The following is a 274,785-nucleotide window of genomic DNA, read 5'->3' on the forward strand; positions in this document are numbered from 1 at the left end:
CTTGATGGGGGCGAGGTTGAGTAGGTTCTTTGGGGTAGAGGACAGATGTGGAAGGTGCTCAGGGAGCCCGGCGAACCATGTCCATATGTTTTGGTCATGCCCGGCACTGGAGGGGTTCTGGAGAGGAGTGGCGGGAGCAATATCTCAGGTGGTGAAAGTCAAGGTCAAGCCAAGCTGGGTGCTAGCAATATTTGGAGTAGTAGACGAGCCGGGAGTGCAGGAGGCGAAAGAGGCTGGCATTCTGGCCTTTGCGTCCCTAGTAGCCCGGCGAAGGATCTTGCTAATGTGGAAGGAGGCGAAGCCCCCTAGCGTGGAGGCCTGGACAAACGACATGGCTGGGTTCATAAAGCTGGAGAGGATTAAGTTTGCCTTAAGGGGGTCTGCGCAGTGGGGGATTGCTTGGGGGGGATGGATGAGCAGGAGATAACATGAAGGGTGGGGGAAACTGGCACGTGCGGGAGAGAGCCAGTGTATAAAGCTATGTAAATATACCATTTTGCCATGTATATATATTGCTCAGTGCGATTTCGTGTTATTTTGTTATGGGGCGGGGTGGGGGGGTTATTGTTTGTAAGGGGAAAAAATTGTGTTGTTGAAAAACTTTAATAAATATATTTTTTAAAAAATAATTAAATGATGTTAATGCGAATGAAATAAATCCATCACACTGCAGGTTGTCGTTGTGTTGTGCTTCAGAATTTATTTTGCATAAATTTATCTGCAACAGCGCAAACAGATTATCACGTTTTGTCCTTTCTGATGCACTACTCTAATCTAAAAAGGGAAACAAATGCGTGTCCGAAGTTAGAAGAATTAGCCCCAGTAGCAGTCAGAAGACACTCTCTCCACTTCTTATTTACACGCTGGCTACAGTTAAATTTAAAAGCTCCAGGCTTTTCATGTTCTGATAACAATGTTACTGAAAATTAATAAAAAACAGCTTTTGTTTCTCTCTGTGAGAGGTTAAACGGTCAGTCATTCTGGTCCGTTAATGGCCCACACATTCAAAATAATTGATTCAATTGCAAGGAACCCTTTATTGTTTTAATGTACAGTTATGCTGCAAAAAAATGCTGAGCCCTATGTATGATTGTTTGTACGTTATGGAAAGTTAACTTCATGCGTTTGGAATGTAATTTATTCCTTTAAAAAAAAGCTCTTCAAGCAGCCATAAAGGAACTGTGATAACTGAATATATGAAGGGTGGGAAGCAGTGATGCTCAAAACACACATATGATAAATAATTTTAAAGATTTAAACACTGCCTTTGTTAAAACCATTCCAGCACAAGAGAATGTACGGGTGCGGTTCCACTTTGTACCAAAGTTATACACGACTTTCCGATTAATTTACTTTAATAGAATTAGAATTAATAAAACCAAACCATGAAGTGCAAATGCCGAGTTAAGGCCTGGCCCTGACTCAGGAACCAAATCAGATGTGAGATAGTGCGAGAAAACAACAGGAGAATAGTTTCTTCAGCAATTCTTGCACCCAGTCATTCCAAGTTAGGGCCCTGACTCCTGACCTGAGCTGCGTTCACACACGAACAACTCGCATCGCAACACCTCCACATTTGCAGTATGAATGCAACATGTTAAATCACCGTGACCATTGCCTCTGTGCAATCGTCGAGCAACGTATCATTTTAACAAGGCTTTGAATACATGGGAAAGAAATATCATTGGGCATACAAATGTAGTACATGAAAGTATTAGTGTTTATCCACAACTGAAATGGAAAACCTGCTCTCTACAGTAATGCCTCATATGATTACACTTCATGAGGTCTTTCCAAACCTTGTTTAAAATTATACATAAAGCATGCATACTTTTCTTCCAATTCCAATGGGTCTTTTTAACTGCAGCAAAAAGTATAATTCAGAATTCTAATTAGAAATAGAACAATACCAAAAGAGTTGATACTTTATCAAGCAGATTACAAAACTGTAACCATCATTTGAACCAGCGACCTGTCTGTACATATTTGTTACACAAGTTCTCAAGGGACAGTCAAAGGAAATAGTCCAGAAACTGTTTAAAATTCCAACAGTTGCCATCAAAAAAGAACAGACAAGCCAACTAATAAGACAAAATGTTCACACTTAATGCATTTCTAATAGAAGGTGTGTAGTATTCTTAGGGGAGAATAGTGTGAACTTGGAATGATTTCTCTTCAGTCTGTATTTGTTTATTGAAAGCTAACTCTAGGATTGTAAAATGTGTTTGTTGTCAGTCAGGATGACACAGAACTGTGTCTAACAAGGATGACCATCTTCTACCTGGTCAACTGGCCAACAACTTTCAACAAGGTTTTGTTTTCTTGCTTTAGTTGATCATTTTCATCTTCAATTTCATCCAAATCCTTGAATAAAGGGCAGAAGAAAAACAAAAGAGTTAATTTACCAAGGAGATGCAAAGTGTCAGTGCAAAAAAATGGAACATTAGAAAGAGGGGGGCCCATTCAGCAACTTGATCCTGCTGTGCTGTCAATCTGATCATGTCTGATCTGCTTCACAGTTCCATTTCCTCCACATTCCTTGATAATAGTCTAGGGGTTTAAGTCCTGTGGACCATCAGCCTATCCCCACCCTCTCCCCAGCATCTGTGGCCGTTTGGGTGGACGGTTCCAGATTTCCAAACATCAACTACTTGCATTCATATAGCACCGTTAACATAGTAAAACATCCCAAGACACCTCACAGGAAAATTAGCGAACACAAAACATCCCAAGCCATTTAAGGAGACATTAGGCAGCACAGTAGCACAAGTGGATAGCACCGTGGCTTCACAGCGCCAGGGTCCCAGGTTCGATTCCCCGCTGGGTCACTGTCTGTGCCGAGTCTGCAAGTTCTCCCCATGATGCATGGGTTTTCTCCGGATGCTCCGGTTTCCTCCCACAGTCCAAAGACGTGCAGGTTAGGTGGATTGGTCATGATAAATTGCCATTAGCGACCAAAAAGGTTAGGAGGGATTATTGGGTTATGGGGATAGGGGGAAGTGAGGGCTTAAGTGGGTCGGTGCAGACTCGATGGGCCGAATGGCCTCCTTCTGCACTGTGTGTTCTATGTTCTAGGCAAAAGATGACAAAAAGCTTGAACAAACAGGTAGATTTAAAGGAATCTTAAAAGCAGAGAGAGAGGTAGAGAGGCAACGTGGTGGAGGAAGGGAATTCCAGAATTTAGGGACCACGTAGCGGAAGACACAACCATCAATGGTGGAATGGCTAAAATCAGAGGAAAGCAGACATCATGGAGGGGTGTGGGCCTGCAGAAACACCAGAGGAGACAATTACAAGGCATTTTCCATGGGTGGCAAATCTACCTCCACCACGGCCAATATGTCCTTCCTGTGATTTCATAGGCGTTTCAAAATGACAGGGACACTATATAGGGAAAACAAGATTGTTCACCTAACTTGATGAATGTTCCCACCCCCTCCAACATGTGAGTACGAGTTTAACACTCATCACTGAGATTTGTTTCTAGTGCATTGAAGATATCTGCACCCCATCTGGCCAACATCTATCAAATCTCCTTGTATATGAGAGCATGATGCCAGAGAGACTGCAGTTACGTGGCGAGTTGAGAGAAGCGGAGATCATTCTCCTTTTGAGCAGAGAAAGGCAAGTAATGTAGGACATTCGGAATGGATGGAGGCCATTCAACCCCTCAAGCCTGTTCTAACCAATTCTGCTCTGAACTTCAATTCGATTTACTGCCTTGGTTCTGTACTGCTTGATTTAAAAAAATTAATTTAGTGTACACAATTCTTTTTTTTTCCAATTAAGGGGCAATTAGCATGGCCAGTTCACCTATCGTGCACATCGTTTTGGGTGGTGGGGGTGAGACCCACGCAGACACGGGAAGAATGTGCAAATTCCACACGAACAGTGACCCAGGTCGGGATTGAACCTGGGATCCTCATGAGGCAGCAGTGCTAACCACTGCACCACTGTGCCATGGTTCCTCTTGATATCCTTACCGAACAAATAGTCTTATCACTCAGTCTTAAGAGTTCCAGTGGACCCCAGCATTCACAGCTTTTTTGGAGGAGTAAGTTCCAAATTTCCACTCTCTCGTGTGTGCAAAAAAGTATTTCCTGATTTTGCTAGATTCCCACACAAGAGGAGATAGTTGGGCCATTTCTACCCCATTGGATTCCTGTATCATTTTAAACATTTCAGTCTGATCACCCCTTAATTTTCTAGTCAATGGAATACAAGCCAGGTGATTCAACATGTCCTTATAACCTACCGCTCCGGGATCATTCTAGTGAATCTACACTGCACAGCCACCATGGCCAATATGTCCTTCCTGTGATTTCACAGGCGTTTCAAAATGATAGGGAATCTTAATTAAATACACAATTAGAAACTTTCCACTGGTAGGAGGGTCAATAAGCAGAAGACACATAGAACATAGAACATTACAGCGCAGTACAGGCCCTTCGGCCCTCGATGTTGCGCCGACCTGTGAAACCACTCTAAAGCCCATCTACACTATTCCCTTATTGTCCATAATGGGGGAGGCAGATGAGGTGTTTTATTTAAACACAAGAAGAATTGTTGGGAACTGGAATGCAATGCCTGAAAAAGGGCGGTGTAAGCAGATTTAGGAGTTACGTTCAAAAGTGAATGGGATAAATACTTGAAGGGGAAGAGGTTGCAAGGCTATAAGGAAAGCACAGGGTAGTGGGACTAATTGGATAGCTCTTTCAAAAGACTACCGCCGACACAATGCGCTGAATACCCTTCTGTGCTGAAGCATTCTTCAATGTTATGATTCTAAGACAATCTGCAGTGACAATTCTGTACCCTTGTACAACTAAACTCGGATTACAGAGAGGAAGTGAAGTGTGATTAAAAGATCAAAAAATGACCAGTCTCTGTGCTCCTCGAGACATTCCAGGGCTTAGTTTGGCTCCTGAACAAACATAATCCGGAATAGTCTTCTCCGGTGAACATACATCCTGACTTAGTACTAATCATTTTAAACACCCATTACATGCAAGTGTTAATTTAATATTTTTAGTCGTTAAGATCTTTTTCCCGCCTCTATCCTCAAAGAAATGTCTGTAAAAGAGTCACTGTTTCAACAAATAAGGCTGGACAAGTGAGCATAAATCTAGCCATGTGGGTCAATTAAACTGAATCACCAGAGCAAATAATTCCAAGAGAGACGTTGCTTTAAAAATTACATGTTAATTGTCACATGAGGATGACAAATAAGTAATGCGGATTTTATTTATTGCTACTACAATTCATATTCTCCAGCCACAGAATGCCAGACACACCTTAATCATACGCACAAAGTAACACACGCCTCTCACATGCATGTCCACATATAAACACTGGGGCCCATGCTATCGGGGAGCCGGGGTTCTGCACCTTAATGAGAAGGCAAGAATTGGCTTTATTAGCTAGCATTGCTGCTCAGCATTTTTTCATGGTTATTTTATTAATTACTCAATTTTCAGCAGGATGAATTTATTGCTTTAGTCTGAATTTTGCATTTTCTTCATACCATAACATTTTAAAAAGTTTATGTCTACTGTTGTACCAAACCAGATCTCTAGCAGCTGCTGCTGGGTTTCTTGCTGAGAGGGAATGAGGGGCTCGCTGGAAGTGGACTTTTTTGGGGGGGCTGGCAAAAAGGTGTTATTTTTGCTCCAATTGAAATGAGAAGTGCTGGAAATGCTCAACACATCTGGCAGCATCTGTGCAGAAAGAGAGGTCAGTGACCCTTTTGCCAAAACTGGTGCAGATCATGGGCCTGAAGCATTGACAATGTTTCATTCTCCACAGATGCTGCTCGGCCTGTGGAGTATTTCCAGCATTTTCTGTTTATATTTCAGATTTCCAGAAGCTGCAGTACTTTGCTCTCCTATTAAATGCTTCAATCTGACCAAAACGGATGAGGATCTGCAAGTTGAATATAGGAAGTTAGGAGATAAAATAAAATGCGAGTCCTCAAACGTAGTAATCTCAGGATTACTCCCAGTGCCACACGCCAGAGAGAGCAAGAATAAGAGGATAGATCAGATGAATATGTGATTGCAGAAATGGGGTACCAGGGAGGGATTTAGAATTTTGAGGCATTGGTTCTGGGAAAGGTGGGGCCTGTACAAGCCAGCCGGGTTACACCCAGGCAGAGCTGGGACTAATATCCTCGCTGGGACTTTTGCTAGTTCTATTGGGGCAGCACGGTAGCATTGTGGATAGCACAATTGCTTCAGAGCTCCAGGGTCCCAGGTTCGATTCCGGCTTGCGTCACTGTCTGTGCGGAGTCTGCACATCCTCCCTGTGTGTGCGTGGGTTTCCTCCGGGTGCTCTGGTTTCCTCCCACAGTCCAAAGATGTGCAGGTTAGGCGGATTGGCCATGATAAATTGTCCTTAGTGTCCAAAATTGCCCTTAGTGTTCGGTGGGGTTACTGGGTTATGGGGATAGGGTGGAGGTATTGACCTTGGGTGGTGTGCTCTTTCCAATAGCCGGTGCAGACTCGATGGGCCGAATGGTCTCCTTCTGCACTGTAAATTCTATGATAATCTATGATTAGTGAAATTTTAAACTGGTAATGCTATAACGGAAACCTGGCAAAAGGAGGGGCAAAATTGGCAGCTCAATGTCCAGAAAATTACAGGAGAGGATTAAAGAGAAAAAGATAGTCACAAAAAAGCAACACTGCAGATAGTCGAGAGGAGTAAGTACAGAGATCAAGTAAAAAAAAGAAAGAAAGAAGGAAATCAAAGAGAGGGCATTAAAAATATTAAATATGAAAACGCAAAGATGTTTTACCAGTAGGTATAGAGCAAAAGGATAGTTAAAATAAAGTGGGACCTAACAGAGATGAAGAAGTGAATTTGTGTGAAGATGCAGAGGATATGGGAAGAGTTTAAAATTAATTTTTTGTCTCCATATTCACAAAGGAAAGGGATGATGTGGATATAGTAATCCAAGAGGAGCAGTGTGAAATACTGGATAAAATAATCATAACAAGACAGAAGGTGTGGAGGTGTTAGAATCCTTGAAAGTGGATAAGCTGCCAGTGCCAGATGGATTGCTTCCGAGATGTTGAAGGAGGTCAGGGAGGAAATAGCAGATGAGGATTATTTTCCAATCTATTTTTTTAAAGTATAAATTTAGAGTGTCCAATTATTTTTTTTCCAATTAAGAGGCAATTTAGTACGGCCAATCCACCTAACCTGCACATCTTTTGAGTTGTGGGAGTGAGACACATGCAGACACTGGGAGGATGTGCAAACTCCAGATGGACACTGACCCGGGGCCAGAGTCGAACCTGGGTCCTCGGTGCCGTGAGGCAGCAGTGCTAATTGCGCAACCCTTTATTTTCCAATCCAGACACAGGGAAGTGCTGGAGAACTGGAGGAATGCAAATGTGGTTCCGCTGTTTAAAAAGGGTAGGAAGGAAATGCTAAACAATTATAGGCTGGTTAATCTTACTTCGGTGATTGTTAGAATCAATCCTGAGAGAACGGATAAACTGTCATTTAGAAAGGAATGGACTAGTCAGGGATAGTCCTCATGGCTTTGTTCGGGAAAGGTCATGCGTTACAAATTTGATTTGGATTGGTTTATTGGATTTGTTTATTGTCATGTGTACCGAGGTACAGTGAATTAAGGAAGTGACAAAGATGGTTGATGGGGGTAGTGCAGTGGATATTGTCTACTTGGACTTTAGTAAGGTTTTGACAAGGTTCCACATGGCAGACAGGTCAAAAAAGAAAAGCCCATGGGATACAGGGTAATGTGGCAAATTGGATCCAAAATTTGTTTAGTAACAGGAAACAAAAGGTAATGATCGATAGCTGCTCTTGCAGATGGAAAGCTGTATGAAAAGGTGCTCCACAGGGCTCAGTGTTGGGACCCCTGTTTTTTAAAATATATTAATGATTTGGACTAGAACGTGGGGGGCACAATTGGGAAATTTGCAGACGACACAAAAATTGGCCGTGTAGAGCCAATAGTGTAGAGCAGTGTTTTTCAAACCTTTTTTCCTGAAAGGGGAGCCTGCTTGGTCCTCACAATCTCACTTGAATCAGGTTGAAAAGAGGAGAGGGCAATGCAAATATCAGGTGCAGACATCAGCCAGCTCCTTTTTTGCCATCTTCATCTTTATTAAAACGGAAAATTCAACCTCGCACATTTAGGTCATCGTGAAGGGCAATGGCAACAAAATGCTCATTTTACTCAGCACTGGATACTCCTGGGAGATGTTATTCCAGAATGCTGACAACCTCATGGGATTTTGATGTGTTTTTAATGTGGTATCACAGGTCAAATACAGCAGCATAGTCTTTTCATTTGGAGTCAGCTGTAAGTTAATAATGGACTCTCAGGTCTCAACTTCAAAAGCAATTTTTCACCATTTGTCTTTCAAAATCTGAAACATCCCCTCTCATTTGCTAGTACTTCCCTGCACATAACACACATGGGCTTTGTTTCCTTATTTGCACTGGAACAGTTGACAAAACCATGCCTCAAGAAATCACCTTTATACTGCTTTGTTCCCGAGTTATGTTTCTTCTTTGTAGGGTGTTAACCAGAGGCCCTGGAGCTGAGTACAAAGCTAATATTAGCACTGCTCTGTCCTGCCCTGGATTCTCCTGAGCAGTTCTCTCCAGAAGATTCTGTTGTGAGATCCTATCCAGTAGGTAGGCCAATTAGCCTAACCTCGGTTGTTGGCAAGATTCTAGAATCCATTGTTAAGGATGAGATTTCTAAATTCTTGGAAGTGCAGGGTCAGATTAGGACAAGTCAGCATGGATTTAGTAAGGGGAGGTCGTGCCTGACAAACCTGTTAGAGTTCTTTGAAGAGATAACAAATAGGTTAGACCAAGGAGAGCCAATGGATGTTATCTATCTTGACTTCCAAAAGGCCTTTGATAAGGTGCCTCACGGGAGACTGCTGAGTAAAATAAGGGCCCATGGTATTCGAGGCAAGGTACTAACATGGATTGACGATTGGCTGTCAGGCAGAAGGCAGAGAGTTGGGATAAAAGGTTCTTTTTCGGAATGGCAAACGGTGACGAGTGGTGTCCCGCAGGGTTCAGTGTTGGGGCCACAGCTGTTCTCTTTATATATTAACGATCTAGATGACGGGACTGGGGGCATTCTGGCTAAGTTTGCCGATGATACAAAGATAGGTGGAGGGGCAGGTAGTATGGAGGAGGTGGGGAGGCTGCAGAAAGATTTAGACAGTTTAGTAGAGTGGTCCAAGAAATGGCTGATGAAATTCAACGTGGGCAAGTGCGAGGTCTTGCACTTTGGAAAAAAGAATAGAGGCATGGACTATTTTCTAAACGGTGACAAAATTCATAATGCTGAAGTGCAAAGGGACTTGGGAGTCCTAGTCCAGGATTCTCTAAAGGTAAACTTGCAGGTTGAGTCCGTAATTAAGAAAGCAAATGCAATGTTGTCATTCATCTCAAGAGGCTTGGAATATAAAAGCAGGGATGTACTTCTGAAGCTTTATAAAGCATTAGTTAGGCCCCATTTAGAATACTGTGAGCAATTTTGGGCCCCACACCTCAGGAAGGACATACTGGCACTGGAGCGGGTCAGCGGAGATTCACACGTATGATCCCAGGAATGGTAGGCCTAACATACGATGAACGTCTGAGGATCCTGGGATTATATTCATTGGAGTTTAGGAGGTTGAGGGGAGATCTAATAGAAACTTACAAGATAATGAATGGCTTAGATAGGGTGGATGTAGGGAAGTTGTTTCCATTAGCAGGGGAGACTAGGACCCGGGGGGCACAGCCTTAGAATAAAAGGGAGTCACTTTAGAACAGAGATGAGGAGAAATTTCTTTAGCCAGAGAGTGGTGGGTGTGTGGAATTCATTGCCACAGAGGGCGGTGGAGGCCAGGACGTTGAGTGTCTTTAAGGCAGAAGTTGATAAATTCTTGATTTCTCGAGGAATTAAGGGCTATGGAGAGAGAGCGGGTAAATGGAGTTGAAATCAGCCATGATTGAATGGTGGAGTGGACTCGATGGGTCGAATGGCCTTACTTCCGCTCCTATGTCTTATGGTCTTAGGTACACGACCGATTTGAGTCTCAGGCCTACTCTTACTTTTAAGAAAACAATCCATCTTCACAGGTTCTCTTAGTAGCTTACAAAATTGGAGCAGCTCTCCACCGTGATTTGGTGTCAAAAGCACGTACATGGAGGGCGCATGATGTCAAGTGTACGTACAGGGCGCATGACCTTCTCTTTATTGCTGCTTCTGGCTGGAAGACGACACACAGTCTCATTTATTTTGATTTAAAAGGCAGTAGCGGCTGCCATTCTCAATTTAAAAGCCAGTAGCAACCGTTGGACGCTTCTCCCATGATTGGGATGACCGGGGGAACAGTGCAACCGATTGCTCGGTAACCCTCTCGTGACGCGCACTTTGAAAAACCCTGGCTTGAGGATAGTAGTAAGCTCCAGTATGATATAGATGGTTTGGTGGAGTGGGCAGTGAAGTGGCAGATGGAGTTCAACTCTGATAAGTGTGAGGTAATGCATTTAGGGAGGTCAAACAGTAAAAGGGAATACCCAATAAACGGGAATATACTGAGAGGGGTAGATGAAGTGAGAGATCTTGGTGTGCAAGTGCACAGGTCACTAATGGTAGCAATACAGGTAGATAAGGTTGTAAAGAAGGCATACGGAATGCTTTCCTTCATTGGCAGAGGTATTGAATACAAAAGTAGATTATTAATGATGGAACTGTATAAGACACTGGTAAAGCCAGAACAGGAGTATTATGTGCAGTTCTGGTCACCACATTACAGAATGTAACTGCTCTAGAGAGAGTGCAGAGAAGATTTACTAGAATGGTGCCAGGGCTGGAGCACTGTAGCCATGAGGGGAGATTGGAGAGGACGGGGTTGTTTTCCTTGGAATAGAGAAGGCTGAGGGGTGACATGATTGAGGTATACAAAATTGTGAGGGGCAGAGATTGAGTAAACAGGAGGAACCGGTTTCCCTTGGCAAAGTGCTCAAAAACCAGGGGTCATAGATTCAAGCTATGTGGCAGAAGGATTAGAGGGGACATGAGGAAAAAAAATGTTTACGCAGAGGGTGGTGGGTGTCGGGAATTCGCTGCCTGAGTTGGTGATGGAGGCAAGGGCCCTAAACTCTTTTTAAAAAGTACACGGATCTACATCTTAAATGCTGTAATCTGCAGGGCTCTGGGCTATATGCAGGAAGATGGGATTAGAAAGGGTACCTGTGTCTTTGGATCGGCATAGACAAGATGGGCCGAATGACCCACTTCTGTGCTGTATCATTTCCATGGCTTTATGGTTCTATTTTAAATGTGGTTAGTTTCAATTTAAAATGAGAAAATATTCATCACTCACAAAGCCCACTTGTGTGGATAGAAATATCACATTACAGGTGAATTGGTTGACACTAATTTACAGGAAGGTTTAGCCATTTTAAAACTTGGAAGTGAAACCAGGAGTCATGTGCCAATAAAATATGTCACTGGTAGTCTCAAGATATTCTCCTGTGTACGTAGGAATGTTATTTGCGATGCTTGTGAGGTTCAGCTCTTGTAGATGTTGCTGTCCAGGTATTGCAAAGAACCAGATTCAATGAAGTTGCGTTGGTTGTATAATATGACTGAAGATGTGTGTAATTGTCCGACAAAGCCACGTTTGGAAAGTGTATCATACTGAAAACTGAGTTTTCTATTGGCTTTCTACATAAAGGCACAGAATACAAAAACCAAGAAGTTTTACTAAACCCATGTAAAAAGGTTTCTAACTCTGGGATATGGGGGGGGGGGGCAGGTGAAAGGGCGGGTGGAATAAGGGACCTAGAAACAGGGGGAAGATCAGGGTCCATGATTCCTCTCCATGTCTCACGAAACACACATCTTCATATTTCTCACACACAAGCACTAATGTCTCTTACACTTGCACAAACCACACAGTAGTGGATCTCCTCTGATACTCATCCTACCATGGCAGGAGCGTTACACCATGTAAAACACACAGTCTATTATTCCTAAACTGGAATTCCTAAATTTGATGTTGATAGCTCCTTTATCAATATTATTTTTTCAATTATTTTTTTAAATTCTATGACAAAAGGACTTTCTCATGAATAGTTCTTACTCTGTTCAGAAGATCAATTTCTTCCTTCAGTTTCCCAATAAGGTCATCTCTTTCCTGTAGTAGTTTGACTAGTTTTTGATTTTCTTGCCTCTCTTTGACGAGATCCTGGTGATAAAAGAAACTTCATATTAATTACATATAAAATAATCAATTTATCATATGTACTTCAGGATCTAAGTCGCATTGTTCATTTACTCTGATTTGGCATCAAGGATAATAGTGAACGGTGGTGTTATTTTTCAAATATAGGCCGCTGCTGCAATAGACACAATGGGCGAGATTCTCCGACCCCCCGCCGGGTCGGAGAATCGCCGGGGGCTGGCGTGAATCCCGCCCCCGCCAGTTGCCGAATTCTCCGGCACCGGATATTCGGCGGGGGCAGGAATCGCGCCGCGTCGGTTGGCGGGCCCCCCCCCCCCGCGATTCTCCGGCCCGGATGGGCCGAAGTCCCGCCGCTAAAATGCCTGTCCCGCCGGAGTAGATTAAACCACCTACCTTACCGGCGGGACAAGGCAGCGCGGGCGGGCTCTTGGGCGATCTGGCCCCGGGGGGTGCCCCCACGGTGGCCTGGCCCGCAATCGGGGCCCACCGATCCGCGGGCGGGACTGTGCTGTGGGGGCACTCTTTCCCTTCTGCCTTCGCCACGGTCTCCACCATGGCGGAGGCGGAAGAGACTCCCTCCACTGCGCAAGCGCGGAATGCCGTCAGCGGCCGCTTATGCTCCCGCGCATGCGCCGCCCGGAGATGTAATTACCGCGCCAGCTGGCGGGGCACCAAAGGCCTTTTCCGCCAGCTGGCGGGGCGGAAATTCGTCCGGCGCGGGCCTAGCCCCTTAAGGTTGGGGCTCGGCCCCCCCAAGATGCGGAGCGCGATGCCCGACTGATTTGCGCCATTTTGGGTGCCAGTCGGCGGACATCGCGCCAATACCGGAGAATTTTGTCCAATGGCAGAACTGCAGGAGTACACTGGGCCAGAAGAACCAATGCATGAAGTCTCACCCATGTCCACCCAGAATATATCTCTCGTACACTGGAGCAGAATAACTGCCGCACCACTAGGTACCTTTTCAAATTCTTCCAATTTCTTCTCTAATGTACTGCTGAAGGTGGAACTTGAAGAAGTGTTTCCATAACGATTATAACCAGGTCTCTCTGCTCGACCAGAATACCTGTTGCTGGTTGAATACGCTGCGATATCTTCTTCAGGAGCATTTGTGGTGCTGTATGAACACAGGGGGAGATTTCAAACTTAAATGGGAAATAAAACTGAAGAATGAAGCACTGTATATAGTAAGACAAATGAATTTGCATTACTGACTGAAAGCTGCCCGAGGGGGTGATCAGTTAATGCACCAACGTGCTGCATATATTTGCCTTGTGTCTCCCCAGAGGGTAGCACTCTTACCTCCTCAGGTGTGGCCCAGTGAGTAACCTTCTTACCTCCAAATCACAAGGCATGGATTCAAGTCCCATTCCAGAGACTCAAGCACAAAGTCCAGGCCGACACTACAGTGCCAATACTGAGGAAGTGCTGCACTATCAGATGTGCTGTCTTTCTTAATCAGACACCAAACCAAGGGCCTCATCTTCGATCTCAGCTGGATGTTACAGGTCTGTGGCATTATTATGCATAAGAGCAGGGAGGAAGTGTTCCGACCAATATTTATCCCACTAGAACTGTCTGCTCAGTCTCAGCTTGATGTTTTGGAGATTTTCTTTTGAGCAAATTGATTGGCACATTTTATAAATAGTAAACTGCAAAAGTATTTCACTCGCTGTAAAGCATTTTGCAATGTATTGAGACAGTAAAAGGCATTATAAAATGTTAGCCTTTCATTCTTTTTTTCAACAGGTGGGTATGGGCACAGTGACCCAGAGATACGTACGTAAACCAGTGTCTGGGAAAAAGCAGATGCACAATAAAAGGACACAAATCCAGATTAAAATACTCATATTTGCTTGTTGGTAATATTGGAAATAATATGCTCAATCCGGAAGCTGTACTGGGAGCTATAACATGTTGGGAGTATTCAAAACTTGGCTAATTCCAGAGGATGGAAATTAAAATAATACTCAGAGTCATTCATTCAATTATGGCACTAGGACCACGGGGAGTGGATGGTGGCCAACAACTGGGCTGCAAGACTCTTGGGGGGTACTGATGCAGAGTAGTGCAGATGCTGGAAAGCGGAAATAAATCCAGAAAATTCTGTAAATATTTAACAGGTCAGGCAGATTCTACGGAGAAACAGTTAACGGTTCACATCTGTGCTCTTTCATCAGAACCCGGGACAGATCAGATTAAACCAAAGCAAGGAGGGGTTTCTGTGAAGCAAAGGTTTTACGTAAGACAAGAAAGACTGACATGTCTGAGACATGTGACTCCACACACGGCCCACCCCCATCCCCCTCTCCTCACTGTCCAAGACTCCGTACACTCTTTCCAAATGAAGCAGTGATTTACTTGTGCTCCATTCAATTTAGTGTACTGTATTCACTGCTCACAATGCCCTCTCCTCTGTACTGGGGAGACCAAATGCAGACTGGGTGGCTGTTGTGCAGAACACATTCTCTCTGTCCACGAGCATGACCGCCGACCTGCTGGTGGCTTGCCATTTCAATTCACTATCTTGCTCTCACTCACATTCCTGTCCTCGGCCTGCTGCAGTGTTTCAGTGAAGCTCAACACAGGCTGGAGGAACAGCACCTCATCCTCCAGTTCGGCACTTTACAGGTTTCTGGAACCAACATTGAGTTCAACAATTTCAGACAAGAACTCTCCTCCATTTTGTATTCCCCCCCCCCCCCCCCCCCCTCCCCCCGATGCCAATCTGTATCTTGTTCGCATTTTTGCTTTCAGACAGCGCTGACCTTTATTCAGCTTTTCACACCAACGCCTTTTCCCTTTGTCCATGACATCTCTGTCACTTAATCTCTCCTGCCATCAAATCAATCCCTTACCTTCTCTTTTGCTTCACCTAACACTCAAACCCTTTTCAACAACATAAACCCCATTCTTACCTCTCTTCAGTTCGGAGTCATTATATTGGACTCCTTGCGTAAACTGTTTCTCTCTCTGCAGATGCTTCCAAACCTGCTGGGTTTTTCCAGCACTTTGCTTTTATGTCTGTGAAGTTTGAAATAGGTATTTTGTTTGATGAATCTCACAATAAAGGTGTGTTGGTGCCTCGGGCTGACTGAACAGAATTGGAATCCAGAACACAAAGACGTATTTACATGCTGGCCATCCCGAGACAAGGAAACCTGATCATAGGGGCTATAAAATATTCAGACAAGGAAGTGGTGTAGACAAATGCCTCAGAGACAGCTGGAAGGTGAAGGGTGTTAGAGAAATAATGCTCCAACGTCTTCAAGTTCTGAAAAATCGTCATCAGCCTGAAAGGTTAACTTGCTTTCTCTCTCCAAAGATGCTAGCTATCTGGCCTGCTGAGGATTTCCAGCAGTTTTTCTTTTTTTATTACAAAACCAAGTACAACTGCAACAAGAAGGGTATCAAGTTAGCAACACAAACCATCAAATTAGCACAAGGAGCAAGTAAAATTCACTCATCTTATCTCTTTATAGAATAGTAAAGATACAAGGTGAACGAAAACTAATGTTCAGAGGGAAAATCCCCAAATTGTCTGGAGCCTCAGCTGGTAAATGGAACGCATGACCGATTCATGAATCAATGATTTAGAGATAATAGAGGCTGCAGTCAAAACAAAGAACAAAGAACAAAGAAATGTACAGCACAGGAACAGGCCCTTCGGCCCTCCAAGCCCGTGCCGACCATACTGCCCGACTAAACTACAATCTTCTACACTTCCTGGGTCCGTATCCTTCTATTCCCATCCTATTCATATATTTGTCAAGATGCCCCTTAAATGTCCCTATCGTCCCTGCCTCCACTACCTCCTCCGGTAGTGAGTTCCAGGCACCCACTACCCTCTGCGTAAAAAACTTGCCTCGTACATCTACTCTAAACTTTGCCCCTCTCACCTTAAACCTATGCCCCCTAGTAATTGACCCCTCTACCCTGGGGAAAAGCCTCTGACTATCCACTCTGTCTATGCCCCTCATAATTTTGTATACCTCTATCAGGTCGCCCCTCAACCTCCTTCGTTCCAGTGAGAACAAACCGAGTTTATTCAATCGCTCCTCATAGCTTATGCCCTCCATACCAGGCAACATTCTGGTAAATCTCTTCTGCACCCTCTCTAAAGCCTCCACATCCTTCTGGTAGTGTGGCGACCAGAATTGAACACTATACTCCAAGTGTGGCCTAACTAAGGTTCTATACAGCAAAGTATAGTCAGCTCACAACTATTCATAAGTTGCACAATGTATAAGAAATGAAAGTCATGCCACGCAACAGGGAACAGCGAACATAATTTTGCTGTGGAAACCTGTGGCCACCATATTAGAAAGGATATAGAGGCACTGGGGATTTATAGAGGAATAGAAGAACCTGAATATGAAGAACCTATTTCCCATAGAAGAGAAGTCCCGGAGGCATAGATTTTAAATAATTCACAGAGGGATTAGAGGGTAGTAGAGGCCTCATTCCAGGGATGAAGGGCTCATCTCATTGAGAAAGATTGAATGGCTGGGTCTATACCGATTGGAGTTTCGAAGAATATGGGGTGATCTTATTGATTCATATAACCTCCTGAGGGGACATGACAGGGCAAATACTGGGAGGATGTTTCCTCTTATGGGGGAAGATTAGAACTCGGGGATAAGATGAGAGGAGAACTTTTACTCAGATAAATAATTCTCTTACCGTGGGCAGCAATGTAGCACAAGTGGATAGCACTGTAGCTTCACAGCGCCAGAGTCCCAGGTTCGATTCCCGGCTTCGGTCAGTCTGTGCGGAGTCTGCATGGGTTTCCTCCGGGTGCTCCGGTTTCCTCCCACAGTCCAAAGACATGCAGGTTAGGTGGATTGGCCATGCTAAATTGCCCTCAGTGTCCAAAAAGGTTAGGAGGGGTTATTGGGTTACGGGGATAGGGTGGAAGTGAGGGCTTAATGTGGGTCGGTGCAGAATGGCCTCCTTCTGCACTGTATGTTCTATGTTCTTCCTCCAGAGAACTGTGGAGGCTGGGTCATTGAATTGATTCAAGGCCCAGGTAGATAGATTTTTGACAGGACAAGAGAGTCAATGATTCTGGGGGGTCACAGGATGGTGGATTTGATCACAACCAGATCAACCATGATCTTTTCGAATGGTTGCGCAGGTTCGAAGGGTCGAATGGCCTGCTCCTAAGTCCGATGTTCCTGTGAGATTGTAGTGGGGTCTAGAACTTGCTGCCTAAATGGCGGTAGAGGCAGAAACCCCCGGCAAATTTAAGAAGTACTTGGAAATACACTTCAAGTGCTGTAACCCACAGACTCAGAACCTGACAGTGGGATTAGGCTGGAGAATTATTTTGCAGCCGACAGATATGATGGACTGAATGGTCTCCTTCGGTGTTTTGAAATTCTATATTTCTGTGGAGATGGTGCAAAAAGGATTTACAAAGATGATAGCAGAACAGTAAAGTTATATCCAGTAGGAAAGCATGAATAGTTTGAGTCTCTTTGCTCTTGTGAAGAGAAGGCTGAAGAGTGACCTCAAAGAGGCCTTCAAAATGATGCATGGTTTTGCTCTCAGTAGATACAGAGCAAATCTTTCCTATTGTGGGGAAGAGCAAAACCGAAGAACATCAAACGAAGATAGTCACTAGTAAGGCCAAAGGGAATTCAGGAGAAAATTCTTTACCCAGAGAATGGTGAGAATTTGTCACTCGTTGACACAGGGAAAGATCAAAGTCAATTTTGTAGATGCATTTAAGTGGAAGCGAGATAAGTGGAAGGAGGAGAAGGTGAAAGAGGGTTATGCTATTAAATATAGATGAGAAAGAATGGATAACGCATCTGACTGCGGATCAGGAAACTCCAGCTTGGGCAGCACAGTGGCACAGCTGTGGAACATGCGTTTGCATGTTCACCCAGTATTTGCATGGGTTTCCTCCGGGTGCTCCGGTTTCGTCCCACAGTCCAAAGATGTGGTTTGGCCATGCTAAATTGCCGCTTAGTGTCCAGGGATGTGCAGATTAGTTTCTGGATTACAGGAATAGGGTGGGGTGGACAGGGCTTGTAAATGGGCAGGATGCTCATTCTAAGGGTCGGTGCAGACTCAATGGGCCGAATGTCCTCCTTCTGCACTGTAGGGATTCTATGACTTCTAATGGGAGGAGGCTCATGTGGAGCATAAACAGCAACATGGGCTGCATGGTTGTGGTGGCTAGCACTGTTTCATCACAGTGACAGGGACCTGGGTTTGATTCCCAGCTTCGGTCACTGTCTGTGAGGAGTCTGTATATTCTCCCCGTGTCTGCATGGGCTTCCTCCGGGTGCTCCGGTTTCCTCCCACAAGTCCCGAAAGACCTCGTTGTTAGGTGAATTGGACATTCTGAATTCTCCCTCAGTGTACCCGAACAGGCACTGGAGAATGGCGACTATGGGATTTTCACAGTAACTTTAGTGTTAATGTAAGCCTACTTGTGACACTAATACAGATTATTATTATGAACTGATTTCCTGGGACTGAATAGGTGAATACCAAAAGTTGTTTCTTCCAATTTGGTCCAAGAGTAGAAAGGGAACTGTGGCCAAACGATGGCTTACAAGGGAAATTAGAGATAGTATTGGTTTCAAAGAAGAATCATACAAATTAGCGATAAACCCGAGGATTGGGAAGAGTTTAAAATTCGGCAAAGGCAGACCAAGGGACTGATTAAGAAGAGGAAAATACAATATAAAAGTTTGCGGGGAACATAAAAATTGACTAAAAGTTTCTATAGGTATGTAAAGAGAAAAGATGGAGAAAAACGAATGTAGGCCCCCGACAGGCAGAAACGTGGGAATCGATAACAGGGAACAAAGAAATTGCTGAGGAGATAAATTCGAACTTTGCTTCTGTCTTGACAAAGGGAGACATAAATAATGTACCAGAAATTCTGAGTGACACTATTTTTAGTGAGGAGCTGAAGGAAATTAGGAAAGAAAAGGTTTTGGGGAAATTAATGGGATTGAAGGCGGATAAATCTCCAGGGCCTGATAACCTTCATCCCAGAGTACTGAATAGACGTGGCCCTAGTAATAGTAGATCCAAATGCTTTGGACTCTGGAATGGTTCCTACCGGGTGGAGGGTAGCTAACATAAACCCGTTACTCAAAAGGATGAGCTGGAAAGCAGTGGTACAATCAGACAAAATCAGAATGGATTTACGAAAGGGAATCATGCTCGATAAATTTACCTGAATTCTTTGAAGATGTAACTAGTAGAGTTGATCAGGGAGAACCGGTGGATGTGGTTCAATAATATAATAATAATTTTTATTATCACAAGTAGGCTTACATTGACACTGCAATGAAATTACTGTGAAAAGCCCCTAGTCGCCACACTCCATCACCTCTTCGGGTACACGGAGGAAGAATTCAGAATGTCCAATTCACCTAACAAGCACGTCTTTCGGGACTTGTGGGAGGAAACACACGTGGACACGGGGAGAACGTGCAGACTCTGCACAGACAGTGACCCAAGCTGGGAATCGAACCTGGGACCCTGGTGCTGTGAAGCAACAGTGCGAACCACTGTGTTATCGTGCCGCCCACTTTAGACTCTCATATAACAGATGATTATGTAAAGTTAAAGCGCATGGGATTGCGGGTAGTGTCTTGCGATGGATCAAAAGCTGGTTAGAAGACAGGAAGCAAAGAAGGTCTTTTTCCGATTGGCAAGCAATGACTAATGGGGTATCACCGGGATTTGTGGTAGGACCCCAACTGTTCACATTATTTATTAATGATTTGTATGAGGAACTAAATGTATTATCTCCAAATTTGCAGGTGAAAGAAAGTTAGGTGGGAGGGTGAGATGTGAAGAGTATGACGCATCAGTGGGATTTAAAATATATATAAATTTAGAGTACGCAATTAATATTTTTCAATTAACGGGCAATTTTAGTGTGGCCAATCCACCACCCCTGCACATCTTTGGGTTGTGGGGGCGAAACCCACACAAACACGGGGAGAATATGCAAACTTCACACGGACAGTGACCCAGAGCCGGGATCGAACCTGGGACTCGGCACCGTGAGGCAGCAATGCTAACCACTGCACCACCATGCTGCCCTGCTTCAGTGGGATTTGCACATGCTGACTGGGCAGGCATATGCATGGCAGATGCAGTATGATGTGAATAAATGTGAGATTATCTGCTTTGGTAGCAAAAATAGGAAGACAGGTTATTATTTAAATGGGTGCAAATTGAGAGAGATGGATACTCAGCATGCGCGTAGGTACAGCAGGCAGTAAAGAAGCAAATGGTATATTGGCCTTCATAGCAAGAGGTTTTGAATGTAGGAATAGGGATGTTTTACTGAAATTGTCTAAGGCATTGGTGAGGCCACACCTGGAGTATTGTGTGCAGTTTTGGTGCCTTTATCTGAGGAAGGATGTTCTTGCTATGGAGGGAGTGCAGCGAAGATTTGTCAGCCTGATTCCTGGGGTGGCGGGACAGTCATATGAGGAGAGACTAAGTCGGTTAGGATTATATTCATTGGAGTTTAGATGAGTGAGGGGGGCGAGCGCCTGGAAACGTACAAACTTCTAACAGAATTAGACAGCGTAGATTCAGAAAGAATGTTCTCAATGGTGAGGGAAGAACAGAACAAGGGTCCTAGTTTGAGGACCTTTTAAGACTGAGGTGAGGAGAAATTTCTTCACCCAGAGAATGGTGAATCTGTGGAATTCAATACCGCCGAAGGACTTGAGGCCAAAACGTCATGTGATTTTAAAGGAGGAATTAGATATTGCTCTTGGGGCTAAAGGAAGCAAAGGACATGGGGAAATGCGGGATCAGGGTATTGAACTTGATGATCATCCATGATCATAATGAATAGCAGAGCAGGCTGGTAGGGCCAAAGGGCCTCCTCCTACTTCTATTTTCTACATATATTTCTATGTATGACCGAATAACATTGATGTGGTTGGTATGTAAAAAGCTGGAGATGACCAAATACGTCTGCCTTTTAATCATTGCCAAAAGCTATAACGGTACAAAATTAAATTTAAAGGAATAAAAATGCCTTTTCGATGTTCCTCATTAACTTTCTTGAAGCATTAGGTGAAGGTTAATGAATCAATTATTGCTCATCAGCTGCCTTTTAAATTCAGGTAAAAGTACATTTGTTCTGCTTCTCCAATCATAAAGAATTCCTTCTGTGAAATAGTAATTCTTTACTATTCATTGAAATTATCAATTGCCTTTAACATATGAACAATTAAAATACTTTAGAAATTTTCTGTGGTTTCGTTCTATTTTTCATTCACTAATGAACTGTCTTCCCGATGCAAAAAGGCACCATTCATGCCCTAAAGACAAATCAAAGATTTTACAGCCAATTAAGTACTCTTGAAGCGTAGTCACTGTTGTAATTTCGGCAACAGGATAACCAATTTGTGCACAGCAAGCTCCCCAATAGCAATGAGATAATGTCCAGATGATCTATTTTGGTGACATTAGTTGAGGGATAGATATTGACCAGAACAACAGAGCAGGTTGTTCTTTAAAGTGGTGCCATGGCGTCTTTTATATCCACCCGACGGGGCAGGTGGGGAATCGGTTTATCATTCCATCTGAAGGACAACATCTCCGATAGTGCAGCACTCCCTCAATATTGGCACTGAGAGGGTCAATCTGGATTACGTGTTCAAGTCTTTGGAATGGGATTTGAAGCCACAACCTTCTGACTGAGAGGTGAGAGTGCCCACTGAGCTACAGCTGAACTCTGAACCCTGCACCAGCCTGAGATCAACTTATTGGTCTGAATGGATCAGTTGCTGACTGGAAATCTGGAGAGTAATAAAAGATTGTATACAACCCGATACAGGGGGTTGGTCTGCTTACCCGTATATATTTACAGCCATTTCTATCCCTGGATGAACAATTTGGACGCTCAGTAAAAAGGCTGAATAGGAGATTGAACTTGCCAACACCACTCAATGGGCAGTTAGCACATAGTGCTGATGCACGATCCAAAGGAAATCCCCTGCCAACTCTCCCTCCTTACTGCCAGCCAGGAGTGACCTCAATTCAATGTAGTATTGCAGCTAATGACCTGCCAAAACTAGCAGTGGGTCTTTGTTTCGGGAGGGGAACAAAATAAACAACAGTAATAGTCGCAGTTGAGGTTGGATTGATCCTGGAGCCACACAGTCACATATTACCCAGTAAATTTATAGGAGAAGAACAGGATTGACATAAAACTGTAACTTTGTGAAAATATTTCTTTACCTTTTCCATCGGTTTGTAGTTCTAGGAGTTTCCTAAGAAAAAACAGAAATGATTTTTACTCAATAATAATCCAGACTTATTTGAATCAACTCTCCTGAGGCTGGGGTCAGCAGAGTAGAGGGAGGTTTCTTCCTGGAGGTCAGTATGCTATCGCTGATTTCAGACTGTTCGACCATCAGCAGCAGTTTCTAATATGCTATCATTGATAGACAAAAATCTATCCAAAATGAAAAGGAGAAAGTTGACCCCAGTGAATTAACCATTGCTCAGCAGAAAGTAATATTGGCTTCTTAGCTATAGAATAAAGAAACATGTATTTCTATTATATCCCATCACCTCACCCAGAAACATCAAAAACTGCTTCAATGACTTGTAATTAATGTTGCACGGCACCTCACAGAACCACAATCAAACAAAATGTGACACCAAGCCAAAAAAGGCAATATTAAGAAGGTGAACAAAAGGTTGGTCAAAGCGAACATTTTAGAGTCTCTTTAAAAGGAGGGAAAGGTAGAAAGTAAGAGGGGTTTAGGGAAGGAATTCCAGAGCTTAGGGCCCAGACAGCTAAAGGCATGGCTGACAATTGTGGGGCAAATAAATTAGAGGTGCGCAAGAGACCAGAATCAGAGGAGTGCCGAGATCTCAGAGTATTGCAGGGCTTGAGAAAATTACAGAGCTAAGGAGGGACATGACCATGGAGGGATTTGATGAGGACACCATTTAGAAAGAAATGTTGGTCAGGACACCAGATGTGAGTTTTGAAAGCACAAAATTTGGACTGAGAAACTGCTTCCATGGAGAGATGTTCTCACTGAAGTTGGACTGGATTGAAATGAAGTCGTCATTTGCGTAATGATTTGATTTTAGCAGTCAGTAGTGAACTCGCCAACATTGAGGGCATTTAAAAGTTTATTGGATAAACATATGGATGATAATGGTATAGTGTAGGTTAGATGGCTTTTGTTTTGGTGCAACATCGTGGGCCGAAGGGCCTGTACTGCGCTGTATTGTTCTATGTTCTATTTTCTTAACAGTCAAACACCACAATCACCGTTGGTCCATACGCTTCTCATTAGCAAGCTAATGTTCCTGAACATTGACTTAGATCAGGGGAGATATATTTTAGAAAATGTTTTTCAGTTCCAAATTGAAATGAAAACAGAGGAACAGGAGGAAGCCTTTCAGCCCTTCAAGCTAGTTCTGTGATTCAATTAGATCATAGCTATATTTCTATATTATTCCATCACATCAGATGATGGGAGGTTGTTTCCCCAAGCTGAGGAATCTGGAAAACGCTGTCCTTGTTTCAGAATAGAGGATTGGCTGCTCATCACCGAGATGAGGAGAAATTTCTTCAGAGGTTTGAGAACCATTGGAATTCTCGACTCAAGAGCTCTATGGATGCCCAGTCAATCAGTCTATCCAAGCAAAGATCAACACATTTCTGAACACTGTAAGGTTCCTTCCTTTTTTCCTGTTTATTCCCTTATTTCCCTTTCTTTTATTCTGCTGTTGCATTTTTGATCCATGGGTGTTTAATTGACTTATGGCTTCAAGGCAAAGCAGCCTTTAACTCAAACAAGCAGATTCCTGAAGGTTGTGCTATTTTAGACTGGTGACTGGAGATTGGTTGGTCCCAGCGATGACTCAATCTGATTGATGTGGTTGGTGGCCAATGAATTGGCCCAGAAGGCTGTGATCCTCACGGTAATAGGAGGTGATTGGATATTATTCTGCTAGAATTTTTCTCGGAGCCACAAGGTTCCATTTCAGTTTCAACTTTTGGTTCTGCAGTCTGGCTGGAGGATTTCAACTAATTCTCTCAGAAAAGATCCAGCTAAACTCTTCATAAGGCCACTGCGAAGGATGATTATCTCACCAGCAAGACTGAGTGTCATTCTCTCGAGACTACAAAGGCTTGAAGTCAAACCACAAGCTGGAAGCAAGGATTAATGTGAGATAAAGTGCCTCAGGAAAGAAATAGGCCTGAATGTGAACCTTCAAGCAGAAGGCCCAGTTTAATAAAAAAAACTAAGGTGTCTCTCCAGAAGAAAGTCCGCTGCTTGAGTACTGAATGAACGACTCTGCGAGGAAGACCATTAACAGCTGTAAACCAGAGTGTTGTGAGGATAGCGTGCTGAGGGACCATCTTAACTTGCTGAGTTTCTTAATCTTTGACCCTCATCCTTATTTTTTTTACACTCTTCCTCCTCTCCCCTTCTGTGTTTGTCTGTCGTGTGTGCATGTGGGTAGAGGGTGGACAGATAAAGGGAGTAATAGGTTAACCTGTTGTTATTCAGTTGCATTCACTGCATATTTAACCATTGATCTTGTTATAAATAAACAGTAATTTTGTTCAGCCAAAGATTTTGGGAATTTTTATAAGAATTATTGGTTCATTCGCTTGTATTGTGACTCCAGGTAATGTGGGGCTGGAATTGACTGTGCACTAGCCCAGGGTGTTGAAACAATACCAAAGTAATTAAGGGATATTTGGATAGTGTGCGAAGGTGGAAGCTAAGGTTGAAGATCAGCCGTGATTTTATTGAATGATGGAGCAGCGTCAATGAGCTGAATGGCTTGCTCTTATTCAAAGAACAAAGAAAAGTACAGCACAGGAACAGGCCCTTCGGCCCTCCAAGCCTGCGCCAACCATGCTGCCCGTCTAAACTAAAATCTTCTACACTTCCTGGGTCCGTATCCCTCTATTCCCATCCTATTCATGTATTCATTCCTTTGCTTATTTCTTATACTGAAGGTGTTGGGATAGATTGTGCCCACAGTTGGGCAAATTACATGGATTACCTCTGAAAATCACTGACCAGTAATTGACTGAAAAATGGAATAATGTTACATTTTTCCCTTGCTATAGCTTTGATTGTAGTCTCTTTTTCCATGTGGAGAATTCTCTGTGACATTTCTATACACCTGGGATTTCTGGTAAATTGCAAATGAAAATTAATGGTTTCCTATTACCTGTTGCCTCTTGCATTTTATTATCCTTCAGCGTCTAATGATTTTAATAGCAGTTTCCTGCTGCTTTTCAGTTGCAGTGCATTCTAATCTCTATAAGGAGCTGACTTGGCAACAGGCAGGTGCTTGTAAAACAAACCAATGTTATCAAACAGAATTTGACAGCAAGCCACACAGAGAAACATGAGGATAGTTAGACCAAAAACATGGTCAAAGAGGTAGGTTTAGCATCGTAAACGAAGGCGTGGAGAGGCAGAAAGGTTTAAGGGAGGCAGTGGCGTAGTGGTAATGTCACTAAATTAATTGCTGAAAGACACTCTTTGGTGCACCCAAAACCTGTTGGTCTTCCAGTGCAAAAGAGTTGTATCCAACCGGGTTTTGCAGGCTGGCACATCCCAAAGCCAAGGACTACTTGCTGAGGGATGCACTAAAGCTTGGGGGAGCCCAATGGTTAGCATTGCTGCCTCACGGCGCCGAGTTCCCAGGTTCGATCCCGGCTCTGGGACACTGTCCGTGTGGGGTTTGCACATTCTCCCCGTGTTTGTGTGGGTTTCACCCCCACAACCTAAAGGTGTGCAGGCTAGGTGGATTGGTCACGTTAAATTGCCCCTTAATTGGAAAAAATTAATTGGGTACACTAAATTTAAAAAAGCTTGGGGGAGCCGCCACAGAGGTGAAATGGGGGAAGGTCACTGTCTAAGTCCTTTCAGCCAGAGTGAACTGAGGGGATTGTCTACAACCCCCTCCGGCTGTATGACTTGCATTGAATGTATATGGTGAATATTACATGTAGCACAATTGTATTGAAAAACATCAATATTCTTGCACTTTGTGTGATGGCCATTTTGAAATGTTTGCAATGTTCCTTCAGATATTTTACAAATAAAGTATATTTTTGCAAATAACATGTCACAATAATCTGGAGGCTCAGGCTGGGGCTCTGGTGGGACGGGTTCAAATCCCACCATAACAGCCGAATATAAAACTTGATCACAATTATCGTAACGGGCAGCAAGGTAGCATAGTGGTGTAGCCATGTAAAATGGCTAACTCCCGATTAGAATGGCCAAACCCCGATTTAAAATGGCGAACGGAAGAGCCTGATGGGAAAATCAGCCAACAGGACTCAAACAGGCAGATGCAGGCAAAACTGTGTATTCGCCTCTGGGGAGGCCAGACAGAATCGATACCTGCAGCCATCAACATAACACACCAGCCATCTGCATATAAATTAGGAATCCCCGGGAACAATATGCTACAAATTAGACACACAAAGCCAACCCAGACTTTTCGGCACCAGCAGGAGCTTACACAAAGAGAGGTGACTGACCACCTCGAAACCGCCCATCGATCAAGGAATCGCTCCAGCATTGGAGAATATCGAACCAAGTGATTGTGACCAAGTCCAATCACTTGGAACCAGGTACAAGGTCTGCCCCAAGAGGCGGGAAGCCCCTGGGGACTGTAAGAATAGGGGCCAAGTTTAAATCGACCCTTCTTCTCCTCTCCGCACCCTTCGAGACCCTTCTGCTGACCCTCTACAACAGCCGCAAGAAACAGTGAGCCTTACTCCAACGCTCGCTACGAGATAGGCACTCCTGACTATCGACCTGTACCAGCTTTGAATCCCGCAGGCTCAGAATCCATACGAAAGGCCATTTGTTTCCCTGACCTGGTGGGCCATTTCCAAAGTTAAGTATTGGCCTGTTAGTTGTAGGAAGTAGCTTAGAAGTAGAATTAATGTATAAGTATTGATTACTGTATATAATAAATGTGCGTTGATTTAACTCTTACTAAGCGGTGTGTTGGATTATTGATCATTACTCGGATTTGAACCACGTGGCGGTATCAGAAAGATACCTGGCGACTCAAGAGCAAAGGTGATATATCAAGAGCAATTAAACGAAGGCTAAAACTAGCAACAGTGGTTAGCACAGTTGCTTCACAGCTTCAGGGTCCCAGGTTCGATTCCCGGCTGGGTCACTGTCTGTGCGGAGCCTGCACGTTCTCTCCGTGTCTGCTTGGGTTTCCTCCGGTTTCCTCCCACAGTCCAAAGATGTGCGGGTTAGATGGATTGGCCATGCTAAATTGCCCTTAAAGAGTCCAAAAAGGTTAAGTGAGATTACTGGGTTATGGGGATGGGGTATATATGTGGGTTTGAGTAGGGTGCTCTTTGTAAGGGCCGGTGCAGGCCCGAGGGGCCAAATGGCCTCCTTCTGCACTGTAAATTCTATGATTCTATAACCATGAAATCATTGTTGATAATCAAAAAACCCCATCTGGTTCATTATTGTCATTTAGGGAATAAATCCTGTCTTTCCCTTGTCTGGCCTACATGTGACTCCAGACACAAAGCAATGGTCTGGCAAACCACTCGATTTTATCGAACTGCTACAAAGTACAACAAAGGTATGAAATTGGACGGACCACCCAGCATCGATCTAGGCACTGGAAATTATAACCCTGTAAAGTTAACATCAGGCTTATGGGAGAGCTGGCCCACAGATAAGTCAAGGGGGCCTGCCAAATTGTAATCACTGCATCATATCATATCAACAATGTCCCAGGACACCACGATGATCATCACTGGGTATGTCCTGTCCCACCAACAGGACAGACCCACCAGAGGTGGCAGCACAGTGGTGTACAGTTGAGGGAGTAGCCCGGAAGTCCTCAACATCCACTCTGTAAGGTTTCATGACATCAGGCCAAACATCGGCAAGGAAATATGTTGCTGGTTACGGCCTACTGACTTCCAGTTACCACCCACCACCTTCCTTCCTAACCTTCCAACCCACACCAGCCCCACCCTCAGTTGTTGAATCAGTACACACAGGTTGAACATAATTTAGAATAAGTGCAAAGGGTGGCAAGGGCACAGAAAGTAATCCAGCTGGGGGACTTCAATGTCCATTACCAAGTATAGCTTGTTAGCACAACTACTGACCTAGCCAGCTGAGTCCTAAAGGACATAGCTTCTAGACTGATTCTGCAGCAAATGGTGTGGGAGCCAACAAGAGGGAAAACTGTACTTGGCCTCATGCTCACCAGCCTAACTGTCACAGATGAATGGTCTATGACAGTATTTGTAGTAGTGACCAGCACAAAATGCTTGTGCAGAATAAGTCCCGTTTTCACATTAAGGAACCGCACACCCCCATCATGTTGTGTGACTCTACCACCATACTAAATGGGGTAGACTTTGAACATATGTAGCAACTCCAGACGGGACTTCCATGAGGCGTTGTGGGCCATCAGCAGCAACAGAAATGTACTCGACTACAATCTGTAACCTCATGATCCGGTATATCCCCCACATTACCACTACCACAGAGTCGGGGATCAATCCTGGTTCAATGAAAAGTACAGGAGGGCATGCCAGGAGTAACATCAGGCACACCTAAAACTGAGGTGTCAACCTGGTGAAGCCACAACACAGGACTACTGATTGCCAAACAGCATAAGCAACAAGTAATGGGCATAGTTAGGCAATCCCACAACTAATGGATGAGATCCAACTCTGCAGTCCTGCCACATGGGTCAATAACCAGGGGAATAGATTTATGGCAAGAGTCAGGAGATTTAGAGGGGATTTAGGGGAAACCTTTTTCACCCAGAAGGTGGTAGGAGTCTGGAACTCACTTGAATCACCACAGCATTCAAGGTTATGGACCAAGTGCTGAAAAACAGGAGTCAAATAGATAGGCGCTCGATGGCAGACAGACACAATGGGCGAAAAAGCCTCTTTCTGTGCTGTAAAGCTCCATGACTCAGTCATGAATGGTGGTGATAATTAAGCAACTCACTCTACAAATAGCCCCATTCACAATGATGAGCTGAAATCTTCTCTCATAGGGTTGAGAGACTTTGTAACTCTCTGCCTCAGAAGGCAGTGGAGGTGGAGTCATTGAAGATTTTTAAGGCAAAGGTAGATAGATTCTTGTTAGGCAAGGGAATCAAAGGATATATATAGGGAGTAGATAGGAATGTGGAATTTAAACACAAACAGATCAGTCATGATCTTACTGAATTGCAGAACAAGTTTGAGGGGCCGAATGGTCGACACCTATTTTGTATGTTTGTGTGTGTCAGCCAAAAAAGAGTGTCACCCAGCCTAGTCACATATTCCAGCACTTGGCCCGTTGCCCTGGAGGTTATGGATCTTCAAGTGCATATGCAGGCACTTTTAATTGAGTTGAGGGTTTCTGCCTCGGCTACTCTTTCAGACAGTGAGTTCCACATCCCCACATCCCTCAGGATGACAAAATATTTTCTCACCTTCCCTCTAATCGTTCTACCAATCATTTCAAATTCATGCCACCGAGTCATTGACCCATCCACTCTATCCAGGCCTCCCAATTTTATACATCGCAATCAAATCTCCCATAAACTGCCCCAGCCTATCCAATCCTTCCCAATTGCTGCACTTTTCCAGTCCTAGCAACATCCTCATTAAGCTCCTCTATGCTGTCTCCCACTGTAATGTCATGCTTTCTGCAATATGGTGACCAAAACTGCACAGAGTACTCAAATAGTGGCAGAACTAATGTTTCAGAAAGTTCCAGCATAACCTCCCTGCCCTTACATTCGATACGCAGGCTAATAAAGGAAAGAAATTTCATGATGCTGAACCTTCCACTACCACGCATGCAGTAGCCTTCACCAAATCAGGATGATCATCGATTGGTCTGAAGCAACATCCTTCTCAAAGCTGCCAATGGAATCTTCACTCTGCTGCTGTTCCCAGCCTTCTTGGGCTGTTACTTTGCGCCAGATAACTCAGACTCCTGCATAACTGCTCCTCTTTATAACCTCAGCTCTGGAGAGCTGCTTTATTGAAATTTTCTTGGCAACAGTGAACCCATTCCACCCCTTTTGCTGTAAAATATTATTGGCTTCACAGACCTTTCGCCAGATGTTTCTGTTTAGTTGATTAAAGGTTTATATCCCATGTGGTCGATATTGTACACAGACAGATGGATATTGGGAGTGATTACAGTGCCTGGAATCAAACTGAGAAGCTTATGTGTCCAAATAAATTAAAAGAGGAGCTTGATTCATTTCATATCCTCTGAAACTCAGTAGGTTACTTCCTGAGAATCATTGTCGCCTGCTAGTTGTATTGCTTTAAAATTCTTTCGATTTCGGGGGCAGCACTGTGGTGCAGTGGGTTAGCCCTGGGATATATGCTGGATGGTCAAATCTCATGTATACATCTAAGTTAAATAAGGAGGAGGCCTTTCAGCCCCTCAGGCCTGCTCTGCCATTCAACAAGGTCCTGACTGATCTTCTACCTCAACTTCAGTATCCCAGCTTCGATTCCTTTTGTGACCAAAACCCGATCGATCTTGGCCTCGAATAAGCTCATCGTTTGAGCATCCCTGGTTCTCTGGGGTGTAGATCACAATGATTGACATCCTCTGAACATGACTGCACTGCTCTGTCTTTGAGTTTAAACCAAGGCTCCATCGACCTGCACATGGCTGGCTTCTCTCCAAGGTTGTTCCTTTGGATTTTTCGGTTCCTCTGGTGGCTGCAACCGTAGTTTGGCTCCCCTGGAATTGGTCACTTGTATGGCTTGTAGGTTATTTGCCACTTATCAGCCAAAATTAAAAAAATGTTGTCCAGGTCATGCTGCATATGCTCATGAAAATGCTTCAGTATCTGAGGAGTTGCCAATGGTGCTGAACACTGTGCAACCATCAGCGAACGTCCTCGCTTCTGATGGGAGGTCATTGATGAAACAGGTGAAGATGGTTGGGCCGAAGACACTATCCTGAGAACTCCTACAGTGATGTCTTGGAGCTGAGATGTTTGACCTCCAACCACAACCTTCTTCCTTTGTACCAGTGGATAGTTTTCCCCCTGATTCCCATTGGTTTAGATTTGCTAGAGCTCCTTGATGCCACACTCACACAAGCTGCCTTGATGTCAAGGGCAGTCACTCTCACACGAGTGGAGAGAAAAGATTTCCCAGCACTAATTGAAAAGGAAGTAGTAAGTCACCCAGTGTCCTAATCAATATTGCCCTTTTAAGTTCCTCCACCAACAGCAGTCCAGCTGGTCAGAGGCTGCACACAAATCAGCTACAGTATTTGCCTACATCAGTAGTTTTCACATTTTATTTCCCGGGGTCCACTTTTACCAACCGGCGGAGCTTCGAATCCCACACTGGCTGACCCTCCTGATCCACGACGGCCGACCTTCACAACAAACGTCACGGTCAATTTACCTTTAATGCGAAAGGGAATCCTGCTTGGTCCTCACCATCCCATTCCAATCAGGTTCACATGAAGAGAAGGCAATCATGTGCCAGTTCAGCCAGTTCCTTTGTGCCGTCTTCATTTTTGAGAAAATGGAAAATCCAACCATCGCACATGTAGATCATCAGAAGGGCAATAGCAACAAAATTCTCGTTTTACTCAGCACTGGATACTCCTCGGAGATGTTACTTCATAATACTGACAGCCTCATGGGCTTTTGGCATGTTTTTAATGTGGTACCACAGTTCAGGTACACAAGAGTCGTCTTTTCATTTGGAGTCAGTTGAAAGTTAAGAACTGACTCTGGGATCTCAACCTCAAAAGCGATTTTTCACCCACCATGTCTCTTTCAAAATCTGAAACTTCTGCTCTCAATTGCCAGTATGTCCCTGCATATGATACACATGGGTTTTGCATCCTGACAAGCTCTCTCCAGCAGATTCAGTTGCAAGATCATGTTCAGTAGGTACACTGCCTATTTGTGTCTCTGGCCATCTCTTACTTGTAAGAAAACAATTAATCTGCGCAGTCCTCTTGCCTTGCTTGCCAGCAGCTAGAAAATGGAAGAAGTTCTCCTCTGCAATTTGGTGCCAAAAGTATCTACATACAGGACACTTGGCATCAATTGTACATAGAGGGCGCGTGACCAGCTCATTGCTGCCTCCTTTGGCCAGAAGACTGCATACAGCCCCATTTCTTTCTCAATTAAAAGGTGGCTACGGCCGCCATTCTCAATAAAAATGCCGGTAAGCGATTATTGGGCCCTTCTGCCGCAATCTGGACCACCGCGGAAACGCAGAAACCAATCGTTCTGTGACGGTGCCAACACCGGCCCTCGAGCCGCACTTAGGAAAACCCTGGCTACAAATCACTTCAAAAGTAATGGATTGGCTGTGAAGTGATTTGGGACATGCTGAGGACAGTATAAGCAGCTAAAGAAAGTTTCAAGCTTTTTCTTCCTGTGTGCTTCCAGAGAAACATAATTATTGTAATTAACTCAATTATTTGCTTGGATCAGGTGGATATAAATACAGACCTCCAGCCCATCATTCAATATATGTGTGTTTGGGGAATCAAACACGGATCCCTGGATTTCATTAGGACAGGACGGGTCATTTTTCTTTCATCAGGGGCACTGCTGGAAAATTGAAACTGACGGCCTAACAAACCTCTCTGATAAAGCCCTATGTGGCACAAAGAAAAACGATGAACTCGGCAAAAATAAAAAAATCCTTGATGTATTGCTCGGAAAGAATTCTATTGCTCATGCTGGAAAGCTCTGGACTGCTTTTGTCATACCCTTTCAAATAAATCTAATTGAAATAAAGGTGAATTTGCAGCTTTGGAATAATCTCGGGATAAAGTCTCTGTTTTTGGTGTAATCAGGGATCCATATTTTACTGTTTTTTAAAAACAAATTTAGAGTACCCAATTATTTATTTCCAATTAAGGGGCAATTTAGTGTGGTCAATCTATCTACCCTGCACATCTTTGGGTTTGTGGGGGTGAGACCCACGCAGACACGGGAAGAATGCAAAATCTCCACGCAGACAGTGATCTGGGGCCGGGATCGAACCCGGATCATCAGCGCCGTAGGCAGCAGTGCTAACCACTGCGCCACCGTGCCACCCTTCATATTTTACTGGTTTTAAGAAATATTCCTCTAGCCCCCTCCTTGGGTATACATTCAAATTTGTGTTGCCTATCGCTAAACACATAATCCGCCATGAATTAGTGTAAACGTCCACTTAAAAAAAAATGTGGCTTCTAAAATCAGTGGTTGCGATATTTAAGAGTGATAGCTTGGTGCCTTTAAAATGGGTTTGTCACAAACATCGCCATTTTCAATGAGAGTAATCCAATTTTAAAAACGGAAAATGACTTATAAAAATATATGGGGCACTTGCTAATTATATCAGAGTGCGGTAGTTTCTTGGTAAACAAAAATAAACTCAAAACCCTTTCAACAGTTCCTGGTTGTGTACCTAAAAAAATCCCTTTGAGAAGCTCCTCTCAGGCTCATCAAACAAGCCCAATTACAGAAACTCAATGATGATGAATTTCATGCTGGGGGTAGAGTCTGCTTAGGCTTTTAAACTGGCAGAAAGATCAAGGAATTTTGATTGGCGCTGAATGTAACTTGTGCTCAACATTCTGCAATAATTGACCTGAGTTTTGCCAATTTTGGGTGAGGTGTGCTGAAGAAACAAGTGTGAACGGATTGAAAATCCCTCCCCAGTATTGAAGACTGTGTTGTAAAATATGCCCAACAGCAATTCCTGCACAGACCAGGTAATGCTGATGTTTTGCAATTATCAAAGTGAACAAAAAGATTTGCAGTCCTGCAGCACCTTTTCATAATCTCCGAATGATCCAATGCGCTTCACAACATACCAATAGTTCCTGATGCTATGTAGGCAAGGCAGCAGCTGAACAGCCACGACTCAAGCCATAGTGAAATAGATGATTTAGGTAAAAGCAAAGTACTGTAGATGCTGGGATCTGAACCAAAAACAGAAAATGCTGAACAAACTCAGCAGGTCTGGCAACATCTGTGATGAGAGAAACTGAGGCAAAGTTTTGAGTCTCTTAAGATCCCAATCACCGGTGGAAAGATCCAATTGGAATTATTTAAATACTAATCAAGAATGTGAGTTGAGAGTTTGGGAAGACCTATCATTGTAACCAGGGTATGAAACATAGAAAATAGGAGGAGGAGGCCATTCGGCCCTTCAAGGCTGCTCCACCATTCATTATGATCATGGTTGATAATCCAACTCAAAATCCTAATCCTGCTTTCCCCCCCATATCCTTTGATCCCCTTCACCCTAAGTGCTACATCTAACTGCTTCGTAGAAACATATCGGGCTGGATACTTCCGCCCCGCCCACCGCAAGATCGTCACGGGCGAGGTGCGGACAATGGAAAGGTCCACTGACCTCGAGTGGGATTCTCCAGTCGCTGGGTCGGGTGGCCGGAGAATCCCGCCCATAATGCTTTGGCCTCAACTACTTCCTGAGGTAACAAATTCCACAGACTCACCACTCTCTGGGTGAAGAATTTTCTCCTCATCTTTGTCCTAAATAGTCTCCCCCATATGGTCAGAAGGGTCTGTGACCCGGGTTCTGGACATACCATCGGGAACATCCTTCCTGAATCTACCCTGTCTAGTCCTGTTAGAATTCTTAGGTTACAATGTGATCCCACCTCATTCTTATGAACTCCAGCAAATACAACTCTAAGATGAGATTATCAGGCACTGGGGATTTATCAGCCTCCAATCCCATCAATTTCCCCAACACCATTTCTCTACTAATATTGATCTCCTTCTATTGCTCCTTTTCACTAAACCCTGTGTTCCCCAACGTTTCTGGTATCTGATTTGTGCCCTCATTTGTGAAGACAGAACCAAAGTATGTGTTTAGTTGCTTAGCCATTTCTTTCTCTTCTATAATACATTCCTGTTTCTGACTGTAAGGGACCCACATTTGTCTTCACAAATCTTTTTCGCTTTTACAATCAATTTTTATGCAACCTGCAAGCTTACTCACGTACTCTATTTTCCACTTCTTAATCAATCCCTAGGATTAATCTTTTGAATGGTGGGATATGGACCCCGGAAGTGGAGAAGGTTTTATGTTAGACGGGCAGTGTGGTCGGCGCAGGCTTGGAGGCCAAAGGGTCTGTTCCTGTGCTGTACTTTTCTTTGTTCTTTGCCCCTGTGCCAATTAGCTTGTGGCTCAGGTAGTAATCCAGAGATTACCTTCCTGGTTCTGCTTTTTAATTTAGCCTCTAGCTGCTCATACCTCCTTCAGCAGAACCTCTAGCCTTGTTCTACCTATGTTGTTGGTATCGACATGGACCACCACAACTGGATCTTTACTCTCCTGCTCAAAGTTCCTCTGCAGCCCAGATGATATATCCCGAACCAGAGCACCAGGTAGACAACACAACCTTTGGGACTCTCGTTCCTGGTCACAGAGAACAGTGTCTGGACCCCTAACTATGCTAACCCCGATTAAGACTACATTTATTTTCTCTCCTCCCACTTGAATGGCTCCCTCTACCACAGTGCTGTGGTCAGTTTGCTCATCCTCCTCACTGACCCCACTCTCATCCACACAGGGAGTAAGAAACTCAAACCTGTTGGACAAAGACAAGGATTGAGGTTCCTGCAACCCTACGTCCTGGATCCCTCCACCTACTTCACTCATAGTCACCCCCCTCTGACCATGATAGTTAATTTAAGGGTTGTGACTGCCACTTGAAACACAGTGTCCAGATACCTCTCCCCTCCCTGATGTGTCACAGCACCCAAACCTCAGATTCCAGTTCATCAACTCTGAGCCAAAGTTCCTCAAGCAACCAACACTTGCTACAGATGTGTTGACTCGGAACCCCAATGTGGTCCACCAGCCCCCACATCATGCAGGTACAACACGTCGCCTGTCCCTGCATCTCTATTTTATTCAATTTGTTTTTAATTTGTTTTTTAATTTTAAATATCCAGCAGGTTTTTCATCTTTCTAATCTGTAAAATATTTCTCCTTCTTATCTTTAATATGAAAACAACTTAGAATAGGTCATGTAAATTAGTAGTGTGTGTGTGTGTGTGGGGGGGGGGGGGGGGGGGGGAAGAAGAGAGAGAGAGGAGAGAGAGAGTGAGGTAGGGTCAGAGCGGAGGCGGGGCTGATCAAAGGGAAGGGTCGGACTGTAGGGATAGGGAGGGGGAGGGTCATACCGAATCGGACGGAGAGGCAGACCAGGGGAGTCAGGTAGGGGTGGGGTAGTGGGTCCCGTGGGGGTTTGTGTGTGTGTGTATTTATGGGGTGTCCTCTGCATGGCTGGATCTGGGTATTTGAAATCGTTACTCTGGAGTGATCTTTTCCCTCTAACTCTTTCAGAGCAACTACCAGGGTAAACCTGGCAGAACCATCTCAAATTAGCAGTTTAAATCACTTCTGCTGGATGGTTCCCAGCCCAGCGCAATCGTCCAGAAGAAGTTAGCGCTTCCCCAGCGCATCATTGGGGTACTCCCTAATTTTGTCACTGGCGAACTTGGAAGTTATGGGCCATTGAATCAACCTTGATTAGCCCACCTCGGCAGTATTTTGTACAGTTTTAGTCGCACAATTATTTCAAAAAGGGGTATCGAAGCATTGGAGAGGGTTAAAAAAAGAGATTTAAAAGAATGATGCCAGAACTGCAGGGTTTGACCTCCCGCCTTGTAGAATCTCAGTAAGAATCTCAGTAAGAATAGCATCCGCTGCCTAGATGCTCAATGAACTTCTTCAGTCTGTGTGGACTACCCTGCAAGAATGCCTCCATTGTCCACCTGCAGGAAGTAGACAGGAGCTTGCAAATCTTTCAAGAATTGGAGAGGAATTTCACTCCTCTCCATCACCAGCAAAACCTTTGTCAGAATCCTTCTGAATTGCTTAATGCAACATCTCAACCAGAATTTGTTACCAAATAGAACCTGCTTCGCTTTCAATATGATCATGACTGACCTCAGGCTTCAACTCTTTTTGCCCACTCACTCCCCGTATCCATTCATTCTCTGAGACACCAAAAATCTGTCAATCCTAGCCTTAAATGCATTCAATAATGGAGCATCCATAAGCCTCTATAGAACACTCCAAAGATTCACAACCCTTTGAGTATTTTATTCTTTCATAGGATGCTGGCACAGCCAGCATTTGATGTCCATTCCGAACTGCCCTCAAAGTGAGTGGCCAACGTGGCCATTTCAGGCAGCAGTTAAAAGTCAACTATATTACAGTACATCTGGCATCACACATAGTCCAGAGCAGGATAAGGATGGCAGATTTCCTCCTGTAAAGGACATGGAACTGGATTTTTATATCAATCGATGATGTGTGTCCTGCTTTCAATTCCAGATTTTATTAATTTAATTCAAATTCCACCAGCTGCTGTGGAGCCTCAGTCTCTGGATTCAGTCCAGTGACATTGCCACTGTGCCACCTCCTCCCCCTAAAATGAAGTAATTTCTCATCATCTCAGTCCTAAATGATCAGCCCCTTATCATGAGAACATGCCCCCGTTTTAGATTCCCTCCAGGGAAACAAGCTCTCAGCATCAACCCTATCAAGCCCATTCAGAATCTTCGAGGGCCTTTGTCGAGCAACGGAGAAATTCAGCTGGGCAGTGAACTAATAGAAGTAGTCTTTAAAATTATGAAAGGTTTTGAAGAGAGTAAACACAAGACTTCCTCTTGTGGGGAATGACAAAACCAGGGGTCAGTAGCTCAGATAGTCATCAAGAAATCAAATAGAGAATTCAAAAGAAAAATTCATCCCAAGGTTGGACAGCTCATCATAGAATGCCCACACATGTCCTGGATGATCGGGAGTCTTCTGCCTCATTCCAGAGCGTAGCAGGACGGCGTGTTTGTGCCAGCCCTCTTCCGATATCTTCCATGATGGTGATACTGGTATCGAAGTCAGACATCTCATGGACAGGAAGCTGTTCAATCTGAGATGGCTCCAGACAAAGACTAAGTTCTCTAAGGACATACTTTGTGATTTCCTGTTTGCTAAAGATTGTGTACTAGCTCCTGGTTCAGAACTGAACATGCAATGTAGAATGGACTTGCTCTCCAATGCATGCGACAACTTCAGCCTCATGATCAGCATGAAGAATACTGAAATATCAGCCTGCTCCAGAAAAGTCCCATCTTGAACCTTCAGTCCATGACCAGAACCGACCAACAAAGTTCACATATCTTGGCAGAGCACTCTTTCAAGCTATCCATATTGATGATGAGATATGTGCAGGAATTGCCAAAGCAAGGGTAACTGTTGGCAGACTTTGCACATCATTTGGAAAATGAAGAGGAGTAAGTCAGCCTACAAACCGAAAGGCGATAGAGCAATAGTCCTGCCCATTCTTTGGCGGGTAAGATCAAGGAAAACCCCAAGGCCTTTTACACATATGTGAGAAATATGAGAATGACTAGAGCGAGGGTAGGTCCGATCAAGGACAGTAGCGGGAGATTGTGTATTGAGTCTGAAGAGATAGGAGAGGTCTTGAACGAGTACTTTTCTTCTGTATTTACAAATGAGAGGGGCGATATTGTTGGAGAGGACAGTGTGAAACAGATTGGTAAGCTCGAGGAAATACTTGTTAGGAAGGAAGATGTGTTGGGCATTTTGAAAAACTTGAGGATAGACAAGTCCCCCGGGCCTGACGGGATATATCCAAGGATTCTATGGGAAGCAAGAGATGAAATTGCAGAGCCGTTGGCAATGATCTTTTCGTCCTCACTGTCAACAGGGGTGGTACCAGGGGATTGGAGAGTGGCGAATGTCGTGCCCCTGTTCAAAAAAGGGACTAGGGATAACCCTGGGAATTACAGGCCAGTTAGTCTTACTTCGGTGGTAGGCAAAGTAATGGAAAGGGTACTGAAGGATAGGATTTCTGAGCATCTGGAAAGACACTGCTTGATTAGGGATAGTCAGCACGGATTTGTGAGGGGTAGGTCTTGCCTTACAAGTCTTATTGAATTCTTTGAGGAGGTGACCAAGCACGTGGATGAAGGTAAAGCAGTGGATGTAGTGTACATGGATTTTAGTAAGGCATTTGATAAGGTTCCCCATGGTAGGCTTATGCAGAAAGTAAGGAGGCATGGGATAGTGGGAAATTTGGCCAGTTGGATAACGAACTGGCTAACCGATAGAAGTCAGAGAGTGGTGGTGGATGGTAAATATTCAGCCTGGATCCCAGTTACCAGTAGCATACCGCAGGGATCAGTTCTGGGTCCTCTGCTGTTTGTGATTTTCATTAATGACTTGGATGAGGGAGTTGAAGGGTGGGTCAGTAAATTTGCAGACGATACGAAGATTGGTGGAGTTGTGGATAGTAAGGAGGGCTGTTGTCGGCTGCAAAGAGACATAGATAGGATGCAGAGCTGGGCTGAGAAGTGGCAGATGGGAGTTTAACCCTGAAAAGTGTGAGGTTGTCCATTTTGGAAGGACAAATATGAATGCGGAATACAGGGTTAACGGTAGAGTTCTTGGCAATGTGGAGGAGCAGAGAGATCTTGGGGTCTATGTTCATACATCTTTGAAAGTTGCCACTCAAGTGGATAGAGCTGTGAAGAAGGCCTATGGTGTGCTAGCGTTCATTAACAGAGGGATTGAATTTAAGAGCCGTGAGGTGATGATGCAGCTGTACAAAACTTTGGTAAGGCCACATTTGGAGTACTGTGTACAGTTCTGGTCGCCTCATTTTAGGAAGGATGTGGAAGCTTTGGAAAAGGTGCAAAGAAGATTTACCAGGATGTTGCCTGGAATGGAGAGTAGGTCTTACGAGGAAAGGTTGAGGGTGCTGGGCCTTTTCTCATTAGAACGGAGAAGGATGAGGGGCGACTTGATAGAGGTTTATAAGATGATCAGGGGAATAGATAGAGTAGACAGTCAGAGACTTTTTCCCCGGGTGGAACAAACCATTACAAGGGGACATAAATTTAAGGTGAAAGGTGGAAGATATAGGAGGGATATCAGAGGTAGGTTCTTTACCCAGAGAGTAGTGGGGGCATGGAATGCACTGCCTGTGGAAGTAGTTGAGTCGGAAACATTAGGGACCTTCAAGCAGCTATTGGATAGGTACATGGATTACGGTAAAATGATATAGTGTAGATTTATTTGTTCTTAAGGGCAGCACGGTAGCATTGTGGATAGCACAATGCTTCACAGCTCCAGGGTCCCAGGTTCGATTCCGGCTTGGGTCACTGTCTGTGTGGAGTCTGCACGTCCTCCCCGTGTCTGCGTGGGTTTCCTCCGGGTGCTCCGGTTTCCTCCCACAGTCCAAAGATGTGCAGGTTAGGTGAATTGGCCAATGATAAATTGCCCTTAATGTCCAAAATTGCCTTTGGTGTTGGGTGGAGGTGTTGAGTTTGGGTAGGGTGCTTTTTCCAGAAGCCGGTGCAGACTCAAAGGGCCGAATGGCCTCCTTCTGCACTGTAAATTCAATGATAATCTATGATTAATCTAGGACAAAGGTTCGGCACAACATCGTGGGCCGAAGGGCCTGTTCTGTGCTGTATTTTCTATGTTCTATGTTCATTCTGCTTTGTGCTGGAGAGATTTGCACTGTGTACCAGCGTCATGTCAAGGAACTCACCCACTTTCACTTGAGCTGCATTTGGTAGCTTCTGGAGATCAGGGGGCCGGACACAATACCCAACACAGAGATGATCCCTGAGCTGACATGCCAAGCAGCCATCTCATTGTGAGACAGTCGCAACTGTGTTGGGCTGGCCATATGGTCAGAATGCCCAACACTCACTTCCCAGAAGAAAAACATTATGGACATTTTCAGTCAAGGTTGTGCTCTCATGGCATTCAAAGGAAGCACAAAGACATTCTGAAGGTCTCGCTCACCAGAATCGACCACAAGACCAGGGGGAAGCTCATCAGCATACACCATGTGTAACCAAATAAAGAAAAGTGCAGCCTCCTTCAAAAGCAAGAACAGTTCAGAGGGAAAGCATAAGGGAAGGAAATCCCGAGGCAGCAACTCATCGAAAACTCAATAATATGTGGTATCCTGTTCTATGGCCAGCAAAAGTTTCCAAGTGCAGTCACCTCAACTAAGTGCCTATCAAAAACCTACAAAACACTCCAGATGATGAGCATGGTCACCTTTACCTCAAAGGACAAAAACACATTTAAGGGAAGCTCGACAAGCATATGAAGGAGAAGGCGATGGAGGGTTCTACTGATAAGGTTGGGTGAGGATGGAAGCTTGATTGGAGCATGAACAGCTGATTGGACCAAATGACTGATTTTGGTCCTGTATATTTTATGCAATTCTTATATAACACAGCAGCTTTGATCACAGGAAGGATAGGGCAACGCTAATGCTAAAGCAATAAGCGTTTTTTTTAAATAAAATTATTTTGGCCAATGGAATCTAAAATTAATTTTCTTATGGAAAGGAAAACGATTAAACACAGCTGAGACACTAATGTTTTCCATTTGCCATTGCTAAACACAATGCAGAAATGTTTCCCAGATCTTAATGCACTGTGCTTTTCAGAGGTTCTGTAATGCACAAGTCAGCCAGCTGACAACATATGCCAACCAATACGGAAAATCAGAGTTTTGACATGGATGAAACGCACATCAGGAATAAAATGCTAAGACAGCTGACAGGCGAGAACAACAAGGACAAAACAAACTCAACAGAAGTTAGGGGAGTGGGCTGATTGTGCATTCTGGAGTTACATACGGTAGGAAGAGAGAGCGGGCACATCAGCCAACAGAGCAAAGGCGGGTCAAATTGGCAGTGAGAAAATTATGACTATTTGAAATTCAACCAGAGATGTTTATCCAAATAAAGCTCCCTTCCAATTGTGAAGACCTGCCAGAATGGGCATCAACAAAAAACAAAAGATAAATGCTCCATTGAAGAGCATGGACTATCGTTCACACCAATATTATGTTTAAATTGAATTACGAATGAAGTGCTCAAGAGTTCAAGGCAACCTCTTGGTCTGGGGCTGCTGTGGATTAGGTAAATCTGGATATAGAGCAACTTGCAACATAACTACAACAGACATTTATAGAGAGCCTTTGCAGAGGGGGATTGCGAGGGGATGGATAAGCGAACAGGCACTGTAGTAAAGGCAGTGGGGCGGATCAGAAAGATTTGGGAAGCACAACCAAAGATATAGTCCAACTATAACCCAAGGGGGGTTTTGACAGGTCTTTGAAAAATGAAGATGGAGAGATGCAGTGACTTAGGGAAGGAACTCCAATTATTGTGTTATGATTCCTGCCCTGGGATGCATTCGCTGATCTTGGCACAGTGAAAACAGAACTGGGAATGGAAGAGTGCAGGCTCTTCACAGACCCCACCCAATTTCCCAGTCATTAATTTGAACAGATGGAAAAGGGTATGGTAACATAATGGTCATGTTAATGAACAGTAACCCAGAGGCCTGGACCAATAGCCCAGAGAGAGTTCAAATCCTATCTTGATAGATAGGTAAATTTAGTTAACTTAAATGAAAAGTGCGACATCATGGGAAAACCAGCTGATAAAAGAGCGTGAGGAGAGCGGAGGTGGGAGGTGATAAGAGCGTAAGAAAGAGAGAGACTAAGAGAGGAGTGCTAGCTTGGAGTTTGGAGCTCTTGAGGTGACATCAGGATTCAAAAGTGCCACTCCAGGACAAGTGGAAGCAACTGATGGGCGAATACAGTCGGGAAGTGTTTACTACTTTTATCGGTTATAGTTTGTAAGGGATATATTGTGTAGTAATGAAGACCAGAGAAGAAGGACCTAGCATAATTGATATCAATAGTGTTTAAGTATATTCCAAAAGGTTTAAAGGGGTAAGTCATGGCAGCAGAGCTCAAGGCCATGGTGTGCTAGTCCTGCTCTGTGTGGGAAGCCAAGTTCCAGTGCCCCAGGCCAGTAGGTGTGCAGAAAATGTCTCCAGCTGCAGCTCCTGGAAACATGGGTTTCAGAGCTGGAGAGTCAAGTCAGCTGGGAAATTGGAGATTCTGCGAGGTGGAGAGTATCATTGAAAGCAATTATAGACAGTTAATCACATTGCAGGCTAAGACTCCACAGGCAGGACGGGAATGGGTGACCACCAGGCAGAGCAAAAGAACTAGGAATGTTAGACGTTTTAGTTGCTGTGATATGAAGAGTCTAAAGTTCTGTTCCTTTTTCACCAACACACATTTATTTCATTCCAACAGACTTTGCACAAAACTCGAACTACACATCACCTGACAGAAGCCACCTGAAGCCCCTTTACATATCATTGTCAATTAATGGATACTTAACATAAATGAGACAACTAATTGCAATGTCTCTTAACCCTTTACTTAACAGTCTCCCCTTCCTTGGAGAAAAAAAATAATTAGGTGAAAACAAAATGTCAAGAAACTCAAATGCACATGTGATTCCCCCCCCCCCCCCCGCCTTTTTTCCCCAGTTTTTTTTTGTTTGGGCAAGAAAGAAAAAAAAGTCACAGAAACAAGCGCCCTTCATTAACAATATCCAAAAGTTTCTGTGAACTTGCCCCTCTTTTCGTAAAACAGTCTGACAGTTGATAGCTCCTGTTGACCCATTTAATGTTTGTTATTTCCCCTCTGTCCAACATCTGTTTCAAACTTGCAATGTCTATCCGTAACCTCTTTTCATTGACACTTTTTGTAGAGTGCACATTTTCCCACAGAGATTTATTGTCAATGTGACAGTCAATAGGTACATTACCCAAATCCCCTAATCCCAAAATTTCTGACTTATATAAAAGGCCATATCCACCGCCTCTACAAGGCTTAACGTCTCAGCAGCCAAAGTGCTTTTTACCACTCTCCTTATTTTCTTTGTTTCCCACACAAGCGGGCAACATTTACCATTGTTCTCCAAAAGGAAAATTATAAAACCTCCTGCGCTTGAAATCCCATGAGATAAATTTGCGTAGGACGCAACACTATAAACTATGAGTTTCAAGTGCCTACGGTCACCTAAAACCGGGAACTTCAAAACACACTCCTGGCATTTTTAGTTTGGCCAACGCTTTATTTGCTCTTATTATGCCTTCTACTTTGGGATCATTCATTTTTGTACTCAACTCTAAGACATCAAAACTCACATCCAGTCTAGTCTGTCTACCTAACCAGTTCAGTTGCCCAATTAAACTTCGCAGTTGCTCTTTTTCTATTTTGAAACCATTGCGTCTTTTTGTGAAACTCGGCCACGACTAATTGCTGATACTTTCCAAATAAGATTGCTGACGTAATGTTGCCCCTAACTTCGTCTGTCCAATTTCCAGTCCAATATATTTAAATGCACCGAAAGCCTTCCACGTCGGATGGCTCCCACCTGGAAGGAAGAAAGAAGGCTGAAGCCTGGGCTCAGGGGAGCTCTGGGTGAATGCAGAGGCGAAAGAAAGAAGGTTTAAGGAATTTTGGTTAAAACAAAATTTCTCTCCCTCTTTTCTTTTCAAAAAAAGAATAAGTCAGATTGATGAAGGACAGGAGGGTGAAGGGGGCGGGAGGAGAAAAGATAAAAAACAATAAGCCGCTAAAGGATGTGAAGAGCAGCGTCGCAGAAAGGAGGAAACGCGGGTTCGCCGCTGAAGGAGAAAACGAGCAAAAGTGTTGACAGGATGGCGGAAGCCGAACTGCAAGGCGGGGCCGCACTACTTACGGTGGAGAAGATGACCGAGGTGATGGCGGTGGAGCTGGAAAAACAGCTTGCGAGGTACATGGAGGTCTTAAGGAAGGAGACGGCGGTCGCGTTGAAGTCATTGGTGGTGGAGTCAATCGGCCCGGTGAGGGTGGCGGTGGCAAAGGCATCGGCCGAGGTGAGAGAGCAGGGCGAGAAGATGAAGGAAGTGGAAGAGGCCGTGTCACGACACAGCGACCAGGTCACCTCGATGGGGGACGAGCTGCAGAGGGTGGTGGAGGTTAACAGAGGGCTCCGAGCAAGCTGGAAGACTTGGAAAACCGCTCAAGGCGGCACAATTTGAGCATTGTGGGCTTGCCCGAAGGGACAGAGGGCCCAAGGCCAACGCAATACTTAGCTAAGAAGTTGTCGGAGCAGAGGGGGAGGGTTAGAGCCCCACCCTGTACGAGCTAGACCGAGCTCATCGGTCATTAAGGCCGAAGCCCAAAGTGAACGAGCCGCCAAGGGCAGTAATTATCTGCTTCCATAAGTTTTGCATGAAGGAGAAGGTATTAAGCTGGGCGAAGCAGAAGCGTGAGGTACTGTGGGATGGTACTGCGGTTCGAATCTACCAGGACATTGACGGTGGAGTTGGCAAAAAGACGAGCGGCGTTGGGGCGAGTGAAGGCGGCTTTGTGCAAGAAGGGGGTGTGATTTGGTATGGTGAACACAGCAAAGTTGAGAGTAACATATAACGTCAAAGACTTTTATTTTGAGACAGCGGAGGCGGCTGAGGCGTTCGTGAGGGCAGAAGGCTTGGGACAGACGTGAAGAGCGGAACTGGAAGAGAAACTGTGGACTGTGTTTGAGCAGCTGGAAAATGTATAAATGTTACAACTTTCTTTTTACTGATTTGTATTGCAATTTACTTCTCTTTGCATTGTTACAGAGTTCAAGTTAATGGCATTCTGTGTTGCGACGGTTAAATGTTATGTTAGTGAATTGTAGGGGTTGGATTGTTGGGTTTGTTTTGGTGTTTCTTTCTCTGGGACTGGGTGGAAGGGGGCAAGATGTCTTGGCGGGGGGAGCCACTCGCGCTAGCTAACTAAAGTCAGCTAGTGAACAGGGGTGAGGTGAGAGGAGGGCTTTGGACGTTGGAGTCTGGATAGCAGGCTTCAATGGGCTTACGAGGCGAGCGAGGGGGGGGGAAGGGATGGATGTTGGGGGATGTTTAGGGGGGGTTGTTGGGAGGGGGGGGGGAAGGGGTGCAATGTTAACAATGGACAGGGACGGGTCAGGCTTATGGGGCAGGGCCCGGTGGTATGGTGATGGTGGATAATAAAGGTGGGGGGGGGGGGGGCGAGAGACCCCCAGTAAGGATAGTCACGTGGAACGTGAGAGGGCTAGGAGGTCTGGTAAAGAGGTCAAGGGTGCTTGCGCATCTTAAAAGTTTGAAAGCCGATGTAGCAATGCTGCAGGAGACTCACTTGAGGGTGAAGGACCAGGTGAGACTTAAATAGGGCTGGGTTAGCCAAGAGTTTCACTCCGGATATGATGGAAGGGCTCGAGGGGTAGCGGTGTTGGTCAGCAAAAAGGGTACGCTTCCAGATGGAGAAGGTGGTGGCAGATCAGGGGGGTAGATATGTGATTGTGGCAGGGGCGCTGGAGGGGAGATTAGTGGCGCTGTTAAGTGTATACGGTCCCAATTGGGACGATGTGGGATTCGCGAGCAAGGTGTTTGGGGCCATTCCCGACTTGGACACGCATGAGATGATTGTGGGGGGGGACTGGAACTTGGTGCAGGAGCCAAGGTTGGACAGATCACAGCCGCGCTCGCTGGTCCCATCAGGGGGGTCGAAGGCACTGGCTGGGCTAATGGTGGAAATGGGAGGGGTGGACCCTTGGAGGTTCCTGCACCCAAGGGAACGGGAGTACTCGTTTTTCTATGGGTCCATAAGGTATACTCGCGGATCGACTTTTTTGTGATGGGAAAGGCTTTGCTGGCTGGAGTCAAGGGGTCGGAATACTCTGCAATTGCAGTGTCAGATCACGCTCCACATTGGGTGGATATGGTGCTGGAGAAGGGGGTAGCGCAGAGACCAGGGTGGAAACTGGATATGGGGCTTTTGGGGAACCAAGTGTTCTGTGAGAAAATTGAAAAGGTAATTAAGGAGTATGTAGGTTTCAATTGTACGGGTGAGGTGTCGAAGGCAGTCGTCTGGGAGGCTCTAAAGGTGGTGGTGAGGGGTGAGGTAATTTTGTTTAAGGCCAGGATGGACAAAGAGGAGAGGTTGGAGTGGCAGAGGGTAATAGGTGAGATGTTGGAGATAGATAGGAGGTAAGCAGAAAATGGGGACCCAGCGAAGCTGGAAGAGGAAGGAACTACAGGCGAGTTTCGACCGACTGTCCACCAGGAAGGCGGTGCGCCAACTGAGACGAGCAAGGGGTGCAGTTTATGAACATGGAGATAAGGCAGGGCGTATGTTAGCAGGTCAGCTCCGGAGGGAGGCAGCGGCAAGGGAAATTCTTCAGGTGAGGGATAGGGCAGGGAAGTTGGTGGTGGCTCCAGTGCTGATTAACAAGGTTTTTGAGGAGTTTTATGAGAGGTTGTACAAGTCAGAGCCACCCGGGGTAGACCGTGAGATGCAGGAATTTCTAGATGGGTTGGAGTACCCGAGGCTAGGGGAGGGGGACAGGGCTACATTAGAAGGAGCAATAGTGGAGCAGGAGATAAAGGATGCGATTGGGAGGATGCAGTCGGGGAAGGTGGCAGGGCCGGATGGGTTTCCGGTGGAATATTATAAAAAATTTAAGGATAGGTTGGCACCCCTAATGGTGGGGATGTTTGAGGAGGCAATGGGGAAGGGGGTATTGCCGCAAACCTTGGGGCAGGCATCGATTTCACTGTTGCTAAAAAAAGATAAGGATCCGACGGAGTGTGGGTCGTATCGGCCCATATCACTTCTGAATGTGGACGCAAAAGTGTTGGCGAAGGTACTGGCGGGTAGGCTGGAGGAGTGCCTCCCGAAGGTGATAGGGGAGGATCAGACGGGGTTCGTGAAGGGGAGGCAGCTGTTTTCGAACATTAGGAGGGTTTTGAACGTCGTTATGGCACCGGCGGAAGGGAAGGAAACAGAGGTAGTTGTGGCATTGGACGCCGAGAAGGCGTTTGATCGGGTAGAATGGGGGTACCTGATGGCAGTGCTGGAGCGGTTTGGGATTGGACCAATATTTGTGAACTGGGCAAAGCTATTATATAAGGAGCCGAAGGCAAGTGTCTGCACAAATAATATCAGTTTGAGATACTTTTCTCTCCACCGTGGGACGAGACAGGGATGTCCTATGTCCCCCCTGCTATTTGCACTTGCGACTGAGCCGTTGGCCATCGCATTGAGAAGTTCGGGAGCATGGAAAGGAATAGTGCGGGGGGGATAGAGCATAGGGTGTCCTTATATGCCGACGACTTGCTGCTGTATGTGTCGGAACCGAGTGTGTCGATAGGAGGAATATTGGAGCTCCTGCGGGTATTTCTCGGGGTACAAGTGAGTATTTTTTGGTGTCTCGGCCGGGGATGGGGGCAGGGGTGAGGGGGCTGCCATTCCGTTGGGCAAGGACTCACTTTAGGTATCTGGAGGTGCAGGTTGCCCGGGAGTGGGGGAGGCTTCGCAGGTACAACATCAGTGGTTTGATGGGGAGAGTGAAAGCCGATCTGGCAAGGTGGGATGGTCTTCCTCTGTCACTGGCGGGTCAGGTACAGGCGGTTAAAATGAATGTGTTGCCGCGATTTCTGTTTATTTTTCAGCGCCTACCGATTTTCCTGCCAAAGTCTTTTTTCAGGCAGATTGAGGGAAGGATTACCTCGTTCATATGGGGAGGGAAGGTGGCCAGAGTGAGAAAGGTGCTGCTACAGAGGGGAAGGCAGGCAGGGGGTTTGGGTCTCCCGAACCTGTTGCACTACTACTGGGCGGCGAATGTGGAGAAGGTGCGGAGCTGGGTCAGGGGGGTTGATTCCCAGTGGGTCAGAATGGAGGAGAGTTTGTGCAGGGGGTCGCGGTTGAAAGCACTAGCAACAGCACCGCTCCCGATAGCTCCGGGGAAATACTGAGGGAGTCCGATAATAACAGCTTCATTGAAAATCTGGAGGCAGTTTCGCCAACACTTCGGGAAAGGGAAATGCCGCTTCGGGGGGACCACAGATTTGAGCCAGGGAGGTGGGATGGAAGTTTTCGGAAATGGGAAGAGAGGGGGATTAAGACGCTAAAAGATTTGTTTCTTCAGGGTCGGTTGGCAGGATTGAGGGAGCTGGAAGCGAAGTATGGGCTGGAGCAGGGAGAAGTGTTTAGGTACATGCAAGTTTGGGATTTTGCCAGGAAGGAGATACAGAGCTTCCCAGAGGAACTGGCCTCCACATTGCTGGAGGAGGTGCTGACGACAAGGGGACTGGCGAAGGGGGCAGTGTCAGCGGTGTACGGAGCTATTTTGGAAGAGGATAAGGCACCACTGGAAGGGATCAAAGCAAAGTGGGAGGAAGAGCTGGGAGAGGTTATAGAGGGGGTCTGGTGTGAGGTGCTCCGGAGAGTGAATGCCTGCACCTCATGTGCAAGGCTGGGGCTGATACAGCTGTAGGTGGTATATAGAGCGTACCTCATGAGGGCGAGGATGAACCGATTTTTTGAAGGAGTAGAGGATGTGTGTGAGCGTTGCGGGGGGTGGCCCCGCTAATCAAGTTCATAAGTTTTAGTCCTGTCCAAAGCTAGGGGAGTACTGGAAGGAGGTGTTTTGGGTAGTTTCTAAGGTGGTGCATGTGAAACTAGACACGGGACCCCGGGAGGCCATATTCGGGGTGTCGGACCAGCCAGGGTTGGAAAAGGGTGCGGAGGCAGATATCATATCCTTCGCCTCGTTGATCGCCCGAAGGCGGATCCTGTTGGGATGGAGAGCAGCCTCTCCACCCAGTGCCCTGGCATGGCGGGGGGACCTGTTGGTATACTTGACCCTTGAGAAGGTTAAGTTCGAACTGAGGGGAAGCTCGGAGGGATTCTACAAGTCATGGGCTCTATTTATTATGCACTTTCAAGAACTGGATAACAGGGGGTGGGGGGGTGGGGGGGGCTGTGTATATTAAGGGTGACTACGGGTAATCCCTGATTCCTTTTTGTCATTTGTTTATGTAAACATGTGGGTTGATGTTTCGGGGTTGGTGGGAGGATGGGATCGTTGTTATTGTTATGGGGATTGGCATATCTGTTGCTGATTATTGTTTATTGTTGATGGGTGTAAATGCAGGAGAAAATGTGAAAAACAAGAATAAATTTTTAAAATTCTTTTAAATGCACCGGAAGCCTGACTTACAACCCGGAATTCTTTCCTCAAACCAGAGATTACAATAGCTTCAAAATCACTCGTCTCACCCCACAAAAAATCATCGACATTCATCATAAAGGTGCCAGAAAGATTTCCTTTATAGTGCCAGTAAAACATTGCAGGATCTGCTTTCAACTGGCAGCAGCCTAACTTTAACAAAACTGACCTTACCAAAAAATACCAGACTCTAGATGCATCATTTAATCCATATACACATTTGTTCAACTTCCAGAGATCTTTAGGAGGACGGAGAAAAGTGTCTTTCTGGAGCTGATGCCCCTGCAAAAAGGCAGCTTTTATATCTATAGATTTGCATTCTCATGCCTTAGTGGCCAATAGAGCCAAGATGATCTTTAAAATAACCTTTCCTGCTGCAGGTGAATCTACCATTAAATCCTGATCTTCTAAGTTTTCTTCAAATCCCCTTGCCACAAGCCTGCCGTTTGACTTATAAGTTCCATCCGGAAGAACCTTTTCCGTGCAAATCCATCTGTGGGATAGAGCTCTTTGTCCCCTATCCGGTACTTCCATGTATACCCCAAATTCACTCCAACTATGCAATTCTTGCTGTTTAGCATCTTTGATAACTTTTTCATCTAATTTATTTGAAGCCACCAAAATCTCACATGCATGTGGGCTTCTCCTCCTATTAGTATTCGTAGTCTGACTCATGTTCCGAGATCTTGATAAACTACGCCCCCTCTCCCGCCTGGTATCTCGTTCTGTACTGCTACTGCTTGATCTTTCCCTTCTGCTGTGGGATGTCCTTTCAATAGTTCTCGACCTTTTCCTGCAGACCTGTTCACTATCCGATGTACTATCTGAACTGGCACTGCGTTTCTGTGCCCTCCATTTTTGAACTTCGTTTTCCCAATCCATTGTCTTGACTCCTTCCCCTGAATGCTGTACATTCAACCAATGTTTATACTTTCCAGTGGCCTTCCCTGCTCTACTAATAACAGTTGCATCCTTCCATTGACTAGACCCTTCAGGCAAATATGTCACTTTTGTACCAACTTTTGGCAGTTGGCCTTTCGGAAAAATGGCCTGTTCTAATTCATCAGAAGTGTTGTGTTCCTCTACAGTTCTGTAACACATGCGTACCAGATGACTCTGGTTCCTCGTCATGTCTGTCTTCTTTGTCTAAATTTGAAAATTTGTAATCTGTACCAATTATCCTTGATGAATGTACCCTAACAGTTTGATTACCATGTTGCAAAATAATTGTTTTGCCATCTATGCCTATGATCTTCCCTGGGCCTTTCCATTCATTAGAATTGTATCTCTTATAGTATACCATGCCTCCTTGCTGAAAAACGACATCTGATGGCCGTACGTTGTGTCTTAAAGCTCTGTGAATTCTTTCAGAGACTTCTGCTTCCAAAAAAGCTTTTCTACTCCTATGTAATGCATTTAAATGTTCAGCAAAACCAGAGCTAATTGTAGTCCCCTCCCAAGCTGGAGGCTGGTCATCCAAAATGGACGGAATCTTAGGATTTCTACCAAACACTAATTGATAAGGACTATAGCCCCCAACCATCTGCAATGAATTCTTTGCATGTACCGCCCATGCTAAAGCTGAATTTAACCTGCAATTTGGTCGATCTGCCAAACTTTTACGAAGCATGTCATAGATGACAGCATGATTTCTTTCACAGACACCATTACTAAATGGGCTTTCTGCAGCCGTATTCATAACTCTGATATTCACGTTTTCACACATATCCCTAAACTCATAATTAGCACATTCTCCCTCATTGTCCGTAAGGAATTTTGTCGGTGGACCCATTCCTGTCCCTATCCATTTTTCCACGATTTGATCCAGAATTACTCTCTTTTCTTTACTTCATACAATCGTTGATTGACTAAATCTGGTTGCTAAATCTACAAAATGCAAAATAAATATATTATTTGCTTTATCCCAGATCTTAAGGTCCATGGCCTCAATTTCGTTAAAATCCCTGGCCAAAGGTAGGGTTACTATCGGTCGTGCTGGTGTCCTTCTGTACTTCCTACAAACTTCACAGCGGTCACTAACCTGTTCTATCAGTTTAGTATAGTCGTCATCCCTTACCCCTCCTTTAATAAAATTTTCAGCCTATGAGGAGACGGATGTGCAAATTGCCTATGCAGTTTTAATACCACAAGCTTTTTATCAGCTAAAGTCCCATTTTCAACTGCCATAAACACATCCTTAACCACTCTACTTGAAATATTAGTGGAATACAATCGTGTCCCGACTGTGTAAATTGTAAGTCTACTGTTTTTCCAAAAACTGTTGTCTTATCCTGTTCCATATCCAGTTTCATGTGTGCTTTCTTCATCGACGGTCTGATCAGAAGCAAAGCTATCTCATTTGATACAACATCTGTGCTAATGAAATGATTCACTCCAGCAATATTGCAAGGGATCACCACTCTTTTCAGCGACTTCAGAGTATTATCATCCCCAAAGCTGAAACTTGTGGAACTTTCAAATTCCTTCACCTTGTTACGATTTTCAGCATTCAAGGAGTCCAGATAACATTTTAACCAGTCAATTCCACACACAGTAGATGTGCAGCCACTGTCCAATACAGCACAGTTGAAGGATTTTGCAACCAACACCCTCATTACCGGCGTAAAACTGCTTGTCAATAGGACAATGCCTTCTTTCTGGTCACTCTTTTTCCTCTTCTGACTCTTCCGTGTCATGTGTCGCTTCAAACACTCTATCAATACGAGTTGGACAGTTGAAAGCATAATGGTATTGAGGGTCACATCGAAAACATCGATTTATCATGCCCCGTGCATTTCTGGGGTTCATCGTCCTATTGTAGGTTCTAACTGGGTTTCTGTCTTCATAATTTCCGGGTCCCGATCTCCTTCTATAGTCTTGAGCCCTGTTCGTAGCCATACGATTTCGCCATCCTGTTAGTAGTGTATCTTCCATATTCTGCCTTATTGCAGGTTGACCTATTTGGGCCATCAGAGCCATCGGAATCGAATGTTTCCCCAGAAACTTTTGTAAAGCTTTTGACATCTGTTTGAATAAGGTATTCTTATCAGTAAACTGAACTTCTGTCAAAACCAGGAGCGTATCTATGTTGCTCACTCTAGCACAGTCAAGTAATTTAAAGGCCAACACAGACTGTGGAAATTCCAGGTTGTGTTTCTACAGCCTTTTATATAGTCTGCCAAATTACATTATATAGTCTTCAATGGAGATATCCTCCATTTTCCGGAACTTATCAAAATCCGACCATGCTTCATACGCACTTGACAAGCCATCTTTCTCATAAATCTTATCGATATAATGTAATAAAGTCTCCAGACCTTCTTCTGAGTCTAACTCTTCCAATTCCAGCTCAGAAAGCACTGTGTTTCGGATTTTACTGCCATATGGTAGAGAAAGAGCCAATGCCATATCTTGTTTTCTCTTTCCCAAAGCAGTTACCTTAGTCCACTGCACTTCTCCATTGGTCGTACGATTCCCTTTCAGAAAATAAGGGAGGATAGTCATATCCAGCCATCTTTATCCTCGGTTCAGCCATATATCCCTTTTTTTTTTTTTTTCTCACTCACTCCTTGGTTTGATCTGGAAAAGTTGTATCTTTCAACCCTTCACATTTACACAGCAGCCATCCTCTGCTCCCAATTGTTAGACGTTTTAGTTGCTGTGATGTGAAGAGTTTAAAGTTCTGTTCCTTTTTCACCAACATACATTTATTTAATTCCAACAGACTTTGCACAAAACTTTAATTACACATCACCTGACAGAGGCCCCCTGAAGCCCCTTTACATAACATTGTCAATTAATGGATACTTAACATAAATGAGACAACTAATTGCAATGTCTCTTAACCCATTACTTAACAAGGAAGGCACTGCAGGAATCTCCTGTGATTGTAAATCCTCTGCAAAACAGATATACTGCTTTGGATACTGTTGGGGTGGAATGGCCGCTCTGGGAAAAGTAGCGGCAGCCAAATTTGTTGCACCACAATTGGTTCTGCTAGGGAGGAGTAAGATGAGTCGGAATTTAATAGTTATAGGGGATTTGATTGTAAGGGGAATAGATAAGTGTTTCTGTGGCCGCAAATAGGAATCCAAGATGTTATGCTGTCTCCCCAGTGCTAGGTCAAGGATGTCTCAAAGACATTCTGGAGGGAAGGGGGGGGAGGGGGCATGAACTATCAGTGGTCATGGTACACTTTGGTGCAAATGACATTGGTAAATAAAAAGGGATGAGGTCCAAAAAGCAGCATGTAGGGAATTAGGAAGGAAATTGAATACTGGGACCTCAAAAGGCAGTGATCTCAGGATGATCACCAGTGGCACGTGCTAGGTAGAGTAGAAATAGCAGGATATATTGGATAAACATGTCTTTGAAAGGATGGTTTCAGATTCCTGTGACATTGGAACCGGTTCTAGGGGCGATGGGACCAGTACAAACTGGACTGGTTGCACCTGGGTAGGACCTGAACTGATGTCCCAGGGCGAGTGTAATAACTACAATAATTGGCTCCACAAGTTAACTTCTGAGGCCAAACGATTTATTGCAACTGTTTAGAGAGTGCTTAAATCAACTTTTACATACTCAGCTCTAGGGTCTGCCCGGACAAGTCCCAACTTGTCCCAGTGAATTCCCAGCTCCATCACTCCACAACCCTCATTAGACCAGTGGGTCACATGGCTCCTCCCTCATACAATGTCCCCTAAAGGAAGGGGCTAGCCCCTCCAACTACAGGGAGTTTGATAGGGGAGGGTTTAAAATAAAATGGCAGAGATGGGAACCTATGCAAGGAGTTAGAGGAGGGGGAAGCACAGACAAGAACAAAAGACAGAAAGGAGAATAAGAAGTGATCAGCAGGGAAATCAAGGGCCAGAATCAAACTGGGCCACAGTGAAAAATAATGGGAATGGGACAAGGAATGTTCAAAGGACATGCTTTAAGACTTTGTGTCTTAATGAACGGAGCATTCGCAATAAAGTGGATGAAATAATCGTGCAAATAGATTAGAGGAGGTTCATGTGTAGCATAAAGACTGGCATGGACCAGTTGCGTTCAATGGCCTGTTCTGGTGCCATAATAACGCGAGGAGCAGGAAGTGGAAATCTGTCACTGGATCAGCATTGTCAATTGCTGTATTTGATCATATTTTAAGTCATCATTGATTATTCAGAATTAATTCAGGTTGTTATTAAAAATGCAAACTAGATAGTAAGAGCATTAAAGCACTGCATTAAAATTGGGGTTGATTTCCATTGCTAGTTGAGGCCCTTTCACACAGCCTATTCACACCATCTTGAAGAGTTTCAATAGCTTAAAGTCTGAGAACAGTTGATTTTTTTTATTTTGGTATTTGCTGGGCTCTCCATGTGCGTGGATCTGCTATTTCCTGCGAAACAACTTTCATTTATGAAGCAACTTTAGCACAGAAAAACATAATTCAGATTCATTTACTGACAGGATTATAATCAGACAAAAAAACTTACATCAAACCACATAAGGCAATATTAGGTCAAGTGATGGTTAAAAACAAGAGGCAATCCTCATGTCTGCGTGGGTTTCACCCCCACAACCCAAAGATGACCAGGTTAGGTGGATTGGCCACATTAAATTGCCCCTTAATTGGAAAAAAAAATTGGGTACGCTAAATTTATAAAAAAAAACAAGAGGCAGAGAGATGGAGGGGTTTGAAGAGGGAAATCCAAAGCATATAGCCTAGACAATTGAAGGAACCAGCACCAATTGTGGGACAAAGGAGGTGGGTGGGGAATGGACAAGAGCCTGCAGATGGAGGAGAGCAGAATTCTCATTGGGTTGTAGGGCTGGGAAAGGTTATGGGAAAGGGAAGGACAAGACCAGAGGGATGTACGAAAGAGGACGAGAACTTTAGAATTGACGTGTTAATGGATCGGGAGCTAGTGCAGGTCAGCAAGCACAGTGGGTGATTGGGGAATAGGACAATGTGAGTTAGGATATGCGCAGCTGAATTTTCAATTAATCTGGAAATTTGCTTTTTTCCCCCCCCCTTAAGCTGTTCAGTACACTTAGCTTTTGTGTACGTTTTAACTGTGTCACACAGTGAACTTGGCCCTAATTCCTCATTGCTGGAGATTTGGCCTCTGCTCAAAAATAAATCACAAATCTCCAGGGAGGGTGACAGTGACTGTCATTCAGGTTCATTTACTGACCAGAAGCCGTGTACAACATCAAGCCCACACATTTCAGACACAAATTGTTTTGTTTTTGTCCCTTTTAGATCTCTCCTTGGACCATCAAAATGTGGAAATGAAATCCTCTCGACAATGAATCAGTTTTACAAATTAGAACAGAACAGAAATGATTCTTGAAAGAAAACTGCTGCATTTATCTTACATCTTTCACAGCCACAGGACATCCCAAAGTGCTTTACAACCAATGAAATGAAATGAAAATCGCTTATTGTCACAAGTAGACTTCAATGAAGTTACTGTGAAAAGCCCCTAGTCGCCACATTCCGGCGCCTATTCGGGGAGGCTGGTTTTGAAGCCTAGTCATTCTTGTATTTTGGAAACGTGGCAGCCAATTCATGCACAGCAAGCTCCCATAAACTGCAATCTGTTTTTACTCATGTTGATTGAGGGATAAATATTGCTCCCCCCACCCCCCGGCACCTGGGAAAACTTACCTCTCTTTAAATTAGTGACATGGGATCCATTATGCCAATCTGAGGAGGAAACCGGGCCTCGGTTTAATGTTTCTTCTGAAGACAGCAACTCTGACAGTGCTGCACTCCCTCAGTGCGAGCTGAGATTTTGTGCTCATGTCTCTGAAGTGGGACTTGAACCTTGTGACTCAGAGGCTAGAGTGCTTCTAACACTGGCATCTAAAATGGAAACAGAGATCTTGTGCTCTAGTGCTGGATGTTTTTCCCTATAATTCTTTAATTGCTCATAATTATAAAATGTTTTGAAAGGAGACATCTGTACATGTTTCTAGTATTTTTCACTTAGATATCATCACTATAAATTACTAGTTACAAATAGCATGATTCACGGGTTACAAACATTCTGGGATGGAATGCTTTCTTTCAAACTTCCTATAATGAAACACTGTGAAGTTGCAGATCAGTAACTGGAATGTCATCCCCAGTTTACCATTCCTGGTATCAATGGAGTCCTGTCACACAAGGAAGGAGTCACCACAAAATGGTTGCTTCCCGCCCACATGGTAAAAATATTGCAGAATAGACCATTCTTTTGATCAACAACATCTCACACTAGAAAGATAGGTATCCAGGAATATTACTTCCAACGGAACTGTGTCACAGAGGAGTCTTGGCCATTTTTTATAAATCAACCAACATCACCCAACAAGATTATCTAATCATTTGTCTTGTTGCTGATTGTGGGATCCTGCTGCACAAATAACTTGCCATGTTTTTTACATTGCAACAGTGACTACACTTCACTGGTTGTAGTGGGCTTTCGACATCCTGAGGTTGTGAAAGGCGCTATATAAATGCAGTGCTTTCCCTCTCCATGACGTGCTTTGGGATGGTACTTCAGAGATGCAATAAAATACAGATGGGGATGATTAAACACCCAGTGTGATGATTATGCCCAGAGCCTCACTTATCCAGATTTGAGGAACACAAATTCACAATGTAAGCACTGGAGTCTGTGGTATTAAAGGAAACAGGTTGGAAAGGGGGGAGTTTTGGACTTTTATCAGAGAGAAGCTGTGAACAACATAATCATAATATTTCTCTTTCTCACCGCGTAGTCCATAGAAATATTTTGCTTATTCAATTGGACAAGAAACACTCGGTAATTTCATACATTGAGGGAAACCTCCTTGCTGGGTTTTATTTAAGACTGATAGGGATCCAGCAAGTGCGCAAATGAACTGCAGCCAGTTGGAAATGTCATCATCAAGAACAATATGTACAAGCATATGCACATTGTAAGCACTGACCCTTCCATTACCGATCATCCTTTGAGCCACTTTATCGGAGGTCAGGGCATTCTGTCCTACCTGAAGCACAATTCAAATTGTTCCAATGAAACAGCCAAAAGGTCCAACTGGCCAAGAACAGTCTTTGCACAGCCTCCCCAAATCCTCCATTGGCTATATCCTTTGTAAGAGTCCTTCCTGCTTATTTCCTTTGTTCCCATTTCTTTTATGTTATTTTATTATTTTGGTCCATGGACCCATGATTGGAATGTGCGTTTAAGGAGAAGACGCAAAGTTGAAACAGCCTGCTTGTCGGGACACCACGTTCCCAGATTTTGTTTTTAGAAAGGAGAAGTCAGGCTCTTCAGTACAGAGTGGATCTTAGGTGCCAGGTTTGGAGGGAGTCAGATCAATTGTTGGGCTGGCAACCTGTGGGTTGGCCAGTGACAGTGTTCTGCCTGACAACAGTCAGCGACTGGCTCCTGCGTGATGCTTTCTGAGAGAACTGAGTAGAAATGTTTAGACCTTGGAAGTGAAAGGAACAGTCTCTCTCTCTCTCTCTCTCTCTCCTACTTGCTAAAGTGAAATAACTGCTTTATTGTTCTGAAAGCAGTGTATGCCCGTCATATCCTTTGCTGTGAAATTGGAAAGATGCTGAGTCTGCAGAGAAGATAGACATCCCTGCCAAAGAAAACTATCCAACTCTGGGCATAACATTTTAGGAAGGATGTCAAGGCCTTCAAGAGGGTGCAGAGGAGGTGTAACAGGATTCCAGAGATGAGGGGTTAAGTTGTATGGAGAGACAAGAGAAACTGTGATTGTTCTCCTCAAAAACAGCTTCTTCCCCACTGTTACCAGACTCCTAAATGACCCTCTTATGGACTGACTTCATTAACACTACACCCTGTATGCTTCATCCGAAGCCAGTGCTTATGTAGTTACATTGTATATGTTGTGTTGCCCTATTATGTATTTTCTTTTATTCCCTTTTCTTCTCGTGTACTTAATGATCTGTTGAGCTCCTCGAAGAAAAATACTTTTCACTGTACCTCGGTACACGTGACAATAAACAAATCCAATCCAATCCAATCCAATCAACGTAGAGAAGGTAGAGGGGAGATTCAGTGAAGGTGTTCAAAATCATGAAAAGTTTTGATAAAGAAAAACGGTTTCCACAGACAGAAGCAGAGACGGATGATATTTGATTCCAAGTTGCTATGATCTGGAATCCACTGTCTGAAAGGGCGGCGGAGCCAGATTCAGTAGTAATTGATCCTCTAATACGTGAAAATGGAAACTTTACAGGGCTTGGGAAAAGGGCAAGCAAGTGGCATTGTTTGGGTAGCTCCATCGAAGAACTGGAACAGGCATGATGGGCCAACAGCTGCCTTCTATGAAGTAAGATTCTATGATCCACCTAGGAGGCAAAGCACTTCCATGCAAATAACATTGCAACAGGGGGAAAAAAACAGCAGATAAATATAAAGATCACACCGAGTTTCCTGGGCTTCATGTCCTCATATACTGACAACTGCGCCCATCAAGTCTGGACTTCACCACCGTAAGGCATTATATAGTCCATAAACCAATTGTAGAACATACTTCAATTATATATCATGGCACCATTATTCCAATAGCAAACAATTCGCGGTGAATAAACTTTACAAAGCGAGTCTTACGTTATATGGGCTGCTTGCGTCAGATGTGATGGACTCGTTCTGGATAGTGTTCTGTTGAGTGATGGTATCCTCCCTCTGGTGGGGCTTCTGTCCTGAATGATCATCGTCGTCAGGGCTCTGCGAAAAATCAATTAAGAGGCTTTAGAAATTAACCCCTTTTTCAAACAGAGTTCATTCACGTGAGGAACCTTGGTTCAAGAGAATGACTGACCTCCTCACTGTATTTGAGTCGAAAACCACCATGAGAGGTGCACCTGCTCTCTACTTCTATTTCAGTGAGATGGTAAGCAGCCCATCATCAGAAATGCACTCTCTGCTGCATCAAGTTTGGTTTTCCATATCTACATTCTGCATGGACATGGAGGAGTGTAATTGAGGATCCTCAATCTTTCATGTTTCCTGACTCACTTTATTCCCTGTTCTCAATCAAGGGCGAGGTTCCCAGCAGTTGTTTTGTGCTGTTAGAACTGACTGAAGATCTTCAGGCAGCTTGCAGAGGTCCACAAAATGGGAGGGTGGGAGAAAGAGAGATGGGGAAGATGGAAGGGAGATGAGGAAGATGGAAGGGAGATGGGGAAGATGGAAGGGAGATGGGGAAGATGGAAGGGAGATGGAGAAGCTGAAAGGGAGAAAAAGGAGGAAAGTCTCGATTCTTCCAGGATCTGGGACTGTTGTAGCCTTGTTGGCAGGGATTGATGGCTGTGATTAGTAAACATATGCTTTATCAATGTATCGTAAAACAGGAGAAGACCGTTCAGCCCTTCAAACCTGTTCCACCATTCAATTAGGTCATGGCTGATCAAATGAGTACCAGGACTGTAGAAGGAAAATTAATGGACCTTTGTTAATCCAATTGTTTTGTCTCCATTTATTGGTGGCCAACCCACAACAATAAAGCTCAAGTTTAAATGTATTTTTCTTAATAAAAGAGATGAAGTTTTTGTCCAAATGCAATACAGGGGAGCTTAGCTTGTAAAACATTAACACTGTTCAAGAAAATTCCATTACAAATTATTTTTGTAAATAAAAGTGTTGAGAGCAACCTTGAAATTATCAGTGGAACCTAACAAATGACAAAGCATCTATCATTAAGTCAATCGTGGAGGGTTGGGAATCCCACAGCCCGGATCATTCCGTGCTTTATTACCCTACAAGATAAAGCTGACTTTTTATGCAGAGAATTAGGCACAAAAAGCTCAAATGTAACTTGGGAATGGAAAGCAAGGCAATGACAAACCGTCCGACTGTCAATAATTCCATTCACAAAGCTTGTGTGGCAGGTTATACATTTTATTGATTTAAATACCGCTGTTCAGATTCAGGTTTCACGATACAAGCTGCCAACAACAATAACCCATCCTGATTGTCAGTCAAATTTTGTGATGCAATCAGTTTGTTTTGATTTGACTTTGGAAACTTCCCACTGTCACTAGCCAGTGTCCACACAGGGATCCTGAAGAAAAGTTGCCAACTCTGATCAGATGTATTCTTGGAGAGAAAAAAATGTATCCCTGGAGGTTTCACCAAATGATCCTGCTGCCTCCACTTGCCCCGTCCCACGCGCATCCTCATGGTGCCCCGCCTTTCTATGACCAATCAGAAAGCAAATAAAACTGGATCATTAGAAGCATTTAAAGTGGAGGTGGATAAATTGAGGAATAGAGGGCTATGGGAAAATGGGTCAGAAAAGGAGTTGAGGCTGGCATAGATCAGCCATGATCATATTGAGTGGCCGGGCAGGTTCGAAGGGCCTGGTGGCCCATGCCTGCTTCCATTTCTTGATTTCTGCTCAATTGAGGCTTCATGACTGTCAGTTTAATGGCCTTTTCTTCCCATATTCCATAATTTTATAACCAGTCAACAATACTGCGCAAACCTTTTTTTAATAAATTAAACAAAAAATACCATTTTGTTTTAACAGTCCCTAGGATGTTTGTCCCGGGGTACTGCTCATTCTCCTGGAGTTTAATCATTACTTTCTGGAGGGTTGGGAGCCTAAAGGACAAATCTGACTCTCCATATAAAACATTCAAAGACAGTCTCAAATGTGCCTATTTTGATCAGGAGTTGGAGCCAACACAAATTGAAACTGGGAAAGTTATTTGTACAGAGTTCTGGTTAGACTTTATTTAGAATAATGGTGTTCAGTTCTGGGCACAGAAGCTCATGAAGAGTATACTGTACTGGGTAAAGTGCAGCACAGATTCACTAGAATAATAGAGTTAAGACGCTTGAATCATGAGGCCAGGTTGCATCGATTAGGCCACTCTGAGTATAACTGATTAAATGAGTTTTGCACTGATTTGCTAAGATGATTAGAGAGAGAGAGAGAGAGGAAAACTCTGATGGAGTGTCCAGAACAAGGCAACAGAACCTTAAGATTAAAGTTTGGCCATTCAGGGTGATGTCAGGGGTGATGTCAGAAAGCACTTCTTCAAACAAAGGGTCATGGAAATTTGGAGGCTCTCCTCAAGAAGCTGAGCTACCCAACATTTGACAGTTTTGAACGGGGGTCAGCAGATCGCTATAAAAGCAAAATAATGTGGATGCTAGAAATCTGAAGAAGAGGCAGCACGGTAGCGCAGTTGGTTAGCCCTGTTGCCTCACGGCGCCGAGGTCCCAGGTTCGATCCCGCTCTGGGTCACTGCCCATGTGGAGTTTGCACATTCTCCCCATGCTTGCGTGGGTTTCGCCCCCACAACCCAAAGATGTGCAGGGTAGGTGGATTGGCCACGCTAAATTGCCCCTTAATTGTAAAAAATGAATTGGGTACTCTAAATTTAGGGAAAAAAGAAATCTGAAAAAGAAAGTGCTGAAAATACTCAGCAAGCCAATAGACTTTGATTAGGTAAAGGTGTTAAGCGTGACGGAACAAAGGCAGTTAAAGGAAGTCGAGATACAACGGGATGGTGGAAGAGACATGAAGAGGCTTAACTGCCTCTGACTGTTCCTATGTTTCATGCAAGTTCACTCTATCCATGAAGATGGCTCACCAGCCTCCATAAACATTCACAACAATAAATCTGTGGGAGGCTAACAAAAATGCAATCACTTTCAGGAAGATACTCTGGGGAAATTCCTTTTCAATTCTCTCAGGCAACCAAATAAACTCCAGGAGACCAGTTAACCAGTCATCAAATCTACTGAACTAAACCCCCAAGGTTTCTCTCAACATTCTCACAAACAATGGACCAAAAAGAAACATATTGCTGGTTTGTGGCTGCTGTAATAAAAAAAAATCTGAAAGTTGAAACACATTTTTGTAGAAAGGATAATCTATACCATGATAGCAGTTTGTTCACATCACTTCCTGCTCAGGGCAAGCAATTCAATCTACTGTGACAGACCCTAGAAGAAATAAGTTATATTTGTATTGGTGGGTATTAGGAATACATTTTAGCTTTAAGTTTAAGCTAATATTCTTGACCTGTCGGCTAAAAAGTAGTGTCTATTTTCATAGTGGAGTGGAAACAGCAGGTCTGGAGTCGTTTGTATAACCTACACCTTCAATGAGGTTTTACGACTCTTGAAGTATTTAAAACGTAGAATTCCTACAGTGCATAAGGAGGCTCATCGATATTGCACCCACCCTCCGAAAAAGCACTCTACCTAGGCCCACTACCCAGCCCTATCCCTGTAACTCCGCACATTGATCATGGCCAATCCACATAACCTGCATATTTTTGGACTGGGGGAGGAAACTGGAGCACCAGGAGGAAACCCACGTGGACATGGGGAAAACATGTAAACTACACACAGTCACCCTTGGCCGGACTTGAATCCGGGTTCGTGGTGCTGTGTGGAAGCAGTGCAAACCACTGTTCCACCATGTCACCGATGAGAGGATTTAAAATAACAAAGCAGAGAAAGCACTGCTGTTGCCTGGTTATATGCCCACAGAGACAGAACAGCAGTTGGTTCAGTTGGTAATTACACTCAAAGGCGGTGATGGGCAACCTAGGCTAGTGAGTGGGCCACATGAGTGGCCCTCCTTCATCTTAGTGGGCCACAAGATTGAAATTGGGCTTGTGCACTAATCATGACCCCTTGAATAAGATTAAATGCATTTAATACATGCTGAATATTTGAAACAAGTTATACAAAATGCTTAATCATTCATATATTAGGACTATCATCAACTTCAAATGGTAAGAACAAAATAAATATATACTCTTTGGATGCAGAGGGAGCGCATGACACTCAAGGTCAATGTATGCAATCAGCACATAGTTCACTTCACTTGCACTTGCTTTGTGCATTGCATTTCAATCTCACTGGTGGGGGACAAAACTCCACAGACAGAAATCAGTGGAATGTGGCAACCCTGCGCGTGAGCAATGGTAAACAAAATGTCTCGTGGGCCACACTCAGAACCTGGATGCTCCGCATGTGGCCCCTGGGCCCAGGTTGCCCACCACTGCACAAAGGTGACGCGAGCAGTTCAAACCTCTCCAGCTGGACATACTAGCAGATTGCTGAGGAAACCAAGTTCAAGAATCTTAGATGAGCTGCTTTAAACAGTGAATGTAGAGCGAGTTCTGGATCTCAAGGGAGATACCAAATTGCCATCAGTGTACTGGGAGAGGAAACTCCAGGGAGCAGGTCTTAAAGGAAAAGGACAAGGTCCCAAGACGACCTTCAGGTTAAGTCAAAGGAAACAAACGGGAATCGGGAAAAGGTCCTGGTTATGTGAAATCAAGGTTGAGAAGCAGAGGAAGGCTCGAAGTTTAAAGAGAGGGAGCTGCTGGAAGTAGACTTAGAGCAAGTGAGCTTGTGAGAAACCAGAACACGGAGGAAGTAACCAACGGTCGGTGACTCCTTTGCTACAACTCTCTGGGCTAGTGCATGGCCAATTCCAGCCCCACTTGAGCTGGAGTCACAACAGAATTAAATTAACTAATAATTCTTAGACAAATGCCTGGAGCCTTTGGCCCTTAGCTGCCCAATAATTACAGTCACCAGGTTTATAAATGTAAACATAATTAGGATTATTAATAACAATAATTATAATTAAATATGCAACAAACGCAACTGGTTAACTATTATCTAATTCCTCATCCCAATTTATCAACCCCCATCCTCGACACACACAAGACAAACAAAAAGAGGAAGAGAGTGGTAAAATTAAGTAAAAGTAAAAGATAGTCTTTGTTTCAGATGGTTGTTGCTGGCACACTTTCCTTCAATCCAGGTTTCAGGTCAAGATTTCTGCTTTCACTAAAGGTTCATTCAGGTCTCTGCCGTTTCAGCAATACAGCAGCTTTTCTGGAGAAAACATGAGAGGTACGAAAGAGTGAGAGGAAGAGAATTAAATCAGCCCACTCAGGCAGGATCCAGTTACACCCTGTAACCAGGCAGAATAAGGCTTTTAGCCAACCATGTGAACCAAGACTCACCCCATCTTTCGGGTGCCACAAATTCTAAGTTCTGTTTTTTGAAAACCAACACCATATACTATGCTGCAACTTTTTGAATTCCTCTTTCTCTCTGCTGCTTGACTTAAAGATATCGCAAAATGTTGGTTTACAGGTGCAACAGGTGATTAAGAAGGCAAATGGAATGTTGTCCTTCGTTGCTAGAGGGATGGAGTTTAAGACCAGGGAGGTTATGCTGCAATTCTATAAGGTGTTAGTGAGGCCACACTGGAGTATTGTGTTCAGTTTTGGTCTCCTTACCTGAGAAAGGACGTATTGGCGCTGGAGGGTGTGCAGAGGAGATTCACTAGGTTAATCCCAGAGCTGAAGGGGTTGGATTACGAGGAGAGGTTTTGTAGACTGGGACTGTACTCGTTGGAATTTAGAAGGATGCGGGGGGGGGGGGGGATTGTTTAGAAAGAATAAAATTATGAAGGGAATAGATAGGATGGATGCGGGCAGGTTGTTTCCACTGGCGGGTGAAAGCAGAACTAAGGGTCATAGCCTCAAAATAAGGGGAAGTAGATTTAGGACTGAGCTTAGGAGGAACTTCTTCAGTCAAAGGGTTGTGAATCTATGGAATTCCTTGCCCAGTGAAGCAGTAGAGGCTCCTTCATTAAATGTTTTTAAGATAAAGATAGACAGTTTTTTGAAGAATAAAGGGATTAAGGGTTATGGTGTTCGGGCCAGAAAGTGGAGCTGAGTCCAAAAAAGATCAACCATGATGTCATTGAATGGCGGAGCAGGCTCGAGGGGCCAGATGGCCTACTCCTGCTCCTAGTTCTTATGTTCTTATATATGTCCATTAAGCATCCATGGATGAAAATGATAACGACAAAAATAAAGAATGGGGGAATAAGGAAATCAACAGGAAAGACCCTTACACCTTACTATAGGCCTATGAAGTAGTGGGGTTCTGTTGGCATGGCTGAGTATCTGAGAGTGTATGCAAGGCAAACTTGAATGCAGGTAGTGATCCAGGAGAGAGGAACATTGGAGGAGAGATCGCTACCCTGGGTCTGGATTCTTGTTGAAGATGTCCAAGTAAAAGCATTTTTGGGAGGACATTGCAAGAAGAGTTCTCAAGAGTGGAGGCTGGAAACCCAAGTTAAACGTCAGTGCTTCTGTGAGACCAGTTGGCTCGAGGGAGGGGGGTGCAGCATAGTGAAAGTTGATGAACAATCCACAGAAGCTATTTTGGGTGACATCTGTCAGCTGGTTTCAGAGTGTGGGTGGTCTGACCACAGATTGGCTGTTGGTTTATATGGGACTGTGTACTGGCATGGGTTGGAATGGAATAGGATGGGGCATGTGGAAATGACATTGGGGACATCTTTTGAACTTGCATACGAACATACAATTTAGGAGTAAGAGTAGAGAGTTGGCCGCCAGACTCCATGAGCTTGCTCCATTATTCAATAAGATCATGGCTGATCTGATTGTAACTTAAACTCCACATTCTCACCTACCCCCGATAACTGTTCACTCCTTCCTTATCAAGAATCTACCTCTGCCTGAAAAATATTCAAAGATTTTGCTTCTAACGCCTTTTGAGGATGCGATTTCCAAAGTCACATGACCCTTGGGGAAAATATTTCTTCTCATCTGTCTTAATTGAGCGATTTCTTATTTTTAAAAAGTCGCCTGACAAGAGAAAATATCCTCTCTTCATGCACCCCATCAAGACCCCTCAGTAACTTATATGTTTCAATCAAGTCGCTTAACTCCAGTAGATAAAAACTCATCATGTCCAACATTTTCTCATAAGACAAGCCCTCCATTCCTGGCGTTGTCTAGCAAACCTTCTCTGAGCTGCATCTACCGTGGTTACATCTTTCCTTAAGTAAGGTGACCAGTAATGTACACAGTGCTCCAGATGTGTTCTCACCAATGTCCTGTACAACTGAAGCATAACCTCCTGACTTTTGTAATTAATTTCCCTCACAATAATTGAGAACAATCTATTAATTTTCCTAATGACTTGCTGTACCAGCATACTCATCTTTTGTGATTCGTGCACAAGGACACCCAGATCCCTCTGCAATTCAGCGCTCTGCAATCTCTCACCATTTTGATAACAAGTTCCTTTTTTGTTCTTCCTGCCAAAATGTTCAAGTTCACATTTTCCCACATTATACTCCATTTGCCAGAGTTTTGCCCACACATTTAACTTGCCTGCATCCCTTTGGAGCCTCCTTACATCCTCTTCAAATCATTTATATCAACTGAAAAGCGTTGAGGCTCCAACTACTGATCCCTGGTTACATCTTGCAAACCATAAGAAGACACATTTATGCCTATTCTCACAGCTTCCTGTTAGCTATCCAATTATCTATCCGTGCCATTATGTTACCCCCTACACTCTGAGCTTTGATTTTCTGCAATAACCTTTGATGTGGAATTTTTTCAAATCAAATGTTTTCTGAAAATTTACCTTTTAAAGGGTCCCCTGGAATCAGCCAGGTCAGGAGTGCAGGATGTAGGCTTGCTATCTGCACCCCTGTCCCACGGCAGCAGACATAGAACATAGAACATAGAAAAATACAGCACAGAACAGGCCCTTCGGCCCACGATGTTGTGCCGAACCTTTGTCCTAGATTAATCATAGATTATCATTGAATTTACAGTGCAGAAGGAGGCCATTCGGCCCTTTGAGTCTGCACCGGCTCTTGGAAAGAGCACCATACCCAAACTCAACACCTCCACCCAACACCAAGGGCAATTTGGACATTAAGGGCAATTTATCATTGGCCAATTCACCTAACCCGCACATTTTTGGACTGTGGGAGGAAACCGGAGCACCCGGAGGAAACCCACGCAGACACGGGGAGGACGTGCAGACTCCGCACAGACAATGACCCAAGCCGGAATCGAACTTGGGACCATGGAGCTGTGAAGCAATTGCGCTATCACAATGCTACCGTGCTGCCCTTAAGAACAAATAAAGGTACTGGGAATGGGGGCAAAATCCCGGAATCAGACCCCACCAGCTATTTTTAAATGGCTCAAGACATTCAGACTCTGCAAAAAATCCAGGTCCAACCTCCAAATGGGAATTGGACAAATACTTGAAAGGGAAAGATTTGCACGTTTAAGGGACTAATTGGATCGAACCTCCAAATGTCGAGCCACAGTGTTCTATAATTCCAGTAAAGGACAATGTGGCATTTCCACAGGGAAATAATTTAAGCTTTGTGTTGGGAAGGATATCGATAGGAACAGTGTGGCTTAGCACCATCACAGAACAAAGGAACCCAGAGATATATTCATTCTGCAAAAATATAGAAGGAATCGATTTAAGAAAATATTTCTCACCAGAAATGAGGAGTAGGAGGACAAAACAAATAATACACCTCCAACTTTACGTTGTGTAGGCTGGCGGTTAGTGAAGTACTGGGGGAGTTCATCAGTATTGAAGGTACAGCCTTCAGGATTATAATGTTAAACTGAGATCCTGCCTATCAGAACCGGCAAGATTGATTCACCAGCTCATAACTGACATGTCATCACTCCCTTTCCCTAATCAATCTGTCCACAGGAATTGGCTCATTGCCCATTCACATTATCTCTGCTTTCAAGTCTGTTAGCCGGTCATTCTCACAGCATGACGCGAGATCCTGTTCAAATCTGCTACTGATCGGATTGGTTCTTCTGCATTAACAACCAATGAGGTGATATGGGCATGGTAGAGGAAGCAAGCAACTCATAAACAAAATACACTGGAGAGAAAGAGGAAATCTTTGTTTTGCGATACTTTCAAAGACATTTTGATCATTCTCGGGAATAGGTAGGGCAGATGTAATTTATTGGTACATTCTAGAACTGAGAGGCAGAACGTAAAGATTTAATAAGGAGAAATAAGGGGAAGGTGACACTGGTGGGAGTAGTCTATAGGCACCCAGACAGTAGCTATACTGTAGGACGGAGAATAAATCAGGAGTTAATGAAGATATGTAAAAAATACTTTAATATTGCTATGGAAGGATCTGACAGCTTGTGTGTGGACAAATGGGATGCAGTCGGTGCACTTCCCACTATTCCGGGGAACGAGGCAAGGGCATTTATTCGAGCAGTTTATAGGCTGATCTCGTCGTTTCTGTGGGCAGGGAAGGTAGCGAGGATAAGGAAGGCGGTGCTCCAAAGGGGGCGGCAGTCAGGAGGCTTTGCTCTCCCAAATCTGTTGCACTATTACTGGGCGGTGAATGCAGAGAAAGTGTGGAGTTGGAGGAAGGAGTCGGAGGTTTTGTGGGGTCCTATTAGGGGTTGGGTTGCGGGCGCTGATTACAGCGCCGCTGCCGATAGCCCCAGGGGTGTATTCTGGGCATCCGGTAGTGGTAGCCACTCTGAGGATCTGGGGCAATTTTGACAGCAAATTGAGGCCGGGGACGAAGCTGATAAGAGGGAATCAAGATTTGAGCCAGGGAGGATGGATGTGAGGTTCCAGAGATGGGAGGAGAAAGTGGCGAAAGATATGAAGGATCTGTTTCTGGAGGAGTTGGGGGTGAAGTATGGGCTGCAGCGTGAGGAAGGCTTTAGTTATGTGCAGGTGCGGAATTTTGTAAGAAAGACTTTCCTGAGTTTTATGGAAGGGATTAAGGCAAAGTGGGAGAAAGAACTGGGGATGGGGCTGAAGGAAGGATTATGGTGCGAAGTGCTGCGAAGTATCAATGCCTCGATATCGTGTGCGAGACTGGGGTTGATTCAGCTGAAAGTGGTGTATAGGGGCACTTGACGAAGGTGAGGATGAGCCGGTTGTTTGAGGGAATGGAGGATAGTTGTGAGCCGTGGGAGGGGCCAGCCAAACATGTCCATATGTTCTGGCCCTGCCTGAAGTTATGAGGTATCATTTTGTTTTTTTAATTTAGAGTACCCGATTCTTTTTTTCCAATTAAGGGGCAATTTAGCGTGGCCAATCCACCTAACCCTGCACACCTTTGGGTTGTGGGTGTGAAACCCACGCAAACACGGGGGGCATTTTTTTAGCACCATGTCAGAGTTGGGTCCCCTGGAGGTTATATTTGGGATGTCGGACCTGACGAAATTGCAGACGGGAAGGAGGGCAGACGCCTTAGCCTTCGCCTTGCTGATCGCGAGCAGGTGGGTCCTGTTGGGGTGGAGGTCAGCTTCTCCCCCTAGTGCCTTGGTGTGGCTGGGGACCCTTTTGGGATTTACGGCCCTGTAAAAGGTAAAATTTGCTCTGAGAAGGACAGGCAGGTGGTTCCGCCAGAGATGGGGGCTGTTCATTTTTCACCTGGTTGCTGCCAAGGTGGGAGGGGGGGGCGGTCTGGTACTGCTTGTGGTAAAATGTTGAACAAACATATTTTTCAAAGAGGACAGTGCTTTAAACATGGGTGACTTTGATCTTCATATAAATTGGGAAAACCAAATTGGCAGAGGTAGCCATGAGGAAAAATTCAAAGGGTGTATTTGGGACAGTTTCCTCAAATAGGGTGTAGATCCAACCAGGGATCAAGCTATTTTGGACTTTGTGATGGGGTAGGTTCAATAAACAACCTCAGAGTAAAAGATCCCCTTGGAAACAGTGACCATAGCATGGTGGAAATTAGCATTCAGTTTGAGAGTGAAAAACTTGGTACAGAAACAGCTGTGCTAAACTTTAACTAAGGGCAATTATAAAGGAATGAGGGCAGAGTTGGCTGGGAAAGGAGTGAAGCAATGGTAGACGCTTACAAAAATAGTTCACGATTCATAACAAAAATATATCCGTGAGGAAGAACGAATCTAGGAAGGGGATAAATCAACCATGCTTAACCAAGGATGAGATGGACTAAAAGAAATAAAAATAATGTGGCAAGGATAGTGGTAAATAGAGGATTGGGAAAGTCTTAAAAACCAACAAAAGATGACCCAAAAAATAATAAAGAGGGAGAAGGTAAACTCGGAGAGCAAGATAGCAAGTAATATAAAAACGGACAGCAAGAATTTTTTTAAGTATAAAAAGAAGAGAGATGCCAAAGTGACATAGACCCCTTAGAGAATGAGACTTGGCAAATAATAATGGGGAACTAGGAAATGACAGTTCCTTTGCACCAGTCTTCACAGTGGAAGAGACAGACAACATTCAAAAAATAAATAATCAGCAGGCAGAAGGGGAGGAAATAAATACAATAACTATCACTAGAGTAAAAGTACTCGGGAAACTAATGGGCCTAAAGGCTGATATGTTCCCTGGACCTGATGGATTGCACCCCAGGATATTAAAGGAAGTATCTACAGAGATAGTGGATGCACTGGCAATAATCTTTCAAGAATCCTTTAATTTTGCAAAAGTCCCATAGAATAGAGTAGAATAGAATCATAGAATCACCACAGTGCAGGAGACCATTTGGCCCATCGAGTCTACACCGACCCTCTGAAAGAGCACCCCAGCTAGGCCCACAACCTCATTCATCCCCGTAAACCAGTAACCCCACCTGGAATTTTTGGACACGAAGGGGCAACTTAGCATGGCCAATCCACCTAACCTGCACATCTTTGGACTGTGGAAGGAAACCAGAGCACCCGGAGGAAACCCACGCAGACATGGGGAGAACATACAAACTGTACACATAAAATGACCCAAGGCTGGATTGAACCCGGGTCCCTGGCGCTGTGATGCAGCAGTGCCAACCACTATGCTAGAAGTCTGGAAAACTGCCAATGTAACATCTTTATTCAAAAAAGGAGGGTGCCAAAAATCAAGTAACTATAGGCCAGTTAGCTTAACTTCTGTGATTGGAAAAATGTTCGAGTACATTACAAATTATACACCAGTAGACCATTTAGAAATGCATAATATAATCAGGCAGGGTCAACATGCTTACATAAAAGGGAAATCATGTCTGACAAATGTATTAGAATTCTTTGGGGTGGTATGACCAGGGTAGATGAAGGGGAACGAGTAGATGTAATATACTTGGATTTCCAAAATGCTTTTGATAAGGTACCAAGCAAAAGGATACTTAACAAGGTAAGAGCCCATTGCGTTGGGGTTAGTATATTAGCATATATAAGAGCATGGATAGAGGACTCGCTAACTGACATAAGTCAGAAAAGTTGGGATAAGGAGAGCATTTTCAGGATGGCGACCTGTAACTAGAGGAGTGCCACAATTATTCACAATATATATGAATGACCTGGACGAGGGGAGTGAATGCACTATGACCAAGTTTGTGGGTGACACAAAAATAGGAAGGCAAGTGGTGAGGGTGACAGAAAGAGTACACACAGGGACATAGACAGGTAAGCTGAGTGGGCAAAAGTGGGCAGATGGAATATAATGTCAGAAATGTGAAGTTATACACTTTGGTAGGAAGAATAAATGAGCTGAATATTATTTAAATGGGGAAAGACTGCAGAAAACTGCAACACAGGGATTTTGGGGTCCTCATGCATAAAATCACAAAAAATCATGCAAGTTCAGCAGGTAATTGGGAAGGCAAATGGAATGTTGGCCTATATTTCAAAGGGAATGGAATATAAAAAGTGGGAAGTCCTGCTATAATTATAGGCCACTTGGCCCACCTCCGCCATTCAATTATAGGCACTAGTTAGACCACACCTGGAATACTGTGAACAGTTTTAGCTGCCTTACATCAGGAAAGAAATACTGGCATTGGAGGCATTCCAGAGAAGGTTCATGAGGTTGATCCAGGTTATGGAGGGATTTTCTTATGAGGGGAGGCCGAGTACGTTGGGCCTGTAGTCATTGCAGTTTAGAAGAATGAGAGGTGACCTTATTGAGACATGTCGGATTCTTTGGCAGGGTAGATGCTGAGAGGTCGTTGTCTTTTGTGGGAGAGTATAGGACCAATTCTCAGAGTATGAGGTCACCCCATTTAAAAGAGAGATGAGGAGGAATTTCTTCTCAGAGGGTAGTGAATCTATGGAATTCTTCACTGCAGAGAGTTGTAAGGGTTGGGTCGTTCAAGGCTGAGGTAGACGGATTTTAAACAGTAAAGGAATTAAGGATTATAGGGTTAACGCAGGAAAGTAGATGTGTGGATTATATCAGATCAGCCATGATCTCATTGAATGGCGGAGGTGGGCCAAGTGGCCTACTTGTGCTACATTTTATGGTTTTATTTGGACAAACTGTACAGCCCTCTAAGAGATCAAAGCAAAATTCATGTTTCTTAGTCAAAATTGTTTTGTATTGATGGTTTAGTAGCTTTGCAAAATACAGTCTAATCTGAACAACCTTGTGTTCAAACCCCTTCAGGGGCTTTCCCCTCCCTATCTCGGTAATTTCCTCCAGCCCCACAACCCTCCGAGATCCCTGCGCACCTCTTACTCTAGCCCCTTCCATATCCCCACTTATAATCATTTCACTATTGGTGACTGTGCCTTTGGCTCCTGGATCTCTGGTGTACCTCCTGAAATCCCTCTGCCTCTTTGTCCACATGCGGCTCCAAAGTTAACTCTTGTTTCATTTAGACTTTTAGGAAGCGACTTGGGACATTTTACTACCAATCGTCGTTTGGTAGTGCAGAACTTGAGCATTACCGATTTTGTTGAAGCTTTTCACCTTGTATTCATCAGGATGATCGCAAGAATACCAACGTCAGGGGACAATGCCAGGGGACCAATGTCTTTTCTGCAATACATTTTACTGCATGCAAGTGCGAATTGTTGTGTGCTTGATGGCAATCTACGCAAAGACTTCCCCCTTCACATCCACACAAAGCAATCTCTATCTCATTACATGAAGGTAAAAGCCATTTTGCCATTTTCCACAAAAAAATCAAATGGAATTGATGAGCCCGATCCACAGAATGGCAGAAAAATCCTGAAAAACCCTTTGAATTGGAAAGGGAGATTTCACTTCTTTCATTACCCTTGATGTAATTCCTCTGGTAATGGTTAAACAGGAATAACAAGCAGAACGCAATTGTTTGGGTGAGACAGAATTCTGGCATTGCTGCAGAGTTTGGAAGTAATCCAACGCTGCTAATGATCAGGTCACAAGGAAATATCATTGCCTCACCCCACCCAGATTGGCTATTGAGAATTACATGGTATTTTGCACACTGGCATCCGCTACTATTTATCATTTTACTTTCTGATCCTCAGACATAGCATTACACAGTTTACAGCATAGAAACAGGCCATTCTGCCCAACTGGTCTATTATGCTCCACATGAGCCTCCTCCCATCCTTGTTCATCTCACTTCATCATCTTAATAACCTTTTCTTTTTTCCCTCAAGTGCATATCCAGCTTCTACTTACATGTGATGGGACGCTCTCCACTTGCCAGGATGAGTGCAGCTCCAACACTCAAGAAGTTCAACATCATCTAGGACAATGCAACCTGCTTGATTGGCACTCCATCCAGAAACATTTACTCCCTTTACCATTCATGCACAGTGGTAACAGTGTGTACCATCTACAAGATGCACCACAGGAATGCACCAAAGCTCCTTGGACAACACCTTCCAAACCCACAACCACCGCCATCTAGAAGTATAAGGGCAGCAGGCACACAGGAACACCACCACCACACAGGTTCCCCTCCAAGCACTCACCATCCTGACTTGGAGCTTATATCACCGTTACTTCACTGTCGTTGGGTCAAAGTCCTGGAACTCCCTCCCTAACAGCACCATGGATGTACCTACACCACATGGGCTGCAGCGGTTCAAGAAAGCAGCTCACCATACCTTATCTAAGGCAATTAGGGAAGGGCAATAAATGCTGTCATGGCCAAAAATGGTCACATCCCATAAATGAATAAGAAAAGAAAAACTATGCTCTTCACCTACCCTTGGAGTGAGGAGTTGCAGAGGATGACAATCAGCCCCATATTGTGACCCATCAACTCCTGTTGGGCAGTGTGCACATGGGCAGTACTGTGCACCAAGAGTCAAACAGCCTGACAAAAAAACTACTTGTATTCACGCGGTGCCTTTCATAACTTGGGATGTCCCACACTGCTTTGTAGCCAATCAAGTACTTCTGCAGTGAAGACACTTGCAGCGGAGGAAAGGTGGCAGCCAACTGGTGCACAGGACAATCCCACAAACAGCTACAACGTAATGACCACAATGTTTTTACACTGTTGATTATGGGGTAAATTTTGTTCTGGACAATGGGGACAGTTTTCTTGCTATTTTCGACATATTGGGACCTTCACTGTCCACTCAAAAGGAGAGGCAGGACCTTGGCTTACCAACTCAGTTGAAAGTCAGGACCTCTCGGATCGGATGTGGGAGTGTTGGTCGGGATTATTTGCCCTAGTCACTGTAGCCACCTAAATTGACCAACTCCCGATTTAAAATGGCAAACGGCAAAGGCTGATGGGAAAGTCAGCCAACATAGACAGAAACCAGCAGCTGCAGGTTTGCTGTGTATTTACCTCTGAAAAAGGCCAGACAACATCAATACCAGCAACCATCAGCATAACAAAGTAGCAGCCATCTGCATACTGATGAGCAATCCCCGGGAACAATAAGTAACATTTTGGACACACAAAGCAAAGCCAGACTCCTCGGCGCCAGCAGGAGCCAACACAAAGGAGGTGAACGAGCACCTCAAGACCGCCCATCGATCAGGGAACCGCTCCAGTATTGGAGAAAATCGAACCAAGCGATTGGGACAAAGTCCAATCACTTGGGACCAGGTACAGGGTCCGCCCCGAAAGGCGGAAGCCCCTGGGGACTATAAGAGTTGAGCCCCAAGTTCAAATCGCTCTCTCTTCACGCTCTCTCTTCACTCTTCTTCCTGCCTGTGTCACCCAGCAACAAGAACCAACATTGATCGTGACCAGTGCAGTGATCGTCGAAAGTCCGTAAGTCTTAATTCAACGCTCGCTACGAGATAGGCGCTCCTAGCTACCAATCCGTACCAACTTCGAATCCCGCAGACTCAGAACCCGAATGAAAGGCCATTTGTTCCCCTGACCTGGTGGGCCAGTCCGAAGTTAAGTATAGGCCTGTTAGTTGTAGAAGTAGTTTAGACGTAGAATTTGTGCATGAGTAGCGATTACTGTGTATAATAAATGTGCTTTGATTTAAATCTTACTAATCGGTGTATTGGGTTATTGATCATTACTCGGACTTGAACCTCGTGGCGGTATCATAAAGATACCTGGCGACTCGAGAGCAAAGGTAATAAAACAGAGCAATTGAACCAAGGAGAAAGTTAGCAACATCACTGGAGTGCGACTTGAGCCCACGACCCTGTTATTCAGAGGCACGAGTGTTGCTCACTGAGCCACAGCTTAAACCCTGTCCGGCCCACCTGAGCTTGCATGTGAAAAATAGAGCCAGGCTGACACCCAGATCAACAGAGTACAAGGCAATATATTCAGGAGGCAGAGTATCTGGTCTCATTGTCAAGGACAGCATGTGGAGCTGAGAAGGCAGCTAATGAAGAAAGCTCACTGGTACAATGCTTACAAGAGGTTGACTGTGTGAAGGAAATGTCATTCAAGATTATAATAATGGCATGACAAGTCCAGTTTATAGAAGACAAACAGTTTGGCATGGTTTGTTTTTTCCACATTAAACTCAGTGTAAACAAAATGCTGCTTGAGAAATATTCCACAAAGTGTGACTGGTATTTTAAACTTAAATAAGGGAAATTGTGAGGGCATTAAAGTGGAACTAGCTAAAGTGAACTGGCAAATGTGCTTAAGGGATCGATCAATAGATCTGCAGTGGCAGACATTTAAAGGGATATTTCAGAATACACATAAATTCCTTACTATCACTAGGTAAGTGGTATTGAACAAATTATTGAGTCTGCGGGCTGACAAATCCACCTGATTCGGATGGACTTCACCCTAAGGTCTGGAAAGAAGTGGCTAATGAGATAGTTGATGCATTGGTTTTAATTTTCCAAAATTCCCTCGATTCGGGGAAAATTCCATTAGATTGGAAGATAGCAAATGTAAATCCTTTATTCAAAAAGGGAAGTAGACAGAAAGCAGGAAACAATAGGCCAGTTAGTCTACCCCCTTCCATAGACAAAATGTTAGAAGCCTTTATTTATTTTATTTTGGAAATGATTTTTATGAAATTTTTAACCCTTCATACAAAAGAATATAAAAGACATGAACCATAACAAACATTCTTTAACAAGATTCCACCAATAAACACTTTTTCCGAAAACTCTCACCTCCACCCCCCCCCCCCCCCATAAACAAGAAAGCACCCCCCCCCCCCCCCCCCTAGCAGTGACCAATTCTTTGAAATACACAATGAACGGTTGCTATCTTCGATAAAACCCCTCAATCAACCCTCTCAAGGTGGACTTGACCTTCTCGAGGCGCACAAACTCCATCAAATCACGCAGCCACGCCAAAGCCCTCGGTGGTGTCACCATCCTCCAGCCCAATAAAATACGCCTGAGCCACCAACAAAGCAAAGGCCAGGACATCAGCCCCTGCTCCTGTCTGCAGTTCCAGCACTTCAGATACCCCAGAAATCGCCACAATTGCACAGGCTTTCACCTCCACATTCAGGATTGCAGATTGTCAAAAAAGGACCCCCAGAACTCTACCAACCTGGGACACGACCGGAACATGTGCATGAGATGTGCGGGCCCTCTTGAACAAGGCTAGCATCTCTCTTCCGTCCCTTCAAAAAATCAGCTCATCCTCGCTTTTGTGGGGCGAGATCTAAAAACTACCTTGAACTGAATGAGGCTTAGCCTCATGCCAGACAATGTCGCATTCACCCTCCTCAATGTTTCACACTACTCCCCTTCCTCTCAGCCCCAACTCCTCCATCCATTTAGCTTTCGTCCCCTCAACCGAATCCAACTCCTCCCCCGCTATACGCTGGTACATCCCGGACGTACTACCCTCCACCAATCCTGCGCAGGATAAAATCTGTTCCAACAAGGTAGGCAGCCAAACCACGGGAAAGGCCGGAACAAACTGCTCAACCCAGCTCCGCACCCAAAGATACCCAATTCCGTCTGCGACCGGAAGCCCATATTTCTCCATTATGTCCTCCAAAGGCCTTCGGTGGATTGGCCATGATAAATTGCCCTTAGTGACCAAAAAGGTCAGGAGGGGTTATTGGGTTACGGGGATAGGGTAGAAGTGAGGGCTTAAGTGGGTCGGTGCAGACTCGATGGGCCGAATGGCCTCCATCTGCACTGTATGTTCTATGTTCTGTGCTCGAACTAGCGAACCGCTCCTCCAAAAATAAATCACCCACCTTCTCCAACCCTCTCTCCTTCCAAGCACTAAATGTGGCATCCAGCCGTGACGGTTTGAAGAAGTGATTGGCACCGTTGGGAGCACAAAATTGCAAGGAAATATTTACAGACCAGGTGAATGGGCAAAATTGTGGCAGATGGAATTTAATGTAAGCAAGTGTTAGGTTATCCATTTTGGACCAAAAAAAGGATAGAGCAGAATACTTTCTAGATGGAAAGAGGTTAGGTTCGGTGGGTGTCCAAGAGACTTGGGGGTTCAGAGGCATGGGTCCTTAAAATGCCAGGAATAAGTGCAGAAAATAATCAAAAAGGCTGATGAAATACTCGCCTTTATGTCTAGAGGATTGGAATATAAAGTCACAGGAGTTATGCTGCAGCTAAACAAAACCCTGATTAGATCCCACTTCTGAGCAGTTCTGGGCACCACACCGTAGGAAGGATATTTTGGCCTTGGAGGGAATGCAACGTAGGTTTACAAAAATAATACCTGGATTATAAGAGTTGAGTTATAGTTGATAAATTATTTCCACTAGTTGGAGATTCTAAAACTAGCGGGAATAGTCTAGAAATTAGGGCTAGACCGTTCTGGAGAGATGCTAGGAAGAACTTCTTCACTCAAAGGTTGGTAGAGGTCTGTAACTCGCTCCCATAAACAGCAGTTGAAGCTAGATCAGATGCTAATTTTAAATCTGAGATGTAAATTTTAAATCTGAGATGGATAGATTTTTGTTAAGCAAAGTTATGAAGGGACATGGGCCAATGGCAGGTATATGGAGCTAGGTAACAGATCAGCCATGATCTAATTAAATGGCAGGACAGGCTGGAGGACTGAATGGCCTACTCCTGTTATGTTCCCTCTGTGTTTGTCTGTCCTTGTGTGTGTTAGAGGGTCGGGCAAGGTAATGAGGGGGCTTCGGAATGAGATAATAGTTAACCAGTTGTATTTGCTACATATTCAATTATTGTTAGTTATTAATAAAAATTTATTGTTTTAAATTTGCAAATTTAAGTTTCAAATGCCCTTCTGGTCAGGTGCATCAGGCCAGGTCAAATCTGACCCTGTGACAACGCTGCACCTGTTGGCACAAGCGTCAATGCCTGGTCACCTGTGCCAGATTCCTGTTGGCATTTCTCTGCAATGTGGTTGAACAGATTTTTCTTTTGAGTTTGTGAATACCATTCCCTGAGCTTTTGAGCAGCTGGTGCAAAAAGCTGATAGGGATACTTCTGCATATCCGTTTTGGTCACTGAACACAATTCTGAGATTCTAATTAATGCCGTTCAATTTTAGATCCAATTTATTCTTCTGTTGGATTTGCTTTAACTCCACTACATATTTTTCAGATTCGCAAACATTCTGCTGTACAAACGTAATCATCAATCCGAGCCCTCCCCACCCACAGCAATAGGATGGTAGACTGCCACGTAAACATAATCTGCATGATCACAGCAAACCTGTGTTTGATGGCCTTGGACAATATAATCCTGACCGTCATTGTCAGAGCTATATAAATGAATATGCCACTGAAAATTTATGTACATTATATAATTTACACTACCTGTGAAGGCTGCAAATGCTGCAACACTTTCTACTTTATAATGTGTTGGGTGTTCTGGATCACACACAGGTCACCAACACTTGAAGTAGTGCAACACTATTTTATTAAAAGGTTAACTATTTAAACATACTTGAACTGTGGGTAAATACGATACTAGCTTTAACTAAAGACCTTTGCCTTGTCCTAACCAGTTGATGCACTCAGCACATGGTGAATGTCTGTGTTGGAGACTGTGAGCTCTGTGCTCCTAGCTAGCTGTACTCGAATGAACGGGAACTCTGATGCCCCCTGTCTTTATAGTGCGTGTGCTCTCACTGGTGATTGGCTGCGATGTTGGGTATGTTGATTGGTCCCACTGTGTGTCCATCAGTGTGTGTCTGCACCATGATATGCTGGTGTATATTATGACATCCCCCTTTTTATATAAAAAAATGTGCCTGCGTGACAATAAATAGTGTGTGGTGAATGTTCCTGACTACGTGTGTGCGAAATATTTACAGGACTATGTACATAAAACTAAGCTATTTCCATGGGAAGGTGCCTGGTACAGTGTGTCACACAAATAATGAGATGAACACTATATACAAACCACTTGAACGATTAAACGGAAGAACAGAACAGACCAGAGAGTCCATTAGTGCACAAAGTTCACAAATTAAGTCTCTGAAGTGGGCGACGAATTCTGGTTGACCGCCTCAAGGGTGGGTCAGGAGCCACCAGCTGAGGAGCAGGCTGGACTGCGTCAGAGTGAGGAGGATGCAGAGTAACCGGAATCTCCGCATAGTCCAGGTCAGGGACAACAGGAGGGCGTGGCACTGGCGGAGGATCACGTAGCGAGCACGGAACGAGACGAAGGGCACGTCGATTATGGCGCAGAATAGAACCATCCGGTAGACAAACCAGCAACAAGCGGGGAGCCACCTGCCGAAGAACCACGGCAGTTGCAGACCAGCCACCATCCGGAAGATGGTGCGGACGTTGTCATCTGGAGCCAGAGCAGGGAGATCAGCTGCACGGGAGTCATGAGCCGCCTTGTGCTGTGCACGAGACAGTTGCATTCGTTGAAGGACCGGAACGTGGTTGAGGTCTGGGACGTGAATGGACGGCACCGTCGTCCTCAGGGTGCAACCCATGAGCAGCTGGGCTGGCGACAGGCCAGTGGACAGTGGGGCCAAGCAATAGGCCAGCAGGGCGAGATAGAAGTCGGATCCCACATCGGCAGCCTTGCAGAGGAGCCGTTTGACTATGTGGACGACCTTCCCCGCTTTGCCATTGGATTGGGGGTACAAGGGACTGGATGTCACATGCACAAAGTTGTACCTCCTGGCAAAGTTGGACCATTCCTGGCTTGCGAAGCAGGGGCCATTGTCCGACATCACAGTGAGTGGGATGCCGTACCAAGCAAAGGTGTCCTTACAGGCACGGATGACTGCAGACGATGAGATGTCGTGCAAACGTACCACCTCCAGGTAGTTTGAAAAATAGTCTACAATTAGAACATAGTCCCTGCCCAGGGCGTGGAACAGGTTGATGCCGAACTTGGACCAAGGGGACGTGACCAACTCATGGGGCTGTAGGGTCTCACGTGGTTGGGCCGGCTGGAACCACTGACAGTTTGGGAAGTTAAGCACTGTGTTGGCAATGTCGTCATTGATGCCGGGCCAGTACACTGCCTCTCGGGCCCGTCGGCGACACTTCACGCCAAGATGGCCCTCGTGTAGCTGTTCCAAGACAAGCTGGCGCATGCTGTGCGGTATAACAATGCGGTCCAGCTTCAGGAGGACACAATCGACTACCGCCAGATCGTCTCTGATGTTGTAGAACTGTGGGCATTGGCCCTTGGCCACCCATCTGTTAGGTGACGCATGACACGCTGTAGCAGGGGGTCAGCCGCAGTCTTGCAGCAAATTTGGACGAGGCATTCATCCGTGGCCGGTAGATTTGAGGCCACGAAGGCCACATGGGCGTCAACCTGACAGACGAATCCCGCTGGGTCACATGGGGTGTTGACTGCCCTGGACAGAGCGTCGGCTATGATCAGGTCTTTGCCCGGGGTGTATAAAAGCTGGAAGTCATATAGCCGGAGTTGGAGCAGAATGCGCTGGAGGCGAGGCGTCATGTCGTTCAAGTCTTTTTGAATTATATTGACCAGCGGGCGATGGCCGGTCTCGACGGTGAATTGGGGAAGGACGTACACATAATCATAAAACTTGACGACACCGGTCAAAAGGCCCAGGCATTCCATTTCTATCTGCGCGTAGTGCTGTTCCGTGGGGGGTCATGCCGCGTGACGCATATGCAACGGGGGCCCATGATGAGGCCTCATCGCGTTGCAGGAGCACTGCCCCAATGCCAGATTGGCTAGCATCGGTCAAAATTTTTGTCTCTTTCGCTTGATCAAAAAAGGCCAATACCGGGGCCGTGGTAAGTTTGGTTTTAAGTTCTCTCCATTCGCGCTCGTGGGCAGGAAGCCATTGGAAGTCTGTCGTCTTCCTGTCCAAGTTCCTGAGAGCTGTGGTATGAGAGGCGAGGTTAGGGATGAACTTCACTAGGAAGTTGGCCATGCCCAGGAATCGGAGGACCGCCTTCTTGTCCTCTGGCTTTTTCATGGCTGTGATGGCAGCCACCTTGTCCGCATCCGGCCGCACACCCAACTGGGAGATGTGGTCCCCTAGGAACTTGAGTTCCGTCTGGCCGAAGGAGCATTTGGCTCTGTTGAGGCATAGGCCCTGCTCCTGTATGCGTTTGAACACGCGCTGGAGGCAACTGATATGCTCTTGCGGACCAAATGATTATGTCATCGACATAGACGCGAACACTTTCAATGCCTTCCATCATTTGTTCCATGATCCTGTGGAACACTTCTGACGCCGATATGATCCCAAACGGCATCCTGTTGTAACAATATCTGCCAAAAAGGGTGTTAAAGGTACACAGTTTCCTGCTGGATCGGTCTAGTTGAATTTGCCAGAATCCTTTTGAGGCTTCAAGTTTGGTGAAGAGTTTGGCGCGAGCCATCTCGCATGTGATCTCTTCGCACTTGGGGATTGGGTAATGCTCCCTCATTATGTTGCGATTCAGATCCTTGGGATCAATGCAGATTCTGAGCTCGCCGGAAGGTTTTTTTACGCACACCATGGAACTGACCCAGTCGGTTGGTTCCGTAACTCTGGAGATCACTCCTTGGTCTTGGAGGTCCTGCATCTGCTGCTTGAGGCAGTCCTCGAGGGGTGCTGGGACTCTGCGAGGTGCATGCACCACAGGCGTGGCGTTCTGTCTGAGTAGGATCTTGTTAGTATATGGGAGCGTGCCCATGCATTTGAAGACGTCGCGGTGCTGGTCGATGATGGAGTTGAGTTGCGCCCTGACGTCAGCATCCTGTAAGGCAGACGTGTCATCAGGAGAGAGTGAACTCTTTGAACGAGGTTTAGCAGCTTGCACGCCTGTGCGCCAAGTAGAGTCCTTCGAGGAGCCCACGATCTCGAAAGGAAGGATGGCTTTTCGTGACTTGTGCGTCACTTCGAGTTGGTATGAGCCGGTAGCAGGAATGATGTTGCCATTGTAGTCCAATGGCTGGCAGGCCGATGGAAGAATGGTTGGTTTGACACAAAGGCTTTGGAAAGCAGACCACGCCATGAGATTGGCAGAGGCACCAATGTCCAGGCGGAATCGTATTTGGGACCGGTTGACCGTCAGGGTGGCACACCACTCATCATCTGGATCGATGCCATATACCGACAGCGGCTGGTGTCTTTGCTTCGGGGACAGCCTGTTTTTCGTTACGACACCGACTCAAAAAGGCACTTCCGGGTCCTCGGTGTCACTGCTGTGTGGGAGGTCGGAATCGGACTCGGGGACTGTGGGTTGAATTGCCCGAACATTCCTGCGAGGCTGGCTGAAGCGATATGAATTGGAAGGCTGAGCTGCTCGACAGCAGGCAGCATAGTGGCCAAGTCTTCCACATCGTAGGCATTGTCGAGATTTTGCGGGGCACTGCCGCTTTAAATTGGCGGAGCCACAGTTGCCGCACGTCGTGACGTCAGCACGTTCGCTGCGCCACCGCGCATGCACGGTGCGGTCATACGTGGTGCGCGCCTGCGCATTACGTTCCTCCACGTCGCCGTCCTCTCATTTGGTGCGTACAAGCACGGGAGTCCGTGAAAAACGGCCGAAATGGCCGCCCTCATCCAGGCAGAGGCCCTGGAGGTGCTCAATCACTTGGACCCGTTCCGCCTCATGAGGACCTTGTCGCGCCGTTTCAGCCGCTTGTATATGGGAGCACCGACTGGTGGCATTTTCATGTCGGACACAGGTATCGATGGCGGTGGCTAGGGTGAGTTGCTTTACTTTGAGGAGCTGCTGACGTAGGGGGTCCGACTGAACACCGAAAACGATCTGGTCGCGTATCATGGAGTCGGAGGTGGGCCCGTAGCTGCAAGATTGCGCAAGGATGCGGAGGTGCATTAGAAAGGATTGGAAAGGTTCGTCCTTACCCTGCAAACGCTGCTGGAACACGTAGCGTTCGAAACTTTCATTCACCTCTACGCTGCAGTGAGTGTCAAATTTGAGGAGAACCGTCTTGAACTTCGTCTTGTCTTCATCATCTGCAAAGGTGAGAGAGTTGAAAATGTGGATGCCCTGGTCCCCGGCCGTGGAGAGGAGAAGAGCAATCTTTCTGGTGTCCGAGGCGCCCTCCCTGTCTGTGGCTTCGAGGAACAGCTGGAAGCACTGTTTGAAAAGTGCTAGTTTGCAACCAATCCTGGTATCATGATGTGTTGAGTGTTCTGGATCATATACAGGTCACCAACACTTGAAGTAGTGCAACACTATTTTATTAAAAGGTTAACTATTTAAACATACTTGAACTGTGGGTAAATACAATACTAGCTTTAACTAAAGACCTTTGCCTTGTCCTAACCAGTTGATGCACTCAGCACATGGTGAATGTCTGTGTTGCAGGCTGTGAGCTCTGTGCTCCTAGCTAGCTGCTACTCGAATGAGCGGGAACTCTGATGCCCCGTCTTTATAGCGCGTGTGCTCTCACTGGTGATTGGCTGCGATGTTGTGTATGTTGATTGGTCCCACTGTGTGTCCATCAGTGTGTGTCTGCACCATGATATACTGGTGTATATTATGACACTTTACACACTACCTGAGCAGCAACAGCATCTGCTGTAACAAGCCTTCTACTTTTCTTCATATACATTTCCCTTTATGGCCTACTGGTTATTCCCAGGGAGGCAAACATTGGTGATACTGGAGGATCGGCAACACGGTGAAGGACTCCCTTTGGTCTGCCCAAAACCTGTTGGTCTTCCAGCGCAAAAGAGTTATAGCCAACCATGTTTTGCAGACTGGGACATTCCAAAGCCCAGGACTACATGCTGAGGGATGCACGAAAGCTTGGGGCAGCCACCAGCGCAGAGGCACAATGGGGGATGGTCTGGAGGTGGGGGGGGGGGGGGGGGGGGGGGGGGGGGGGGGAATTGTTATAGAACCCCTTCAGGCTGTATGACCTGCATTGAATGTAAATGGTGAATACTACCCATATCGCAATTGCACTGAAGCACCTCAGAGTGCAACTATGTAGACAACTTAAATATGTTTGCACCATTTGTAATGACCATTTTGAAGTGTGTAATGTTTCTTTGACTGTATTGAAGCACCTCAAGAGTGCAACATGAAGGCATGTAGAGAACCTAAATATTATTGCACTTTGCATGATGGCCATTTCAAAATGTTTGTAATGTTCTTTCAGATATTTTAAGAATAAAGTATATTTTTGTGAAAACTAACTTTTTTAATACATTTCAACGAGATCATCTCTCATTCTTCTAAATTCCAACAAATATAGATTTAGCAATCTCTTCTTATTGTGCAATAATCTAATACCAGGAATTAGACCAGTGAACCTCCAATGCACTCCCTCCAAAACAAGCATGTCCTTCCTTAGGCAAGGAGATCCAAACTATCCATACAAGTACTAAAACAAAATAAGATGGCATTTTAAACCAGTTTCCCGCTGACACCATTACCAGCTGCTGACTCATTTATAGTGAATTATGTCCCTCGAGTTTCACTAAAATCACCTGCAACCTTGTGCACACAGCTTCTTCCTCTTTGCATCTTGCCACATCTTCATAATCTCCCTCAGCTAGGAACATGGAGCACATCTGCTAATCTTCAGCACTTTCTGGTTTACCTTCAGCTTCCCTTTAGATTCAGAAGCCTCCACAGAGAGATTCAAACCCACTTTCACTCACAAGACTGATCATATTTTTAAGAAATTAGGCAAGTTCAAACAACCTGTTTTAAACAATCAAGATTTGTGTCAGACCTTAATTACCTTCTTGGTCAACACCCTAGATAACTATTTCCTGGCCAGTTCCTTTCAGACAACTTAATCACAACCCAAGCATTTCCTTTTGCGGCTGGCAAACAGATAGCTTCATAATTCCCAAAAAATAATACCTTTTATAGTCATGGGTCACTCTGAGCACTTATTGTATAGAATTCTACAGCAGAAAAACTAACCATTCCCCTAACTGGTGTGCATTCCACACAACTCCCCCCCACCCCCCACCACACCCAAACGGTCTCTCCTGATCAGCAGATCCTTCTATTCCTTTCTCCATCATGTTTATCCAGCTTCCCCCTTAAATGCATCCACAACATGAATCTCAACCACTCCCTGTGGTAAATAAATACTCACCACATTCCCACCACTCTCTGGGTAAAGAAATTTCTGAACATCCAGTCAGATTTATTCATGATTATGACTGCTGTGAGGATAAACATTAGTCGATCTCAGAGCAATGCTATTCATCTGTGGCAGCTGTGGAAGGGTCTGCGCACTCCGAAAGCGATCACTACAGCCACAACAGATGATGTTCAATCCAGAAGAGACAAACAAGCCTGGCATAACCCATTATCTCCTGAGGCAGGTGAACACCTAACTAACTAATCTTACATTTCAGGGATGGCCAAACTGCGGCTCATGAACTGCTGACTACGTGCCTTCCTTAGTGGGCGGCACGGTAGCACAGTGGTTAGCACTGTTGCTTCACAGCTCCAGGGTCCCAGGTTCGATTCACAGTTTGGGTCACTGTCTGTGCGGCATCTGCACGTTCTCCCCGTGTCTGCGTGGGTTCCCCTGGCTGCTCCGGTTTCCTCCCACAGTCCAATATGTGCAGGTTAGGTGGATTGGCCGTGCTAAATTGCCCTTAGTGTCCAAAAAGGTTAGGTGGGGTTACTGGGATAGGGTGGAGGTGTGAGCTTAAGTAGTGTGACCTTTCCAAGGGACTTGATGGGCCGAATAGCCTCCTTCTGCACTGGACATTCTATAATTCTATGATTCTATAACTGCACGTAGCTCTTTAACAGCGTAGCTTCACAGAGAAGTGGGATGGTAGTTAGGGCGGGAGAATAATCTGGATTATTCTGAAGAATCGGTGGGATGTGTGGTGGGCATGTGGCGCCGCAACGTCCTGCCAGCTCAACCCTAACTTACCTGGCCCAGCACCAGCACGGTGATTTGGCGTTGCAGAGACCTTACCCAGTAACCGCTGCTACCTCGTGCCGTCTGCAGAGTGCCTTCCTGCACTGGATTATTTGCTTGATGCCACCTCAGTTGCGGGAGTCGATGCTGCTGGACTGTGAGTGAAAGCAGCCTAAAGTCGGCCAAGGGATTGTGGAAGGGGGTGAGGCTGGGAATTGTGGTTGGAGGTTTGAGCATCCAGACAAGGTGGAAAAAGTCTAGGTTGGAGGTGGAGGAGGGTGAGTGAGTGTGACTGAATGGAGGAGGGGGGCAGGAATGAGTGAGTGGAGGCTGAGTGGGGAGGGAGGGCACATAAGTGTGTGCAACGGGAATAAAAACATGCCTGTTAAGGTTGTCTGCGACTTGCGTCTCTCGAATGTCTGGAGATTGTCGCATGCAGCTCCAAGGATCAGAATGTTTGACCACCCATTACATTTATAACCCAGAGTTCTGGTCTCAACAGCAAGTGGAAAAAGAAATATTTTCTCCACATCTACGCTAACAAACATTTCCATTCTTTTAAAGACCTGTTAGGTCACGCCAAGTCTTCCCTTTCAAGACACAACAGCTTCAACCTGTTCATTCTTTCCCGATTGGGTGTAACATCTCAGTTCTACTGCTAGGCTGTAAGTCTTATTTTGCATTCTCTCCAGTGCCTAGATATCCTGTAATAAGCTGGTCAAAACTTTAGATTGCCCTTTCAAATGTAGTTAAATTAAGGTTCTATAGATGTATAACATGGAAACCACGCATACCGAGTTTTGCAGCAAAGCCAAACTAACTACGTGACAATGAAACAATTGCTAGCAAGCCATCTTCTTAAAACACTGAATCTGTCCAAGGTCAGAAACATTTATTAAATCCAATCCAGTCTGCTGTGACATTGCTCTCGGTAAGTCAGGAGGAGGCCATTCAGCCCACTGTGCCGGCTTTCTGAAAGATCTATCCAATTAACGCCACTCCCCTGCTCTTTATGCAGAGTCCTGCAAATCTTTCCTTTTCAAGTATTTATCCGATTTCATTTTGAAAGTTATGATTGAACCTGCTTCCAGGTGGCATGTGGCGTAGTGGTTAGCACTGGCACTGCGGCGCTGAGGACCCGGGTTCGAATACCGGCCCTGGGTCACTGTCCGTGTGGAGTTTGCACATTCTCCCCATGTCTGCGTGTTTTTCACCCCCACAACCCAAAGATGTGTAGATTAGTTGGATTGGCCACGCTAAATTGCCCCTTAATTGGAAAAAATAAATAAAAATAATTGGGTACTCGAAATTTTTTTAAAAATAATTGAACCTGCTTCCACCGCCCTTCCAGGCAGCGCCTTCCAGATCACAACAGCTTGCTATGTGAAAAACAAATTCTCATCTGCCCTCGGACTCTTTTGCCAATTACCTTGAATCTGCCTCCTCTGGTAACCAGCTCTCCAGCCAATGAAATTATTTCTCAGGTGTGGCTGCGGCAAGACATTTTTACTGCATGCCTGAACCTTAGTAAAAAGGAGCAGTCGTGTAAAAGTCAATTTCAAAAGGAAATTGAATAAACACGAAGAAGAAATTGCAGGGTTATTGGACAGCTCTTGCAAGGAGTTGGCATGGGTCTGGTGGGCCAAATGGCCTCCTACTGTGCCATCCCATTCTATGAGAATTGACACAATGCAGGAAGATGTACTTTACATGCAAATAGTTACATTTTGTAACCATTCAGCAACCAAGGAAGTAAAACACTCAAAATACACTCGCACACTCGGCATATCACGTGAACAAAGACACACTGAGGTTAAAGTTTGCATGGGTCCAACAAGCAAGGCTGACTAGTGAGTTTATATGTTCACTGACAGTGTCTACTAGTCCTCTTTTTTACTAAAGAGATGTGGCTAATGTACCGGATAACACTTCCCTCAAGGTCATTCAATCTAAAGCTAGCTTGGTTTGATTAACATTAAAAAGTGATATTTTGGGAAATTCTGCAGATTGGAACAAACATCATTATCAAGTACCACTGGAAAACCCAGCATTTTCAGACTGTTTGCAACAAAGGAGGGTTTTTGTTGGTGGGAGGGAGAGGGAGGTTGTCATGTCCCTTTGAGAACATGATGCCATGCTGGTCATGTGATTCTCCCCTATACTCATATATTTCAACTCCACTCATGAGGCAGGGACAGATGGGTAGTATGTTTAGCCAGTAGTTACATTACTGGGTTGGTAACATAACCAGACAGAAGCAAGAGTTCACATCCATGGCAGCTTGGGAATTTAAGTTTAATAAATATTAAATAATTTGTTAGTCTCAGGAATGGTGACCATGAACGTGGCAGATTATTGTAAAAACCCATCTGGTTAACTAATGTCCTTTTGGGGGAAGATCTGCCGTCCTTACCTGGTCTGGCCAACATGTGACTCCAGATCCACAGCAATGTGACTCTTAGCCCCTGAAATGGCCGAGCAAGCCAGTCTATGTAATACTACAATGGTATTAAAAAAACATTAGCCTTCATCCCACAATGTATTTCACCAATACTTGCACAAGGACTATTAGGGGTAAACAATAGATACTAGGGTTCCAACAACGCCCAAATCTCACAAATAAATGAAGAAAATTACAACAGTTACTTGTGCAACTCTATGGACAACACACTGCCAGATGGTTCTTTCTCACCAATCTCTGGGTCTCTGCAGTCACAGTCATGAAACGTGGCAACACACATCTGAACCAGTCGTGTTAACAACCAAAAGCCTTGGAGTTCAAGGAACAATTGCAAGCACGCTCACTTGTGTGCTCATCTGACGTTGTCAAACTCAAAGTGGACCAGATATTGGACCAAGCACCCTCTTAATCCTGAAGGCTCATCACCATACGAGATACTTACCTATTGACACCTGGCTCAAAATCACTCTTGGACTTTGAGAAGGAACTATAGAAATCATGAGAGGAGCAGAGAGAGAAAAATAAGAACAAACTTGCATTTATACAGCAATTTTGCAGTGGCTAGCACTGTGGCTTCACAGCACCAGGGTCCCAGGTTCAATTCCCGGCTGGGTCATTGTCTGTGCGGAGTCTGCACGTTCTCTCTGTGTCTGCTTGGGTTTCCTCCGGGTGCTCTGGTTTCCTCCCAGACCAAAGCCGTTCAGGTTAGGTGGATTGGCCATGCTAAATTGCCCTTACTGTCCAAAAATAAAGGTTAGATGGGGTTATTGGGTTACAGGGATAGGGTGGAAGTGAGGGTTTAAGTGGGTCGGTGCAGACTTGATGGGCCGAATGGCCTCCTTCTGCACTGTATGTTCTATGCTTTCACAACCTCAGGATGTTCCAAAACTATTTTATAAACAACGTGATGTGGGGGGGGGGGGGGCTAATTTGCACACAGCAAGCTCCCACAAACATAAATGTGGCAGTGACCAGGTATTTTGATTTTGGCTGAGGAATATTCTTCTGCAGACCCTCAGTAAGGTTCAGCTGCTGAACCACGTCAACATGTAATGTCTTCTGCCACTCTCTGTGGGACTAGCAACAGAGAACCTGGTATTGACGGGAATCTTGCTGACACGTGAACTTCAAAAGTAGTAACGGTTTGAATACATATGGATTTATTTGCTGTCTCTCTTTATTAGGCAACATCCTCGTCACTGGTTTAAGTTGTCAAAAACACAACGGGCGCAATCTACCTGAACGGAACAGAGTCCCGCAGACCACACATGATTAGCCGAGTGTTTCCCGGTGCTTGGAGCCCTGAGAAACACCACACTATCGAACAGCCATTCGGGTAGATTGGGGGCCGCAGCAAGGAATGTGCAGCCCAGGCCACACTTAGTCCTGTTTGCTGCACTGAGGAGCTCTGCTCGCCGAAACGCCCCAGTGCAGGATGAGATCAGGACGCCAGCCTTTCCGCTGCGACCCCCGAAACTCCCCCAAGCTCCAACTAACCTATAAGGGGGTCCTCAGGCCCCCATGCACCCACGCAGGATACACCTGGGCCTGATCCCTGTCGTGGGAACAAAGTCTGGGACCGTAACAGTGACCCTGCCAGCTGGCAGTGCCACCTGGGCACCTTGGCAGTGCTAAGCTGGCATCCAGGTGGCACCAGCAGTGTCTGGTTTCCATCCTGCCCAGAGAGCAAGCACCTAGGGGCCTCCTATGCCCTGGGAGACCCCCACAAGTGTCCATTTGTGGGGAACAACAGTGAACAGCCTTCTCCCAAGATCTCCAAGGTGAGGGGGTTAGATCCCACTCCTTGGGTAGATCAATGGGCAGGATTCACATTGCGACATCTCACATGATCATGTGATCTCTCGAGGCGTGGCGTGCTAAGGAGATCCCGAAAGAGGGATCTCCCGGCATCTACCAGTCGCATTGCGCCGCGCTGCCTTTCGGCCAGTTGTTCTCACCCAATATAACAATTCTTGGCGAGCTTTTTACGCTCCTCATTGGCATTTGCTGACATGTCCAGTTCAGAATTAATTTTGTGAACATTCCCTGCAGTAATTCTATTCTTTCCGCAACATAGGTCAAAAAATATTGTCACAGTTGAAGGAAGATGACTTGCATGGAAATTGTGATTCGAGGATGTCCCAATGGACTTTAGTCAATTTGGCACTTTTCCCAAAAATATAGAAAGGTTATAACACAGGAGGCCATTCGGCCCATCACTTCCATGCCAGCTCTTGCAAATAGTCCCAACTGCCCCACCCTTTCCCCACAGAGTCACTAAAATGTTGTGTAAAATTTGGAGAAATATCTTTCAAATGATAATGGAGCTCTGGGGCGTCATTCTCCGACCCCCCGCCGGGGGGATTCTCCAGCCCGGATGGGCCGAAATCCCGCCGATAAATTGCCTGTCCCGCCGGGCGTGGATTAAACCACCTTTTGAACGGCGGGACAAGGCGGCGTGGGCGGGCTCCGGGGTCCTGGGGGGGGGGGCGTGGGTGATCTGTCCCCCGGGGGTGCCCCCACGGTGGCCCGGCCCGCGATCGGGGCCCACCGATCCGCGGGCGGGCCTGTGCCGTGGGGGCACTCTTTCCCTTCCGCCTCCGCCACGGTCTCCACCATGGTGGAGGCAGAAGAGACTCCCTCCACTGCGCATGCGCGGGAATGCCGTCAGCGGCCGCTGACGCTCCCGCGCATGCACCGCCCGGAGATGTCATTTCCGCGCCAGCTGGAGGGGCACCAAAGGCCGTTTCCGCCAGCTGGCGGGGCGGAAATTCCTCCGGCGTCGGCCTAGCCCCTCAAGGTTGGGGCTCGGCCCCCAAAGATGCGGAGCATTCCGCACCTTTGGGGTGATGCGATGCCCGTCTGATTGGCGCCGTTTTGGGCACCAGTCGGCGGACATCGCGCCGTTTCGGGAGAATTTCGCCCCTGATTTTTCTGCCTCTTTAATCTGTCCCAGTAATTTAAGCACAAGAGTTTCTGACAAGTTATTGTAATATGAATGTTCAGCTGTTTGACAAGCACCAGCGAACATGCTGTCTGCACTGGAAAGCAGCAGTTTCAGTCGGGGAGTCAGATCAGGAAAGAAGAGCCATCAAATCTAAAGCCAAGTAGAGGCTTGGCACAAGCTGTGTGTGAAAGGTCACCGTCATCGACACATTTTACCCTGTACTGCGATTAAACTAGGGGAAACCTGGGTGACAACACAGACTTTGTAAAATGGTAGCACTTAAGCTTTAGTCATGTGGTCACCAGCTTTGCTCCATTTGACATGACCCCTTGTTCTTTTTGATACTCCCATGGAGGCTTTTTATATCGTCTCAAAGCAAATCTTTCTTCTGCCTATTTCACAACATGCTGAACGCCCAGCTTCCAACCTCCATGTATCAACTCCACCCACTGAAACCTGCTCCTTACCTGCAACCACTCTCTCCAATACCTCCCCCCACACCCACTCTCTCCAATACCTCCCCCGCACCCACTCTCTCCAATATCTCCCCCCACACCCACTCTCTCCAATATCTCCCCCACACCCACTCTCTCCAATATCTCCCCCCACACCCACTCTCTCCAATACCTCCCCCCGCACCCACTCTCTCCAATACCTCCCCCCGCACCCACTCTCTCAAATATCTCCCCCCACACCAACTCTCTCCAATACCTGCCCCCGCACCCACTCTCTCCAATATCTCCCCCCACACCCACTCTCTCCAATACCTCCCCCCGCACCCACTCTCTCCAATATCTCCCCCACACCCACTAACTCCAATACCTCCCCCCACACCCACTCTCTCCAATACCTAGCCCCGCACCCACTCTCTCCAATATCTCCCCCCACACCCACTCTCTCCAATATCTCCCCCACACCCACTCTCTCCAATACCTCCCCCCCGCACCCACCCTCTCCAATTCCTTCCAGCTCACCCACCCTCCCCAACCTCTCCCCCCACACCCACTCTCTCCAATACCTCCCCTCTCACCCACTCTATCCAAAACCTACCCCCGCACCCACTCTCTCCAATATCTCCCCCCGCACCCACCCACTCCAATACCTAACCCCATACCCACCCTCTCCAATACCTCCCCCCACACCAAACCCTCTCCAATATCTCCCCCCACACCAAACCCTCTCCAATACCTCCCACCGCACCCACCCTCTCCAATACCTCCCCCCGCACCCACCCTCTCCAATACCGCCCCCCACACCAAACCCTCGCCAATCTGTCCCCCCACACCCACCCTCTCCAATACCTCCCCGCACACCCACCCTCTCCAATACCTCCCCCCTCACCCACTCTCTCCAATACCTCCCCCCACACCTACCCTCTCCAATACCTCCCCCCACACCCACTCTCTCCAATTCCTCCCCCCACACCCACTCTCTCCAATACCTCCCCCCGCACCCACTCTCTCCAATATCTCCCCCCTCACCCACTCTCTCCAATACCTGCCCCCGCACCCACCCTCTCCAATACCTGCCCCCACACCCACCCTCTCCAATACCTCCCCCCTCACCCACTCTCTCCAATACCTCCACCCTCACCCACCCTCTCCAATTCCTCCCCCCACACCCACTCTCTCCAATACCTCCCCCCGCACCCACTCTCTCCAATACCTCCCCCCGCACCCACTCTCTCCAATATCTCCCCCCTCACCCACTCTCTCCAATACCTGCCCCCGCACCCACCCTCTCCAAAACCTGCCCCCACACCCACCCTCTCCAATACCTCCCCCCTCACCCACTCTCTCCAATACCTCCACCCTCACCCACCCTCTCCAATTCCACCCCCCACACCCACCCTCTCCAATACCTACACCCGCACCCACTCTCTCCAATACCTCCCCCTGCACCCACTCTCTCCAATTCCTCCCCCCAAACCCACTCTCTCCAATACCTCCCCCCGGACCCACTCTCTCCAATATCTCCCCCACACCCACTAACTCCAATACCTCCCCCCACACCCACTCTCTCCATTACCTCCCCCCGCACCCACCCCCTCCAATTCCTCTCCCCGCACCCACTCTCTCCAATACCTCCACCCTCACCCACCCTCTCCAATTCCTCCCCCCACACCCACTCTCTCCAATACCTACACCCGCACCCACTCTCTCCAATACCTCCCCCCGCACCCACTCTCTCCAATATCTCCCCCCTCACCCACTCTCTCCTATACCTGCCCCCGCACCCACCCTCTTCAATACCTCCCCCTTCACCCACCCTCTCCAATACCTCCCCCCTCACCCACTCTCTCCAATACCTCCACCCTCACCCACCCTCTCCAATTCCTCCCCCCACACCCACTCTCTCCAATACCTCCCCCGCACCCACTCTCTCCAATATCTCCCCCACACCCACTAACTCCAATACCTCCCCCCACACCCACTCTCTCCATTACCTCCCCCCGCACCCACCCCCTCCAATTCCACTCCCCGCACCCACTCTCTCCAATACCTCCCCCCGCACCCACCCTCTCCAGTTCCTCCCCCCTCACCCACCCTCTCCAATCTCTCCCCCACACCCACTCTCTCCAATATCTCCCCCCGCACCCACCCTCTCCAATACCTCCCCCCCATACCCACCCTCTCCAATACCTCCCCCCACACCAAACCCTCTCCAATACCTCCCCACGCACCCACCCTGTCCAATACCTCCCCCCGCACCCACCCTCTCCAATACCTCCCCCCTCACCCACTCCAATACCTCCCCCCTCACCCACTCTCTCCAATACCTCCCCCCACACCAACTCTCTCCAATACCTACCCCCACACCCACTCTCTCCAATACCTCCCCCCACACCCACTCTCTCCATTACCTCCCCCCGCACCCACCCCCTCCAATTCCTCTCCCCGCACCCACTCTCTCCAATACCTCCCCCAGCACCCACCCTCTACAGTTCCTCCCCCCTCACCCACCCTCTCCAATCTCTCCCCCACACCCACTCTCTCCAATACCTCCCCCCTCACCCACTCTCTCCAATACCTGCCCCCGCACCCACCCTCTCCAATACCTCCCCCCTCACCCACCCTCTCCAATACCTCCCCCCTCACCCACTCTCTCCAATACCTCCACCCTCACCCACCCTCTCCAATTCCTCCCCCCACATCCACTCTCTCCAATACCTCCCCCCGCACCCACTCTCTCCAATTCCTCCCCCCACACCCACTCTCTCCAATACCTCCCCCCACACCCGTCTCCAATACCTTCCCCCAACCTACTCTCTCCAATACCTTCCCCCCACCCACTCTCTCCAATATCTCCCCCACACCCACTCTCTCCAATACCTCCCCCCACACCCACTCTCTCCAATATCTCCCCCCACACCCACTCTCTCCAAAACCTCCCCCCACACCCACTCTCTCCAATACCTCCCCCCAACCCACTCTCTCCAATACCTCCCCCCTCACCCACTCTCTCCAATATCTCCCCCACACCCACTCTCTCCAATACCTCCCCCCACCCCCACTCTCTCCAATATCTCTCCCCACACCCTCTCTCCAATACCTCCCCCCAAACCCACTCTCTCCAATACCTCCCCCCCAAACCCACTCTCTCCAATATCTCCCCCCTCGCCCACTCGCTCCAATACCTCCCCCGCACCCACTCTCTCCAATTCCTATCCCCACACCCACTCTCTCCAATAGATCCCCCCCCACACCCCTCTCCAAATCCTCCCCCCAACCCACCCTCTCCAATACCTCCCCCCTCACCCACTCTCTCCAATACCTCCACCCTCACCCACCCTCTCCAATTCCTCCCCCCACACCCACTCTCTCCAATTCCTTCCCCCACACCGACTCTCTCCAATTCCTCCCCCCACACCCACTCTCTCCAATATCTCCCCCACACCCACTAACTCCAATACCTCCCCCACGCCCACTCTCTCCATTACCTCTCCCCGCACCCACCCCCTCCAATTCCTCTCCCCGCACCCACTCTCTCCAATACCTCCCCCCACACCCACTCTCTCCAATACCTCCCCCCGCACCCACTCTCTCCAATATCTCCCCCCTCACCCACTCTCTCCAATACCTGCCCCCGCACCCACCCTCTCCAATACCTCCCCCCTCACCCACCCTCTCAAATACCTCCCCCTCACCCACTCTCTCCAATACCTCCACCCTCACCCACCCTCTCCAATTCCTCCCCCCACACCCACTCTCTCCAATACCTCCCCCACACCAACTGTCTCCAATATCTCCCCCACACCCACTAACTCCAATACCACCCCCCACACCCAGTCTCTCCATTACCTCCCCCCGCACCCACCCCCTCCAATTCCTCTCCCCGCACCCACTCTCTCCAATACCTCCCCCCGCACCCACCCTCTCCAATTCCTCCCCCCTCACCCACCCTCTCCAATCTCTCCCCCCACACCCACTCTCTCCAATACCTCCCCCCTCACCCACTTTCTCCAATATCTCCCCCCGCACACACCCTCTCCAATACCTCCCCCCCATACCCACCCTCTCCAATACCTCCCCCCACACCAAACCCTCTCCAATCTCTCCCCCCACACCATACCCTCTCCAATACCTCCCCCCGCACGCACCCTCTCCAATACCTCCCCCCGCACCCACCCTCTCCAATACCTCCCCCCTCACCCACTCCAATACCTCCCCCCTCACCCACTCTCTCCAATACCTCCCCCCACACCCACTCTCTCCAATACCTCCCCCCTCACCCACTCTCTCCAATACCTGCCCCCGCACCCACCCTCTCCAATACCTCCCCCCTCACCCACCCTCTCCAATACCTCCCCCCTCACCCACCCTCTCCAATACCTACCCCCTCACCCACTCTCTCCAATACCTCCACCCTCACCCACCCTCTCCAATTCCTCCCCCCACATCCACTCTCTCCAATACCTCCCCCCGCACCCAATCTCTCCAATTCCTCCCCCCACACCCACTCTCTCCAATACCTCCCCCCACACCCGTCTCCAATACCTCCCCCCAACCTACTCTCTCCAATACCTTCCCCCCACCCACTCTCTCCAATATCTCCCCCACACTCACTCTCTCCAATACCTCCCCTCACACCCACTCTCTCCAATATCTCCCCCCGCACCCACCCCCTCCAATTCCTCTCCCCGCACCCACTCTCTCCAATACCTCCACCCTCACCCACCCTCTCCAATTCCTCCCCCCACACCAACTCTCTCCAATACCTCCACCCGCACCCACTCTCTCCAATATCTCCCCCCACCCACTAACTCCAATACCTCCCCTCACACCCACTCTCTCTATTACCTCCCCCCGCACCCACCCCCTCCAATTCCTCTCCCCGCACCCACTCTCTCCAATTCCTCCCCCCACACCAACTCTCTCCAATACCTCCACCCGCACCCACTCTCTCCAATATCTCCCCCCACCCACTAACTCCAATACCTCCCCTCACACCCACTCTCTCTATTACCTCCCCCCGCACCCACCCCCTCCAATTCCTCTCCCCGCACCCACTCTCTCCAATACCTCCCCCCTCACTCACTCTCTCCAATACCTGCCCCCGCACCCACCCTCTCCAATATCTCCCCCCACACCCACTCTCTCCAATACCTCCCCCCACACCCACTCTCTCCAATACCTCCCCCCAACCCACTCTCTCCAATACCTCCCCCCTCACCCACTCTCTCCAATATCTCCCCCACACCCACTCTCTCCAATACCTCCCCCCACACCCACTCTCTCCAATACCTCCCCCCACACCCACTCTCTCCAATATCTCCCCCCACACCCTCTCTCCAATACCTCCCCCCAAACCCACTCTCTCCAATACCTCCCCCCCAAACCCACTCTCTCCAATATCTCCCCCCTCACCCACTCTCTCCAATACCTCCCCCCACACGCACTCTCTCCAATACCTCCCCCCGCACCCACTCTCTCCAATACCTCCCCCTGCACCCACTCTCTCCAATTCCTCCCCCCACACCCACTCTCTCCAATACATCCCCCCCCCACACCCCTCTCCAATACCTCCCCCCGCACCCACTCTCTCCAATTCCTCTCCCCACACCCACTATCTCCAATACGTCCCCCCCCCACACCCCTCCAATACCTCCCCCCAACCCACTCTCTCCAATACCTTCCCCCTCGCCCACTCTCTCCAATATCTCCCCCACACCCACTCTCTCCAATACCTCCCCCCACACCCACTCTCTCCAATACCTCCCCCCAACCCACTCTCTCCAATACCTCCCCCCTCACCCACTCTCTCCAATATCTCCCCCACACCCACTCTCTCCAATATCTCCCCCCACACCCACTCTCTCCAATACCTCCCCCCCAAACCCACTCTCTCCAATATCTCCCCCTCACCCACTCTCTCCAATATCTCCCCCCACACCCATTCTCTCCAATACCTCCCCCACACCCACTGTCTCCAATCCCTCCCCCCGTGCCCACTCTCTCCAATACCTCCCCCAACCCACTCTCTCCAATACCTCCCCCCTCACCCACTCTCTCCAATATCTCCCCCACACCCACTCTCTCCAATATCTCCCCCCACACCCACTCTCTCCAATACCTCCCCCCCAAACCCACTCTCTCCAATATCTCCCCCCTCACCCACTCTCTCCAATATCTCCCCCCACACCCATTCTCTCCAATACCTCCCCCACACCCACTCTCTCCAATCCCTCCCCCCGCACCCACCCTCTCCAATACCTCCCCCCCAACCCACTCTCTCCAATACCTCACCCCACACCCACTCTCTCCAATACCTCTCCCCACACCCACTCTCTCCAATACCTCCCCCCTCACCCACCCTCTTCAATACCTCCCCCCGCGCCCACTCTCTCCAATACCTCCCCCAACCCACTCTCTCCAATACCTCCCCCCGCACCCAACCTCTCCAATTCCTCCCCCTCAACCACTCTCTCCAATACCTCCCCCCGGACCAACTCTCTCCAATACCTCCCCCCACACCCACCCCCTCCAATTCCTCCCCCCCACCCACTCTCTCCAATACCTCCCCCACATCCACTCTCTCCAATGCCTCCTCCCGCACCCACCCTCTCCAATACCTCTCCCCGCACCCACCCTCTCCAATACCTCCCCCTCAACCCACTCACTCCAATACCTCCCCCCGCACCCACCCTCTCCAATACCTCCCCCCCACACCCACTCTCTCCAATACCTCCCCCCGCACCAACCCTCTCCAATACCTCCCCCCGCACCCACCCTCTCCAATTCCTCCCCCCTCACCCACCCTCTTCAATACCTCCCCCCCCGTACCCAAGACCTGTTGTAGGGTTTCTGCAGAATCAGCTCTGGTTGGTGGTGAAAACTATCGAATGGAATCCGGTGTCCCTGGGGATTGAATATCCACACTACATTCAGGGTAGACGCTTATACCCTATCAGCAGACTATGTAAACCCACAGGAACACTCTGTACCAGTTTTTAAAGAGCACATTAAAATTGTTTTTTTTAATGGAACAAGTGGCTAAAATTAAAACCAAATAAATTATGATCCCAGATGAGGTTCCTAAAATCAGGGCGGTAAAATTACTGGAGAAAGACTTTCTCTTTCTACTAAATTGAAGTATAAAATAATGACAAAAATAACCACTAGCACAATTGTTTTATTTGTAGATTGTTTTGTGCCAGTTTCACCACGAGCAGGCGGCCCATTGACCAATAGCATTCTTGACCTTTCACCTCGCAGAGTGACACACAATGAACAACCAGCAGCAATTTCTGAACAATTGAGTAGACATGGTCACAATGCAAAGAGAGGATGCTGCATAAGGGAGGGAGAATTAGGAGGGCATTAAAAGACTGGTTACAAAAGAACTGGAGAACTATTCAAATGGGTTACAATGGTGACTGCTCCTCTAACATACACAGCGAGCTGAAATGGGACAAGTACCAGGACAGATAATTATCCTCAGTTTAACTCAAAGGATATTCTAAATGGGTTTTTAGATTTCAACATTTTACAAAGCATTACAAAGAACCTACTACAGCATGCAACCAGGGCATTCAGGCCTAAATTAGAAGCAAAATACAGTGCACGCAAAAAATCTGAACTAAAAACAGAGTGCTGGATAAACTCAGCAGGTCCAACAGCACCTGTGGAGAGTGAAACAGAGTTAATGCGTTGAATATGATTCTCGTTCAGAATTTGTGTTCTTTCATAGATTATCATAGAATTTACAGGAGGAGGCCATTCGGCCCATCGAGTCTGCACCGGCTCTTGGAAAGAGCACCCCACCCAAGGTCAACACCTCCACCCTATCCCCATAGCCCAGTCACCCCACCCAACACTAAGGGCAATTTTGGACACTAAGGGCAATTTCTCATGGCCAATCCACCTAACCTGCACATCTTTGGACTGTGGGAGGAAACCGGAGCACCCGGAGGAAACCCACGCACACACGGGGAGGATGTGCAGACTCCGCACAGACAGTGACCCAAGCGGGAATCGAACCTGGGACCCTGGAGCTGTGAAGCAATTGTGCTATCCACAATGCTGCCACATTCTGAAGAACTCAACATGTTCACAGTTTCTCACTCCACAGATGCTGCCAGACCAGCTAGGTTTTTTTTCAGCTTTTTCTGTTTTTAATTAAAGGACATTCAGCCCAATTGGTTTATGTTTCACATGAGCTCCTACCACCCTACTTGATCTCATCCTATCCACATATCCTTTCTCATTCATATGTTTATCTGGCTTTCCCTTGCATGTTCAATGCCATTGGCATCAACCACTCCCTCTGGTAGCGCGTTCCACATTCTCAGCACTTCCTGAAGTTTCTCCAGACTTCCCAATTGGATTTATTATTGGTTTTATTTCTGACCCCAAGTCGGTCTCCACCCCACCACCCACAAGTGGAAATATCTTCTCCATGCCCGCCCTGGCAAGTGCAAAAACTGAATTGAGGCTTTCTACAGTTAACCATGCATTTCCTAGAAAACTGATTAAAATCAAGCACAAAGGCTTTTTCTTCAAACCTGGGGCCCGAAGGGGGGCGGGGGGAGGGGGGCGTGGAGGAATGAATATAATCAGAAACGTAAACAGGCACATTTGTAAAAAGACACTCACAGCAGATAACCTCAATTCAGCAAAGCGCAATTCTCAGTGGTTCTGTCGCAGTATTTGCGATGCCCAACAGGGTACAAAAGGATTTCTAATCTTCATAATTCATTGCTAGATCTTTACGTTTATGGCATTCCTGCACAATGCAAGATGCAAGGGTTGTGATGGTCAATGAAACCTGTTTGGAGTTTTAAAAATTAATTTGAGAAAAGCGAATAAAAATTTACTGGGGACAAACATAAATTCTTAACCCACACGGCAGGCTCAAAACAACAAAAGGCATGAATCCCCAAGGCCCCTTTCATTTTGGAAAAGAAGGGTTAAGATAATCCGATTACTCTAAGCCATCACCAAACTCAAGCTGCACAGTTTGTTCTGGTCAATGTGCCTCCCCCTCCTTGATTGCTGTGCATGGGAAGAGTTTGTACGGATTGTGTAAGATTCTCCAAACTTGCTCCAGTTTTAGTTTTTGCAATCTACCACCAGTACCAAATAAAACCCATTTCATAGATGACCTCTGGCTGAAAATTAAGAGCCAAGTTGCGGACATCTGCCAGTAAATACTTTTAGCAATCAGCATGTGATAACAATTTGGCAGCAAGGAACATTCCACAGACACATTCCAGAGAGGATTTCAATTAATTTGCAGAACACTAAACCCCCTGCCCAGTCACCTATCGCATTCAGACACTTTTGAGTCTCAGTCTGTCTTACTGTATTCACTAAAGTATACTCACTTACTCATGTGATAAATGTTAGATTGTGTAATGCAATTATTTTTTATTAGTTACCTTTCCATGCCATACCAAATATTTATCCAGCCGGAAAGTATCCAACTTGAATATATTACTGCAAATTCCACGCTCTCGGAGGGTTGGAGAGGAACTTGCATTGGGGGCAGGGGGAAAATCCAGCTGTAACCCATCATGTAGGTATCAACGACATAGGCAGGGCAAGTGTAGAGATTCTACATAGTATGAAGAGCGAGGCACCAAATTAAGAAGCAAAACCTCAAAGGTAATAATTTCTGGATTATCACCTGAGCCATGTGCAAATTGGCATAGGGCAAATAGAGTTGAGAAATGAATGCATGGCTGCTGGTGTGGGAGAAGTGGGCCCCGGTTCGTGAGGCACTGGCATCGGCAGTGGGGAAAGTGAGGGCTGTACCTCTGGGACTGTCTATACCTGATGCCTGCTGGGACCAGTGTTTCAGCAAGCCACATAAGCAGGGAAGCAGAGAACGCTTTAAACTAAACAAAGGAGGTGAGGGTCAAGCTTCAGTAGCTGTAGTCAGATTCACAAATTCATAGAGGTTAACAGCACAGAAGGCGGCCATTTGGCCCACCATGCCCACGCTGGTCAACAAAGATCTGACTACACTACTCCCATTTCCCAGCATTTGGCCATTAGTCCTGAGATTGCGGCAGCACAAATGACTATCAAAATATTTCTTACATGTTACAAGAGTTTCCGACTCCTCCGGACAGTGAGTTCGGGCAGAGAGTTCCTGACTCCCATCACCCTCTGGGTGAAAAACTTTGTCCTCAACTCCTCTTACCCTTTTACCTGTTACCTTAAATCCACATTCCCTGGTTACTGATCCCTCTACTAATGAAAAGGTTTCTTCCTATTCGCCCCATCTTGCCCCTCATAATCTTATACCTCCATCTAGTCCCTTCTCAACCTTCGTTACTCCAAGAACAACAGCCCCAGCATATCCAATTTTTCGTCATTGCTCAGATTCTGGAGGCCCAGGCAACGTCCTGGAAAATCACATCTGCACCCTTTCCAGTGCAATCACATCCTTCCTATTGTTTGGAAAGAATTAATGTTTCCCAGCGCTTAAGTTAGAATTGGAGCTTGAATTGTTTAATGGTGGCACTATATGTATATGGTGGCACTCTAGAGATGGAGGAGAAGTGATTGCAGAACACAAATTGAACACAAATTGAAGAGGTCACGTTTACTTTCTGGTTCTTATTACAGAGCTACCATTGGAGCTCAACACCTATAATGTAATGACCAGTACTGCACACAGTACTCTAGCTGTGTTTAACTTGTAGTTTATACAATTCCAACTGGAGCATCCGGCTCTTGTATTCAATGCCTCGGCTAATACGGTAAGTATCCCATATGAGGATCTTTCTTGTCAAGGTAGGAGAGCAAAATAGTAATATAGGAAATAATGGTCAGAGAATGAGAGGAAAGGACAGAGAAAACCAGAACAGTACACCACCAGCCAAAACTAGATGTTACAAAGGTAACTAACTAATAGACAAAACTAAAGACAGCCTGGATGAAAGGTTAACGGAATACTTTCAGATAATTTCTTACAGCAACACATTCTAGAACCAGAGAGCAGATGAGGATTAGACTTGATATTGTGTAGCGTTGACAGGATTAATTCATTACCTCAGAGTACAGGCACCCAGAGGTAGCAGCAACCACAAAGTGATTGAATTTTGCATCCAGTTTGAAAGGGGGAAGAGTGAGTCTAAGAATAGTATCTTAAACTTAAATAAGGGCAGCTATGTGGGCAAGAAATCTGAACTAGGTGAAGTGAACAGGGATACCAGGCAAGAGGATAGATCAATAAAGAAGCAGTGGCAGATATTTAAAGGGATATTTCAGAATACTTAAGTATATTCTAACAATCAAGAAAAATTCCAAAGGGAGGAACCATCTTACATGGTTAACTATGGAACTTAAGGAAAGCATCAAACTTGAGGAAAAAACATATAACTGTGCAAAGATAAGACCATAAGATATGGGAGCAGAATTAGGCCACTCGGCCCATCGAGTCTGCTCTGCCATTCAATTATGGCTGATATTTTTCTCATCTCCATTCTTCTGCCTTCTCCCCATAACCCCTGATCCCCTTATTGTTCAAATATCTAGCTATCTCTGTTTTTTTTTTTGGATAAATTTAGAATACCCAATTCATTTTTTCCAATTTAGGGGCAATTTAGCGTGGCCAATTCACCTACCCTGCACATCTTTGGGTTGTGGGGGCGAAACCCTATATCTGTTTTAAAGACACTCAGTGATTTGGCCTCCTGCCTTCTGCCGCAAAGAGTTCCACAGGTTCACCACCCTCTGGCTGAAGAAATTCCTCATCTCGGTTTTAAAGGATCTTCCCTTTAGTCTGAGATTGTGTCCTCTGCTTCTAGTTTTTCCTCCAAGTGGAAACATTCTCTCCACGTCCACTCTATCCAGGCCACGCAGTGTCCTGTAAGTTTCAATAAAATCCCCTCTCATCCTTCTGAACTCCTACGAGTACAGACCCAGAGTCCTCAACCGTTCCTCATACGACAAGCTCTTCATTCCAGGGATCATTCTTGTGAACCTCCTCTGGACCCTTCCTTACATACAGCGCCCAAAACTGCTCACAATACTCCAAATGGGGTCTGATCAGAAGTACATCTCTGGTCTTGTAATCTAGCTCTCTTGACATGAATGCTAACATTGCATTTACCTTCCTAACTGCCGACTGAACCTGCACGTTAACCTTAAGAGAATCGTGAACAAGGATTCCCAAGTACCTTTGTGCTTCTGATTTCCTAAGCATCTTCCCATTTAGAAAATAGGCTATGCCTCCATTTCTCCTTCCAAAGTACATAACCTCACACTTTTCCACATTGTATTCCATCTGCCACTTCTTTGCCCACTCTCCTAGCCTGTCCAAGTCCTTCTGAAGCCCGCCTGCTTCTTCAATACTACCTGCCCTTCTACAGATCTTTGTATCATCTGCAAACCTAGCAGCCATGCCTTCAGTTCCTTCCTCCAGATCATTAATGTATATTGTGAAAAGTTGTGGTCCCAGCACCGACCCCTGAGGTACACCACTAGTCACTGGTTGCCTGAAAAAGACCCCTTTATTACCACTCTCTGACTTCTGCCAGTCAGCCAATCCTCTATCCATGCCAGGATCATACCCTGAACACCATGAGTTCTTAACTTATTTAACAGTCTCCTATATGGCACCTTGTCAAAGGCCTTCTGGAAATCTAAATAAATAACGTCCACTGGTTCTCCTTTGTCTAACTTCCTTGCTACTTCCTCAAAGAACACCTAACAGATGTGTCAGACATGACCTCCCCTTGACGAAGCCGTGCTGACTCAGTCCTATGTTATCATGCACTTCCAAGTACTCCGCGATCTCATCTTACCAATGACCGAAGTCAGGCTAACATGCCTATAATTTCCCGTCTTCTGCCTCCCTCCCTTCTTAAACAGTGGTGTTACATTAGCCACATTCCAGTCCTCTGGGACCATTCCTGCCTCCAGTGATTCCTGAAAGATCATCACCAATGCCTCCACAATCTCATCACCTATCTCTTTTAGAACCCTGAGGTGTAGTCCATCCAGTCCAGGTGATTTATCCACCTTCAGACTTTTCAGTTTCCCCAGAACCTTCTTCTTAGTAATGGTTACTGCACTCACCTCTGCCCCCTGGTTCTCCTGGAGCTCTGGCATCCCACTGGTGTTTTCCACTGTGAAGACTGATGCAAAGTAACTATTCAGTTCATCTGCCATTTCTTTGTTTCCGATTATTACTTCTCCAACCACATTTCCCAGTGGTCCAAAGTCTATTTTTGCCTCTCTCCTACCTTTTATAGATTGAAAAAAATTCTTCCTTTCTTCCTTTATATTACTAGCTAGCTTGCACTCATACTTCATCTTCTCCCCCTTTATTGCTTTTTTAGTTGTCCTCTGCTCGCTTTTAAAGGCTTCCCAATCCTCTAACTTCCCACTAATTCTCGCCACTTTGTATGCTTTTTCTTTAGCTTTTATGCTGTCCTTGACTTCCCTCGTCAGCCAGGGATGCCTTGTCCTCCCCTTAGCATGTTTCCTCCTCCTTGGGATGAATTTCTGTTGTGCCTCCCGAATAACTCCCAAAAACTCCTGTCACTGCTGTTCCACTGTCTTCCCTGCTCAGCTTCTTTTACAATCAACTCTGGCCAGCTCCTGACTCATGTCTTTGTACTTACCCTTATTCAATTGTAATACCGTTACATCTGATTGCAGCTTCTCCCTCTCAAACCGCAGGGTAATTGCTCCCTAAGGGGTCCTTCACCTTAAGTTCCCTAATCAAATCTGCCTCATTACACATCACCAAATCCAGAATTGCCTGTTCCCGAGTAGGCTCTGTCACAAGCTGCTCCAAAAAAAACATCTGTTAAGACATTCCACAAATTCCTTTTCTTGGGATCCACTACCAACCTGATTTTCCCAGTCCACCTGCATATTTAAGTCCCCCATGATTATTGTAATATTGCCTTTTTTACATGCCTTTCCTATCTCCTGATTTATTTTCTGCCCCACCTCCTGACTACTACTAGGGGGCCAGTACATAACTCCCATCAGGGTCTTTTTACCTGAGCAATATGGTCAGAATATAAAAACAGCAGAGAATGAATAAAAGGTTAACCAGGAGAAAGGGAGTATGAGAACTAGCCAGAAATGTAAAAGCGGAAAGCACAGTTTCTACAGGTAGTTAAAAGAGAAAAAGTAAAGTGAGTGTTGGCCCACTAATCATAGAGTCCCTATAGAGCAGAAAGAGGCCATTCAGGCTATCGGGTTCTGCACAGACCCTCTGAAAGAGTACCCTACCTAGAACATCCGGAGGAAACCCATGCAGACAGGGGGAGAACGTGTAAAGTCTACACAGACAGTCACCCAAGGCCAGAATTGAACCAGGATAAATTGAGAGGTAGCAGTGCTAACCACTGTGCCACCGTGCTGCCCCATACAGGGAGAGAGAGAGGAACTTGGTGAAATTACAATCACTGGGGGAGTGGCAATGAGTGGGCTGACAAGTCTCCGTTTCCTTGTGGATTCCACGCTCGGGTGAAGGCTGACATTTAAGTGTGGGTGGCATGATTGGAAAACTTGCAGACGACATGAAAAATGGCCATGTAGTTGATAGTGAAAAAGATAGCTGTCAACTCCAGAATTCTATTAATTGATTGGGCAGAGAAGTAGCAAATGGAATTCAATCCAGAAAAGTGAGAGGTAATGCATTTGGGGAGGGCACAAAATACAAGGAAATATTTAATAAACAGGAAGATATTGAGAGGGGTTGAGGAAGTGTTTCTATATTCCGACTTCAAGAGGTGCACTATTGAAATCCTAACTTTAGGTATAGGTGCATGCGATTTGGTGAGGAAGTTAAAAAAATTAAATAAAAGTATTATAGCTCCCCAGACTCAAAAACCTATGAATTGCTTGGTTTTCTGTGCCCTTTATTTGATTCACATAATCAAACATAAACTAAGAAGAAAAGGAAAAAGTAGCATCTTTCCAACCTCAGGACTGCCCGGATGCTTTACCTAAGTACACACTGAGTGAACACATTTCTTCTCATCAGCCTGGTTCTTTAATCTGTGTTCTCTGGTTACTGACTCTTCTGCCTGTGGAAACAATTTCTCCTTGTTTGCCCAAAACCCGAATAAAGTACTTTGGAAGTGTAGTCCCTGCTGTAATACAGAAAACGTGACTCCCAATTCACGCACAGCAAGCTCCCTCAACAGCACAATCAGTTAACATTCTAATCTATTAGTGTGATGTTGATTGAGGGATAAATATTGGCCAGGACATCGTGGGAAATTGCCTTGTCCTTCTTCAAAACAGTGGCCATGGAATCTTGTACATTCACCCAAGAGGGTACACAGAGCGCGACAGTTTAATATCTGTTTTGCACCTTGGACAGTGCACTGCTCAAAACAGGCTTCGTTGGGCAAGCCACGTTGTTCATATATCTGACACCAGACTCCTGAAGCAATTGCTCTACTCGGAACTCTATCATGACAGGATGTTTCCAAGAGGACAGCTTTAGGGGTGTCCTCAAATCATCCTTGATGAGGTCAAACATCCATGATGACTCATGGGAGTCATTGGCTTGAGACCAACCAAAATGGAGAAGCTTCATTCGGGGAGCTAGTGAACACATGGAAAGACTTCATCTGGAACACTCAAAGGCAAGACCGAGAAAAAGAGTACAAACCTCCAAATACCTCATCTGCTCAACCCTTCAAGAACCCCTTGCCCTGGGTGTCGCGGAAGCTGATCGCACACTGCACTTAGCAGCCATCACAGAACCTATTGAAAATTGTGGAAGTCATCCTCGATCCCGAGGGACTGACTGCCTAAGGAGAAGACAACTCCCTCAGTAACTGCACTGGGAGTGTTAACTACTGAGTTAGGCAGCGGCTCTCTTCAATAGCTTTGTTCTCAGTTATGGAAACATGGCTTGCGGGGGGGGGCGGGGGGGGGGGGGGATAAACTTGAATGTTCTGTGTAAAGAAATTTATCATAAAATATCATCGCACATGTCAACAAATAAAGCCAAGTGGGCAGAACAGAACTTCAAATCTGAAGCTTTCTATTCCTGTTATGAGAGAGAGAGACTGGACAAACCCAGATCATTCTCCTTAGAGCAGAGAAGGTGAAAGAGAGGTTTAATTAGACACGTTCAAAATCAAGGATTAAATAAGGACCACTTCCACTGGCAGAAGATGCGGTACTCAGAGGACACAGATTTAAGGGACTTGACAAAAGAAGCAAAAAGTTGAGAGGAGGAGAAATTATTTAATCAATTAATTGCTCCAAGCTGGAATGCTCTGAAAATTTGCTGGAAACAGATTCAATAGCAACCTTGAAAAGCGAACTGGATAAATACTTGAAAAGGAAAAATATGCACTGCTATACAGGAAGAGCAGAGATGAACTTAATCATTCTTTCAAAGATCTGGCACAGCCACGATGGGCCAAATGGCCAGATTCCATTCTGCATCATTACGTGCAGAAACCAGCTTGGAATCATATGTTTCTGCTCAGGCCAAAAACATTTTAATGCCATACTTAAGAGTTGTGGTTGCTTACATTCCATTTCTATTGGAAAGGATTGCATAGAGAAATACTATCGGCATCTTACTGACATGGATTAATGCCCAGGTGTCAGAAAATGCACACTACCAATCAGAAAATTGGATACATAAGTCTAAGACAATGCTTTTGGAACAATCAGAATCATTTCATTGTTGGAAAATCTTTTTATGATCCGGTTGTGAGAACTGAACTACTTGCATTAATTTTAATTGCTGTATCAGGACAGATTTAGTCGTCCACTCTCAAGGTTAAATACCATGTTAGGCTCAGATCATCGCTTTTACAGGAATACTAGCTTTATCCTTCAATTTGTGGTAGACTCTAATCCTTAATGAAATCTCCACACTGAGTGATTCAGACACTGAAACACCTCCCCTCCCCCATCACGATCTGATTCTCTCCACATCATCAGAGTACCTTACTTGCAGGCCAGGCATTTCTCTTGCAAGTTACAAATCCCACAATGCACAAGGTTATTGGGACATAATGCGTTGTTATTTTACACAGTTCGCAACGTACATGTTGCGTGTAATGGAAGGCCATTAAAGAACAAAGCGCCTAAGCAGATAGGAATAGTTTGGGTGGAAGCTTGCGTTAATTAGTCACAATCAGACTCCCTGTATTTGAACACATCCATTGTTCTCCAGCCTAATGCAAGCTGCAGGCAGGTGTGCCTTGTGGTAGCCTTGTTTCAACATGCAGAGCTCACACCACTACTGAACTGGAAACAATGCCATGTTGGATGTCTTTCTACAAGAGGGAAAGATTTGTCTGGTATCTAACAAGCAAGAGTTTCAACAAGGGACAACAAAATGATGAAACACTGTAGCCACGTAAAATGGCTGATTCCCGATTAGAATGGTCAAACCCCGATTTAAAATGGCGAACGAAAGAGGCTGATGGGAAAATCAGCCAACAGGACTCAAACAGACAGCTGCAGGTAAAACAGTGTATTCGCCTCTGGGGAAGTCAGTCCAGACCAATACCTGCAGCCATCAACATCACAACAACCCAGCCATCTGCATTTTAATCAGCCATCCCCGGGAACAATTGCTACAAATTAGCAACTCAAAGCCGACCCAGACCTTTCGGCGCCAGCAGGGGCTGACACAAAGAAAGGTAAACGACCACCCCCGATCAAGGAATCGCTCCAGTATTGGAGCATATCGAACCAAGTGATTGGGACCAAGTCCAATCACTTGGAACCAGGTACGAGGTCCACCCCGAGAGGCGGGAAGCCCCTGGGGACTATAAGAATAGGGGCCAAGTTCAAATCGACCCTTCTCTTCCTGGTCGCAACCTTCGAGACCCTTCTACAAGAAACTGTAAGTGTTACTCCAGTGATCGCTACCAGATAGGCGCTCCTGCCTATCGACTTGTACCAGCTTTTGAATCCCGCAGGCTCAGAACCAATTCGAAAGACCATTCGTTTCCCTGACCTGGTGGGCCATTTCCAAAGTTAATTATTGGCCTTTTAGTGGTAGGTAGTAGTCTAGAAGTAGAATTATTGTATAAGTATTAATTGCTGTACATAATAAATGAGCGTTGATTTAACTCGTACTAAGCGGTGTGTTGCATTATTAATCATTACTTGGACTTGAACCACGTGGCGGTATCGGAAAGATACCTGGCGACTCATGAGCAAAGTTGACAGAATTAGAGGAAATAAACTAAGGCTAAAACGAGCAACAGGGTGGATAGTCAGAGACTTTTTCCCAGGATAGAGGGGACAATTACTAGGGGGCATAGGTTTAAGGTGCGAGGGGCAAGGTTTAGAGGAGATGTACGAGGCAAGTTTTTACACAGAGGGCAGTGGGTGCCTGGAACACGCTGTCGGAGGTGGTGGTGGAAGCAGGGACGATAGTGACGTTTAAGGGGCATCTTGACAAATACATGAATAGGTTGGGAATAGAGGGATACGGACCCCGGAAGTGTAGAAGATTTTAGTTCAGACGGGCAGCATGGTCGGCCCAGGCTTGGAGGGCTGAAGGGCCTGTTCCTGTGCTGTACTTTTCTTTGTTCTTTGAGTCAAAAGGTCATGGGTCAAGACCCACTCCAGAGACTTGAGCACAAAATCTTGGCTGACAGTCTGTCCTTTCTTCTTAGGCAGTCTCTTGAAATTAGGAGCAAGGATGATTTGCTTCCATCTGGTTCATTGCACTCCCAGTGCTGCACTGTTGGAGGGGCCTCATTTTGATAGGACATTAAATCAAGACTCCACTTGCTCTCACAAATAGATGTAAAAGATCCCACGGCACTATTTCAAAGAAGAACAGGGGGGAGTTCTCACAGTGTCCTGGGGCCAATATTTATCCCTCAAACCAACATCACTGAAACATATTATCTGCTTAACATCACACTGCGGTTTTTGAGAGCGTGCTGTGTGCAAATTGGCTGACGGACTCCCTGTATTACAATGGCAACCACACCTCCAAAAGCACGTCACTGTACGCGCTTTGTAATGTTGGGAAAGATGTTATTGAAATGCAACTCCTTCTTTGAGATTTATCAATTCTGGAGGGGGACCCTAAAAGCTTGTTTATGGATCAGAGCTCCTCAGCTCTTAACCAGTTAAGGCAGTTCTGGTGAAGATTAAGAATTTGGCACATGCATATTCCAAAGGAATCCAAGACATGTTTGGAATTACATTATGTAAGAACAATGCTGAATATGGACAGGAACTAAAAACATCTTCAGGACTTAAAAGAAAAACATTTCTCAGTAATTGTTATAAACCATGTACAGCTGCAATGGACAGATTCAGCTTAAAACCTTGTATCACTTGACATTTTCCAGGTGAGAGACATTAGGAGGGATGTCGCATGTAATCCAGCACAAGGTCAATGATTTAAATAACATCTGATTCTATAAATACTTCAAAACATCTGAAACAATATGCATCATAATTTTAATTAATTATAAAACAGTTGGAACAGTTATAAAACCCATTTCTGGTGTCCCACATGATATGGAAAATTAGGACAATTTTACAATTTTTTCATGCGCAGCAAGCAAAACTCTCTAAAGTCTGTTCAAAATCCTTCAGCAAACATTGAAAAAAAATTAACCCCCAACGTCCTGCCCTCTCCATCTCTTCTGATGTCCCTGCCAAACTGGCACAATTGGCAGCTCGGACAACTTTGCCCAAACAGTCAATCATGAGTTGCGATCTTGCCGAGCAAGCTGACAGATTATACAACTGGTTGGACACAATGAACAACAAATTGTATTATTTACATTCGTCCTTAACCTGGTAATACGTCCCAAAGGCGCTTCACTGAGGTGTTACAAAAAAATAATTAACATGGAGCCATATCGGGAGGTACGAGGATGGGTGACCATATGTTTAGTCAATAAAAAGTCTGTCTTAAGCAAAGATTTAAAAGAGGGAGAGAAGTACAAAGATTCCGGGAGGGAATTCACAAGCTTAGAACTTTGACGGCTGAAGGCACAGCTGGAAAACCGAAACAAAATAAAAATGAGCATTTCTATTTGTTTCACAACCTCAGGATTTTCCAAATCTCTTTACAGCCAATTAAGTATCTAGGCATGTAGTTATGTAGGAAAGATGGCAGTCAATCTGTGCACAGTAAGAGCTCACAAACAGCGATATGATAATGACCAGATATTCTGCTTACAGTAATGTTGTCGGAAGAATAATGCTGACCAGGATCCTGGGAAGAACCCCCCTCACCCCCAACACATTTTCAGAAAACTGTCACAGTATCATTATCCTGTGGGGGCAGCACGGTAGCATTGTGGATAGCACAAGTGCTTCACAGCTCCAGGGTCCCAGGTTCGATTCCGGCTTGGGTCACTGTCTGTGCGGAGTCTGCACATCCTCCCCATGTGTGCGTGGGTTTCCTCCGGGTGATCCGGTTTCCTCCCACAGTCCAAAGATGTGCAGGTTAGGTGGATTGGCCATGATAAATTGCCCTTCGTGTCCAAAAAGGTTAGGCAGGGTTACTGGGATGGGGTGGAGGTGAGGGCTTGGGTGGAGTGCTCTTTCCAAGGGCCGGTGCAAACTCAATGAGCCGAATGGCCTCCTCCTGCACGGTAAATTCTATGAAATCTATGAATTATGTCCACCCAAATGGTGACAGGGCAGCAGTTTGATGTCTCAGCTGAAAGAAGTGCTGTTGCCAGGACACTAAGTGTCTACATTCTTGTCATTTTTATTCCATTTCAACAGATTCCAGAGCCAGCACGCCAAAAATCCCTGGGTGCTGAGTGTGGCCCATGAGACATTTTGTTGACCATTGTCCACGGATAGAGCTGCCAGATTCTGCTTATTTCCATCTGTGTAGATTTTCTTCCTACTAGTATGACTGAAGTGATAGGTACGTGAAGCAAACATGAAGTGAGGCGTGTGCCGATTGTACACATCGACCGTGAGAGCCATGCGCTCCCTTCATGTCCAATCAAAGCATAAATAATCTTTATTAGTGTCACAAGCAGGCTTACATTAACATGTAATGAAGTTACTGTGAAAAGCCCCTAGTCGCTACACTCAGGCGCCTGTTCGGGTACACTGACGGAGAATTTAGAATGTCCAAATTACCTAACAGCATGTCTTTCGGGACTTGTGGAGGAAACCGGAGCACCCGGAAGAAACCCACGCAGACACGTTGAGAACGTGCAGACTCTGCACAGATGGTGACCCAAGCCAGGATTCGAAACGGGGTCCCTGACGTGAAGCAACAGTGCTACCGAGCCATTATCTATTTTGTTTTTACCATTTAAAGTTGATGATAGTTCAATTAAGGTTCAAATGATTCAGGTTTTTCTATAACTAGTTAAGGGCAGTACGGTGGCACAGTGGTTTGCACTGCTGCCTCACAGCCCCAGTGACCCGGGTTCAATTACAACCCAGCGTAACTGTGTGGAGTTTGCATGTTCTCCCTGCGTGGGTTTCCTCCAGGTGCCCCGGTTTTCTCCTAAAGTCCAAAGATGTGCAGGTTAGGGCTTGGCTGTGCTAACTTGCCATTTACTGTCCAACGGTTAGGTGGGGCTACAGGGATAGGGTGCTCGTTAGGAGTGCCTGTGGAGACTCGATGGGCTGAATGGTGTTGCTAACTTTTGGTTGGCTCTTAATTCGTAATTTGATGTTTGTTTAACCTTTGCTCTAGAGTAGCCAGGTATCTTTATGATACCGCCACGAGGTTCAAGTTCAAGTAATGATCAATAACTCAACATACCGTCCGGTTGCGGCGATGCGGAGCTAAGCCGCACGTTTCGGCAGCTCCCGCGACAACGGACTTTCGGGCTCTCCAGAGCCCCAACGGAGCTTTCTTCGGATTAATCCCGTGTGGGAAGGTGCAGTGAGGGTCCCCCCCTACAATATATGGCAGGGGTCAGCGGTGGAACGACGAGGAAAGAGGCCCTGAAGCAGAGACCAAAACGAGGGGAAGAAGGCAAGATGGCGGAGGGCGGAGTGCGAGCAGCGTGGGGGCCAGACCAGCAGGAGTTCCTCAAGAGATGTGTGGAGGAGCTGAAAAAGGAGGTGCTGGCGCCGATGCTGTTGGCGATCGAGGGGCTGAAGGAGACCCAGAAGACCCAGGCGGTGGAGCTTCGTGAGGTGAATGATTAAGTGAATACCGAGGACGAGATCCTGGGCCTGGCAGTAAAAATGGAGGCGTACGTGGCGGTGTACAGGAGGCGGGCCGAGAGAATTGAGGTCCTGGAGAAGGCGGGGTCAGCAGAAGTCAGCTGACTCACGGAAGTAATATGGGGGGAGCAAAAGTGCTAGATGTGGATCGAGCAGGGGGGGGGGGATTCTAGGGTTGCTGCTGCACTGTCCGAGGAGGAACTGAAAATGGAAGAGGTGGTCGGGGCGGGGGTTCCCCGCCTGGGGGACTGGAGGGTGCGGGATACGCGAGCACGGGACTGGCCTAAGATAGGAGATGGCTAGTCGGCTGGGGGGGGGGATGGGGGGGGGGGGGGGAACACCCCCCAATCCTGCTGATCACGTGGAATATGAGAGGCCTAAATGGGCCGGTTAAGAGGGCCCGAGTGCTCGCGCACCTACAGGGACTGAAGGCAGACGTGGTCATGCTTCAGGAGATACATCTGAAGGTGGCAGATCAGGTCAGGTTAAGGAAGGGATGGGTGGGACAGGTGTTCCATTCGGGGCTGGATGCGAAGAATAGAGGGGTGGCAATACTGGTGGGAAAGTGGGTGTCGTTTGAGGCCAAGAACATAGTAGCGGACAAGGGAGGCCGATACGAGATGGTGAATGGTAGGTTGCAGGGGACGGAGGTGGTACTGGTGAATGTATATGCCCCAAACTGGGATGCCCCAAACTGGGACGATGCTGGATTCATGAAACAGATGTTGGGGCGTATTCCGGACCTGGAGGTAGGGAGTTTGAGAATGGGTGGGGATTTTAACACGGTGCTGGACCCAGCATTAGATCGTTCCAGATCTAGGACAGGGAGGAGGCCGGCTGCGGCCAAGGTGCTTAGGGGATTTATGGATCGGGGGGGGGGGGTGCCAGGCCTTTGGCCAGAGAATTTTCTTTCTTCTCCCACGTACATAAGGCCTACTCACGGATAGATTTCTTTGTTTTGGGCAGGGCATTGATCCCGAAAGTGGAGGGAACGGAGTATTCGGCCATAGCCATTTCAGACCATGCCCCGCACTGGGTGCGAGCTGGAGCTGGGGGAGGAGAGGGACCAACGCCTGTTGTGGAGGTTGGATGTGGGACTGCTGGCAGACAAGGAAGTGTGCGGGAGGGTGCAGGGGTGTATTGAACGGTATCTGGAGGCTAACGACAACGGGGAGGTGCAGGTGGGAGTAGTATGGGAGGCGCTGAAGGCGGTGGTCAGGAGAGTGTTCATCTCCATCAGGGCTCACAGGGTGAAGACAGAGGGCAGGGAAAGGGAGAGGTTAGTGGGGGGAGATTTTAACGGTGGACAGGAGCTATGCAGAGGCTCCAGATGAGGGACTACTCAGGGAGAGACAAAGTCTCCAGACGGAGTTTGACCTGTTGACCACAGGGAAGGCAGAGGCACAGTGGAGGAAGGCACAAGGGGTGATATACGAATATGGGGAGAAGGCGAGCCGGATGCTGGCACACCAGCTCCGTAAGAGGATGGCAGCGAGGGAAATAGGTGGAGTCAAGGATGGCAGGGGAACTACAGTGCTGAGTGCAGGGAAAGTGAATGAGGCTTTTAAGGCATTTTACAAGGAACTGTATAGGTCCCAGCACCCAGGGGGAAAAGAGGGGATGCGGCGATTCTTGGATCAGTTGAGGTTCCCATAGGTGGAGGTGCAGGAGTTGGCTGGTCTGGGCGCACCAATTGGGGTGGAGGAGCGGTTTAAAGGACTGGGGAGCATGCAGGCAGGGAAGGCCCCGGGGCCGGATGGGTTCCCGGTGGAGTTCTACAGGAAGTATGTAGACCTGTTAGCCCCGTTGCTGGTAAGGACCTTCACTGAATCAAGGGTGGAGGGGACCCTGCCCCCGACATTGTCGGAGGCGACGATCTCTTTGATCTTGAAGCGGGATAAGGACCCACTGCAATATGGGTCATACAGACCGATCTCGCTCCTTAATGTAGATGCTAAGTTACTGGCAAAAATGTTGGCCATGAGGATTGAGGACTGTGTCCCGGGGGTGATTCACGGGGACCAGACGGGATTCGTAAAGGGTAGGCAGTTAAATACTAATGTGCGAAGGCTCCTAAATGTGATAATGATGCCATCGGTGGAGGGAGAAGCGGAAATAGTGACAGCCATGGACGTGGAGAAGGCCTTCGATCGGGTAGAGTGGGAGAATCTCTGGGAAGTGTTGAGGAGGTTTGGGTTCGGGGGAGGGTTTATCAGTTGGGTTAAGCTTCTGTATAAAGCCTCGGTGGCGAGTGTGGTCACGAACCAGCGGAGGTCGGAGTATTTCCGGCTGTATCGAGGGACGAGGCAGGGGTGCCCCCTGTCCCCTCTGGTGTTCGCATTAGCAATTGAGCCTTTGGGAGTCGGGGAAATGGAAGGGGGTGGTTCGAGGGGGAGAGGAACATCGAGTGTCGCTGTACGCAGACGACCTGTTGCTGTATGTGACGGATCCAGTGGAGGGGATGGTTGAGGTATTGCAGATCCTACGGGATACTGGGCAGCACGGTAGCATTGTGGATAGCACAATTGCTTCACAGCTCCAGGGTCCCAGGTTCGATTCCGGCTTGGGTCACTGTCTGTGCGGAGTCTGCACATCCTCCCCGTGTGCGCGTGGGTTTCCTCCGGGTGCTCCGGTTTCCTCCCACAGTCCAAAGATGTGCATGTTAGGTGGATTGGCCATGATAAATTGCCCTTAGTGTCGGGTGGGGTTGCTGGGTTATGGGGATAGGGTGGAGGTGTTGACCTTGGGTAGGGTGCTCTTTCCAAGAGACGGTGCAGACTCGATGGGCCAAATGGCCTCCTTCTGCACTGTAAATTCTATGATCTATGGGAGTTTGGAGACTTTTCGGGCTATAAGCTCAATGTGGGAAAGAGTGAGCTCTTTGTGATCCACCCGGGGGACCAGCGAAGAGGGATAGACGACCTACCATTGAGGAGGGCGGAGAGGAGCATTCGATACTTGGGGATTCAGGTTGCTTGGAGCTGGGGGGCACTGCACAAACTTAATTTAACGCGGTTGGTGGAACAGATGGAGGAGGATTTTAAAAGGTGGGACATGTTGCCACTCTCGCTGGCGGGTAGGGTACAGTCGGTTAAAACGGTGGTCCTCCCGAGATTTCTTTTTGTATTCCAATGCCTCCCAATTGTGATCACGAAGGCCTTTTTTAAGTGGGTAAGCAGGAACGTTATGGAATTTGTGTGGGCGAGCAAGACCCCGCGGGTCAGGAGGGGGTTCTTGGAGAGTAGCTGAGATAGAGGAGGGTTGGCATTGCCGAATCCGGGTGGTTATTATTGGGCAGCCAACGTGGCAATGATCCGTAAGTGGGTGATGGAGGGAGAGGGGGCGGCGTGGAAGAGGTTGGAGATGGCGTCCTGCAAAGGAACGAGCGTGGGGGCGCTGGTGACGGCACTGCTGCCGCTCTCGCCGACAAGGTATACCACGAGCCCCATGGTGGTGGCAACGCTAAAGATCTGGGGGCAGTGGAGACGGCACAGGGGTGCGACTGGAGCCTCGGTGTGGTCCCCGATCAGAGACAACCATTGGTTTGTCCCAGGAAGGATGGACGGGGGATTTCAGAGCTGGCATCGGGCAGGGATTAGAAGAATGGGGGTCCTATTCATTGACGGGACGTTTGCGAGCTTAGGGGCGCTGGAGAAGTTTGGGCTACCCCTGGGAAACGCTTTCAGGTACATGCAAGCGAGGGCGTTCGTGAGGCGGCAGGTGAGGGAATTTCCGCTACTCCTGGCACAGGGGATTCAAGATAGGGTGATCTCGGGCGTAGGGGTCGGGGAGGGCAAGGTGTCGGCGATATACCAGGAGATGAAAGAAGAGGGGGAGGCTTTGGTAGAGGAGCTAAAAGGTAAATGGGAAGAGGAGCTAGGGGAGGAGATTGAGGAGGGGCTATGGGCTGATGCCCTAAGTAGGGTTAATTCCTCTTCCTCGTGTGCCAGGCTTAGCCTGATACAATTTAAGGTGGTTCATAGAGCGCACATGACGGGGGCGAGGCTGAGTAGGTTCTTTGGGGTGGAGGACAGATGTGGGAGGTGCTCAGGAAGTCCGGCGAACCATGTCCATATGATTTGGTCATGCCCGGCACTGGAGGGGTTCTGGAGGGGAGTTGCGGGAACAGTATCTAAGGTGGTGAAAGTCCGGGTCAAGCTAAGCTGGGGGCTAGCACTATTTGGAGCAGTGGATGAGCCTGGAGTGCAGGAGGCGAAAGAGGCCGGCATTCTGGCCTTTGCGTCCCTAGTAGCCCGGCGAAGGGTCTTGCTAATGTGGAAGGAGGCGAAGCCCCCCAGCGTGGAGGCCTGGATAAATGATATGGCAGGTTTTATCAAGTTGGAGAGGATAAAGTTTGCCTTGAGAGGATCTGCGCAGGGGTTCTACAGGTGGTGGCAACCGTTCCTAGACCATCTCGCGGAGCGGTAGATGAAGGTCGGACAGCAGCAGCAACCAAGGGGGGGTGGGTCGGAGGGGGGGACATCGTTCGTGGGGGGGGGTTCCTTTGAGGGGCATCTGAGCAAGAAAGCACATGAACGATCCGGAAACTGACATGTACGGGAAGAACCCAATGTACAAAGTTCTGTATTTTATGGACTTGCCATGTTCATGTCTTGCCACGCGAGTTCTTTTTCTTTTCTTTATTACGGGGGGGGCGGGGGGTTTGTTTGCAAGGTGGAAAATATTGTTATTGAAAAATTCTTAATAAAAATATATATTTTTTAAAAAATAACTCAACACACCAATTAGTAAGATTCAAATCAAAACACATTTATTATACACAGTAAATCACTACTCATGCATAAACTCTACTTTCTAGACTATTCCTATCACTAAAAGGCCTATACTTAGCTTCGGACTGGCCCACCAGGTCAAGGAAACAAATGGCCTTTTGTTCAGGTCCTGAGTCTGCAGGATTCAAAAGCTGGTATGGACTGGTAGTTAGGAGCGCCTATCTCGTAGCGAGCGTGGACTTGAGACTTACTTGGTTGGCGGCAGCTGAGACAGGTCACTGTCAAGGGTTGGTTCAAGTTGCTGAGTGACCCTGCCAAAGAAGGACGATTTGAACTTGGGGGCTTTACGTTATAGTCCCCAGGGGCTTCCCGCCCTTTGGGCGGACCCCGTACCTGGTTCCAAGGATTGGACTACTTTCCGATCACTTGGATCGATTTCTCCAATGCTGGAGCGGTTCCCTGATCGCTGGGTGGTCCCCAAATGTCCGTTGGCCTTCCTTGTCTTGGCTCCTGCTGGCACCGAGGAGTCTGGCTTGGCTTTATTCACCTCAACTGTTGCCATTGTGCCTTGGAATCACTCATTACTATGCAGATGGCTGCTGGTTTCAGTGCTGTCTGGTTTCTTACAGGTTTCAATGTACATGTTTTCTGCACTTGCTAGTCTTTGCCTGTGTTGGCTGAATTTCCCTTCAGTCTTTGCGGTTCTCCATTTTAAGTCGGAAGTGGCCAACCCAGGTGGCTACACACCCTCCTTGTGATCCCTAACGCGAAGCGTGAAGGATCACATAACTGCGTTGTCTTCATTCCCTGACCCGGCAAGCACTCTTCCATGGCCTCTACATTGACCATAACTATGCAATGAAAATGTTTAACTAACATTCTAAGTGGCGCTGTCATAAACATGCATTACAAAATTTAAAAAACGGTACCTCTAACTGTTCTCAATAAACTACACTCACTAAACATTCAGTCATATTAACTTCATAAACAATACAAAAATAATAGCAGCATTTACATTTTTCCTGGCTTGGCAATCAAGCACAGGGTTGTACAATCTTTCCATTTCTTTATTTACAGAAGAACGCAAACGAATGTACTTTATTATAGATTGAGGGGTTCAGGGTCCTGGGTATAACTGAACATAGGGGACCTTATTCTGTATACCGGGGTGTGAGCGCGGGAGGCTCTCCTTCTTCATTTCCTCATGCGGATAGTCTGCACGATCCTGCAGAGTATCGCCAACACTAATAGGGATTCAACTACGTAGGAAAGGAAGTATTATGTTATGAGCTTATCACACCATGATGGTGTGGTGTTGCCTGTTACTGGGCTCTGGGGAAGTGAATCATTAACAGCCGGGGGAGTTGGGGTCAGGGGGTTCACGTTGGCGCGCAACCGAATATAAATTGCAATAACGACAAAATCCACGTATGACGTCTTCATTGTTGTCTTCTTTCCTTTTTGTCTCTTCCTTTCCGTTTCGTCTCTGTTCCTGGAGCTTCTGGGGTTCTATGGATCAAGCATAGTGTCTGTTACTATCTTGGTTAATATCTCGTGCGTTAGTATGTCTGTCTTTTAGTGCCAATTCTCCCTTTACAATTTGTCATTATGTGTGACTCCCTCATTTTTTATTATTTTTTTAAAACCAAAAATTCAGGACAAGACACATTTAAAAATACTGAAATAGTGCGAGCCGTCTCGCAGGCTGTGCGATTTACCATCCAAATGTTTGAGGATGTAAATAGCATAGGGTTGCCGGAAAACAAAACAAAACTTTTTGAACTAAGAGTGCCGAAATGAGGTGCGAATGGGCTGTGACGGGTAAGAATTGGATGGAATCCCCGGGTAGGACGGCGACCAATGCAGTGTTTGCTCTACCCGAGCGTAGCTGACCAGAGGGGGGTCCTCAGGCAGGGCGGAGACCAATGACATGTCTCCACTGCCTGAGCAACCGACAAGAACGGGCAAAAATGTAGCCATCGTGGGGGGGTTGCCGTAAAGGTTCTACCTTCGAACCAGAAGAGCAGTTATGAACGGGGGCTGGCAAGCTCTCAGCGTTTTTTGCCGATGAGCGTGCTGGCAAGTTCTCATAGGTTTCTGCAGACAAATAAGGTGTGGGGCCGTGGAAAAAGAAAATTTGCGATCTTACACACAACACATAACAATAACAGTAACAAACAACATTAAACAACATGCTGCAGGTTACATCAGAAAGGACACCGTTTCTCCCAAGCGGTTCCTTTTTAAAACATCATCTGGACACCTCAGTTATCAGTTGCGAACAGGGTCGCAAAGGGGTCCTCGCTTTGGGAGTCAGACTCAAAGTCGTCATCTTCTCTCGGATGCTATACTCTTGAATGTATAAGGGCTGATAGGGCTGCATGGTGCTATTTGGGGTCCATCTCATCTTTCCGGACGAGCCTGAATGAATTATCACAGTGCCAAAAGGTGGTGTCTAGTTCTGGGGGGACGGAATTGTCATCGTAGGGCGGTGGTGTTTGGTGGGGTTTGTTGAGGAAAGTAATAAGGGATCACTCGAATCGTGGTCAGATTCGCTGGGTGTGGGTCCTGTTGCCTGGGGATAGTAGGGAGGCGTGCTGTGGCTATTGTCTGAGTCACAGTCGCTGACTCTGCTGCCTGTGGGCGTTCCGGAGCGGAGTCTAGAGGTCGGGGGTGGAGTTGAGGGCGGGTCCGTGGATGTTGTGGGCGTGTTGGGGGAGGGTAGGGATACGTTGGCTGTGGGCGGGGTGTGGTCTGCTGCATCGAGCATGACGTGATGTGCGTGGTTGGACTGTGGGTCATATGCCTGAAGCTGGTTAATATGGAACCACGCAGTCGTTCCGTTGGGGTACTTAATTTTATAGACGGAGAGGCTTACTTTGTCCGTAATGGAGTATGGACCCGAATACTTCGGTGACAGGAATGTGCTGGGGTTATAGATTGAGAGTATGACCTGCTGTCCTACCTCAAACTCAGTCGCATGATGCACTGTCTTGTCAAGGCAGGCCTTGCTCTTTTTCTTCCGTGTGCCTAATCTTACTGCGGCTGCCAGCTGAGCCGTTTATACATTCTCAACTAGTTGTTTTACTGCGTTCTCGTGTGTGAGGGCCGTCACTTCGGGGCTGGTCAAGTCCAATCCTAATAAAAATTCTGTGCCTTTCATGGGAAGTCCGGTCATGAGAGTGTGTGGGGTGTAACCTGTGGAAGTTGAGATAGTATTTCTCAAAAACATCAGCACAAAAGGGAGGACTGAATCCCAAGTGTTGTTGTTTTGTTGGACCATTTTTCTGAGGGTGGCTTTTAGGGTCCGATTCATGCGCTCCACGATACCACTTGACTGGGGGTGGTATGCAATGTGGAATTTTTAGGTAATGCCAAATATCGTGAGGACGTTCTTCATGACACGTCCCGTAAAATGGGAACCTTGGTCGGATTCAATGCTGCGGGGGAGTCCCCATCTCGTAAAGATGTGGTGGGTTAAGATCTTTGCAGTGGTCTTTGCCGTGTTCTTTCTGGATGGGAATGCCTCTACCCATTTCGTAAAAGTGTCTATGACAACTAATACGTATTTGTAACCATTCCTGCAAGGGGGCAATGGTCCTATAAAATCGATCTGGAGGTTAGTCCAGGGCCGTTAACGGGGCGGGTGTGACTAAGTTGAGCTTTCTTTGCGTATCTGTCCGGATTGTTCTGGGCACAGATAAGGCAATTCTCAACGTAGTGCGTTACATCTTCTTTTAAACTTTGCCACCAACAGAGCTGCCTGAGGTGGGCTGTAGTGGGATCAATTCTCTGATGTCCATGACCGTCATGGAACAAACAAATGAGCTGATTCCTGTCCTGTTCAGGAACCACATAAAGGGTGTCTTTTAACACCACACCGTCATGTGTGGTCAGTGCATTTTTAAATCTATCATAGGCTGCCGTAAATTTTCTTTTCAAAATCACCCTGAGATTGCTATCCTGCTTCTGGGCCTGCACTAAATCCTCGATATTAGTCTGCGAGACCTGAACTGCATTCACTGGTGCGCTTTTGGGGGGGGGGTGTCCAAAAATATCCATGCCTGGTACCTGCTTTGGCCAGTGCGTCGGCTTTTACATTTCCAGGTGGGGAGGAACGGTGGTGACTGCGAACTTTAACGATTCCGAATGCCCTGTTTTGTGCTTTTGCTAAAATGTGGCGGAGCAATGGGGCTGAAGGGAGGGGTTTTCCGTCTGCGGAAACAAATCCTCTTGCTTTCCCACAGGGGTAGGAATTCTGTGAGGCTATTGCAGACATAGAGGCTGTCCGAGTATATGTCTGCTGGGCTGGGGAAGGAATTTGGGTGATCTATAATGTACGCCACGGCTGCTAGCTCTGCCGCCTGCGCGCCCAAGCGGCCTGGTAGCTTTAAGGAGATCTCTTCTATGGCGTGTCCCTGCGCGTCCTCAATATATCTGCCGCATCCTGTAATGCGCTTCCCTTCTAATACTGTGGAAGACCATCCACATAAATCCTTAAAGGTGCGCACGTATCTGTGTGCTGGGGGCTCTGGGGTGAACTACCTATCTTTCTGGGATGTTTTCGCAATAAAGGGGCCTGTGTTGTGTTGCGATGAGAAGATTTCACATTCGTGAGGGGTGCCTGGGTACTGATGTATATCGGCTAAGAAAGTGTGGGTCTTGGTCCTTTTTACAGTGATGTCCCGTCCCTGCAAAAGAAGGGTCCATCTAGCTGCTCTAATCTGACTAACTGCACCGTCCTTGAGTCGTCCGTCAAGTAAAAGTTGGGTGGGGGTGTGTTCTGTGAGGATTGTGATGGGGTTTAGTTCGGTTATGTAGGAAAAATACTGAACTGCCCAGAAAACTGCGAGCAGGTGCCTTTCACAGGCCGAAAATCCCTGCTCCACAGGATCTAAAAGTCGGGCGGCATAAGCCACAGGTCTTAACTGTTTGTGCCGTTCCTGGAGGAGCACGGCCGAAAGGGTGCGGTCGGTGCTAGCTATCTCTATAGCATAAGGGGAAAGCGGGTCTGGAACTTGTAATGCGGGGGCTGCAATGAGGGGTCTTTGCAAAGCATCCACAGCATCCGTATGCTGCGGAAGCCATTCCCAAAGGGCTCCTTTCTTTAGGAGATCCGAGAGGGGTGCTGCCTTGCTGGCGAAACCGTCAATGTGGTTCCGGCAGTAGCCAACTAGTCCTAAAAACGCCCGGAGGGCTGAAACATTCTGGGGAAGGGGCAATTTGCCAATCAAGTCAATTCTTTTGTGCTCGATCTCGCGTTTAAATTTCGATAATCCATTTGCCAGCTTGGGGGGGGGGGGGGGGGGGGGGGGGGGGGTTGTGGAATCCTTGTGGAAGGCATGTCCACGTGTACTGCTGATTTTTAAAATTTGAAGGCAAATTTGTATTGGCACGCTTTTGCCAATGGAATGGACCAGAATCCATTACGGACGTCCAAAACCGTAAAGTATTGTGAGTTGAGTCCCTGTTTAAGCATGGTCTCGGGACTTGTGGCTACCGTGGGGGCTGCTGCGGGGGTGACTTTGTTGAGTTCCCGGTAATCGATGGTCAGTCGCCATGATCCATCGGGCTTTCTCACTGGCCAAATCGGGGCATTATTAGTGGAGGCTACTGATCTGAGTACGCCCTGCTCTAATAAGCTGTCGATAACTTTTGCGATTTCTCCTTCTGCCTCTTGGGAAAATCCGTATTGCTTTTGGGGTCTGGGGTCAGGTCCTTTGATTTGAACGGAACCATTCATCCGGCCACAGTCGTGTTTGTGGGTCGCGAATGCTGTCCTGTGCTTCTGTAGAACTGCCCTAACCTGCTTGTCTGTGCTAATTGTGGTCGGGTCAAACCAAAATTTGCCTATTGCGCTAATCTTGTTTGCATATTCTCCTATTGTGAGCTTTGCGGGGGTTCTTGCGGATTTTCCCATTCTCCAAACACATTGGTTGACTGGATCAAATGAAAGGTGGTGGGAGTTCATAAAGTCAATTCCCAAAATGTGTTCTGCTGTGTGGGGTAGATCGACTAAAACTATGGGGTGCTTTGTCGTTATATTGCCAATCTGAATGGGTACAGGGGCTGCGATGAACCCCTGCTGTGAGTGGCCTGTGAAACGGCTGAGGGTGATGGTGGCTGTAGTGTCTTTCTGGAATATGGTGGAGGAATTGTTGTGGTGCGGGACCCTCCTGTGTCCCAGAGAAATTCGATGGGCTGTCCCCGTATCTTTGCTGCAACTACTGGCCGACCAGACCTATCCCAAAGGGTGTCGCAGACCCAACTGGGGGAGCCCGAACACCATCAGTCCGTTTCGTTCAGGTCCGTCTGGTCTGAACGGGTGCTCACACTATGTATGGGCTCTGTCCTATTCTTATTCAGAGTGCCTGCCTGCTGGGCTCTCTGTGGCCTTCGTGGGGCATTGCATTCTCGTGCAAAGTGTCCTAACTGTCCACAGTTGTAACACTCCTGTGGCTTTTGTGGGGGCTGTTCCTGCCTTCGTTCACCCATGCGGGTTTCTGGTGCGTTTTCACCACTTGGATGTCTGCTTCTGCCTGCTGTTCCTCGGGTTTCCTAACTGCGGGTTTGTTTTGTACAGACTGCTCCCAGGTGCGGGACAATCTTTTTAAAACCCATGTCTCATTGTGGGCTTCCTCTGAGGGGTCATAATTCGTACAGGCTTTTTGTCCTGCCTCTGTGGCATGGGAGATAAGGGTGCGGGTCCATTTGGCTATACCGTCTTGGGACAAATGGGCGCGTTCTAAATTACCGAAAACGGCTGTAAAGTGAATCCACAGGCATCCAGCAAACGCTGTGGGGATTTCCGTCTTTTTCTGCCTGCACTTATTCAGGCCTTCTACGGGGTCACCTCTGTTGTAGCCGATCGCGTCTAGGATCGCTGCGTGCATTTCTGCAAGGGTGCCTCCTCCTACATTCTGTGGGTCGGGAAGGGCTGCTACGACCGAAGGGTCTAAACTCAAAACTGTGAGCTTCACGTGCTCACGCTCATCCAGGCCATACATGGTTGCCTGCTGCTTTACTCTAGCAAAGAAGTGGTGGGGGTCTGAGGTGGGGAGGAATGGTGTCATTTTCTCGCACGCGTCCCGTAATTGGGTCACGGTTAAGGGGGTGGTATAAAGAAATTCTGTATCTCCGTCCGATGTGACTGTGCGGTGGGTGGTTACTGGGTTCATTGGTGCCTGAACTATCGGCTCTGTGGGGGGTTGGGGCGCTTTTCTCTTCTGGGGCTTTCCTTGCGCACATGTTCCCTGAACATATTCATGCGCGGCCTCATTTAATTCTTCCCAATCCGGGCCGTTTTCTGTATCTAACTGGGATCTAAAGGTGCTCTGGAATCCATTCTGAACTGAAAGCAAAGACTGCAGTTCTGCAACCTGCTTCCTGCACTTCGCATGATCTAGTGAGCTTTGTTTGTGCTCCGTGGTGGTAGCATGGAGTGCTTGTAATGCTGCTTTCAGGTCGCTACAGTGCCTTTGCAATGCCTCTACCTGTTTCTCTGTCTCCTCTCTTACCAGGATTGCACGTTGCATGTCCTGATAGGCCTTTTCATACTGTGTCTGGAAGCTGCTTAGGTGCGCCAGACAAGACTGGTGTGCCCTCGTGGCATCATCCACCTCTCCGTCCTTTGCTACTAACTTCCTTCTTAATTCTAGGTTCTCTTTCTCAACCTCACTTACATCGACCTTGCTCATCCAATATATTCCTTCTATCTTTCTTAGGAGCGTCCGAACGACCTCCTCTGTGCCTCGCAATTGTGCCAAACAGGACACGATTGCCATCAGCTTGCGAGCTTTTCCCAAGCTTTTTTTATGAATCTCTGACAGGTTTTCCCACCAAGTATGTCCTATGCTCCCGGGTCCTGCTTCCTCGTTGTCACTGAACTCACTCCAAAGGGGCCATCCTTTCCCTTTGAGGTACTTTCTGATCTCCTCTTCCCAAACGGGACACTATCCTACTCTACTGCTGGTCGCTGCGACCACGAATTCTTCAGGGTTCATGAGGCGTTGCATTGTCTGCATTGCCATCTTTCCTCTCTAAATACTCTCTTAAAATTTGGAACAAGGGGTATTAAGGCGGTGCTGTAATTACGGGTACAGCTTTCGCTATTTTCCGGAATACAAACTCCCGACAGTTTTTCGCAACAAAAATCTATCAGTTAACCTTATAGCCCTGTTAGTTACGCATGCATGAACACACTTCCGAATTATGAGGATTGATCAGAACTGCTTGAACACTTGTGGTTTTTCTGTTCCCAATTGGATTTCTAATTCAAATTTTTGGGTTCTCCCGGAGTGGTTAAACCACTTCTAAGTCGGGTCCCGTCAGGATGTCGCCAGTAATATGTTGCTAACTTTTGGTTGGCTCTTAATTCGTAATTTGGTTTGTTTGTTTAACCTTTGCACTAGAGTCGCCAGGTATGCCACGAGGTTCAAGTTCAAGTAATGATCAATAACTCAACACACCAATTAGTAAGATTCAAATCAAAACACATTTATTATACACAGTAAATCACTACTCATGCATAAACTCTACTTTCTAGACTATTTCTATCACTAAAAGGCCAATACTTAGCTTAGGACTGGCCCACCAGGTCAAGGAAACAAATGGCCTTTCGTTCAGGTCCTGAGTCTGCAGGATTCAAAAGCTGGTATGGACTGGTAGCTAGGAGCGTCTATCTCGTAGCGAGCGTTGACTTAAGACTTACTTGGTTGGCGGCAGCTGAGACAGGTCACTGTCAAGGGTTGGTTCAAGTTGCTGAGCGACCCTGCCAAAGAAGGACGATTTGAACTTGGGGGCTTTACTTTATAGTCCCCAGGGGCTTCCCGCCCGTTGGGGCGGACCCTGTACCTGGTTCCAAGTGACTGGACTACTTTCCGATCACTTGGATCGATTTCTCCAATGCTGGAGCGGTTCCCTGATCGCTGGGCCGTTGGCCTTTCTTTGTCTTGGCTCCTGCTGGCGCCGAGGAGTCTGGCTTGGCTTTATTCACCTCAACTGTTGCCATTGTGCCTTGGAATCGCTCATTACTATGCAGATGGCTGCTGCATTACTATGCAGATGGCTGCTGGTTTCAGTGCTGTCTGGTTTCTTACAGGTTTCAATATACATGAATTCTGCACTTGCTAGTCTTTGCCTGTGTTGGCTGAATTTCCCTTCAGTCTTTGCGGTTCTCCATTTTAAGTCGGGAAGTGGCCAACCCAGGAGGCTACACTGGCTTCCTTCTGCATCGTATGGACTGTGTATTAAACGTATTCAATCTTATTCATGAGGACATGGTTAGTGAAAATGTCCGACTTTCATACAAACCCTACAGTACAGGAGGCTGCCATTTGGCCCATCGAGTCTGCACTGACCCTCCAAAAGAGCACCCCAGCTAGGCCCACACTAGCATTATCCCCGTAACCCCACCTAACCTGCACATCTTCGGAAACTAAGGGCAATTTAGCATGCCCAATTCACCTAACCTTCATGGATTTGGACTTCAATCTTGTGGCTCACTGAGATGATGGAGAGATACTCATGCAGTCCACTCACTAACTTAGATTTCCCATCACTGATATAACCTCTCTGTTCTTGTACCAATATTGTCCATTGATTTTGCCCTTTTAGAGACATAATGCCAAAGGTATTTCAGCAGAAACTAAATGCATGAAGCTTACAATGTAGAATAAGTTAAACGGTGGGTATGAAGGGTAATAGTGGCATGGAGGCCATTCAAATTGGGGGCATGAAAAGAGACGTAGTGGTAGTAGGGGACAGTATAGTTTGGGAACAGACGGTTCCCCACAGCCGAGAGCACAAGTCCCCAAGGCTGTGTTGCCTGCCCAGTGCAGGAATTAAGGACATCAGGGTCGGAGTGGAACATGGGGTGGGAGGGAAAGGATCTGGTTTCTGTGGTTCACACGAAATGAGTGACATAAGTAGAACTAAGAAAGAGGCTCTGCTTAGCAGCTCGGGGATAAATTAAAAAGCAGACCAAAAGGTGGTAATCTCTGGATTACTACCAGAGTCACAAACAAACTTGCATCGGGTCAATAAGATCAAAGTTGAAAGCATGCCTCAAATATTGGTATGGGAGAAATGGGTTGCAACTCATGCGGCACTGGGGGAAAAAGAAAGCTGTACAATTGAGGCAAGCTTCCTTTGAACTGTGCTGGGACCATCATCCCAATGAGTTGGATAACTAGAGTAGAGGGGGCTTTAAACTAAGTTGCTGGGGGTGGGGGGGGGGGGAGAATTTCCATGACTGGAGATTTAGAACATTGAAGAAAAAGGGCAAAGCAACAGCGCAGGGTAGCACAATGGGCAATGAAAACCAGAGTACGACAGAAGGGGAAGAGAGTACAAACAGAGGAATGCAAATAGGGTCAAAGTGGGAAAAATAGTTTTTTATAAAAAGGTGAGGTTAAGGCTCTTTATCACAGTGCGTGCAGCATTTGAATCAAGGTGGATGAATTTTTGCACAAATAGAAATAATACAGTATAATCATCAGTCATTGCAAAGTCAAGGCTGGAAGGTGACGAAGGCCGGAAACTAAATATTCAAGGATATTTGATATTTTCAAAAGATAGGAAAAGATAGGTGGGGTAGCTCTGCCAATAAAGGATGAGATCAGTACAGTCGTGATAAATTATCTTGGCTCAGAAGACCATGATGTTTGGGTGGAGATAACCAATAGTAAAGGATACATTTCAAAAAGTAAAATGTAATTTAATCTTATAGAGGTCTATAAAATAATGAGGGGCATAGATAAGGTAGATAGTCAACATCTTTTCCCAAAGGTAGGGGAGTCTAAAACTAGAGGGCATAGGTTTAAGGTGAGAGGGGAGAGATTCAGAAGGGCCCAGAGGGACAATTTCTTCACTCAGAGGGTAGTGAGTGTCTGGAATGTGCTGCCAGAGGTAGTAGTAGAGGCGAGTACAATTGTGTCTTTTAAAAAGCATTTAGATAGTTACATGGGTAAGATGGGTATAGAGGGTTATGGGCCAAGTGCGGGCAACTGGGACTAGCTTAATGGTAAAAACTGGGCAGCATGGACTGGTTGGGCCGAAGGGCCTGTTTCCATGCTGTAAACTTCTATGATTCTAAGTCACTGGTGCTTCTGGGCTATAGGCCCCCCAACAGCAGCTGTATCATTCTTGAGCAATTTTAAACTAGATAAACACTGGACAAATGAAATTGGTAAAGGTAGCCTTGATGACAAGTTCATAAGAGTGTATGTGTGATAGATTCTTAAAGGAGAAGAGAGACAGAAATTCTAGGGCCTTGACAGCTAAAGGCATGGTCAACATTAAAATTGGGGATACTAAAGAGGTCAACATGGGGGAGAGTGCAGAGATGAGAGAGATGGAAAGTCAGGGGAGGCTACAGAAATATGAGAATGTATTAGAGGCAAAGTCTTTATTCTGCCCTTCTATATATTATTTATTTAAGGAGCAGATCCATTTGTGTGCATCAAATGGTGGACATTTAGGTAGAAATCCATTTTTGATGAGAAGTATCATCCTCTAAAGGGCCAACATTTACTGTAGCTCTTCTCTTCCTCTTACTGGGTTACATGGATAGGGTGGAGGTGTGGGTTTAGTGTTCTTTCCAAGGTCAGGTGCAGACCCGATGGGCCGAATGGCCTCCTTCTGCACTGTAAATTCTATGATAAGAAATTAGTGAGGTCTAAACTACTTGGGTCACAGGTACACAAAAAAAAGCTTCTAGCTGGGCCATTAAGAAAAGCAACTATTTCCAATCAGTGGCCACATTCCAGTTGTCTGACTGACTGCAGTGGACCAGATAATCATACTTATACAAAAACTGAACCGAGGAAACATCTGCATGACTCTGGGAAAGAGTAGGGAAGGAATAGTAATTAATCACTCTATCAAAGAGGCACGATGGACTGAATGGTCTCCTTCCGTGCTGTAATAAAGGAATAGCGTGGCTGTCTCTGAATCCTAGACCATTCCTAAGGAAGTATTATGTGTTTTTCATTAAAGTGTCAATTTCAATACAAAAATATTTTCGGATTTAAAATTTTTTTTAAGATGATGATAATACTCTTCCTTTCCCCTGAACCTTGGTTGTCACATTGCTGCCAGTTATCTTGCCTCAAATTATTACTGTCAACTTTGAATATCAGACTCCTGGTGTGGGAAGTTCAAAAGAAACCAGATTCATAAACCAGTAGAGATTGAGTCGAGATAATGCTGCCCATAAAGGAACGTCAGAAAATGTTGGTAGAAATCTTAGTCAGTACTGAGGGAGTGTTGCACTGTCGGGAGGTGCTGTCTTTCTGATGAGATGTCAAACTGAGGCCCAACTGATCCCTCTCAGGCAGATGTAAAGTAAACCCTTTGGCACTTTATCAAAGAGTAGCAGAATTATCCGTCGTGTCCTGGTCAATATTTGTCAACCAACATCACAAAACAGCTTTTCGGTTATCACACTGCTGTCTATGGGAGCTGATTGTTCAAATTATTTCTGCATTCTTTCATCACAAAAGTACTTCATTCATTGGCTCTGATGTACTTTGGAACATCCTCAGATCATTAAAGGAGCTATATAAATATACGGCTTTCTTTATCATTGACAGAAAAATGGGGATGAAGAGGATGGAATGGCAGGAAGATGCATCAAGATGAAATCCTGGAGCAGAGATCAAGATCAAATGGAGTCAAGCAAACAGAGCCAACACCATCACAAATAGTGGAGAGGGGGGAAAAAAGAGATGGTTCCAGGAATTCTGCTTTTCCTGTCATTTTCATACTTGAGAACATTACTTTCTGATGGGAGAAAATAGTCTAGCGTGGTAAAAAGGTGGAGAGACGGGGGGGTTTTACCCCACCCACAGCATAATCTGAAATTTCTGGAAGAATGGTGAGCTCAAAACATAAATTACACATAGCTAAATAATGTGAAATAACTCCAACTTCACATCAATGGCTTTGGCACGGCTCATAAGAACTTGCCAAGAAACACAACACTCCTAATAAGGAAATGAGTGCATGGACTATGCTATTTAACTGTTTTAATACTGAATGTTCTTTTGCAGTTCAGAAACCACACGCACATTCAGTACATACCTAATTACCAGACCCAGGGCTGATGGGCTCAAGATGTTAATGTTGAAAAGCAGGGAGAAATGTTTTTGTCTTGTTCAAAAAAAAAAAAATCTTAATTTCCAATTCAGAAAACCATTTTCCGAAATCACGCTGGACGCTCGAAAAGATCTCCAATCAGATAAACCATTTGATCGAACAACAATCACTCGCACCAATTCCAGTGCCCAATGGGTTGGTTGGTTTTGATGATCATTCAATAGGTTCAGAATGCATATAATCAACAACTGTCAGCAGCTTGAATTTATATAGCGCCTTTAATATAAGAAAATATCCCAAAGCGCGCCACAGGAGGGATAATCAAAAAGAATTTGACACTGAAACACATTTGATGATATTAGGGACAGGTGATCAAAAGCTTGGTCAAAATGGGAGATTTTTTAAGGAGAATCTTAAAGGAGAAGAAAGATACAGAGTTTAGAGGAGGGAACTTCAGAGCTGAAGGCCAAGACAGTGCAAGCACCAGCCCAAGATTAATCAATAAAAATTGAGGACATGCAAGGGTTCGGAATCAGAGTAGCACAAAGATCCCAGAGTGTCACAGACCTGAAAAAAATTACTGGGGGGAGGGAGGGAAGAATCACTCAGTGTAGTAATGGGGCACGTGGGCAGGGGTTTCAAAGGAGGGCAACAGAGGCAAGTGATGAGGGAACAGAGTTGAGGAAGGAGAAAGAAATGAAGCAAAGGAATCAATAAAAGTAGATGGGGGATAAAGAGAAGTTACAGAGAGAGAGAGGTGGAGGGGTGAAAGAGGCTTTGCAGTTGAAAATTCTCTTTTCGTACTGTGGATTCAGGTGGGTTGATTTCTATCTCTATTCCTTCTCTCATCCAAGATAAATAACCAGTTAAATGCTTTGCTGGTGTTGGTTGAAGGGTACATGTTGAGGGCGACAGTGGAAGAACTGCCTCTGCTTAAGCATCTGTGAAGCAGGCATGCAAATATTTAATTGTTTAAATATTCGTATGGCCCAAATTAAATTTACAATGCTTGTACTTTGAACACATTATTAGGCAGTATTAGATTTACAGACTGCCCAATCTTGCCAAAAGCACATTCTTCATTATATCATAAATCATAGCTCAATCTGGTTCAATCTCCGAAACAAAGGTCATGGCATAAAACTGCATTTTATAGATTTGCAATATGGAAAAATCAAACAACTTGACAAAACCTTGGCTGCCAACCTTGGTCCAGGGGCCAAGGCTCTTTCCTCCAAGGCAGAATGTCAAGGGTTCCAGTGCAACCCCAGAGGCTTCAGCACATAACATAGGCCGACAGATCAGTGAGGTGCTGAGGGAGTGCTGTTGCTCCAGAGATGCAGTCTTTTGGAGGAAACACTAAAATCGAGACCCAACTTGCCCTCTCTGGTGGAAGTAAAAGATTCCACGGCCACTGTTGGAAAAGTAATTCTGCTCAGCATCCTGGTCATCAGTTCTTGCTCGACCAATCCGACCACCAATATGTTAACCTGCCAATTCTACAGTGCCTGTTTTATGGAACCTTGTTCAGCACAAATCAGTTATCATATCCATTGATAAAGCAACAGTAATTATCGTTCAGTAAAAATGAAGTAATTCATTGGCTGTGATGTGTTTTGGGAAGTGATAACATATCATATGAATGCAAGTCCTTTTTTCTATACTGCAATCATATAATTTTACAACAAAGGGAGGCCATTCAGCCCTTTGTGCCTATGGCTGCTCTTTAAAAGAGTTATCCAAGTAGTCACACACCCCAGCTCTTTCCCTATAATATTGCATTCTTTCTTCTCTCACATTTAGCTAATTCCTTTTCAAAGGTTACCAATGAATCTGCTTCCACCATCCTTTCAGGCAACATGATCCAAATCAAACAGGTAACGTTACAAAAACACCAAATTTGAAAAAGGGTTGTTAAAGTAACAGCTCTTGAAAAATACTTTTGAGGATCCATGTGACACGCCATTTAAATTTGATTGAATGCATAATCAGCAGTGACTAAAATGATTTGGTCTCAACAAAACAAGTTTAAATTCCTCCAAACTCTTTCCTCTCAGATGGACACTATTTCTCGAGATGTGCTGGCCAATAGTCTTCCATCAATATCACTTAAAGTTGGTTTAGATCTTCCAGTCGCTGGATGGTCAGACCGGAGGCGTTTCCCGGATGGTGTGCTGGGGGCACTGCAGGAATTACCCAGAAGTTTCAATTTCCAACAGATAATTCCCCTTCGCCGGGAACCCTCCAAAAAAGTCTCCATTAGGGCAGCACGGTGGCATGGTGGTTAGCACAATTGCTTCACAGCTCCAGGGTCCCAGGTTCGATTCCTGGCTTGGGTCACTGTGTGCACCTTCTCCCTGTGTGTGCGTGGGTTTCCTCCGGGTGCTCCGGTTTCCTCCCACAGTCCAAAGATGTGCAGGTTAGGTGGATTGGCCATGCTAAATTACCCTTAGTGTCTAAAATTGCCCTTAGTGTTGGGTGGGGTTACTGGGTTATGGGGATAGGGTGGATGTGTGGGCTTGGGTAGGGTGCTCTTTCAAAGAGCAGGTGCAGACTCGATGGGCCGAATGGCGTCCTTCTGCACTGTAAATTCTATGATGATTCAAAATTAGATTCGAAGATACTGTAGTTTTTGATTCACTCGAGAACAGTTTCCTAATTCCCATCAACACCCCCACTTCCTCCAACCCGCCGACATCCCCCACCCCAGACCCTCCAACTATAACCCCCCCCTCCTCCAGACGCTCTGACTCGCATGCCCCCGGACCCTCTGAATCCCAGCTCGAACCCCATCACCCAGCACATTAACCACCCTGCCAGCTAGCACACCACCCTCCTTGCCCATTTGCCTCACTTACATTCGCTGACTAACACACATTGACTAACACAGTGAAAAGCTATTTAAAATGTCAGAAACCTTTTCAGTGTTGTGAATGAAGACTTAGCAAAATATGGCAGCGAGCACCATAAAAAGGGGGTGAGGACTGGCTTCTCCTGACAACCCTACTCTATGAGGGAGGACTCAGAGAAATGGTACCCTCCACATTTCTGAAGTAGCCCTGCTTGTCCGGACTAGAAATGCAGAGCTCTGGCGCTGGTTTTTAAAAAAGGAGCAGAGTGATCACATTGCTGTTTACGGGAGCTTGCTATGCACAGAATTGTGACATTTCCTACATTATAACAAAGACTACACTTCAAAAGTATGACAAAGCATTGACTATAAAGCAGGTGAGGGCATCCTGAGGTTGTGAATGGTGCCTATAAATTCAAACCTTTCTTTAATTAAAATTGAAGGAAAAAGCTGACAAATTGAGCATTTATCATTTTTATATACATATTTATGTGAAGGATATGAAAAAAAACAAGTTGATTTTATCCAATAATCAACTGGATGGCTTGAAGCACTATCCAGTGTATATCATCTGCCAAGTGACCAAACAGCCACGCAGCCTTCAGAGGTTAAGGACCATAAAAAAAAAACATTGACTGGCTTCAGCTGCCTTACAATCATGGCATGGGGCCAGCCTTCTCCCAGCAGCCTCATAATCAGGGCACGCAGTAGCAGCAACATTTAAGATGTGTAGTTTCACCTTGTTTTAGGGCTTCGCTGATGATATATATGAGGAAAATGCTGGGTCCTGGAAAGAGACAGCTAAATCAAACAAATCTACTCTGCACTGCAAAACACAAGGAGCAGCGGCAATGGATTTCAAGTTGCAAATCAATCCAAGATAGTTGTCAGCAAAAGGACCACACACACACACACACACACACACACACCTGGCCAAAAACACTCAAGTAAGCCACTCCTTGAAAATCACCAATTATTGTCTCGGAGGTAAAAGAACAGGTTTGATGTTCCAAAGTAACAAAAAAATGTCCCACTTCAAAAATGTCTTCAACGTGATACGGTGAATTACCATCGTCTATGGGGGGGGGGTTTTAGTTTCTTATAAACAAAATATACGTTTGGGAAATGAAGGTTGAACAATATATCAGTCTACACTGACAGGATTCCACGAGACTGCTTTAAGCAAACATTTTGAAAATAGATTTGGGAAAGGAGGATGGCCTTCAACACCTCAAGCCTATTCTGCAAACCAGTTAGGTTCCTGTCTTAACTCAAACTATCTGCCTTGGCTCTGTACCTTTCATACCTAACAAATAATTATTAATCTCAATTGATCCCCAATCACGGTAGCATCTTTGGGATAAGAATTTCAGATTCCTACAATCCTTGTGTGAATAAGGGCGTCCTGGCTGTACAACAACTTCCATTTACATAGCACAATAAATGTATGAAAATGTCTCAACAAGAGCATGTTCAGACAAAAAAAAGTGACAGTGAACAAAAGAGGCTTTAGGACAGGTGACCATAAGTTTGGTTAAGGTTTAATTCCAGAGCTTTGGGCCTAGGTAGCTGAAGACAGGTCCACAAAGGAAGCCAGGGATGTACAAAAGGCCAGAACTGGAGGAGGTCGGGGTTCTCAGAGGATGGTAGGGCCCCGAGGAGAACACAGGACATTCCAACATTGAAGTCGAATTAGAGATACCTATACATTACATGTAAACTACTTTCTTTAGCACACACAACCTATCCTCACCTGTCACAAGGGTCCATTGAATGGACTTTTGGGGCAAGGATGAAAGTTTAAGCGACATCCCCAATAATCTGCAACTATTTCAAGCAGTTGATACAAAGTGGTTCTGTAGATCAGAACTTCAATTCATCAGTGAGCTAACAAAATGCTTAAATAAAAGCCGTTTCCAATCCTTAAGTATTCAACAGGAATTGCAACGTCATTGAACGTCAAGGGGCAATCATTGGATTGTCTCTTGGAGATGGTCATTGCCTGCACTTGTGTGGCACAAACGTAACCTACTATTTATCAGTCCATGTCTTGCTGCATTTGGACACAGGCTGCTTCAGTGTTTGAGCAGTTGCGAATGGTGCTAAACATTGTGCAATCAGCAAACATCCCCACTTCGGACTTAATGATGGAGGTCATTGGTAATTGCTGAAGCAGCTGAAGAGGGCTAAGCCAAGGACATCACCCTCAGAAACTCCTGCAATGATGTTCTGGAACTGAGATGATTGACCTCCAACCACCTCAGCCATCTTACTTTGTGCGAGGTATGACTCCTAACCAGTCAAGTGCTTACCCCCCCCCCTGACTGGTACCTGTGATGCTGGGGACCTCAGCAGAGGGCTGAGATGGATCATCTGCTTGGCACTTCTGGCTATAGATGACTCTTTGAAAGAGTTTTCCGATTAAAGACAGAATGGGAGCTCAGACTGGAAATGACGAGGAATGAATGTTACACTGGGAATTTGGGGGGTGATTCTCCCAAATGGAGCCCAAGTGTTCGTGCCAGGGGGCCACAGGGGGCCAGCACGGCGCTGGGGCGGTTCAGTGGGCCCCGATCGCGGGCCAGACCCCATCGGAGGCCCCCCCCGGTGAAGGAGCCCCCCGACCGTTCGCGCAGAGTTCCCGCCGGCAGCGACCAGGGGTGAACGGCGCCGGCGGGACTCTGTCGTATCCGCTCGGCCCATCTGGGCCGGAGAATCGGCGGACCCGCCGATTCCAGCTGCCCGTGCCAAACGTGCCGGCGCAAATGGCGCTGATTCTCCGCACCTCGGAGATTCGCGCGCCGGCGTCGGGGCGCGGTTGCGGTCATTCTCCGGCCCGGGGCTCGGAAAATCACCTCCATGGTACAGGTGGTAATTCGGTGCAGAGTTGGGAGAGAAGTGTATCTTTTTTACTTTTTCAATTTCAGTAAATGGTCAAAGTCCTTCTTTTGTCTCCAAGCTAGGAGATTTGCTGTTATTTTATCTGTGTGAATAAAAACAAATCGACTAATTAATTAAATAAGTAATGCTGGACAGACCTGGAGGGATGGGGTTAATCATGACTGCAACATTAAGGAATCTGTGGGATCCATTTAAGTCCTTGACCACCATATCTGGGTAATGCATTTGTGGTTCAAACAACTTCAGTTCAGTTGCTGAGCTGGAATCTAAGGTGCAGACATGCGCAGCATCAGGGAGAAGAGTTATCTGGACACGCTGTTCGAAGAGGCAGTCACACATCTTATGCTGGTAGAACTTCGGAGTTAGTCAATGGTCAGGGACAGGAGGCTATATGCCTGCGAGTGAGGAAGTTAAGTGGAACCAGCGTGTAGTAATGGAGGAGACTCAGAACTTGACTTTCAAGTGGAGAGCACGAAAAGGAACGTGGTGGTGATAGGAGGCAGTATAGTCAACAGGATAGATACTGTCCTCTGATGCCACAACCGGTAGCTCTGAAGATTGCGTTACATGTTTGGGGTTAAGGACATTTCTTTGTATCAGATTTTTAAGTCGGAGGGGGAGGGCCAAGTTGACGTCCACGTAGAAGCCAATGATATAGGTAGAAATGGAACGATGTCCAGCTGAGAAAGGAGTGGTTGCACTGATAATAAAGGATGATATCGGAGCCTTTAACAAAGGCTGTGGGAGACCTTCATCTTCATATAGATTAGACCAATCAAATTTGTACCGGTGCATGAGAAGATGGGTTTGTAGAATGTGTTTGTGACAGTTTCTTGGAGCAATACCTTGCAGAGCCAAATAGGGAGAAAACCATCTTCGATCTAGCATTGTATAATGAAACAGGCTTAATTTGTAATCTTAGTAAATGACACGGTGACACAGTGGTTAGTATTGCTGCCTCACAATGCCAGGAATGTGGGTTCAGTACCGAACTTGGGCGACTGTGTGGAGTTTGTACATTCTCGGTGTCTGCGTGGGTTTCCTCCGGGAGCTTCGGTTTCCTCCCACAGTCCAAAGATGTGCAGGTTAGATGGGTAGGTCATTCTAAATTGCCCTTTAGTATCCAACAGTTAGATGGCGTTATGGGGACAGAGAGAGAATGTGGGCTTAGGTAGGGTGCTCTTTCAGAGGGCGGGTGCAGACTCGATGGACCGAATGGCCTTCTTCTGCACTGCAAGGATTCCATGATTCTTTGAAAAGATCCACTGGGGAGTTGTGATCATAACAATTGAATTCAGTGTTTAGCTTGAAAGTGACAGACTCCAATCACAAACAAGAACCTTCAACTTAAACAACGCCAATCACACAGGTATGAGGGGAGAACTGGCCACGGTTGATTGGGTAACCATACTAAAATGTATGGCCATACTAAAGTGGGAAACGTTTAAAGAAACAATTGAAAATTTTCAACAGAAACATATTCCATTGAAAAACAAATCTCTGCAAGAAAGATCCACCCTTGCCTTACTACGGTGGTGAAGGATAGCATTAGATTAAAATAGGCTTAGAATGTTGCAACGGGTGGTATCGTCTACATGTTTTAAAAACCAGTAAAGGGCCAACAAAAAGTTGATACAAAAAGGGAAGAAAATAGAATACGAGAGTAAACTAGCCAGGAATATAAAAACACATTGTAGGAGCTTGTGTAAGTATATAAAAAAAGAGCAACAGAAGTAAACCTTGGTTCCTAAGAAGCAGAAACGAGGAAACAATATTATGGGGAATGAAGAAATGCCAGAGACATTGAACAATATTTTGTGTCTGTCTTCACAGTAGATAATACAAGTTTCATACCAGAAAAACTGGGTAATCTAGATGCCAAGAGTAAGAAAATTAATAGCGGCAGAGAAAAGGTACTGGAGAAACTTGAGGGGCTACAGTCTAACAAATCCCAACTCTAGGCCAATATCCGAGGGATGTGAAAGGGCTGAGATAGCAGGTGTCTGGCTACGATTTTCCAAAATTGCCCAGATTCTGGAACAGTCCCAGCAGATTGGAAGTTAGAGAGAGAAAACATTATAGGCCAGTTAACCGGACATCAGGAAGTGCTGGAAACTATTAAGGAAATCTTAACAATGCACTTAGAATCATAGTATGATCAGACAAAGTCAACTTGGTTTTATGAAAGGAAAATCATGTTTGATAGTTTGTTGATGTGATTAGTAGGTTAGTAGGTTAGATAATGGGGAAACAATAGGTGTTGTATACCTGAATTTACAAAAGGCTTTTGATAAGGTGCCACACAATAGGTTAATAGGCAAGATAAGAGTTCAGGCAGTTGGGGGCAATATATTAGAATGGATAGAAAGCAAAGAGTACGCACAAATAGGGTGTCGCCAAGTTGACAAGCTGTGACCAATGGAATGCTGCAAGGATCAGTGCTGGGCCTCAGCTATTTACAACCTACATTAATGACCTAGACAGCAAGACTGAAAGTAATGTATCTAAATTTGCTGATGATACAACTCTAGGTGGAAACGTAAGCTGTCAGAAGGATACAGAGAGGATGCAGAGATATAGACAGGTTAAGTGGGTACACAACAAGATGGCTGATGAGGCATAAGTGGAAATTATGAGATTATTCACTTGATCGTAAAAATAGTAAAGCAGAATTTTTAGTAAAGGAGTGAAAGTTGTAAATGTTATGAGGGACACGTGTGTATTCGTACAAGGAATACAACATGAGCATGCAGACACAAAAAGCAATCAGGAAGGCAAATGGCATGTTGGCCTTTACTGCAAGGAGATTGGAGTACAGGAATGAGGAAGTCTTGTGTGGGTGAGATGATTTCTGAAATAGTACGTCATTTTAGTCTCCATATTTAAGAAACATAGAATACAGGAGCAGGAGTAAGCCAATCAGCCCTTCACCTCCGCTGTCATTCATGGTGACCATAGCTGACCATCCAACTCTGTAACCTGTTCTCGCTTTCCCCCATATCCTTGGATCCCTTTTAGCCAAGAGCCAAATCTAACTGCTTCCTGAAAACATACGTTTTGGCCCCAACTTCTTTCTGTGGTAGCAAATTCCAAAGACTCACCACTCTCTGGATGAAGACATTTCTCCTCATCTCAGTCCTAATTGGTTTACCCCGTATCCTCAGACTGTGACACTTGGTTCTGGATTCCCCCGCCATTGGGAACATCCTTCCTGCATCTACCCTGTCTGGTCCTGTTAGAATTTAATAGGTTTCTATGAGAACCCCCTCATTCTTCTGAACTCCCGCGAATATAATTCTAACCAACTTAATCTCTCCTCATACATCAATCCCACCACCCCCGGAATCAGTCTGGTAAACGTTCACTGCAGACCCTCTATAACAAGGACATCCTTCCTCAGATGAGAACAAAACTGCACACAGTACTCCAGAGGTAGTCTCACCAAGGCCCTGTATAATTACAGCAAGACATCCCTGCTCCTGCACTCGGATCCTCTCGCTATAAAGGCCAACTATCATTAGCCTTTTTTACTGCCTGCTGCATCTGCATGCTTACTTTCAGCGACTGGTATACAAGGACACCCAGGTCTCATTGCATATTCCCCTCTCTCAATCTATAACCATTCAGATAATAATCAGCCTTCCTGTTTTTGCTGTCAAAGCCGGTAGCCTCACACTTATCCACAACAGCATCTGCCATGCATTTTCCCACTCACCAAGCTTGTCCAATTCACAGTGCAGCATCTCTGCATCCTCCTCTCACTCCCACCCAGTTATGTGTCTTCTGCAAATTTGTAGACATTACATTTAAATCCCTCATCTAAATCGTTAATATATATATATATCATGAACAGCTGGCCCCTGCGGTATCCCACTCGTCACTGCCTGTCATTCGGAGAGCAACCCCTTTATTCTTACTCTTTATTTCCTGTCTGCTACCCAGTTTTCTATTCATCTCAATACACGATCCCCAGTCCCATGTGCTTCAATTTTATATGCTGATCTTATGTGGGGCTTTGTCGAAAGCCATCTGAAAGTCAAAATAAACCACATCCACTGGCTCCCCCTGGTCAACTCTACTACTTACATCCTCAAGAATTCCAGTAGATTTGTCCAGCATGAATATAAATCCCTTGCATAAATCCATGCTGACTCTGTCCGATCCTGCCACTGCTTTCCATGTGCTCTGCTATTTTATCTTTTATAATGGACTTTGGCATTTGCCCCACTACTGACATCAGGCTGACTGGTCTACAATTCCGTTTTCTCTCTATCTCCCTTCTTAAATAGTGGGTTACATTTGCTACTCTTCAATCAGTAGGAACTGTTTCAGAGTCTATAGAATCTTGAAAGATGACCACCAATGTATCTAGTATTTCTAGGACCACTTCCTGAAGTGTTCCGAGATGTAGTTTATGAGGCCCTGAGGATTTATCGGCCTTCAATCCCATCAATTTCCCCAACACCATTTCCCTACGAATACTGATTTCCTTCAGTCCCACCCAGTCACTAAACCATGTGCTCCCCAACATTTACAGTGGTATTGTCACTGGATTAGTAATCCAGAGACACAGGGTAATGCTCCGAGAAACAGTTTTGAATCCTGCCACGGCAGATGGTGACATTTGAATTCAATAAAAATCTGGATTTAAAAGTCTGATGATGACAATGAATCCAATATTGATTGGCATAAAACCCATCTGGTCCATGAATGTCCTTTAGGGAAGGAAATCTGCTATCCTTACCTGGTCTGGCCTATGTGTGACTCCAGACTCACAGCAATGATGTTGACTCTTAAAATGCCACTCAGTGTGAGGGTAATCATCGACTGACAACAAATGCTGTCCTTGCCTGCGACGCCCACATCCCATGGTAGCACAGTGGTTGCACTGTTGCTTCACAGCGCCAGAGTCCCGGATTCGATTCCCACTTGGGTCACTTCTGGGTGGAGTCTGCACATTCTCCCCGTGGCTGGGTGGGTTTCCTCCGGATGCTCTGGTTTCCTACCACAAGTCCCGAAGGGCGCGCTTGTTAGGTGAATTGTACATACTAAATTCTCCCTCAGTGTACCCGAACAGGCACCGGAGTGTGGCGACAAGGGGATTTTCATGGTAACTTCATTGCAGTGTTGATGTAAGCCTACTTGTGACTCTGATAAAAGATTATTATTAGTATTATTTAAAAAAGCTTCCTTTATTTAGATTCAGGACCCTAGTCTCAGAATCAACTACGTCACTCTCCATCCTGATGAAGAATTCTATGTTATGGCGGCTCATCCCCAACCAATGGATCTCGCACAACTTGATTGCCAATTACTCCTTTCTCACTACACAACATCCAATCTAGGGTGGCCTGTTCTCTAGATGGAATATACTTGCATTGGAGATCTCATTGAAACATGTGATTCTTAAGGGGCGTGACAGGGTAGACACAGGTTTCAGCTCAGCTTTGTAACATTTGCCAGCTTGATTGTTATCCTGTAGCTTCTTTTATTTATTTGTTTAAAACTAGGTCCTCTGGTTACTGATCCTATTGCCAGTGGAAACAGTTTCACCTAATTAACTGTCAAAACCCATCACATTTTTGAATGCCTGCATTGCAACCACCCCCACCCAACCATATCCCACTTAACCCTCTCTTCGCCACAGAGGACAGTGTCAGCATCTCCAGTCCCTCCTTCCTGGCGCTATATTCTTGAGTAGGCTATGCCAATATTCCTTGCAGTTTAGAAGAATGAGACGTGATCTCATTGAACAGACACATTTTAAGGCGTTTAATGGGGTTGATGCTGGCAAAATGTTTCCCTGGCTTGGGAAGCTAGAACTGGGCTCAGTCTCAGATAGGGGGTTGACAATTTAGAACTGAGATGAAGAGAAATCTTTTCACTCAAGAGAGTTGTGAATCTTTGAGATTCTCTATCCCAGTGAACAATAAGCATGAACAAGACGAGATCAACAGGTTTCTGCGTGCAGTACGAAGGAAATTATGGAATTCGAATAAATTATGGAATTAAAATAATGTGGAAAAGTGGAGATAAGATTGGCGATTACCTTATTGGAAGGCAGAGCAACTTGAAGGTCAAATGCATGTTAACTTCCTTTCAACATTTTCCGTTCTAAATTCCAACCAATGCATTTAAACTGGAAACTGTTTATACCTGTCAGACTCTCCCCCACAACCAACCCAGCTATGTAGCCTCACCATTGGTGGAAAGGTGTCTTTGGTCTTGACTGCACAGGGTCGATCTTGGCTTTGTGTGATAGAGGAGAGTAGCTGATAGTGTTGTCAGCTTGGTTTACCTCTCCCCAGTATTATTATGGTAGAAGTCAATTGGGGGAGATAAAAGTGGTTGCCAATTCTCTATCATCCCTTGTGGGACAAGTCAAGTTTGAGCCCCTCACCTACAAAATGAGAATCAAACAGAATTTTAAACAGGGGAACAGGCGCCATGAGAAATGGCAGCACAGTCTTGAAACACTCACCAGCTCATGTTAGTCAATATATACCCTCCATAAACATGCACCACTGCAGAACAACTATCTCTCTTTTTTATTGTATCTTCAGTACATGTTTAACTATATTCCCTCTTCAGTTGGTCAGCTCCTTTACTCCTGAGCCAAGGATTAAAATAAGCTTTTGCTAAATTCTCCAATTGTAAGCCTTTGGGAAAATCTACTGCTTTTCCCCACAGAATCCTTAAGGCGGCAGATCCAGCTTTAACTGATTAATCACATTAACGCAGCACTGACAGCTTTGGTTAAATTACACATTACATGATTTGGATCTGGGCCATGTTTGGTTACATTTGCATAGCAGCAACATTCAGCTTTCCGGAACCTATCGCTACCACACAACAGAGCGGCCAATGAGCTGATGTCATATCACGCCTCGAGTTACCTTTTGTTGCTAAGGGCGGTGACTCTGCAAATATTTTGAGCAGGGTGGTGGCTGTAAACTAGATCGCCAGGAGTGGAGACTGCTTAGGTTGCACTGCTTCTGTATGTGATGATTATATTTCAGTCAGACGCCGGAGAGTTAATCCGGATGCACTTAAAAGATGAAAAACTCTCATTGGGTTTCCTTGTATTACAGCAGCCCCAGTGCAGTTTCATTTTAAATTCCTTACACACACACACGGTTGACCGCCTATGTAAACCCCGGCATATTGGAATCACGCCGCAGGAAGCTGAGGGTGGGACGAGAGATGAGGGAGGGAGCAGCTTAGAGGAAAGAGCGGAGAAAGGTGGAGAGGTTAAGGCAGGCCTTTTGGTAGCCGAAATACAGCATGAATTCAAACAACTTCCTTCTGTGCAACATCAGAAGGGTTGGCAATGTATGTTAAAGGTTTTAAACAAATAGATGTAACTGCTTCACCATCCATTAACTTTACCCAAAGAAACATCAAGACGGCCAGGAGACATTCCATATTTGTCACATTAAAATGCCTTTCCAACTCAGGGATGATTTGACAACAGTTCAATGACTCTAGTCTTCAGGTCGAGAAGCTTCAGTGGTTTACATCTACCTTCCAACTTGCACAAATTGAGAAGGGACCCACTCCTTGGGAGGGGTATGAAATCAGTGGATGGAGGCAAATAAACCAATCCCTTTTTCGGTGACATACAGAAATACATATTCATTAACTTTCCTTTGTCCTATTTGCTGAGATGTTATATATTTTCGAGACGACAAACACATGGCAAAAATCACGCGCAGAAGATCCAAGAAAAGTCCACATGGCTTTAGTGGGCAGCACAGTAGCACAGTGACTAACACTGTGGCTTCACAGCGCCAGGGTCCCAGGTTCGATTCCCCACTGGGTCACTGTCTGTGCGGAGTCTACACGTTCTCCCAGTGTCTGCATGGGTTTTCTCCGGGTGCTCCGGTTTCCTCCCACAGTCCAATGATGTGCAGGTTAGGTGGATTGGTCATGCTAAACTGTCCTTAGTGGCCATAAGGTTAGGAGGGGTTATGGGGATAGGGTGAAAGTGGGAGCTGAAGTGGGTCGGTGCAGACTCGATGGGCCGAATGGCCTCCTTCTGCACTGTATGTTCTATGTAAATCACATGATCTCTACAGACTCGGTATAGTTTTGGTCTCCCTGTAGCAATCATTTTCAAACATAGGCTTGTGACCCCCGGGTGGGTCGGGGACGGGTGTTGGGAGCGTCACGGGGCTATCGGTCGTGGCAATCCCAATCACAGGAAGAAATGTCCATCAGCCGCAACCGGCTTTTAAAAATGCCTGCCACGACCGGCTTTCACGCGCATGCATGCCCCCTTAGCAGTGCGCAAGCCCAGAGCCCAGCAAGCAGACTGCCTCCACCTGACGTCAGGGCGCTGACCCAAGAGCAGATTCATTAAAAAATTTGATGGAGCTTCCTCTCCAGAAGCGGCGCAGGGAGCAGGTCAAGTGCACTGTACACAGATGTCACGTGCTCTGGGTGCAAGAGGGATTCCTCCATTTTGTAGCTGCCAGCAGTGGTGGTGTGAGCTCCTCTGGTGAACAACCCATGAAGAAGTGAAGATAGGAACAAAGCAGTATAAAGATAATTTCTTGAGGTGTGATTTATTAATTGTGCCAATGCAAATAAGGATGCAAAGTTCAAGTGTGTTATGGGCAGAGAAGTACTGCAAATGTAAAATTAAAACGCTCAAAACTTCAAAGGCATTTGAAGACCAAGCATGGCGAGTTAGAGGACAAACCTCTTCATTTTTTTCAACCAATCCAGTATCTTAAATCATCAGCTGAAGTCTTCAGCAGAAACGTAACATTGAATGACAAAGCAAGTGAGATTGTGAGGACCAAGCAGGCTCACCTGTCACATTAAAGGTAAGCTAAAATGGTGGGCCATGACGGTCGGTCGCCATTGGTAACGAAGGTCGTTTGGCGTGGGCCACGAAGGTCGGTTGGCCGGCGTGGATCATGAAGGTCAGCCGGTGTGGGTTGTAAAGGTTGGCTGGCGTGGGTTGCAACGGTCGGCTGGCGTGGGTTGCAACGGTCGGCTGGCGTGGGTCCTGAAGGATGGCCAGTTGGTAAAAATGGGTCCCGGGCAAAAAAAGGTTTGAAAGACACTGCTCTATAGGAAGGACATATCTGTCCTAAAGCGAATGCAACAAAGGTTCATTATACTGGTTTCTGGAATAAGGAAATTTTCCTACAAAGAGAGATTGAATAGGCTCGGCCTAGATATCTTGAAATTTCATTGAATGGGAGGTAATCTCACTGAAACATAAAATTCTGAAGGGGCTTGACAGGATAGATGCAAGATATTTCCCATGAGTAGGGAACCGCAAACACAGCGGCACAGTCTCAGAATAGAGGGCAGACCTTTTGAGACGGAGATGATGAGAATTTCTTCACTCAGAGGGTTGTGAAACTTTGAAATACTCTACCCCAGAGAGCTGTGGATGCTCATCGAGTTTATTCAAGACAAAGGGTTTTAGATAATAAGAGGATCAAGGGAAATAGGAACAGTGCAATGAAAGTGGAAATAAGATAGATGATTAACCATGTCTTATCAAACAGTGGAGCAGAATCGAAAGGCTGAATGTCTTCCTCCCCCGCACCTATTTCACAATTCTAGTGTTCAAACAGAATGGGAAGTGAGCCTTAATCAGATGATAGAAGACAATTTTTTGAAGGTGACTAAAGAAGTGGACAGGGTCTTTTGGATGAGACATTATACCAAGGCCCCATCTACCTGCTCAAGTGGATGTAAGAGATCTCATGACACCATTTTGAAGAAGAGCAAGGATGTCCTGGCCAAGATTTATCTTCCATCAACATCACAAGAAACAGATTATCTGGTCATTATCACATTGCTGCTCATGAGAGTTCGCTGTGTGCACATTGGCTGTGAAAGCAGTTTTCTCCTGTTCCCATATTCAAATTTCAGCCACCTTAGGATGAAGGGGGAACAGTGATGGGGAGACGACGATGGGGGGAAAAGAGAATGAAAGGAGAGGAACTGCTGCTCTTCCTCAGAATTGACAGATGTTCAGAATCATTGAGCCCCCAGCAACATTCCCTCTAAGCTGCGTGGTCATGCAGAAACCAGAATGTCCCCATGAAGGCCAGGCAAAAGGTGACCCCTTTAAATTACCATGCATGTAAAGCCACGGAAAAGATTTAAAGGGGCCAAAGATATGCAGGTTAGGTGGATTGCCCATGCTAAATTGCCCTTAGTGTCCAAAATTGCCCTTAGTGTTGGTTGAATGGGGTTACTGGGTTACGGCGATAGGGTGATGTGGGCTTGGGTAGGGTGCTCTTTCCAAGAGCCGGTGCAGACTCGATGGGCCGAATGGCCTCCTTCTGCACTGTAAATTCTATAATCTATAATCATAGAATCATAGAATTTACAGTGCAGAAGGAGGCCATTCGGCCCATCGAGTCTGCACCGGCTCTTGGAAAGAGCACCCTACCCAAGGTCCACACCTCCACCCTATCCCCTAACCCAGTAACCCCACCCAACACCAAGGGCAATTTTGGACACTAATGGCAATTTAGCACGGCCAATCCACCTAACCCGCACATCTTTGGACTGTGGGAGGAAACCGGAGAACCCATGGGAAAACCACGCAGATACAGGGGGAATGTGCAGACTCCGCACAGACAGTGACACAAGCCGGAATCGAACCTGGGACCCTGGAGCGGTGTAGCAATTGTGCTAACCACAATGCTACCGTGCTGTGCTGCCCGTCAAATGTACAATGTACAAGAACTAGTCTAAAAAGTAGGGCTAGACCATTCAGGGGAGATGTTAAGAGGCATTTCTTCACTCAAAGGGTGGAAGAGGTTTGGAACTCAAGCAGCATATGAAGCTCGATCGATGGTTAATTTTAAATCTGAGTTAGATGGATTTTTGTTCAGATATTACGGGATATGAGCCAAAGCCAGGTATAGTGAGTTAAGTAACAGACCAGCCATAGTCTCATCAAATGGTGGGACAGGCTCGAGGGGCTGAATGGCCTACTGCTGTTCCAATGTAACTGCAGAGTTACAGTAAAAGAAATGGCAGACTTTATTTCCGCATTCCTGAAAGATAATAAATCAGGACACTCCCGAGATACAAAGCTCAGCAACATTACAGGTTAAAACGGAGGAGAGCCCAAAACAAAAAAAGCATTCAACAAAAGAAGAGTTAGCTTTTTCCTTCTCCTTCACAATGCAAAAAAATTAACCTTGGAGAAAAATCCAGTTTGTAAGAACAATAAGTCTTTAACATACACATGGATGTCTTTTTGGACCTTTCATTTCACTCTTAAGGCACGATTCAGAGTTACTGAACATTCCCTTCAGTAAAGAAACAACAAGATTGCAGATCCACTTGAGAATACAACTTACTTGTTGCTTTTTAAAATGTTTCAGTCTTCTTAAAAGGCTGGTCAGATAGGGAAGGTGTTCCTTAAACAAATACACACCCCTTTCACTGGGATCTCAGAGCCCTGTCCACTGTCAGTTATGCCAAAGCTTTGTATTCTTCATATTGGATTATACCCTCGAGAAAGCAGAATTTGCAGAGCTATGGCTGAATTCCCCCACCCAAACTTTCACTAGGCGAGGCCGGCTGCCCCAACCATTAATCCCTGAAACGCTAACTCCCTTATGTGTGGACAGCAGAATTGGGTCTGTTTTGGTTGTGTTTTTACAAAGATTGACGGTCTTTGGCAAAAGAACCAGAAAGGAACTGGGAAGAATTTTATGTTTACGCCGTGAGTTGCAATCGGTTAGGCACTGCCTGAAAGTGTGGGAAGCAGAGCCGATACTAACTTTTAAAAGGGGATTGGATAAATTCTAGAAAGGAAGAAATATGCAGGGCCATGGACGAGGGAGCAGAACCAATTGAATGGCTCTTTAAAATAACTAACAACGGCATGATGGACTAAACAGCCTCCTTTTGGTGCTTTTTACTCAAAATCGTGGGGAATCTGGACCGAGTAGATAGGGAAAATCTGATCACATTGCTGGAAGGACCGAGAAACATCCAGCATCGACTTAAGGTAATTGGCAAAAGAAGCAATGGCGAAGTGAGGAAAGGCTTTCTTGCAGCTGATGGTTAGGATCTGGAAAGCACAGTCTGAGGGGGTGGTCTTCCTACTTAAGTAAGAAGTTCAGAGTGGGTGCACTGGAGTGATTACTGGTATGAAGGAATTATCTTAGGGGCAGCACGTTGGCGCAGTGGCTAGCACTCCTGCCTCACGGGGTCGAGGTCCCAGGTTCGATCCTGGCTCTGGGTCACTGTCCGTGTGGAGTTTTCACATTCTCCCCGTGTTTGCGTGGGTTTCACCCCCACAACCCAAAGATGTGCAGGGTAGGTGGATTGGTTATGCTAAATTGCCCATTAATTGGAAACAAAGTGAATTGGGTACTCTAAATTTATTTTTAAAAATGAAGGAATTATCTTATGAGGAGAGGTTGGGCCTATATCTATTGACGTTTAGATGAATGAGAGATGAACTTATTGAAACACAAGATTCTGACAGGGTGGATAGCGAGGCAGTGGTTAGCATTGCTGCCTCACGGCACTGAGGGCCCGGGTTCGATCCCGGGTCACTGTCTGTGTGGAGTTTGCACATTCTCCTGTGTCTGCATGGGTTTCACCCCCACAATCCAAAGATGTGCAGGTTAGGTGGATTGGCCACACTAAAAAAATTCCCCTCAACTGGAAAAAAATAATTGTGTACTCTAAATTTATTTTTAAATAAGGATGGATACCGAGAGGATGTTTCCCCTGTGGGAAGTCTAAAACCAGGAGGCGTGGTTTGAAAATTAGAGGTCTCCCATTTCAGATCAAGGTGAGAAGAATTTTTTCCTCTCAGGGGTAATTAGTCTGTGAAATTCTCTTCCACGGAGAGAAGTAGAGACTGGGTCATTTAAATATATTCAAGGCGGAGGTAGACAGATTTTTGATCGACAAGAGAGTCACGGGTTATGGGGGGCAGACAGGAAAGTGGAGGGATGCCACAATCAAAACAGCCATGATCTCAGCAAATGGCAGAGTAGGCTAGAGGGGCCAACTGGTCTACTCCTGATCCCAATTCTTGTGTTGAGGGCAGAGAGGTCCTAGTGTCTCATTCAAAAAATATCAGCCTGGACTATGTGCTCGCATCTCTGACTCCACAGCGTTCTGACTCAAAAACAAGTGTAATTCTCACTGAGCGATGCCTGACACTGCTCCTTAATCTGTCTTTTGCAGTAAATCTAGATTTTCTTGACAACTGAAAACTACCACCACAATCAATCAGGTGGTGAACCAGCATTTGAGATGAACGGAGGTGGGCTTGGCAAGGGCATTGATTGGTTCAATATTTGGGGAGATGGAGCATTTGCTGAATATTAGTTTTTAGTGAAGAATGAGACGTGATCTCGGATGAGTGCAGCATTTTGTTTTCTGTCACTGTATAGTGGAATAATCATTTGGAGGCAATTCAACTGAATGAACTTGGAGGCTAGCCCATTTGGAAGGGGAGCAGAGTAATGGAGTCGATAGCAAATCCAACAGAATTATGTTTTTTCTTTTGTTTAAAAATATATGCCCCACACGGAGTATCAGAGGCTATGTTCCAAGTCAACAGTCGCCAAGCACTGATTAAAACACAGGCTTTTCTTGTTTGCTACTTGGCACCTGTGAGGTTGAAATATAGAACAGGCCATTCATTCCCTCGAGCCTGTCCCACAACTCAGTGGGATCAGTGAGCCAATTTGCATCTCAATTCCATTTACCTATCTTTTCTCTATATCCCCTGATACCCTTGCCCAATAAAAATATACCAATCTCAGTCTTGAAAACTCCAATTCCCCCCACCCCCACCATATCCACAGCCATAAAGGGGATAGGAGTCGATGTTCCAAATTCCCACTAAACTTTGTGTGGAAAAAAAGTGGTTCTCGATTTTATTCCTGAATGGCTCTATATTTACAATAATCCCCTCGTTCTCTACACCCAATTGAATCCTTTTAACATCTTAAACGCTTCAGATCACTCCTCATTCTCCTAAACTTATGCAGCCTATCTTCATAATTTACCTATCTAAGCCCCAGTAACATTTCTAGTCAATTTGCATTGCATTTGCTCAAAGGCCAATATATCGTTCCTAATGTGTGGTGTCCAGCACTAAACATAGTTACCCCAAATGTATTCAGACCAAGGCAGTGGATAACTGAAGCATCATTTCCTCCCTTGTATTCCAGCCACCTTGAAATAAAGGGCAACATTCCACTGAAATGCAGAATGTGCTATGATTGAGACGAAAAACAAAATCAGATACAGAAGAGGAAGGATAATAAATCTCACGACGGGGTATGGGGGAGAAGAGTGTGAAATGTAAATTGAAGGTGGAAAATGACAGTTACAAAATTTAAGCAGCTCATCCCTCAACATTAGCACTGGAAGTATTATACGTGTTAAAAGCTAACATGACGACCTGGATTTTGCAGTGAGCAGAGGATGAATAATACCAGTCATTTATTACACTTGCATTTCATCACAGACATTCCATGGGATTTATAACTGGAACTTATGGTTTAGGAGCCAGTTTGGCGCAGCGTACTCTACAAGAAATCTGGGACCTGGGTGAACAGGGCAAAGCAACTGTGTGTCCCCCTTTGAAGAATCACTAACAAGATGGACAGAGTCTGAACAAGGAATTGTCAGTAAAAATAGTGAGTTCAATGGTAAGGTATAAAAAGTGAAATAGAGGGGGAAAGAACAGCTGGATTAAGAGAAAGATAAACAGACAGTAAAAATAAAAATGTCATAAAATTTGAAGGAATTCAACTCCATACTTGCTAAATGGAACTTACAAGGTCAGAGAGGTTGTTGTTTGTTTGATTCTTTCAGGAGATGTGGGGCAGCAATTTTATTGCCCATCCCCAATTGCCCTCGAGAAGGATGCGGTAAGCCACCTTCTTGAACCGCTGCAATCCATGTGGTGCTGGGATGTCCACAGTGCTATGAGCGAGGGAATTCCGGAAATTTGACTCAGCAACAGTAAAGGAGCGACTATGCAATTCGAAGTCAGGATGGTTGTCATTGGAAGGGAATATGTAGGTGGTGGTTTAAGCATGCATCTGCTGTCCTTGTCCTTCCAGGTTGTAAAGGGGGTTGGTTAAGCTCAGTGGGCTAGACAGCTGGTTCAAATCCTGTACCAGCTGAGGTTATTCATCAAGGCCCATCTTCTCAATCTTACCCCTCGCCCGAGGTGTGGTGATCCTCAGGTTAAAACGTCACCAGTCAGTCACCTCTTTCCCTCAAAAGGGAAAGCAGCCTATGGTCACCTGCGACTACGGCAACTTTAAAGGTGGTCGAGGTCATGGGTTTGGAAGGTGCCCCCAACAACCACAACCGTCGCTGAAAATATATATTTTGTCAAAGATTTTCGTCTTGCACTCATCAGGACAGTCACAAGAATACCAGTGTCAGAAAAGCAACATTACATTGCAAGAAACTTCAGAGAGTCGTGAACACCGCCAGTTCATCACCCGCCTCCTATCCATTGACTCTATCTACCCCTCCCGTCGCCTTGGGAAAGCGGGCAACATAATCAAAGAACCCCTCCCCCCCAGCTTACTCACTCTTCCAACTTCTTCCATCAGCAGGAGTTACAAAAGTCTGAGTACACGCAAGAACAGATTCAAAAACAGCTTCTTCCCCGCTGTTACCAGACTCCAAAACAATCCTCTTCTGGACTGACGTGATTAATAATACACTCCTGTATGCTTCATCCGATGCCGATGTCTAGGTATTTACATTGTGTACCTTGTGTTTTTCTTATTATGTATTTTCTTTTTATGTGCTTGATGATCTGTTTGAGCTGATCGCAGAAAAATACTTTTCACTGTACCTCGGTACATGTGACAATAAACAAATACATTGTATGAGGTGAGAGTGCTGATTGATTGGCAAGTGGACTCTGGTTGGTAGAGGCATTGCCATGGAGAATGCCCAATCTCTGGGCAAGGCACCAGTATTATACAGCTTCTGGAGGAATAGGGCAACTCAGATAGCATATCATGATTCCGACATTTAACCCATCATTTCCAGTCACTGGAAGTTGCTGTCCAATTTACACTTGAAAAAAGCAAGCACTGATTGCCTCACCACAAAATACAGGACAACAGGTCATTTCAGAACAGTCCTACCATAAAGTTTCTAAAACCTTTTGTCAAACTGTTAACATTTTAAGTTGGAGTCCATTTGGTCTATCACAACTGTGATGATGCTCTGCAAGAGTTAACCAATCAGTCCAACTGTCCTATCCTTTCCCTATTCTCCTTGTAATAGATTGGAAAGTTACTATTCTGCAAAGTTTGTAAATTTAGGGAAGTGGTGACAAAGTGATGTGTAAACCTTAAACACAAAAGCCTCAAACCACTGCTGCTCTGTGGGTTGCTGAGGGTGAAGTGATTATTTTTCCAAAGCAAAGACGATATTTTTGTTAAAAAAAACTGAAGTGCACCACCAAAACAAAAAGCATCGGAACGAATATTTTCTCACACTTTCCAGTTCACATCGAGAAATATTTTAAAATGTCAATAAGAGATATCCACTGCAGCAGCTTAGACAGCAGTGATCATCCATGCTGCATCAAAACAGAGAGAAAAAAACAACAGCCTCTCAGTTCACCATGACAATCTGTAATTATATCAGGCAAGGTGTGACGGCCTTTCATTTAATTGCACTCTGCTGCCTCACCCTTGCCTAAGGGAAGGCAAGCAATCCCATTAGTAAAAGCTTCTGTAACAACAACTCATTGTTCTATTCGTATTGGAGGGAAGGTATAAAATTAGCATTTTACGTGAAAACGTGCGTATATGTATGCATTCAGTCTGTGTGATCAGTATGAGCAGAGCACAGGGCAGGACAAACGGCAGCCAGGACCAAAGCGGGGGCCAACCTGCAGGGAGGAAGGAACGGAGGAGCATCCGACCCCACCCCAGCAGGATAGCGCAGGGTGCGACGAGCGGTGGCCCAGACCGAGCAGCAGCCCAGACCGAGCAGCGGGGAACCGCCCCGGCGGTGAACACCACGAGGCAGGAACAAAGAGGGACTCTGGACCAGAAGTCACTCTCTCTCTCTCTCGACCTGGGTGAGTGAGGGAAAGTGAAGGAGAAAAGAACTTTTGCAAACACAAAACTCTGAAAAGAAAACTTTTAAACTTTTAAAACTTTCTTCTTTTTTTTTAAATAAAATTTATTTTTGCACTTTTCTTGTTCTCACCCAAAGTTCACCTGAGAAGAATTTTATAAAAGAGGAAAATAAAGTGGTAAAGGAGAGAACGGAGGGGAGAAGAAAAAGGGAAGGGGTGGAGAAAATAAATTTTTAAAAAGGTGGGGGGAAATCCCAGAAGGGAGCCAAAGCAGAGGGAGAAGGGGCACCAAAGGCAGACGGGGCAATGGGCGAGCCAGTTCAGACGACCCAATCAGCGAGCAAAGCGGCAGAACGGAAGTATCGCCACATCAAAAAGAGCTGGGCAGACAGGTGCAGTCTCCCCCGGGGCCAGGGGGGAGCTGGAACTGGAAGGCAGCCTTTGCCGATGCGCTGAGGGAACATCAGCAGGCAAATAAGGCAGAGGCTAGGGCAGACATAGAGGCCGCAGTGCAGGCAGCAATGGCAAAGGCCCTGGCGGAGGTGCAGCAGGCCCTGGGCAGAGCACAGGAGAAATTGGACGCCCAAGGGAAGAAACTGGAAGCCCAAGAGGCGACCATCAAGGAGCTGGAGAAAGCAGCGACTGACATGAGCGGCCGGATCACTGCCCTGGAGAGGGAGGTGGCGGGACTGGCACAACACAGGGGAGTGTCTGAAGGGCAGAGTGGACGACCAGGAAAACCGCTCGAGGAGGCAAAATGTCAGGATATTGGGCTTACCAGAGTGGATCGAGGGTAGAAACCCCACGGCATACGTGACCCAAGATGCTGGGCAACTTAGTGGGGAAGAAAACCTTTCCCAGCCCACCAGAAATGGACAGAGCACACCGGTCGCTGCGCCCGAAGCCCAAAGCAGGGGAACACCCGAGAGCAGTTATAGCTAAACTGCTCCGGTACCAAGATAGGGAAACAATCCTACGCTGGGCCAGGAAAAACAGAACCTGCAAATGGGAAGGACATGCCATTAGAATTTACGAGGACATTGGGGCAGACCTAGCCAGGAGACGGGCCGAGTTTAATAGAGCGAAAGCAGCTCTTCACAAGAGTGACGTGTGTTTTGGTATGCTGTACCCAGCGAAACTCTGGGTCAAATACCAAGAAAGAGAATACTTCTTTACAGCCCCTGCCGAAGCAAACAAGTTCGTAGAGGAACATGGGCTGGAAAACCACCAGCGAAGGTAGAAATGAGGGGCCCCTGGCAGGGGGCAACAACGCGCCGACGGGGGGAGGCAACGACTGGACCCCCGCCACGGCGAGCGCACCCTGAACAAAGGAAAAAACTGCCCGAGGGACCGCTTCAGGTGGGAGGCCAGGCCCCAGCACGAGGGAACGAGAGTAGCGGAGAAGGGAGAGCAAGCAAGAGGAGTGCAGGGTAGGATAGGGGAAGAGCGGGCAGAAAACCATAGAGGCTGGGCAGGGGAGAGGCGAGACAGTAACTCCCGAGAGGGGGGCCACCGTACTAGCAGGAAAGCTAGTGTCGGGGGCATGCAACAAAGCAGGGCCGCAGCACGCCCCCAACAGGGGGGAAGGCGCCAGGCTGGAGGTGGGGGGGACCACTCAACAGAGACGGGAGAGCAAACTGGGACAGGAACAGGGGAAAGAGGGACAAAGGAGGGGTACAAGGGAGAGGGGGGAAAGGGGAGAGACCGGGAGGGGGGGGACACACGGGGAGGGAAGGGGGGTGGGACACAGGGAGGGAGAGACCGGGGAGGGGCGACACAGGGAAGGAGGGACAAACAAGGCTAGAAAAGGAATAGGGCTACAAAGTGCCACAACCAAGGGCTCAAAACAAGGAATCGCTGCAAGCACCCACCCAGTACGGTCTCTGGACGAAGGGAGACCCCAGAGTGCAGTGGACTACCTGCATGGCAGACGCACAGTGGGCGGCCATGTCGGGTGCCCCCTGGACAAACGGAAACCCTGGAGCGCAGGGACCCGACCAGCATGGAGAGAGCAGTGACAGCGACCATCCTGGACGGCCCCCTAACAAAGGGAAACCCCGGAGGCAGGGGCGCGTCCGCCAGGTAAGTATGGTTAATCCCACAGGAGCGAGGGGGCAGAAGCCCCCCACCAGGATAGTCACCTGGAACGTAAGGGGACTCAATGGCCCATTGAAGAGATCCAGAGTCCTCACCCACCTACGAAATATGAGGGCCGACATAGTCTTCCTCCAAGAGACACACCTGAGAGAGCAGGACCGACTGTGGGTAAGAAAAGGCTGGGTGGGACAAACCTATCATTCCTGCTATGGAACAAGAACCAGGGGGGTGGCGATATTGATCGGCAAGAGGACGATGTTTAGGGCGACAAAGACGGTTACGGACCTAGGGGGACGGTATATCATGGTCAGCGGGGCCCTGGATGGGGCACCGGTAGTACTAGTAAACGTGTACGCACCCAACTGGGACGACACGAGCTTCATCAAGAAGACCATGGCAGAAATCCCTGACATAGCAACGCATCGACTAATCATGGGGGGGGGGGGGGGGGGGACGGGGACTTGAACTGTGTACAGGACCCAAAGACAGACAGATCAAACCCCAAAACGGGGAAAACCTCAAGCATGGCAAGGGAACTCAGTCACTTTATGGAGCAGATGGGAGCGGTGGACCCCTGGAGGTTCGCCCACCCGGGGGAGAAGGAGATCTCCTTCTTCTCCCAGTACACAACGTATATACCAGAATTGACTTCTTTGTGGTAGGGAAAACGGCAATTGTGATATCAGACCACGCTCCACACTACATGGACATGATGCTGGAGACGGGCAGGGCCCAACGCCCCACATGAAGGTTGGACGTCGCCCTACTAGCGGACAAGGCCTTCAACGAAAGGTTATCACGGGCTATTGCAGAGTACACAGAGAACAACCAGAACGGGGAGGTCTCACCCTCCACGTTCTGGGAAGCACTAAAGGCCGTACTAAGAGGGGAAATCACCGCTTTCAAAGCGCGAAGAGATAGGGAGGAAAGGGTGGCTAGGCAGCAGCTGGTCGACTCCATACTGGAGGGAGACCGTAAATACTCCGAGGCCCCGACCGTAGAGCACCTGGCGGAGAGGAAAGAGCTACAAAGGAACTTTGACCTGCTCTCCACCAGGAAAGCAGTGCACCAACTCCGCCAGGCACGAGGGACCCTATACGAACACGGAGACAAAGCCAGCCGCCTGTTGGCACACCAGCTGAGAAAGCAGGCAGCCACCAGAGAAATTGCACAAATCAGGGATATCAGAGGCACGCTAGAAACAGAAATGATCAACAAAACCTTCAAGGCCTTCTACCAAGGGCTGTACACCTCAGAGCCCCCAATGGGGGAGTCTGGGATGAAACGGTTCCTTGATGGACTGGACATTCAAGTCGTGGGGGAGGGCAAAAAACGTGGCTTGGAAGCACCACTAGCACTGGGAGAGATCATGGGCAGCATTAGGTCCATGCAGGCGGGGAAGGCGCGGGACCAGACGGGTTCCCGGCGGACTGCTACAAAAAATTCGCGACAGCACTGGCCCCGCACCTGCGGGAGATGTTCACAGACTCGCTAGCGAGGGGCACACTGCCACCCACGCTAGCACAGGCCTCAATCTCGCTGATACCTAAGAGAGACAAAGGCCCAATGGAATGTGGGACATACAGACCCATCTCACTGCTGAATGCAGACGCCAAAATACTGGCCAAAATCCTAGCCAAAAGGTTAGAAGACTGTGTACCTGAGGTGGTCGCAGAGGACCAGACGGGCTTTGTCAAAGGTAGACAGCTTACCTCGAACATCAGGCGCCTACTGAATGTGATAATGACCCCCTCCGGGGAGAGAACACCAGAGGTGATCGTCTCCCTAGATGCAGAAAAGGCCTTCGACAGAGTCGAATGGAAATACCTCATAGAGGTACTGGAGCGGTTCGGGCTTGGAACAGCGTTCACCTCCTGGGTAAAGCTCCTATACAACGCTCCCATGGCGTGCGTAGGGACCAACAATACCAACTCCCGATACTTCCAGCTGCACAGGGGCACCAGACAAGGATGCCCACTGTCCCTGCCGCTGTTCGCTCTAGCGATTGAACCACTAGCAATCGCGCTCAGAGCAACAAAAAGCTGGAGGGGGATCCGAAGGGGAGGCAGAGAGCACAGAGTCTCACTCTATGCAGATGACCTGCTCCTTTACATTTCGGATCCATAGAGCAACATGGACGGAATCATCGCCGCTCCTGAAAGAGTTTGGCGCCTTCTCGGGCTACAAACTCAACATGAGCAAAAGCAAGATCTTCCCGGTACACCCACAAGTAGGTGGGGCAGCAGTAACGGGATTGCCGTTTAAACAAGCCTGACACAAATTCCGCTACATGGGGATCCAAATAGCTCACGACTGGAAAGGGATCCACAAATGGAACCTCACCAGTCTGAGAGGAAGTAAAAAAGGACCTGCAAAGATGGAACACACTCCCACTCTCCCTCACGGGGAGAGTCCAGACGATCAAAATGAATGTGCTGCCCAGGTACCTCTTCCTATTCAGATCCATCGCGATCTACATCCCCAAGGCCTTTTTCAAAGCACTAGGCAAACTAATCATAGCGTTCATGATGGGGGGGGGGGAAGAAGAGAATGCTAGCATCCCAAAGAAGGTCTTACAAAAAACAAAATCCAGGGGGGGGGGCTTGCCCTCCCAAACCTACAACTTTACCACTGGGCGGCGACGGCCGAGCAAATAAGGAGATGGATCAAGGAGCCAGAAGCCGAATGGGTGCGCGCGGAAGAGGCCTCCTGCATGGCGACCTCCCTCCGGGCCCTCGCCACGGTGGCACTCCCATCCCCACCCAAAAAACACTCCAGCAGCCTGGTGGTAACAGCCACCCTCCAGTCCTGGAACCAACTACGGCAACAATTTGGCCTGACCAGAATGTCGGGTAAAGCTTCCATTTGCAACAACCATAGGTTCACGCCAGCACTGACTGACGCCACCTTCAAAAGGTGGGGACAGGACAGAAGGACACTGACAGTCAGAGACTATACACGGACGGCAGGATCGCAACACTGGGCAAACTGACAAATTCCAGCTAGCCGGGGGAACGAGCTAAGGTACCTGCAACTAAAAAACTTCCTATAAAAGGAGACAGGGACATACCCACAACCACCACGACAGACACTACTGGAAGAGTTACTGGATGCAAGCATACTAGATAAAGGAAACTGTAGTGACATGTATGACCAACTGGTAGAAGGGGCCAACACCGTACTGGACGCAACAAGAATGAAGTGGGAGGAGGACCTGGGGATCGAAATAGGGTGGGGACTCTGGAGCGAAGCACTGCATAGGGTCAACTCCACCTCCACATGCGCAAGGCTCAGCCTGACGCAACTAAAAGTGGTACATAGAGCCCACTTAACAAGAACCCATCTGAGTAGGTTCTTCCCGGAGGTGGAGGACAGATGTGAGCGGTGCCAAGGAAGCCCAGCCAACCACGCCCACATGCTCTGGTCCCGCCCCAGACTTGTGGAGTACTGGACAGCCTTTTTCGAGGCAATGTCCAAGGTGGTGGGGGTGAGGGTGGAGCCATGCCCGAAAGTGGCAGTCTTCGGGGTTTCAGACCAGCCAGATCTATTCCCGGGGAGGAGGGCGGACGCCCTTGCCTTTGCCTCCCTGATCGCCCGCCGTAGAATCCAGTTCGGCTGGCGGTCAGCAGCACCACCCAAAGCTGCAGACTGGCTGTCCGACCTCCAGAATCTCTCCAAATGGAGAAATCAATTTCGCCATCCGAGGGTCAGACAACGGCTTCCACAGAATGTAGGAGCCATTCACCCAATTGTTCCGGGACCCGTTTGTGGCCAACAAACAAGCAGAAGAATAGCCAGGTAGCCAAGAAACAGGGGAGCGTAGCCAAAGCATGTGAGGGAGAGATAGACCGGGAGTGGGGGGGGGGGGGACAGCTAAATCTAAGAGGAAGGAAAGGCGAGCCACAGGGGGGAGGGGGGGGGGGGGAGGGTAGAGGGAAGAGACAGGGAACAATAGAGGAGAGCCAGGGAGGGGAAGGGGGGGGGGAGACAGGGAAACGTTAACAAACTTAACGTCCAAAGGAACAGAGAAAACGGGGAAGACGGGAGGGCCGCAGAAGCGGAACGAGACGACAACGGCAGTGAACTCCGTCTGGGAGAAGCAAGGGACGCCAACACCACGAACAGATGCCTACTTATGTGTGTAAATAATTTTGCCAAGTGTACAGAGCTGCTGCTGTTGAGCGGGGGCATAATACCGTCCGATGACTTCTCAGGGAAAATTAAAACGTCAGCAGCAGCAGCGACCCATAGGGGAGTGGAAGTGAATGCTTCGTTGGGAGGGTGTGGGAAGACTGAGGCGCGTGGGGTCACGTCTTGTCAATTGCTATTGTATATTCTCTTTTTTCACTATGTTAATGTTCACTCTATTTTGCTGTGTTAGGATTATTACTATTTATTATGAAAAACTTTAATAAAAAAATATTTTTTTAAAAAGTGTGATCAGTATCTCATGTTAATAGACAAAAATAGTCCAAGGTCTATCAAATGGACTTCTTCCATCCTGGTAGTCACATGATTCAACAATAATGGTGTTGTTGACTCATACCTTCAAGACAACAGGTCATGGGTTCAAGCATGTTAAACCCTCAGCAGGCCAGAGAAGATCCCATTCACACTATTTTAATGAGGAACAAGAAAGTGTCCTAGTCCATACTTACCTTTCAATCACACATCACAAAAGCAGATTGGTCTGATTATTATTGCTTTGCAGTTTGTGGGAACACTCTGATGGACTTCGGGATGTGTTGGGATTGTTGGGGGGGGGGGGGAAAGAGAGAGAGAGAGATCCTTTTCAAGCATTATACACTGTAACAGGCCCAGTCTAAAAATCCACTGTCCAGAAGTTGCCCTGAATTTGTTTAGAGCACGCCTAAGGAATTCCGATTCGTCACCTCCCCATCAGACCCCGCCAGTCCAACCCACTGCAGCTTCTAGGAGTCAATGTGACTTTATGCCGATAAATAGCATGACAGCCAGCACCTAAAGATTGTCCATTGTTTGTTCAGCATCAGATGGCTGGGTCTTGAATGGAAGCCAGGTCAATTCTACGCCCATTTCTAGCCCCTCGACGAACAACACACCCAAACTGCCACCTCTTCCTCTGCTACTTCCACCGTCACCTCCCCTGTAGCGCTTCCCCAACAATTCCTCAGGCATCACTCAGTCCATCCTCGCCCACACATCCAGCTCAGGGAATACAGAGGAAGAGTGGACCTCTGTTGTGCCCAACCCAAACATCAGTCTAAAAGCTTGCAAGAGCCAAGTCAGCTTCAGCCAATGCAACCCGCCGTTGGACACCAGCTGCCATCTCCGCTACAGCGGCAAATCATTCAGGCAATTCCACACCACGCTGTATAAACCACCCAAGATGCAGCAGTACAAGTCCAAACTGTCCAGCAACAGTACAATGTTCAGTTAGCAGCATTGAATAATCCAACCCAGGTGATCATGGTGGCCCCAAGTTTGACACTATTGGGCAAATTAACTGGCAAAGCATCTTGGTGCAGAACATTCAGAACCCACCAAAATGTACAGCCTCCGGAATGCTCAGCAACTGACCAGGACTCTCAAGTCAAGTAACTTGTGTGTGTTATTGCACAGATTAATCTGGTTACTGTTAATGGCAGTGCCCAACTTGTATCACCCTTCTCTCGATATCAACAGCATTATTTTAGTCCAGTATTTTGGGAGCAGAAAAATGAAGGAGCTGTATTTGGATAAATGTTTAAAATTATGCTACTGCTTTATGTTTCATCACGGTTTCATCTTTCAGGTACATATTCATATCTGCAGTGTTTTCCAGGTGGCTTGCAGTTAAGCATTCTAAAATCCAGAAAATTATAACATCCATAATGACTCGATCCAAAGCATTCCGGCCTCGAGAGGTTACAGGGTATTCTGTTTACCTGACCCGTCTGTTTTTAATTCAATCATAAATGTGAAAAGGCTGAAGTTCATAGTGGGGGTGGAGGGGTGCAGTTAATATCAAGGACTGCAGTGACAAAATAGAGGAAGACATGAATAACCTTGCAGACGGGAAGTGTAATTGGAAATGAATTTTGATACAGATAAGTGAGATCTGGTACATTTTGGTAGGAAGAACAAGGAGGTCACGTGATCCTGGGAAAATGAGAATCGAGGTGAAGACCGGCAGGTCCAGTTACACAAATCGCAAAGTAGTTGCACAAATTAGTTAGTGCATAAGACACAAACAAAACTTTCTTCACCCAGAGAGTGGTGAGCCTGTGGAACATGCTACCACAGAAAGCAGTTGACGCCAAAACATTGTATGTTTTCAAGAAGTTGATAGATATAGCTCTTGGGCTAAAGGGATAAAAGGGTATGGAGGGGGTGCAGGGAAGCAGAAACAGGTGACGGAGTTGGATGATCATAATGAATGGCGGAGCAGGCTCGATGGGCAAAATGGCCTACTCCTGCTCCTATTTTCCTTGGTTCTATGTAAAACACCAGGGCTTACATAGAGAAAGAACTAAAAAAAAAAAATCAGATGTCATGTTAACCTTCTGGGAGGTTTTGATTAGACTACACTTGGTGCATTGTGAACAATTCTAGTCTCCAGGTTATAAAAACATAAAAGGGCTCTAGGATGTGCATTAAAAGATTTATTAGGACGATACCAGAACTGAGTGGACATACAGATCAGGAAAGACTGAACAGCCTAGGGCTCTTTTCTCTTAAAAAAAAACCTGAGGGAGATGACTGAATAGAGCTCCTTAACATTGTGAAAGGATTTAATGACAGAGTAGACATGCAGAAGATGGTTTCTATTTTGAGGGAGACCAAAATAAGGGCCCACCAAATGAGATTGTATAAATTCCATGTGAAATTCAGGAGAAACCCAGACAATGGTTATAACGTGGAACTCGTTACCACAGGAAGTACTTGAGGTGAATAATATAGATGCATTTAAGAAGAAGCTAGATAAGCACATGAGGCAGAGAGAAATAGAAGGATATATTAATAAAAATAAATTAAATAGGGAGGAGGCTTTTGTAGAACATAAAAACCAGCATGAACCAATTGACTTGACTGGCCTGATTCTGTTCTGGAAATACTATGTGACCCATACTATTCTGAAAACGCAGAGATACCTAGAAATTCTATCACAAGTGAATATTTGAAGTATTGATAAATATTACAGCTTCTTAAAAAGCAACACTCTTAAAACAATATATCCCAAAACAAATGGATGGATTTCAATGAAACTTAGTAGGCAGAAAGGCTATGACCCAAGAAAGAACTGATTAGTTTTTGGCGAAGCTATAGAATCATCATAGAATCCCTACAATGCAGGAGGCCATTTGGCCCATCGAGCCTGCACTGACCCTTCAAAAGAGCACTCTACCGCGGTCCACTCCCCCACCCACACCACCCCATTCCCATAACCCCGTAACCTAACCTGCACATCTCAGACACTAAGGGGCAATCTAGCATGGTCAATCCATCTAACCTGCATATCTTTGGACTATGGGAGGAAATCGGAGCATCAGATGAAAACCATGCAAATACAGGGGTAACGTACAAACTACACACAGTCATCGCAGGTTGGGCGGATTGAACCTGGGTTCCTGGCGATGTGAGGCAGCAGTGTCAACCACTGTGCCACCGTGCCCACCGCCAGGGTCCAGATCTGGAATTAAGTACATTTTAATATTGAAAGATGGGACGAATTGACATTTTTAAAAGAATGCTGTGGGTTATTTGATTTATATTGCTTTAGAATGTTGTGGGTTGTCTCCGCTGCTGTTATTAAATCTGTCACAGCTGTCAAAATGTGCACAGAGTTTTCAGAACAGGTTGTTGGATGTGCGTTGGTGTGAAGCCTGCTCAAATGAGATGGAAACTCTTAATAAAAATATTTTCCCCCCAGCTTTCTAGTTACAGTATCAAGCAGGCAGGGAAAAGCCTTGAAGGACTGCATACTTAGAATAATGTTAAATTAACACAGCGCGGCAGAGGCATGTGCCCTATTGAGTACCTTCTTCACTTGTTATACACCGCATGACTCAAAATAGATAGATATGGAGATATTTCCAGAAAGTTTTGTTTATTTCTAAACAGGTATTGTAAACCCCAGGGTATAGTTTGTGTACACCTCTCTCAGAGGTACATAAATGGTAGACGATCAACCTATGTTCAGTAAGCAAGTCCAATCTTCAGCAGATCTTAATCTGATTTGCACTACATGAAGCAAAACTATTTTGGTAACCAGTTAGATACTGCAACAAAACAAAACCTATAAAGTAAAAAGGTTGTAGCAAAAAGAGACATAGATACGCATGTATGAATTAGGAGTAGGCCATTCAGCCCCTTTTGCCTGCTCTGCCATTTGATGAGATTCTGGCTGGCTGATATGATTGTGGCCTCAGCTCTACTTTCCTGTCTACCCCCTATAACTTTTGACTCCCTTGTCGATCAAGAAGCTATGTCACTTAGCCTTAAAAACATTCAACAACACAGCCTCCACTGCTCTCTGGGGAAGAGTATTCCACTGCAATGCTCAAAATAGATCGATATGGAGATAGACTGATGACTCGAAGAAAAATAATTCGACTCAACTTCATCATAAATGGGAGACCCTTTATTTGTAAACTGAATCCTCCTAGTTTTCCTCTCTCAAACAATTGGGAACATTGTCTCAGCATCTGCCCTGTTAAGCCCCGTCAGGATCTTGTGTTTCAATAACATCAGCTCTCATTATTCCCATTTCAATATAAGTATTAAAATTATGTTTGGGGAGGGGGGGAAATCACATGGTGTAACCACAGCAGCAATTGCGTTTACACGAGTTCTGGTGTTACTCACATTTTAAATTATTTTTTGTTATCCTGATGCACAACACAATTATTTGATCCTGATGTGTATGATCTGTGCTATTTTCCTGGAGGATCCTGGTTAAATTTTGATGATGGGGAGCCAAGTTAAGTCAAGAAAATCCTTGGTTGATAGGCGGCCAGAGATGGCCGGGGTGGGGCCCAGTTCGTAGTGGTGGTTTCGCTGATGAGTGGGCTTGTGCTTCAGGGATGCCATTAGCATCGAGATGATGGCTGCCATTGAGTCAAGTTGCGGACGACAGTCTCTGCCCCCGGCACAGGTTATTGGTGCTATGAACTACTATATATCCTAAAGAGAATGGAAGGAGTGGAGGAGAATTCGGTCAGTCAGTCGGACAGTTTCCTCACGGCTCACCATCATTCTTTGGAAATCCTGCCGTATTCTGTGTCGCTCATCTTGGTTGATTGGGGAGATGGGGCTAGAGAAGGAGTATCCATGAACCCAATCTTCTGAGGGGAGCTGGGGATGAATTCCCAGCCTAATTTGAGAGTGGGCTGCCATTCTTTCACAATCTCGATTTGAAGGGGTTGAGCCATGCGTTCCAAGGAGCACACTGTATCCGGTCTTCAAGGACTGGGGTCGGTCGGGCACCCCGACCACTGGCCTTGCAAGGTTTTATCCTCGGTGTCAGTCGAGACACGATGGGTCTTCGCCAGCCTTCCGGGGCCTAGCTGTCTCTTAACCGAGGCTTTGGGATGACGACATGGCAGAGGTACAAAGGTTTCAGTGAAACTCTGGATGAATCCTGGTTGTTGCTCAATGTCCCTGTCACGGTTTTGGCCTTTCCGAGCTCAGTGAATGGTTATATTATCCTGCAGTTCATCATTAATCTAGACTTCGTTCCCTTGTGATTTTACACCTGATTTTGTTTTATTGTCTTTCATCCTCACATGGGTGTATGATATGTGAGCACTGAGGCGTTTGTCACCTGTTATCCTGCAAAGCTCCTGCTGAGATGGTTGTATGACATGAGGGTTGGGCAGCATTTACATGTTTTTTTATGCGCTGTAAACCGTGCTTTTACACTGAGGGGATACATTTTTTGGTACCCTTATTTTATTTATAGATGAGTAGCGCCACAGCAGGGTGGCGGGTAGGTGGTTTGATATGGAGGTGGTTAGTATGGCTGTACAAGTCCTCATTGTGGGTGAGAAAATCCCAGTTACAACTACTGGTGTTGTGTCTTTCTTTTGCACATTTGTTATTTTGTGATTAAGGAACCCTTGCTTGTCTCCTATGAAAGTACAGATAGATCATGTATCCTGGAAAAGACTGGGTACCTTTTTTGTTTCTGTCATTGGTGCCTCTGGTGTGGAGTAGACGAAAATATGTACTCATGTATGCCCAGGCATCGTCAGTTAATCCTTGGATTAGCCTTTCTTGGGTTGGTCTTCGATATTTACTTGGCTGCATGGCTAATGACAGTGGTTACATGATTACTTGGCTCAGGAATATACAGTGGGCATATCATCCTGTTGTTAGGGTTTCTGTTATGAGGGGAAATTATTGGCATCTCATTGATGACAGGGCCTAGGTGGCCCATCTGGGGCCAAGAGATAGGAGTAGTTTGCTTTGTTCACTGTATGAGAGAGGTGAATATTCTTGGCCTGTGGACCCTATCGTAGTGTGTTGTAGATCCTTGTTTAAGCTCGATTCAGTAGATTATGGCAGTATTAACTGCGTTTATCTGGGTCAGGTGGCTGGTACGTTGGGCGACGGAGTGGGTAACCCTCTCCCACGATGTCCCCTTGAGGGGTCCTGGACTACTCTCCTTGAAATTTGGATCCCTGTTGGCTGCAGAGCCTGAATAAAGGGGAATGCTTTGGTTCTGCGTTGTTAGTCTTTCTTCAGCTGGAGGTTAGGCTGGATGGAGGATTAAGTCTCCCTCCTCCAAGTGGTCTTAAAAAGGGAGTTCCAGACTGTTCTTACACAATTCTTCTTCTCCTGGTCATTGGGGTTCCCTTGGTGGAAAGCGGTTTTAAGTTTTCCGGTACTGGCAGAGCCTGAACAGTTCCTTCGGTTTGGCTGGAGAGGATTAAGTCTGTTGGGTTGCGGCTCTTGGCAGGGTGCAAGAATCCTTGGCTTACTGGCTCCTGTTCACTGCCAAGCCACGTCTTGTACCAATGGCAGTATCCTGGTATTCCCCTTTTTCATTGAATGGAGGTGCTGGGATGCTGAGCTAGGTCTCGACTGATTATAGTACATTGTGTAGCTCTGTCTGTGGAGAAGGGCGTACACCATGGCGCCATGAGCTCATGGCTTTATCTTGTTACCCTGAGATTCCCCCACTCTTTCTGGTATCCTTTCAGATATATAACATATTTAAAATACAGGAACAACAATGTAGAATAATTTAATCCCACGCACACCATCACTAGTGCATAACCACAAGTGATTGGAATTAAATCCTACACCTTTCCCCACAAAAGAAATTGAATAAGGATGACAAATCCTTAATTTCTTAGCTATGATGTAGATACGAGGCATTATTTTAGCATATAGCCTACTGCCAAGGTTTGGGAAAACAAGCTGCTTAACAATTCGAATTAAACAACGTAAAGAAGGCACAATGGGAATTGAGTGTTCAACGAGTTGAGTTATTGGCCAGTGTCAGCCTTGGTTCAGTGACAGAATAAAATCCAGGCTCAGACTCCGAGGTAACACTGAGGGAGTGCTGCACTATCGAAGGTGCGATATTCTGTCCAGTCTCCCAGGTGGATGCAAAAGGTCCAATGATGCCGCTTTTTAGACGATCACAGATGTTCTTCCCACTCTTCTGGCCAATGTTTAGTTCTCAACCAAAGTTGCGAAAATAGATTGCCTGACCGCTCATCACACTGTTCTTAGTGGGATCTTGCTGTGCACAAATTGGCTGCTGCAGTTCTTATGCAGTGGCGACAGTTTAAAAAGTACTTAATTGGCTGTGAAATACTCAGGACCGCCTGAGGTTATGAAAGGTGCTGGATGAATAAATTAATTTTCTCTCTGTCTCAATTAAGCAATTCTGAATTAAGATTGGACCATTTGCTGACATGCTGAATGAGCAGCAGCCAACATTTCAGTTATACCTGTGCTAATCTTCGAGTAGCTTCAGCAATACACTGCTGCTCTGCAGAGTAATATATGAAAACAAATAAAGTGCCTTGGGGTATTATACCATGTTGAAAACAAATAGTTGTTGCACACAAAACTGCTTTGCACAATATCACATCGAGCCAACAAAGCAACAACTTTGTATCATAACATACATTTCTGTTAATCACTTTTTATTTCTGTAGAGCCTCGGAACTGAAACTGCAGACTACAATGCAAAACAATACAGAGAATCCACTGCCCTTGCCATCCACCCAACAAGATGCCCCTCACCACCCCAGCTAACAAGGGAATATCTTGGGGAGAATAAATTAATATTCTTCATCAAATACATGGAATGTTTAAATGTCAAATGTTAACTCAAGTTTGTCAATTAGTTCGAAACACTCCCATTGACATTTTAAAAGTTTGCGATGCATTTTTTGTTGTTGTTTTAATATTTGTAAACTGCCTAGGTTTACATGGTGGAATTAATAAAGTCAATGACTTCCTGGAGACTGAGATAAACCTGGTTGGGATTATTATCTTGCTGTTACTACCCTCTTCTGCAAATACAGAAATTCGAACATGCTGAAAGCGTAGACAATTCCAATCTCTCCCCAAATTAAACTAAAAATAGGGTGCATAGGAAGAAAGCAAAGGATAATTAAAGCAAGCAGGGGGTTAAATGCATTTGCTTCAACATCAATCGTAGCTACAAATTATCAGGTCACTAATCTGGATCCTCCACTTTGATGACTTTGTTACCCGGTCTCAGATGGTCTTTCAAAACACATGCAGCCTTTCAAAAATCTCACTGGGAGTTCAGCAAACCAGTGCACCATCAGCTTCGCTTGTAATATAAACACACAAATTATACTGAAAATTTCGAAAGAATTTACAATTTATATCGTACCTTTCAAAATCTCAGTATAACACAAAGTGTTCTACAACCAATTACGCACTTCTGAAGTGTAATCACTGTTGTAATGTAGTCAATTTGTGCACAGCAAGTTCCCACATGATACTTGATGGGTCAATGTATTTTAAATATGGTCAGCAATCTCAGCTAACATTAGACATGGGGACTCGGGATTAGGGAGTCCACGTGAAGTTTGGATCACTTATATAAGTGGAATTTAGTCTATGTTTTAAACATGTATTAAGCCCTCATTGCCATACTATTAAAGTCACCAGTCCCAGATGACCGTCGGCTGCTTTCCCCTTTGAGGGGGAGAGCTGACTGGTGCTGATTTAACCCAAGGCTCATCACACCTCAGGCGAGGTTGAGAAGGCGGGGCCTCATGATTAACCTCAGGATAAGAGGGGGGCGGGGGTCAGCTCACTTGGCTAGATAGCTGGTTCGTGATGCAGAGCAAGGCCAACAGCGTGGGTTCAGTTCCCGTACCTGCTGAGGATATTCATGAAGGTGAGGTGATTCTCAGGTTAAATCACCACCAGTCAACTCTCCCTTTGGGGGGGGGGGGCTCAAAGGGGAAAGCAGCCTGTGGACATCTGTGACTATGGTAATTTTACATTGCTGTACTATTATCCTATACATATACACATAGAACACAAATTATTATAGGTTTGGAGGAATAGATTGAACAGCAAGTTTCGATAGGAAACTAGATATGTTTTGAAAATGCGAAGATTTGCAGTGCTGTGGGGAAAATAGGAGGGGAGTGGGATTAATTGTATTCATTCTTCCAAAGAGACAGCAACATGCGCGATGGGCTAAATGGCCTCCTTTGCTGTCTACAATGGTGTCGTTGATGACATATTCCAGGGTTTTGGGTTGGTTCCAATAACCAGCTCCAATGGGTACGGGGCAGGGCGAGGGATGGGTAAGGGGGCAGGGCAAGGGATGGGTCAGGGGGCAGGGCAAGGGATGGGTCAGGGGGCAGGGCAAGGGATGGGTCAGGGGGCAGGGCGAGGGATGGGTCAGGGGGCAGGGTGAGGAATGGGTACATCGGGCAGGCTGAGGGATGGGTACAGGGTGAGGGATGGGTACAGGGGGCAGGGTGAGGGATGGGTACAGGGGACCGGGTGAGGGATGGATACAGGGGCAGGGTGAAAGCAGGGTGCATGGGGCAGGGTGAAGCATGGGTACAAGGGGCAGAGTGAGGGATGGGTACAGGGGCAGAGTGAGGGATGGGTACAGGGGCAGGGTGAAAGCTGGGTGCATGGGGCAGGGTGAAGCATGGGTACAAGGGGGCTGGATGAGGGATGGGTACAGGGGCAGGGTGAAAGCTGGGTGCATGGGGCAGGGTGAAGCATGGGTACAAGGGGCAGAGTGAGGGATGGGTACAGGGAGCAGGGTGAGGGATGGGTACAGGGGGCAGGATGAGGGATGGGTACAGGGGGCAGGGCGAGGGACGAGTACAGGGGAGGCAGGGTGAGGGAGGAGTACAAGGGGGGGCAGGGTGAGGGAGGAGTACAAGGGGGGCAGGATGAGGGAGGGTTACGGGATAGGGTGCAGGATGGGTACAGGGGGGGCAGGGTGAGGGATGGGTACAAGGGGGGCAGGGTGAGGGATGGGTACAAGGGGGGCAGGGTGTGGGATGGGTACAGGGGGCAGGGTGAGGGATGGGGTACAGGGGGCAGGGTGAGGGATGGGTTCGGGGGGCAGGGTGAGGGATGGGTTCGGGGGGCAGGGTGAGGGATGGGTTCGGGGGGCAGGGTGAGGGATGGGTTCGGGGGGCACAGTGAGGGATGGGTGAGGGGGCAGGGTGAGGGATGGGTTCGGCGGGCAGGGTGAGGGATGGGTACAAGCAGGCAGAGTGAGGGATGTGTACGGGGCAGGGTGGGGGGTGGTACGGGGGGGGCAGGGTGAGGGATGGGTACGGGGACAGGGTGAGGGATGGGTACGGGGGCAGGGTGAGGGATGGGTACGGGGCAGGGTGAGGGATGGGTACGGTGAGGCAGGGTGAGGGAGGAGTACAAGGGGGCAGGATGAGGGAGGGGTACAGGGTGCGGGATGGGTACAGGGGGGCAGGGTGAGGGATGGGTACGGGGGCAGGGTGAGGGATGGGTACGGGGGCAGGGTGAGGGATGGGTACGGGGGCAGGGTGAGGGATGGGTACGGGGGCAGGGTGAGGGATGGGTCAGGGGGCAGGGCGAGGGATGGGTCAGGGGGCAGGGCGAGGGATGGGTCAGGGGGCAGGGCGAGGGATGGGTCAGGGGGCAGGGCGAGGGATGGGTACGGGGGCAGGGCGAGGGATGGGTACGGGGGCAGGGTGAGGGATGGGTACAGGGGGGCAGGGTGAGGGATGGGTACAGGGGGGCAGGCTTAGGGGTGTTGAGGGATGGGTACGGGGTGTTGAGGGATGGGTACGGGGTGTTGAGGGATGGGTATGGGGTGTTGAGGGATGGGTACGGGGGGTGAGGGACGGGTATGGGGGGCTGTGAGGGATGGGTACGGATGTACATGGGGCAGGGTGAGGTTCGGGGGGGCGGGGTGAGGGAAGCAGGGCGGGGGGTGGGTTTTTGAGGTTATCTTTACCTCTGTGGATGGGATGTTCACCACCCCCGTGGACCGTCTCTTCTCCCTCAGTTTCCTCTTCTCAATCTGTCCTTTCCCTTTCCTGGCGCTGGGACCGGAGCTTTTCATCTTGTCCTTGTTCTTGATGCAGGCGGGCGGCGAGGAAGCGGCGGCGGGCGGACTCTCCGCCTCCACATCACAAGCGTCCGCGGGCGAATTCCTGGCGCCGCTCTCGCCGCTTTTGGCCGGGCCGCCGCCGTCTTCATCCAGCCGCTTGGGAGCGGGAGCCCCGGAGCGGGCGGCCACGGCGCTTGCTGGAACCGGCGGGGCGGCCGCCGCCCGCTCCCCGCCGCCGTTATTGTTGAGCTCGGCGGGCGGCGCGGCGCCGTTGCGACTCGGGCCGGTCTCGGCGGCATTGGCGCCGGTGGCGGCGGCGAAGCGAGCGCGCATCTTTTCCCGCTTGGCTTTCCATTCCTCCAGAAAGTCGGTGGTGTTCCCGGGAGGCCGGTAACCCCCGCTCGCCATCGCCGCACTAACTCCAAAAAACAACAGCAGAGTCCCTCAGAAAGTTTGTCAAAGTTGCTGCTCTTCCTCAATCCTTTAAAATCGCAAACATTGCCCCAGGTGTGGGGAGGGAAATGAGGCGAGCTCGCGGCAACTGCAAAAGACAAAAATAAATAAATAATAAATAAGCTCCAGAGAGAGAGAATTGTTAAAGAAACTTCCCAAACTCCAGACAAAGTTTCTCACGCACAATGCGCAGGAAGTGAAACTTGTCCCAGAGTTTTCCGCCCACCCCCGCGGGACCTCCTACCTGCGCCTCCGGCCCGGCAGGTGGCTGCGCTCGGCGGCTCCCCGGGCTCGCTGGCGCCGGCTCTCAGTGCCTGTGTCCCGGTCACCCCTCTCACACACAGGCCGGAAGGAGCAGCAGCCTCAGCGGGATCAAATCCCAGAGCGCAGCCGCACCATCCCCGCCCTGCAGCCAGACAACCCCCCCCGCCCCCCGGGGCTGCCGACGGTCCTCCTCCACCTGCACACACACACACACACACAGAGAGAGGCCCACACAGGGAGCGGGGGCTGCAGGTACCTCAACTCCCGCCAACAACAACCCTCCACTATGTAGGATTGCGAGGGAGGATGAAAGACAGACATGTGGAGAGCGAGCGGCTACTTCAGCTCCGAACTGTGTCCCGTCCCCCCCCAGCTGGGGGGGCGGGGCGGCGGGCGGGGCGGCGGGCGGGCGGGCGGGCGGGCGGGGGGGGGGGGGCGGGCGGGGGGGCGGGGGGGCGGGCGGGCGGGCGGGGGGGGGGCGGGCGGGCGGGGGGGGGGGGGCGGGCGGGCGGGCGGGCGGGCGGGGGGGGGGGGGGGGGCGGGGGGGGGGGGGGGCGGGCGGGCGGCCGGGCGGGGGGGGGGGCGGGGGGGGGGGCGGCCGGGCGGGGGGGGGGGGGCGGCCGGGCGGGGGGGGGGGGCGGCCGGGCGGGGGGGCGGGGGGGGGGGGCGGGGGGGCGGGGGGGGGGGCGGGGGGGGGGAGAGAACACAGCTGGGGGGGGGGAAGAGAACACAGCTGGGGGGGGGAGAGAACACAGCTGGGGGGGGAGAGAACACAGCTGGGGGGGGGGGAGAGAACACAGCTGGGGGGGGGGGAGAGAACACAGCTGGGGGGGGGGAGAGAACACAGCTGGGGGGGGGGAGAGAACACAGCTGGGGGGGGAGAGAACACAGCTGGGGGGGGGGGAGAGAACACAGCTGGGGGGGGGAGAGAACACAGCTGGGGGGGGGGGAGAGAACACAGCTGGGGGGGGGGGAGAGAACACAGCTGGGGGGGGAGAGAACACAGCTGGGGGGGGGAGAGAACACAGCTGGGGGGGGAGAGAACACAGCTGGGGGGGGAGAGAACACAGCTGGGGGGGGAGAGAACACAGCTGGGGGGGGAGAGAACACAGCTGGGGGGGGAGAGAACACAGCTGGGGGGGGGAGAGAACACAGCTGGGGGGGGAGAGAACACAGCTGGGGGGGGGGAGAGAACACAGCTGGGGGGGGAGAGAACACAGCTGGGGGGGGAGAGAACACAGCTGGGGGGGGAGAACACAGCTGGGGGGGGGAGAACACAGCTGGGGGGGGAGAACACAGCTGGGGGGGGAGAACACAGCTGGGGGGGGAGAACACAGCTGGGGGGAGAACACAGCTGGGGGGGAGAACACAGCTGGGGGGGAGAACACAGCTGGGGGGGAGAACACAGCTGGGGGGGAGAACAGCTGGGGGGGAGAACACAGCTGGGGGGGAGAACACAGCTGGGGGGGAGAACACAGCTGGGGGGGAGAACACAGCTGGGGGGGAGAACACAGCTGGGGGGGAACACAGCTGGGGGGGGAACACAGCAGGGGGGGAGAACACAGCTGGGGGGAAGAACACAGCTGGGGGGGAAGAACACAGCTGGGGGGGAGAACACAGCTGGGGGGGAGAACACAGCTGGGGGGGGGAACACAGCTGGGGGGGAACACAGCTGGGGGGGAACACAGCTGGGGGGGAACACAGCTGGGGGGGGAACACAGCTGGGGGGGAACACAGCAGGGGGGGAACACAGCAGGGGGGGAACACAGCAGGGGGGGAACACAGCAGGGGGGGAACACAGCTGGGGGGGAACACAGCTGGGGGGAACACAGCTGGGGGGGACACAGCTGGGGGGGGACACAGCTGGGGGGGCGGGGGGGAGAACACAACTGGGGGGGGAGGGGGGCGGGGGGAGAACACAACTGGGGGGGTGGGGGGGAGAACAGAGCTGGGGGGGGCGGGGGGGAGAACAGAGCTGGGGGGGGCGGGGGGGAGAACAGAGCTGGGGGGGGCGGGGGGAGAACAGAGCTGGGGGGCGGGGGGAGAACAGAGCTGGGGGGGCGGGGGGGAGAACACAGCTGGGGGGGGGAGAACACAGCTGGGGGGGGAGAACACAGCTGGGGGGGGAGAACACAGCTGGGGGGGAGAACACAGCTGGGGGGAAGAACACAGCTGGGGGGGAGAACAGCTGGGGGGAAGAACACAGCTGGGGGGAAGAACACAGCTGGGGGGGAAGAACACAGCTGGGGGGGAGAACAGCTGGGGGGGAGAACACAGCTGGGGGGGAGAACACAGCTGGGGGGGAGAACACAGCTGGGGGGGAGAACACAGCTGGGGGGAAGAACACAGCTGGGGGAAGAACACAGCTGGGGGGGAAGAACACAGCTGGGGGGGAGAACACAGCTGGGGGGGAACACAGCTGGGGGGGAACACAGCTGGGGGGGAACACAGCTGGGGGGGGAACACAGCTGGGGGGGGAACACAGCAGGGGGGGAACACAGCAGGCGGGGAACACAGCAGGGGGGGAACACAGCTGGGGGGGAACACAGCTGGGGGGGACACAGCTGGGGGGGGACACAGCTGGGGGGGCGGGGGGGAGAACACAACTGGGGGGGGAGGGGGGCGGGGGGAGAACACAACTGGGGGGGTGGGGGGGAGAACAGAGCTGGGGGGGGCGGGGGGGAGAACAGAGCTGGGGGGGGCGGGGGGGAGAACAGAGCTGGGGGGGGCGGGGGGGAGAACAGAGCTGGGGGGGGCGGGGGGAGAACAGAGCTGGGGGGCGGGGGGAGAACAGAGCTGGGGGGGCGGGGGGGAGAACACAGCTGGGGGGGGGAGAACACAGCTGGGGGGGGAGAACACAGCTGGGGGGGGAGAACACAGCTGGGGGGGGAGAACACAGCTGGGGGGGAGAACACAGCTGGGGGGAAGAACACAGCTGGGGGGGAGAACAGCTGGGGGGAAGAACACAGCTGGGGGGAAGAACACAGCTGGGGGGGAAGAACACAGCTGGGGGGGAAGAACACAGCTGGGGGGGGAAGAACACAGCTGGGGGGGAAGAACACAGCTGGGGGGGAAGAACACAGCTGGGGGGGAAGAACACAGCTGGGGGGAAGAACACAGCTGGGGGGGAAGAACACAGCTGGGGGGGGAGAACACAGCTGGGGGGGAAGAACACAGCTGGGGGGGAAGAACACAGCTGGGGGGAAGAACACAGCTGGGGGGAAGAACACAGCTGGGGGGAAGAACACAGCTGGGGGGGAAGAACACAGCTGGGGGGGGAAGAACACAGCTGGGGGGGAAGAACACAGCTGGGGGGGGGAAGAACACAGCTGGGGGGGGAAGTACACAGCTGGGGGGGGAAGTACACAGCTGGGGGTGTCATGTGAGATTACCTTCAAGAAATGGGTGTTTATAAATGGGTGAGTATATGAATATCTGGTGAGAGTACCTTTAAGAAACGGGTGTTTACTAGCGCAGTGATGTCAGAGTGGGTGGAGCTTGGCTATCTGTCAGCTTTTTACTTTCGTTTTTGAGCAGGCTGCAGGGTGTGATTTAGTTTTGTTTTCAGAGCTGGATAGCTGCAGTCACAGCCAGAAGCTGTATGAATCTCTCTCTGTAATCTAAAGACTGTAAATCGATCCTGATGATTTAAAACTAATAACAGTCGTGACTTTAACCTGATGTGCTTCTGGTAAAAGGTGTTTCAAGTCGTATGGATGTTAAAAGGAAAGCTTAAAGGATTACTTAGTGTTGTAGTCTTTGTGGGTTGTATTTGAATTGATGGTTGCCAAGATGTTCACTATGTTTCAAAAGATTAACTTGAATTCATAGAATAAACATTGTTTTGCTATAAAAAAATACTTGTCGACTTCCGGGTGCGGCGATGACCAGCTGAGTCGCACGTTTCGGCAGCTCCCTGTGAAACGGACTTTTGGGCTCTTGATAGGAGCCCCAACGGCAATTTTAACGGCTGAAAACACCGTGCGGTAAACCAGAAGGGTGTTCCCCCTGGACACGGATGGAAAAAGGAGAGGAAAGTGGCCGGATTGCAGCGGATCCTTTGGAACAACGGCAAGGAAGGCAAGCAGAAACCAAGATGGCGTCGGAAGGTGGCAGTTTCATATGGGGCCCTGAACAACAAGAGTTTTTGAAACGCTGCGTGGAGGAGATAAAAAAGGAAATGAAGAAAGAGTTGTTGGCCCCGATATTACAGGCAATTGAAGGGCTGAAAGAGGAACAAAAGATCCAGGAGCAGGAGCTTCGGGTCGTGAAGGCGAAAGCAGCAGAGAATGAAAACGACATACAGGGCCTGGTGGTGAAGTCGGAGATACAGGAGGCACACCAGAAACGATCTGTGGAGAGGTTGGAGGCACTGGAAAATAACGCAAGGAGGAACAACTTGAGGATTCTTGGCCTTCCTGAAGGTGTGGAGGGGGCAGACGTCGGGGCATATGTGAGCACGATGCTGCACTCGTTAATGGGAGTGGAGGCCCCGACGGGTCCGTTGGAGGTGGAGGGAGCATACCGAGTCATGGTGCGAGGATCGAGAGCAGGAGAAGCTCCCAGAGCCATAGTGGTGAGATTTCTCCGTTTTAAGGATAGAGAAATGGTCCTTAGATGGGCGAAGAAAACTCGGTGTAGTAAATGGGAGAACGCGGTGATCCGCGTCTATCAAGATTGGAGTGCGGAGGTGGCGAGAAGGAGGGCGAGCTTTAATCGGGCCAAAGCGGTACTTCACAAAAAAAAGATAAAGTTTGGAATGCTGCAACCGGCAAGACTGTGGGTCACATATCAAGGGAGGCACCACTACTTTGAGACGGCGGATGAAGCGTGGACTTTTATTGTAGAAGAGAAATTGGAATGATTGGACTACGAAAATGAACGTTTGGACAAAGTGGTGGGACGAGTGGGGGGGGGCGAAGAGGGATTGTATGATTAATCCTGCGGTATGGTAACTTTTCTTTCTCCCACAGGTGGTGATGGGGGGAGGTGGGGAGGGAGAGGAGATGGGGCGTTGGCCATGGGAGGCGGGGCCGAGGGAGAGGCGCGGGCTTGGTTCCCGCGCTATGATAATTATGGCGGGAATAGAGAAGCAGGAAGGAGGGGGCGCCGCACGGGGCGAGCCGTGATCACGGGGGGAAGCCGAGGTCAGCCAGAGTTTGCTGACTTCTGGGAGCAATATGGGGGGAGTAATTACGCTAGCGGGGGGTCTAGCGGGGGGGGGGGGGGAGGGGGGAATTACTGGGTTGCTGCTGCTGGGGAAAGGGGGGAGTGGGTACGGGAAAGGATGGGCGGGGGGGCACCGTCTGGGAGAAATACAGCCGCGTGGGAACTGGGCGAGAAGCTGGAAAAAGATGATGGCTAACCGGCAAGGGGGGGGGGTAGGAAGCCCCCCAACTCGGCTGATCACTTGGAACGTGAGGGGGCTTAACGGGCCGATAAAGAGGGCACGAGTACTCGCACACCTTAAGAAACTTAAAGCAGATGTGGTCATGTTACAGGAAACGCACCTGAAACTGATAGATCAGGTTAGGTTGCGCAAAGGATGGGTAGGGCAGGTGTTCCATTCGGGGCTGGATGCGAAAAACAGGGGGGTGGCTATATTAGTGGGGAAGCGGGTAATGTTCGAGGCAAAGACTATAGTGGCGGATAACGGGGGCAGATACGTGATGGTGAGTGGCAAATTACAGGGAGAGATGGTGGTGTTGGTAAACGTGTATGCCCCGAATTGGGACAATGCCAATTTTATGAGGCGAATGCTAGGACGCATCCCAGACCTAGAGACCGGAAAGCTGATAATGGGGGGAGACTTTAACACGGTGTTGGAACCAAGGCTGGATAGGTCGAAGTCCAGGACTGGTAGGAGGCCGGCAGCAGCCAAGGTGCTTAAGGATTTTATGGAGCAGATGGGAGGGGTGGACCCGTGGAGATTCAGTAGACCTAGGAGTAAGGAGTTCTCGTTTTTCTCCTATGTCCATAAAGTCTATTCACGCATAGACTTTTTTGTGTTGGGTAGGGCATTGATCCCGAGGGTGAGGGGAACGGAATATACGGCTATAGCCATTTCGGATCATGCCCCACACTGGGTAGACTTGGAGATAGGGGAGGAAACAAGAGGGCGTCCACCCTGGAGAATGGACATGGGACTAATGGCGGATGAGGGGGTGTGCTTAAGGGTGAGGGGATGCATTGAAAAGTACTTGGAACTCAATGACAATGGGGAGGTTCAGGTGGGAGTGGTCTGGGAGGCGTTGAAGGCGGTGGTTAGGGGGGAGCTGATATCAATAAGGACACATAAAGGGAAGCAGGAGAGTAAGGAACGGGAGCGGTTGTTGCAAGAACTTTTGAGGGTGGATAGACAGTATGCGGAAGCACCGGAGGAGGGACTGTATAGGGAAAGGCAAAGGCTGCATGTGGAATTTGACTTGCTGACCACAGGCACTGCAGAGGCACAGTGGAGGAAGGCGCAGGGTGTACAGTATGAATATGGAGAGAAGGCGAGCAGATTGCTGGCACACCAATTGAGGAAAAGGGGAGCAGCGAGGGAAATAGGGGGGGTGAGAGACGAAGATGGAGAGACGGAGCGGGGAGCGGAGAGAGTGAATGAAGTGTTTAAGACATTTTATAAAAAATTGTATGAAGCTCAACCCCCGGATGGGAGGGAGAGAATGATAGAGTTTTTGGATCGGCTGGAAATTCCCAAGGTGGAAGAGCAGGAAAGGATGGGATTGGGAGCACAGATCACGGTAGAAGAAGTGGTGAAAGGAATTAGGAACATGCAGACGGGAAAGGCCCCGGGACCGGACGGATTCCCAGTTGAATTTTACAGAAAATATTTGGACTTGCTCGCCCCGCTACTGACGAGGACCTTCAACGAGGCAAAGGAAAGGGGACAACTGCCCCCGACTATGTCAGAAGCAACGATATCGCTTCTTTTAAAGAAGGAAAAGGATCCGCTACAATGCGGGTCCTACAGACCAATCTCCCTCCTCAATGTAGATGCCAAGGTCTTGGCCAAGGTAATGGCAATGAGAATAGAGGAATGTGTCCCGGGGGTGGTTCATGAGGACCAAACTGGGTTTGTGACGGGGAGACAGCTGAACACGAACATACGGAGGTTGTTAGGGGTAATGATGATGGCCCCACCAGAGGGTGAAACGGAGATAGTAGTGGCGATGGATGCCGAGAAAGCATTTGATAGAGTGGAGTGGGATTATCTGTGGGAGGTGTTGAGGAGATTTGGGTTCGGAGAGGGGTATGTTAGATGGGTGCAGCTGTTGTATAGGGCCCCAGTGGCGAGTGTGGTCACGAATGGACGGGGATCGGCATATTTTCGGCTCCATAGAGGGACAAGGCAGGGATGTCCTCTGTCCCCATTACTGTTTGCACTGGCGATTGAGCCCCTGGCGATAGCGCTGAGAGGTTCCAAGGGATGGAGGGGAATACTTAGGGGGGGAGAAGAACACCGGGTATCTATATATGCGGATGATCTGCTACTATATGTGGCAGATCCAGCGGAGGGGATGCCAGAAATAATGCGGATACTTGGGGAGTTTGGGGAGTTTTCAGGGTATAAATTGAACATGGGGAAGAGTGAGCTGTTTGTGGTGCATCCAGGGGAGCAGAGTAGAGAAATAGAAGACCTACCGTTGAGGAAGGTAACAAGAGACTTTCGTTACCTGGGGATCCAGATAGCTAAGAATTGGGGCACATTGCACAGGCTAAATTTGACGCGGTTGGTGGAACAGATGGAGGAAGATTTCAAGAGATGGGATATGGTAGCATTGTCAATGGCAGGGAGGGTGCAGGCGGTTAAGATGGTGGTCCTCCCGAGATTCCTTTTTGTGTTTCAGTGTCTCCCGGTGGTGATCACGAAGGCTTTTTTCAAAAGGATAGAAAAGAGTATCATGGGTTTTGTTTGGGCCGGGAAGACTCCGAGAGTGAGGAAGGGATTCTTACAGCGTAGTAGGGATAGGGGGGGGCTGGCACTACCGAGCCTAAGTGAGTATTATTGGGCCGCTAATATTTCAATGGTGAGTAAGTGGATGGGAGAGGAGGAAGGAGCGGCGTGGAAGAGATTAGAGAGGGCGTCCTGTAGGGGGACCAGCCTGCAGGCTATGGTGACAGCCCCATTGCCGTTCTCACCAAGGAACTATACCACGAGTCCGGTGGTGGTAGCTACACTGAAGATTTGGGGACAGTGGAGACGACATAGGGGAAAGACCGGAGCACTGGGGGGTCCCCGATAAGAAACAACCATAGGTTTGCCCCGGGGGGAATGGATGGGGGATATGGAATGTGGCAAAGAGCAGGTATAACGCAATTGAAAGATCTATTTGTGGATGGGAAGTTTGCGAGTCTGGGAGCGCTGACCGAGAAATATGGGTTGCCTCAAGGGAATGCATTCAGGTACATGCAATTGAGGGCTTTTGCGAGGCAACAGGTGAGGGAATTCCCGCAGCTCCCGACACAAGAGGTGCAGGACAGAGTCATCTCAAAGAAATGGGTGGGGGATGGTAAGGTGTCGGATATATATAGGGAAATGAGAGACGAAGGGGAGACTATGATGGACGAACTAAAAGGGAAATGGGAAGAAGAGCTAGGGGAGGAGATTGAGGAGGGGATGTGGGCAGATGCCCTAAACAGGGTAAACTCGTCGTCCTCGTGCGCCAGGCTAAGCCTGATTCAGTTTAAGGTATTACACAGGGCACATATGACTGGAACACGGCTCAGTAAATTTTTTGGGGTGGAGGATAGGTGTGCGAGGTGCTCGAGAAGCCCAGCGAATCATACCCATATGTTTTGGTCATGCCCGGTACTACAGGGGTTTTGGATGGGGGTGACAAAGGTGCTTTCGAAAGTAGTAGGAGTCCGGGTCGAACCAAGCTGGGGGTTGGCTATATTTGGGGTTGCACAAGAGCCGGGAGTGCAGGAGGCGAAAGAGGCCGATGTTTTGGCCTTTGCGTCCCTAGTAGCCCGGCGCAGAATATTGCTAATGTGGAAAGAAGCCAAGCCCCCGGGGGTGGAGACCTGGATAAATGATATGGCGGGGTTCATAAAGTTAGAGCGGATTAAGTTCGTCCTAAGGGGGTCGGCTCAAGGGTTTACTAGGCGGTGGCAACCGTTCGTCGAATATCTTGCGGAAAGATAGATAGGGGAGAACAAAGAAGGCAGCAGCAGCGGCCCAGGACTTTGGGGGGGGGGGGGGGGAGGGATGGGGGGGGGTGTGGCCTGAGACAAGGCAGTTGCCAATTAGGGCTAGTTTTTGTTTTTTGTTATTTAATATTTATTTATTTGTTGTTGTTTTTGTTTAAATTTAAAAAGGTCATTATTATCTGTATTGTTACAATGTTGTGTAAAGGATGCACAATGTACTGTGTTGGTTGACCAAAAATTTTCAATAAAATATTATTTAAAAAAAAAAAAAATACTTGTCCATTTCTGCTCTACCACACCTGTAGAGTGGGCCGTGTGCTCCCCATACCACAATCTATTAAAAGTTGTAGCTCAGGTGAACTCCATGCTACACTTTGGGGTTCTCTAAACTCTGGCCCAAAACAATATGGGGGCTCGAGGGGGATAAAAGTCTATCTATTGGATTGGCTTAGTGAACTTAAAGACAGTGAGGGGTGAGCATATTGTGATTGCTTTTCAGGTGTGGTATTTTAGTTTAAGTGGGGACTGTGTTGTGGACAATGGCTCTTTCAGAGGCTCAGAAGTTTTTGGGGGTGGAGATGGTCACACGTAGTACCTTACGGACCGAGACTAAAAGCAGACTGTTCGATTTGGCAAAAACAGGGCAGCACGGTAGCCTTGTGGATAGCACAATTGGTTCACAGCTCCAGGGTCCCAGGTTCGATTCTGGCTTGGGTCACTGTCTGTGCGGAGTCTGCACATCCTCCCCGTGTGTGCGTGGGTTTCCTCCGGGTGCTCCGGTTTCCTCCCACAGTCCAAAGATGTGCGGGTTAGGTGGGTTGGCCATGTTAAATTGCCCTTAGTGTCCAAAAATTGCCCTTAGTGTTGGGTGGGGTTACTGGGTTATGGGGATAGGGTGGCGGTGTTGACCTTGGGTAGGGTGCTCTTTCCAAGAGCCGGTGCAGACTCGATGGGCCAAATGGCCTCCTTCTGCACTGTAAATTCTATGATATTTCTATGATTAACATTACCTGACAAAATGCGAAAAGATGAGGTAATTATGGCGGTGGCTAAGCATTTAAAGTTGCCTGAGATACAGTTTGACTCATTGGAAATGGCAAAAATTCAGTTACAAATTAAACAAATGGAATATGAGAAAGAATTAAAGCAGCTTGAATATGAAAGAGAGGAAAAAGAGAGAGAGAGAGAGAGAGAGAGCGGAAAAAGAAAAGGAGAGAAGAAGAAAGGAGAAAAAAAGAATATCCCTAGCAGAACAAAAAGGGAAAGAAAGGGAGATACAGATCAGGGAAAAAGATAAAGAGAGAGAGTTTGAATTTCAGAAAATGGCCATGAAACATGACAATCAGTTAAAATTGGCAGACGTAAAGGGAAACGTACAGTTGGATGATAGTGATGAGGATAGTGAGAAAGAGCATCATAGTCGAAGGCTTGGTGGGGATCTATTTAAATATGTCCAAGCATTGCCAAGGTTTGATGAGGGGGAGGTAGAAGTCTTTAATTTCAGTTGAGAAGGTGGCTAAACAAATGAAATGGCCACAGGAAATGTGGGTATTACTGATTCAAACAAAGCTGGTAGGTAGGGCTAGTGAACTGTATGCATCACTACCGGAGGAGGTATCTGGGACGTATGAGGAGGTGAAAAAAATCCATCTTAGGTGCATATGAGCTAGTGCCTGAAGCTTACAGACAAAGGTTCAGAAATTTAAGGAAATAATTTGGTCAAACATACATGGAGTTTGAAAGGCTCAAACAGAGTAATTTTGATAGGTGGATAAGGGCTTTGATAATAGACCAAACGTATGAAGCTCTCAGAGAAATTCTGCTTTTGGAGGAGTTTGAAAATTCAATCCCTGGTGTAGTGAGAACTCATGTGGAAGGGCAGAGGGTTAAAACTGCGAGATTAGCAGCAGAAATGGCAGCTGATTATGAATTAGTTCATAAATCAAACCTTGTTTTCCGACATCAGTTTCAGCCTGTGAGGCATAGAAACTTGGGACATGAGAAATACTCAAGTGGTAGAGGCAAAGGTGATCTGATGGGAGATAATAAGGAGAGTGTACCTCAGACTAAAAAAGAAATCCAGGAGGGTGGAAGAGACATGAAAAGTTTCAAATGTTTTCACTGCAATAAACTAGGCCATGTAAAGTCACAGTGTTCGTGGTTGAAGAAAAGCACTGGGAACTCTGGTGTGGTAAAACAGGATAAGACAGTGGGGTTTGTTAAAGTGGTAAAGGAAAGCCCAAGTGAAGTGAAGGAGGTGCAAAAGATCATACAGCCTGATCAAGAGGTGATTGATAAGAAGGTGCCAGATCTCTTTAAAGAATTTACTGTGTGGGTAAAGTTTACTCATGTGTATCAGGAGGAGCAAGTAATGAAGTCACAATTTTAAGAGATACGGGAGCTAGTCAATCTTTAATGGTAAGAGATGAGGAGTTATGTAGTTTGGGAAGAATGTTGCCAGAGAAGGTGGTAATATGTGGAATTCAGGGTGAGAGGAATAGCAATCCATTATATAAGGTAAGGTTGGAAAGTCCAGTGAAGAGTGGTGAAGTGGTAGTAGGAGTAATAGAGAAACTATCTTGTCCAAGAATACAGTTTATCTTGGGTAATGATACAGCTGGATCGCAAGTGGGAGTGATGCCTACTGTGGTTGATACGCCAGTGGAAAATCAGACAACTGAAGTGTTGAAGGACGAATACCCTGGGATTTTTCCAGATTGTGTAGTAACAAGGTAGCAAAGTCAAAGGTTAAGACAAGAGGAGAAATCAAAGAGTGAAGATGAAGTTGAAGTGCAATTATCAGAAACGATTTTTGATCAGATGGTTGAAAAAGAACAAGAACAGGTGGAGGATGAGGCGGATATTTTTAGTTCAGGAAAATTGGCAGATTTACAACAAAAAGATGTAGAAATAAAACGGATGTATCAGAAAGCATACACGGAAGAGGAATCTGAGTGTATATCAGAGTGTTATTACCGTAAACGTGATGTCTTGATGAGAAAATGGAGACCTTTACATTTGCAGGCGGATGAAAAGTGGGCAGAAGTTAATCAAACCGGTAGGGTATAGAAAGATGTTGCGGGTTGCACATGAGGTACCAGTGGGAGGTCATTTGGGAATAAGGAAAATTCAAGCTAAAATACAAAAACATTTTTATTGGCCTGGACTACATAAAGATGTAGTAAATTTTTGTCAATCATGTCACACATGTCAAGTGATAGGGAAACCTCAAGCAGTGATAAAACCAGCGCCCTTAATACCCATTCCAGCAATTCAGGAACCGTTTACAAGGGTCCTAATTGATTGCGTAGGACCGCTTCCTAAAACAAAAAGTGGGAATCAATATCTTTTGACTATAATGGATATGTCTACTAGGTTTCCAGAGGCCATTCCAGTACGTAATATTACAGCTAAAAAGATTGTGAAGGAGTTACTTAAATTCTTTACCAAATATGGACTACCCACAGAAATACAATCGGATCAAGGATCGAATTTTACCTCAAGGATTTTCAAAGAAGTTATAGATAGCTTAGGAATAAAACAATTTAAATCAACTGCGTACCATCCAGAATCGCAGGGAGCGTTAGAAAGGTGGCATCAGACATTAAAGACAATGTTGAGGGCTTATTGTCAAGATTATACAGAGGATTGGGATAAAGGAATTCCATTCGTACTGTTTGCAATTAGGGATGCTCCTAATGAGTCAACCAAATTTAGTCCTTTTGAACTAATTTTTGGTCATGAGGGAAGAGGACCACTTAAATTGATTAAGAAAAAATTGGTGAGTGAGAAATCGGAAATTATATTATTGGATTAAGTGTCAAATTTTAGGGAACGATTAAATAGAGCAGGTAAATTGGCTAGACAACATTTAAAAGTTGCACTAAAAGCGATGAAACGGGTCGCAGACAAGAAATCCAAAGTTCGTAGTTTGGCCAGTGGAGATAAAGTTTTAGTGTTGTTACCAGTGGCAGGTGAGCCTTTAAAAGCTAGGTTTTGTGGACCTTATCAGATTGAAAGGAAATTAAGTGAGGTTAATTATGTGGTAAAAACACCAGATAGAAGGGAGACTCACCTAGTGTGTCATGTGAATATGCTTAAAAGGTACTTTGAAAGGGAAGGAGAGAAAAAGGAGGAGGTTTTAATGAGTCCAACTCAAAGTGACGAACCAAATCCAGATGACTGTGAATTTGACATACCTCGAATTAAATTGGAAAACGAGGATGTTCTTAAAAATTGGGATAAATTGTTGAGTTACCTTCCAGAAGAAAAATGGACTAACCTGAAAGAGTTATTGATATCAAGTGGGCAAGTTTGTAGAGATAAATTGGGAAGTACTAAAATGGCTATACATGATGTAGATGTGGGAAATGCTGTTCCAATCAAACAACATCCATATAGACTTAACCCTTTAAAATTGGCACAGGTTAACGAAGAGATTGAGAGTATGCTTAAAAATGATACAATTGAAGTGGGTTGCAGCCAATGGAGCTCACCCATAGTGATGGTACCTAAACCAGACGGTACCCAACGGTTGTGTGTGGACTATAGAAAGGTTAATGCAGTTACAAGAACGGACTCTTATCCTATCCCATGTTTGGAGAATTGCATTGAGAAAGTGGGACAATCAGCTTTTATTTCCAAACTGGATTTACTTAAAGGTTACTGGCAGGTACCTTTGTCCGAAAGGGCGAAGGAGATTTCTGCTTTTCTGACTCCAGATGGTAAATACCAATTCAAAGTTATGCCATTTGGCATGAAAAACGCCCCAGCCACATTTCAACGGTTAACTAACAAAGTCGTTTCAGGATTACCCAATTGTGCGGTATACATCGAAGATCTGGTCATTTTCAGCCAGACATGGACAGAACATTTGAAACATTTGATGGAGTTATTCGATCGACTTCAGGAGGCGGGTTTGGTGATAAATCTAGCCAAAAGTGAATTTAGAAAAGCCCAAGTCACTTTCCTTGGCCATACAATCGGACAGAGTCGAATGGTCACACGGGATGTGAAACCAACAGTTATTGAGGAGTTTCCGATACCCTCAAGATGAAGGGAAATAATGCGATTTCTTGGCATGAGTGGATTTGATCGAACATTTGTGCAAAGGTTTTGTCGTGTGATTGCTCCGCTGATGGACTTGCTGAAGAAACGTCGAAAATTTCAGTGGACAGCGGACTTTCAACAGGCATTTGACAGCCTGATAGCTGGATAACCAATGCTCCTGTGTTGGAGAATGACAAGGGATTCTGTGATCAGATTGAACTAAAGTATCTGACTTTAAAGAGAAATGCCGAGGCGTAGAGAAATGGATGGATCATGCAAGGACCTTCTTGTTCAAAGAGACTGTCAATCGAGAAGGATTTCAGTTGGAGGAAAAAGAACAAAAATGGACGATATTATTATACCTGTTTGCGTGTGTTGTTTTTTTAAAAAAAAAAGTATATTTACTGTGTGCATTTCTTAAAGGATAGTGAAAAGGTGAAAAATGAAACCATCTTGGAGTTGATGGGTTTTTTTTTTCTGGGGGGGGGGGGGGGAGAGGTGTCATGTGAGAGTACCTTTAAGAAATGGGTGTTTATAAATGGGTGTGTATATAAATATCTGCGGTGAGAGTACCTTTAAGAAATGGGTGTTTACTACTGCAGTGATGTCAGAGAGTGGGTGGAGCTGGGCTGTGTCAGCTTTTTACTTACGATTTTGAGCAGGCTGCAGGGTGTGTTTTAGTTTTGTTTTCAAAGCTGGATAGCTGCAGTCACAGACAGAAGGTGTCTGAATCTCTCTCTCTGTAATCTAAACACTGTAAATCGATCCTGATGATTTAAAACTAATATGAGTAGTGACTTTAACCTGATGTGCTTCTGATAAAAGGTGTTTTAAGTCGTATGGATGTTAAAAGGAAATCTTAAAGGATTACTTAGTGTTGTAGTCTTTGGGGGTTGTATTTGAATGATGGTTGCTAAGATGTTCACTGTCTGTTTTAAAAAGGTTAACTTGAGTTCATAGAATACACATTGTTTTGTTGTAAAGAAATACTTGTCCATTTTCTGCTGTACCACACCTGTAGAGTGGGCCGTGTGCTCCCCATACCACAATCTATTAAAGGTTGTGGGTCAGGTGAACTCCATGCTACACTTTGGGGTTCTCTAAACCCTGGCCCATAACAGGTGGGGAAGAACACAGTTGGGGAGGGGGTAAACACAGCTGGGGGGGGGGGGAAACAGGGTAAAGAACACTGCTGGAGGGAGGAGAAGACAGCTGGCGGGAAGGAACACAGCTGGAGGGGGGGAACACTGCTGGGGGGAGAACACAGCTGGGGGAAAGAGCGCAGCTGGGGGGGGAAGAACGCAGCTGGGGGGGGAAGAACGCAGCTGGGGGGGGAAGAACGCAGCTGGGGGGGGAAGAACGCAGCTGGGGGGGGGAAGAACGCAGCTGGGGGGGGGAAGAACGCAGCTGGGGGGGGGAAGAACGCAGCTGGGGGGGGAAGAACGCAGCTGGGGGGGGAAGAACGCAGCTGGGGGGGGAAGAACGCAGCTGGGGGGGGAAGAACGCAGCTGGGGGGGAAGAACGCAGCTGGGGGGGGAAGAACGCAGCTGGGGGGGGTGGAAGAACGCAGCTGGGGGGGAAGGAACACAGCTGGAGGGGGGGGAACACTGCTGGGGGGAGAACACAGCTGGGGGAAAGAGCGCAGCTGGGAGGGGGGAGAACGCAGCTGGGGGGGGAAGAACGCAGCTGGGGGGGGAAGAACGCAGCTGGGGGGGGGAAGAACGCAGCTGGGGGGGAAGAACGCAGCTGGGGGGGGAAGAACGCAGCTGGGGGGGGAAGAACGCAGCTGGGGGGGAAGAACGCAGCTGGGGGGGGGAAGAACGCAGCTGGGGGGGGGAAGAACGCAGCTGGGGGGGGGAAGAACGCAGCTGGGGGGGGGAAGAACGCAGCTGGGGGGGAAGAACGCAGCTGGGGGGAAGAACGCAGCTGGGGGGGAAGAACGCAGCTGGGGGGGGGAAGAACGCAGCTGGGGGAGGAAGAACGCAGCTGGGGGGAAGAACGCAGCTGGGGGGGGAAGAACGCAGCTGGGGGGGGAAGAACGCAGCTGGGGGGGGAAGAACGCAGCTGGGGGGGGAAGAAGGCAGCTGGGGGGGGGAAGAACGCAGCTGGGGGGGGAAGAACGCAGCTGGGGGGGAAGAACGCAGCTGGGGGGGGAAGAACGCAGCTGGGGGGGGGGAAGAACGCAGCTGGGGGGGGAAGAACGCAGCTGGGGGGGAAGAACGCAGCTGGGGGGGGAAGAACGCAGCTGGGGGGGGAAGAACACAGCTGGGGGGGGAAGAACACAGCTGGGGGGGGGAAGAACGCAGCTGGGGGGGGAAGAACGCAGCTGGGGGGGGAAGAACGCAGCTGGGGGGGGGGAAGAACGCAGCTGGGGGGGGGAAGAACGCAGCTGGGGGGGGAAGAACGCAGCTGGGGGGGGAAGAACGCAGCTGGGGGGGAAGAACGCAGCTGGGGGGGAAGAACGCAGCTGGGGGGAAGAACGCAGCTGGGGGGGAAGAACGCAGCTGGGGGGGAAGAACGCAGCTGGGGGGGAAGAACGCAGCTGGGGGGGAAGAACGCAGCTGGGGGAAGCAGCTGGGGGGAGAACGCAGCTGGGGGGAGAACACGGCAGGAGGAGAATATAGCTGGGGGGTAAGAGAACATAGCTGGAGGTGTAAGAGAACACTGCTGGAGGGGGAAGAGAACACTGCTGGAGGGGAAAGAGAACACAGCTGGAGGGGAAAGAGAACACAGCTGGAGGGGAAAGAGAACACAGCTGGAGGGGGAAGAGAACACAGCTGGAGGGGGAAGAGGACACAGCTGGAGGGGGAAGAGGACACAGCTGGAGGGGGAAGAGGACACAGCTGGAGGGGGAAGAGGACACAGCTGGAGGGGGAAGAGGACACAGCTGGAGGGGGAAGAGGACACAGCTGGAGGGGGAAGAGGACACAGCTGGAGGGGGAAGAGGACACAGCTGGAGGGGGAAGAGGACACAGCTGGAGGGGGAAGAGAACAGCTGGAGGGGGAAGAGAACACAGCTGGAGGGGGAAGAGAACACAGCTGGAGGGGGAAGAGAACACAGCTGGGGGGATGGGAGGGAGAGGTGAGGGCCGAGGAGGATTGGGTGTTTGAAGGGTCGAACAGGGTAGTGGGTTGAGGGTTGCTGGCCAATTGGTGTGGGTGGGGTGGTAGGCGCAAGATAGCTAGTGCTAATGTGAGAGGTGGGGGTCACCATGGAGGGGGGACGCTGAGAGATGGGGGCAGGCACAGAGGGATGGGGCCAGGCACAGAGAGATGGGGCAGGCACAGAGAAGATGGGGCAGGCACAGAGAGGTGGGGGCAGGCACAGAGAGATGGGGGCAGGCACAGAGGGATGGGGCAGGCACAGAGGGATGGGGGCAGGCACAGAGGGATGGGGCAGGCACAGAGGGATGGGGCAGGCACAGAGGGATGGGGCAGGCACAGAGGGATGGGGGCAGGCACAGAGAGCTGGAGGCAGGCACAGAGAGCTGGGGGCAGGCACAGAGAGCTGGGGGCAGGCACAGAGAGCTGGGGGCAGGCACAGAGAGCTGGGGGCAGGCACAGAGAGCTGGGGGCAGGCACAGAGAGCTGGGGGCAGGCACAGAGAGCTGGGGGCAGGCACAGAGAGCTGGGGGCAGGCACAGAGAGCTGGGGGAAAGAACACAGTGGGGGAAAGAACACAGCTGGGGGAAAGAACACAGCTGGGGGAAAGAACACAGCTGGGGGCAGGCACAGAGAGCTGGGGGAAAGAACGCAGCGGGGGGAAAGAACGCAGCGGGGGGAAAGAACGCAGCTGCAGGAAGAGAACAAAGCTGGGGGGTGAGAACATGGCAGGAGGAGAATATAGCTGGGGTTAAGAGAACATAGCTGGAGGTGTAAGAGATCATGGTTGGAGGGGGAAGAGAACACAACTGGCACTGAGAGATGGGGGCAGGCACAGAGGGATGGGACAGGCACAGAGGGATGGGACAGGCACAGAGGGATGGGGGCAGGCACGGAGTGATGGGGAGGCAGGCACAGAGAGATGGGGGCAGGCACGGAGAGATGGGGGCAGGCACGTAGAGATGGGGGGCAGGCACAGAGAGATGGGGCAGGCACAGAGAGATGGCGGCAGGCACGGAGAGATGGGGGCAGGCACGGAGAGATGGGGGCAGGCACGGAGAGATGGGGGCAGGCACAGAGGGATGGGACAGGCACGGAGAGATGGCGGCAGGCACGGAGAGATGGGGGCAGGCACGGAGAGATGGGGGCAGGCACGGAGAGATGGGGGCAGGCACGGAGAGATGGGGGCAGGCACGGAGAGATGGGGGCAGGCACGGAGAGATGGAGGCAGGCACGGAGAGATGGGGGGCAGGCACAGAGAGATGGCGGCAGGCACGGAGAGATGGGCGGCAGGCACAGAGAGATGGGGCAGGAACAGAGAGATGGGGCAGGAACAGAGAGATGGGGCAGGAACAGAGTGATGGGGCAGGAACAGAGAGATGGGGCAGGAACAGAGAGATGGGGCAGGAACAGAGAGATGGGGCAGGAACAGAGAGATGGGGCAGGCACAGAGAGATGGGGCAGGCACAGAGAGATGGGGCAGGCACAGAGAGATGGGGCAGGCACAGAGAGATGGGGCAGGCACAGAGGGATGGGGCAGGCACAGAGGGATGGGGCAGGCACAGAGGGATGGGGCAGGCACAGAGGGATGGGGCAGGCACAGAGGGATGGGGCAGGCACAGAGGGATGGGGCAGGCACAGAGAGCTGGGGGCAGGCACAGAGAGCTGGGGGCAGGCACAGAGAGCTGGGGGCAGGCACAGAGAGCTGGGGGCAGGCACAGAGAGTTGGGGGCAGGCACAGAGAGCTGGGGGAAAGAACACAGTGGGGGAAAGAACACAGCTGGGGGAAAGAACACAGCTGGGGGCAGGCACAGAGAGCTGGGGGAAAGAACGCAGCGGGGGGAAAGAACGCAGCGGGGGGAAAGAACGCAGCGGGGGGAAAGAACGCAGCTGCAGGAAGAGAACAAAGCTGGGGGGTGAGAACATGGCAGGAGGAGAATATAGCTGGGGGTAAGAGAACATAGCTGGAGGTGTAAGAGATCATGGCTGGAGGGGGAAGAGAACACAACTGGCACTGAGAGATGGGGGCAGGCACAGAGGGATGGGACAGGCACAGAGGGATGGGACAGGCACAGAGGGATGGGGGCAGGCACAGAGAGATGGGGGCAGGCACGGAGAGATGGGGGCAGGCACGGAGAGATGGGGGCAGGCACGGAGAGATGGGGGGCAGGCACAGAGAGATGGGACAGGCACAGAGGGATGGGGGCAGGCACGGAGAGATGGGGGGCAGGCACAGAGAGATGGGGGCAGGCACGGAGAGATGGGGGCAGGCACAGAGGGATGGGACAGGCACAGAGGGATGGGGGCAGGCACGGAGAGATGGGGGGCAAGCACAGAGAGATGGGGGCAGGCACGGAGAGATGGGGGCAGGCACGGTGTGATGGGGGGCAGGCACAGAGAGATGGGGCAGGCACAGAGAGATGGCGGCAGGCACGGAGAGATGGGGGCAGGCACGGAGAGATGGGGGCAGGCACGGAGAGATGGGGGCAGGCACGGAGAGATGGGGGCAGGCACGGAGAGATGGGGGCAGGCACGGAGAGATGGGGGCAGGCACGGAGAGATGGGGGCAGGCACGGAGAGATGGGGGCAGGCACGGAGAGATGGGGGCAGGCACGGAGAGATGGGGGCAGGCACGGAGAGATGGGGGGCAGGCACAGAGAGATGGGGCAGGCACAGAGAGATGGCGGCAGGCACGGAGAGATGGGCGGCAGGCACAGAGAGATGGGGCAGGAACAGAGAGATGGGGCAGGAACAGAGAGATGGGGCAGGAACAGAGTGATGGGGCAGGAACAGAGTGATGGGGCAGGAACAGAGAGATGGGGCAGGAACAGAGAGATGGGGCAGGAACAGAGAGATGGGGCAGGCACGGAGAGATGGGGGCAGGCACGGAGAGATGGGGGGCAGGCACAGAGAGATGGGACAGGCACAGAGGGATGGGGGCAGGCACGGAGAGATGGGGGGCAGGCACAGAGAGATGGGGGCAGGCACGGAGAGATGGGGGCAGGCACAGAGGGATGGGACAGGCACAGAGGGATGGGGGCAGGCACGGAGAGATGGGGGGCAAGCACAGAGAGATGGGGGCAGGCACGGAGAGATGGGGGCAGGCACGGTGTGATGGGGGGCAGGCACAGAGAGATGGGGCAGGCACAGAGAGATGGCGGCAGGCACGGAGAGATGGGGGCAGGCACGGAGAGATGGGGGCAGGCACAGAGAGATGGGGGCAGGCACGGAGAGATGGGGGCAGGCACGGAGAGATGGGGGCAGGCACGGAGAGATGGGGGCAGGGACGGAGAGATGGGGGCAGGCACGGAGAGATGGGGGCAGGCACGGAGAGATGGGGGGCAGGCACAGAGAGATGGGGCAGGCACAGAGAGATGGCGGCAGGCACGGAGAGATGGGCGGCAGGCACAGAGAGATGGGGCAGGAACAGAGAGATGGGGCAGGAACAGAGAGATGGGGCAGGAACAGAGTGATGGGGCAGGAACAGAGTGATGGGGCAGGAACAGAGAGATGGGGCAGGAACAGAGAGATGGGGCAGGAACAGAGAGATGGGGCAGGAACAGAGAGATGGGGCAGGAACAGAGAGATGGGGCAGGCACAGAGAGATGGGGCAGGAACAGAGTGATGGGGCAGGAACAGAGAGATGGGGCAGGAACAGAGAGATGGGGCAGGAACAGAGAGATGGGGCAGGAACAGAGAGATGGGGCAGGAACAGAGAGATGGGGCAGGCACAGAGAGATGGGGCAGGCACAGAGAGATGGGGCAGGCACAGAGAGATGGGGCAGGCACAGAGAGATGGGACAGGCACAGAGGGATGGGGCAGGCACAGAGGGATGGGGCAGGCACAGAGGGATGGGGCAGGCACAGAGGGATGGGGCAGGCACAGAGGGATGGGGGCAGGCACAGAGGGATGGGGGCAGGCACAGAGGGATGGGGCAGGCACAGAGGGATGGGGCAGGCACAGAGGGATGGGGGCAGGCACAGAGGGATGGGGGCAGGCACAGAGGGATGGGGGCAGGCACAGAGGGATGGGGGCAGGCACAGAGTGATGGGGGCAGGCAGAGAGTGATGGGGGCAGGCACAGAAAAATGGGGCAGGCACAGAGGGATGGGGGCAGGCACAGAGGGATGGGGGCAGGCACAGAGAGATGGGGCAGGCACAGAGGGATGGGGGCAGGCACAGAGGGATGGGGCAGGCACAGAGGGATGGGGGCAGGCACAGAGGGATGGGGGCAGGCACAGAGGGATGGGGGCAGGCACAGAGGGATGGGGGCAGGCACAGAGTGATGGGGGCAGGCAGAGAGTGATGGGGGCAGGCACAGAAAAATGGGGCAGGCACAGAGGGATGGGGGCAGGCACAGAGGGATGGGGGCAGGCACAGAGGGATGGGGGCAGGCACAGAGAGATGGGGCAGGCACAGAGGGATGGGGGCAGGCACAGAGGGATGGGGGCAGGCACAGAGGGATGGGGGCAGGCACAGAGGGATGGGGGCAGGCACAGAGGGATGGGGGCAGGCACAGAGGGATGGGGGCAGGCACAGAAGGATGGGGGCAGGCACAGAGGGATGGGGGCAGGCACAGAGGGATGGGGGCAGGCACAGAGGGATGGGGGCAGGCACAGAGGGATGGGGGCAGGCACAGAGGGATGGGGGCAGGCAGAGAGTGATGGGGGCAGGCAGAGAGTGATGGGGGCAGGCACAGAGGGATGGGGGCAGGCACAGAGGGATGGGGCAGGCACAGAGGGATGGGGCAGGCACAGAGAGATGGGGCAGGCACAGAGAGATGGGGCAGTCACAGAGAGATGGGGCAGGCACAGAGAGATGGGGCAGGCACAGAGAGATGGGGCAGGCACAGAGAGATGGGGCAGGCACAGAGAGATGGGGCAGGCACAGAGAGATGGGGCAGGCACAGAGAGATGGGGCAGGCACAGAGAGATGGGGCAGGCACAGAGAGATGGGGCAGGCACAGGGATGGGGCAGGCACAGAGGGATGGGGGCAGGCACAGAGGGATGGGGCAGGCACAGAGAGATGGGGCAGGCACAGAGGGATGGGGCAGGCACAGAGAGATGGGGCAGGCACAGAGAGATGGGGCAGGCACAGAGAGATGGGGCAGGCACAGAGAGATGGGGCAGAGAGATTGGGGCAGAGAGAGAGAGATGGGGGCACAAGAGAGAGAGATGGGGCAGAGAGAGAGAGAGATGGAGGCAGAGAGAGGGTTAGAGCAAAATTGGCCAGAGAGAGGGGGCGGAGAGAGAGGGGGCGGAGAGAGAGGGGGCGGAGAGAGAGGGGGCAGAGAGAGAGGGGGCAGAGAGAGAGGAGGCGGAGAGAGAGGGGGCAGAGAGAGAGGGGGCAGAGAGAGAGGGGGCCGAGAGGGGGAGGGCAGAGAGAGAGGGGGCAGAGAGGGAGGGGGCAGAGAGGGAGGGGGCAGAGATAGAGGGGGCAGAGAGAGAGGGGGCAGAGAGAGAGGGGGCAGAGAGAGAGGGGGCAGAGAGAGAGGGGCCAGAGGGATAGGGGGCAGAGGGATAGGGGGCAGAGGGATAGGGGGCAGAGGGATAGGGGGCAGAGAGAGAGGGGGCAGAGATAGAGGGGGCAAAGAGAGAGGGGGCATAGAGAGAGGGGGCATAGAGAGAGGGGGCATAGAGAGAGGGGGCATAGAGAGAGGTTACAGAGAGGGAGGGGGCAGAGAGAGAGGGGGCAGAGAGAGAGGGGGCAGAGAGAGAGGGGGCAGAGAGAGAGGGGGCAGAGAGAGAGGGGGCAGAGAGAGAGAGGGGGCAGAGAGAGAGAGGGGGCAGAGAGAGAGAGGGGCATAGAGAGAGGGGGCATAGAGAGAGGGGGCATAAAGAGAGGGGGCAGAGATCGAGGGGGCAGAGAGAGAGGGGGCATTGAGAGAGGGTGGCATAGAGAGAGAGGGGACAGAGAGATGGGGCATAGGGAGAGGGGACAGAGAGGGGGCATAGAGAGAGGGGGCATAGAGAGAGGGGGGCATAGAGAGAGAGGGGGCAGAGAGAGGGGCAGAGAGAGAGGGGACAGAGAGAGAGGGACAGAGAGAGGGGGCAGAGAGAGAGGGGGCAGAGAGAGAGGGGGCAGAGAGAGAGGGGGCAGAGAGAGAGAGGGGGCAGAGAGAGAGGGGGCAGAGAGAGGGGGGGCAGAGAGAGAGGAGGCAGAGAGAGGGGGGGGCATAGAGAGGGGGGGGCATAGAGAGGGGGGGCATAGAGAGAGGGAGCATAGAGAGAGGGAGCATAGAGAGAGGGGGCATAGAGAGAGGGGACAGAGAGAGAGGGGACAGAGAGAGAGGGGGCAGAGAGAGAGGGGGCAGAGAGAGAGGGGGCAGAGAGAGAGGGGGCAGAGAGAGAGGGGGCAGAGAGAGAGGGGGCAGAGAGCGAGGGGGCAGAGAGCGAGGGGGCAGAGAGCGAGGGGGCAGAGAGCGAGGTGGCAGAGAGCGAGGGGGCAGAGAGCGAGGGGGCATTTTGAGAGAGGGGGCAGAGAGGGGGCATAGAGAGAGGGGGCATAGAGAGAGGGGGCATAGAGAGAGGGGGCATAGAGAGAGGGGGCATAGAGAGAGAGGGGACAGAGAGATGGGGCATAGAGAGAGGGGACATAGAGAGAGCAGAGAGAGGGGACAGAGAGAGGGCAGGATGAAAGAGGGGGTGTGGGGCAAGAATGGGAGACATCAATTTTTAAAAAAAGTTTAAAGCACTTTTTTTACCATTTAAGGGGCAATTTATTGTGACCAGTCAACCTACCCTGCACATCTTTTGGTTTGTGGGGGTTGTCATGATATTCAAACACACACATCATGATAGACACACCAACAGACAAATCAGAACACACAACACCACAACCAATGACAGAAAGATATAAAAGCACAGACACGACCCCTGGTGGGCAGTAAGAGCTGCAGAGGAGAACCAGAACACATCTATTGCCAAACACACTCAGGGAGACAGCACGTGCAGAGTATCCAGAACGAACTGTATTATAAGAGTTATAATAAAATAGAGTTGTACCACATACAACTGTGTTGGCTCATCTGTGCACCAGAGCACCCAACACCACATGGTACAGGAGTGGATCGATACCTGCCGGCATACCTCAGTGTACACAGACAACCAGCAGTGCCCAGGCATGATGTACGAGCTCCCGGTTCCGCAGGCGCTCCAGTGCGACGGCGACCTCCACGAAAACTGGCGGCGATTCCGGCAAATGTTCGAGTTGTTCCTGGCGGCAGCTGAACTCAAGGACCTGGATGATAAGGAAAAAATTGAATTTCTCCTCACCGTCGCCGGTGCAAGGGCAACAGCAATGTTCAGAAGGTTCAGGTTCTTCAGGAGGCAGCAAAGGCACGATTACCAGGCAGTCATGGGCAAATTCGCCAAGTACTGTGAAGAATACGCAATCCAATGGGGACTTAAAGGTAAGAAAAGCTGCAGTACTCACCTCGTGGCTGGGATCCCGGAGCCCGAAATCCCGGGCCTGAGAAAAGGCTGGGTCGAGGTCGGCGGCCATCTTGCTAAAGGTATAACGCTAGCACAGTTGCGCGAGAAGTGCGCAGAACCGGAAGTTTCGTTTGCGCATGCGCGAGATGCTGCGCATGCGCAGTCAAGAAAACGGCCATCGGTAAAGGAACAGCGATTTGAGCATGCGCAGTCGCTTCCTACGTGCTACATACCGAGCGTCAGGATGTCAGAGGCCCCAGACTGGACCAATTTAAAAGGGAAATGTCCCAAATCCAATTTAAAAGGGAAACGTCCCAAATCAAAAAAACAAAAATCTGTTAAAGCTGTAAAACAACCTTCCTTCACCTGGAATGACAGCACAGTGCCGCAAATTGACCCAGGAGATGAATTTAACCTCCGAAGAACCCTCCGACAAGCAGTTACCTACGCACAAGCCGATGATTCCGACCTTGAATACTTCGATGACGATTTTTACAGTGTTTCCGGACCTCGCGAGCCCAATGATAGCTCCGTGGTCCTATATGACTATGACTCGGACGAACCTTTCGTGTTGCACATTGGCGGCCCCCACATTGAATCCGACGCAGATGCGGATTCATTTTTCGGATTTGAGGATCTTCAATCCAGCAGATATGACGTTCCAACTTATCAGTACCGGATGATGCTGCAGCCTGACATTAACAGACAGGGAGCGGTGCAAGCACACGGAGAGTGCCCTGCTGCCACACAGAGCGTGGTCCATGTCCCGCTCAACGTTCCCGACTCTATGAAAGAAGACATGCAAGACTCCAGAGTGCAGTCCTCGCATGAACCAGAAGTGACTCCAGTGTCACAAGCTTCCACAGCAAGCTCGTGGACAGAATCCACAATTGCAGAAATGCAAGACTCCAGAGCGCAGTCCTTGCACGAACAAGAAGTGACTCCAGTGTCACAAGCCTCCACAGAGAGCTCGTGGACAGCCTCCACGATAGAAGCAACGCAAGACTCCAGAGCGCAGTCCTTGCACGAACAAGAAGTGACTCCAGGGTCACAAGCCTCCACAGAGAGCTCGTGGACGGACTCCACGATGGAAGGAACGCAAGACTCCAGAGCGCAGTCCTTGCAGGAACAAGACCATGAGGGTCTAGCAACCTCTCCTGACCAACCAGCGGCAGACGATGCAAGTCTGCCATGCTCCCGTGAACAGCAAGAAGGCTATAACAGCCTACCATGCTCCACTACACAGCAGTATGACCATGACGGTCTCTCACGCTACAATAAAGGGCACAGCGCTGAAGACTGTTCAAGCCCAACTGAAGACAAGCCAAAGGAATCGCCTCGTCCAAGCCCGAAGAAAAAAGGTTTATGCGCTGACCCTCAGGATCATTGTAGCCGAACAGAGATTAATAATGCTGCACGGCCACAGAAGGATGCTGAGGATTTGCTAACGAAATTAATTGAATGTTTAACTTGCAAGGAGCAGACTGAGAATTGCCAGTGTTTTAGTACGGATCGAAAAAATGGACAAGACATTGATCCTCAGGTAATAGAAATAACACAACCTGAATCATATCTACAGCAGGGACAAATGTCTCCCTTCAACACAATGCCGCAAAATCCCAACTTCGGAGACCAGTAGTTAGTCAGTAATGACTCTTCAAACCTGGAGGGGAACATTAATTGCATTGAACCTATACACACTCCACTGATTATTGAGCAGAACATTGGAGCAAGAATCCCGAGGACACCGACATCGAGTAGCCAGATAACGAATTTAAAACCCACAGCAGTTTCAAGTGAACCAAGTGTGCTTTCCACTAATGGTGAAGATGCAGATAAGGTCGACCCGATTGTCCATTGTACCACACTAACCCCAGTGATTAAGCAGTTATGTATGGGGAGTATAATGTGGGCAATTGAGAACAGTAAAAGAGAGACTGTGACCATGCCAGTCCCAGCAAAATCAGACCCAGAGACCATGAAGGCATGTACATTAAACAAAGTTACATATGAGGTACCTGAGAAGAAAAGTGAAACGGAATGTTCTTTGGAAAATGGTACAATGTCGATAGAAACAGTGGATCCTATATTCGAGACCATACATATGGGAGAATTTGGGGGTAATAAACAAGGTTCTGCAATGTCTGGGGGAAGATTTAAAGTTCCAAAGAAGAAAAGCCCAAATGAAGGACAATGGCAAGACAATGACAGTCCACCGACATGGTGTGCACCACCAGATGAAAACTCTGACAATTTACCCAACCCTAGTGAACAGCAAGCTGCTAATGACGATCTATCCACGGGATGTGAGACGAGTGACGACAGCATCCCACTTCCCATGCAAAAGGTGCAAGGTGACAGACCTCGCCTAGTGCGTACCGAGGCACTCAACGATCACGGTGGGACCACTGACGACTGCGGTGGCGGCGCACCGCTTCCACCCTCGATGGCTCGAGCCTCTCCGCTGGTTGGTGCATTCCTGCATGTTCCGACTCCAGAAGTGCAGCTTCAGGGAATCTCGGCTGCCTCCAGTGAACCTGTTGGGACTCCGGACGGGGGGCATCGGCGGAAGGCAGACCGGACTCCAGATGGGGAGCAGCCAAGCGCCGACTCTGATTTGCGCACGCCAGACCTTGCTCCGGACGGGCGGTGTCGCGGCCTCGGTGATGGCACGCTCAGGGTGACGGCAGATGCCACGGCGACAGGGAATGGATCGCGTGGCAGTCCCACTGGGTCGGCAGTGGCAACCAGCACCGGCGGTCCAAGATGGACACACCAATTCGCGCCATCGCCAGACGTTGATGCGAGCAACAATTCTCTCTCCAAGGCGACATGCTTCGACGTTTCTCTGCGGAGTCGCCCTTCCGGCACAGCAGAAGGCCGGAACCAGCGTACACGGTCTTGGCCAACTTCCACATCTGGCACAGTCATCGCCTTGCATGATATTAGTGATGGTGCTACTTCGATGGCAACGACCCATCGGCTACAAGATGCCGTCCACCACAAACATAAAAAGAAAACAGACTCCACCTTGTTCCTGGCATGCAGGGCGGATGGATTGGTGCGTAGGCGCAATCAGCGGGCTTTGTGCCGCCTTCCACGCTCGCAACTGCACCATACGCACACGCCGGATCCTCCACTGGTTCCCAAGGATGACTTCGTGGAGATGCCACGGATCATGCCCCTTCCATCGCCACCAGAACCAAATCTCCACAGCTGAACCGGCTTGAGGACCAGCCCATTCTTGAGGCGGTCACCCATTAGACTGGACTTATAACGCTGTTAATACGTTCAAAAAGTCAAACACTTCTGTATTATAACCTGTTGTTGTTTATTGTTCCAGGTATCGTCTGACCGGACCAATGTTCAAGTTTTTTTTTCTCTCGCATCCAAGTTTTGTTATGGTACAACCTTGTTAGTGTGACGCACCCGACATCGCCCCATGTAAATAGTTACGTCATAAACACACGCTGTACACAACACAAACGCACACTCTTAGATGCACTCACGACACAATTATATTTATAACCACGTAGGCACTTGTCTTTGTAAAAAGGGGGGATGTCATGATATTCAAACACACACATCATGATAGACACACCAACAGACAAATCAGAACACACAACACCACAACCAATGACAGAAAGATATAAAAGCACAGACACGACCCCTGGTGGGCAGTAAGAGCTGCAGAGGAGAACCAGAACACATCTATTGCCAAACACACTCAGGGAGACAGCACGTGCAGAGTATCCAGAACGAACTGTATTATAAGAGTTATAATAAAATAGAGTTGTACCACATACAACTGTGTTGGCTCATCTGTGCACCAGAGCACCCAACACCACAGGGGTGAGACCCACGCAGACACGGGGAGAATGTGCAAACACCACACGGACAGTGAATCGAGTCCAGGATCAAACCCGGGCCCTCGGTGCCATCAGACAGCAATGCTAACCACTGCACCACCGTGCCGCCCGAGAGACATTAATTAGAGGAACAGAGAGAGAATCTCTCGGAGACGGGGGCTACAATAATCTGATTAAGCCCCTTAAATTCTGCTGATTCAACAACATCCATCCCTGTTTTCAGTCCCAACTCATTGTCGCTCTGTAAAATGACAGATATTTTACACGTTGCCAGAAGTTAGCTTTAGGGCATTAAAGCCCTCAACTGTGAGATCACCTTGTCCTTGTTCCCAACCCCCATCACCTTGAATAATCAGAGTTTGAATCAGGTCAGAACCAAAGAGAAAATGAGAAAGATCACTAACTCTCTAAATTATGCACAACTGAAAAGTACTGCTGGACAGTTTATGAACTGATTACCTTCACTCTGACTTCAAGGTAAAAGGTTCAATACTGTGAATGTTTACATGTGGGACTTGGTTTTCTTGCATACTTTTGCTAAAAATCTATTGTTGGTGCTATTTTTCAGAGGAATTGTTAAACTGAAGCCCAGTCTGGCCCCTCAGGTGAATTTACAGAATTTCACAGCGGTATTTCAAAGTTGAAAGCAGTTCTTATGTGTCCCCAATCACCTGATCCGTCCTTCCATGCTATTTTTGGGATCTTCCTGCATTATAACAGTCACTACTCGTTAAAAAAGTATGAACGGCACCATATCAAGGCAAGTCTTCTTTTCTGTTTGGTTCAGAGAATTATAGAATGATCTAACACAGAAGGCAGCCATTCGGCCCATCACTCTAGTGGCTCATCTTCGGTAGAAATAACCAATTAATCTCATGAATAAATGAAGGTAGTTGTGGTTGAGGGATGAATGTTACTTAAAAGGGTGTGGTAATCACCACTGTTGTATATATTAGGAGGTGTGGGGTAAGGCCCTGTACGACAGGTACGGGGGTAGTCCCTGCCTGCTGGCGCCGCCATCCTCTCCCCCTCGGACCACGCGCGGCCAGTGGGCGCCGCCATCATCTCCCCCTCGGACCACGCGTGGCCAGTGGGAGTGGCCATCTTCTCCCACTCGGACCGGGCGCGGCCATCTTCTCCCCCTCGGACCACGTGCGGCCAGTGGGCGCCGCCATCTTCTCCCCCTCGGACCACGCGCGGCCAGTGGGCGCCGCCATCTTCTCCCCCTCGGACCACGCGCGGCCAGTGGGCGCCGCCATCTTCTCCCCCTCGGACCACGCGCGGCCAGTGGGCGCCGCCATCTTCTCCCCCTCGGACCACGCGCGGCCAGTGGGCGCCGCCATCTTCTCCCCCTCGGACTACGTGCGGCGAGTGGATGCTGCCATCTTCTCCCCCTCGGACCACGGGCGGCCAGTGGGCGCCGCCATCTTCTCCCCCTCGGACCACGCGCGGCCAGTGGGCGCCGCCATCTTCTCCCCCTCGGACCACGCGTGGCCAGTGAGAGTGGCCATCTTCTCCCCCTCGGACCGGGCGCGGCCATCTTCTCCCCCTCGGACCACGCGCGGCCAGTGGGTGCCGCCATCTTCTCCTCCTCGGACCACGCGCGGCCAGTGGGCACCATCATCTTCTCCCCCTCGGACCACGCGCGGCCAGTGGGCGCCATCATCTTCATCCCCTCGGACCACGCGCGGCCAGTTGGCGCCGCCATCTTCTCCCGCTCGGACCACGCGCGGCCAGTGGGCGCCACCATCTTCTCCCCCTCGGACTACGCGCGGCCAGTGGGCGCCGCCATCTTCTCCCACTCGGACCACGGGCGGCCAGTGGGCGCCGCCATCTTCTCCCGCTCGGACCACGCGCGGCCAGTGGGCGCCGCCATCTTCTCCCCCTCGGACTACGCGCGGCCAGTGGGCGCCGCCATCTTCTCCCCCTCGGACTACGCGTGGCCAGTGGGCGCCGCCATCTTCTCCCCCTCGGACTACGCGCGGCCAGTGGGCGCCACCATCTTCTCCCCCTCGGACTACGCGCGGCCAGTGGGCGCCACCATCTTCTCCCCCTCGGACTACGCGCGGCCAGTGGGCGCTGCCATCTTCTCCCCCTCGGACTACGCGCGGCCAGTGGGCGCTGCCATCTTCTCCCCCTCGGACTACGCGCGGCCAGTGGGCGCCGCCATCTTCTCCCCCTCGGACTACGCGCAGCCAGCGGGTGCCGCCATCTTCTCCCCCTCGGACTACGTGCGTCAAGTAGGTGCCACCATCTTCTCCCCCTTGACCACGCGCGGCCAACAGGCGCTGCCATCTTCTCCCCCTCGGACTACGCGCAGCCAGTGGGCGCCGCCATCTTCTCCCCCTCTGACCACAGGTGGCCCGATTCCGGACCCTGCACGATAAGCTTTGTCACCCGGGAGTCACATAGTTGTACCATTTCATAAAGGCCCGCAATCTGCCCCCTACTCCGTCGAGGAAATCAGGGCAATCACCAGGGACTGCCAGGTCTGTGCAGAGTGCAAACTGCATGTCTACCAGCCGGACTGTGCGCGCCTGGTGAAGGTCTCCCGCCCCTTTGAATGCCTCAGCGTGGATTTCAAAGGGCCCCTCCCCTCCACCGACCGTAACACTTATTTCCTCAGTGTGGTCGACGAATACGCCAGATTCCCCTTCGCCATCCCATGCCCCGATATGACGTCTGCCACTGTCATCAAAGTCCTCAACACAAGCTTCGCTCTGTTCGGCTTCCCCGCCTTCATCCCCAGTGACAGGGGGTCCTCATTCATGAGTGATGAGCTGCATCAGTTCCTGCTCAGCAGGGGTATCTGGCCCTCCGGTCCAGAAATCTCCCGGCCTCCCGCTGGCACGAGGTCCTCCCCGATGCCCTGCACTCCATTCGGCCGCTACTATGCACCGCCACTAACGACACACCCCATGAACGTCTCTTTGCCTTCCCCAGGAAATCCACATCCGGGGTCTCGCTCCTAACTTGGCTCGCAGCTCCAGGACCCGTATTCCTCCGTAGGCACGTCCGACTCCACAAGTCGGACCCGTTGGTTGAAAGGGTGCAGTTACTCCACGCTAACCCCCTGTATGCCTACGTAGTGTACCCTGACGGCCGCCAGGATACGGTCTCCCTCAGGGACCTGGCACCAGCAGGTTCCCCACACACACACACCCCTCCGTCCCGGCTCCACCGGCGCACAAAGCAGCAACCCCCCAGGACCATCCGTCCTCCCCCTGCCCACGCCCGAGGATGAAGAGGATTTTGGCACGTTCCCGGAGTCACCGTGCACCAGACCAACACCGGAATCGCCGCCACCACTGCGTCGCTCCCAACGCCACATCAAGGCCCCGGATCGGCTAAATCTATAAATGGTTCGGGACTATCAAACCACTTTGTACTGGACTTCAGAAAGAAATAAGTTTTTTTTGCTTCTGTATATTGAACTTGCTCTGTATATAGTTCCCCACCACCCCCCGCCGGACTCAAATTTAACAGGGGGTGAATGTGGTAATCACCACTGTGGTATATCATAGAATTTACAGTGCAGAAGGAGGCCATTTGGCCCATCGGGTCTGCACCGGCTCTTGGAAAGAGCACCCTACCCAAGCCCACACCCCCACCCTATCCCCATAACCCAGTAACCCCACCCAACACTAATGGCAATTTGGACACTAAGGGCAATTTAGCATGGCCAATCCACCTAACCTGCAATTCTTTGGACTGTGGGAGGAAACCGGAGCATATTAGGAGATGTGTGGTAAGACCCTGTACTACAGGTACGGGTGTAGTCCCTGCCTGCTGGCTCCGCCCAGTAGGCGGAGTATAAATGTGTGCTCCCTGTGGTAGTATGTATTGGGGGTCATGTGGGACTGGAAGCCCTAATGTCATTGGCTGACAGATCCCGGGTCCTGGTTGGCCGTTGACCTCTAGCTCCGCCCTGAAGGCGGAGTACAAGAAGCCGGAGTCTTCCCCCGCAGGCCAGTTTACTATCGAGCTGCGGGGGAACAGACACGCTTAATAAAGCCTCATCGACTTCACTCTATTCGTCTCACGGAGTCTTTGTGCGCTACAATTTATTAAGCGTGCCTAAAAAGGACTATGGAGCTCAGGATCATTCCGGAATGCCTGAGGATCAGCCCCCACGCAGTGAACGCGGCAGCAGCCTTCAAGCACTGGCAGACTTGCTTCGAGGCCTACCTCAGAACGACTACCGGCCGGGTCACAGAAGACCAAAAACTGCAGGTCCTGCACTCGAGGGTGAGCACGGAGATTTTCTCCCTCATCGAAGACTCGGAGGATTTCCAGACGGCGTTCGCAGCACTGAAAAGTCTCTATGTCCGCCCAGTTAACCAAATCTACGCTCGCTACCAGCTCGCGACGAAACGGCAAGCTCCCGGAGAATCGATGGACGAATTCTACGCCGCGCTGCTGATTTTGGGACGAGCCTGCAGCTGCCCGTCGGTGAACGCAAACGAACACACGGACATGTTAATGCGCGATGCTTTTGTGGCAGGTATGCAATCCTCCCAAATCCGCCAAAGACTTCTGGAAAAAGAGTCGCTAGGACTCTCAGAGGCACGGGCCTTAGCAGCCTCCCTAGACGTGGCCGCGCGTAATACCCGCGCCTACGGCCCCGACCGCGCAGCAACCCATTGGGCCCCGTATGTACCCGTCGCGGCAAACCCCCTACCACCCCCCCCCGGACACCCCACAGGCTTGCGCGGTCCAAACGCCGAGTCGCACCGGGGGCGCCCGCTGTTATTTCTGCGGCCAGGCGAAACACCCCCGACAGCACTGCCCGGCCCGCGCAGCTATCAGCAAAAGCTGCGGGAAAAAGGGCCATTATGCGGTTGTGTGCCGGTCCCGCGAGGTCGCCGCTGTCCCGGGAGCACAGGGAGCCCTGCAAGCAGTTTACGCGCCCAAACCCCCCCAGCACGCCATGTACGACCCGCAGGCGCAGCCGCTCTGGGTCCCGACCACCGCGGTCCCGGGAGAACTGGGAGCTCTGCACGCCGCTTACGCTCCCCAACCCCCCTCCCCGCAGCCCATGTATGACCCGCCGCCAGCGCTACCGCTTTGGGTCCCGGCCAACACTCTCCACGGAGAGGAGGGAGTTTTCCGCGTCCCTAACGCCACCCTAACCCCCACCCCACGCCCCACGCCTGACCCGCCGGCGCCACCTACTTGGGCCCCGACCACCGCTGTCCCCGGTGAGGGAGCTCCGCGCGGTCCGAGCGCTCGCGGTCCGAGCGCTCCCCAGCCCCCCCAGCACACCATGTGCGACCCGCAGACGCCGCCATTTTGGGTCCCGGCCACCACGAGGGGAGGAGGGGCGCCGATGTGCGACCCGCAGACGCCGCCATTTTGGGTCCCGGCCACCACGAGGGGAGGAGGGGCGCCGCCATCTTGGACCGCCCCAGACCGGTACGACGCGTGGGGGCGGCCATTTTGTCCACCCCCGCCGCCATCTTGTGACCCCCAGCCACGTGCGATGTATGGGGGCGGCCATTTTGTCCATCCCCGACGCCATCTTGGACGGCAACAACGGACCCCACTCCACTACTACAACCACATCTCGCTTCAATCACGCTCGACCAAGCTCGGCCCCGGACACTCCAGACGACGACGACAACGGTGCTAATAAACGGCCACGAGACGCCATGCCTAGTCGACTCCGGGAGCACGGAGAGCTTTATACACCCCGACACGGTAAGACGCTGTTCCTTGACCACCTATCCCAGCGCACAAAAGATTTCCCTAGCTGCAGGATCCCACTCCGTACAGATCCAGGGATTCTGCATAGTTACCCTAACAGTGCAGGGGAGGGAGTTCAAAAACTACAAACTAAACGTCCTTCCCCAACTCTGTGCCCCCACCTTGCTGGGATTAGATTTCCAATGCAATCTACAGAGCCTTACGTTCAAATTCGGCGGCCCAATACCCCCACTCACTATCTGCGGCCTCGCAACCCTCAAGGTGCAACCCCCGTCCTTGATGCGAACCTCACCCCGGATTGCAAACCCGTCGCCACTAGGAGCAGACGGTACAGCGCCCAGGACCGGACCTTCATTCGGTCCGAAGTCCAGCGGCTACTAAAGGAGGGCATAATCCAGACCAGCAATAGTCCCTGGAGAGCGCAGGTGGTAGTAGTGAAGACAGGGGAGAAACAAAGAATGGTCATTGACTATAGCCAGACCATCAACAGGTACACACAACTAGACGCGTACCCTCTCCCCCGCATATCCGACATGGTCAACCGGATTGCCCAATATAAAGTCTTCTCCACCGTGGACCTCAAGTCCGCCTACCATCAGCTCCCCATCCGCCCAAGTGACCGCAAGTACACAGTCTTCGAGGCAGACGGGCGATTATACCATTTCCTACGGGTCCCTTTTGGCGTCACAAACAGGGTCTCGGTCTTCCAACGGGAGATGGACCGAATGGTTGATCAACATGGGTTGCGGGCCACGTTCCCGTATCTCGACAATGTAACCGTCTGCGGCCACGATCAGCAGGACCACGACGCCAACCTCCAAAAATTCCTCCAGACCGCCAAAGCCTTGAACCTCACGTACAACGAGGACAAGTGCGTTTTTAGCACCGATCGGCTAGCCATTCTGGGCTACGTAGTGCGCAATGGGATAATAGGCCCCGACCCCGAACGTATGCGCGCACTCATTGTAGCGCACAAAGACTCCGTGAGACGAATAGAGTGAAGTCGATGAGGCTTTATTAAGCGTGTCTGTTCCCCCGCAGCTCGATAGTAAACTGGCCTGCGGGGGAAGACTCCGGCTTCTTATACTCCGCCTTCAGGGCGGAGCTAGAGGTCAACGGCCAACCAGGACCCGGGATCTGTCAGCCAATTACATTAGGGCTTCCAGTCCCACATGACCCCCAATACATACTACCACATTCACCCCTTGTCAAAAATGAACCCGGCGGGGTGATGCTTCGTATGGTGGTAAGGGTTTACAGGGCTGGTCCTGGGAGGAAAAGAAAAAAAACATTCGCAAGGCAATACAGTATTGTACAATTTTGTCCTGTTGCAACTATTTACAGAGGGTATGGGAAGAAAAGCAAAATGTTCTTGTGAAAGTCCATATTTAGTTTTAGATCGACGCCACGAGTCGGTCGGGTGGTCTGGTCGTCCGTGTCGATCGCCTCGGCCCCGGTGGTGGTGGTGCTTGTACCGTTGTCGTCGCCTCCAGGAGCCTTACGGTTTCAGCTTGGGCTTTATTCTTGGTCGGTGCTGAGGGGAGGGGGACCGATCCTCCTGGGAAGGGGGCGGTCGCGGGGTGCGGCGGTGGCAGGAAGGTGGGGGGGTTGGGTTGATGATGTCGGGGGGGTGTGCGTGTTGCCGGCGGGCGCCAGATCCCGCAGGGAGACCGTGTCCTGTCAGCCGTCGGGGTACTCCACATAGGCGTACTGGGGGTTCGCGTGGAGGAGGTGGACCCTTTCGACCAACGGGTCCGCCTTATGTGCCCGCACATGCTTTCGGAGCAGGATTGGTCCTGGGGCCGCAAGCCAGGTCGGCAGCGACGTTCCAGAGGAGGACCACCTAGGGAAAACAAGGAGACGCTCATGAGGCGTTTGATTAGTGCTCGTACATAGTAACGACCGGATGGAGTGGAGAGCGTCCGGGAGGACCTCCTGCCACCGTGAAACTGGGAGGTCCCTGGACCGTAGGGCCAGTAGGACGGCCTTCCAGACCGTGCCGTTCTCCCTCTCTACTTGCCCGTTCCCCCGGGGGTTGTAGCTGGTCGTCCTGCTTGAGGCTATGCCCTTGCTGAGCAGGAACTGGCGCAGCTCGTCACTCATGAAAGAGGACCCCCTGTCGCTGTGGACGTAAGCGGGGTAACCGAACAGTGTGAAGATGCTGTTCAGGGCTTTAATGACTGTGGCCGCGGTCATGTCAGAACAGGGAATGGCAAAAGGGAAGCGGGAGTATTCGTCCACCACATTAAGAAAATATGCGTTGCGGTCGGTGGAGGGGAGGGGCCCTTTGAAATCGAGACTGAGGCGTTCAAAGGGGCGGGAAGCCTTAATCAGGTGCGCTCCATCTGGCCTGAAAAAATGCGGCTTGCATTCCGCGCAGATGTGGCAGTCCCTTGTGACCGTACGGACCTCCTCTAAAGAGTATGGGAGGTTGCGGGACTTGATGAAGTGGTAAAACCGAGTGACCCCCGGGTGGCAGAGGTCCTCGTGGAGGGTTTGGAGGCGGTTAATTTGTGCGTTGGCACATGTGCCGCGGGATAGGGCATCGGACGGCTCGTTCAGCTTTCCGGGACGATACAAAATCTCATAGTTGAAGGTGGAGAGCTCGATCCTCCACCTTAAGATCTTGTCGTTTTTGATTTTGCCCCGCTGTGCATTATCGAACATGAAGGCTACCGACCGTTGGTCCGTGAGGAGAGTGAATCTCCTGCCGGCCAGGTAATGCCTCCAATGTCGCACAGCTTCCACTATGGCTTGGGCTTCCTTTTCTACTGAAGAGTGGCGGATTTCTGAGGCGTGGAGGGTCCGGGAGAAAAAGGCCACGGGTCTGCCCGCTTGGTTAAGGGTGGCCGCTAGAGCTACGTCGGAGGCGTCGCTCTCGACCTGGAAGGGGAGGGACTCGTCGATGGCACGCATCGTGGCCTTTGCGATATCCGCTTTGATGCGGCTGAAGGCCTGGCAAGCCTCTGTCGACAGAGGGAAGGTCGTGGTCTGTATTAGGGGGCGGGCCTTGTCTGCGTACTGGGGGACCCACTGGGCGTAGTATGAAAAGAACCCCAAGCAGCGTTTCAGGGCTTTTGGGCAGTGCGGGAGGGGAAATTCCATGAGTGCGCGCATACGTTCGGGGTCGGGGCCTATTATCCCATTGCGCACTACGTAGCCCAGAATGGCTAGCCGATCGGTGCTAAAAACGCACTTGTCCTCGTTGTACGTGAGGTTCAAGGCTTTGGCGGTCTGGAGGAATTTTTAGAGGTTGGCGTCGTGGTCCTGCAGATCGTGGCCTCAGATGGTTACATTGTCGAGATACGGGAATGTGGCCCGCAACCCATGTTGATCAACCATTCGGTCCATCTCCCGCTGGAAGACCGAGACCCCGTTTGTGACGCCAAAAGGGACCCGTAGGAAATGGTATAATCGCCCGTCTGCCTCGAAGGCTGTGTACTTGCAGTCACTTGGGCGGATGGGGAGCTGATGGTAGGCGGACTTGAGGTCCACGGTGGAGAAGACTTTATATTGGGCGATCCGGTTGACCATGTCGGATATGCGGGGGAGAGGGTACGCGTCTAGTTGTGTGTACCTGTTGATGGTCTGGCTATAGTCAATGACCATCCTTTGTTTCTCCCCTGTCTTCACTACTACCACCTGCGCTCTCCAGGGACTATTGCTGGCCTGGATTATGCCCTCCTTTAGTAGCCGCTGGACTTCGGACCGAATGAAGGTCCGGCCCTGGGCGCTGTACCGTCTGCTCCTAGTGGCGACGGGCTTGCAATCCGGGGTGAGGTTTGCAAACAAGGCCGGGGGTTGCACCTTGAGGGTTGCGAGGCCGCAGATAGTGAGTGGGGGTATTGGGCCGCCGAATTTGAACGTAAGGCTCTGTAGATTGCATTGGAAATCTAATCCCAGCAAGGTGGGGGCACAGAGTTGGGGAAGGACGTTTAGTTTGTAGTTTTTGAACTCCCTCCCCTGCACCGTTAGGGTAACTATGCAGAATCCCTGGATCTGTACGGAGTGGGATCCTGCAGCTAGGGAAATCTTTTGTGCGCTGGGATAGGTGGTCAAGGAACAGCGTCTTACCATGTCGGGGTGTATAAAGCTCTCCGTGCTCCCGGAGTCGACTAGGCATGGCGTCTCGTGGCCGTTTATTAGCACCGTCGTCTGGAGTGTCCGGGGCCAAGCTTGATCGAGCGTGATTGAAGCGAGACGTGGTTGTAGTAGTGGAGTGGGGTCCGTTATTGCCGTCCAAGATGGCGTCGGGGATGGACAAAATGGCCGCCCCCATACATCGCACGTGGCTGGGGGGTCACAAGATGGCGGCGGGGGTGGACAAAATGGCCGCCCCCACGCGTCGTACAGGTCTGGGGCGGTCCAAGATGGCGGCGCCCCTCCTCCCCTCGTGGTGGCCGGGACCCAAAATGGCGGCGTCTGCGGGTCGCACATGGTGTGCTGGGGGGGCTGGGGAGCGCTAGGACCGCGAGCGCTAGGACCGCGCGGAGCTCCCTCACCGGGGACAGCGGTGGTCGGGGCCCAAGTAGGTGGCGCCGGCGGGTCAGGCGTGGGGCGCGGGGTGGGGGTTAGGGTGGCGTTAGGGACGCGGAAAACTCCCTCCTCTCCGTGGAGAGTGTTGGCTGGGACCCAAAGCGGTAGCGCCGGCGGCGGGTCATACATGGGCTGCGGGGAGTGGGGTTGGGGAGCGTAGGTGGCGTGCAGAGCTCCCAGTTCTCCCGGGACCGCGGTGGTCGGGACCCAGAGCGGCTGCGCCTGCGGGTCGTACATGGCGTGCTGGGGGGGTTGGGGCGCGTAAACTGCTTGCAGGGCTCCCTGTGCTCCCGGGACAGCGGCGACCTCGCGGGACCGGCACACAACCGCAACCGCTATCTGCAAAAGCTGCGCGGGCCGGGCAGCGCTGTCGGGGGTGTTTCGCCTGGCCGCAGAAATAACAGCGGGCGCCCCCGGTGCGACTCGGCGTTTGGACCGCGCAAGCCTGTGGGGTGTCCGGAGGGGGGGGGTAGGGGGTTTGCCGCGACGGGTACGTACGGGGCCCAGTGGGTCGCCGCGCGGTCGGGGCCGTAGGCGCGGCTATTACGCGCGGCCACGTCTAGGGAGGCTGCTAGGGCCCGGGCCTCAGAGTCCTAGCGACTCTTTTTCTAGAAGTCATTGGCGGATTTGGGAGGATTGCATACCTGCCACAAAAGCGTCGCGCATTAACATGTCCATGTGTTCGTTTGCGTTCACCGACGGGCAGCTGCAGGCTCGTCCCAAAATCAGCAGCGCGGCGTACAACTCGTCCATCGATTCTCCGGGAGCTTGCCGTCTCGTCGCGAGCTGGTAGCGAGCGTAGATTTGGTTAACTGGGCGGACATAGAGACTTTTCAGTGCTGCGAACGCTGTCTGGAAGTCCTCCGAGTCTTCGATGAGGGAGAAAATCTCCGTGCTCACCCTCGAGTGCAGGACCTGCAGTTTTTGGTCTTCTGAGACCCGGCCGGTGGTCGTTCTGAGGTAGGCCTCGAAGCAAGTCTGCCAGTGCTTGAAGGCTGCTGCCGCGTTCACTGCATGGGGGATGATCCTCAGGCATTCCGGAATGATCCTGAGCTCCATAGTCCTTTTTAGGCACGCTTAATAAATTGTAGTGCACAAAGACTCCGTGAGACGAATAGAGTGAAGTCGATGAGGCTTTATTAAGCGTGTCTGTTCCCCCGCAGCTCGATAGTAAACTGGCCTGCGGGGGAAGACTCCGGCTTCTTATACTGCGCCTTCAGGGCGGAGCTAGAGGTCAACGGCCAACCAGGACCCGGGATCTGTCAGCCAATGACATTAGGGCTTCCAGTCCCACATGACCCGCAATACATACTACCACACTCATGGAATTTCCCCTCCCGCACTGCCCAAAAGCCCTGAAACGCTGCTTGGGGTTCTTTTCATACTACGCCCAGTGGGTCCCCCAGTACGCAGACAAGGCCCGCCCCCTAATACAGACCACGACCTTCCTTCTGTCGACAGAGGCTTGCCAGGCCTTCAGCCGCATCAAAGCGGATATCGCAAAGGCCACGATGCGCGCCATCGACGAGTCCCTCCCCTTCCAGGTCGAGAGCGACGCCTCCGACGTAGCTCCAGCGGCCACCCTTAACCAAGCGGGCAGACCCGTGGCCTTTTTCTCCCGGACCCTCCACGCCTCAGAAATCCGCCATTCTTCAGTAGAAAAGGAAGCCCAAGCCATAGTGGAAGCCGTGCGACATTGGAGGCATTACCTGGCCGGCAGGAGATTCACTCTCCTCACGGACCAACGGTCGGTAGCCTTCATGTTCGATAATGCACAGCGGGGCAAAATCAAAAACGACAAGATCTTAAGGTGGAGGATCGAGCTCTCCACCTTCAACTATGAGATTTTGTATCGTTCCGGAAAGCTGAACGAGCCGTCTGATGCCCTATCCCGCGGCACATGTGCCAACACACAAATTAACCGCCTCCAAACCCTCCACGAGGACCTCTGCCACCCGGGGGTCACTCGGTTTTACCACTTCATCAAGTCCCGCAATCTCCCATACTCTTTAGAGGAGGTCCGTACGGTCACAAGGGACTGCCACATCTGCGCGGAATGCAAGCCGCATTTTTTCAGGCCAGATGGAGCGCACCTGATTAAGGCTTCCCGCCCCTTTGAACGCCTCAGTCTCGATTTCAAAGGGCCCCTCCCCTCCACCGACCGCAACGCATATTTTCTTAATGTGGTGGACGAATACTCCCGCTTCCCTTTTGCCATTCCCTGTTCTGACATGACCGCGGCCACAGTCATTAAAGCCCTGAACAGCATCTTCACACTGTTCGGTTACCCCGCTTACGTCCACAGCGACAGGGGGTCCTCTTTCATGAGTGACGAGCTGCGCCAGTTCCTGCTCAGCAAGGGCATAGCCTCAAGCAGGACGACCAGCTACAACCCCCGGGGGAACGGGCAAGTAGAGAGGGAGAACGGCACGGTCTGGAAGGCCGTCCTACTGGCCCTACGGTCAAGGGACCTCCCAGTTTCACGGTGGCATGAGCTCCTCCCGGACGCTCGCCATTCCATCCGGTCGTTATTATGTATGAGCACTAATCAAACGCCTCATGAGCGTCTCCTTGTTTTCCCTAGGAGGTCCTCCTCTGGAACGTCGCTGCCGACCTGGCTGGCGGCCCCAGGACCCATCCTGCTCCGAAAGCATGTGCGGGCACATAAGGCAGACCCGTTGGTCGAAAGGGTCCACCTCCTCCACGCGAACCCCCAGTACGCCTACGTGGAGTACTCCGACGGCCGACTGGACACGGTCTCCCTGCGGGATCTGGCACCCGCCGGTAACACGCCCCCCCCCTGACACCATCAACCCAACCCCCCCCTTCCTGCCACCACCGCATCCCGCGACCGCCCCCTTCCCAGGAGGATCGGTTCTCCTCCCCTCAGCACCGACCAAGAATAAAGCCCAAGCTAAAACCGTAAGGCTCCTGGAGGCGACAACACCGGTACAAGCACCACCACCACCACCGGGGCCGAGGCGATCGACACGGACGACCAGACCACCCGACCGACTCGTGGCGTCGATCTAAAACTAAATATGGACTTTTCACAAGAACATTTTGCTTTTCTTCCCATACCCTCTGTAAATAGTTGCAACAGGACAAAATTGTACAATACTGTATTGCCTTGTGAATGTTTTTTTTCCTCCCAGGACCAGCCCTGTAAACCCTTACCACCATACGAAGCGTCACCCCGCCGGGTTCATTTTTGACAAGGGGTGAATGTGGTAGTATGTATTGGGGGTCATGTGGGACTGGAAGCCCTCATGTCATTGGCTGACAGATCCCGGGTCCTGGTTGGCCGTTGACCTCTAGCTCCGCCCTGAAGGCGGAGTATAAGAAGCCGGAGTCTTCCCCCGCAGGCCAGTTTACTATCGAGCTGCGGGGGAACAGACACGCTTAATAAAGCCTCATCGACTTCACTCTATTCGTCTCACGGAGTCTTTGTGCGCTACACTCCCTATACAGCAGCCATTTCGCCAGCTGCTGTAGGAGGCCACACATCTTAGAGTAATAAAGCCTCAGTTGTATTCAACTCTCGTCTCTGTGCAATTGATCGTGCATCAAAGGGGCAACAACATTTCCACAACAATCTGAGCAAGCAAACACCATCTCATCCGTGAGAGGAAAGTTACAGAAACAACAGGAACCTGTTCAATTTTCAGTAGCACAGGTAAAAAGTAAGCACTTTTGGAAAGCAACAAGAGGCAAGAAGAAAAAATTCATCATCCAAACGTTCTGGTATCTGGATAATTGGAGATCGGACAGAAGTTGGGAGATGCACATTGGGAATGACCAAAGACCTGACACGCACGAATGTAGGATAAATGCCTGGGAAGTTTAAACTTCCGAAGATTAATTCCCGTTGCCTGGGCCCTTCTGGAAAAGTCTTCAATACTGAACTAAATATCAGTGGGCGGCACAGTAGCACAGTGGTTAGCACTGTTGCTTCACAGCGCCAGTTTGCATCACTTCTGTGCAGTGTCTGCACATTCTATCCGTGTCTGCGTGGGTTTCCTCTGGGTGGTCCGGTTTCCTCCCATAAGTCCCGAAAGACGTACTTGTTAGGTAAATTGGACATTCTGAATTCTCACTCCGTGTAGCCAAACAGAGGGGATTTTCACAGTAATTTCACTGCAGTAATAATGTAAGCCTACTTGTGACAATAATAAAGATTATTACTAACAAAGAGACTGGCCAGATATGCAGGCGTTATCTGCATAAGAACATAAGAACTAGGAGCAGGAGTAGGCCATCTGGCCCCTCGAGCCTGCTCCGCCATTCAATGAGATCATGGCTGATCTTTTGTGGACTCAGCTCCACTTTCCGGCCCGAACACCATAACCTTTAATCCCTTTATTCTTCAAAAAACTATCTATCTTTATCTTAAAAACATTGAATGAAGGAGCCTCTACTGCTTCACTGGGCAAGGAATTCCATAGATTCACAACCCTTTGGGTGAAGAAGTTCCTCCTAAACTCAGTCCTAAATCTACTTCCCCTTATTTTGAGGCTATGCCCCCTAGTTCTGCTTTCACCCGCCAGTGGAAACAACCTGCTCGCATCTATCCTATCTATTCCCTTCATAATCTTATATGTTTCTATAAGATCCCCCCTCATCCTTCTAAATTCCAACGAGTACAGTCCCAGCATACTCAACCTCTCCTCGTAATCCAACCCCTTCAGCTCTGGGATTAACCTAGTGAATCTCCTCTGCACACCCTCCAGTGCCAGTACGTCCTTTCTCAAGTAAGGAGACCAAAACTGAACACAATACTCCAGGTGTGGCCTCACTAACACCTTATACAATTGCAGCATAACCTCCCTAGTCTTAAACTCCATCCCTCTAGCAATGAAGGACAAAATTCCATTTGCCTTCTTAATCACCTGTTGCACCTGAAAACCAACTTTCTGCGACTCATGCACTAGCACACCCAGATCTCTCTTCACAGCAGCATGTTTTAATTTTTTATCATTTAAATAATAATCCCTTTTGCTGTTATTCCTACCAAAATGGATAACCTCACATTTGTCAACATTGTATTCCATCTGCCAGACCATAGCCCATTCACTTAGCCTGTCCAAATCCCTCTGCAGACTTCCAGTATCCTCTGCACTTTTTGCTTTACCACTTATCTTAGTGTCGTCTGCAAACTTGGACACATTGCCCTTGGTCCCCAACTCCAAATCATCTATGTAAATTGTGAACAGTTGTGGGCCCAACACTGATCCCTGAGGGACACCACTAGTTACTGATTGCCAACCAGAGAAACACCCATTAATCCCCACTCTTTGCTTTCTATTAATTGACCAATCCTCTATCCATGCTCCTACTTTCCCCTTAATGCCATGCATCTTTATCTTATGCAACAACCTTTTGTGTGGCACCTTGTCAAAGGCTTTCTGGAAATCCAGATATACCACATCCATTGGTTCCCCGTTATCTACCGCACTGTTGATGTCCTCAAAAAATTCCACTAAATTAGTTAGGCACGACCTGCCCTTTATGAACCCATGCTGCGTCTGCCCAATGGGACAATTTCCATCCAGATGCCTCGCTATTTCTTCCTTGATGATAGATTCCAGCATCTTCCCTACTACCGAAGTTAAGCTCACTGGCCTATAATTACCCACTTTCTGCCTACCTCCTTTTTTAAACAGTGGTGTCACGTTTGCTAATTTCCAATCCGCCGGGACCACCCCAGAGTCTAGTGAATTTTGGTAAATTATCACTAGTGCATTTGCAATTTCCCTAGCCATCTCTTTTAGCACTCTGGGATGCATTCCATCAGGGCCAGGAGACTTGTCTACCTTTAGCCCCATTAGCTTGCCCATCACTACCTCCTTGGTGATATCAATCCTCTCAAGGTCCTCACCTGTCATAGCCTCATTTCCATCAGTCACTGGCATGTTATTTGTGTCTTCCACTGTGAAGACCGACCCAAAAAACCTGTTCAGTTCCTCAGCCATTTCCTCATCTCCCATTATTAAATCTCCCTTCTCATCCTCTAAAGGACCAATATTTACCTTAGCCACTCTTTTTTGTTTTATGTATTTGTAGAAACTTTTGCTATCTGTTTTTATATTCTGAGCAAGTTTAGTCTCATAATCTATCTTACTCTTCTTTATAGCTTTTTTAGTAGCTTTCTGTTGCCCCCTAAAGATTTCCCAGTCCTCTAGTCTCCCACTGATCTTTGCTACTTTGTATGTTTTTTCCTTCAATTTGATACTCTCACTTATTTCCTTAGATATCCACGGTCGATTTTCCCTCTTTTTACCGTCCTTCCTTTTTGTTGGTATAAACCTTTGCTGGGCACTGTGAAAAATCACTTGGAAGGTTCTCCACTGTTCCTCAACTGTTTCACCATAAAGTCTTTGCTCCCAGTCTACCTTAGCTAGTTCTTCTCTCATCCCATTGTAATCTCCTTTGTTTAAGCACAAAACACTAGTGCTTGATTTTACCTTCTCACCCTCCATCTGTATTTTAAATTCCACCATATTGTGATCGCTCCTTCCGAGAGGATCCCTAACTATGAGATCTTGAATCAATCCTGTCTCATTACACAGGACCAGATCTAGGACCGCTTGTTCCCTCACTGTTTACTCCTATCAGTGACTTTTTCGCCTTACTATTCCTGATTTCCACCCAAATGGATTCAACCTTATCCTCCATAGCACCAATGTCATCCCTTACTGTTGCCCGGGTGTCATCCTTAAATAACAGAGCTACACCACCTCCCTTACCATCCACTCTGTCCTTCCGAAAAGTTTGATACCCTCTGATATTTAACTCCCAGTCGTGACCATCCTTTAACCATGTTTCAGTAATGGCCACTAAATCATAGTCATTCACGATGATTTGCGCCATCAACTCATTTACCTTATTCCGAATACTACGAGCATTCAGGTAAAGTACACTTATGTTGGTTTTTTTACCTCTGTTCTTAATCTTAACACTTCGATCAGTAACCTCTCCTAAGTTATATTTCCTCTTAACCTTTCTCCTAATTTTCCTTGTCGTCGAACCCACATCTTCCTGTAACAACCTGCCGCATCGCTTACCATTAATGTTTTCACTTACCGTTTTATTTCTTTTAGTATTCCTGGTCCTATTCACTGAGCTCCCCTCAGTCACTGTACCTTGTACTGTCGCCCTTTTTGATTTTTGACTATGGCTTCTCTGCCTTACACTTTCCCCCTTACTGCCTTTTATTTCTGTCCCTGTTTTACTACCTTCCAACTTCCTGCATCGGTTCCCATCCCCCTGTTCGGGAAATGTTTTGCTGGTTAATACCTGGTCTAACCCTGTGATTAACTAGCATGAGTGAACGGAGCACCACAGTCGACCACCCTAACCACAATTGCCTAACTCAACCAAAGTCCTCCATTCACCAACCACTGAAAGACTTGGGCCTTTTAGATCTTACCTTTACACGGCAGCGTCTGTAATGAAAATGAGATGTGCCTCCATTATGTCCACCTTTTGCGCCTGACGTCTTTCCCCGAATATGTACACTGATCCTTCGATGCTCTAGCCAGGATCAGAAGTCCCAGCAGAAAAATCCCCCAAAAAGTGGGTTGCAGAAATCTTTGCGGGCAACATTAATGCTGGCCTGAAGATCTAAATAAATATCCAAATGGTTACGGTCAGAAAATATTGTTTATCTCTCACCATCATCCACCCACATTCTCTTCCTCAACCCATACCCTCCTTCTTATGGATCCAATATACCAGAATCACACAAATATCTTTTTTTAATGTATATTTCAATCTCAGCTCTGGGAAGTTTTCATTGTGTTAAATTAAATGACACGAGAGGAGGAGAAATTTCCACCAAATTATAGTTGTTTACTCAGGATTAGATGCCTGTCCATGCATTAGTTTCTTGTTCCAGCCACCTCACTATTGGCCATTTCACATGATCAGCATCTGTTTATATAAATTCATTTGCCTGCATTTTTCATACTTAAAATAAAAAATTTACAATGGTTGTCCCCATTATTCTACACACTCTGTCCATCAAGATATGTCTGTGTCCAACCCGACCTTACAGACGACAAACCGGGAGGAGTCGGCCCCTCGGCTGCTCGAGCCTACTCCGCTATGCAATAAGATCATGACTGATTGTTAGCTCAACTCCGCATTCCTTCCTAATCCCGAAAACCTTTCACTGCCTTGCTTCTTAGGAATCTATCTAATCATGCCTTAAAAATATTCAGACTCTGCTCCCACTGCCTTTTGAAGAAGAGGGTTCCAAAGACTCAATACCTTCTGAGAAAATAATTATTTTCATCTGTCTCAAGTGGGCAACCATTATTTTTAAACAGTAGCTCCGAGTACCAGATTCTTAGACAAGGGGAAACATCCTCTCCACGGTGACCCTGTCAAGACCCACCAAAGCAGTGCAGATGACTGCTGGACTGACCACTGGCTCTTTGCTCCTGTGTGTCCATCAAACTCCACCAGAAGCAGCAGAAGATGAAGAAACAGCCCAGAAAAGTTGACGTTTAACGGCTTCAAGAGCCAAGCATGCTCGTGAACTTCCAAAAACATCTTCCCCAAAATCTCCCATGTGTTGGAAAACTGGAAAGAGCTGAAGACAGCCAGCATCTCAAGCTGTGAAGAAACCATCAGCTACAAGACCAGGAAACACCAAGACTGGTTCACTGAGAACAACCACACCAGCCAAGACTTCAACGGCAAGAAGGGGAATGCTCTCCGCGCCTAGCAAAACGACATAACCCAGCAGTCAAAGATCATCAATTAGCAAAGAACAACTAGGGAAATATCAAGAACAAATGGTGAAACCTAAGGAGCTGCAACTCCTTGCTGACGAGCACGACTTCTTCAGTGTCACCCTAGGCCTCAAACCGGTGCGGAATAAGGACAGAACCCCTTTGCGAGACAAAGAACACATCAGCCCTCGATGAACTCCTAAACAATGATACAATTATAGATGAGAATATGTGGGCAGCACGGTGGTGCAGTGGGTTAGCCCTGCTGCCTCACGGCGCTGAGGTCCCAGGTTCGATTCCGGCTCTGGGTCACTGTCCATGTGGAGTTTTCACATTCTCCCCGTGTTTGTATGGGTTTCACCCCCACAACTCAAAAGATATGCAGGGTAGCTGGATTGGCCACGCTAAAATTGCCCCTTAATTGCAAAAAATGAATTGGGTACTCTAGGAAATCCCCCAGCTCCTCATCAATGATGATCTTGGACTCCCGTTAAGCGTGGATGAAGTTGAAGCTGCCAGTGAACACATGAAGAATGGAAAAGGTGCAGAAGTAGAGGGGATTCCAGCGGAGATACTCAAACTTGGAGAAGATATCACCCATCATCTCCATCGGTTGTTCCTGAAAATTTGGGACAGGGAAGAAATTCCTGCTGACTTCAGGGATGCATCATCACCATCTCCTTTATGAGAGAAGACAAAACAGACTGTGGGAACTAGCGATAAATCTCCCTGTTCTCCATCGCGAGGAAGATCATAGCCCGAATCCTCACCAACCGCCTTCTCCCAGTCTCCGAAGAAATCCTTCCAGAAAGCCAGTGTAGCTTGCAACCAAACTGTGTAACAGTGGCCATAATTTTCACTGCCAGGAGCAGCATAAACCACTCTACATGACCTTCATCGATCTGACCAAGGCGTTTGACTCCGCTAATCAGGAAGTGCTTGGAAGACCCTGTCAAAGACCAGCTGTCTCGAGAAATTTATCAACGTCCTCTCTCACCTCCACAACAAGATATCATCTACAGTACCCCACCAACAGAAATACAACAGAAATCTTTCGGGTCAACACTGGTGTCAAGCAGGGATGTGCCGTCGCCCAACCCTTTTCTCCATCTTCATTGCCAACGTCCTTCACCTTACCACGAACAATCTACCCAGTGAAATGGACATCGTCTACAGGATGGATGGACAATGTTTCAACCTCAACCGGTTGAAATCCAATAAGAAAACATCACTGACATCGTTCGTGGAACTTCAGTATGCGGATGACATTGCCATCTCCACTCTCTCAGAAGAGAGAATCTCCAAACCATGCTCGACACCTTCGCGGAAGCATACCAAAGAATCGGTCTCAACTTTAACCTCAAGAAAACTCAAATCCGTTACCAATCCACGCCAGGGTAAGATTCAGTCTCTCCCTCATCAACAGAGAAACCCCATCAAATGGGGAACATTTCCCCTCCTGGGGAGTCACCTCTCATCTAAGACTGACATTGATGTGGAGATTCAACACCGCATCCAATCTGCGAGCGTCTCCTTTGGATACCTAAGGAAATGAAATGAAAATGAAAATTGCTTATTGTCACAAGTAGGCTTCAAATGAAGTTACTGTGAAAAGCCCCTAGTCGCCACATTCCGGCGCCTGTTCGGGGAGGCTGTTACAGGAATCGAACCGTGCTGTTGGCCTGCCTTGGGCTGCTTTCAAAGCCAGCGATTTAGCCCTGTGCTAAACAGCCCCTTAAGGATGAGACGCTTTGGTGACCGCCAGAGAGCTGGGTTCGATTCCAACCTGGGGTGACTGCCTATGTGGAGTTTGCACTTTCTCCCCTTGCCTGCATGGGTTTCCTCCGGGTGCTCCAGTTTTCTCCCACAGTCCAATGATGTGTAGGTTAGGTGGATTGGCCATGCTAAATTGCCCCTTAGTGTCTAAAGATGTGTAGGTTATGTTGCAGGAATAGGACAGGGTAATGGGCCTACATAGAGTGCTCTTTCAGGGTCAGTGACATCAAAAAGGAGGAGGGGGTGTTTAAAAGCCATTAAGGTAGATAATTCTCCTGGGCCAATTGGGATTTACCCCAGAATACGGAGGGAAGCAAGGGATGAAAGTGCTGGGGCCTTGACTGACATTTTTGTATCCTCATTGGCTCCAGGTGAAATCCCAGAGGACTGGAGAACAACAAATGTAGTACCACTGTTTAAGAAAGGTAGCAGGGATAATCCAGGAAACCATAGACCGGTAGTAGGTACATTATTGGAGAGAATTCTCAGGGACAGGGTTTATACCCATTTGGAAACAAATGGACTCATTAGCGATAGACAGCATGGTTTTGTGAAGGGGATCTCGTGCCTCACTAACATGATCAAGTTTTTGAGGAGGTGACAAAGATGATTGATGAGGAGAGGGTGGTAGATGCTGTTTACATGAACGTCAGTAAAGCCTTTGACAAGGTGCCTCATGGCAGACTGGTAAAAAAGGTGAAGTCACACGGGATCAGAGGTGAGGTGGCAAGATGGATACAGAACTGGCTCGGTCACAGATGGCAGCAGGTAGAGTAGAAGGGTGTTTTTCTGAATGGAAGGTTGTGACTAGTGGTGTTCCACAGGGATCTGTGCTAGGACCTCTGTTGTTTGTAGTATACATAAACGATTTGGAGGAAAATGTAGCCGGTCTGATTAGTAAGTTCGTGGATGACACCAAGGTTGGTGGAGTGGCAGATAGTATTGAGGATTGTCAGAGGGTACAGCAGGACATGAAGATAGGTTGGAGATTTGGGCAGAGAAATGGCAAATGGAGTTTAATCCAGGCAAATGTGAGGTCATGCACTTTGGTAGGTCTAACATAGAGGGGAAATGTACAGTAAATGGCAAAAATCTTAGGAATATAGAAAGTCAGATCTGGTCGTGCAGGTACATAGATCTTTGAAAGTGACAACACAAGTGGACAAGGTAGGCAAGAAAGCATACGGAATGCTTGCCTTCATTGGACGGGGAACGAGTATAAAAACTGGCAAGTCATGCTACAGTTGTATAGAACCTTTGTTAGGTCGCACTTGAAATATTGCGCAGAATTCTGGTCGCCACACTACCAGAAGGATGTGGAGGCTTTAGGGAGGGTGCAGCGGAGGTTTACCAGGATGTTGCCTGGTTTGGAAGGAGTTAGCTGTGCAGAGAGGCTGAACAGAGTCAGACTGTTTTCATTAGAACAACAGGGGTGGAGGGGTGACCTGATAGAGGTCTACAAGATTATTGGGGGCAAGATTATGAGGAGCATGGATAGAGTGGATGGGCAGGCAATCTTTCCCAGGGTGGAGGGGTCAGTAACTAGGGGGCATAGGTTTAAGGTCCATGGGGAAAAGTTTAGAGGAGATGCGAGAGGCAGGTTTTTAAAAAGAAATTTTTACACAGAGGGTGGTGAGTGCCTGGAATGCATTGCCAGGGGAGGTTGTGGAAGCAGATACATTAATGCCGTTCAAATGGCACCTTGACAAATACATGGATAGGATGGGTATAGAGGGGTACGGCACAACCGCTGAGGGTTTTGGCCAAGGTTGGTATCGTGCCCAGTACACGCTTGGAGGGCAGAAGGGTCTGTTCCTGTGCTGTATTGTTCTATGTTCGTTGTTCCATAGGCCGAATGCCTCCTTCTGCACTGTAGGAATTCTATGATTCTATGACATCCATGCTGACAACAAGATCCTTGAGTACAAGCCAGTTGCCCTCCCAACTCATCTGTACTGCTCAGAAAACTGGACTATGTACACCTCAAGGCCCCGGAAAGGTACCATCAATGCTGTCCAAAACAGATTATCTGCATCGCTTGGGAGGACAGGCGCACTAACACCAGCATCGTTGAAGATGCCAAGCACACCAGCATAGAGGCCATGATCATCCGTAACCAGCTCCCCTGGGCCTGCCATGTGCTTAGTATGTCAGAGTCCTGACTTCCAAAGGAAATCTTCTTCGTCGAGCTCAAGGCAGGCGTCCGAGCAAGAGCACGACAAAGGAAGTGCTTCAAAAACACTGTAGCCATCTGGGATGGCCACTTCTAGAATACAAAATGGATGTTTGCAAAGACTGTAGGGAACTATGGACAATGCTGAGAAAGCAAGCAGGCACTGAGCCTGTATGCATTTGGAACCGCAGCTCCAAGACGAGACTGAAACTGTAGGTCTATTAGCATATTGATGGCCCAACTCCGGGAACAAAGGGAGATACTCAAGTAACCGATCTGGCTCCAGATTTCACGGCGCCAGTTCCCCAAACCGAAAGCACAAACAAAGCCAGGCCAACGGCCACCTAGGACCCGCCCAGCCATCAGCGCACCCACCCCATTTATTGGTCAAGATCAATACAAGTGATCAAGATACGGCCCAATTGATTGGGGCCAAGTTCAAGGACCGCCCAAAAGCGCGCGAAGCCCCTTTGGGTAGAAGAAGAAACCCCCGAGAGAGAATCGCTCTCTTGGATTTGGCTCTCAAAGCGGAGAGACCCGTCCACCAGCTGCACCAGAAGCAAGTCCAAGGTCAACGCTCGCTACCAGACGGACGACCTTAGCTGTTCTCTTGTACCACTTCAACCCCAGCAGCCTCAGATACGAACGTCGGTCATTGTTCCTCTGACTGAGTGGGCACCCAAAGCTAAGTATAGGCATTAGCATTAGACATAGGTTAGTTTGTAGTATTTTGTGCATGAGTAGATATTAGTATGTGTGTAAATAAATAGTATTGACTTTGAACTACTAACTGGTGTATCGGCTCTTTGATCAGTATTCGGGTTTCAACCTTGTGGCGGTATCGAAAGACACCTGGCGACTCTAAAGCAAACGTAATTCGAATTAAGGAAGGCGACTATATTGACCGCCATATTTAGAACCAAATAAAGAGAGTAACAACACCCTGAAGACTTACCTCAAGAAATGTTAGTAAGAGACCTACTTGGAGGAACCTCCTGATTGAAGGGACACAATTCTTCAAGGACACCGGACAGCAAGAGGGGGCCTGGAAAAGGAGGCTGAGAAAGGAACACAATGACAGTCACCCAAGACCGGAATTGAACTCAGGTACCTGGTGCTGAGGCTGTGATGCTATCAACTGTGCCAGCGTGCCACCCCAATCCATTGGCACCCTCCCACCCCACCTCCGCACCCCCCGAATCTAGGGAAAATTTAAAGATTACATCAAGCCCTTGTGTTATTTCCACTCTTGCTCCGTTTTGCAATCTGGGATGGAAGCCAGCCAGACCAGGCATGTTATCCACTCTAAACATAGCCTGCACTTTCAGTACACCCTCTCAATTTCTACCCCATCCATTACCTCTGCCATCCCCCCCTTTTGTCGATATTTTGTCAGCATTGTCTTCCTTAGTAATCATATAGTACTCATAGATTATCATAGAATTTACAGTGCAGAAGGAGGCCATTCGGCCCATTGAGTGTGCACCGGCTCTTGGAAAGAACACCCTACCCAAGGTCAACACCTCCACCCTATCCCCATAACCCAGTAATCCCACCCAACACGAAGGGCAATTTTGGACACTAAGGGCAATTTATCATGGCCAATCCACCTAACCTGCACATCTTTGGACTGTGGGAGGAAACCGGAGCACCCGGAAACCCACGCAGACACGGGGAGAATGTGCAGACTCCGCACAGACAGTGACCCAAGCCGGAATCGAACCTGGGACCCTGGAGCTGTGAAGCAATTGTGCTATCCACAATGCTACCGTGCTGCCCCAATAATAATCTTTTGTTGTTACAAGTGTGAAGTTGCTGTGAAAAGCCCCTAGTCAACACATTCCGGCGCCTGTTTGGGTACACAGAGGGAGAATTCAGAATTCTTAGCCGGTACAGGAATTGAACTCGCGCTGCTGGCCTTGTTCTGCATTACAAACCAGCTTTCAAGCCCACTGAGCTAAACCAGCCCTGGAGGTGTACCTGGACCTCCTAGCCCCCAGACTAGGAGGCCCAGGTACACAAATCATTATTATTTCTTTTTGTTTTTTTTGGTTTTTTTTAAATTTAGAATACCCAATTCATTTTTTCCAATTAAGGGACAATTTAGCGTGGCCAATCCACCTACCCTGAACATCTTTGGGTTGTGGGGGTGAAACGCACGCAAACACATGGAGAATGTGCAAACTCCACACGGACAGTGACCCAGAGCCGGGATCGAACCTGGCACCTCAGCGCCGTGAGGCCGCAGTGCTAACTCACTGTGCCACCGTGCTGCCCTCAAATCATTATCATTTCATGGACAGTTACAGCAAATAAATTTTTTTAAATGCTGGGCTTTATAGCTGAAGGGCTAGAAGACAAGGGGGTAGAAGTGAGGCTTCAGCAATACAAAGTCCTGCTTAAATTACACCTTGCATCACTGTGAGGAACTCTGGGCACTACACCTTGGATGTGATATGCTGATCTTGGAAGGAATGCTGTTAAGATTTACCAGAATCCCACCTGGAATTCAAGGGTTAAATTACATGGAGAGATTACACAAACTATGATTGTATCCCTGGGAATTTAGAAGGTTAAGGGGTGCTTTGCAGCTTTCCAACAGATCGAGTGGAGAGAGGGAAAATCTGTTTCCACTGGTTGGAGAATCAAGGACTAGTTAGCACAGTCTAAGAATCAGAGCCAGACCTTGCAAGAGTGAAATTAAGAAATTCTTCTACACACATCGAGTGAGAGATTTGTAACTCTTCCACAAACAGCAATTGATGTTTAATCCATTGTTCATTTTAAATCTGAAATTAATACATTTTTCTTTTCGGTTAGGACATTTAGATGTGTGGAACAATGGCTAGTATGTGGAATTAGGTCACAGATCATACATGAAACAATTGAATGGTAGAACAAGTTTGAGAGGCTGAATGGTCAGTTTTTGTTATGCTTCACTGACAGAGACATAAGGAACACACAAACACAAATAACAAAAAATAATCATGATACCAGCCGAAGTAAATGAACAGACGTTGAATTCCATCTTACAACGCAGAAATGACCGTTTTAAGTGACAAATCTCCAGTCCTTAGTATAAACTAAGTTTTTCAAGAAAGATGAAGCTTAACAGTTTCTGAGATGAGACACACATGCCCATTTCTGTTACAACAAAGTCTTCTAATGCTGTGATGTCAGACAGTTTGCCACGAACATTCCTGCCTCTGGCATCTAAACATTGTTTCATGAACGCCTGCATCATAACTCCATCCTTCCTTTCCTCAATGTACTCACTTTAATTGCTAAATCCCACAGTCATTCTGGTTACCTTTCTCTAAATTACCCTTCCTTTTCAGTTTTACTCTTGAGCTGCACACAATATCCCTAATTCCTTTCCCCTCTGCAGGGAAGCACCTTACCTTAACCAGCCACGAAGATAGTGATGAGATTGGGTCTCTGCATCTCTTAAGGGAGACAATTTCACCTGTCACAGAAAGAAACTTGGACTTGTATTGCGGCTCATCACATTCCACAGACCCCCAGCATCCCAGACCCCTTCACAAACAATGAGCTGATTAAAAATGTCAGTAATGGCTCAGTGGATATTCCTTTTTATTCAGTCACAGGATGTGGGCGTTGCTAGTGTTATTGGTCAGGGTTTAGAGAATCCCAAAATGTATCATGGAGTTCACCTGACCCACAACTTTTAATAGATTGTGGTATGAGGAGCACACGGCCCACTCTACAGGTGTGGTACAGCAGAAATGGCACCAGTATTTTTTTAAACAAAACAATGTTTATTCTATGAACTCAAGTTAACCTTTTTAAACCAAACAGTGAATATCTTAGTGTGGTAAACCACGGTATTGCATTGTATGGCATTGTATTGAATTGTGCATGCCTGGGCTTGTCCAGGCTGGCTCCGCCTGTGGCTACTCCCCTCGGGCTTATATATAAAGGTGGCAAGTCTCCGCCTCCGACCTAGTTCGGGTCCAGAGGCAGGAGGCTTGTTGTTTAGTGTATTAAAGCCTCAGTTACGTTCATCACTCGTCATGTGTTATTGATGGTGTATCAATTTAATACACTAAACTCCTAAAGATGAACTCATCACTCAAGCCTGATCGCTTGGAGCTAGACCCACAGGCATCCGACGCTACAGAAACATTTGAACACTGGCTAAGCTGCTTCGAGGCGTACCTCGCATCCTTCACCTCAGACCTCACAGACCTCCAGAAGAAGCAAATCCTCCACGCACGGGTGAGCCCAAGAGTCTTTCTCCTCATCAGCGACGCCCCCTCATACGCGGAGGCAATAACGTTGCTAAAAGGATAATGCGTTAACGAGGTGTATGCACGGCACCTCCTCGCCATGAGATGGCAACGCCCTGGGGAATCACTTGCAGAATTCCTACGTGCCTTGCGCATACTCTGCCGGAACTGTGACTGCCGGGCGATATCAGCTACCCAGCACGCGGTGCTGATCAGTGACGTGGGCATGAACTCTAACTATATCGCCAGCGACTACTAGAAGGGGGGACACTCGGCCTCCCAGAGACAGTACAACTCTCCAACTCGCTGGAGGTGACCTCCCAGAACATGGGGGCCTACACCTCCGACCGCGCGGCACCCTCGTGGACGCAGCCATCAACCGACCCCGGTGTTACGCAAGCCTGCGCCACGCAGCGGCCCGCCAACACCGGAGGCCCGAGGTTCTACTTCTGCGTCCAGAATATTCACCCCAGACAACGCTGCCAGGCACAGAACGTAACTTGTTACGGCTGTGGGAAGAAGGGCCACTTTGCAAAAGCCTGCCAGGCCCGATCCCCCCCTAAGTCTTCTAGGCCCAGCAGCGCTGCCTGCTGCCTGTCGGGTCTGCCCCCTGCTGCTGCGCCACCCGCCATGTGCGACCCGTGGGCGGCGCCATCTTCAATTTCGTCCGCCATCTTGGACGCCATCACCACTGCGGGCCACCATCGCCGATGCCACCCGCGACCCATGCTGGTCGCCATCGCCGATGTGGGCCGCCATCGCCGATGCCACCCGCCACCCACGACCCATGCGGGCCGCCATCGCCGTTGCCACCCGCCACACTCGACTCATGGGGGCCGCCACCTTGAGACCACTCCGCAGTCTCCCAGGAGCCCAGCTTGCCCGACCGTACGCTGACCGCCGCTACCTCCAACCGGCCTACAGACCGCCTTCCGAAGCTCGCCTCCATCACGCTCGACCAGTCCCGGCCGCACCACCTCGCAAAGTCCACGATGACCGTCTGGATCAACGGGCACGAGACGGCCTGCCTTTTCGACTATGGGAGCACAGACAGCTTCATACACCCAGGTACGGTAAGGCGCTGCTCCTTCCCAATCCTACCCGCGGCCCGAAAATCTCCCTGGCATCCGGATCCCACGCAGTAGAAATCCGGGGGTACTGTGTCACGACCCTTACTGTACAAGGCGTAGAGTACACTAACTTTAAGCTCTATATCCTCCCCCATCTCCGGCGCATCCTCCACACCGCTAAACTCCTGAACCTAACCTATAATAGAGAAAAATGCGTCTTCCGCACAACTCGCCGAGCCATCTCGGCAACGTCGTGGAAAACGGAGTCCTAGGGCCCGACCCCGACTGCATGCGCCCCCTCCTGGAACTCCCCCTCCCCCACTGCCCCAAGGCCCTGAAGAGATGCCTGGGGTTCTTCTCGTACTATGCCCAGTGGGTCCCCAACTATGGGGACAAGACCCGTCCACTGATCAAATCCACCGTTTTTCCCCTGACGGCTGAGGCCCGACTGGCCTTCAACCGCATCAAGGCGGATATTGCCGAAGCCGCGATGCACGCTGTGGCGAGTCCATCCCATTCCGAGTGGAGAGCGATGCTTCGGCTTTGTTCTGGCCGCTACACTCATGCCTCCGAAATTCGACACTCTTCCGTCGAAAAGGAAGCCCAAGCCATCATAGAAGCTGTGAGGCATTGGAGGCATTACTTGGCCGGCAGGAGATTCACTCTGCTCACTGACCAACGGTCAGTCGCCTTCATGTTCAATAGCACACAGCGGGGCACGATTAAGAATGACAAGATTCTGAGGTGGAGGATCGAGCTCTCCACCTATATCTTGTATCGACCCGATAAGCTCAACGAGCCCCCAGATGGCCTCACCCGCGGTACATGTGCCAGCGCACAGGGAGACCGAGTTCGGACCCACCACAACAACCTCTGTCACCCGGGGTCACCCATTTTTTTCACTTCATCAAAGCCCGCAACCTGCCCTACTCCATCGAGGTGGTCAGGTCCGTGACCAGGGACTGCCAGGTCTGCCCAGAGTGCAAACCGCACTTCCATCGGCCAGCCAGAGTACACCTGGTAAAGGCCTCCCGGCCCTTTGAGCGCCTCAGCATCGACTTCAAAGGGCCCCTCACCTCCACTGACCGTAACGTGTACTTCCTCAACATCGTTGACGAGTACTCAAGATTCCCCTTTGCCATCCCCTGCTCTGACATGACCGCTGCCTCCGTCATCAATGTCCTGCACAGTCTTTTCACCCTGTTCGGGTTTCCCGCCTGCATCCACTGTGATAGGGGCTCCTCCTTTATGAGTGACGAGTTCCATCAATTCCTCCTTAGCAAAGGCATCGCCTCCAGCAGGACGACCAGCTATAACCCTCGAGGAAACGGACAGGTGGAGAGGGAGAACGCGACGGTCTGGAAGGCCATCCTTCTGGCCCTGCAGTCTAGAAGTCTCCCAGTCTCCCGCTGGCAGGAGGTCCTTACGACGCGCTCCACTCCATCCGGTCGCACCTGTGTACTGTCACCAACGAGACTCCTCATGAACGTATGTTTTCCTTCCCCAGGAAATCCACCTCCAGGGTCTCGCTCCCATCCAGGCTGACAGTCCCAGGGCCCGTCCTTCTCCGGAAGCATGCGAGGAGCCATAAAACTGACCATCTCGTCACGAAGGTCCTGCTCCTCCATGCAAATCCACAATATGCACACCAGGACAGGCGGCAGGACATGGTCTCCCTTTGGGATTTGGCACCTGCAGGTTCCCCAGCGACCATCACCACCACCCCCGACCCGACACCGTCTTCCCCCACCCCTGCCCACCTCCCTCACGAACTAACACCCGCAGGCCCACCGGCGACAAACACCACTACCTCTGACCATACACCGTTTCCCCCTTCGCCGACTCAACATCTGGGTGAAGAAGAAGACAACACGCTCCCAGACGCGCAGGTCTAGACACCGGCACCCACACCACAGCCGGGACGGAGGTGATCACGGCGGAAGATCAAGGCCCCCGACAGACTTGACCTTTAAGACCACTTCACCTCCGCTGGACTTTTTTAAAAACAGGGAGTGAATGTGGTAAACCACGGTATTGCATTGTATGGCATTGTCTTGTGCATGCCTGGGCTTGTCCAGGCTGGCTCCTCCCCTCAGGCTTATGTATAAAGGTGGCAAGTCTCCGCCTCTGACCCAGTTCGGGTTCAGAGGCACGAGGCTCACTGTTTAGTGTATTAAAGCCTCAGTTATGTTCATCACTCGTGTGTTATTGATGGTGTATCACTTAGCAACCATTAATTCAAAGATAACCCCCAAAGAATACAACATTAAGTAACCTGTATGCTGTCCTTTTACACCCAAAAGACTTAACAAACCTCTAAACAGAAGCACATCAGAGTTGACATTTAATACTGAAAACATTTATAATTCTGAATTCACCAAATGATTAAGAGATAGTCCTTCATGGCAGAGAGCTCAACAATACAGCTGCTTTGGCGGACTTCAGCTGCAACACACTGAAAAACGAAACCAAAAAGACAGACACACACAAGCTTTTCTCAAAGTGAAACTAAAAAGTAGAACCAGAGCTCAGCTCCACCCACACTCTGAGATCACTGCAGTAACATGAGCAGCTAACCATTTCTTCAAGTGACATTCTTATGACACCTCCCCCCAAGAAAAAAAAACCCATCAACTTGAAGATGGTTTCATTTTTCACCTTTTCACCATCCTTTAAGAAATGTTAACAGTAAATATACCTTATCATTGCAAAAAACAACACAAGCAAACAGGTATAATAATATAGTCCATTTTTTCCCCGTTCTTCTTCCTCCAACTGAAATCCATCATGATTGACAGTCACTTTGAACAAGAAGATCGCTGCACGATCCGTCCATTTCTCTATGCCTCAGAATTTCTCTTTAAAGTCAGACACTTTAGTTCAATCTGATCACCGAGTTCCTTGAAATTCCCCAACACAGGAACATTGATTATCACAGCTTTGAGGCAGTCAAATGCCTATTGAAATCCCGCTGTCCATTAAAATGTTCGACGTTTCTTCAGCAAGTCCATCAGTGGAGCAATCACACTGCAAAACGTTTGCACAAATGATCGATCAAATCCACTCATGCCAAGAAATCGCATTATTTCCCTTTGTCTTGAGGGTATCAGAAACTCCTCAAGGAAAGTGATTTGCGTTTTTCAAATTCACTTTTGGTTAGGTTTATCACCAAACCCGCCAACTGAAGTCGATCGAATAACTCCATCAGATGTTTTAAATGGTCTTTCCATGTCTGGCTGAAAATTACCAGATCGTCGATGTATACCGCACAATTGGGTAATCCTGAAACGACTGTGTTAGTTAACCGTTGAAATGTGGCTGGGGTGTTTTTCATGCCAAATGGCATAACTTTGAATTGGTATATACCATCTGGAGTCAGAAAAGCAGAAATCTCCTTCGCCATTTCGGGTAAAGGTACCTGCCAGTAACCTTTAAGTAAATCCAGTTTGGAAATAAAAACGGATTGTCCCACTTTCTCAATGCAACCCTCCAAACGTGAGATAGGATAAGATCCGTTCTTGTAACTGCATTAACCTTTCTATAGTCCACACACAACCGTTGGGTACCGTCTGGTTTGGGTGAGCTCCATTGGCTGCAACCCACTTTAATTATGCCATTTTCAAGCATACTCTCAATCTCTTTGTTAACCTGTGCCAATTTTAAAGCATTAAGTTTATATGGATGTTGTTTGATTGGTACAGCAATTCCCACATCTACATCATGTATAGCCATGTTAGTACTTCCCAATTTATCTCCACAAACTTGCCCATGTGATATCAATAACTCTTTCAGGTCAGTTCGTTTTTCCTCTGGAAGATAACTCAACAATTTATCCCAATTTTTAAGAACATCCTCATTTTCCAATTTAATTCGAGGTCTGTCAAATTCACAGTCATCAAGATTTGGTTCATCACTCTGAGTTAGAATCATTAAAACCTCCTCCTTTTTCTCTCCTTCCCTTTCAAAGTACCTTTTAAGCATATTCACATGACACACTCGGTGAGTCTTCCTTCTATCTGGTGTTTTTACCACATAATTCACCTCACTTAATTTCCTTTCAATCTGATAAGGTCCTCAAAACCTAGCTTTTAAAGGCTCACCTACCACTGGTAACAATACTAAAACTTTATCTCCACTGGCAAAACTACAAACTTTGGATTTCTTGTCCCCGACCCGTTTCATCACATTTTGTGCAACTTTCAAATGTTGTCTAGCCAATTCACCTACTCTATTTATTTGCTCCCCAAAATTTGACATGTAATCCAATAATGTAATTTCCGATTTCTCACCCACCAATTTTTCCTTAATCAATTTAAGTGGTCCTCTTACCTCATTACCAAAAATTAGTTCAAAAGGACTAAATTTGGTTGACGCATTAGGTGCATCCCTAATTGCAAATAGTACAAATGGAATTCCTTTATCCCAATCCTCTGGATAATCTTGACAATAAGCCCTCAACATTGTCTTTAATGTCTGATGCCACCTTTCTAACGCTCCCTGCGATTCTGGATGGTACGCAGTTGATTTAAATTGTTTTATTGCTAAGCTATCCATAACTTCTTTGAATAACTTTTGAGGTAAAATTTGATCCTTGATCCGAATGTATTTCTGTGAGTAGTCCATATCTAGTAAAGAATTTCAGTAACTCCTCCACAATCTTTTTAGCTGTAATATTACTTACTGGAATGGCCTCTGGAAACCTAGTAGACACATCCATTATAGTCAAAAGATATCGATTCCCACTTTTTGTTTTAGGAAGCGGTCCTTCGCAATCAATTAGGACCCTTGTAAAAGGTTTCTCAAATGTTGGAATGGGTATTAAGGGTGCTGGTTTTATCACTGCTTGAGGTTTCCCTGTCACTTTACATGTGTGACATGATTGACAAAATTTAATTACATCTTTATGTAGTCCAGGCCAATAAAAATGTTTCTGGATTTTAGCTCGAGTTTTCCTTATCCCCAAATGACCACTCACTGGTACCTCATGGGCACTCGCAACACTTCCTTTCTATACCCTACTGGCAATACTACTTGATGAACTTCTGCCCACTTTTCATCCGCCTGCATATGTAAAGGTCTCCATTTTCTCATCAAGACATCACTTTTACGGTAATAACACTCTGGTATACACTCAGATTCCTCTTCCGTGTATGCTTTCTGATACATCCGTTTTATTTTGAGATACTTTTGTTGTAACTCTGCCAATTTTACTGAACTAAAAATATCCACCTCATCCTCCACCTGTTCTTGTTCTTTTTCAACCATCTGATCAAAAATCGTTTCTGATAATTGCACTTCAACTTTACTCTTTGATTTCTCCTCTTCTCTTAACCTGTGACTTTGCGACCTTGTTACCACACAATCCATAAAAATCCCAGGATATTCATCCTTCAACACTTCAGTTGTCTGATTTTCCACTGGCTTATCAACCACAGTAGGCATCACTCCCACTTGCGATCCAGCTCAAGATAAACTGTATTCCTGGACAAGATAGTTTCTCTATTACTCCTACGACGACTTCACCACTCTTTACTGGACTTTCCAACCTTACCTTATATAATGGATTGCTACTCCTCTCACTCTGAATTCTACATATTACCACATATTCTGGCAACATTCTTCCCAACCGACATAACTTCTCATCTCTTACCATTAAAGATTGACTAGCTCCCGTATCTCTTAAAATTGTGACTTCTTTACCTGCTCCCCCTGATACACATGAGTAAACTTTACCCATACAAGTGTATTTTTTTGAGAGATCTGGCACCTTCTGATCAATCACCTCTTGGTCAGGCTGTACAATCTTTTGCACCTCCTTCGCTCCACTTGGGCTTTCCTTTACCACTTTAACAAACCCCACTGTCTTATCCTGTTTTACCACATCAGCCTTCCCAGTGCTTTTCTTCAACCACCAACACTGTGACTTTACATGGCCGAGTTTATTACAGTGAAAACATTTGAAACTTTTCATTTCTTTTCCACCCTCCAGGATTTATTTTTTAATCTGAGGTACACCCTCCTCATTATCTCCCATCAGATCACCTTTACCGTTACCACTTGAGTATTTCTCATATCCCAGTTTCTATCCCTCACAGGCTGAAACTGATGTCGGAAACCAAGCTTTGATTTATGAACTAATGCATAATCATCTGCCATTTCTGCTGCTAATCTCGCAGTTTTAACCCTCTGCTCTTCCACATGAGTTATCACTGCATTAGGAATTGAATTTTTATACTCCTCCAAAAGTATAATTTCTCTGAGAGCTTCATACGTTTGGTCTATTTGCAAAGCCCTTATCCACCTATCAAAATTACTCTGTTTGAGTGTTTCAAACTCCATGTATGTTTGACCAAATTCTTCCCTTAAATTTTGAAACCTTTGTCTGGAAGCTTCAGGCACTAGTTCATATTCACTTGAGATGGATTTTTTGATCTCCTCATATGTCCCAGATATCTCCTCCGGTAGTGATGCAAACACTTCACTAGCCCTACCTATCTGCTTTGTTTGAATCAGTAATACCCACATGTCCTGTGGCCATTTCATTTGTTTAGCTACCTTTTCAAATGAAATGAAAAAGACTTCCACTTCCTTCTCGTCAAACCTTGGCAATGCTTGGACATATTTAAATAGATCCCCACCAAGCTTTCGACTTTGACGCTCGTTCTCACTATCCTCATCACTATCATCCAACTGTACGTTTCCCTTTATGTCTGCCAATTTTAACTGACTGTCATATTTATGGTCATTTTCTGAAGTTCAAACGCTCTCTCTTTATATTTTTCCCTGATCTGTATCTCCCTTTCACTTTCTTTTTGTTCTGCTAGGGTTATTCTTTCTTTTCTCCTTTCTTCACTCTCCTTTTCTTTTTCCTCTCTCTTGCTTTCTCTTTCTGCTCTCTCTCTCTTTCGTATTCAAGCTGCTTTAATTCTTTCTCATGTTCCATTTGTTTAATTTGCAACTGAATTTTTGTCATTTCCAATGAGTCAAACTGTATCTCAGGCAACTTTAAATGCTTAACCACCGCCATAATTACCTCATCTTTTCACATTTTGTCAGGTAATGTTAACTGCAATGTTCTTGCCAAATCTAACAGTCTGCTTTTAGTCTCTGTCCGTAAGGTACTGCATGTGACCGTCTCCACCCCCAAACACTTCTGAGCCTCTGAAAGAGCCATTGTCCACAACACACTCCCCACTTAAATAAAATACCACACCTGAAAAGCACCCACAATGTGCTCGCCCCTCACTGTCTTTAACTTCACTAAGCCAATCCAATAGATAGATTTTTATCCCCCTCAAGCCCCCAATTTGTTATGGGTCACGGTTTAGATAATCCCAAAATGTATCATGGAGTTCAGCTGACCCACAACTTTTAATAGATTGTGGTATGGGGAGCACACGGCTCACTCTACAGGTGTGGTACAGCAGAAATGGCACCAGTATTTTTTAAAACAAAACAATGTTTATTCTATGAACTCAAGTTAACGTTTTTAAAACAAAGTGACTATCTTAGCAACCATTAATTGAAAGGTAACCCCCAAAGAATACAACACTAAGTAACCTGTATGCTGTCCTTTTACACCCAAAAGACTTAACAAACCTCTAAACAGAAGCACATCAGAGTTGACATTCAATACTGAAAACATTTATAATTCTGAATTCACCAAATGATTAAGAGATAGTCCTTCATGGCAGAGAGCTCATCAATACAGCTGCTTTGGCTGACTTCAGCTGCAACACACTGAAAAACAAAACCAAAAAGACAGACACACCCAAGCTTTTCTCAATGTGAAACTAAAAAGCAGAACCAGAGCTCAGCTCCACCCACACTATGACATCACTGCAGTAACATGAGCAGCTAACCATTTCTTCAAGCTACATTCTCATGACACTAGCTCGGCCAACATTTATTGCCCATCCATAACTTCCTTTGGGAAGATGGTGGTGAGCTGACCTCTTGAACCATTGCAGTCCATGTGGGGGTGGTGGAGTTCCAGGATTTTAACCCTTGCCTCTGAATCAGTAGGTTGAGAGTTCAAGTCCCACTCCGGAGACTTGAACACAACAATCTAAGCAGACAGCGCAGTGTTAACTGAGAGCTACATTGTCAGAGATACGGTCTTTTTGAAGAGATAACAAAACCACGGCCACGACTATCCAAAAAGATCCCATGGAAATATGTGGAAGAGGAGGGGGAATTCGCCCCTGACCGCCATTTACCCTGCAACCAACTTCACCACCACACATTATCTGGTCACAATCACATCGCTATCTGTGGGATCTTGCAATGCGCAATTTGACTGTCACACTTCTTGCATTACAGCAATGACTACACTTGGAAGTATTTTCTTTTCCAATTAAGGGGCAATTTAACGTAGCCAATCCACCTACACATCTTTGGGTTGCGGGGGTGAAACCCACACAGACATGGAGTGTGTGCAAACTCCACACGGACAGTGACCCGGGGCCGGGATTGAACCCAGGTTCTCGGCGCCATCAGGCAGCAGTGCTAACCACTGCATCACCGTGCCGCCTGGGACCTGAAAGTATTTAACTTACTGCAATGTACTTCGAGTGGTCCTGACTTTGTGAAAGGTTTGACATAAATGCAAGTTTTTTTCCCAGTCCTTTAATCGCACTGATGATGGCCTCCCCCTATTAGTTTTGAACAAAATTCCAAAAATCTTAAGTCCAATAAGTTTTTTTTAAAAAAAGGAAAAGTTTTGTCGAACACGACTTTACTCAAACCAAGACATAGTTTGCACGTAATATCCCACAGTTTTCCAGACAACTGACATCAACCCATGCATATTTCATTAAGTTCTCTCAGATGCAGCAACGATAATTCTAACTTTCCAATAGATTTGCAGGAGAGAGTACAGTTTGTTTGGTGCAAACATTTTAGATGGGGGATGAGAAGAGGATTGAATCAAAATTCCTTTCTCGAAATTGAGCCACACCTAATTGTTGCAATTCAGAAACAAAGCAACCCCCTGTGTGGATTTCGAGGGAGAATCTTCAAAAACATGAATTCGAGGCAGGTTATAGCCTTCCCCTGGTGCCATTTGGAACAGGCAATTTAGACCTTGTGGCATTTAAGCAACATATTTGGTTAGCAGCAATAAACGGAGATGTTGCTGCTCTGCCTGTGGCTTCTAACCAAGTGACTCATGTTACAGATACATCAATACACACAAAATATTTACAGAATTGCTCACTTTTGACTTTAATGTTGCAATTTTCCAACTATTTTTGTTGTATTCCCTGTGAGTAGGGAGAAGGGAGCTTTCTTATCCCAGAAATCACAAGTCAAAATAGAAGGTTACGGTCGTGTGGTGGTTGTTATGTTATCGGGCCATTAATTCAGAATCTTTTAGTTCAAACATTGCCACAGCAGCTTGAGAATTTGTTCCCTATATTTAAACAAAAAATAAACCTCAAAATAAAAAGATAGTCTCAGTAAAATTGACGAGGAAACCATGGGATCAGCATAAAAACCCAATGGGTTCACTAATGTCCTGTGGGAAATAAACCTACCCACTATATCCAATCTGGCCCTGTGCTAGTCACTTGTATCACCACCTTGTCAGGGCCACAAGAGGCTGGGCAACAAATGCCAGCCTCGGCAACACTCACATTCTGAGAATGAATTCAAATTTAAACCAGCTGTCACCTGCTACTATTCGACTGATGGATTTGGATGATTTTTTTTCTGCCCTGCCCAAGATTGGTCCAGAACAGCTTGGAGTGATGGCGAAGCTGATATGATGTGTGGCAATCTTGCGTGTTCAACTGATTAGCTGATTTCTGCATACCTCTACGTTTCGGGAGGCAAGCCCATTAATCACAATGGTGGAGATGTTCCCATGTCTCTGCTGCCCCGTCCTTCTATATGGTAGAGGCTGTAAAGTGCAAAGGAGCATAAAGAGGCAGAAATTCTTCAAAGCCTTCGGAAAGGTTTCGACAACATTTCGATCTGTTGGCTGACTCATCAAGGTTGTGGGGAAAGGGAAAGATGCGACAGACAATCTCAAAGTGACAGGAAACCCAACATGGAGGCATGAAACGGTCTGCAGCACGGTGACATCATTTGATGTCGCGTTGGAAAAAGAGTTACCAACATTTCCTTTAATATTTAGTTGTACATGGTGCATACTCGGTTTCTTTATTCTTGTGCAGTCCCTTGAAATTCACACATACATGCACTATATCTATCAAAGGACAAGGCCTAAGCAAGCATACCAGGCTGCTCTGCAGTCACACACGCGTACAGCTTAGCAGGAACTGATGGACCTCATTTTCCACTCCAGGGCACCTTGGATACATACTTGAGGAGTCTTTACTTTACAAATATTTATCCAATTCCTTTTTGAAAATTACAATTCAATCTACTTGCACCACCCTTTCAGGCAGCACATTCCAAATCATAAGAACTGGTGCACAAACCCTCTGACAAAGCAAACTATTTGTGACTTAGCCTGTCGATGTATCCTTAAGGGTAGTAGCAGGTGAGGACTGAATGTCCCTTAATAACCTCACCTGCCTGTTCTACCTGCTTTGATCCTCTTCGTTTTCCAAAATTAATCCCAAAAGTATTTTTTTAAAGATAATTTAAAGTGCCCAATTCCTTTTTTTCTAATTTAGCGTGACCAATCCACCTACCCTGCACATCTTTGGGTTGTGGGGGTGAGACCCACGCAGACACAGGGGGAATGTGCAAACTCCACACGGACAGTGACCCGTGGCCGGTATCGAACTCGGGTCCTTGGCGCCATGAGACAGCAGTGCTAACCACTGCATCACCGTGCCGCCCTCTCATCAGCATTCATGGTATGTCATTCGAGAAGCATGTTAACAGCCTGAAGGTTGAATTGACTGACATCACAACATTCCGGTATAGACAAAGTAATTATGTTCAAAACATGCAAACATGTAACAATGATGTGATAAATATAGGCCACCAAATTCAGCAAGTAACAGGGAAGTGATGGATGTGATATTAAAAGGGTAACATTGAATTAAAATTATATACCAATACACAATTTCTACATTACAGGCACAGAAATACATCATTTAAGGACTTAATTGAGGATGCAAACCATGCAAGGAATATGGCAATATACATCTTACACCATTGAAGTGAGTCAGTTGCCTTCATTGCTCTGGGCATGGTGGAAGTAACCAGTTCTGAAATTTGGGAGACTGTGCAAGGGATTTTTCAAACTCAGTACAAATATTAACTCTCCGTATTTGTAGGGTTTCGAGCTTTGTGACATGAAAGGTGCCGTCGTACGACAGATACAGAGGACCCAAGATCAATCTCAGCCCACACTTCTTTATTCTTTCAATCTGGGCAGCTTGCTGGAGGCCAGGGTGCCACACAGGCACTGCATTTTTGACCAAGATACGAATGCAGTCTGTAGAACAGCAGCAGGTCTTGGGCAAAGGTTCTGAAAATGAACACCCATGTTTATGAGATTTTACATAAACTTGCCTTGCATTCCTAAGAACATAGATAATTAAGGGATAATTTGATTGAGGTTTTTAAAGATTTTGTAAGGAATCAATAGTGTAGACAGAGAAAAACATTTCTTGTTGGTGTGGGGAATGGGGGAAGAGGGTGTCCAGGACAAGGGGATTATAACCTTAACCCTTAACCTCAGGGCCGGGGGAAAACACTTCATCACACAATGGGTGGAACTCTATTACAAAAATAGATGTTAAATGAGATAGAGTTTTGCAAGCTTGGGCCACTAAGGGACATGAAGCCAAAGCAGGTGAATAGAGTTACAATGCAGATGAGATATGATATCATGGAATAGATAAACAGGGCCGAATGGCCCCTTGTTTGTGCTGTTGAAAGTTTTGTTATGCCCAACTCACACTGGCGGAGCAGATGGGACAAATGAGAAAATCTGGCCCATTGAATCCAAATTTAGAACACAAAATTGCAAAATGTAACATGCCATGCAGCCCAACCCGTTGTGTTGGTGTTATCCTCCGCATGAGCAGAATCCCAATCTCACATTTCCATCTTTTTCCCATATCCTGCTATTTCTCTTTACTGCAAAGATCCATCTAAACTAGTCTTATATGCCAGCACAGCCATAACCCAATGGTGCAGCTCACAGCCTCAGCCCGTGCGTGTCAGGCAGTTTTTCCTGCTCTGTCCGGAAGGTGTTAAATTTGATCAAATATCTGTAACCATCGTTCTGCGCCTCTGTTACCAGATGGTGTTTTATTTACACTGTCCCATGCCCTCAATTTTAAACACTTCCATTAAATCAACCCTTATTCTCCACAATGATGATGAAAACTGCCCAATTTAGTCAGCCTTAGTAGTTCCTCATATTGGACTGCAAAGGAACACAAGAGGAGTCATTCATGGCTCAAGTCTGTTCCACCATTCCATTAGATTGCGGCTGATCTGTATCTTAACTTTATTTATTAACCTTGGTTCTGTAACTATTAAACAAACTCCATCATACAATGGTTACAGCTCAGAAGGCAGCCATTTAGCTGATTGTGTCCATGTCAGTTCTTTGCAAGTACTCAATTAGACACACGACCTGCCACCCCAATCTTCCTCATAGCCCTGCAAATTGGGGTGTTTATCCAATCCCATTTTGAAAGCCCTAATTGATCCCGCTTCCACCGCACGTAGGCAAATGCATTGCAGATCCGAACTACTTTGAGTCATGTCGGCATTGCTTCTTTTGTCAATTACTTTAAATCAGCATCCTCTTCTGCCAATAAGAACAGCACCCCTCACCCTCCCAGCTAGTCTGTACAGACTCCTCGCCATTTTGAACACCTTCTCTTCAGAGAACAATCCCAGCTTCTCCAACTTATCTACATAAGTGAAATCCTTTATCCCTAGAACCATTCTCATGAATCTTTTCAGCACCTTAAACCTTCACTTCCTTCCTAAAGTGCCGTGTTCAATATTTGACACAGTTGAGGCCAAACCACTGTTTTATAAAGTTTCTTCATAACACCCTTGGTTTTGTCCTTCACGCCTTTAATTATAATGCCAGAGATTCTATATGCCTTTTTAACCGCTTTCTCAATCCATGGCACCTTCAATGATTTGTGTTCATAAACTCCCTGGTACCTCTGTTTATGCAGCCCCTTTAGAACTCTACCATTCATTTTATGTTGTCCTGCTGTTGCTCTCTTTGGTGTTGTCTCTTAATTTCGCTCTGTTTAATTACGTTTGCTCAAGAGTCGCCAGGTATCTTTCGACACCGCCACAAGGTTCAGAACCGAATACTGATCAAAGACTTGATACAGCAGTTAGTAAGTTCAAAAGCAATGCTCATTTATTTACACAGTCAAATCTACTCATGCATAGACTCTACAAACTAAACTATCACTATTACTAAAGCCTATACTTAGCTTTGGGTGCCCACTCAGTCAGAGGAACAATGGCCGTTGCTCGGTTCTGAGGCTGCTGGGTTGAGCTGTTTACAGGATAGCAACTTGGAGCGTCTATCTCATAGCGTGCGTTGACTTGGAACTTACTTGGTCTGGTGTAGCTGCTCGGCTGGTCTCTCTCTTCGATGAGAGCCAAGGCCAAAGAATAAAGATTCTCTCTTGGGGAATACCTTTTATACCTAAAAGGGCTTTGCACGCTTTTGGACAGGCCTTGAACTTGGCCTCAATTAATTGGGCCTTTCCCAATCATTTGTATCGATCTTCCTCCAATAGAAGGGTGGGTTCCCTGGTTGCTGGGCATGTCCTAGGTGGCCGTTGGTTTGCTTTGTTTGAGTCTCCTCTGGCGCCGGGGTGTCTGCCTTGACAGTGTTTATCTAAATGTTTCCCTTTTGTCCCCGGAGATGGCTCATTAGTATGTAGATGGCTTAGCAGTTTCTGTCCTGTCTGAGAGCTAAGGCTCTAATCAACAGACAGACCTTGCACCTGCTTATTTCTCAGTATTGTCCAATTTTCCCTGCATTCTTTGCAAGTGTCCATTTTGTAATCGGGACGTGACCATCCCAGATGGCTACACTGCCTCGTTCTTCCATCCAAAATGTATCACTTCACTCTTCTCTGCACAATACTTCCTAAGTTTTGCCTCAATACCAAGTTATAAAATTGCGCAATGTACACCCAAGTCCACACCATATATAACTCAAGAACAGCAGTAGTCCCATGCTGATCTCCGAGAACCCCAATATGTCTTTGTTTTCATCTTGATGTGCCGCAAAGGGAAAGGTGGAGATGGAGGTGCCACACACTTTGATTTTTTACAAAGACAGTGAGAGGTTTATTAGGAGACGTTGCTCAAACAATCTAAAATGGAGAACTGAAACTCGCGCAAAAACTTTCTGATGTCACCAGAGATCAGGTGATGTTGCACCAGTAGGAAAGTATTCTTTGTTACAAAGCGGCTCTCCCTTCTTTAGTACAATGACAGCGTTAACGTTTTTACAACTGGCCCACTTATGCATTATCTCCATGTACATCTTAGTATGCTGGTCTCTTGGGTGACATCTATTTCTTTTTGGTTGTACTCAACTGGCTGGAACCTGGCTACTCAAGACCTTGGAAGTATCTTCTTTTCCTTCAGTCGGTGGTACTCCCTAGGAAGTTACTCCAGTGTCCGTCTGTTGCCAGCACCCGCAACTCCGACCCCCTACAAGAGCCTGCCTCCATCCTTACCCATATTTCCTCCAGTTCCCTCCCCCAGCCATCTTTATTGATGACGTGACCCAACTAATTTATGGAGGTCTTTAACAAGTCGCTTTTCCTTTTTAACTTAGAAAATATGGTTTTGTCGATGTTTTAGTGCAGCTTCCAAGTTCTTCGAGAGCTCTTGTTCACTTGAACCAGTGATGAGAATATCATCTAGATAACATTGCACCCCATTTAACCTACTCAGAATTGGATCCATGGGCCTCAGAAAAAGAGCAGGAGCAGATGTTATTCCAAATGTTAGTCTGTAACGGAACAGAACTTTGTGTGTCATAATAGTGAATGATTTCTCAGTCACTTCATTTGTAAATATGCCTATCATAGACCTATTTTATTGAATTTCTGCCCTCAAGTCCAGCAAACAAGTGTTCAATCTGTGCACAATATCAGGTCAACAGTTGTTTTAAGATATTCACATATCCTTACTGAGCCATCATGTTTTAACACAGGAACTATCGGTGCAGCCCAATCACTTGTAGCAATGGGTTCAATGACTCCTATTTGGACTAATCGTTCTCGTTCTTCGGCTTTTGACCTGATGGCATATGGTGTGGTTTTAGCTTTGAGACATTTTGCCATACTGCTTAGCTTGATTTGGAGTTGAACTTCAACTCCTGTCATTGAGCCCAGTGAGTCTTCATACTTTTCCTTAAGTCGTTGCACGTCATTCTTTGAAACCACTCTGGATTCACTGCTCCCCAGTTGAGTTTTGTTTTCCCCAACCATTTTCTACAAATAAATCAGAAAAAATTTCATGGACAACGTGTAGAGGCAACTCTCCTGTTTGTCCATTTACTTCGACTTAATGTATCCTTTTAATTTTATAACCTTTTCTGTACACATTCTTAGAATAACATTTAATGGTTTTAAAGGCTGATGCTTCAACTTCTGATTAGAAATTGTCTTGGGTATCAATGCTGCACCCGTATCCATTTCCATTTTGATTTGGTTACCATCAAGTTTTGTGAGTATTCAGAAATGACGTTGATCACCCCATACCGACAAGGTGCCTAGCTCCTGAAGTTGTTTGGGTACGTCGTCTCCTGAGGGATCTTGGACTTCAACTATTAACTTATAGACACGAATAGTGTGAATTGATGTGTTTTTTTTCTTATACATCAAGGGTGTTGAATTGCCATACCCAACATGCCTTGGCAATTTGGCCCTTTTTGCTACAGTTCTTGCATTTATTTTCTCTACCCCAGAATTCCCCCACTAGGTGTCCAACCTGTGTACATCACTGACATCGTCGCCCCCTTGCAGCCTTGCTTCTGCCAGTCTCCATCTTGTGGATCTTTGCTCCAGCCACTATCTGCGAGGCCTCTTTTGTTGCTAGCTCCATAGACGTGGTAACCTCTACAGCAGATTTGAGGGTTAAGTTGTTTAACACTGTTGCACCTATATTAGGTGATGTATGGTAGGACCTGTACTACAGGTACGACGGTGGTCCCTGCCTGCTGGCTCCGCCCAGTAGGCGGCGTATAAATGTGTATGTCCTCCGTGCAGCAGCCATTTCGCCAGCTGCTGTGGGAGGCCACACATCTTAGAGCAATAAAGCCTCAGTTGTATTCAACTCTCGTCTTTGTGCAATTGATCGTGCATCAATTTGTTGCTCTAAGATTTTCAGAAGATGGACCTCCGTATCAAGCCGGATCGGCAACACCTGGATCCGCAATCAAGCGACGCCAAAAAGGACTTTCAGCACTGGCTAGCTTGTTTCGAGGCGTACATCAACTCGGCACCAAGCCCTGTTCCGGAGGCTCAGAAAATACAGATACTGTACTCGAGGTTGAGCTCCAACGTCTTTCCGCTGATCTAGGACGCGCCAAACTACGCCGAAGCCATGACGGTACTCAAAGAAAATTAGGCCCAGAAGACGAACACGTTCTTCGCCAGGCACATACTCACCACTCGCTCTCAACTCCCTGGTGAGTCCATAGATGACTTCTGGCGGGACCTAATCCCACTAGTCCGGGACTGTGACTGTCGGGCCGTTACGGCCACGGAACATTCAAACCTCCTTATGCGGGAAGCTTTTGTTACGGGGATTGGGTCGGACCTCATACGCCAGCGACTTCTAGAGGGGGCCACACTCGATCTCACAGAGACAAATAAGTTAGCGCTCTCTATGTCAGTCGCCTCGCGCAATATCCAGGTCTACACCCCCAGCCACATGGCCCACTCCTCCTACACATCGTGGACCCCACAGACGGCTGCCCCAGTGGGGGCCTTACCCAGCCAATACGCCTGTGCCACGCGCCAGCCAGCGAACCCCGGGGGTCCCCGATGTTACTTTTGCGGCCAGCAGAAACACCCCTGCCAATGCTGCCCGGCCCGCGCTGCCCTTTGTAGGGCTTGCGGTAAGAAGGGGCACTTTGCCGCGGTGTGCCAGGCCCGAGCAGTCGCCGCTATCACCCCCACTCCCCTCGTATACGGACAATGGGTGCCGCCATCTTCACCTCCCCGGACAACGCGCGGCCAGTGGACGCCGCTGTCTTCTCCCCTCAGACCAAACGTGGCCATCATCCCCTCCGCGCAACACGTGCGGCCCATGGGCGCCACCATCTTTTTCAATCCCCGCCACGTGCGGCCCATGGGCGCCGCCATTTTGCCCTCCCCAAGATCTTCAGGCGCCGCCATCTTGTCTCCCCCACAGCACATGGGCACCACCAGCATTCCAGGACCTGCGCCCCCCGGGCACCCCATCATCCGACACCAACGACGACCAACCATGACTCACCTCAGAGACCATCGACCAGTCTCGTCCGCACAACCTGGCTACCGCATCGACCAGCGTTAAAATCGATGGACACGTGACCTCTTGCCTGCTGGACTCCGGGAGCACCGAAAGCTTCATCCACCCGGATACGGTAAGGCGCTGCTCCCTCGTGGTACACCCCGCCTATCAAATAATCTCCCTGGCCTCCGGATCCCATTCCATGGCGATCCGGGGGGACTGTACGGTCACACTCACGGTCCAGGGCGTAGAATTCAGCGGCTTCCACCTCTACGTCCTTCCTAATCTTTGCGCTGCCGTACTAATCGGCCTGGACTTCCAGTGTAACCTCCAGAACCTAACCCTGAAATTCGGCGGGCCCCTACCACCCCTCACTGTGTGCGGCCTCGCGACCCAAAAGGTTGATCCACCTTCCCTCTTCGCAAATCTAACCCTGGATTGCAAACCCGTCGCCACCAGGAGCAGACGGTACAGCACCCAGGACAGGACCTTCATCAGGTCCGAGGTCCAGTGGCTGCTTCGGGAAGGCATCATCGAGGCCAGCAACAGACCCTGGAGAGCACAAGTGGTCGTAATTAAAACTGGAGAGAAACACAGGATGGTCGTTGACTACAGTCAGACCATCAATCGGTACACGCAACTCGACGCGTACCCCCTCCCACGCATATCTGATTTTGTCAATCAGATTGCACAGTACCGGGTCTTCTCAACGGTAGACCTCAAATCCGCCTACCACCAGCTCCCCATCCATAAAGCGGACCGTCCAGACATTGCCTTTGAGGCAGATGGTCGCCTCTATCACTTCCTCAGGGTCCCCTTCGGCATCACCAACGGGGTCTCGGTCTTCCAAAGGGAGATGGATCGAATGGTCAACCGGTACGGTTTGCGGGCCACCTTTCCGTACCCAGACAACGTCACCATCTGTGGCCATGATCAGCAGGACCACGTTGCCAACCTTGCCAAATTTCTCCACACCGCCACTCTCCTAAACCTCACCTACAACAAGGAGAAGTGCGTGTTCAGCATGAACCGCTTAGCCATCCTCGGCTATGTGGTCCAGAACATGAGTGATGAGTTGCGTCAGTTCCTGCTCAGCAGGGGTATTGCCTTCAGCAGGACGACAAGCTATAACCCCCGGGGAAACGTACTGGTAGAGAGGGAGAACAGGACGGTCTGGAGGGCTGGCTAACTGGCCCTACAGTCCAGGAACCTCGACCTCCTGTTGGCAGGAGGTCCTCCCTGATGCACTACACTCCATTCGGTCACTACTGTGCACCGCCACTAACAACACACCCATGAATGTCTCTCTGCCTTCCCCAGGAAGTCCATATCCGGGGTGTCGCTCCCAACTTGGCTCGCAGCTCCAGGACCCATCCTTCTCCGTAGGCACATAGAACATAGAACATAGAACAATACAGCGCAGGACAGGCCCTTCGGCCCACGATGTTGCACCGAAACAAAAGCCATCTAACCTACACTATGCCATTATCAGCCATATGTTTATCCAATAAACTTTTAAATGCCCTCAATGTTGGCGAGTTCACTACTGTAGCAGGTAGGGCATTCCACGGCCTCACTACTCTTTGCGTAAAGAACCTACCTCCGAAACGGCGGACCCGTTGGTGGAGAGGGTGCAGTCGCTCCATGCGAACCCCCAGTAGGCCTACGTGGCGTACCCCGACGGCCGCCAGGATACGGTCTCCCTCAGGGACCTGGCACCAGCAGGTTCCCCACACATACACCCCTCCGGCCCAGCACCACCCTCCCCTTCCCCGGCGTTCCCAGTAGCAATGCCTCCAGGACCATCCGTCCTCCCCCTGCCCACGCCCAAGGATGAAGAGGATTTCGGCATGCTCCCGGAGTCACCGAAGACCAGACCACCATCGGCATCGCTGCCACCACTGCCTCGCTCCCAGTGGCACATCAAGGCCCTGGACCGGCTGAATCTCTAACTGGTCCACTGGACTTCAAAAGACATTTTTTTTCTCACAAAAATTGTACATGTAAAATTCAGTTCTTGTATATAATTCTCCACCACCCCCGCCGGACTCAATTTTAACAGGGGGTGAATGTGGTAAACCACTGTTGCACCTATATTAGGTGATGTATGGTAGGACCTGTACTACAGGTACGACGGTAGTCCCTGCCTGCTGGCTCCACCTTAGGCGGAGTATAAATATGTGTGTCCTCTGTGCAGCAGCCATTTTGCCAGCTGCTGTGGGAGGCCACACATTTTAGAGCAATAAAGCCTCAGTTGTATTTAACGCTCGTCTTTGTGCAATTGATCGTGCATCAAACAGCAAGTAAATTCCTAGAATAGCTTCATTGCAAAGTCCACATAGCAGCCCATTACAAAGGGTGCCATATCGTGTTGCACCAAATGTGGAGAATTGCGATTTGGCAACAAATCGGCGCCCACCGCGATTTTAGCGTCGGAACCTATTCTCTGTCCAATTGCGTTTCATGGACTTCCGAGTGTGGCTATGCAGAGCTAGGTCGCATATTCGGTAGCTCCCGCTTGGAATGGACTTTTGGGCTCTTTACAGGGCCCCCACGGCATTTGTTTGACATTTCCCGGTGTGGGAAGAAGACTGCAACATTCCCCTGACAGTGTCCCCTAGGAATGGTATGTCTTTTGGTTACCAGACCCGGCAGAAACAGTAAAAGATTTGGCTATAACTGCAGGGGAGAGAGGGGCCTCTTCCAGCAGGCAGGCCGGGGAAGGGCAAGCTTAAAGCTGCAAGCTGACTTGAGGGCCTCTATTAAAGGTGAAGTCAAGCAGCAGAGGGAACAACTGTGAAAAGATCTACCAAGCCCATTGAAGAAGCGGGGACGAGGCTTCCGGTGGCGTCCATGGAGCAGTAGGTCGCGCATTCGGCAGCTCCCGTCTGGAACAGAGTCTCAGACCTTTTTCAGGAGTTTCCATAGACTTTTTGGGGCAGATTGGTGAAGCGAACACTGCCAAAAGGATTCCCTCTCGAGACATTCGGCGGCTCCCGCAAAAACGGACTTTTGGGCTCTTTTCAGGGCCCCCAAGGGCACTTTTTTGACATTTCCCGGTGTGTGAAGGAGTTAATAATAGCTCCCCATCAGTTTATGGCTTTAACTAGGAGCGGGGCGACAAAAAAGGTGGTGGTGGACCAGAAGAAGGGAGGGAAGAAGGACAAAATGGCGGCGGGCGGAGACCAGGCAGCGTGGAGGCAGTGGGCGGAGGAGCAACAGGAGGGTATCCAGCGCTGCCTCAGAGAGGTTAAAACGGACCTGCTAGAGCCGATGAAGGCTTCTATTGATAAGCTGCTGGAGACACAGACGGCCCAGGGGGTGGCGATCCGTGAGGCTCGACAAAAGATCTCTGACAATCAGGACGAGATCTTAGGCCTGGCGGTAAAGGTGGAGGCGCACGAGGTGCTCCACAAGAAATGGCAGGAACGGTTCGAGGAGATGGAGAATTGGTCGTGGCGAAAGAATCTGCGGATTCTGGGCCTCCCGGAGGGGCTGGAGGGGCCGGTCGTGGGGGCCTATGTGGTCACCATGGTAAACTCGCTGATGGGAGCGGGGTCCTTCCAGGGGCCCCTGGAGCTGGAAGGGGCCCATAGAATGTTGGCGAGGAGGCCCAAGGCTAACGAGCCTCCGCGGGCGGTGCTGGTGTGGGTCCATCGGTTCGTCGATCGGAAGTGTGTGCTCAGGTGGGCCACGAAGGAGAGGAGCAGCAGCTGGGAGAACGCGGAGGTTCGGATATATCAGGACTGGAGTGCGGAGGTGGCGAAGAGGAGGGCCGGGTACAATCAAGCGAAGGAGGTACTGCACAGGAAGGGGGTGGAGTTTGGCTTGTTGCAGCCGGCGCGACTGTGGGTCACCTACAAGGACCGGCACCATTATTTTGAGTCTCCGGAGGAGGCGTGGGCCTTTGTTCAGGCCGAGAAGTTGGACACAGACTGAGGGTCGGGATGGGCGATTGGGGACTGCGGTGGATATGTTATGCCTATTTTTGGTTCGGGGGGGGGGGGGGGGGGGGGGGGGGCCTTTGCATTGTTTTGGGTTTCTTTTTCTCTGTGTTTTTCTCTTTCGGGTTGGGGAGAGTGGATGGGGCGGGTTGGGCACTGTTTCGGTTGGTGGCGGGGCCTGGTAGGTGGAGAGCGCGGGCTTTTTTCCCGCGCTGAAGACTGGGGGGGCGGGGAAGCGAGGATTGTTTCCCGCGCTTAGAACGGACGGGGGAGGGGGAGAGCCTGTGGATGGGGAGCGGGAGAGGAGGGTGTGCCACACAATGGGAGGAGTCGAAGGGGAGGCGGGAGTGGCCGGGGTCAGCAGCAGTCAGCTGACTTGCATCCATGAAGACCAGGCGGGATTTGTGAAGGGGAGACAGTTGAACGCGAATGTGCGGAGGCTTTTGAACGTTATCATGATGCCGGTGAGGGAGGGGGAGGCGGAGATAGTGGTGGCGATGGACGCCGAGAAAGCCTTCGATATGGTAGAGTGGGGGTACCTGTGGGAGGTGCTGAAGAGGTTCGGGTTTGGGGAGGGGTTTGTCAGGTGGGTTAGGCTGTCGTATGAGGTCCCGATGGCGAGTGTGGCCACAAATAGGAGGAGGTCAGAGTACTTTCGGTTGCACCGAGGGACGAGACAGGGGTGTCCCCTGTCCCCCCTGCCCTTCGCACTGGCGATTGAACCCCTGGCTATGGCACCGAGAGAGTCGAGGAACTGGAGGGGGTTGGTGCGGGATGGGGAGGAGCATAGGGTGTCACTTTATGCGGACGACCTGCTGCTGTATGTGGCTGACCCGGTGGGAGGAATGCCAGAGGTCATGAGGATCCTTAGGGAATTCGGGGACTTTTCGGGGTACAAGCTCAATATGGGGAAGAGCGAGCTGTTCGTAGTTCAGCTAGGGGACCAGGAGAGGGGGATTGGCGAGCTCCCACTAAAAAGGGCGGAGAGGAGCTTCAGATATTTGCGGGTCCAGGTGGCCAAGAGCTGGGGGGCCCTGCATAGGCTTAACTTTACAAGGCGGTGGAGCAAATGGAGGAGGAGTTCAAGAGGTGGGATGCGTTGCCGCTGTCATTGGCAGGTAGGGTGCAGTCAATCAAAATGACGGTGCTCCCAAGGTTTTTGTTCCTGTTCCAGTGCCTCCCCATGTTTATCCCGAAGGCTTTTTTCAAGCGGGTTAACAGGAGTATAATGGGGTTCGTGTGGGTGCGAGGGACTCCGAGGGTGAGAAGGGTGTTCCTGGAGCGGAGTAGAGATGGGGGGGGCTGGCGCTGCCCAACCTCTGTGGGTACTACGGGGCCGCCAATGGTGCGCAAGAGGGTGATGGAGGGAGAGGGGGCTGCATGGAAGAGGCTGGAGACGGCGTCCTGTGTGGGTACGAATCTGGGGGCGCTGGTAACGGCGCCGCTGCCTCCAAGGAGGTATACCACGAGCCCGGTGGTGCTGGCGACCCTGGAAGTTTGGGGGGCAGTGGAGGCGGCATGGGGGGGGGGGGGGAAGTTGGGGCCTCGGCGTGGACCCCATTACGGGGAAACCACCGGTTCGCCCCAGGAAGAACAGGTGGAGGGTTTCCGGGGTGGCACAGGGCAGGGATACGAAAGTTGGGGGACCTGTTTGTGGACGGGAGGTTTGCGAGCTTGGGTGAGCTGGAGGAGAAGTACGGGCTCCCCCCGGGGAACACCTTCAGGTACTTACAGGTAAGGGCGTTTGCCAGACGGCAGGTGCTGGAATTCCCACGGCTACTGCCGCACACAGTACAGGACAGGGTGCTCTCGGGGGGGGGGGGGGGGGGGAGAGTGGGGAAGATCTCGGATACTTACCAGGTGATGCAGGAGGAGGACTCGGCCTCGGTGGTGGAATTGAAAGGTAAGTGGGAGGAGGAGTTGGGAGAGGAGATCGAAGAGGGGACGTGGGCCGATGCCCTAGGGAGGGTGAATTCTTCCTCTTCGTGCACGAGGCTCAGCCTCATACAGTTTAAGGTGCTGCACAGGGCACCCATGACCGGGACAAGGATGAGCCGGTTCTTTGGGGGTGAGGACAGGTGTGTTAGGTGCTCAGGGAGCCCAGCAAATCACACCCATATGTTCTGGGCATGCCCAGTGCTGGAGGAATTTTGGAAGGGCGTAGCGAGGACGGTGTCGAGGGTGGTAGGATCCTGGGTCAGACCGGGCTGGGGGCTCGCAATATTTGGGGTGGCAGAGGAGTCGGGAGTGCAGGAGGCGAAAGAGGCCGGAATTCTGGCCTTTGCGTCCCTGGTAGCCCGGCGAAGGATTCTCCTTCAGTGGAAAGATGCGAGACCCCCAAGCGTGGAATCCTGGATCAGCGATATGGCGGGGTTTATTAAATTGGAGAGGGTGAAATTCGCCTTGAGAGGGTTGGTACAAGGGTTCTTTAGGTGGTGGCAACCGTTCTTCAATTTTCTGCCAGAACGAGAGACATTGGTCAATGGCAGCAGCAGCTCGGGGGGGGTTACTTTATTTTTGTTCATGTTATTTACACTGGAGGGTCTGAGGGGGTGTATACACCTGTTGTGTTAAGTCGGGGTGTTAATGTTAATTTATTATTTATGTACGGAGGGGGGGGGGGGGTTTGGGCGGTTGCTTTTTTAGATTGTGTTTTGTACTTAACCCTGTTGGGCTCTTTTTTCTTTCTCATTTTGTTATTGATATTTTATGAAAACCTTTAATAAAAATTATTATTTTTTTTTAAAATTGCGTTTCATGATTTTGCCGTCAGCCAATGGAGAATCCTGCCCATGAACTATATTACACTCGACAAAAAAAGGTCAGAAAGATCTCAATACAGACACAAGAAAATGATCAAATATTCACTCATCTTTAATTCCAGTTTTCTCTTTACAGGCACATACAAATCTTGAATGATAAAGCAATTTATCATATCGACCTTATACTCTAATCAAATTCAGGGTGTGTGTGCAATATATATGAACCGAATGGTGAACTATGGTCAGGCACACCACACTACAAAGTAAATGACAAGAGGTGACCAAAGCAGATTCTATGGATTTCTTAAAGACCCACCCAGACACTTGTCACACTGAGACAACCAGTCTCACTGAAACACCATCTTTCTCACGAGGGTTTACAATCTCCATTTTTGAAGATCTTGACTTGGAATTCTCTCCAAACATCGCAGCCACTCAGGTGCCTTCAACAAGGATCCACCTGCAAAGTTCACTCCCGCTGTCAGAGATTCCTTTCCCCTGGATCTTTGAGTACACTCGAGCATCACCTTCCAAGCACATTTTCAGATCTTTGTCCATGCCAAGCTGAACATCACTGCTCAAAAGGGTATCTTCAGCTCGAAACCCCACAGCACAAACTCACCAATCTTCAGCTACCCTCTTGGATTGTCAAGGCTTCTCTCTGGTCCACTTTGCTTCAAGACGGTTCCCTACAGCACCTACTTTAACTTGGAGCCTATTTCTCTGCTCCTTTCTCTCAACTTTACTTAACAGGCCCCGTTTCGGATCCCTGTCTTTGCCCCTGCCGGCGACCACCTTCTTAGTTTATCATCTTCTTCCGATCCCCCTCCCAGTATTCTCTGGAATGACACCCAGGTTCAGGTTACCCGACCTCCTGTTTTGTGCCATTTCACTTATTTTCCTTCTGTGTCAGCATGCGGGGTCAGTCCCTGGTCTAAAGAACGTATAAGTACTAACTGCATATGTGCTGTCCTTTCCAGGTTGCTGCATGCGTAGGTGACCTGGGTTCACCACCTAAAAGACGCCAACAGGCCATATGTGGCCATCTTCCGGCCATTCAGCCCATCGGTCTGTGGCGACCCTCTGAAAGAGCACCCACACCCCCGCCGTATCTCCGTAACCTCAACTCCACATAACCTGTACATCTTTGGACACTAAGGGCAATTTATCATGGCCAATCCACCTAACCTGCACATCTTTGGACTGTGGGAGAAAACCCATGCAGACATACAGAGAACGTAAAAATTCCATACCATCACCCAAAGCCAGAATTGAACTGACCTTCCATACTTAATGTTCCTGATATTTTTAGAATAGGTCGCATGTGAAGGCTGTTTGATAGCATTGTATGCTGATGTATAAAGGAACCATGCACAGACTGGTAAGTGAACTGTGCCACCCAATACAAAGTTCCGTAACTGAATCAGGTCACACAAATATTTTAAATTTGGTAAGTTTCCTTTCATGATTTTGGCTTTCGTTACAAGAACACGAGTGCGCGCCACTGGTTGTTTATTATTTGTTTATCATTCTTTTCAGAAGAGTTTATTTATTGACACTGGTGGTGAGATCTTTGTAATGCCTCACCTTGTGAATAAATCCAAAACGGAGTAAAGATTGATTTGTGTCCTCCTGATCAGCAACTTGCTCGAAGTTAATATTTTCTTCCTAGTGAACCTCCAGTATACCCTGTCCATTGCATCAAGATTCTTTCTACATCATTCAGCCAACAACTGCAGAACAGTCCAGTCTCAGAGGGCCAGAAGCTATTCTTGGCATCAGTGCAAAAGAGTACAAAACCCACTTTGAGAGTTTCTGGAACATTTGTGTTTGACAGAATCTTTTCTGCAAATGATCCATTGTTGTTGTGACTTGTATACTTCTATGTCTCAAAACTTAAAAGAAAGCATCTCCCTTTTCTTCAATGTCTTCCTCAAACATGAGATAAGCCCCAAGCAACAGTTCCGTCAGTTACTGAATCCACTTCTGCAACCAATTGGTGAGAGGGGAGAGATTAATCATGGCAAACACACTGCCTGATCTCTTCTTTCACAAGCCTGGATAGGTCACCTATGGGGGAACTCCTCTTTGACTGATCTACACTTACCAGTCTGTGCATGGTTCCTTTATACATCAGCATACCATGCTATCAAACAGCCTTCACATGCAACCTATTCTAAAAATATCAGGAACATGAAGTATGGAAGGTGAGAAAGGTGATTCAGTTCACTCTGTAAGACAATGTCAGGGAGTAGTGATTGTGATCCTACCACAGGTGAAACTAATACAAACATTTCCTTTGGGTCATCCAAGTGTCTTACATCTGCCATTATGTATGAGGTTCTTTGAAGCGGGAAGTCTCCAGATAAGAATTATTGATTGTGCAACATGCAGCTGAAATTCCTATCCCCAATGGAAAGTCCGAGTTTACCAAGAGATTGGATGTCCGAGACCAGAACATTCTTTGCTGCAAATCCGTCTCCTGGATTTTGCACATACACCAGAAGTGCTTCTGCTGCCCAGGAATCCTGAAGAAAATTGATTAGACACCTCTTGTAGGCTAGTATTGGAACTTAACGTCCTTCACCCTATTTCAGCACAATTTGAAAGAACAATGTCCAAAAGTGAGGTTGGCATCCAGCAGCTGTTAAGCTCTGATGGTAACGCGATGATCAGAACGAGAAAACAGGTCTCAACTGCTGCCATTCAAAGTTTGTGTTCAGCAATCAGTTGAAAAACACCACAGTGCCATCTGTATCCCCATTATATTTGGTGCAGTCTATTAAACATTTAAAATCCAAATTCCAAACCCCAATTTCAATTTAAGTACGAAGGACCATTAACTCTTTCCTAACACCAGCTGCTGCCACAAGTTGGCAACTTTGATAGACACCTTTCTTTTCCAACAATATTCTCAGGATCTCCAGCAAGCTGACCAATGTTTTCTGAGAAACACTGCAAGTTTTTCAGAAAAATCCAGAAAAGACCATTCATTCCATCCAATATGTAATTGTTGAATATATCATCGAATGGAAGAGTAGACAACTTTGTCTCATTAACCTTCTGTGAGAAATTAATTGAATGCCTCCCATAGCCTTACATAGACCTTCAAGCTTGAAGACACATCCCAGACAAAACAAATGCCATTATAGTACCTGTTTTGTTGTGCTCTTGACGTAGCATAAGCTGCTTCCTTGATGTGCACTCTGACAAAGGAAGGTTCAGACTTGGAGGTAGCTTCAACACGTTTATTAAACTATTAACAATTCTCCTACTTGGATTCAACGCTACTGTTAATCCTTCTATAGCTACTCAGACTGACTAACCAGTCTGCTACAATCCACATGGTGGGTGTGATGTTCAATCAACCCTGTGTCTGTACTTACTGAGTGTCTCCACTAGAAAGAGACTGATCATGTGTGCTGTGTCCTTATATATGGGTTGGTGTAATGCCCTCCTGTGGTAGAATCACCTCTGTGTGTATCTTGAATGCCCATTGGTCGTGTCCTATCTTACTGACCTATTGGCTGACTGTCTGTGTGTCATGTCTCTGGTGCTCCCTCTAGTGTCTAGCTAGGTGTAGTGTATGTACATTAACCCTTTGTGTACTTAGTGATGTATATCACCACAGTACCAACTTATCCAGCCCAGCTAGTCTTACAGTTTGTGAAAGGGTACTTCCTAGAGAATAGTAGAGTTGTACAACAGACTGGTGGCTCATGGTGTGGCAAGACAATTCACGTTGAGGCTTTGTCATGGAGCATGCACAAGGAAACTATTATCTTCCACACTTGTGTGAATTCAAACAAAGCACAATGCCCGAACATATTCTCTGGTGCAATCTCCATGGCAACGCCTTGACCAGAGCAGTCTTGCCAACTAATCAGCAACTTGTTCCTCATACAGTATAAATTGTTGCTCCTTTTGAAATTTGGTATTCTTGTACCTGTCCCAATGAGTGCAAGATGAAAAGCTTTAACAGCATGTCTCTTTTTTCAGCAAAATCCAAATTCTGTACTACCAAGTGACATTGCCGTTTGCGGAGGTCAAAAACGGCACTATTATAAATGCAGTATCCATCTGTATTTCTCCAAGTATAGCCCAAAGTACCTAAAGATCATTGTAATACTTTAAACTGCAATTATATGAAGCACGGCAACTATCATGTACGGGCAAGAAGCCATGACTGGCACAAATAAATAACCAGTTAATATGTTCCCCAATGAACGTTTTTTTTTTGGGGGGGGATGTTTGCTAATAGTTCTTTTATTTTAAAAGTACCATGGGATCGGAAGTACACCTGAGCATACAAACAGGGACTTGGTTTAAACACCATCTGATAAAAAGTAAGCAGTTTGGGACAGTAAAATATTTCCGGTGAATAGATCTGCTGGTCACAGCTCAGCAGCTATGATTGACATCAATGTGCAGAATTGCAGGTTTAGGGGAGATAGCAGCATCAATTTTGGCTAGTTTGATAATTGGTGCAATGCAATGGCAACTTCACCAAACTAATTTGAGGAAACCCCCCACAAGTACCATCATTATCCAGGGTGCTGCTGGTTTTCTTTCTTTTTAAAAATAAATTTAGAGTACCCAATTAATTTTTTCCAATTAAGGGGCAATTTAGCGTGGCCAATCCACCTACCCTGCACATCTTTGGGTTGTGGGGGCGAATCCCACACAAACACGGGGAGAATGTGCAAACTCCACACGGACAGCGACCCAGAGCCGGGATCAAAGCTGGGACCTCGGCACTGTGAGACTGCAGTGCTAACCACGGTGTCACCGTGCTGCCTGGTTTCTCTTTCTTGAAGGAAAGTAAATGTTTAGACTTTTTGGGAGAATCAAAAACTAGAGGGTGATCAACATAAGATGGTCACTAACAAAGCCATTGAGGAGGTGCTTTGTTTCTCTGAGTAGTGGTGAGCATGTGGTACTTCCACAGGGAGTCGTTGAGGTGAATAATATGGATGCATTTAAGGGGAAGTTGGGCAAGCAGAAGAGTGAAATGGAGTAAAATGATTTACTGATAGGTTCAGGTGAAGAAACGTGCAAGAAGGCACTTGGTGGAGCATAGATGCCAGCTTTAACCAGTTAGGCCAAATGGCCTGTTTCTGTCCTGCAAACTGAATCCAACACAAATATCCATAAAGTAATATTAAACAGAACTGAGGAAATATAACACTCAGGGACATACTGCAAGTGTGGTTCCCAGTGAACCACCAGATTCCACACAGCTTTGGATCAAGGATACCCAAAGATTGAAACATGGACCAGCTGCCAAAGATAGCCTTACCTGGCCTTTCAAATGCTTCCCTCATGTGATAGATGACTGAAGATGAACGTAATGACAAACAAAGGTAACCCACAACTGTCCAACATAAACCTACAGCTCTGGTCACTTTCACACCTCGGTGCATCTCCCTTTAGGCCTCATGCTTCCAAACACAATACACTCATGGGGATTCTAGTCATTTCACAGGTGTATTAGATACATACATGAAGGAGAAAACATTATAGGACCATGGGAAAAGGGCAGGGCAGTGGAACTAATGAGATTGTCCTTTAAAAGAGCCAGCACAGACACAAAGGATCAAATGGCCTCTTTTTGTGCTGTATAATTTGTGCCTCTTGTGTTCCTGTTCCGGCCAGTACTAGAACTAGTGTCAGAGCCAACATTACTAAAACCAATTATTTGGTCATCGTCACATTGTTGTTTGTGGAAACATGATGTGCTTGAATTGGCTGCATGAGAATATATATTATAACTATACTTCCAAAGTCATTCATTGTCTGTAAAGCACCTTGCAATGCCAAAGTTGTGAAAGGCACTATGTAAATGTAAGGCTTCCTAGATACTTGGGGGCAGTTTGTCGGCCTGTTCCAAAACCTGTTTGAGGCCAGCAACGAGGAGCAAGTTAAGAATAAAAGAAAGAAGATAGATGGTGAACCAAAGGACTATGCAACCCGGGGGAGGGAAGAGAGAGTGAGAGAGAGGGGGGTGGGGTAAAACGGAAGGAAGGTGGAGAAACCACAAAAAGAAGACAAGAGAAAAGAGAAGTGAGGGGGTTACCCCCCTAAAATAAAAGCAAAACACAGCTGAAGCCAATGGAAGCGGGGGGGGGGGGGGGGGGGGGGGGGGGGGGAGGGGGAGGGGCGGGAGGAGAGGGACCATAGACCGACCGGGGGGCGGCAAAATGTATAATTGACCGATCAAAAGAAAGGCAAAATAAAACTTTCTGTACAATAAAGTGAATTAACGCAGGTAAGAAAATGTGATGTATAAATACACAACAGTTTATAAATATGAGAAATGCCAATAAAAAGATTTAATAAAAACAACATAAAACATTTGTACATGCAAAATCTCAGCAAACAGCACAGGAAGCACAGCTGTCCAGCATTTTTGTTTGGACTTGATATGGGCAGCAATATCACTTTGTTGTTCAGGCACAGATATCCCAGGTGACAACATGTACTAATAAATGAGCCGACAGCCTTTGGTGTGACTGTTCCAACTCCTATTAAGTATTTACCAGCAGCGCTCGTCACAGGTTTGGCAACATTTCTATTTTTTTCATGGGATACAGGTGTTGTTGGCCAAGCCAGTATTCACTGCCAATTCCCAATTGCCCTCGAGAAGGTGGTGGTGAGCTGTCTTGAAATCCTGCAGTCCATGTGGTGTACGTACATGAACAGTGCTGTTCGGGAGGTAGTTCCAGGATTTTGACCCAGCAACAGTGAAGGAACAACAATATCTTTCCCAGTCTGGATGGTGAGTGACTTGGAGAGGAACTTCCAGGTGGTGCCGTTCCCAGGTTATCGGCTGCCCTTGTCCTTCTCGGCAGTACAGCTCAATTGGCTCGAATTTTTTCGAATCGTTTAGAGTTATTGAGAACTCAGCAAAAAGTCCATCCTTGATCGGGAGGGGTGTGGGGGAGAAGGTTTTTCTTGCAAGAATGAGAGTTGAGGGCAATTATTTGCTTAAAAATACTGCATAAAATAATTTGTATTTGCTGTTATGACCAGGTGAGCAGGGGTCAAATGGCTCCCCTCTTCCACCCCTTGTTTGATTGCAACAGGGTTTTCAAATTTAAAAGGATGTACTTGCCAATTCTGAAAGTGTTTAACTGTTTACATGCTATGATCATAAAATATCCAAACAGGTTTTCTTCAGTTTAACTGGTTAGTTTTATTGTACTTACACTAATCCAACAAAAATAATATAATACATACTAAATCACACACACATTAGAGAGTGAGGAAGAATGGGTTGATCAAATTGTAGTCTAGAAGTAAAAGAAGTATTCTGAGAGTGACTCAATGCCACCCCAGCATTTTCGCAATATTGTTAATCATAATAATCTTTATTGTCACAAGTAGGCTTACAGTAACACTGCAATGAAGTTACTGTGAAAATCTCCTGGTCGCCACATTCCGGCGCCTGTTCAGGTACACAGGGAGAATTCAGAATGTCAAATCCACCTAACAAGCATGTTTTTCAGGACTTGTGGGAGGAAACCGGAGCACCCGGAGGAAACCCACGCAGGCACAGGGAGAACGTGCAGACTCTGTACAGACGGTGACCCAAGATGGGAATCGAACCTGGGACTGTGGCGCTGTGAAGCAACAGTGCTATCCACTGTGTTTCCGTGCCGCCCAATGTCAGCCCAATAATAAAATACAAATTGGAAGAAGCCAAACCATCTGACTGTCTATCCCTCTGGAGAAAGACCCCACGGATCCTTGGGGTCTTGCCTGCCCAAATAAAAGAGGACACAAATTTAATTCCAACAAAAAAGGATTTGGGGAGAAAAGTGGGGAGACACTGAAAAAGAAACAAAAACCTCGGGAGAACACTTATTTTAATAATCTGAACCCTGCTCGGCAAGGAGAGGAGGTTATCCCACTTCTGTAAGTCAGATATGACCCAATTCAGCAGACCAGCATAACTTAATTTATGAAATGAGGCGTAGTCGTGAACCAGACAGATAATGGAAGCTAGATCTGGCAAGGTACAAAGGTCACATCCCAAATTGGCTCCCCTCTGTGGGTGATTAACCGGGAAGTATTCTCTCTTGTCCAGATTTAACTTATACCCTGAGAAGGAGCCCAAACTCCTCAGCAGCTTCATTATCTCATCCATAGTAGAGACTGGGTCCGTAATAAAAAGAAGCAGATCATCTGTGTACAAGGACACCTTATGCTCCCTCAATGACTTATCTCCTTCCACCTATTGGAATATTTCAACACAAAGGCCAGTGGTTCAATTGCTAAAGCAAATAGAAGTAGAGACAGTGGACATCCCTGCCTTATACCCCATGTTCAACAAAAAATACCGAGCTCAAGGCATTAGTTCGGACACCAGCCATGGGGGCCCCATACAGTAACCAAACCCAAAATATGAATTTTTGCCCAAAACCAAACCTTCAAAGATCTAAAAGATATATCCCCACTCCACTCTATCAAATGTTTTTTCAGCGTCCATGGACACAGTCACCTTTGGTTCTGACACAGAAGAAGGGGAAAGAATGTTATTTAACGGCAGATGTATATTGGTCGACAATTGCCAACCTTTAATGAAGCCTGTCTGGTCTTTCACAGTCACCTCTAAGAGGCAGGGCTCCAATCGTAGCGCTAACGCGTTTGCAAGTAATTTAGCATCCACATTCAAAAGCGATAGGTTGAAACGACCCACATTCCGTAGGGCCCTCGTCTTTCTTCATGATCAGAGAAATAGAAACCTGTGCAACGAACACCAGGACAAGGAATCATTGAACATTGAAGATTAACCGGATCAACCGAGGTGTCAACCTGGTGAAGCTGCAACATAGGACTACGTGTGCGCCAAACAGCATAAGCAGCAAGTAAGAGACAGAGCTAAGCAATTGCACAATGAACTTATCAGATCTAGGCTCTGTAGTCCTGCCACATCCAGTCGTGAATGGCTGTGGGCAATTAAACAACTCTCTGGAGGAGGAGGCCCAACAAATATCCCCACCCTCAATGATGGAGGATCCCAGCACAAATGTGCAAAAGACAAGGCTGAGGCATTCACAGCAATCTTCAGCCAAGTGCCCAGTGGAGTATCTATCTCGGCCTCCTCCAGAGATCCCCAGCATCACAGATGTCAGTCTTCAGCCAATATGATTCACTCCACGGGTGAAGGCACTGGATAATGCAAAGGCTATGGCCCTAACAATGTCCCGGCAATAGTATTGAAGGCCTATGCTCCAGAACTTGCCACACCCCTAGCCAAGTTGTTCCAGTACAGCTACAACATTGGCATCTACCCGGCAATGTGGAAATTTGCCCATACGTGTCCTGTATACAAGAAACTGGACAAATACAACCCAGCCAATTATCACCCTAACAGCCTACTGTCCATCATCAGCAAAGTGATTGAAGGAGTCATCAACAGCGCTATCAAGCGACACTTACTCAGCAATAACCTGCTCATGGATGCTCAGTTTGGGTTCCGCCAGGGTCACTGAACTTCTGACATCATTACAGCCTTGGTTCAAACATGGACAAAAGAGCAGAATGCCAGAGGTGAGGTGAAAGTGACTACCCTTGCTATCAAGGCAGCATTTGATGGAGTATGGCATCAAGGAGCCCTCGCTAAACTGGAGTCAATGCATATCAGGAGGAAAACTCTCCACTGGTTGGAGTCATACCTGGCACAAAGGAAGATGGTCAATCATGTCAGCTCCAGAACATCACTGCAGGGGTTCCTCAGAGTAGTGTCCTAGGCCCAGCCATCTTCAGCTGCTTCATCATTGGTTTCTCTTCCATCATAAGGTCAGAATTGGGGATGTTTCGGGATGACTGTACCATTTGCGATTCCTCAGATAATGAAGCAGTCAATGTCCAAATGCAGCAAGGCTTGGGACAATTTTGAGGCTCGGGTTGACAAGTGTCAAGTTACATTCACGCCACACAAGTGCCAAGCAATGGCCATCTCATACAAGAGAGAATCTAACCACTGCCCCTTGACATTCAATGGCATTACCATCGCTAAATCTCCCACAATCAACATCCTGGGAGCTACCATTGATCAGAAACTGAACTGGATGAGCATATTAATATTGTTACTACCAGGACAGATCAAATGCTAGGAAGCATACGGTGAGTAACACCTCCTGAACCCCCCGCCCCCCCCCCCCCCCCCCCCCCCCCAATAAGCCTGTCCTCCATCTACAAGGCACAAGTCAAGAGTGTAATGGAATACTCACGACTTGCCTGAATGAGTGCAGCTCCAACAGCACTCGAAGATCGACACCATTCAGGACAAAGCAGACTGCTTGATTGCTTCCCCTTCCACAAATAGTCAAACCCTCCAGCGTCGACTAACAGTGGCAGCCGTGTGTACCATCTACAAGATGCACTGCAGTATCTCGCCAAGTTTCCTCAGACAGCACTTTCCAAACACACGACCATTACCATCTAGAAGGTCAAGAGCAACAGATACATGGAACCCCACCACATGGAGGTTCCCCTCCAAGTCACTCACCACCCAGACTTGGAAATATCTCACCGTTCCTTCACTGTCACTGGGACAAAACCCTGGAATGTCTTCCCTAACAGCGCAGTGTGTGTACCTACACCTCAAGGGCTGCAGCGGTTCAAGGCAGCAACTCACCATCACCTCCTGAAGGGTAACTAGGGATGGGTAATAAATGCTGGCCTAACCAGCGGCGCCCACATGCTGTAAATAAACTTTTTAAAAATACCATGAATTAGATGGGATTTTATGTAAAAAATATCCCCAGAAATTGGGCGAAAAGGGCCAAAAATAAAGTACTCTAGCGGGAGCCACCTAGTATGCGACTTCTCCCTACATGCTACCACTGGAGGTCCTCAATGCCTTGCTAATAATACAGGAGAAAGGATTTCACGTTTCTCAGGAGTTCCTAGTCTCTGATGGGTCCTTTACAGACTCGACATCTCTATCCCAATGAAGTGTGACGTGTAACGCACAGTGATGCAAATTGGAGTGGCCATATTTTGGCCATAATTTTCAGTCATCCTTTTTATCTTGTTGTTTTAAAAAAGTCTGTTCTTAAAAAGTTCAAGTTTTCAGCCAGAAGATTAAAATTTCTCATCGGAAATAGGCACATCTTCATGGCATTACACATACATAGAAGCATATTATATATACACATGAAAAGATATTTTCTCCCTGGCTGTCTCTCAGCAATTCAAAACCAAAGCAGCCAGCAGGAAATCTGTCGAGATTGGTTTCCGTCTCTTTTGTGCACAACTAACTGAATGATTTAAAACTCAACATCTGTGCCTTCAACTGCTCGGACCCCAAGCTCTGGCATTCACTCTCTGAAAACTCGGTCCTCTCGAGACTCTTGTCAATTCTGCCTCTTTTACCAGGCTTTTGCTTCCCTTGCAGACACAGATTTAATTTTATGATAACATTTTGGACATGCTCTTGGCATGAGTGACTCTGGCAAAGTCACATTTAGTCCCCATCCTGGGGATAGCCTTCTGCGTAAATGTCAGTTTTCCATTTAAATATGCTGAAACTAATATTTGATCATCCTCTTTTAAACAAGTTTCCTCTTTTGCAAATCCTGCCAGTGCCTCACCCTTTCAAACTCTAACAATCTCCAGTCCTTCAACCCCTTCAATTCTGGCCTCTTGCGAATCTCCGATTTTAATTGTTTCACAAATGATGTCATGCTTTCAGCTCCAAGCCGCCAAGCTCTGAAGCTCCTTCCTTAAATGTGTATGCTCCTTTAAGACTTTTCTTAAATCCTTCCTCTTATGACCAACCCTCCAATATCTCATGTGGCTAAGTGTCAACGTGCCTTCGGACATTTTCCTACATTAAAAGGTGCTACACCAATGCAAATGGTTATTGGCTGAATTCTTATTTACTTGTTCTCCTTTTCATTTTCTGTTTGAAAATACATTCTCTTTCACAAGAGAAGCCACCCGATCTGTGACCTACACCAAGAAATATTCACCTTCAGCTGGTTCCAATCTGTGCCCCAGTGAACAATGAATACAAACCAGAAGGAAGCAAACTGACTAAAGTATTTGAGTGCTAAAACTTGCAACTTTACAGCAAGTGACTGATGTGTTGGGTACTCTGCTACACAGACGAACCAACACGGTTGCGAATGGTACAACTCAGTTTTATTACTAACATTTATTTACAGTGGTAAACTGGTTACTGAGGTTCACTCATAACCCTAGAATCTGTGGACCTATTCCTAATACTATCTTGGAGTGGCACTCAGCACATGGTGGGTGTCTGAGTGGCCTGCTATATGCTCTGTGCCCTGAGCTGTCTCCTGCTGGAATGCCCAGGAAGTGTCATGTTCCCTGTTTTGTACTGTGTATGCTCTTGCCTGTGATGTTGTGTGTGTGTTGATTGGTCCGTTGATCTGTCCATCAGTATGGATGTATGTTTGTGCTATGATGTTTACCTGAATATCATGACAGTGACTGAGATTTTTTAAAATTCATTCAGGGGATGTGGGCATTGCTGGTTAGGCCAGCATTTGTTGCCCATTCCAAATTGCCCTAAACAGTGTCACTTGATAGCCCATTTCAGAGGGTAGTTGCTATGGATCTGAAGTCAAATGGCGATTGGGGGAGCTGCCGTTTAGATTAGTAGGGGGAAGCTTTAGGTACCTAGGCATTCAAGTGGCGTGGGAATGGGACCGGCTGCATAAATTAAATCTGGCCCGGCTAGTAGACCAAATGAAGGATGATTTTCGGAGATGGGACACACTTCTGTTGTCACTGGCTGGTAGGGTGCAGATGGTGAAGATGACGATCCTCCCGAGGTTTCTATTTGTATTTCAGTGTCTGCCCATCTTTATTCTGCGGTCAGTTTTTAAACGGGTCAACAAAGTGATCACTGGCTTGTTTGGGCGGGCAAGACCCCGCGGGTAAGGAAGGTAATGCTTGAGCAGAGTCGGGGAGAGGGCAGGCTGGCGCTGCCAAATTTTAGTCACAATTACAGAGCAGCGAATATAGCCATGATCAGGAAGTGGGTGGTGGGGGAGGGGTTGGCATGGGAGCGTGTGGAGGCAGCTTCGTGCAAGGGCGCCAGTCTGGAGGCATTGGTAACTGCGCCTCTGCCGTTCCCGCTGGCACGGTACTCCACCAACCTCGTGGTGGTGGCGGTCCTGAGAGTCTGGGGGCAATGGAGGAGAATGTGGGAGCAGAGGGAGCATCGGTCTGGTCCCCAATCTGTAATAATCGCTGGTTTGCCCCGGGAAGTATGGATGGGGGGTTCCGGATATGGCGGAGAGCAGGGATTGAGAGGATGGGGTACATGTTTATAGAGGGGAGCTTTCAGAGTATAAGGGCGATGGAGGAGAAGTTTGGGTTGTCGAGGGGAAACAAATTCAGGTATCTGCATGTGCGGGACTTCCTACGTAAACAGGTGTCAACCTTCCCGCTCCTACCGCTAAGGGGGATTCAGGACAGGGTAGTTTCCAGACGATGTGTAGGAGAACATAGAACATAACAGCGCAGTACAGGCCCTTCGGCCCTCGATGTTGCGCCGACCTGTGAAACCACTCTGAAGCCCATTTACACAATTCCCTTATCGTCCATATGTCTATCCAATGACCATTTGAATACCCTTAGTGTTGGCGAGTCCACTGCTGTTGCAGGCAGGGCATTCCACACCCTTACTACTCTGTAAGTAAAGAACCTACCTCTGACGTCTGTCTTATATCTATCTCCCCTCAATTTAAAGCTATGTCCCCTCGTGCTAGACATCACCATCAGAGGAAAAAGGCTCTCACTGTCCACCCTATCCAATCCTATGATCATCTTGTATGCCTCAATTAAGTCACCTCTTAACCTTCTTCTAACGAAAACAGCCTCAAGTCCCTCAGCCTTTCCTCATCAGATCTTCCCTCCATACCAGGCAACATTCTGGTAAATCTCCTCTGCACCCTTTCCAATGCTTCCACATCCTTCCTATAATGCGGTGACCAGAATTGCACGCAATACTCCAAATGCGGCCGCACCAGAGTTTTGTACAGCTGCAACATGACCTCATGGCTCCGAAACTCAATCCCTCTACCAATAAAAGCTAACACACCGTACGCCTTCTTAACAACCCTCTCAACCTGGGTGGCAACTTTCAGGGATCTATGTACATGGACACCGAGATCTCACTGCTCATCCACACTGCCAAGAATCTTACCATTAGCCCAGTACTCTTGTCTTCCTGTTATTCCTTCCAAAATGAATCACCTCACACTTTTCTGCATTAAACTCCATTTTCCACCTCTCAGCCCGGCGCTGCAGCTTATCTATGTCCCTCTGTAACTTGTAACATCCTTCCGCACTGTCCACAACTCCACCGACTTTAGTGTCATCTGCAAATTTACTCACCCATCCTTCTACGCCCTCCTCCAGGTCATTTATAAAAATGACAAACAGCAGTGGCCCCAAAACAGATCCTTCTGGTACACCACTAGTAACTGGACTCCAGTCTGAACACTTCCCATCAACCACCACCCTTTGTCTTCTTCCAGCTAGCCAATTTCTGATCCAAACTGCGAAACCTCCCTGAATACCATGCTTCTGTATTTTCTGCAGTAGCCTACCATGGGGAACCTTATCAAACGCTTTACTGAAATCCATATACACCACATCAACTGCTTTACCCTCATCCACCTGTTTGGTCACCTTCTCAAAGAACTCAATAAGGTTAGTGAGGCACGACCTACCCTTCACGAAACCGTGTTGACTATGTCTAATCAAATTATTCCTTTCCTGATGATTATACACCCTATCTCTTATAAACCTTTCCAAGATTTTGCCCACAACAGAAGTAAGGTTCACTGGTCTATAGTTACCGGGGTTGTCTCTACTCCCCTTCTTGAACAAGGGGACAACATTAGCTATCCTCCAGTCTTCTGGCACTATTCCTGTTGACAAAGATGACTTAAAGATCAAAGCCAAAGGCTCAGCAATCTCCTCCCTAGCTTCCCAAAGAATCCTAGGATAAATCCCATCCGGCCCAGGTGACTTATCTATTTTCACCCTTTCCAGAATTGTTAACACCTCCTCCTTATGAACCTCAAGCCCTTCTCATCTAGTAGCTGGAATCTCAGTATTCTCCTCGACAACATTGTCTTTTTCCTGTGTGAATACTGATGAAAAATATTCATTTAGCACCTCTTCTATCTCCTCGGACTCCAAGCACAACTTCCCACTACTGTCCTTGACTGGCCCTACTCTTACCCTAGTCATTCTTTTATTCCTGACATATCTATAGAAAGCTTTAGGGTTATCCTTGATCCTTCCTGTCAAAGACTTCTCATGGCCCCTCCTGGCTCTTCTTAGCTCTCTCTTTAGGTCCTTCCTCGCTAACTTGCAACTCTCGAGCGCCCTTACTGAACCTTCATGTCTCATCTTTACATAAGCCTCCTTTCCTCTTGACAAGTGTTCCGACTGCCTTAGTAAACCACGGTTCCCTTGCTCGACCACTTCCTCCCTGCCTGACAGGCACATACTTATCAAGGACACGCAGTAGCTGTTCCTTGAACAAGCTCCACATTTCCATCGTGCCCATCCCCTGCAGTTTTCCTCTCCATCCTATGCATCCTAAATCTTGCCTTATCGCATCATAATTGCCTTTCCCCCAGATATATCTTGCCCTGCGGTATCTACCTATCCCTTTCCACCACTAAAGTAAACGTAATCGAATTGTGGTCACTATCACCAAAGTGCTCACCTACCTCCAAATCTAACATCTGTCCTGGTTCATTACCCAGTACCAAATCCAATACGGCCTCGCCTCTCGTTGGCCTATCTACATACTGTGTCAGGAAACCCTCCTGCAAACATTGGATAAAAACGGACCCATCTAAAGTACTCGAACTATAGCGTTTCCAGTCAATATTTGGAAAGTTAAAGTCCCCCATCTCTGACATTTACAAGGAACTTATGGGGTCAGAGGAGACGCAGACTGAGGAGCTGAAGTGCAAGTAGGAAGAGGATCTGGGAGGAGAGATAGAGGATGGTCTATGGATGGACGTGTTGATTAGAGTCAATGCATCCGCAACATGTGCCAGGCTCAGCCTGATACAATTCAAGGTCGTTCATCAGGCTCACATGACAGTGGCCCGGATGAGCAGCTTCTTTGGGGTGGAAGACAGGTGTGCACAATGTGCGGGAGGACCAACGAACCATGCCCACATGTTCTGGACATGTCCGAGGCTTAGGGGATTTTGGCAGGGGTTTGCAGATGTCATGTCCACGGTGTTAAAAACAAGGGTGGCACTGAGTCCAGAGGTGGTGATTTTCAGGGTGCCGGAAGACCCAAGAATCCAGGAGAAGAGGCAGACGTTCTGGCCTTTACTTCCATGGTAGCCCAGAGACAGATATTATTAGCTTGGTGGGACTCAAAGCACCCAAAGTCGGAGACCTGGCTATCGGACATGGCGAGCTTTCTGTTTGGAGAAAATCAAGTTCGCCTTGAGAGGGTCACTGTGAGGGTTCGCCCGGAGGTGGCAACCATTCATCGACTTCTTCGCAGAGAATTAATCATCAGCAGAAGGGGGGGGGGGGGGCCTTAGAGTAGGGGGTTACTAAAGGTGGGTCCTGTAAGGAACCACTATGTTTATAGTTTTATGTACATTGTTTATTTTCTTGTTGTTACAATACCAAAAATGCATCAATAAAATGTTAGTTAAAAAAAAACATGGCAGATTTTCTTTCTTAAAGGATGCTGACAGTGGGGGATTCAGCGATGGTAATGTGATTGAATGGGATATCAAGGGGTGATGGTTATATTCTCTCTTGCGGGAGATGGTCACTCCTTGGCATTTGTGTGGCGCGAATGTTACTTGCCACATATCAGCCCAAGTCTGAATGTTTTCCATGTGTTGCTGCATATGGACATGGACTGCGTCAGAGGAATCGCAAATTATGCTAAACATTGCACAATCATCAATGAACATCCCCATTTCTGACCAACTGATGAAGGAAGGGCAATGATTAAGCAGCTGAAGATGGTTGGGCCTCAGATGCTGCCTTGAACAACATCTGCTGTGACATCTTGAGATTGAGACTGAGATGATTGACCTCCAACAATGAAAATCATCTTCCTTTGTGCTCAGTATGACTCCAACCAGCGGACAGTCCTCACCCCCCCCCCCCCCCCCCCCCCATAATTCCCATTGTCTCCAGTGTTGCTGGGGCTCCTTGATGCCACATTTGCAGGTTGGATGTCAAGGACAGTCACTCTCCCTCGCTGGCAAGGCCATTTTAGAAGGCATTTAAGAGTAACCACAATGCTGTCAATCTGGAGTCAAATGTCGGCTACAGCAGGCAAGGACGGCAGGTTTCCTTCCATGAAGGGAATCAGTGAATCAGATGAGTTTTTATAACAATTGACAATGGCTTCATGGTCATCATTAGACTTTTAGGCCTGCCTCCAATGAGAGCCATGTTGCCACAAGGAACTTTCTAGAGTACACTATTGGAATAGAGTTACTTTTCTGCTGTCTGGATCAATCTGGAGGGGTACTCAGCTGAGCAGGAATCAAGATTTGTAGTAGTTTGTTACATGCTGCACAATCTCACCATGATGAAGGAACAGCCCAACTGACATTTATCTTCTGCTGGTATAACCACTGTGCTCGCTCTATATGATGAAATCATCAATGAATCATAACAGTAACTTCAACTGTACCTCCCCATTCAGCAAAAATCATTACCAAAATCACATTGCAATCCAAATTAATAAATTAACTCATTATATAATGCAAGGTGACAGTGGTTAGCACTGCTACTTCACACCACCAGGGACCCACTTTCAATTCCGGCCTCGGGTGACTGTCTGTGTAGAGTTTGCACATTCGCCCAGTGTCTGCCTGACTTTCCTCTGGGTGCTCTGGTCTCCTCCCACAGCCCCAAGCTGTGCAGATTAACTGGATTGGCCATGCTAAATTGCTAAAGATGTGCAGGTTAGGTGGGGTTATGGGGATGAGTGGGCCTAGATAGGGTGCTCTTTCGGAGGGTCAGTGTGGACTTGATTGGCTGCCTCCTGCACTATAGGGATTCTCATTTCAGATTTTAATTGATTGAATTCAATTTCACCATCTGCCGTGGTGAGATTCAAACCTTGGTCCACAGAGCATTATATAGATTGTATTATATATATCTGTTGCAATAATGTTATTAAGAACTTAGGTTAAGGTATCCAGATTCTGTCTGCAAAAGCTGCAATTAAGTGGTCGTAAAAGGCGAGACTATGATTAATTTTAACCATTTACTTGTTTACAAAGAGAAGCCGAATGCAACATTGTGATTTCTCATGATTCCCTGGAGTGTAGATAAAAGTTATGTGGTTGGGAGAGTGGTGTTTAGTCCCAGCTCAATAGTTCATGGAACATAGAAAGTTACAGATGATGTAATTAATGGGAGGAGCCATGTCGTTTGCAAGAGGTTTTGGCTGTAGGATTATTGTCTGACACAGCGGAAGGACCTTCGGGCTGTTCCTGAAGGGGTCTCTCTCTCTCCAAGCAGTATGTCCAAGAAAGCTCTACACACGAGTACAGCAAGTATCTTGGTGTTTGCTAATTTTATTTACCAGTGGCTTTTGGCCAGTAATTGTAATTGGAAATAGAGAAGGTATAATGTAGTAGTTAAAGTGGTTGTCTGTTTGTTTATTAAAACTGTTTAACGAGGGGCAGCATAGTGGCACAGTGGTTAGCACTGCTGCCTCATGGCACCGAGGACCGAGGTTCGATCCCGGCTCCGGGTCACTGGCTGTGTGAAGTTTGCATTTTCTCCCCATGTCTGTGTGGTCTCGCCCCCACAGCCCAAAAAGATGTGCAGCGTAGGTGGATTAACCACTCTAAATTGCCCCTTAATTGGAAAAACAAGAATTGGGTACTCTAAATTTTTTAAAAACCTGTTTAACTTTATTGTCGAGGTATTTTCCTGTTATGCGGCACAGTGCAGCGGTTAGCACTGCTGCCTCACAGCACTGAGGACCCGGGTCACTGTCCGTGTGGAGTTGGAACATTCGCTCCGTGTTTGCATGGGTCTCACTTCCACAACCCAAAGATGTGCAGGCTTGGTGGATTGGCCACGCTAAATTGCCACTTAATAGGGAAAAAAGAAATTGAGTACTTGAATTTTTTTTTTTAAAAAACCATACCACAAGCCACTCAGTTTAAGGCCATTTCTGGATGGGAAACACATGCTTGTGCTGCCAGTGGCGCCCATGAACAAGCAGCACCATAAAGCTGGGCTTCGTAACAGTGCTAGAGGTTGTGAGCTTATGTGGAAGTAGGAAAGAT

General features: G+C 48.0%; 1 protein-coding gene across 2 annotated transcripts; it reads right to left on the reverse strand.

Annotated features, from left to right (window-relative positions):
- Positions 1–674: 674 nt before the first annotated feature.
- Positions 675–174,865, reverse strand: pawr (PRKC, apoptosis, WT1, regulator). 2 transcript variants are annotated; one of them, XM_072484736.1, is made up of 7 exons: positions 174,737–174,865; positions 173,668–174,304; positions 59,833–59,949; positions 22,482–22,513; positions 13,200–13,356; positions 12,138–12,242; positions 675–2,364 (listed from the first exon to the last, which is right to left on the reverse strand). In XM_072484736.1, the coding sequence occupies exons 2-7, from the start codon at positions 174,169–174,171 to the stop codon at positions 2,278–2,280; spliced, it is 1,002 nt and encodes a 333-aa protein (XP_072340837.1). In that variant the 5' UTR covers positions 174,172–174,304; positions 174,737–174,865; the 3' UTR covers positions 675–2,277. The 2 variants fall into 2 exon arrangements, with proteins under 2 accessions (XP_072340837.1, XP_072340836.1); XM_072484735.1 differs by lacking the exon at positions 174,737–174,865 and adding an exon at positions 174,461–174,638.
- Between the last annotated feature and the right edge of the window lie 99,920 nt (positions 174,866–274,785).

The sequence above is a fragment of the Scyliorhinus torazame genome, chromosome 19, assembly GCF_047496885.1.
Source record: "Scyliorhinus torazame isolate Kashiwa2021f chromosome 19, sScyTor2.1, whole genome shotgun sequence".
In the NCBI taxonomy this organism is placed as follows: Eukaryota; Metazoa; Chordata; class Chondrichthyes; order Carcharhiniformes; family Scyliorhinidae; genus Scyliorhinus; species Scyliorhinus torazame.

Bases quoted from the DNA above. Each gene is read 5' to 3' on its own strand.
- pawr (XM_072484736.1), bottom strand. From the start codon at position 174,171: ATGGCGAGCGGGGGTTACCGGCCTCCCGGGAACACCACCGACTTTCTG. The intron at 59,950-173,667 runs GTAAAGATAACC...GATTTTTCGCAG, and splicing joins TGAACATCCCATCCACAGAG to AGCCCTGACGACGATGATCA. The intron at 13,357-22,481 runs GTAAAGAAATAT...GTGTTCATACAG, and splicing joins ACTACAAACCGATGGAAAAG to CACCACAAATGCTCCTGAAG.